We start from the raw sequence: 246505 nt of genomic DNA on the forward strand, positions 1-246505 counted from the left end.
GTCCGCTATACTGCCTGTACTATAAGGGTGAAAGCCTCTTGTGGGCAGACTTTTTTTTTTGGTCTTTTCATCTGTGAAGGGTAAAACTAAATGTGTGTGGTCACTCTACCTGTTCCCTGTGTGGGGAAAGCTAACTAGGACAACAGTTTAACAGTTTAGGTATTAAACATTTATTAAAATATATTAGAGGTTAACAAAGAGAAAACAAGTGTCTCTGAAAGAATAGGAAAAACCTAAACCCTCTAGGAGAAATAAGAGCTGCCAACCCCCACAAGGTTCCAACCACCAACTGCCTGCAACACTGCATCAAGCTGATTGGTTGAGGGTGGTCTCATACTCACTCAGCAGGGAACCCCTGATAATAATAGTATCACACTCCCCCCTGTGCTTCATTAAGAAACAGTAGTTTCCTTACATGAAGCAATCACTTTACAGATACTTATAACTAACAATGTAAAGGGAATAAAAAGAGTAAAAAAATTGAGTGATATATTGACAAAAACTAAAGGGGGGCACTCCCCTTTAGTAGGTGGACATTACAGATAGTGTACACAATAGGAAAATGTCCATTCAGGTCTTTAGAAGTCTTTCTCAGATGATTCCTGGGATGTCCTCTGGGTATAGTTCTGGATTCTGGCTCTGGATCCTGGGCATGGTCTCAGGTATGGTTGTTAAAAAAAAAAAAAAAAGTCTCAGGTGTTTCAGATACTGATGATCAGCTAGAAAGTCTCCTCAGCTGAAAAATTTCCTACAAAATTGATCTTAACACAACTTTAAATAACTTTGCCAATAACCAAATCAAACAATGAGAGTTCTCAAAAATATGCCTAAGGAAATTCAGAATCTTTTAGAGATATAATAAAACCAAAAATGGAATTTTCCTTTTTTTTAAACTTAATGTTACTATAAACTGTGGGGAATAAATTGAGAAGACAATTGTGATATTAAAAAAAGAATTTTTTATCTTTGTTTCATCACTTTGCATCAGTTGCCTAATTATCCTCATGCCATTATGAGAAATTAAAGAATCTATATTAAGGCCAAGTCCAACATTGTATCCATAATGACATCTGAGATAATTATGGGTTTACCATAAAAGGATAGAGAAAGAAGAGAAATGAGCATTGCCAGACTTCATATGTTGAGGGGAAACTGAGTCAGGTTTAATCAGATGCATAGGATTGAAATGTCCATGGCATGAGGCATATAGGAGGGGGAATTGAAGTCAGGCCTAGAATGAGATAGTATAGCCCAGCTGTCTGGTGCTATGTAGGGGGAAATTAAACCAAGAGAATCCAACCTCAACTCTTGCCAATAGCCATTCTCTCAGTCTTTTCCAAGGCAGTGTAGTACCTGTACTTCGTGCATGTTTCCCCTTCTGTGACAGTTCAGTGCCTGCTCTTGTAGTATTCCTCTCCTGGATGGCTGGCATCTTGGCTGCTCTGATCTGATAACTCAGAATAAAGGCAATTAATGTCTCAAATGATAAATTCCCATAATCCAAATCTCATGTGGATTTAACAACTGAGGATAACGATGACAGCAAAAAATATGAATTTGCTTTGACGCAAAATATATAATATTCAGTAATTCCAAATAATTTTTTTAAGCTTAGCAAAAATAATATATCTAGAATTAATTTACACTTGCCATGGCAACCAATTTACTAAGGAAATACTTTATAGAATTTGATCAAATAATCAGTTGGAAAAACAATTTAGAATATGGGAGAACAATACTTCCAGAATTAATATTATATTATAAAATCAAGACCGTGCATTAGTTCAGAAATAGATTGATGAGGGGCAGCTAGGTGGCACAGTGGGTAAAGCACTGGCCTTGGATTCAGGAGGACCTGAGTTCAAATCCAGATTCAGACACTTGACACTTACTAGCTGTGTGACCCTGAGCAAGTCACTTAACCCTCATTGCCCCACAAAAAAAAAATTAAAACAAAAAAAAATAAATTGATGAATAGAACAAAATACACATGGAAGAATAAGAGACAATGAAATTCAATATTCTACATGTGCTGGTACCAGTTTTAGGTGGGAGCAATGGATCCAAGAATCCTCTCTGATTTTGTTAGCAATACCTGGAAAGGATGTTCCCAAGATGGCTGAGTCCCACTAGTCTGCTGAAAATTTTTTAATATAGACACTGTCTCCTGGTCTCAAATCATGTAAGGAGAAGTCCACAGGGCCAGCCTGTACTGTTGTCCCTGCCTTGTAGAGTTCACATAGCCTGGCTTATAATTCCCATATATAGGAAGCAACAGAGGTATCTCCTTCCACCAATTTTATATATATGTGTGTGTGTGTGTGTGTGTGTGTGTGTGTGTGTTGGGGGGAAAAGGTTTTGCTTGGATAGGAGGATGGCCAAAAATCATCTCAAAAGGTGATATATGTAGTTCTCTTGGCCTACTGTGCAGATGGAATAGTTCCAAGGGTAGAACATCAGGCCACTTCAAATGAGTTTCAGTGTACAATTTGCCAATCATGCTCTTAAGCTCTTTATTCATAAGTTCCACCTGGCTTGAGCTTTGTGAAAGGGTATATGGAACTTTGGAGTTACTCCCAGGAAAGAGTAAATTTGGGATAGAACAGAATCAGTAAAATGTGTGCCTTTGTTAGCATCCATGGGGGCTGGTAGACCAAAGGGAGGAATAATCTCTTTAAGAAGAATTTTCACAACAATGGCTCAGGGGCTGGGAAACGCCTCCACCCAACAAATGAGTTGATCAACTATAACAAGACAAAACTTATAATGTCCTGCCTTAGGCATTGTGATATAATCAGTTTGTAGATGCTCAAAAAGTGTATATGCTCAGAAAGAGATCCCAAAGAAAAACTCCTAGGAATATTATAGCCAAATTCCAGAGCTCTCAGGTCAAGGAGAAAATATTGCAAGCTGCCAAAAAGAAAGAATTCAAGTACTGTGGAGCCCCAGTCAGGATAGCACAAGATCTAGCAGCTTCTACATTAAAGGACCAGAGGGCATGCAATATGATATTCCAAAGGGCAAAGGAAATGGGATTACAACCAAGAATCACTTACCCAGCAAAACTCAGCATTATCTTTCAGCGGAAAAAATGGAGCTTTAATGAAAAAGAAGACTTTCAGATATTTGTGATGAAAAGACCTGAACTGAATGACAAATTTGACTTTCAAATACAAGACCCTACAGAACCATAAAAAATTGGAGCTGGAGGACATACCTGGGGTCGTACAGTGGGTGACTGTCTTGTGTCTGAGACCAGGTTTTGGCTGGGATCCCCCTGGGTCCAGGGGTGATGCTTTGTCCACTGTGTCACTTAGCTAGGTGATAACATCTTTAGGGTTAAATTGAGGGGTGAAGGGAATTCACTGGGGGAGGGGGAAGGGCAGAAGTGAAATCCTACATGAAAGAAACAGGAAAAGGCTTATGGAGTGGGGGAAGAGATGGGAGAAGAGCAGGGCAGTAAATGAATTTTTATACTCATCAGAAAAGGCTCAAAGACCTTAAACTCATCAGAGCTGCCTCAAGGAGGGACTAACAGACACATCCAACTGGATGGAGTAATCTATTTAATCTGGGCAGTAAATGAGCCTAACACTCATCAGAATTGGCTCAAAGACCTCAATCTCATTAGAATTGGCTCAAGGAAGGAATAACATACACACTCAATTGGGTGGAGTAATCTCTCTAACCCTGCAGGAAAACAGGAGGGGAAGGGGATAAAGAGAGAGAGGCAAAAGAAGGAAAGGCAGAGTGGGGGAGGGGACAGACAGAAGCAAATCCCTTTTGAAGAGTGATAGGATAAAAGAAATGGATAATAGAATAAATATCATGGGGAAGGCAATAGGATGGAAGGGAAACAGTTTACAATATTAATCATGAAAAAGAGAAAAGGGGGAAATTGTATAAGAAGTATTTATAGCAACTCTTGGTGGAGGCTAAGAATTGAGAATCAAGGGAATGTCCATCAATTGAGGAATGATGGAAAAAGCTGTGTTATATGATTGTAGTGGAATGGTCTTGTGCTACAGGAAATGACAAACAGGATGATCCCTGAAAAACCTGGAAAGACTAATGAACATTGATGTATAGTGAAGTGAGCAGAGCTGGGAGGACATTGTGCGTAGTGACAGCAGTATTGTTCAATGAGCAATTGTGAATGACTTAACTACTCTCAGCAGTGCAACGATCCAAGACAATCCCAAGGAACTAATGAGGAAGCTTACTATGCACCCCTATAGAAAGAACTGATAAAAAGAACACTTTTGGTTTGTACATATATAACCTGATTGCCATCTTGTGGAGGGGGGAGGAAAGGGAGGGAGGGAGAAAAATTTGGAACTCTAAATCTTATGAAAAAGTGTATATGCTAAAGGATGTCCTCCATAAGCTTTAGCCTGGAAGGCATGTTGATTATAAGTATGACAGACAGAACAAGAGGCACAAACCCTAGAGGCTACATCAGTAACTCTAGGGTCAATCCCAGGTCTTTTTACTAAGTCCATAATTCCTTGTGTGCCAAAATAGCCTTTTCTGTGAATAGATAGGCATACATGGTTGTAGAAACTCCAGGGGAGAAGCGGCTTTCCCTCTGAAGTCATCCAAACCCCATTGACCTCTTTAGCCTTGAATTTCTTTTTCCACTTCTCTCCTTCAGACTTATCATAAGTTAGAGGAATAGAAACATTGTCAGAAGATGAGAGGTTAAATACATGTTCAGGGGCTTCTAAAGCAGCAAACTTAGAAATAGCATCAGCTCATACATTCCCTTTTGAGACAGGGTCACTTTTTCCTGTATGAGCAGGACAATGAACAATAACTAGAGTAGATGGAAGCTTCAAGGCAGATAGAAGATCTTTAATAAATTCTCCATTAACAATGACTTTGCCAGCAGAGGTTAAAAATCCTCTCTGCAGCCATAACATTCCTACAGCATGGCAGATACCAATTACATATCTGTAATCAGTGTAAACAGTAGCATTTTTTCCTCTGGCTAGGTGACAGGCTTGTGTGAGGGCTACAAGTTCAGCAGCCTGTGTGCTAAAATGGGAGGGCAGAGAAGCTGCCCAGATAGTATCATAATTAGAAACTACAGCAGCACCTTTCTAGTGGATTCCCTCACGTATAAAAGAGGATCCGTCAGTAGAGAAAATAAAATCAGGGTTCTCCAAGGGTGTGTCCAAAAGATCATCACGAGGTTTCTCAGCCATGTCAACTAGGGAAGTGCAGTCATGCAAAGGCTTTCCTGAGAATGGCAGGTCAGGAAGCAGTGTTGCTGGGTTAAGGACCATACAACGCTTTAAGTGATTCTCTCATTTCCTATCAGGGTTACTTCATACCTAGTGAGCCTTTGATCTGAAAAGGCCTGTGTCCTATGACACAGTAAGAGGGCCTCAACTTCATGAGGGCACTGTATGATTAGAGGGTTACCTAAGATGAGATCAGAGTATAAGAATTGATTTGGGCTAAAATTAGAAAGCCTCGGGCATGCCCTGCAAGCCTCAGGCGCACCATGGGGATATGCACAGAAAACCTGGGCACACCCCAGGTCCCTCTGCCTAGCAGAGGGGTATGCACAGAAACCTCGGAGCTCCAAGTGCACCCTGCGCAGGGCTCCATGCCCCAGCCAGCCTTGGGTGAGGCCAATTAATTAATTCACTTGGGGTGTGTGGGCGGTCAGCCTGAGAGAGAATGGTTTTTTAAGAGCAAGAAGGGAGTAGTAAAGGGGGCTGGTAGAAAGAGGAAACGAGAGGTAGAGGGGAGTGAGTTATGGAGCAACCGAGAAAGGAGATGAGTGAAAGAGAGGAGACAAGAGAAAGCACAGACAGCAGCTACAGGGGAGCGAACGACCAGGGGGAGGGAGGGACTGAGGGGACGAGGAGATGAGACGGAGGGAGAAAGAGTGAGTCCAGTGTTATCAAGTTCACAGGTCATATATTTTGCTTTTCTTTATCCTTATTTCTAAGTTTATTCTTTTTTTTTTTCTTTTTTCTTTTTTTGGTAAGACAATTAGGGTTGTGACTTGCCCAGGGTCACACAGCCAGTAAGTGTTAAGTATCTGAGGCTGGATTTGAACTCAGGTCCTCCTGACTCCAGGCTCAGTGCTCTATCTACTGTACCATCTAGCTGCCCCTCTAAGTTTATTCTTATCAATAAACCCTCTTTTTTTTGGTTTTAATTGAAAGGAGGCTTTTTAACCTCGTTTCTTATTAGTCTGGAAGAAGCAGTTGGGGAGGGGGCAGGCTCTTACAGATTGGCCCACACACGGCTTAACAAACCTCGGGGATCTTTTAAAAAAAACCTTACAGATTGGAAGCTCCAGCCAGCCATGAGTTTACAGACTGGCGAGGCAGATAGAAAATTACAAAAGGCTTTTTTTTACCAAAAGTGCAGTAGCAGCCACGGCCCGAAGGCAGGATGGCGCTCCAGCAGCTACAGAGTCAAGTTGAGTAGAATAATAAGCTTCTGGGCACTGGACAGGCCCTTATTTTTGAGTCAGGACCCCAGAAGCTACCCCTCTCTGTTCACGTACAAAAAGAGTAAAAGACTTACTGTAATCTGGGAGTCCTAGTGCAGGTGCTGATAACAAGGCCTGTTTTAGTTCTGATATAGCTGAAAGATGCTGGAAATCCAGCTGTAAAGGTTCTGGGACAGAATTTGTTGTTAGAGATACAAGAGCCTTAGTAATTTCACCAAAAGAGGGTATCCATTTTCTGCGGTACCCAGCTGTTCCCAGAATAGCCCTTAGCTGCTTCTTAGTAGAGGGAGCAGAAAGTTGTTGAATAGTCTGAACACGCTTAGGGGAGATGGATTGCGTGCCAGTGGCCAAAACAAAACCCAAATATTCCACCTGAGGTAAGCACCATTGTACCTTTGACTTAGAGACCTTGTGGCCTCTTCTGTGCAGCTCTAGTAACAAGTGGCGGCTGTCTTCCTTGCAAATCTCAGCATTAGGTGCTGTCAAGAGTAAGTCATCTACATACTGAACTAGGGTGGAACCTTTAAAGGTAATGAAGGCTAAATCTTGTTGCAAAATTTGAGAGAATAGTGTAGGACTGTCAACAGACCCCTGTGGGAATCTGATCCAAGTCCGTTGTGTATTTTTCCAGGTGAAGGCAAATATGTATTGATAATCTTGATGTACTGGTATCAAAAAGAAAGCAGAACAGAGATCTATCACTGTGAAGTGTGTTGTCTCACACTGGATTGAGGAAATAGCAGGGTTGGGTACTATTGGATATCTCATTTTCTTGCTCCCTAAACCTCTAGACTTTGTATTTCTGAAGAGGGCATTTTTTTTCTAGGCACCTGGATCATCACTCCCTGCTTCCTCTATATCTAATCAGTTGCCAAGTTTTGTACTTTCCATGTCAGTCTTAACTCTTACAGCTATTCCCTTCTCTCTGCTGCATCATCATTTAGGCTGATTGCCTCTCTCCTGAACTACTGCAAAACCTTCCTAACTGGTCCTTGGCCCTCTTCTGTTCTTTTTCTGTATTCTCCCCTCAGGAACCTCATTCACTCCTATGGTTTCAAACATTACCCTTGTGTACATAATATATATCTTTCCATATTTCCAACAGCCTGCTAGGTATCTCCACCTGTACACCTTACTGTTACTTCAAACATGCTTCAACTTTTCTAGGTCATGTGTAATTTAAGATTCTAAATGTGGATTCTAATCTGTTCCCCCAGTTTTGGGGGAAACTGACTAAAAATCACTGATAAAACGAGTTTAGGTTTTTAAGGGTTTATTGGAAAATAGAAAGAAAAAGATTGAGAACAGAATTCTAACAGCCTGGCATTCCTATCTTTCCTCAAATTTCCTGTGAAGTCCTCTGCCGCCACCACCATCAAGTCAGGAAGCCAAAAGGCCCAGCGCTCTCCGCGCAGGCTCCCTTTCCTCCTTCCTGTCTCCTCCCAGACCATAGGAGGCTCCTCAAGTTGATTGGCTGGTAGCCTTGATAGACAGCACCCATGAGCAAACGTCATTTCCTGATGCCAAGGAAAAGCCACAATGCCTCTGAGGCATTTTCCTCATGGTGGAGCTTTCCCACAGCAAGTCTCCAGTAGGTGGCGTCATTCCAATCATTACAGTCACCATCATTTTAGTAATTACTGATGCTTTTCTATTTGCCTATAATGGCTTATCCTTGTTCATATTCAAGTGGGTTAAATAGAGTTATTTCCTACCAGAATGTGAGCACCTTGAGAACAGGAATTGTCTTTTGCTTTTATCACCAACATGACACAGTATATGGAGCATAGTAGGATCTTCATAAATGTTTACCAACTTGACTTCAGCTGTTTGGGTTTTTTTTGATATATTGTAAAAGGCTGAGGATGTATGTCCTAATTTTGAGCTTCATTGGCCTAAGGGAACCCATATCAAGGAGATCATTGATTCCCATCCCCTCTACCTCCTTAGAAAAAGTTGATTATTCCAAGGTTCATTTCTCTTTCTGCAAAATAGAGTAGGTACATACATGGTTAATGGGGTCAAGAGGAAGCTTTCTGTGCAAGAAAATGAAACAAATAGGAAGTTAGGTGCTACAGAGGCAGGAAGACCTGAGTTCAAATGTAGCCTCAGATATTTCCTAGCTATGTGACCTTGGGCTAGTCACTTTACCAATTTGCCTTAGTTGCCTCAACTGTAAAATGGGGATAATAATAGCACTTATCTCTATGGAGATTAAAAATGAGACATAATTTCTAGGTAATTTAATATCTTTTATTAATAGGCCAGCAGATTTTTTTTTTTTTTTTGCGGGGCAATGGGGGTTAAGTGACTTGCCCAGGGTCACACAGCCAGTAAGTATCAAGTGTCTGAGGCCGGACCCAAACTCAGGTACTCCTGAATCCAGGGCCGGTGCTCTATCCACTGCGCCACCCAGCCACCCCCAAGGCCAGCAGATTATTAATAAAAGTATGGTCAATAGATACCTCTCTCAGACCAAACTCTACCCCACCCCGCAATGGCAGTTGACTCACAGTTTATATAGCCCTCTAACTGTAGGAGGTCCATCACATTGTAATGAAATCTATTTTGAAATCTAGAGTTGGTTAACAGCCATCAAATCTGATTGATTAACATGACTGGAGGTGTATTAAATTAGGTCACTCAAATCTTGGTTAAAAAAAAAAGACATCAGGGGGCAGCTAGGTGGTACAGTAGATAAAGAACAGGCCCTGGATTCAGGAGGACCTGAGTTAAAATCTGGCTTCAGATGTTTGACACTTACTAGCTGTGTGACCCTGGGCAAGTCATTTAACCATTGCCCCATCTGGGGGGGAAAAAAACAAAGACATTAGAGAAAGAATGCAGACCTCATTCAAGCCTATGGGAGAAGAATAGTTTCTACCTAGGTATGGTTTGGTTCAGGTTAAATCTTATCAGTAAATTCCTTATCTAGATAAAAGGATCTGTCTCCACCCAAGATTCTTTGACCCAGATGAATCTTACTTTCAAGGAGAACTGGACCTTGTGGGGGGCGGGGGTGGGGGGTGGGTTGAGGGTGGGCACAGGGAAGAAAGGGGAAAGGGGAGAACATTGGGTCCACCCAAGATATGGGTTATAATTACTTCTCACATAGGGTTGTTGTGAGGATCAAATATAATAATTTATTATTATTGTTATTATTATTTTCTGTTTAGAATTTTATTTTCCAAATTACATGTAAAAAACAAATTTTGACATCAATTTTTAAAAACTATGTGTTCCAACTTCTCTTCCTCCTTCCCTTCCCACCCCCAAGAACTCAAGCAGTTCAAATATGATAATAATAAGCTTGGCTTGTAGAAGGCATAAATGGTATTTTCCCCAAAGCATACCACTTCTCATAACTAATCAAATTCTGTTAATAGCCTCATTATCCTACCAGTCTCTCCCCTCTCCAGTATACTATACATACAGTTGCCCATATGGCATAACTCATAGGAACACCTGAGTTTGAATTTTACCTCAGGCTTTACTTAGCTTCTCTGAGGTTATATTTCAGCTTAGGTGGAAACAGTGATAGAACATAAGTCCTAGAGTCAGGAAGACTTAGATTCAGATGCCACCTCAGTCACCACCTCTGTGACCCTGGGCAAGTCACTTAATCCTGTTTGCCTCAGTTTCCTCATCTGTAAAATGAGCTAGACAAGGAAATGGCCAACCTTTCCTGTATCTTTGCCAAGAAAACCCCAAATGGTGCCATGAAGAGTCGTACACAACTGAACAACAACCAAAAAATAAGGATAATAGCATGTGCCTCACAGTGTTGTTGGGAGGATCAAATGAGAATGTATATAAAGCATTGGCAAAATATAAATGTCAGCTATTATTATCCTGCGCTTTAAGAATCTTCCAGCTCCTGGTTGCCTCTGGGATTAAAATATAAACTTCTCAGTTTAGCATTTAAAGCCTTTCAGTGTAGTTCCAGGCTATATCTCCTGGCTTAGATGACATTAATCCCCAAATTAAATTAACATGTGCAAACATGTTAAACATTTTTTTAGTACAGTTGAACATGCTAAGAAATATCCAGTCCAAAGTCCTTTCCAGACTTACCTGAAGACTGTCGGTACTTCATCAAACTTCTCAGTAATGAATATCCTCCCAAAAAATCCTTTCCCCATTTCTTTTTTAGACTTAACCCCATTCTCTTAGGAAGGTGTGTAAAAGGGCAAGAACTAAAACTACATATAAATTTTATTCCATAATGTCTTGTGTTAGAGATGTCCAAGGGCTTGAGGAGACATTGTCAGGGCAATCATTTCTCCAAGTAGAACAATCCTTGGATTAGAATGAGAAATTATAAAACTTGTTTCTAGAAGACCTGTGCTTAAAACCTAAAGATTATACTGTTGGGTTTGGGGTTTTTGTTGTTTGGTTTTTTTGCCACATATCCCCTGAGTTCAGCATAACTCCTCTGCTTTAAGCCCAGGCTGTTCTTTATGATTGAAATATACTCCTTCAAGGATGAACTCAAGTAGCCCTTCCTCAAATTGTCTTTTACTAACTGTGGATAAATATCCTATTGTAAGTGTTGTATCTCCTCTAGAATAAGCTCCTTGACATCAGGGCCTTGGTGATTTGGGTTCTGTATTTCCATAATGCCTTGCACTTACTAAGCCCTTAGGAATATCTGTTAAATTGGAGGTACTGCGGGAAGAAATACAGCTTGTAAATAGACAAATCACTTCAAAGTAATTTGTGGAGATAGAGCACACTAACATCTAGGAAAATCAGGAAAGTGAGAAGGGAGTTCATTCCATGGAGATGTTGGGCAAAGGTTCTGGAAGAGAAAACTCATTGGGAAGAAAAAGTAAGGCAAATTGGCAGGCATGGTATGTAAAGGGAAAATGTGAAGTAAGGCCAAAAAGGCAGGCTGGAATCAGAATGTAAAAGGCTTTCAATGGCTCTGTGGAAAATGTGTATGTTCTCCAGGACTCTTGGGAGCCACTGGCCATTTTTAAGCAGGGAAGGGATATAGTGGGAATAGTAATTTAGCAGATTGGAGAGTATTGGTTGGAGAGGGAGAGTCTGGAAACAGGCAGACCAGTGAGGAGCCATTGCAATAGTGAAGGGGAGAGAGCAGTAGTGGGGCCCTGAACTAGGGCCATGTGAGAAAGGACAGGAGTAACTGCTGTCGAGGGAGGAGGGTGGTATGTGGAGAGAGAAGAGTTAGTTGTGTGTGACAGAAGAGCCAGACCTGAGCTCCTGAAAAGATGGTGGGACTTTCAACAGAGAAAGGGACGTTTGGAGCAGGTGAAGGTTTGAAGGGAGGGAAGTTCAGTGTCGCTGAGTTTGAGAACATGTCGGAGGACATCCAGGTGGAGGCAGTCAATATAGAACCCATTAGGAGATGATAGCTGGAAACAGTGACTTAGGAGGCATCTGCAGAGAGATGACAACCGAATTCATGGGAGCTTGGTCACCAGAGAGGAGGTGTAGAGAGAAAAGAGGAGAGCCCATGACAGAGGTGGGGGGTAGGTGGAGTCCACAGAACACATCCTGGAGCAAAGCCCCACACTACCTGCCCTTCTCTATCTTTCCACTCCACACACTGATGTTGACCTATTTACTGTTTGCTGGACATGATTCGGTCTTCAGACTCCATGCCTTTGCACTGGCTGTCACAGCCTATACCCTGTGTGACAAATAAAACTAAATGACTTTACCTGCCCCCCAGTGTGGGGGGGAAACAAGCTAGGATTTACTTATAATTAGAAGCTTCAGCAACAGTTTAGGCATTAAGCATTTATTAAAGTATATTAGAGGGGCAGCTAGATGGCGCAGTAGATAGAGCATCGGCCCTGGAGTTAGGAGTACCTGAGTTCAAATCCGGCCTCGGACACTTAACACTTAACTAGCTGTGTGACCCTGGGCAAGTCACTTAACCCCAATTGCCTCACTTAAAAAAAAAAAGTATATTAGAAGTTAGGGGGGCAGCTAGGTGGCGCAATGGATAGAGCACTGGCCCTGGATTCAGAAGGACCTGAGTTCAAATCTGGCCTCAGACACTTAACACTTACTAGCTGTGTGACCCTGGGCAAGTCACTTAACCCCAACTGCCTCACTAAAAAAAAAGGCACTAGCCCTGGATTCAGGAGGACCTGAGTTCAAATTCGGCCTCAGACACTTGACACTTACTAGTTGTGTGACCTTGGGCAAGTCACTTAACCCTCATTGGCCCACCAAAAAAATAATAATAAAGTATATTAGAAGTTAGTAAAGAGAAAACACATGTCTCTGAAAGAATAGAAAAACCTAGCTCAGATCTACACTCAAGAGAGAGAAAGCTACCTTCACCTAGCAGATCACACACACTTCCAAAGAGAAAGTCCTCCAGTCAGTTTGAGGGGAAGCTCCCGGTGGGACCAGAAGAGGGGCAGTCCCCATACACAGCTCCAAGCTAATTGGCTGGTAGCATTCAAGTCCATTAATTGACATGACTTGAAGGTGGTCCATGAATTGAAAGGCAACTTCTGTTCCTTGGGACCCATGCTCTCTCAGCATGGAATGCTCTCACACCTCACCTCTGCCTCCTGACTTCCTTCAAGACCCAGCTCCAGTTTCCCCTTCTGTAGGAGATTGTTAAGGTCCCCAGGACCTTTCCTTTGAGACTCCCTGCAATTTACTATCTATATCTATCTTATGAGGACATAGTTCTCTTCATGTTGTCTCCATCAGACTGCAAGCTCCTTGAGGGTAAGGATCCAGGCCTTCACTTTGTACCCCCAGCACCTATCCAGTACAATGCCAGATACACAGCAAAGACTGTATAAATTCTTGTCTCACTGTGACTGGATGATGATGCAGCAAATCAAACTGAGGAAGCAGGTCAGGAGGAATGGAGATTTAAAGTTGGAAAGGACTTGGCAGATCCTTTAGTATAAGCTCTCATTTTACACAGGAGCAGCTGAGTCCCAGAGAAGTTAGATGCAGTCTTTGCCCCAGGCAGTGTCTAGAACCTAGAGACTTCTGACTCCAAAACCAGCGCTTTCTCCAGTGGATGGTGCTGGGAGGAGAGAATAATATTCAGGAAAGAGCAGTGGTTGAAAGGTTAAAAAATAAAAGCTGCAAAGAGGACAGGAAGGAAGGAGCTTGGGAAGATGCCATAGAATTTTTTTTTTTGTGGGGCAGTTGGGGTTAAGTGACTTGCCCAGGGTCACACAGCCACTAAGTGTCAAGTGTCTGAGGCCAGATTTGAACTCAGGTCCTCCTGAATCCAGGGCCAGTGCTCTATCCACTGAGCCACCTAGCTGCCCCAATGCCATAGAATTTTGCAGTGAGGAAATCACTGGAACCTCAGAGAACTGTTCAGCTGAGTAGTGGTTTGGGGAGTCAGACTGAAGGGGATCAAGAAGCCACTGGAAGGGGCGGCTAGGTGGCTCAGTGGATAAAGCACCGGCCCTGGATTCAGGAGTACCTGAGTTCAAATCCGGCCTCAGACACTTGACACTTAGTAGCTGTGTGACCCTGGGCAAGTCACTTAACCCCCATTGCCCCACAAAAAAAAAAGAAGCCACTGGAGTTCTCATGACGCAATCGCTCCAAAAAACATCTACATAAGGTCATAGGAAAATGCCCGGAGCAGCAAAACTCACAGAAGAATGTGCTGAAATCATCTTCTAACCAAGAACAGCTTGGAAGGTCAGAAGGAGGGAGCTGCTGTGCTGATATAGGAGTCGGGCCCAACCCCACAGTCACCCTGACACAGATCCAGTCTCAGGAAGTCCTCATCAGAGAAGGAGGCCCACCAGAGCCTCTGAATCAGCTGAAGCACCAGTGTCATCTGGAACTAAGCTCACAGTCTGGTGAGTGGACTGAGCCCTGGGCAGGGGAGAGACTACAGGGGTCTATGCTGGTGCTAAGGCAGAACTTGGATTCTACACCCCTATTGAGAACCAGGTGGTAGGCTCGAGTAGAAGTGGCCCAGGTGGGGGAGGGGCACAGGCTCATGGGAGCTAACAACCATAAAACACAAAGCTGGTTGTTTGGCAAGTTGGTCTGGGGTCATCTAGGACCAGGAAACAGGCCGGACGAGGGAAGAACCTGATTCTCCTTAAATCATACCACCTGGGACTTCTTAAGCTTGGGATACTGCAGCCTGGAAACAGTGCCCTACTTTAAGGAGCTAAAAGTCTAGTAAAAGAAAGGCAAGATGAGCCGACAGAGAAAACTCCTAGGAATATTATAGCCAAATTCCAAGCTGCCAAAAAGAAAGAATTCAAGTACTGTGGAGCCCCAGTCAGGATGGCACAAGATCTAGCAGCTTCTACATTAAAGGACCAGAGGGCATGCAATATGATATTCCAAAGGGCAAAGGAAATGGGATTACAAGCAAGAATCACCTACCCAGCAAAACTCAGCATTATCTTTCAGCAGAAAAGATGGGACTTTAATGAAAAAGACTTTCAGATATTTGTGATGAAAAGACCTGAACTGAATGACAAATTTGACTTTCAAATACAAGACCCTAGAGAACCATAAAAAAAAAAAATTGGAGCTGGGGGACATACCTGGGGTCGTACAGTAGGCGACTGTCTTGTGTCTGAGGCTGAGTTTTGGCTGGGATCCCCCTGGGTCCAGGGGTGATGCCTTGTCCACTGTGTCACTCAGCTAGATGATAACATCTTTAGGGTTAAATTGAGGGGTGAAAGGAATTCACTGGGGGAGGGGGAAGGGCAGAAGTGAAATCTTAAATGAAAGTAACAGGAAAAGGCTTATGGAGTGGGGGAAGAGATGGGAGAGGAGCAGGGCAGTAAATGAATTTTACACTCATCAGAAAAAGCTCAAAGATCTTAAATTCATCAAAGCTGCCTCAAGGAGGGACTAACAGACACATCCAACTGGATGGAGTAATCTATTTAATCTGGGCAGTAAATGAGTCTAACACTCATCAGAATTGGCTCAAAGACCTCAATCTCATTAGAATTGGCTCAAGGAGGGAATAATGTGCACACTCAATTGGGTGGAGTAATCTCTATAATCCTGCAAGAAAATAGGAGGGGAAAGGGATAAAGAGAGAGGGGCAAAAGAAGGAAGGGCAGAGTGGGGGAGGGGACAGACAGAGGCAAATCCCTTTTGAAGAGTGATAGGATGAAAGAAGATGGATAATAGAATAAATATCATGGGGAAGGCAATAGGATGGAAGGGAAACAGTTTACAATAGTAATCATGAAAAAGAGAAAAGGGGGAAAAATTTTACAAAAAAAGTATTTATAGCAACTCTTAGTGGAAGCTAAGAATTGAGAATCAAGGGAATGTCCATCAATTGAAGAATGATGGAAAAAGCTGTGTTATATGATTGTAGTGGAATGGTCTTGTGCTACAGGAAATGACAAACAGGATGATCCCAGAAAAACCTGGAAAGACTAATGAACATCAATGTATAGTGAAGTGAGCAGAGCTGAGAGGACATTGTGCATAGTGACAGCAGTATTGTTCAATGAGTAATTGTGAATGATTTAACTACTCTCAGCAGTGCAATGATTCAAGACAATCCCAAGGAATTAATGAGGAAGCTTACTATGCACCCCTATAGAAAGAACAGATAAAAAGAACACTTGTGGATTGTACATACATAACCTGGTTGTGATCTTGTGGAGGGGGGAGGAGAGGGAGGGAGGGAGAAAAGTTTCGAACTATAAATCTTATGAAAATGAATGTTGAAAACTACCCTTACATATAAATGGAAAACAAAATAAATACAAAAAAAAAAAAAAAAGAAGCCACTGGAAGATGAAGTGGACATAAAGAGTGTAGGCAGCTTTTCTGGGAGTTTGAATGAAGGGTATGAAGAGATGCTGGATATTAACTTGAGGTAATAACCAAGTGAAGCCTTTTTGATGATGGAGGAAGCAGGTATATATACAGAGGGTGGGCCAAAAATCACATGAAGGGATTTTAATATTTAATAACTCCTTTATTTTTGTTTTTAATTTACAATACCATAGCATTATATACAGTATATATAGGAAATGACTTTACATTATGTGTGAAAAATCAAGTCTCCTAAATGGTGAAAAATAAAGAAAAAACAATTTTCAAAAAGTTGCTAGAACATCATGACTTTTGGCCCACCCTGTACTTAAATACAATATGGTACAAAACTGACAGGGAAGAAAAGATTAAGGAAGAGAAAGAGGATAATCAAAGTGTTATGGGGGAAAATGGGGTAAGGGTTTGGGGTAGGGGTTGGGGTTCTTAGGAATTCCTCTTGCACACAAAAGCAGTTAGAATAAGATGGTAGTTTATTTAGGGGCAAGGGAAGGGAAGGGGAGGGGAAGGGAAACCATGAAAGAAATCCTTGGACTTCTCATGAGGAGATAGGTATGGAACAAAGCACATGGCTCTGAGGTACCAATCTCCTGGAGCAGGAGGCTGGCAAGTACTTTTATAGGGGACTGATGGGAGTAACCATCTGCCTGTGGAAAGTTCCTTTAGTGAGGGAGGACCATCCCCCACTGGTGGTAGCTAGAGGAATTGGGTGAGGGGTGGCTACAGATCTCTCAAGCCATCTCTCTCTTTGTGACATAAAGGCCCCGCAGCCACACCGAAAGTTATCTCCCCAGGGGTAAGGGAGATCAGAATGAAGGGTGGAGGTCCTGAAGCTAGCTCAGTCAGATCTGGAGCTACTTATCTCTTTTGGGTGTGTATGTCCTTGATTGAGTTCAAGGAGAGGCCTACTTGATTTCAAGGAAAACCCCTGAGGTTTCAAGGAAAAAGTTCCTTGAACTCCCCAGAGAACTGTTGGGGTAACCGGGGCCCATAATCCTCCCATGACAAAAGGGACAAGTTCCCAAGAAGTTAGGATGGGATGAAGTTGGATGGAATCAAGCATGCATGTTTGCCCCCTTGACAAAGAGAAGGATGACCTTCTCTGAGATTAGAACAAAGGATTTGGGAATGGGAAGGGATTTTGAGGTGCGGACTAGGGGTGAAGCATAAAGTAGGAGGCAGGGTCTTGAGAAGATCTGAAACAATCCCTGAGTGAGTATAAAGGAGTCAGAGTGAAATAAAATGATTGCTGCATAAGAGTAAGGGCTCACTGGAAATTAGGTAACAAGTTTGTAGAAAACTCAACCAACCCGATTGTGTGACATCTCTCATTGGCATTCAGCTGCATGTGAGTTGTTGGCAAGGTGTAAGCCATGTTAGGACAGGTAAGCAAGGGATTCCAGGATAGAGGGTGGTATATAATTTGAAACTAAATAGTTAAATATAGTCTGTGAAGAGAGAACAATATGGCCAGGCGCCAGATGATGGGCTGGCTTAACAGAGAAGAATTGAGTGACCATAGGGAGGGAGGGAAGAATAGCAAATCATCAGAAATAGCAATCTCAGAGTTTAAAATGATGGCGGTAGAAGAGTCATGGGTGATGCATGATCAGAAGTGTGCAGGTACGGGGCGGCTAGGTGGCGCAGTGGATAAAGCACCAGCCCTGGATTCAGGAGTACCTGAGTTCAAATCCGGCCTCAGACATTTGAAACTTACTAGCTGTGTGACCCTGGGCAAGTCACTTAATCCCCATTGCCCTGCAAAAAAAAAAAAAACACACAACAACAAAAAAAACCAACAGAAGTGTGCAGGTATGTGAGAGTGCAGGTCTTGGAAGTTTAGGAGGTTAATAAAGTATGAGACCAATAGAATATTAGGGTAAAGGAAAGGGTTTTTTGTTTGTTTTAGGAGAGGAAATCTGAGTGTAGGCTTAGGATAAAAAATCAGCAGAGCAGGAAATAATAAAGGTGCATGAAAGAAAGGGAATGATTAATGGAGTAAAGTCAGTATGCTCACCTGCCTTGAGAGGTATTGGGTTCCCCTTAAACTTGAGGGAAAGACTCAATGAGCTGCTGATTGGGTATTAGAAGTTTCAGGATGAATTAAATGGCCTTTGAAAATCTAGGATTCTATGACCTTGTGGAAAGATTTAAATGGTTTTTAGGGTCTCTTCTAGCTCCAATATTCTACGTACAACTCAGATCTTGGCTTCCTGTTTTAATAGTGAGCTAAAAATTCATAATTACCACCAAGGAAAAGCATTCATTGAACTCACTTATTTATGCACAGTCGTAGAGATAGGATCTTGTGAGGACTTTAGCATAAGATGATGCCCTCGATGACCTAAGTTGTGGGAAGGCACCTGAGAAATATAGTTGCTTCTATCACAGCATTTAGAGCTGGAAAAGACCTTACGGTTCATCTAAACCAACTCTCATTTTATAGACAGGAAACAAGCCCAGAGAGCTGGAGCAACTTGCTCAGTGTCACACAGTAATCTGTTTCATAGGAGTATTCTTTCCACTAGACTGTCCAAGCAGATAGCCTATGATACCAATAGTAAGTGCTTTGCATTCTTTTTCGTACTTTTTTTTTTGGTGAGGCAATTGGGGTTAAGTGACTTGCCCAGGGTCACACAGCTAGTAAGTATTAAGTGTCTGAGGCTGGATTTGAACTCAGGTCCTCCTGAATCCAGGGCCGGTGCTCTATCCACTGTACCACCTAGCTGCCCCGAGTTCTTTGCATTCTATAGAATTACAGAGACTCCTTAGAGGTCATCTCAGCCAACATGTTTATTTTAAAGACAAGGAATCTGAGGCCTACAGAGGTAAGTAAGGTCTCCAGGGTCATATTTTAAGTTAGTAGATAGGCTAAAACTAGAGTCAGGTCTCTTAACCCCCATTTGAGGACTTTTCAAACTGAGTTACCAGGTTCTGAATAAAAAAATCAGGATTTGTGATCTGCCAAAGGATATTCCTATTATGAAACTTATACTTTTCTTAAAATTGGAATTGCCCCAGGGAAATCCGAGTTGCCATTCTTGAACTGGGCATCAGTCAAAAGAACATGCAAGGGGACAGCTAGGTGGCGCAGTGGATAAAGCACCGGCCCTGGATTCAGGAGGACCTGAGTTCAAATCTGGCCTCAGAAACTTGACACTTACTAGCTATGTGACCCTGGGCAAGTCACTTAACCCTCATTGTCTCATCCCCCTCCCCTGTACGGGCACTGTGCTAAGCACAGAAGGTACAACAGTCTAATGGGGAATGTCAGTGCCAAAAGAAGTCTGGCTGGTCCTGACTGGTCACTGGCAAAGCTGATTTTGGGAGGCTGGCTGGCATTTCTCAACAAGTAGCACTCTTCTCCAGAGTGGAAACTGACTGGGTCTTACTTCAGCACTTGGTGTGCTCCCTTACCATGGCCTCTCATATGCAGAAAAAGCAAGGGGACCTTCCTAGAATATCTTTGGAGAGAATTACCTAGAAGATATGGAAGGAGGCCATGCTACACAGTGGCCACTGGAGGACAGCAGATCATCAGGATACAAAATGTCTGGACCTGGAATTCTAAAGCTTGAAGAGCCACTATTACATCATCATTCAGTCCAGCATCTCCATTTTACAGATGGAGAAATCAAAGCTGAATGAGAAACCACTTGGCCAACGTGGCAAAGTAACAGAGTAGCAGGGTGAGACTTTTGGCACAGGACCAAAGCAGAAACTTGGAGGGCTTGGAAAGCAGGCTGTCCCTGTCTTCTTTTGGGGAGCTGGATTAGGGGCCAAATATTTTGTGTTTCTGTCACGTTTCCATAATTCTGCGTGAAGCTTTCCATTGCTTTGTGCTGATAGTCAGTCACACAGGCAGAGCCAGTTAACCCAGTCATTGACAAGCAAAGTGCCTACTATACACAAAGCACAGCATTAGGCACAGTAGGGAGAGATGAAAAGAAAAGCATTCATCTTAGAGGTACTTACAATCTGGAAGGGGGAAGCAAAACAACATGAGGACAACTTCAAAGTAAAATAAACCATCCCTTGGGTGAAGCAGCAGAATGAAAACAGGAGTGATCTGGGAAATATTTCTGTAGATTAATTTTGACTAGTTTGGAGAATTATCAAGGGATGGGACAAGCTTTCCTCTCTCTGCTTCCCTGGTAGAGGACCTGCAAATATATACAAAGCAAGATATACCCAGGATAAATAGGGAATTATTATTAAGAGAGGATGGGGAAGGCATCCAGTAAAAGAAGGGATTTTATTGGGGACTTAAGAAGCCAGAAAACTCCTGAGGGGGCACAGAAGAGGGAGAGCATTCCAGGCATCGGAAACAGCCAGAGAAAATTCCTGGACCCAAGAGATGAAATGTTTTGTCCCTGGAATAGCCAGGATCCCAGTGTCATTGACTTAAAGAGTATGTGAGGTGTCGGACTGGAAAGGTCAAAGGGGCTAGGTAATGTAGGGCTTTCAATGCCAATTGGAGCATCTTGTATTTGATTCTGGAGCTAACAGGGAGCCAGTGGAGTTTGGGGGTGGGGGTGGGGATTAACATGGTCAGATCTACACTCAAAGAAAGTCACTTTGGTGGCTGAATAGAGGATAGATTGGAGTGGGAAGAGACTTGAAGCCAGCAGCAGCTATTACAATAATCCAGGTATGAGGTGATGAGGGTCTGCCCCAGAGTGGTGATAATGTCAGAGGAGAGAAGAGGACATATTCAGATCTTGCAAAGGTGAAAAGAGCCTAGAATTCAACACTCTTCTACATTTTATCTTCCACAGTGTCCAACATAAACTTAAGGCTTAGAGGCCTTAAACTCAAAGGGCCAAATGCAATAACTGATAATTCAATTATACAGGCTTAGAATTTTACAGCTAGAAGAACATTCATTATCCAGTTGCAGATGAGGGAACTAAGACCAGAAAATCTAAGCTCAATTTCTTGGGCAAGAAACTGAATACCTTTGGAGCACAGGTTCTGTTTCCACCATGACAGGTCATAGAAGGTGAGAAGTTAACAGCCGGGTAGGAATATAGTATCTGAAAACAAGATTGGTATTTCTGGACCATGGTTTAAAATATGAGTCTGGCTCCTGACCAGACTTGTAACAAAGCTAATAAAAATGTATTGCTTGGAGTTGTGCAAATGTAATAAAAAAGGTCTTTAAACTGAAAAAGAATTGGGGGGGAGGGATCTGCAACTAACCACCAAATTAAATATCTTACAGAGTAGCTACAACATAAGAAGAATAGCAGTAGGAACACACATTCACAGGAGATAAAAATGTAAGGAGCCAGCTATAAAATCCATGGCCTCAGATGTCTATACACAAAGTATGTGTGAGCTGACTCTTCGGGAGTAGAGAAAGTGGTAGCTATGCTGTACTGTATGCCCTGGTCAGACCACTTCTGGAGCCCTGGGTTTAGTTATTAGGCCACATATCAGGAAAGACATTGATGAACTGGCATGTGTCCCCAGGAGAGCTAACTGACTGGTGAAAGGAGTGAGTTGTTATAGGAAACTGGATGAAAGAACTTGGGCTGTCACTTAGAAAAGACTTAAGAGCATCACGTTAGCTTTTTCACTTCCAAGTATTTGAAGAGCTGTCACATGGAAGAGGGTTTTAGATTTGTTCTACTTGACCCCTCAAAAGGCCAGAACTGGAAAGGTAGTGGTCTCTCCCTTACTATGGAAGTTCAAGCAAAGCCTGGATAATCTACTGTAGAGGGGATTCTTGACTGAGGGGGATGGGTCAGACTAAATGGCCTCTGAGTTCTCTTCTCACGGAGGATCTGGGAAGAGATTCATCTAAGTTCACACTTAGAATTAATGCTTTCTAATATTCTTTTCTCACAGGATTGTGAGGAAAGTGTTTTGTAAACCTTAAAGCACTATGTGTGAGTGTTTCTGTGTTCTCAGAGGTGAGGATGATACATAACTCCAAACATGTCTTAAATGGTGATCTGTGGTCTATACATACTGAATTTATGTCCTGTTATTTCTGCTTTTGTAACATCTCTCCTACATACTCCCTTCGAACCCTGCCACACTTTGGTAGAGGCCCTCATCACCTCATACCTGGGTTATTTAAATAGCCTGCTAATTGGTTTTCCTGCCTTAAGAAGCTCTGGATATCAGATTGATCTTCCTAAAGCACAGGTCTGACCATGTCACCCACTCCCTATTCAGTGAACTCCAGTTTCTCTCTATTACCTCCTGAATCAAATGCAAAATCCTCTTGTTTGGCTTTGAGGCTGAAGGCTATGTAGGTCTGGCAATCTTTCTGCAACATTGAATCAACTCTAAAATTCACTTCTCAGTTCTCCAGGTCCTGGGACCCCTCAGTCTCTCTGATTGGAAAGGGCAGAGGGTCAGTATCGGAGAACTCCTCCCAAATTCTTCATTTAAGGAGGGAGTCCAGCGCTGACAGCTCCTCATTTCCCGTTAGGCTTCAGATCATCAGAGCCTGCCTCCCCAGTCCTCCCATCCCTCCCCCTGTGAGGGCAAAGACTGGCTTTTGCCTTTTTTTTTTTTTAAATTCCCAGCACTTAGCACGGTGCCTGGCAAGTAATAGGTTCTTTTTTTTTTTTTTTTAAACGGGGCAATGGGGATTAAATGACTTGCCCAGGGTCACACAGCTAGCAAGTGTCAAGTGTCTGAGGCCGGATTTGAACTCAGGTACTCCTGAAACCAAGGCCAGTGCTTTATCCACTGCGCCACCTAGCTGCCCCCATAATAGACTTTTTTTTTTTTTTTTAGTGAGGCAGTTGGGGTTAAGTGACTTGCCCAGGGTCAGACAGCTAGTAAGTGTCAAGTGTCTGAGGCTGGATTTGAACTCAGGTACTCCTGACTCCAGGGCCAGTGCTCTATCCACTGCGCCACCTAGCTGCCCCGCCATAATAGACTTTTAATCCAGTTTCTGAGCTGAGGGGAATTCTTTTGACTAGGTGGGTAGTTTTAGCACTAGTATCCCAGAAGCAACTTCTCACAATCGTCTCTTATATAAAATGATGCTACTAGATCTGGTGAACATTTCCGTGCACTAGAAATCCTGGTTTCCAGTTCATTGAAGTACTGAACCTCTAAATTTCCTCAGCTTGTCAAATGAAATATAATAAATACAGCAGGACCAGCCTAAGCAGCCACAGCATGAACACAGGCCCCTGGGTCATCAAAACCACATGTTGGCAGTCAAGAAGCCCGGGTCAAAATTCTAATTCTGTGAGATGCTGAGCACATCACAATCTCTATGGACCTCAGTTTTCTTGTAATAAGGGAATGTTAATACAATCTCACAGGGTTGTTGTACAGACAAGTGCTTTGTAAACCTTAAAGTGCTACAGAAACAGCAGTCGTTTCTGCTCTTTTTTACTCTTTCTGAATTGCTTTCACATTGAACATTTTTTTCTTGAGACAGTCCTTTTATGGCTCCTCTTGGGTCCAACATCTCAGAGGCCAGTTTCTAGAACCACATTTGAGTACTTCTCAAAAGTGCACTCCTCAAAAAACAGGAAATAGTTCTAGATGAGTGCGATGTGTGTGAAGATTGGTGTAGAATGATTAATTTTCACAGTAGGTAGATCTGGTCAGAGATGGTAAGGAGCAAGAGTAAAGGTTGGATGTTTGAAATGAACAAAAGTTCTTTTGCTACATCAGGAGAGCCAAGGACAGAAGTGCAGGAGGCTGTGCCTCCACCAAGGCATTCTGTACTCTGGTACCACAAGGACAGCAGACTGGCTACAACCAACCCCACCTCCCAGCAGTGCTGCACTTTCCATGCACCTTGTACTTCAACTGTAATCCCACTTTGGCTTTATCATGAAAACCAGTAGGTGTGAGAGGTCTGTCCACAGGCACTAGGGGTCTGAGAGCAAAAAGATAATGAAAGAAAAAGCCAAAGTCCAAAGCATGGAAGGTTATTTCCAAGATGGGCACATTCAATATGTTTATTGCTATTAAAAATGAAAGTGTCGAGGAGATTTTTGTGCACATCAGTTTTGGCATTTATCAAAAGAGCTAATCAAATAAATGTCACTGCGGTATACACCTTCCCTTGACTCTTAATCTTTGCTTGTTGGAATTCTCGCAAAGGAACAGATGTATCATGAGGCAGAAGTTCATTTTTGTTGCATTACCACACGTGTAAGAAAAACAAATTCATCACATTCCATAAAAATTAGCATAAATTTCTTCTAGGAAAGGGATAGATTTCTAAAAAAAAAATTCTTTTGGCCTTGCTTCATTATAGATTTTGAAGCATCCAACCAGACAAACCCTGTAACTATTACAGATTTTCTGAAATAAAAATGTGTTTTCTTTACCCCCTACTCTTCCTTTACAAGCCCACATAGACTTAGGAATGCAAAGAGCCCTGTCAACATACACATCTTCCACTTCTCATGAAGTCATTTTAAAAAGGCCATCTGAGTTTCATTAGTACCTTCTGCATTAATAGGAGAATATTTCAGACAGAATATACTCAAATATACACATTTATAAGAAAATCCTGAAAATCATCAGAGCATAAAACTATCAGTATAAACATATTTCCAGAAAAAAACCAAAACCTATTACCTTTCATAATGTAATGCTAAACCAGGTTTGCCCTTTTTTTTCCTCTTTTCTTTTTTTGTTTGCAATTTGGTTTTTGGCACAGAATTGTTACCATGGAACTAACCAGTAATGCAAATGTTAATGTTTTACAAAAATTTGAAGTTCAAGACCACAAAGGCATTTGTGTCTTCTTCCACAAAGGAGAACATTTATGTACTGAGACAATACAAGGATAGTTGTTCCCCCACATCAGTGTCATTAGCTCAAAGCAGTCCTTGGCAATTAATGAGGGGGGAAGGAGAGATTCCGATTTTCTATTATGAGTAACAGGCACATCAGTTTAAATATCAACTAGAAACGGAAAATAAAGCAGGCTAGTTGGGCCTCACTAAGGCACTGCCCTATAACACTGATAATCCCCCCACCCCCACCCACTACCCTTTCAGCTCAGATTTGGTAAAAATCTCATTGCAAACACTCAGCAATTTGGCATGATGGTAAATATGACCTTTAACATTTTTTAAAAATCATTCTTCTTCCCAATAAAATAAAACCAACAATTGAAGCCTAGGGGCTGTCCTTTTTCTCTATACAAGAAAAATCCATGTGCTCTAATTCTTTCATTTCCTTTTTGTGCCACCTGGCTTGAGCGTTGCTGAAGCTGAAGTACAGGGTCTTGGTGGTTAGCTGCTACTTCTAGAAGATCCTTTGGTATCTAAAGTCAAACAGAAACCCCTTTGTACATATGTTGAGGCTATCTGAATTCTAGAACGTTTGCCTGCCTTTCCTACAGCAAAACAAACTGCTCAGTTAAAAAAAAAAAAGGCAGCCGGATGGGCAGATTAATTCTCATAAAACACCACTCAACAAGGGAGCAGAGAGGCCAGGCCCCCCCTTTAGCCCACGTAAGTACAATATAATGCATGCTTCTGCTTCCTAAATGTGGCCAGAGAATTTCTCCTTATAGGCCCTGTAGGGAAACCAGAAAATCTGTTCTCACACTTTGCCTGAGCTGCTTCTACCACAGTGAAAACTAGTCAAGGCTGCAGCAGAAATGTGTGCACAGAGGAATAAAAAACGCTAGAGGGCGCTGACCAACTCACCATGCCCCAGGCTCCAAAACAGTCATTCTAAAGCAACTGTCACTGGCTGGGACTGGGCACTGACATTTCAGAATGCCAACAGAGGAAGCAGTTTATTCACAGTGATGGAAACATTACCTGAAGTAACAGAAGTACGGACTACCCAACTCGGAATCCATTCTCTCTCTCTCTGATGTACTACATGTCCATTTTTACCCAGTGGGAAGGAAGCGCCTTCCCAGTCTGAATTTCTATAATATTTTAAAACTGCTTTCCCTCTTAAAAATACTGCATCCTTTATACACATACAGACCCCTTTTCAGAAGCCCTTCCTTGAGTAGAAGTAAACATTTACATAATCTAAGAGGCACTAATAGAGTGGAGTCCTAGAAAATCCAGGTTTCGGGAATTCCAAACCCAGATCCTTTGAAATCCTGTGAAATTTCTTCTGCTCAGAAACGAGTCGGAGGGCTAGATGTCCTGTAGGGAGTGATTGGGGTCACCACGCTCCCGCTTCACCAGAGGTTCACCCAGACCACGGGCATCTGTGTCTGTTTCACTGCTGAGATCACTGATGTCATCTGCAGACGACAATTGATAGAGTAGATTGTCATCGAGGGAACAACAAAGAGAAAAGAATACTTTGTACTTAATAAATCTGCTAAAACAAAAATACTTGAGTATCCCAGAAGCTCAAAGTTGGAAGGCACCTTAGAGGCTATCCAGTCTGATCCATAAGGGAATGCTTGTTTCCTTGACTAGCCATTGTTTGAAGAACTCCAGAGGAACTCACTACCTTCCAAGTCAACCATAATATTTGGGGGGGTAACTCTAATTATTAGAAATGTTTCTCTTATATTAAGCCTCAATCTGTCTCTTGGCAACTTCTACCCACTCTTCTGAAGGCAAAGCAGAACAAGTCTAGTGCCTCTTCCACAATTTCAGATACTTGAAAAAAACTATCATGCCCCCAATCCTCAAACCCCCAAAGCCTTCTCTCCAGGCTTAAGTCTCCTAAGGTATAGTCTTAAGGCCTTTCACCATCCTGGTCACCCTTCTCTGGGCACTCCACCAAGCATTTTTGTTTGTTTGTTTTTTAGTGAGGCAATTGGGGTTAAGTGACTTGCCCAGGGTCACACAGCTAGTAAGTGTTTAAGTGTCTGAGGCCGGATTTGAACTCAGGTACTCCTGACTCCAGGGCCGGTGCTCTATCCACTGCGCCACCTAGCTGCCCCCACCATGCATTTTTGTTCTTTTTGTTTTTGTTTTGTTTGGGCAATGAGGGTTAAGTGACTTGCCCAAGGTCACACAGCTAGTAAGTGTCAAGTGTCTGAGGCCGGATTTGAACTCAGGTCCTCCTGACTCCAGGGCCGGTGCTCTATCCACTGCGCCACCTAGTTGCCTCCTCAGCATGCATTTTTGTGATTACCACTGGTAATTTTGTGATTACCACTGGATGTTCACTGGTGAATTCTTTAATAATATGGCCTGGAATTTTGTCAGGAATTGAAGTCAACCTTACTGGACTATAGTTTACAGACTACTCATTTGAAAACTGGGGTGTTGCCATTCTTCAATCCTGTGAAACGTTTCCAATTTTCTACAATCTTTCCAGGATTACTGACTATGGCTCAGCCCTCAAATCTACCAGTTCTCTATGAGATTTCTGAAGTATGTGACCCATTGAGAAGAGTTTGATTCTGAGAACCTCATGAATAGCTAATTGGCTAGGACTCATTTCTGTCTCTGTATTCTGTACCACCTTCATAAATGGGCTTCTTTTTTTCCTCCTTCCCTCCCTAGAATAGGAAGGGGAAGTGGCAAGTATATCCTACAAAGCTCTCTGGCCTTCCCTCTCAGTTTTCCTTTGCCCAAAGGTGGGTCTTCAGCATGCCCACGCAAAATGATTGCATGAGGAGTCTTGGACTAGTGACCAGATCTGGTATGGGGAAGCCTGACTTTCTTCTGGCTCTAGGGATCAAATGAGCTGAAGGTTCAGCATCAAGATCTACATATTTGAACTATACAGTGGTATGAATGGAGTTTCTCTTTTCTGTGTCTCATTTGGGTCTGAACAGGTAGGGAGTATCTTTTTGGATGTAACCCCATTTCCCACCAGATTAGGTTCTTATTATCTGTTGGTCCTAAATCCCCGGAGCTCGGTAGGGGGGCATAGTTTATAGTGTTAGACTGTAAGATCTGTTCAAATTCTACCTCAATTTCTTACTAGCTGTGAGACCCTAGGCAAGTCACTCACCCTTGCTTAGCCTCTGTTTCCTTATTTATAAATGGGGATAAGTAATAGGACCTACCTCTCTGGGTTAGTATGAAAACCAAATGAAATTACATATGTAAAGCAAATATTACCATTTTATTCCTAAATCCAGTTCCTGTTTCTATTTATTGATTACAGGATAGAAAAAGCTAAGTTAACAATTTAAATATTAAACCCCACTCTAGAGCAGGATGGATCTGAGATCTCCCGGCCCCCCCCCCCAAAAAAAAGTGAATGATGCTAGAACATACCTTTATCTAGCAGTGTCAGTGACAGGGAGGCAAGGTCATTGAACTGAAAGAAAAATAAACATTTTTGATGAATAAAAGGATTCAAATTGATGTCAGTGAAATTTGCAACAGAATCCTATAAACGTTTCTCAAGCACTTGTTTCATATAAGATACTGTGTTATGCTTAAGGAATATAGAAAGCTCAAACAAAACACAGCCCCAGCTGTCAAGGAGCTTGTTGTCTTAAGTGACTTCAACATGAGCAAAACTTGGCTTTGTTTTTTCACATCCCACAAGTTGTGTTAAGGCCATTGTTATTACTTTGTAAACGTTGTGATACTTTCAGATCTTTGATTATGTCTGCCACTACTTTTATTTTGCAAAATCCACCAGGGTCTTTACTCCATTTGAAAGGAAGAGGGAATTCTAGACTGGAAAAACAAAGTGTATAAGTGTTTGTTAAAGCCAGGGACATTCCACCAGAAACTGATCCCTCTCCAGTGGGTAATTCTGATAATTCACATAATCTAACATGACATACATGGGACAAGTAGTAAACTAATACAACTAAATTTCATTAGGGTTCTGGTGTTGCTGTCATTGTTAAAGAAGTAGCACTTAGCCAAACAAAAGAATCTGTGTATTAATGTGAATTTCAATAGAAATACTTCAGGTATCTCCCCTGCTATATTTACACTGAAGGCCTGGGAGTGCCCAGGTCTCTAACCAGGTGAAATTATAAGCCATTTGCAGCCCTGTGGATCCTCTGAACCTTAACTTGCAGCTGACATAAACCATTTCTTTATCCAAGAGTGATTTGCTTAAAATGCATTTATTTATAGTTTCTACTCAACTATATTTCTTTTAGAAGTTAAAACGTTTTCATGACTTGTTCTTCAAATTGTCAATGAAACAAGTACTCCATCCAGCACTAATCACAGGAATAGCTGCAAGGACACACTGGTCCCTTCTATTTGTGTCCAAGGTTATTAGCACCTGGATGGAAAGAGTTCGCACCTCTCCCATTACAGCAATTGGCGTCTCTCCTGTTGCCTCAGCGACTCGATGCTCAACCAGATAAAACATGTATTCATCATACAGCAGGCGAATCAGGTGAAAGGAACCAAAACTGGCAGCACTGCGCAAGGTGAGATCACGAATCACCATGGAGCTAGAAAAGTTTTGAAAACAAAAAGCTATTTAAAATGTTCTGGGAAATGTTAAAACACATTTCTCTATAGCATTTGTAATTATTAGGATTTGCTATTAAATCTTCACATAGACCCTTTCCTACGATCCCAAAATGCTTTTGTAACCCTTAGGATCTGCCTAATTGGTTGGACCCTAAAATAGACATGACCCCTCCAGCCACACCCACCACACGAGTTATTTGGTGCTGGACATCCGGAGCACAGAGGTGATGGTGACATTCACATGGTAGGAACCATAAGTAGGACAGCAGGAGTTTCTTAAGGTCAGGCACTGACTGTCTCATTTTGGTGTCTGTATCAGCAGGCACTACTCAGTGCTCTGAATCCTTTTTATTCATTCCTTCACTATGAAATACTTTTCTTCTCTAGAGTGAGTGGGCAAAGCTCTTTTTAATGAAGAGATATTAACTCACACTGGTGCATTGATCAGAGTAAGACCAGATACCCAGTGCTAGTCTCCTATTCTTATTAAATCAAACACTTTTATTAAATCAAGGACTTTTGGGCAAATTAACAGTCCCACACCTACTCCACCAAAAACCCCCAGATCTCACCAGACTGAATGATTAATAAAAAAAAAAAAAACCCCAAACCTATAGTAAGTGACTTCTTCAACCCAAGAACTATACAAAAAGCCAGCCAGAAGCCGCACAGTTATGGGAAAGGGGAATTCTAGCATAGGCAGACAGGACCATACTCTCCCAAAAGAACCAGCCATATGTAGCATGTAGGACTCTGTCCTTAGGCACTCAGAGGAGAGCACTCCTTCTAGGAAGTCCTAGGGATTACAAACCCACAGTCCTACCATTGGAAGATCTCATATTCTGAACTTCAAAGATCCAGGGAAGCCTAATCCGAGGAGGAGGAGGAGGTCAACATAGGAACCCAGGTAACCAAAGGCTAGACCAAACAGAGCCAACTATCCCATCCAAAAATGCAGCAGAGGGTGAATCCTGGCCCTGACACAAAGCCCCAGTTCAGGGCTTAAAGCCAGAGAGATGAGTAAACCAAAGAAGACACTGAACAGTATCAAAAATTATTGCAAATCTAGAGATTTCCCCCAAATAAGGTAATAACTTCAAACAGGGACTCAAAGGAAGAAAGGGTTTCCTACAAGGACTACATGAATACCTAGAAGATATGAAACAAGAGATTTAAAAATGAAATAAAAGCTCTCAAAGAAAGAATTGATAAGCAGCTTAGAAGAAACAGAGGTAAAACTTACTCAAGAAACAGGCTCCCTGAAAACTACAACAGGACAAACAAATGAGTGACTCCATGGAACAGCAAGAAATATGAGAACAAAATGTAAAGTATCTGTTCTCAAAAACAACTGGCTTGGATAAAGGGTCAAGGAGAGGTAATTTAAGAATCTTTGGACTCCCTGAAACTATAATTTTAAAAAAAGCCTGGAGACTGTATTTCAAAAAATCATAACTGGAAACTGACCGGGTCTGTTATAGCCAGAGGGCTAAGTGAAAATAGGAAGAATCCACCAATCACCTCCTGAAAGAAACCCCAAAAGGAAAAGTCCCAGGAATGAATATCATAACCAAAATCCAGAACTCCCATGTCAAAGTTAAAAACAACACAAGCATCCAGAAAGAAGCATTCAAGTTCCAAGGGATGAACCAGAGTTAGAATCATAGAAGACCTGGCAGCTTCTACTCTGAATAAGAGGAGATTTTTAGAATGATATTCCAAAAGGGAAAAAGGCTTACAGCCAAAAATAGCTTACCCTGCAAAGCTGAGCATAATCCTACAGGGGGAAAAATGTATATTAATAGAATAAAAGACTCTCAAGCATTTCTGATGGAAGGGAAAAAAAAAAAGAGCTGAGTAGGAACTCTGAAATGTAATCATTAGTTATAAAAACTAGAAAGATAAACTTTTTTGAACAATGGGAAAGGGGTATATGGTGATGTACTGCTAATATTCTAAAATGGGGGAAACAAGTATTCCTTCAGAACTTTAATATTTTCAAAGGCTATTAAAAGACATGAATTACATAAACAGAGGATTGGGGGTAGATTAGTTCTCTTCTAAGGTTTTTGAGAAGGGAGAATTAAAGGAGGAATATATATATATTCGTGTAGAAATGAACCAGGGAGTGGGAACTTGCTATATCTCATTATTGAGCAGGGTGAAAAGAACAGTATAAAACCAGGAAGAAGGAGGGTGAGGAAGGGGCATCAGACTACTGTGTGAATACATTTTGTTCGACTGTTTGTTATGAAGTGGGTTTTTTAAAAATCCTCTCAGTTTTTCAGTTATGGGAAAGGTTTGGAGAGGGGATGTTGGCAATACTAATGGGGAAAAAAAGAGGTCCACTGAAACTTTTAAAAAAATATACAGAATAGAAAGAAGCACAGATAAGCAAGCAAGTTTTCAAAGTAATGTATCATTTCAGATATAAGTACATTTTACATAAAGATAATAGAGTATCTGTTGTATACACAATACATATGTGTGTATGCATGTATGTATTATATAATGTATGGTTACATATATACACCTATGCTCTAAGTAGTATGAACTGGAGATTTGAAGTTTCATATACAATCCTTTTGTTGTGTTTTGCCATGTATATGAAAATAGCCTCTTTTTTGGTGCTTAAGTTTTACTCATTCTTCTTCTTTTTTTTTTTTTTGGTAAGGCAGTTGGGGTTAAGTGACTTGCCCAGGGTCACACAGCTAGTAAGTGTCAAGTGTCTGAGGCCTAATTTGAACTCAGGTCCTCCTGACTCCGGGGCTGGTGCTCTATCCACTGCGCCACCTAGCCGCCCCTGGTGCTTAAGTTTTTAAAAATTTAATTCAATCAATATTTGTTGAACATGTACTCTGTGCAAAGACTACTGTGCCTTTAAATGTTGAGGAAACAAAGATAAATTCCCTGTCCTTGGAGCTTACAATGGAGTACTTCCTTTTCTAATTTCAATGTTTCAAGTTACTTAACCATACATCATGTAAACCTTTGACCTAATATTATTATTATTTTTTTCCCCAGGGCAATGGGGGTTAAGTGACTTGCCCAGGGTCACACAGCCAGTAAGTGTCAAGTGTCTGAGGCCAGATTTGAACTCAGGAACTCCTGAATCCAGGGCCAGTGCTTTATCCACTGCGCCACCTAGCCACCCCTAATATTATTATTAAGCACTATACAACTATACATTTTTTGTATGAGAATCTATTCTTCCCAACCTAAAGTGAGGAAAGTTTCCTAGTGATACATACTGGGCACGCTTACCAAAGAATTTCATCCTCAGACATAATATAACCAAACATAATATAAACAGTGCCATATTTGAACATTCAGTACCTCCACCCAAAAATCTAGTTAATAAATATTAAAATAAAAAGAACAAAAAGTAAAGAGACATAGACACATAATGCCATTTGTTTTGGGTGACTATTAATAAAATAAAGTTATGGAGAGCTATGTTATCCAGTAAGAAGAGGGGAGCTATATTTATTCATTTCAAACTTTTTTTTTCTGGGCAACATAGATGTTGCCAGAGGCAAGTGACTTTGTTCAGAAAAGGAAAAAAGATCTAAGGTTAATATAAGTGTGTATTTCAAATCTCCTAGGAGTCAAGAATTAAAAAATGTTCAACAACATAAAGGAAAAGGAAAAAGTATGGAGTAGCTTTGGATGTTTTCTATTTAGGAACTATTTTTAAAAATCTATACGCTGCTCTGCACTACCAACACCCCAAAGGGGTGATGCAGTTAATGTGGGAGGGAGCCGTGTAAATATGGATTCATAGCCCCCTCACAGCAGGGCAGCAGCATTTAATTTCTCCAACACTCTGCCAACTGTTTTCTCATCCATGTGTAAATTTAGCTACAAAAATGCGCAACTGTGGAGAAGAAGCCAAAGCCAGGACATCACTACTCTGAAATCATTAAACTGTGTGTGTGCTTACAGCAAAAACTGTTGGTTTTGTTTGCTTAAAAGCCCTGAAAATCTTTCATCATTCTTTTTATACATGTTCTACTTTCTGCCTTTTGGCTCTTCTTCATTGTACTAACAATACCATATAAAGCTGAGGACAAAGAAATACTGTTTCTACCAAGCCTGTCCCCAGCTCTGTCCTCAGCTTCTATTCACCAGTCCATGGCTCTTCCAATGCAGCTACAAACTCCCCTCCCACTGGCATACCAGGGGATATCAAGGTGAAAGAAACATGGTCCTTTGTCCTCAAGAAGTTCAGTATGGCTCCATCCCAGAAGAAGCCTTGTGGGCCTGCCCAGAATGGCTTGGGAAGCTCTTGAGCTGTGTCAGCAATTGGGAAGCACAGGCTGGAGGCAGCTCATGGCACACAAGGGACCTATGCCAGTTACTTAGCCAGCCCTCTAATCAGAGCTTCCTTTATCCCTGGTGCAGACCCAACAGTACAAACATCAGACTGTTCCAGAAACCAGAGGCTGAGGATCTGGAGAGGGGTTGCATAATGCTTGAGAATACTAGGTCTGGGACTTACCTATAAAAGGACCATTTAAGCAGGAACTGTCTTGCTGCCTTGGGGAAACTGGGGCTGCCAGCATGGTGCTTCAGAACCTGGGTGACAACATTGTCGAGCCATGTGGCCCACTGGTCCAGGGAACTCTGCTGTTGCAGAGTCAGCTTGAAATCCTGCTCCAGCTTCTGTACTACGCTCTCTTCACACTGGCACACCCATGAGGCTTGTTCCTGGGAGTGAGCAAGCACAAAGGGAAATCAGAGAAGAACTCGATGACAGATAGAAACAGGGAGTTCTAAAGTTCTTTTCAGCTCTGAGGAATATGAAAATATTTTTTTCACATCCATCTCTTGTAATACTTTACATAATAATGGTATAAAATTTTGGACACAGTATAGAGCTTTTTCATAAAAATCAGAATTCGACAAACACTTAAATGCTTATCATGTGCAAGCAGTAGTAATATAATTTTTAAATGACACAGTCCTTGCCCTCACAGAGTTTACATTCCACTTAGGAGAGAAGCAAGATGGGGATACAACGTGTTCAAGGAAAAGTTTAATAGAAAAGGAGTGATGGGGCAAGGGAAAAAGACAGATATTGTGCTCTAGGAAATTTTGAGGAAAGATATTCCTCAAGAGAGACTTATTTGAGAAATCAGAAAGGAATTAATATGTGGAAATATGTTTAACATGATTGTAAAAGTGTAACCTATATCAGATTGTTTGCTGTCTTGGAGAAGGGGTAGAGAAGGGAGAGAGGGGAAAAAATTTGGAACTCAAAATCTTATAAAAATGAATATTGAAAACTATCTTTAAATGTAATTGGGGGAAAATACTATTTTTAAAAAAAGAAAAGAAATGAATACCTGAGCTGAAGGAAGATGATTCTAAAAGGTAGAGATGAGGGAGGGATGATTGATTTCTGAATGGCAGATGGCCTATGTGAATTTGTAGAGGCAGAAAGATGAAATTCAAGATCAAGGAATAGCTATTAGGTCCATTTCACTGGAACATTGACAATATGAAGTGGAATAGAGTAAAATAACCTATAAAGGTAGTTTGGAATTAGATTTTGCAGGGTCTTAAGTGCCAGACTAGATAGATTATAGTTTGTCCTTGAGGCAATAAAGAAAAAAGAAGAGATTTTGAGGTCATTGCATTGTCAATTTTATAAAAGGGTAAACTAGAAGTTTAGAGAAAGCTGAACAATATGGAGAAAGGACCCCCAAACTGGAATAAGTGTATTCTGCAGACCTTACGATGGAGAAGCAACAAAGTTCAAATAAGACACAGAGACTCTCACTTATAGAAGTACAAACATATGTAATTATAATACAGGAAAATCTCATTGAGCTGAGGAGAACCCTGCAGGCCATTGAGTTTGATCCCCCTTTCTACCACACTGGTAGCACATCTTAGCCTTTCTTCTGAGAATATATTGTGAAATAGCATTCACTGCTCTCCAGAGGTAGTCCATTATCATTTCAGAAAAGCTCGAATTTTTATGTAATATTACATGAGATTCGAGGGGGAAAGTTCTTACAAACTGAGTGAAAGGAAGATAGGGAGGGCTTCTGGTACTTATGAGTTGGGCTCAAAGGGATGGATAGTAATCCAGTGAATATTAAAGAATGGACAATTTCACACATAAGTAACACGTGAACCTCAGCATGGTGTGGAGGAAGTGTTTTAGGGACAGAATAGTCCAGTTTAAACCAGAGTAAAGAATAGCATAGAGGAATATAATTAACATATACTTGGAAAGGTAGAGTAAAGCTATAGTGGAAAACTTTGAATGACAGTCAGAAGAGGATAAACTTTACTCAGTGAACAATAAGGAACCACTGAAGATTTTTGAGAGGTGTGACATGACCAAATTAATGCATTAAAAAAGACTATTCTGGGGCAGCTAGGTGCACAGTGGATAGAGCACCAGCCCTGGATTCAGGTGGGACCTGAGTTCAAATCCAGCCTCAGACACTTGACGCTTAAACTAACAGTGTTGACCCTGGGCAAGTCACCTTAACCCCCCCAATGCCCTGCCCCCCCCCAAAAAAAAAAACAAAGAAAAAAGACTATTCTTGGAGCAATATAAATGGGGGAAAGGGAAGGTCAAAGGGGGAAGAGGAGTAAAAGGATGGGTTGGGAAGTATTTTTTAGAAGGCATTTATATTTCTTCAGGTGAGTAGCACTGAGAGCTTATGCTACCCTTAGGGTGGTAACAATGAGAGAAGAGAACAAATGAAAAGTGTGGCAGCGGAGGAATTGAGAAGATTTGATGAATTAGTTTGTATTCACTTACTTTGTAGATGTCATATCCCTGGGTGGAATTCAGTCACTCATTTATTATGTTATTTATTAAAGAATGCAATTCCTTGGGGGCAGGGACTTTGTTTTTGTCATTATAGGTCAGATACCTAGCTCTGTGCCTTGAACATATTAAGTGCTTAATCGAATTTTGTTAAATTGAACTGACAATCGGTTGTTTATAAAAGGACTTCAGGTCATGTAACAAGACAGAGAACAAGACTTTTTCTCTGATCCCAATGACCTCACAAGCCTCTCCAAAACTGAAATTGTATGTCAAAGATAAAGCAATTCAGCTGTCTCCATGGTCTAGAACACCCAGAATCCTAAAAAAATAGGTTTAAAAAAACCCCAAACCCAGTAAATTATGCTTATTGGCCCTGAGCTCACTTAGCACTCCTCCCCTACCTCCCACACTAAGGGCCGTAAGTGCACTAGCAGATGCAAGGACATGACATGGGCTAACAACAAAACCAACCCTTATGCCCCACCCCCTTCAATGTTAATAGAAACCCTGTCCCCAAGCTGCAGAAGTTGTCTTAGGCCATGACAGCCAGGTTGGCCACAGCCCTTCAGGAAAAATCCTATGGGGACTGCAACCCATAGAACCAGCACTGCAAAGTTCTTAATTGCCAATGCCTGATTAGATCAGTCAGAGACTAGCTGGTGAGCCATGAAACTCTTCATGAGAAGAAACTAAGACAAATTGAGATCCAGCCCTAAAGAAACCACAATGAGAAGGAAGGGAGTTAGAAGGTGAATGATAAAGCAAAGGAGCTGGGAAGGTGTGGAGGGAGTATCAAAGGTAAAAGAAAACTCAAACACCTTGAACATAAACAGATAAATGAACAGGTAAAACTAACAAAATAAAGAAATATGGCCTCCACATCTAGTAAATGAGTTCAGACATATACTGTAAAATAAAGGAAAATGATCCAACACTTGAGACAGAACTCTATGGAATTTGAAAACATGGAATTGGGCAGCTAGGTGATATAGAGATAGAGTACCACCCTGGAGTCAAGGGGACCTGAGTTCAAATCCATCCAGACACTTAACACTTAACTAGTTGTGGTGCCTAGTCAAGTAACTTAACCCCCATTGCCTCACCAAAACAAAAAAAAACAAAACATGGAAAACACCCAAATATGCTGTTCCTGAGTAGATCAAAGAAAAATGAGAATTATGAGAGCAGAATTTCTGTCCTGCAAAGCAAAAATAATAGACATATTAAGAAAAACTAGAATTTGCAATGGCAAGTCTCACCAAAGAAACAAAAGAGAAAACACTAGATTGGTAATGCAAATACACAGAAATGAAGGACAACCTAGAACAGAAACAAAAAAATAACATTAAAAAATGTACTCACTAAGTAAAACATACTGGTCTTGAAGATAGGATGCATGGACAACCTAAGGATCACAGCTCTCCCAAAAGAACATAACAGACCAAAAACCCAACACGATAATGAAGGAAATTATAGAAGAGAACTATCTAGAATTTATGAACATGGAAAGTGAAATTTCAAATTGAAAGATTTAACAGATTGCCTCCAGCAAGAAACCCAGGATGCAAACTCCAATCAATACCCATAGTGGTTAAATTTAACAATTCAATTAAAAAACAAGTTATTTAAGTGATCAAGAGGAAAACTTTCAAATACAAAAGAAAGGACATTTGAATAAAGATCTCTAGAGTTTTGGATGCAACCCAGGATGAACCATCCAGCAAATCTGAGCTTAACCATATAGGATAAAAAATGTAAAATTCAATAATAAGAAGGGTTTGAAATATTTTAAGAAAGAAAACCAGAACTAAAGAGATTATTTGCTTCTTGAACACCCCAGGTAACAGGAACTGCAGGAAGTGAACAGGTTCAGAAGGCAAGGACAGCAACAGAGTGACAATGGAGAGACCTGTAAGAAATTTTTTTTCTAAATGTACACAAGGTAATGGTGAAGAGACAGAGAGGCATAATGGACAGACCTGGAGACTCCTTGCTTATAGGTAAATCAGTGCCTTTTTTTTTTCAGGACTACATCACAACATGGTAGGTGTAATGATTGGAATGACATCACCTGCTGGAGACTTGCTGTAGGAAAGCTCCACCAAGAGGAGAAGGTGCCTGAGGGCAAGACATGTGGCTCTTCTTTGGTGTCAGGAAGTGACTTTTGCTTGTGGAAGGAAGAGGGGGTGAGTCTGGCGCTGTCGCTCTCTTTCACCAGGACTCTCATGGAGAGCGGAGCAGAAATGTAGCTCCTCGAGATAGATAGAGGAATCAAGGGCCTCTTTCTCTTTCTCTTCACCAAATTCTTAGATATTTTAGAAGATAGCTAGAATTTTAGCCCCTTACATAGGTATATGAAAGGTAGGGAGGGGACCACGGGAACAGAGAGGAGTGTTTGATGTGCTGGGGTCAAATGAAGGGCTGACAATAAGAAAACAGTGACTTCTGTGGTCTCAGAAATAAAAAAGCCTACAGGGAAGTGGGTGAGGAGGAAGGGAGGAAGAATGGAGGGAGGGGAGGGGAAGGAAGGAGATCTTACTTTGGAGGTAGGAGGGGGTTTCACTGATGAATGCCCCTATGGGTAAAGAGAAATGATCTGTGAAGGGAGATGGCAATTTTACACTGGAAGAGACCTGGGGGGATTTGGTGCTTGAAAAGTCTACTTGTCCTATATTGGGTGCTGCTGGTGGTGGGGGTGGTGGGCTGAAACCTGGGGGCATCTGACACCTGGAGGAGTGGAAGAGCATGGACAAAAGGAGGACATTTCAAAACAAAGTAGGAAGAAAGGTAAAAGGGAAGGCATAAATCAGTGATGGGCTAAGGATGTGGTGGAACAGTGTCCTGACATGGACATGGAACAGTGTCCTGACACCTACAAAAATGAGCGTGATTCTAAGAGTGAGACACAAATGAAAAAGCGGAATTCACAGAGCAAGCCCTACAAGGCAATAGGAGAAAGTGCATAGAAGGGAGAGGCTAGGATGGACACCTTGGAAACTTTGATTGCTTGAAGAATACATACCTGTGAGGCAGCTCTCACGAGTATCTAGCTTTTCCTGGCTTCAAACCTAAATTTGCTTCTTTGCATTCCCCCCTCCCCGGCCCCCCCACCCCCACCCCCCACCCCGCCAGCCTTTCTGGGCCCAAACACAACAAAACCTTTAAGCACCTGAAAGCAGCTATCATGTAGAGTGCCTCTTGTTGAGTTGTTTCAGTAGTGCCCAACTCTTTGTGGGTTTTCTTGGCAGAGATACTGTAATGGTCTGCCATTTCTGAAGCAAACAGGGTTCAGTGATTGCTCAGAGTCACACAGTTGGTAAGTGTGGCCACATCTGAACTCAAGTCTTCCTGACTCCAGGGCCACTTCACCACCTATCTGTCCGCACCCCCTTCTTTTTTACCAGCTACTAACATGGCATGGGACAAGGTCCTTTTACCAATTCTCCAGTTTATCAATGTCTTCTTTAAAGTTTGATGCCCAGAATGGAGCATAGGATTCCAGATGAGGCCTTATGAGGGCATAGTACAGAAAAACAATCACCTAATTCTTCCTGGAATCTATTCTTTTCTTTCTTTTTTTTGTTGTTGTTGTTGTTGTTGTTGTTTTTTTTTTGCGGGGCAGTGAGGGTTAAGTGACTTGCCCAGGGTCACACATCTAGTAAGTGTCAAGTGTCTGAGGCCAGATTGGAACTCAGGTCCTCCTGACTCCAGGGCCGGTGCTCTATCTACTGTGCCACCTCGCTGACCCCTTTTCCTTTCTTAATGTAGACCAATATTACATTAGCTTTTTTGGCTTCGGTCAAATGGTTAACTCTTCTCAAACTTGTGGTCCACTTAAATCCCTAGATCTTTTTCAAACTCCCTCATATTATACTTATAAAATTGACTTTTTGAACCCAAGTGTAAGACTATGTTATCAGTCAACCCAATGCTCTAATCTACTAACACTTTTTTTTAACTGTACTGCCAGGTTGAAGTTATCCATTCAGGACCACAATTCTGAGGCAACATCCCCAGACTTTGGCATAGAATAGAGAATTTAGAAGTACTAATGAACATGACATGAAGTGGCCAATATCTGCCAAATGTTCCAAGTTACTTGTAACCTCTATTCTCCTTTCCTCATATTCCTCCATAGAATCCAGGAATCTAGATATTAAGCAATATATAGTAAAATATTAATTCATTACTACTCATTTTGGAAGGAAGAACATTAGGAAGTTACCTGCACATTGGCAAAGTCCACTCGATTTAGGTCACTGAGCATCTGGTTTATCTGGGAAGTGTTTTGGAGAACTGCCCGGGCCGCTTGAGCAAGGTGGTTTAAGGATGTGTATCTCCGCAGAGTCTGTGCAAAGGCACTCACTACTCCAACCTGTGACGCAGAGGACACTGCATGAATAATGCATAGGGACTCCTTATATAGTGCCTACTATGTGCCAGATACCATGCTAAGTGCTTTACAAATGCCTTTATCACAGTCTCTTATCATTTCACCTCTCCCTCTGCTTTGTAACCCCAAAACTAGTTCTTTGTCTGCAACAAAACCTCTAATCTTTCCACTCCTCCATTCCTACCCAGGCTATCACTGCTGCACTGGCTACACTCAGCCCCCTTCATAACCTGACCCCTTCCTACTTTTTCAGTCTTATACCTTACTCTGTCCCTCCTTCCCCAACATGAGCAGTGATGCAGTGACACTGGCCTCCTTGCTGTTCCTCACACAAGACACTACATTTCCTAACTCCAAGTATTCTTACTGGCTTCATGCCTAGAATTCTTTCCCTCCTCATCTCCATCTTCTGTCTTATCTGGTTTCCTTCAAGCCTAAATTAAAATTCCATCTTCTTCAGGAAGGCTTTCCTCCCTAATCCCCCTTAATGCTAGTGCCTCCAGTTTATCCTTAGCATATGGCCTGCAACATAGTAGGTGCTTGATAAATAATTGTTGACTTGATGACAAAATTTTAATCCATTTAAGGCAAATGTGAAGAATATTAATACATCTGGTAAGAATTTTACTGTATAACACAAGTAAAAACAGAACTAGAAGAGTGTACATTGTGACTATATGACTCTATTCTACCTCCGTACCAAGGATATTTCCTTACCCTGGCAATGCCTGTATGGACTTTCCTACCATCTCCCCTCTCCCTGACCTCTCTGCTTTCATCTTCCTTTTATGTGTTGTTTCCTTCTATTGAAATATAAGCTCCGGGGCAGCTAGGTGGCGCAGTGGATAGAGCACCGGCCCTGGAGTCAGGAGTACCTGAGTTCAAATCCGGCCTCAGACACCTAACACTTACTAGCTGTGTGACCCTGGGCAAGTCACTTAACCCCAATTGCCTCACTTAAAAAAAAAGAAAGAAAGAAATATAAGCTCCTTGAGGGTAGGGATTATCTTTTTTGTCTTACATTTGTATTCCCAAAATTTAGTAGAGTGCCTAGCACATAGTAAGCACTTAACAAATGTTTTACCTATCTATATGAGAAGAAAAGGGAATAAGGATAAATGAATGAAGAATCCAGATGAAGACCTAAGGAGTGACTAAAGTTATAATACTACACTAAAATAAACTTAAATGTAAATCATTAGTAAGCAAATTTAATTAATTGTGCTGATACCCAGTTTATATATATATACATAATGTATATGTGTGTATGTATACATGTATGTATGTATGTATATGCACAATATTTTTCCCCTTTGTTTTCTGTACTGCCATGGTTAAAAAATGCATCACCAACTGATTAGCCAGTACAAATTAGCCTTAATTACCAAAGATGGGAGGCCGTTTCTCTCTTAGCTGTGTTTCTGATGCTAAGAACTTTGCCCCTGTGACTCAGCTTCCCTTTCACCTTAGAACTTCTCTTAGTACCTACAGCCTTCTCACCTGCAATATCCCTGCCTCACCAGCCCTCTTCTCCCATTGGAGAATTCCACTCAGGGCTCCATTTTGGGAATGGACTCAGACCAAACTTGCTTCTTTCCTTTCCCAGCCATGCTTCTAACTCCAAAGTCTTGCCATCATGTCCCCATTATTTGCCATTGTTCCTCCAAACCCCATTAGTATATTTTGTCTTCCCTACTAGAATGTAAGCTCCCTGAGGGCAAGAACTATTTTTCTTTTTGCTGCTATTTGTGTGTCCAGTGCCTGAAACATATAAGTGTTTGTAACCTACCTACTCTACTGTTGGAGGGGATATGGGATGAGAGGCAGACTGATGCACCATTGGCAGAAATGCAAAGTGATTCAGCCATTTTGAATTTCAATTTGGAATGATGCCCCCCCCCCCAAAAAAAAGCACCTAGACTATCTACAACCATTACCCCAGTGATCCTACCACTGGGCATATATCCTGAGTAAGTCTGTGACGATAACAAAGGTTTTCTGTGTAACAAAATATTCTGGTGACATTTTTTGCGGTAGCAAAGAACTGGAAACAAAGTGGGTGTTGTTACTGATTGAATAATGGCTGAAAAAAACTCTGGTATATGGATATAATAGAAAATTATTGTGTAGTAAGAAATGACACATGTAGAATTTACAGCCTTTGACACTGCTGACCATCTTCTCTTCGATACCCTCTGCTCTCTGTTTTCATATTACTCTATCCTGGTTCTCCTCCTACATATCTGACCACATCTTCTGTCTCATTTCCTATCTCTTTGTCCAGGCTATATCCATGGACAGTGGGTATCTTCTAGGACTCTGTCCTGGGCCTCTTCTCATCTCTCTCTATTATTTTGCTTGATGATCTCATCTGTTCCTATGGATTCAATTATAATTTCTATGCTGATGATTCTCTTTTTCTTTTTTTCTTTTTTTCTTTTTTTTCAGGGCAATGAAGGTTAAGTGACTTGCCCTGGGTCACACAGCTAGTAAGTGTCAAGTGACTGAAGCTGGATTTGAACTTAGGTCCTCTTGAATCCAAGGCTGGTGCTTTATCCACTGTGCCACTTAGCTGTCCCAAGCAAATAAGCCCCATTTTTTCCCCACTTTTTTTGGGGGGGGGCAGGGCAATGAGGGTTAAATGACTTGCCCAGGGTCACACAGCTAGTAAGTGTCAAGTGTCTGAAGCTGGATTTGAACTCAGGTCCTCCTGAATCCAGGGCTGGTGTTTTATCCACTGTGCCACCTAGCTGCCCCTATGCTGATGATTCTCAAATCGATTTACCCAACCCAAACCTCTCCCCTAACTTCCAGTCTTAGATTTCTAGCTGCCTATTGGATAAATCAAACAAGATGTCCCATAGATACCTTACATTCAATGTGTTCAAATTTGAACACCTCTTCCCCCAGATATGCCCAGCTGATTACCCAGGCTTGTGACTTAGGTGTCATTCTAAACACCTTACTCCTCACATCCAATCTGTTGCCAATTTTTGTCAATTTTACTTTAATAACATCTCTCATATGTGCCCTTTTCCCTCCTCTGATACTATCACCACTCTGATATAGGCCTTCATGCCTGGACTATTGAAAAAGACTTCTGGTTGGTTTCCTTGCCTCAAGTTTCTCCTCATTCCAGTATATCTTCTGCTTGGCTATCAAACTAATCTTCCTCAAAGCACAGATCCAACCATGTTACCTCTTACCCCTCTCCCCCAACTCAGTAAATGCCAGTGACTTCTTAACACCTCCAGGATAAAATATAAAATCCTGTTTAACATTAAAAATCCTTCATTATTTGGCCCCCTCCTAACTTACCAATCTTCTTATACCTTACTCCGTATGCATATGGGCCTCTCTCCTCCCCCCAAACACATAAAAAATCTGAGATCCAGTGACTCTGGCCACCCTTCTTACTCTTTCTTCCATCTACCAACTTTCAGCATTTTCACTGGCCATCTCCCATGCTTGAAGTGCTTTCCTTCCTCATCTCTACCTCCTGTTTTCTCTAGCTTCCTTCAAGTCCCATCTAAAATTCCACTTTCTACAAGAAGCCTTTCCCTATCACACTTAATACTAGTCCCTTCTCTCTATTGATTATCTCCAATTTATCCTGTATTTATCTTTTATGTACATAGATATTTGTATATTGTCTCCTCCATTAGACTATAAACCCTTTGAAAACAGAGTCTGTTTTTGCCTTTCTTTGTATCAAGAGCACTTACCACAGTTCCTGACACATAGAAAGTATGTAACAAATACCAAGTGACCAACTGGAGAAACATGGGAAGATCTGCATGAACTGATGCAGAGCAAAATAAGCAGAACCAAGAGAACAATATATACAAGACTACAACAATGTAAATATAAAGTTCACTAAAAGGAAGTTGAATTCTGAGTAACTGAAAAACCAATGAAATTCTTAGAGAACAATGAAACATACCTCCTCCTTTATGGCCAAGAGGTGGGGGACTACACAGTACTTCAGATGTGTTCTATCCAAAGGTAGACCTCCCTCATTCTCAAATTATGCCTCTATCAATGAAGCCTGAGAATAATTATTCTAATTACATAAAAGAAGGAACCTGGCTATCTGATGCAGAAAACTATTCATGCTTTCCAAGAATAGAGGACAATAGATCCACCTTCTTCACATTATTCTCATGTTCTGATTTGATACAGCATATTAGGATAGTGTACATCCATGCTTGGTTTTGTAACTTAATTACCTCTTACTCAGCAGTCTATCCAGAGTAATTCATCCAGTCATTGTTTGCTGAGGAATTTACTCCCTGGAATACAGAATTTAACTACACTTGTTGCTCTAATCAAGATTGACTGACTGTAATTTAAGTACCAACAACTAGCTATTATTGGCTCTTTTTCTCAAACTAATTACCTTTGTTTGAATGATCTGCTGGGGAAAATCACTCATAGCATTTGTTAACCAGCCTTCTAAGCTCTTTGCAAAGTTTCTGATTGCTTGTGTCAAGGTACCTACAAAAGAAAAACCAGAATATTAACAGAAGATTTTCTTGTGCAGTACTTTGTTACAAATAAATCTTTTTCATGCCACTCTCTTACTTTTCATCTCTTTTGTGCCAGATCCCTACTTCCATCCCTCTTGATGACATCTCACTTTAACCTACTTAACCTACATGACTGAGTAATCAGCCTCCCCCCTCCCAGCATCTTCTCTCTCCAAATCATCCTGAACAATGCCACCAAATCATCCTTCCTAAAACACAATTTTATTTGTATCATTATTTGTTCAAAAACCATAACTCCCTATTTCCTACCAAATAAAATCCAGAATCCTGCATTGAGCATCCAAGGCCTTTACCATTTAGTACATCTTAATACATGTTTCATCTTTACACACAGTACACTATAGGCAAACTGGACAATTTGGCAATTCTTAAGCAGAGCTGGAGCTTCCCTACCTCCATACCCTTATTCAAGCTGTTCACTGAACCATCCACTATCACTACCTAATAAAATCTTACCAATGCTTTAAGACCTAGCTTAAATGTTGTCTCCTCCATGAAGTTTTCCCTGATTTATCCAGCCAGAAGTGATGTCCCCTTCCTCTGAACTCCCTTAATACTTTGTGTTCCTTTGGGTGGCACATCACATTTTACATTGTGCATTAGCTATTTGACAACCTTTTTAAAAAAATGATATGGTAAAACAACAAAATCCAGAAAGGAGCAGCATGAATGATGTAACAAAGGATGGTTAAGAAATACAGATAATGGGGGCAGCTAGGTGGCGCAGTGGATAGAGCACCGGCTCTGGAGTCATGAGTACCTGAGTTCAAATCTGGCCTCAGACACTTAACACTTACTAGCTGTGTGACCTTGGGCAAGTCACTTAACCCCAAATGCCTCACCAAAAAAAAACCAAAACAAACAAACAAAGAAATACAGATAATAATCTGGACTTTAGAAGTGAAGATTCAGGGAAGAACAATATATAAAATACAAGAAAGTTACTATTCTTTTTCTCTGAGAACAGAATTAGAGGAAAATATATTTCATTTGTGTCTAGAAAGATACAAATTAAAAGAATTTGTCAAAATTTCTGCTGCTTATTAGCATGTCATTTAGCACTTAACTATATCTGACATTATGTTTTATGTTGGCAAATCCTATGCCACTATCTAGCACGATGCCACAGTTAAAGCAGGTGTTTGTTGAATGATTCAATAAATGAATATCTACCCCCCAAAAGCCTTCTAATAATGTGTACAGCACACAGTAGGTACACAGTATGTGCCCGTGAACTATCCTTCAATACTCTAAGAATCTGTGGCATCATCACTATAGGTACTCCCTTCATGGATGCAGCCCCTCAATGTCTGGAAAAATTTCCAGATCAGTAGGAAATTTGACTCTCCTCATATAGCCTTATAAAACCCAAGATCACCTCCATTCCACCCAGAAGTTTTGGAGCCCAGGATGATTAGATATTAAAACAGGCTACCAGGGAAGGGTGCAGAATCTGCCATCAGATATTTTTAAGAAGAGGTTCCAGCAGCAGCTGGGAAAGATCAAGTGAAGGACAGAAGGGTCACCACTAAAAAAGTCCATTCTAGCTAGCTAGATTCCAGCCAGAGAAATAATGATCCTTCCCACGAGGTTTGACACAAACACATCCGTCTGGTATTTCATAATGGTCACAAAAACCAACGTGGTCACCAGCATGGCCAGTTTATAAATATGTCCCAACCAAGACATTCAGGAAGGATTAACTTTAGTTAAATGCCTTCTTAGTGCAGTCAACTGCTTTTTGCCAGCACAGAAATGACATTCTTTTTATCTTCTTGGTTTGGAAATAAGGAAAAACATCTAGACTACAGAGAAAATATCTTAGGCTCTCACTATATTAAGATGTTGTCATAAGTGATATTTTGTACTATGTAACATAGTACATGTGAGGACACAAAGACATGTTTCTATCATCAAAAGCCTGGAGCTGGGCTAGAATAAGAACTGGGAACAGAATTTGCTTACTGGGTACCGGTCTCAGCACGTCAGGGATGAGAATCTCCACCAGAGCCTGATACAGTATATGATCACAATTTCTCATCCACTTTAATATAGGGTCATATTTACACAGTGTGATAAGCTTGTCCTTTGGGATGACAGCAACTTCATGTTCTTCTTCACTGTATGGAAATGGCAAAATAACATCACTTGTAGACACTTGTGCAAATTAATGCAAGGGGAGGTTGCCTGATGAAAACCTATTAAAATCACTAGAAATAAGCAGAAAATATTAACAACATCCCTAGGAAATTTGAAAAACTGTATTTTTAAAGTTTATTTTTCTTTTGTATTACCAGGCCCCTTCCACTCCTATTTTCCTCCCTGTTTAGATGTTTTAGAGGAATTTATAAACAGCTGACTTCTCATCCTGCACTTTGCAAGAAGTTGCATACTTTTTAGAAAAGATTTTTGATCTAAACTTAGCAATTAGTAAATTGCATACATAAGTTATTTCTTATATTTTCTAATTTGGTTTAATGAAGATCTCTGTAATCTATTTTTTTTTAATTCAAGTTGAGAAGTTTGAGAGTCAACAACCTGAACCCCTCCTTATACATTATGATGCTTAAATAGAAAAATAATACTATTTATTCTTTCTAAGATCTAGGCAGCTAGGTGGTGGAGTGGATAGAACACTGGGCCTGGAGTCAGGAAGACCTGAGTTCAAGACCAGCCTTAGATATTTACTAGCTGGGCAAATCATTTCATCTCTGTTTGCCCCAGTGTACTCAACTGTAAAATGGGAATAAATAATAGCACCTGCCTATTATAAGATCAAATGAGATAATATTTGTAAAGGACATAACAGATGCTTCCTACAACTTCGTATCATTTGATTACTTAGAGTGGCTGGCAATGTTTGGCCTGCGGGTTGAATTTTAACTAAGAAGCATGGCACAGGTGGAGACTGAAAGACCAAGAATTCAGCCCTGGACTTGACTAGAACAGCTGTTTCTCAGAGGCTGTCCCTCGAGTCATTGAGGCAGAATCCAGCCTGAAGACAAAGCTTGCATAGGTTGCTATCTCCTGAGTTAAATGATCAAAGTTCAATCATTCACCTGGAAGGCAGAGCAGTGGAGCCATCACCCGAGGATGGTTTTGAACTCCAGAATGACAACCACAACTTCTCAATGTAGTGAAACTGAAGATTCATTACAACATCCAAAGTTGCCTAAAAATAAAGACGATTTTAAAAAATAGAGCTTATCACATTAAGTTGTGCTTCCTTACTGGCAAAGTATTTTATGAACTGGACTAACATCATGCCCTGCAGCAGCTAGGGAGAGTGCCATTTATCTTTTTCAGAAGGTTTCTGTAAGCAAAGTACTTAGCAAAACCTTAGATTGTTATAGAAATGTAAGCTATTATGTTATTAAAGAGAGCACATCATGTCTGGGACATACACAGTGCCACTCAGATGGGGAGTGAGATGATGAAAAGGCACAAGAGGTCTTGGTTTAGCTGCTTGCCCAGACAGGGAGAAATGGCCATATATGCCAGAATCAGGCCCTCTGGATCTTTTTTTTTTTTTTAATTATTATTTTCCAGTTACAGATTACATATAAGGATAGTTTTCAACATTTGTTTTCACTGGATTTTAGTTCCAATTTTTTTTTCTCCCCCTCTCTGTTCCCTCCCTCCTCCCCAAGACAGAAAGCAGTCTTGATACAGCTTGTATATGTACAATCACATTAAACATATTTCTGCATTAGTCATATTGTGAGAGAAGAATCAGAGCACAAAGGAAAAACCTCAAACAAGAAGGAAAAAAAAATCCAGCCCCAAAGTAGAAACAGTATGGTTCAATCTGCATTCATAATTCACAGTTCTTTTTTCTGGATGTTGAGAACATTTTCCATCATGAGTTTTTTGAAACTGTTTTGGATTGTTGCACTGCTGAGAAGAGCCAAGTCTGTCCCCATTGTTCATCACACAATGTTGCTGTTACTGTGTACGATGTTCTCCTGGTTCTTCTCCTCTCAGTCAGCATCAGTTCATATAAGTCCTTCCAGGTTTCTCTGAACTCCTCCTGCTCATCATTTCTTACAGCACAGTAGTATTCCATTACATTCATATATCACAACTTGTTTAGCCATTCCCCAATTGATGGGCATTCCCTCAATTTCCAATTCTTTGCCACCACAAAGAGAGCTGCTATCAATATTTTTGTACATGTGGGTCCTTTTCCCTTTTCTATGGTCTCTTTGGGATACAAACCTAGCAGTGGTACCACTGGGTCAAAGGGTATGCACAGCTTTATAGCCCTTTGGGCATAGTTCCAAATTGCTCTCCAGAATGGTTAGATCAGTTCACAGCTCCACCAACAATGCATGTGTTCCAATTTTTCCACAGCTTCTCCAACATTTATTATTTTCCTTTTTTGTCATATTAGCCAATCTGATAGGTGTCAGGTAGTACTTCAAAGTTGTTTTAATTTGTATTTCTCTGATCAATAGTGTTTTAGAGCATTTTTTATATGGCAATAGATAGCTTTGACTTCTTCATCAGAAAACTGCCTGTTCATATCCTTTGACCATTTCTCAATTGGGAAATGACTTGGATTCTTATAAATTTGATTTAGTTCCCGATATATTTTAGAAATGAGGCCTTTATCAGAAATGCTGGCTGTAAAAATTGTTTCCCAGTTTTCTGCCTCCCTTCTAATTTTGGCTGCATTGCTTCTGTTTGTACAAAAGCTTTTTAATTTAATGTAAAGTCTTCCATCTTGCATTTCATAATATTCTCTATTTCTTGTTTGGACATAAATTGTTTTCCTCTCTGATCTGAGAGGTAGACTATTCCTTCCTCTCCTAATTTATTTTTATCCTAATTTATCACCCTTTATGTCTAAATCTTGAACCCATTTTGACCGTATTTTTGTATAGATGCTGGTCTATTCCTAGTTTCTGCCATACTATCTTCCAGTTTTCCCAGCAGTTTTTGTGAAATACTGAGTTCCTATCCTAGAAGCTGGAGTCTTTAGGTTTATCAAACAGTACATTACTATAGTCATTTACAACTGTGTCTCCTGGGCCTAACCTATTCCATTGATCCACCACTCCATTTCTTAGCCAGTACCACATAGTTTTGATGACTGCTGCTTTATACTATAGCTTCAAATTTGGTATGGCTAGCCCACCTTCCTGTGCATTTTTTTCCATTAGTTCCCTTTATTTTCTTGACATTTTCTTTTTCCAGATGAATTTTGTTATTGTTTTTTCTAGCTCTATAAAATAATTTTTAGGTAGTCTGATTGGTATGGCACTGAATAGGTAAATTAATTTAGGTAGAATTGTCATTTTTATTATATTAGCTCAGCCTATCCATGAGCAATTAATATTTTTCTAATTACATAGATCTGATTTTATTTGTGTAAAAAGTGTTTTGTAATTGTGTTCATAGAGTTCCTGGGTTTGTCTTGGCAGGTAAATTCCCAAGTATTTTATATTGTGCACTATTACTTTAAAAGGAATTTCTCTATCTCTTGTTGCTGGACTTTGTTTGTCATGTATAGAAATGCTGATGATTTATGTGGGTTTATTTTATATCCTGCTACTTTGCTAAAGTTGTTAATTGTTTCAAGCAGTTTTTTAGTTGATTCTTTAGGATTCTCTAAGTATACCATCATATCATCTGCAAAGAGTGAAAGTTTTGTTTCCTCCTTGCCTATTCTAATTCCTTTAATTCCTTTTTCTTCTCTTATTGCTATAGCTAACATTTCTAGTACAATATTAAATAATAGAGGTGATGATGGACATCCCTGTTTCACCCCTGATCTTATTGGGAAGGCCTCTAATTTATTATCTCCAATACATATAATGTTTGCTGATGGTTTTAAGTAGATACTGCTTATTATTTTAAGGAAAGCTCCACCTATTCCTATGCTCTCTAGTGTTTTTAATAGGAATGAGTTTTGTATTTTGTCAAATGCTTTCTCTGCATCTATTGAGATAATTATATGATTTTGGTTAGTTTTGTTACTGCTGTGGTTGATTATATTAGTAGTTTTTCTAATGTTGAACCAGCCTTGCATTCCTGGTATAAATTCCACCTGGTCATAGTCTATTATCCTGGTGATCACTTGCTGCAGTCTTCTTGCTAATATTTTATTTAAGATTTTTGCATTAATATTCATTAGGGAAATTGGTCTGTAATTTTCTTTCTCTGTTTTGGCTCTGCCTGGTTTAAGTATCAACACCATATTTGTGTCATAAAAGGAGTTTGGTAGAACTCCTTCTTCACCTATTTTTCCAAATAGTTTGTATAGTATTGGAATTAATTGTTCTTTAAGTGTTTGGTAGAATTCACTTGTAGGGGGCAGCTAGGTGGCGCAGTGGATAAAGCACTGGCCTTGGATTCAGGAGGACCTAAGTTCAAATCCAGCCTCAGACACTTGACACTTAACTAGCTGTGTGACCTTGGGCAAGTCACTTAACCCTCATTGCCCTGCAAAAACAAAAACAAACAAAAACAAACAAACAAAAAGTTAAAAAAAAGAATTCACTTGTAAACCCATCTGGCCCTGGGGTTTTTTTCTTAGTGAGTTCCTTGATGACTTGTTCAATTTCTTTTTCTAAAATGGGCCTATTTAAGGATTTTATTTCCTCTTCAGTTAATTTGGGCAATTTGTATTTTTGTAAATATTCATCCATTTCATTTAGATTGTCAAATTTATTGGCATACAGTTGGGCAAAATAGCTCCTAATTATTGCTTTAATTTCCACTTCATTGGTGGTGAAATCACCCCCTTTCATTTTTGATACTGGTAATTTGGTTTTCTTCTTTCTTTTTTTAAATTAAATTAATTAAATAGCTTATCTATTTTATTGTTTTTTTTTTCATAAAACCAGCTCTTAGTTTTATTGATTAGTTTTATAGTTTTCTTGCTTTCAATTTTATTAATATCTCCTTTGATTTTCAGGATTTCTAATTTAGTATTTAGTTGGGGATTTTTAATTTGTTCTTTTTCTAGCTTTTTTAGTTGCATACCCAATTCATTGATTTCCTCTTTCTCTTTTTTATTCATGTAAGCATTTAGAGATATAAAATTTCCCCTATGCACTGCTTTGCTTGTATCCCATAGATTTTTGTATGTTGTCTCATTATTGTCATTCTCTTGGATTATTTCTATGATTTGTTGTTTGATCCACTCATTCTTTAGGATGAGATTGTTTAGTTTCCAATTAATTTTCAGTCTACCTTTCCATTACTCTTTATTACATGTCATTTTTATTGCATCATGATCTGAGAAGGATGCATTTACTATTTCTGCCTTTCTACATTTGAATATGAGGTTTTTGTGCCCTAATACATGGTCAGTTTTTGAGTATGTGCCATGTATTGCTGAGAAGAGGGTGTATTCCATTCTGTCCCCATTCAGTTTTTTCCAGATGTCTATCATATCTAACTTTTCTAATATTCTATTCACCTCTTTAACTTCTTTCTTATTTATTTTGCAGCTAGATTTATCTAATTCTGAGAGGGGAAGGTTCAGATCCCCCACTAGTATAGTTTTGCTGTCTATTTCCTCTCGTAACTCATTTAACTTATCCCCTAAGAATCTGGATGCTATACCACTTGGTGCATGCATGTTTAGTATTGATATTAGTTCATTATCTATCATACCTTTTAGCAAGATGTAGTTTCCTTCCTTATCTCTTTTAATTACATCTATTTTTGCTTTTGCTTTGTCTGAGATAAGAATTGCTACCCCTGCTTTTTTTGACATCAGCTGAAGCATAATATATTTTGCTCCAACCTTTTACCTTTATTCTGTGTGTATCTCTCTGCTTCAAATGTGTTTCTTGTAAACAACATATTGTAGGATCCTGATTTTTAATCCACTCTGCTATTTGCTTCCATTTTATGGGAGAGTTCATCCCATTCACATTCACAGTTAAAATTATTAACTGTTTATTTCCCTCCATCTTCTTTTCCCCTTTGTTTGTACTCTTTTTTCCCTTCTTTCACCCTATTCCTCTTGACCAGTGTTTTGCTTCTGACCACTGCCTCCCTCAATCTGCCCTCCCTTTTATCAGCTGCCCTTCTTTCTCTTGCCCCTTTTCACCCCTCTTCTGCCCTCCCTTCTATCAATACCACCCTTTTTCCCCCTCCCCTTTTGTTTCCTTAAAGAGTAAGCTAGGGGCAGCTAGGTGGTACAGTGGATAAAGCACCGGCCCTGGATTCAGAAGGACCTGAGTTCAAATCCAGCCTCAGACACTGGACATTTACTAGCTGTGTGACCCTGAGCAAGTCACTTAACCCTCATTGCCCCCTCCCAAAAAAAGAGTAAGCTAAGTTCCTTTATATAAATGGGAATGTATTTTATTCCCTCCCTGAACCAAATCTGATGAGAGTAAGGTTGCAACAAGGCTCACCCCTCCTTTCTTTCCCTCTATTGTAATGGGCTCTTTTTGTGCCATATCATATAATTAACCCCATTCCACCTCCCCCTTCCTCTCCTCCCCCTAGTCTTTTATTCTGCCCCTTAAGTTTCTTTATATCATCACATCAAAGTTGATTTAATAACAATACCTTAACAGAGATACAGATCCCAAGAGTTAAAAGTATTATCCTCCTTCAAGAGGATGCAAGCAGTTTAACATCATTGAACAACCTTCTCTGCGCCCCCCCCCCCCTTTACCTCTTTATATTTCTCTAGAGTCTTGTATTTGGAGATCAAATTTTCTGTTCAGTTCTCGTCTTTTTCTCAGGAAGCCTTGTAAGTCCCCTAATTCATTGAATGTCTATCTTTTCCTCTGAAAAAGAATGATCAGTTTTGCTGGGTAGTTGATCATGGGTTGTAATCCAAGCTCCCTTGCCTTCCCAAATATCATATTCCAAGCCCTGTGATCCTTTAATGTTAAAGGTACCAGGTCCTGTGCAATCCTGACTGTTGCTCCATGATATTTAAATGGTTTCTTTCTGGCTGCTTGGAGTATTTGCTCCTTCGCCTGATAATTCTGGAGTTTGGCTATGATATTCTTTGAAGTGTTCCTTTTGGGGTCTCTTTCTGGAGGTGATTGGTGGATTCTTTCAATGATGACATTATCCTCTGATTCTACAATTTTAGGGCAGTTCTCCTTGATAATTTCCTGGAATATGGTGTCTAAACTCTTTTCTTGATCATGGCTTTCAGGCAGTCCAATAATTCTCAGATTATCTCTCCTGGATCTATTTTCCAGGTCAGTTGTTTTTCCAATGAATTATTTCACATTTTCTTCTATTTTTTCAGTCTTTTGATTCTGCTCAACAGATTCTTGGTGTCTCATGGAGTTATCAGCTTCCATCTGCTCAATTTTAATTTTTAAGGCCTTATTTTCCTCAGTAAGCTTTTTGCATCTCTTTTTTCCATTTGGCCATTTTTTTCTCTCATTTGGCCAATTGTTTTTTGGGGTTTTTTGGGGGTGGGGCAATGGGGGTTAAGTGACTTGTCCAGGGTCACACAGCTAGTAAGTATCAAGTGTCTGAGGCCGGATTTGAACTCAGGTACTCCTGAATCCAGGGCCGGTACTTTATCCACTGTGCCACCTAGCTGCCTCCCAATTGTATTTTTTAAGGAATTGTTTTCCTCAGTCAATTTTTGTGCTTCTTTTTGCAGTGTAACTCATTTCTCTTTCCATTTTTTCTTCTACCTCCTTATTTAGTTTTTAAAAGCCTTTTTGAGCTCTTCAAAGATGGCTTTTTGGTCTTTAGACAAGATCATCTTCCCACTTGAGTCTTCACTTGTAGGTGTTTTGACAAACTCATCTGAGTTTGAGTTTTGGTCTTCCCTTTCACCACAGAAGCTGTCAATGGTAAGGGTCTTTTTTTGTTTCTTGCTCATGTTGCAGCCTATTTTTAAACTTATCAAGTTGAAGTCTGCTCCTGGGGCACAGGTTTCACTGTTGAAAGCTACTTATTGCTCTCAGCTGCCCCACTCTCAGCTGTGTCAAGTTGCAGAAGTGTCAAGCTGCCCACTGAGCCAGCCTATGCTGAGCTGAGCTGCCAGCTGAGACGAGTAGTGCTAAGCCACCTCCCCTTTCACCCAGGTGACACAGACCTTTCCTGAAGTCTTCTAAATTATCTCAAGTAGCAGGATTGTGTCTCTCTTTTTGTAGGTTCTGTAGTTCCAGAATCTGTTTAGAGGCTTGACTTAATATTGTTTTTGAGGGAAATACAGGAAAGCTCAGGCTACTTCCTAGCTTCTCTCCGCCATCTTGGCTCTGCCAGGCCCTCTGGATCTTAAGCATGGTAGCAGGCACAGATGAGGTTTTACTCCGTTATAGTACTTGTTTCCCCACCACACACTCAACACTCCTCACTGGGCTCTCTAGCCTCTATCCTGATGCTTGCAATGTTCATTGCTCTTTGTTCCTGAAGTGGTCCCCTTCCCCCTTTACCGCCTGAAGTCTTTCTAATCCTTAAAAGTTAGCCTCAGATGCTCAAGAAAGCCATCCCTGATCCTCTTTATTGCAAATGACATTTACTCTCAGACCTCACATAGAATTCTGTTTTGTACCATTCAAATCCACTAAACATTTACCATATTTGTCTGGATGGATGTTATACTTGCTGTCCCAACAGAGTATGAGCTCCTTGAAAGAGGGAACCACATTTCATCTAAACTCTGTATCCCCAAATTAGCATAACACTCTGCACACAGTTGTCATTTAATAAATATTTCTTTTCTTACTGATTACTATGACAAAATGTTTACAGGATAAACATCTTATGCTATTGAAAGCACACTAAATCTGTTCTATGCCACCACAAAGTAAATCACAAACTCCTTGAAGGCAGAAGCTTTCTTTTTAAAATTTTGTATTACCAGTATTTATATCACAGTACTTTGTACATATTAGGTACTCAATAAATGTTTGTTAAATTGCTGACTTAACCATTAATAATAATTACAAGAATAATTAGGTAATGAAATTCCCAAGCACAAACTTACTACTTTTTAGAACTGAGGCATAAATAACAAAACAAGACCACCCAAAGAGTAATGCAGTCACCTCGCAGTGTCTTCTGTAAAGAAGTTGTAGAGTCTTTATGTCATTCACAGTGATCCCCTCCTGTAAGAATACACTGCCTAGGTCAGGAGCTGGGAACTCTGGAAAGACATGGGAAACATCTAGAGAGTAAAAAAGACAAAAATAATAGCAAAGAGAAAATTAGGAAAATGACTGATAAACCAAAAGTTAGATCAGAATACATAAAGAAAGAAAATAATATAGGCCTAGTCAAAGCATAAGACCAGAAATAACACTTGGGAATCATAGTTGCTTAGTATTGCTGGCATATGGATATAGAAATTTGGCAGCTAGATCTAAGATCTAAACTAAGCTCGCTGTATCCAAAGGAATACAAAAAAGTTATAACCAGATCAAAAGGTGCCATGCAAATAGGAAGTCCTCACCATGCTGGCAGGAGAGTAGGTGGAGGGAGAAGGGGAGCCAGAGTCCTAAAGGCTAGTCTTTTTCATTTTCATCCCTAAAGGCTTAATGCTAGCACCTCTGGCTCCTCCTTGTAACCTGACAGAGAGAGTTAAGACTATAATATCTAGAAAATAATCATTAGGTAAGAATAGCTGGCTGACTTGTAGTCTGGCATCTCCTTTGGATGACAGTGAGAAAACTGTGTTCTATCAAGAAGACTAGATAAATTCCTAAGAATGAGTATCACAGGTTTCAGGAAGGTGGGTTATAGCCAACTTGCCTAGCAGATACCCACATTGCTTTCTGCCAGTGTTTATACACACACACACACACACACACACACACACACACACACACACACATATACATATATATGTGTATATATACATGTATATATGTATAGCCTGTATATGTATATAAAACAAACCCACACACATATACATATATGTATATATGTACATACATACATACAAACATACATACATATATATGTACATTAATTCAAGAACCTGGGATTTTGTGAATATGATTTTTTTTTACATTGGCACTGATTATGGCTCCTTTGTAACTCAATATATGGTCTTCACGAGTTGCTATAGCCGAAAAATTCATCATCCTCTGGTCAACCTGGTGACAAGCCGCTTTAAACTCAACTAGGCAGACCCTATACATAACATATGTCTTCCACCAAATCTATTCCTGAAGCCTTTCTAGCTTCAGCAGGGCCTTCCAGACTTTGTGATAAATTGGTACAGCATATGAAAATTCTGAATCATTTTTCACATCATGATGAATTATCAACAGAAGTCTTTGCTAGAAGAAAGACATATACACACATATGTCTATACACACATATAGACATATCTATGTATATTTGTCTATATACAAAACTTTTTAAAGTGTGAGTGTGTGTATATATGTATGTAAAACTTTAAAAAGTGGTAACACCATCTAGCTGACTAAACTAATTATTACTTATTTGTCAGTTATCAGTATAGGAGGGTCCCCTCCTCTTTACTGAGTCCTGAACAGAAATTTATGAAGCTGCTGCTAGATGTTACAATAATTTTAGGAATTTAGGTGCCTATATAATGGAAGAAAAATAGATTCCTATGAATGTTTAAATCAAAGCTTCTTAAAAACTATGGGTCGCAACCCAGTATAGGGTCATGTAACAATATGGGCTTCACAAATAATCTGGCAACAATAAAAGGATTCGTATACTTATTTTATATACATCGGGTCACATAAAAATTTCTTTGGCAACAAGGGGTTGCTAGTGGAAAAAGTTTAAGCCTTGGTCTAAATGTAATATTGAAATGTGTCAGGCATGTATGGGCTAAAATTCAAGAAATGACAAATCCAAGTGTCCACTATAGACATCTGTTGGTTTTAACATTTACTACAGAATTCTGGTAGTTTTCTTAAGGTCACTTTACATATTAATTATGTTGGTGTATACTTATACAAGCAGGGTAAACTTCTGATGAATCAAAGAGATACTTTGTCCATAACTACTTAAGAAACTGGATGAAATCCAAAAGGAGAGAATTTGTAATATCTGAAAAGGTACTGATCATAAGAAAGCTACCAACTGCTTATTTTTGATACAGTTAAGTAGTGAATCCCATGAGCATAAATCAAGTATAGCAACCCTGGACCCCCAGGAGACAAAGTGGAAGTCATTCAACTCAGAAATCAGTAACACATCATGAAACCAAGGGAAATAGAAACAGTCAAGATCACATGATTCTGCTTCATCACCTATGAACTGTTGATGGTGTTGGCTCTGAGCAGCTACTGATTGCTCGGGCGTGGTATGCAGATTGCTATTAGAACCACTTTCCCCAAGGCCATCCATCTTCTGAGCAGGCCTATATCTTAAAGGAGAAAAAAGAAAAACCATGGAAATTAAATGCTTCACCATATTAATTCCAGTCAAACAAATGTATCAAAATGTGCAAAGCACCGAGCTAGGCTGTGAAGGCCATTTGACAACAGGTATAAACTAAGACATAGTCCCTGCCCTGGTAAACTGTAATTCAGTCATGATGCAACACATAGACAAGTGATATAGTAGCATGTGGTCAGTGTGCTTCTCATCCAAAACAAGTTCTTTTTAAAAAATAATTTTTTTTTAACATGACACACCACACTACTATGAATATTGATGCACTAGTATCTGGGGAAACTGAGGAAAAGTTGTAGACCCATCAACCTTGATTTCTCATAAGATCACAAGAAGGAACTTGAGCTCTGAGAGGTAGAATCATGTGCTCAAGACCCCACAGATGGAAGGTTTCCTTATACCAGAATAAAATGAACAAATATGACGAAGACAACCAGGAAGAAAATCACATCAACAAAAGTCATGGTCTCAGTACTCAGACCAACAGACACTCAATTCCTTGAAAATAAGATTTGTTCAATTGCTGGGACTCTGGCCTTTGTGGAAATTTACTGGTAGAAAACTTATTACTTTTGACTTAATCTATAGGAGCTTGTCCCACAAAAAGAAGTCATGTGACAAAAAAAAAAAGAAGTCATATAGATTCTACTATGGGAGGGGGTGTTGGGGATGGGGGTTTACTTCTAGTTTATCTATTTCTCCTCTAATTTTTAATCTCTCTTCTATTTTGGGCTCTCTAGTTTTTTGAAATTTATATTCAGTGCATTAATTCTCTTTTTCTACTTTGTTAGTGTATGTTTGTAGATATATAATCTTTCCCCTGAGGAGTACTTTAGCTACATTCCAGAAATTGTGACTGTAAATAGACTAAAAATTCTTTGAGAACAAGGTAAGAATAAAATACAATGTATAATTACTTCTGTATCATCCACAAGGGCTGGCACAGGACCTTGAACTAAGCATGTGCTCAATATTTGTTGAATTGATTGATACCCTAACTTTTGATGTGTGTCAGTTTCCCAACTAGATTGTAAGCAATCATTTGTAATTATAAGCAATACCCTCAAAAAAAGGGTATTGCTGCTCTCTGATATGTTTGCTTTGAATGAATATGATTTTAGTAAAATTTAGTTAATCTTAAAAAAAAGTTTAGTTAATCTTGTCTTTGTAAAATGTGTTTTCTTTTTTTTTTCTTTTTTTTTTTTTTGCAGGCAATAGGGGGTTAAGTGACTTGCCCAGGGTCACACAGCTAGTAAGTGTCAAGTGTCTGAGGCAGGATTTGAACTCAGGTATTCCTGAATCCAGGGCCGGTGCTTTAACCACTGCGCCATCTAGCTGCCCCCCTAAAATGTGTTTTCTAAGAGCCTTATCTGTTAGAGATAAGAATGTTGAAGGGTATACTGGGACTTGTGTTTGTTTTGGAGGCTATAGCTTTATTTATGTGTAACCTGTCTTGTACTCTTCCTCTTTATTTCTAAGCCTGACAATCTTGATTCTTATTAACCTGGTAAAAACCCTATCTGACTCTAAACAAACAAACAAAGAGTATATCCTCCTTCCCTGTATTCCTATGGGGCCTGGCACAATACCTTGCACAAAAAAAGACCCTTAATAAATATTCAATTCCAAATATTTCTGTCTCCTGGACAATATTCCAAGGAAGCAACAAAATCTTTTGAGTTTACTTAAAAGACACATCAAGGTAAAGCCATTCTTGGAACTGTTTCAGGATCTTGGCAGGTAAAATAAAAAGGAGTAGCCACTTACCTTTGCTTCTGGTGTATTGGCTGCTGCCTCATTGCCATGTATTGTGTGTCTTCCTGTAATCGATTCAGTGGTGAGTCTGGCTTGAGACGAATCCCATAATAATGATATTTGGAATTCCCCCTAGGAAGAAAACATTTACTATCTAGATATCTTTGCTGTTTAAATGAATTTCTGTCTATTCAATAATAGATAATTGATAAATAATAATAATTATAACTTTTACACAGAGCTTTATAGTTTGCAAAGCACTTCACATATTAAAATCAGAAAAAATAGGAAGGGAGTGAAATCCAGAAGCCATTTCCACCCCACTTGTCTCCAGTCAGGCTTCAAACAAGCCATCCTGGATAGACTATGCCTGCTCTTTCTCCTATTCTTAAAATTATCTAAGGAATTCTAGAACCTTTCTCAGAAATCTATTGTTTATTTTATTCCCTAGTTAATTCTGGAAAAAGATAATGTCAAAGATACTTTAAACGGTTTAACAAGTCAATTAAGTCAAAATTATCAACACAAGAGCTAAGGTGTATAAGAAGTAAAAATTCAAAATAAAGAGTTAAATGTTTGAATATATCAGTGTCATAGGTGTTCTGTCCCCTAGTTCCCTTCCCAAGTGGGGCCCACTCTGAAAGCCAAGAGCAATGGAAAATAGGCCGAGCCTGTGGGGGTCTCCTTGCTGCCAAAGATCCCCTTTGTATCATGGTGAATCAAGTATGTGTCTGATAGAATATTGGGAAAAAAAGGGAACCAAAGCAAAACCCAAAAGTGTCACCTGGGAAGATGGAGGCAGGACGCCCTTGAAAGACCCTGTAGCACCACTACAGGAGAAAGTGGGAGGAGCTGAGAATGATGGAGAGGGGTAATATCGTAATGTGGACCTCAAGTCCAATGGTCAGGGTATCTTCTGGAGACTTCCATTTGATCACTTTTGTTATCACTTGATTTTTTCCCCCTTTTTATAATACTTTCCTTTTCTAGTTCCTTCTCTTCCTGTATCTTCCATGTTTTAGAGAAATTAACTGCTGCAAGTTTAAAAGGATAGCTATGCAAAGAAAGACTTGCCTTTCTTCTTAAAGGATCTGTGATATCATAAGTGTGGCCATTCTCTCTCCACTGATGCAGACAATAGTCCCATCACACCTCAAGAAGTCATTAAGAGTCACTGTGGCTGAAAAAATTCCTCCTGCAGGGATTAGCTGTTAAGATGATTCAGCCAGGATGGTCAATTGGACAACATAATGCCGAGGCTGCTGCTGGCCCTGTACCCGAAACCCCTGGGCTGTCTTCATGCCACTCTGAGGCATCAGAGGAGGACACCAATGGAGGGCCTTATGACTGTGACAAAATCATGCCCTGACCTCCTGTAACTACAATTCAAAAGAAAACCACAGATGTTTAAAATCTCATGCTTTGTGAATAAACACTGACCTCCACTTTGGTTGTAGTTCAGATAATAATAAGCAGATATATAGGATATACCAATGATGTTGGACCTGTCCTGCCCATGAGATCACAGGTAGGAGGGGAAAAACCAAACAAACACAAACAAAATACCACCATGGCAATTAGTCTTGGCAGCACTAATTATTTTATTTTCAAGAAATGCTTATCTTTTCCAGATAAAAAGAACCTGTGGATGGGATATAAATTTTTAATAGAAAGTTCCTGGTAGAACCAGGAACCAGCCTGTCCCAAGAAGAAGAATTCAAACCAAATGTAGTAAACTCCACAAAGCACAGGGTTTTAGGAGCTGGGCTTTAAACGCCCTTTTTGAAATCCGCTGATGCAGAGTATCCTACAGCTGGGATGACAAGCTTGGCTCTTGTGGCTAGCTCATGTGATCCCTAGTGTGCTAATAAGCTTGGATCCCGGAGGGGTTAGTAGCCCCACAGCTCCTAAGATACACATCTGGATAAGGGAAAGAAGGAGTTGAAATAAGTCATATATACACTCAATCAAACTCCTTTGTACTAACCTGGTTCCCAACCTTCGGGTTCTCAGCCCCACAAAAACAGACCGAATTAGTTTTCCAAAGGAAGCAGCATTCACAGGGTCTAGTTTGTGTTCCTGGCAGTGCCGAAGATAATGGTTGTAAAGAGAACTTCTTGGGAGGCTCACACCTTCAGCGGTTTCATAATTATCAAGGAGCCACTGGAGCTAAAGAAAAAATGTGTTGTGTATATATATATATGTATATATATTATAAAAAATACTCAAAACAACATTTAAGCATGCTTAATTTTAAAAATTGTTTTGTTTTTGCTTAATTGCTAATAAACTTAATCAGGAGATCCATCTGTGGTATGATCTGCATTTAAAACACTCTAACAAGATAACTGATAGTTTACCTGAATTTTTCTTCTCATTTAGTATATAAAATCTGAATTTGAATGAGGCTAACCATCAAACTATGTTTTCTATTCAGTTACAAGGAAATTAGAGGCAAATTTTTTGAAGACTCACACTTCTAATCTTACTGGAATGAAATATGTTCCAATGCTAAAAGAATATAAAATATAGATATATGGAAGCAAGAAAGATGAACAAGAAACCAATTATTTTGCTTCCTTTATTAAACTCGTCTTGCCTTTCCCAGGCTCCCTCAGTGCTAGTGCCTTCCCTCAGATTATCTCCAGTTTCTCCCGTACTTGACTTGCTCTTAGATAGTTGCTTTGCATCATCCACCTTATTAGATTAGAGCTCCTTGAAGGCAGGGACCCCTTTGCCTTTCTTTGTATCCCCAGGGCTTAGCACAGAACCTGGTACATAGCATGTGCTTAATAAGAATGTTTGTAACTGTGCCATGCCCAGACCTCTCCAAACTAGAAATGCCTTTGCTTGATCCTACCATCTCTCTCCTCCTTTTCAGAGCCAAACTCCTAAAAAAAGCTGTCTCCAATAGCCTCCACCTTCTTACCTCCCAGTCAGCTAGATGGCACAGTGGATAGAGTGCTGGGCCTAGAGTCAAAAAGATCTGAGTCCAAATCCAGCCCCAAACATTGACTAGCTGTGTGACCCTGGGCAAGTCACTTAATCTGTTTGCTCAGTTTCCTCAACTGTAAAATGGGGATCATAATAGCACCTATTTCCTAGGGTTACTGTTAAGATCAAAAGGCAAAATATTTGTAAAATGCTTAATACATTGCCTGGGACATAGTAGGAGCTCACTAAATGCTCATTCCCTCCCTCCCAACCACTAACAGTCTGCCTTCTGACACCACCACTTGACTCAAACTGCTCTCTCCAAGGTCACTAATGACCTCTTGATTGCTAAATCTAATGATCTCTTCTTGGTTCTCACTATTCTTGACCTCTACTGATCATCCCTTCCTTATAGATACTCTATGCTCACTTGGTTTTTATAACTTGACACCATCATGATTTTCTTCCTACCTGTGAGATTATTCTTTCTTGGTCTCTTTTGCAGGTTCATAACTTAAGTTCTACCCCTATGTGCACATATATTGTATGCCAGAGTCTCTGTCCTGGTCCCTCTCACCTTCTCTTTCTTGGTGGTCTTATCATCTCTTTTGGATTTATCTCTTACCTCTATGATGTCTAAATCTAGATACCTGGCCCTTATGTCTACTGAATTTCAGTCCCCTCTCTCCCTCTACTCCTAGAAATCACCATCTGGATGTCCCACACCCATCTCAAACTCAGCATACCCCAAGCATAATTCGTTATCTTCCCCTAAAGACAACCCTAACCCTAACTATCCTTCTCTGTTCAGGGTACCAGCATCCCTTCAGTCACTTCAGTTTGTAACCTAGGAGTCCCCTTTGACTCTTCACTCTCTCCCTTCACCCCCATCCAATCAGTTGCCAAGTTGTCTTAAGTCTATCTCCTTAATCTCTCTCACACTAACATCCTTTTGTCTATACCAAGACCACAACTCATTGCTTGTCACTTGGACTATTGCAGCTGCTTTCTAATAGGTCTCCTCTGCAATCCGTCTTCCATACAGATTTCTAAATCACAGGCCTGATATCGGGAACATGTTTTCTTCAAGCCTGCTCAGGAAGCTTCAGTGGCTCCCCTCTGCCCTTGGAATAAAATATAAGCTTCTTCAATTGGAATTGAAAGTCCTTCACAATCAGGTTTCAACTCATCTTTCTGGGCTGGTTTTGTTGCTTCCCCTTATGTCCTCTATGCTCCAGCCAAACTGGCCATTCCATCTCCAGCCTTTGCAGGAGCTAATCCCCAGACCTGGAATATCCTCCCTTCTTACCCTTCAAGGCCCAGTTCACATGGCTTTTCTGGATTCCCCACTACCCATCATCATGTGTTTATTTTGTATACATCCTAAATAGACTTCTCTGTCAACACTGACCACCTTGCTTTTGTCTTTGAATCCCCAGCACTGAAAACAAGACATGGCACACGGAGAGTGTTTCATAAATTCTTGTTGACTTTGCAGTTTCAAATCCCCTTCATATTTGTTATCTCGATGAGGCTTTCAACATTCCTAGTGAGGTAGAACGAGGAGGCGGACATTATGGTTTCTATTTTACAGGTAAGAAAACTGAGATTTAAAAGTTAAGTGATGGGCAGCTAGATGGCACAGTGGATAGAGCACCGGCCCTGGAGTCAGGAGTACCTGAGTTCAAATCCGGCCTCAGACACTTAACACTTACTAGCTGTGTGACCCTGGGCAAGTCACTTAACCCCAATTGCCTCACTTAAAAAAAAAAAAGTTAAGTGACTTGTCCAAGATCCCATGACTAATGAACAGTAGGTAGCCTTACCATTAGAGCCTGGGCCTTGTGACTCTCAGTCTTATGCTGCTTCCAAAACAATGGATATCTACTGCATAGTTGTTTTTAGCAATGGCATAACTAGATCAAAGAAATATTTTAGGCAGATTATTCTTTCTGGTGGTTGTGTAGAAGATGGACCAGAAGGAAAGAAGCCCTTAGAACATAAAGCTCAGGGCATTTTCATCCAAGTGTCTCTGAGCGGGGCTGGGCACAGAGTCCATCATAACACGGTGGGCCAAGCAGACAACTCTTAGCTCCTTTCCATAAGAGAACTCCTCAGAATTAATACTGTCCAGTCTTGCTACTCAGGCCTATCTTGACAAGTTTTTCAAAACCTGTACCTAAAATTTATGGAATGCCCACCAATGCAGGATCCTATTGATTTCAATCTTCTCCCTCATTTGTATCAGTAGTTGAACTCTATGTAACCTGAAAGGGAAGTGCATTTTAGGCACTGAGTCCTTTAGTTAAAATGAAGTTATTGATTAAATTTTCCATAAGAATAAGAGAATACCCACCACCACACCAGCTCCATTAACACAAAAATCATCATAGGGAGATTTAAAATTGAGTCCTACCTTTGTTAAATTTAATCATTCTAGTTATAATACATAATGCTTTAAGGTTTGCAAAGCATTGTACAGACTATTTCATTTTAGCTTCCCAAGGAAACTGAAGCTCAAAGGTTAAATGGCTTTTCCCAGGGTCACAGAGCTAGAAAATGTCAGAGACAACATTTGAATCTGGGTCTTCCAGATTCCAAGTCGAGCACTCCCTCAGAGTTAGATGGCCCCCACAAAGTAGGCTGGTCAGATTCCTTTGATGCTAGGCCTCTGAGCCATCTCCAAAGGGAGGAGAAGATAGGGAGGAGGATGTGAATTAGACCTGTGATTTCAATGACAGAGAGAACTCCCAGATGAGGAAACTCCTTCTACCACTGCAAGTTAGCAACTTCTCTCCAAGGTCAGATGTTTTGCTTCAGGCCACACAGCCAGCATGGGTCAGAGGCAGAACATGAACTGAGAATGTCTGGGTTTTGAGGCCAGATTTCCATCTACTATACCATGTCTCTTGAAGGTAAGAAAGAGTACAAAAGGTAATGTTCACCTAACAGGGTGAGTGTTCTGACAACTCTTTGAGGTTCCTACCATCACTGGGCACCTGGATGGTAGCTCCCATCACTATCTAGGCAAATGATCAGTCTTGTCAAAATGGAAACACAAAAAAGCCTTATGCATTCAAAAAGGGAGTAGAAATTTATTGTCTGTCTGTTTTTGTTCTGACCTCATCCTGTGCATCTTTACCTAGTACAAAGAAGACTAATAAGTCTAATTTTTAAACTTTAAAAAAATATCATTATTATTATTTTGCAGGGCAATGAGGGTTAAGTGACTAGTCCAGGGTCACACAGGTAGTATGTGTCAAGTGTCTGAAGCCAGATTTGAACTCAGGTCCTCCTGAATCCAGGGCTGGTGCTTTATCCACTGCGCCACCTAGCTGCCCCATCCCCACCCCCATTTTAAAACACATTTTAAGGTATTCTCTACTAAAATCATACTCCAAGGTCATTTCCTGTTATGGAGTGACCCTGGATTCTTAGTAGCTATTCCAGTGGAGCACAGACTCTGGCAGATCTGAACAAAGCTAGAAATGCCTGCAGTATGGGTCCAAGTCACAGATTCTGCCATCTAAAGACCAGATAACTTGTGTGTGGGGAAGCTCATTACCAACAAGTTGGCCACGAGGCAACACATTTTTCTGTCCACAGCAATTAGTGAAATTAGTGAAATCCCCTGTGATTTGAAGGGATTGTGATCTGGTGTATAAGTGGATATTGTGAAATCACAGATCTTTTAAAGTATTTTAATAAAGACCAGGCCCATTTATTTGTGTGTACATAAACTTTAAAATGATAACAGAATTCTGCTTTATTGATTAGTAAATATTTAAAAAGGTAATATATGACATTTTAGAAACCTGTATCTTCTATACATATTTGTCTCTGTTAAGTCTTATCTGTCCTTGACTTCAAGACCCTAGAAAGCAGGCACAAGATTGGTCTAAATCACTCTGAAGAGAGCCTTGAACAGCATACATGTATAAGTAGATGCTTGACCAGTTCTTTATAAGGATGGTAAAAACAGATGATAGAAATATAGGCTCGATTGTGAAGAATAGGAAGCACTAGATCACAGAAAGTCAAGAAAGGCTTGCAAACAAAAGAAAATGAAACAAACAGGGCCAGAGTATAAAAACCAAGTTGTGTCCTTTATCATTGAAGTGACTGATCCAGAAACAAGAATTCAGCATTTTTGAGGACAGGTGAAAAGAATTCGCATTGTTTGACCTGTAAAGGGGAAAGCTAAGGGAAAGTGTTCTTTAAACATGCATCTCATGAAAGTCCCTTGCCTATCAATAACTGGCTTATGGCGTAGGAGTTGATTTGCCCCATGACTCTAGAGTGAGAGAAGCAGCAGTTTAGCCAGAGAACTCCCTTTTCTAGCTGGCTTTATCAGAAGGGAGGAATTACTACTACTATTACAATTACTACCAGCACCACCACCGCTACTATTACCGGCTCAATTATGGCATGACTTTTGTGGACTAACTTGGGAAAACTGACCACAATTTGTAATCTTATTTGTAGGGGCAAAATATGTTATACATTCAAAACCACTATAGAATTAGAAGATCAAAATGAGCTTCTGAATACTTTCTAAAATTATAAATTAGAGCCTACCTACAGAAAAAAAACATCAAAGATCTGAATAATCATGACAAAAAGTGTCCCACATAAAGGAATTGTATTTATTCAGATAACTGAATATTATTACCTCATTAAGCAATGAAATTGTTTTTTAGCCATTTTTGATGAAAATCTTTCTAAAATGCACTATATACTTCTCAGACTTCTTAAATAGAATATATTGAACATAATTTAATCCTGTCTTGATGATTCATGATCATTATGAGAAATATTATTGCACTGGCCTATAATACAAATTATAATATAATAATGTTTAAGCCTATACTAAATGACCACAGACTAGAGTGCTTTTTGAGTTCTTGGGTTTATTATTTTTTTCATAGTTTTTCTGTCTCAGGCTTTGCCCTTGCAGGGATGGCTAAGGTATAAATAATAGTATGATGGTGTTTTTGCTGTCCTTCCCAGTCTTAGAAATTCAGGCTATAATTCTCAGGTAAGAAGTGAGCTACTGACATTAGAAACAGTATTCATCCTGCAAGCCTTCCTGCTAAGCCACTAGATGTCCTGATTTTTACTAGTTGTAAAGCCATTTAACATCTCCGTGCTCCTGGCTTCCTTCTCTTTAAAATAGGGATAATAGTCTTTGTTTCTGAACCTCACATGGGATGTTGTGAGGAAAGCACTTTGCAAACAATTAAAAAAGCAAGGATGCCATAAATGAGTTACTCTTATTAGTGCCCCTCACCCTTTGATCCACTTCAACATCTTGATAAGAGACTTTATAGTTGTCTAATAGGCAGAGTGCTGGACTTGGCAGCAGGCAGACTAGGTTCTAGTTTTCTTCTTATTTTCTCCTTACTCTATTACTATAATTTTAGGTAAGGTCCTTCTCTCTGAGTCTCACTGTTCTCTGCTGAAAATGAGAAGACGACTCAGTGGATTTATGAGTACCTCCCAGCTCTAAATTCTACTATCCCTGCAATGATTCTTTTGTGTGTGTGTGTGGGGGGGGGGTTGGCATGAGGGTTAAGTGACTTGCCCAGGGTCACACAGCTAGTAAATGTCACGTGTGAGGCCAAATTTGAACTCAGGTCCTCCTGAATCCAGGGCTGGTGCTCTATCCACTGTGCCACCTAGCTTCCCCCATGTCTTCATATTTTTCATATTAGTCCTATCTTCCCCATTAAGTTGGCCCTATAAAAAAGTGGCATATACTTCCTGGTTGTCTTCCTACATACAAACACATATGCATGTATACATAGTATAAATGTATGTGGTACATACATTTAGTTCCTGATTCTATTAATGTTGCTGACTGACAGAATATATATAATCAGCAAACATTTATTAAGTGATTCCTCCACGCCGGGCACCAGGCATGGTGCTAAATGCTGGGAAGGTAAATACAAAGATGAAAGAAACCCCACCCTTAAGGAGCTAATATTCTAATGGAGAATATAACAGATACACGTCTAAGTGGATACAGATATCTACCAAATGAGTACCAGGTAATTTGGAGATGGAGGGCACTGGCAGGTGAGAAAAGGTTGGAGATCAGGAAAGGCTTCATGGACAATGTGGGACCTTCACTAAGTTTTGAAGAGAATCTATAGACCTGTCACCTTTTATGATTATATTACTCTGAATAGAAACTTTTGAGAGTTTGTGTATGTCTATCTGTCTTTCACCAACCCATCATAGTGGCTAGCTCTTCCTGCTACCTCTGCTTTTGAAGGTTCCTTCTTAACCAGTGACTTGCACAGAATAGACACTTAAGAAATGTTTGTTGTGGGGCAGCTAGGTGGTACAGTGGATAGAGCACCGTCCCTGGAGTCAGGAGGACCTGAGTTCAAATCTGGCCTCAGACACTTAACACTTACTAGCTGTGTGACCTTGGGCAAGTCACTTAACCCCAATTGCCTCACTTTAAAAAAAAAAAAAAAGAAATGTTTGTTGAACTGGAATGAATTGTGGGGTGAGGACAAGGAGACAGACAGACAGACTGCCATAAGCCCAAACCACTTCACCTGCTCTGGCTGCATTCTCTGTGCCTGAAGAAATCTGTAGTGTTCAGGAGCTGGGGGCCTGGCTATGGCATTTAATTTCCCATATTTACAAAAGATCTTTGTTCACAACACTAAGCCTCGTCAGCAATAGTGGCTAAAGAACTGTGGGCTCTGGAAATCCAGTCTAAGTGGTCAAGCAACTAAAAAACATGGGTGTCAAGTAGTAGACTCAGCAGTCATAACTATATTGAATTTCACAATATACTCCTCCCCGCATACATTTTTTCACTTTGAAAACAAAATGTCCTTATTAGTGGTATTTTTAGCCCCCTCTACTTCTGTTATTTCTTTTTACTTCTCAGTCTTGAAAATAAGCACACACCAAACTCCCAAGCCCTATTCAATATACTTCACGGGGGAAGAAAAACTGACAACAGAATATTAGCAAGAAGAGAGACACAGCAAGTTTCTCCAGGGAAAGGCTAAACACAAGGAGATAAACTTGTGGTGAAACAATCAAAGAAAGCTTTGCTTGAAAAGAAAAACATCAGACAATCATAAGCATCATTTGTATTCACAGAGACAAGAGAATGACGTATTTTGTCATAGACACTTTAGAGCTGTCTATGCTTTTAGGATGCTACTACATAACTCCCCTAGGTCTTCCCAAAGCACTCATGTTATGCAAGCACCATACTTGGAAAATTACCAAAATGATAGAATACGGTGCTACTGGAAGTATTTTAGGAACAGCCAGCCATAGCACATCTGTTCCTTGTTTCACAATATAATTTGATCTTTCTATTTGTATTTTTGGATTAGGGCTTCAAGAATAACCCTGGAATAGAAGATATTTTTTCCTCTAAGGGTGATTTATAATGACTGTACATAGCTACAGTTATGGCATAACTGAGGTGATAGGGCCAGACCAAGAACAACTTGGAAGGTCGGGAATGAGTCAGGGCCAGGAGCTTTCTGACCCAGAGCTACCTTTGATCTACAATAGCACAGCTTGACTTGGGGCTGGAACAAGAAGGCAATGACATAATTTGGGGCTCCCAACTCTCAGAGGTCCAGCACTTCCATGAATGATCAATGCAGAGGCATATAAACACCCTCCTGAATACAGTTATGTTCTAGGACCTTGTATGCAAAATACAAATTTACATTCAACAGACTTCCTGATTGGTCAGGTATCACTTAATTTCAAATCTAATAGGATCCTTTCTTATTCAAGATGAATACTGGATCCAAATGAACAATGCAGATTGAGGGTGATTATTTTTGTTGTAAAGGACAGAAAAATGATCGATTTATTCCTAAGTAGTCATTTTCTCACAATGGCAACAAATCAGAGTCCATTCTAATCTCAACAGCCTGTCACTTTGCTAAAATGAATTCTCCAACAATATATACATGGTCTAGTTCAGAAAACTAGACCCAGATGCAAATGTAATGGGTAATGAAGTCTTCCCCAATTTACCCTTAAAGAGGAAGTCTACTAGTAAGTTACCTATTCCAGCAATATGTAGTCCAAATGTTCTTGTTAAACTAGAGACAATTAAAATTCACTTGGCAGTGTTTTCTGATAGCACTTCTGAAAACAATACAAGAATGATAAAAATGAACTTTTCAACAGTCTTATCAAGGTTTGAAAAATAATAGTAGAGTGAAAAATATTCTCATAGTTTTAATAAAAACTAGTTAGGATAAAATTTTGCCAAATAAATTTCTTTTAAAAAGTCATCTCAGAAAAATGGGCCTACAGCAGCTAAGGTTGCTGCTAGTTCAGTGTCATTCACTGGTTTTTTAAGTGTCTATGAATGTTACTTGCAAAGTAGGGACAGATTGTAAAGTTAGACATTAACTTACATGGCTGTTGAGTAAACTGCTTTTGTGTGATGTAATCCCTTCATTTTTTTGTAGGTTTTCAATCGCCATTTCAAGCTAAAGAAAATGTGTGCAGGAAAACAAAATAAAATGGAAAAAAAAAAAGGAAATCAGAGAGTTAGCATCAGCCAAGATTTGTTTTTATTAATATCCAAATTATGATTAATTCTTCCTATCAAAAAAGACTTGTGACATAAGGCAGATAAATGAGGCACAGTATTTATGAAATGAAGCTGTAGCCAAGAAATGTTATTTCAGTACATGCAAAGGAACCAAAGAGCCTTTCAAACACAAAGCAGCCCAGTGAGGTCTAGTGCTTCAGCGTGAGTCATGCATTGTGCACAAGCACTCACTCCCTTCAGTACAACTTCCCTCCATAGCAGAGAAAGCCTGATTGTGATCTATTCCCAAGATCTTGGCTCTCTGTCCAAAAGCACTGTCCACCCACAACATTCAAGCATCATTCTAGGGACCATGATGAGATACACAGGAAATCAGATTGTCTCCCAACCTTCCAGAATTCAGTGAGCTCACAGGGGGTTCTACACCAAATCAATGTAAGGACGCCTATAACACAACACCAACTGGATGCAAACATTATTGAACAAAGAACAGAAATGTGGGAGGTTACAGGGTAAAGGAAACACCCTGATGGCGTTAGTATAGCTTTAAGCCAGGTCCTAGTGAAGGTAACATACCCAGACTGAGGGATGAAAAGAGTGATATGACAAGCCAGTAGGCCAGGAACAGTTAAGGGAAAGGCAGCATTGTAGACAGCATTGGAGCATTTTCTTTTCCCTAGCTGAAGGGTTAGTATTAAAGAGGAAATCCCAAAAATCCATCTCCAACTGTATTCACAGTCTGCAGAATAATTTGGGGGTACAAAGTCTAATAGTGCAGAATACTCTACTAGATATTAAAGGAAATACAAAGTTTTGATAAAATATTGTCGGGGCAGCTAGGTGGCGCAGTGGATAGAGCACTGGCCCTGGAGTCAGGAGTACCTGAGTTCAAATCCGGCCTCAGACACTTAACACTTACTAGCTGTGTGACCCTGGGCAAGTCACTTAACCCTAATTGCCTCACTAAAAAAAAAAAAAAAGATAAAATATTGTCCCTTAACTTCAGATAGTTTATAGCAAGGGAAACATAAGGCAGATAGGTAGTATTATGGAGTCAGGAAGACTTGAGTTCAAATCCTGTGTCAGACATGTGTGACATCGGACAAAATCACTTTGGCCTCAGTTTGCCTCATTTTCTTCACCTGTAAAATGGGTAGAATAATAGCACTTCCTCCCAGGGTTGTTGTGAGGATCAAATCAGATAATTTTCACAAAGTCCTTTGCAAATCTTAAAGTACCAACTCAATATAAGCTGTCATCACTCTTATATGATGAAAAGTACAAAAGGAGGTGTTGCCAGCTCAGGGATGGGTAAAGAGGGTAGGATTTCAGTGGACCAAGTGGGGAGCAAGAACATTCCAGGCCTCTGAAGTGAGCTTCCCTCTACTCCATACATAGCTTAAATACACAGCATTACTGGTGGTGGTCTTCCCCATCAGGATGCGACTTAATGTTTAAATTGTCTTTGTATCCCCAGTATTCAGTACAGTGCCTGACACACAATAAGCAGGTAGCGTATGCTTTCTGACTCATGAGCTGAGAAGCTCTGACAGAATGTGAGCGCTCTGAGGACAAAGGCTGCTTCACTTTTGCCTTTGAATTCCCAATTCCTTTAAGGATGCCCTTGGAACATACTATGTACTCCGTAAAAATGTACAGTGCAGTGGATAGAGTGCAGAGTCTGGAGTCAAGAGGACCTGAGTTCAAATCCAGCCTCAGCCACTAACTACCGAGATGACCCTGCTACAAGTCATTTAACCTGTTTGCCTGAGTTTTCTCAACTGGAAAATGGGGATCATAATAGTGCCTACTTCCCAGGGGTTGTTGTGAGGATCAGATGACATCATTTTTGTGAAGTACTTAGCACATAGTAGGAGCTTAACCAATGCCACCTTGATGCTTTCTTTGGTGGGCAATGAGGAACTTCCTTCAGGTGAGAGGAGGCCCAACTGGGCAGCATATCCCCAAATTCAGAGGTGCATGTCCAGGAGAAAGATGAGGTGGTAATGGCCTTCTCTCACCAGTCTGTCACTAGGATTCCAGCAAATTAGAAATGGAGACTGACTCCATACTCTAAATTTAGGCAGAGGGAGGGTAGGGGGGAAATGTGGCTAAAGGAGGCCCCTAAAGATAAATAAAAATAAACAAAAAGTCCAACAGACTTGGGTAGTTCTGATCTGTAAACGCTAGTTAATGAAATAGCTGCGGATTTTGTTCCTACAACCCTGTGTTATACATCAGTAAGCCCAAACTCCTCTCAAGCATCACTATCCCCAAATCGGCCAGAATGTGCCCTGTAGCTTTGGATAGCCCAGTGTAAGACTCAGGGAGTGAGCTTCCTTAGTTTAGAGAACCTAAACTTGGCTCAACTGAATGCTGCACTGACCTTTGAAAAGGGCATATTCTGAATGGGCACTTCCTCTGGTGTATATTACATAGACACCCTGCACAGAGTGCTGTGGAGCAATTTCAGGAGAGCGTTCCATATAAAGCAGAAAGCCAAGAGAATTCAGGAAATGGTTAAGAACAAGGATTTAAATACTGTGCAACCCTAGAACTTAGTCAATTTGATTAAATAATATCCGACATGTATATAATGTTTTAAGGTTTATAAGGTATGTGTGTATATATATATGTGTGTGTATGTATGTATGTATATACACACATATATATGGTATATATAATATGTATGTTATATGTCTCACTTGACCCTCAAAACAAACCACCGGGGTATGTACTAAAGTTATTACAGCCAAGGTATTTAGTGTCTACTACTGTATGCAGAACACCATACTTAGATACATCAGAAGATACAAAGGTTTTGTTCCCACCAAATTTAGACAAATTTAAACAAATACAAGTAAAATACTGTAATGGTTCATAAATACATTTTACCAATATTAGGTGGTAAAATAAAGTGAAAGGTCTAAACAGGAAGGATATTACCAGTGAGCCAGGAACATCTAATCAAATAAGGTTTTGTGAAGGAGGCAGAATTTGGATTGGGTTTACAATTTAATATGGGGATATGATTTTTTCTTTTTCTTTTTTTTTTTTTTGCAGGGCAATGAGGGTTAAGTGACTTGCTCAGGGTCACACAGCTAGTAAGTTTCAAGTGTCTGCGGCCAGATTTGAACTCAGGTCCTCCTGAATCCAGGACTGATACTTTATCCACTATACCACTTAGCTTCCCCCAGGATATGATCTTAAAGTGAGTGGGACATGAAGGGGGGTGGGTGGGAATTTAATGATTTCCTGCAGAGTCCTAGCTTTATGACTTTAATGGCCTTAGGTTAGAAAGTGATCAGATATTGGATTTACCCAAATACATAGGAAGGGAAGAAAATAACCTCTTTCTAGAATATCTCAGGCTGTCTGTAAGACTCTGTGAGGCTAAGAAGTTTATGGACAAAAAGCTGAGGCCCCCACTTCCCCTGACTCTTGCTCAAGAATCTCAGTAAACAGGTAAACTGGCAACATTGAGACCAAATTAAGCATAAACTTTTATTGCAGTCAATAGAATTTCAAAGTTCCCATAAAGAAATTAAATATTGTTCAAGGCACAGGACCACAAAGAACAGTTGCTCCAGCAGACTAAATGGTAGTAGTGTACTATTAGGACATATCCAGTCTCCTATTTAAGAAGTGAGCCTACCATTCCAGAGTCCAGTAGAGGGAGCAAAAGCCCCACTATACACCATTCATTGCCCAAGTGTCTCAGACCTTAATAACAGTTTTTATTAGGATTAATTAGGGGGCCTTGAGGTTCCATCTTTGATTCCTGGATAGGACTCTGACCATTCTCACTTCACAATAGCTACTATTCATATAAAGCAACTTGTATCAAGATTATAAAGAAGAACAATTAAAAGCTCTTCGGAAGAACTAACTAGTTTGTTTATGATCTTAAATGATACTTATAATGAATTGTAATGTAAAATAATGTATGAAACACTTGGAAATAAACAGACTATTTCTGCATTTTATGCCACTTTTGACACTGGCCTACTGGTTCTTGCCAGTAGACACATGGCAAAGGTCTTACACTAACCAATTTGGGAAAAGAGACAATTTTCTTATCACTGGCTATGAATCTGGCCACTTGACCTATATAGACTCATTTAGTTCTAATGGGAGAAAGGATTTCTGTTGTGGATGTACACAGTTCTTGGTAAAATCTTTTGATATGCAATTACCAAAATTAAAATATAATATTTCTTTTTGGCTTAATAAAACTATTCATATTTTCTGTTAATAATTTTTGATATTTTTCACACACAATAATGTAATGAATTATCAAGAAATTTTAAATGTTAAGAATAGTGCACATAAGTCACATAACCATGTGAACCTGGGCAGATCTCTTCACATTTCAGAGCCTCAATTTCCTTATCTGCAAAATGAGGGTGGGGGAAAGTTCTATGATATGTTGTAGGGGGCTGAAAGCTTGGTTAGAAGAAGAAATGGAAAATTAAGGTTGGGGGGGAGAAGGGTATTCTAAAAGATAGAATAATAATTTGGATAAAAGAACCTGGATATTAGTACCAGCAAATGGCAATATTACAAAAAAGGAACCTTTAAATAAAACTATTGTAAGCAGAAAACATATGGGGAATATATAGGATTCACCTACATTTAATATGCTATTAACTTAGCAAAACTTTTATAAAATGCTTGTCTAGACTCTAAAGGCAGTGTATCCAGAATTGCTGAATTTGGCAAGGAGAAATTTTAGAAGATACAAAAGCAGGGGGCAGCTAGGTGGCACAGTAGATAAAGCACCACCCTTGGATTCAGGAGGACCTGAGTTCAAATTCAGCCTCAGGCACTTGACACTAGCTGTGTGACCCTGGGCAAGTCACTTAACCCTCATTGCCGCCCCCCCCCCAAGATACAAAAACAGAGAATTCCATTAAATGAAGCTTTATGAACTATATGAGAATCAATTAAAACAAAAGCTCATTTGAGAAGGCAGAACAGCAGAAGCAGTATAGCCAAGCTCCCTTCCACAAAACTCCTCTAAACAGATTTAGAAAATGCACCAGACCAAATCTTGATGTAGTAGTTCAGAAAAATGTCACAGCGAGTCACTTATCCAGTCCAGGTTTAGGGAGATAGATGGAGCAGTCTGCTGTCACTGAATGGATTTAGCCAGGAGCAAACTCCAGGAGCACTCCATCACCCAGGGAGTAGCTGTGCACTAAGGCAAGGGGAGATCCCAGACCTATAGAGGACTCTGTGAAGGAGACAGGTGCAAAGTGGCAGCTTTGTTGATTACCACCCAGTTCTGGATCACAGATGCAGGGTGGGCTAAGCAGGAGACCTGCACAGGGAGTGATGTTCTCAGGCATGGACTCGTTGGACAATGTACTGATAAAGGAAAAAAGTTCAGAAGCAAGCAGCAACAGTGTGGCTCAGACCTCAGGAATAGAGCAGGATCTTAGTTCCAACATCTATCCCAGCTTGCAGAATCAGGGTAGGAATCCCAGACCAAAATTGTGCTTACCCTTCCATCACTCTGAACCAGCAGAACTTTAAAGCTCCCTAACAATAGGGGCTCAGACCTAAACCCAGGTGAGAAACTTGCAAAGCTCAAACTAGGGGGCAGCAATCAAACTTTGCCCTGGATCAGATGACTTTGGAAATAATGAAAGCTAGATGGTCCCCATTCTGAGCTGTCTCTGCAATCCTGGAATAACATAAACATTCAATGATCCAAGAAAACAGCAATAGGACCAGCGTAGACTTTCTCTCCAGAAATGTGGAAAAGCTCGGTCCTAATTTCAAGTCCAAAATCAGGAAGTAGAGTAGAAGAGTGGTTAAAAAAAAAAAAAAGATGCCTGATTTAATGAATTATTATGGTGGTAGTGAAGCTCAAAACATAAACCCAGAAGAGAATGACACCAGATTATCTCCAAGCAAAGAGAAAAACGTAACTTGGGGAAAAACTCAGCTAGAATTCCTGGAAGAAATGAATCAAGAGTTAAAAAAAACAAGTTTTAAAATGTTTTTATAAATTAGGGTGTTTGAGGAAAAAACTGGAAAAGAAATGAGTCCTGGAAATTGAACCAACAGCTTGGCAGAGGAGGTACAAAAAATTGCCCAAGCAACAAGCTCCCTGAAAACTCCATGAGGCAACAAGAAATGTTAAAACTAAGTCAAAAGGGCAGCTAGATGGCGCAGTGGATAAACACTGGCCCTGGATTCAGGAGGACCTGAGTTCAAATCCAGCCACTTGACACTTACTAGCTGTGTGACCCTGGGCAAGTCAATTAACCCCCAATGCCCCACAAAAAAATAAATAAATAAAAAGTAAAACAAAGTCAAAAGACTGGATAAAAATAGAAGAAAATGTAAGGTATCACATAGCAAAAACAACTGACTTGGAAAAAAGATTGAGGAGAAAAAAAAAAAAAGAATCACTGCATTATCTGAACCCCCATGGCCAACAAAAAAAGAGCCTAAACATCCTATTTCAAGAATTGGGGGCAGGGGGGACAACAATGAGGGTTGACTTGCCCAGGGTCACACAGCTAGTAAGTGTCAAGTATCTGAAGCTGGATTTGAACTCAGGTCCTCCTGAATCCAGGGCTGGTGCTCTATCTACTGTGCCACCTAGCTGCTCTCAAGAAATCTTAAGAGAAAACCGATCAAATCTCTTTAGAACTAGAGGGCAAAGTGAAAATAGAAGAAATACATTGGTCATTTCCTAAAAGAAACCTTAAAATGAACAGTCTCAGGAAAATCATAGCCAAAAGGACAAAGAAAAATACTGCAAACAGCCAAAAAGAAAGAATTCAAGTACCAAGGAACTAGTCAGGCTCATGCCCAACTTAGCAGCCACCACTACAAAATGGAGAACTTGGTTCACAATATTCCAGTGAAGAATAAGATGAGGTTGCAGACAAGAATAACTTCTTACCCAGCATAATCTTACAGGGAGAAAAAAAAATCAACCTTTAATGAAATAGAGCACTTCCAAACATTTCTAGAGAAAAGATCAAAACTGCATAAAAATTTTGAAATTCAAACACAGGAGTTAAAAGAAACATAAAAGGATAAAAATGAATGAATAATAAGGAACTAAACAAGGATAAACTGCTTACATTTAAATACAGGGAGAAGATATATAGGTCCCCTCTGAATCCTATCATCATCAGGAGCCTAATTATATAAGGCCTGAAGGTGATTCTCTTATGTCTTGATGATTTTAAGAGAAGAATGGAAAGAGATGGGAAAAGGAAAACATAGGGGGTGGGGCATGGAGAGGTAAAAGGAAGGTTAGAGAAAACCATCTCACATAATCAAGGTATGCAAGTAGACATCTATTCCAGCAAGGAGGAGGCAATGGTGGGGGGTAAACAGCCGACATTTCAACCTCTCATCTGTACTGGTCAAAGAAGAAGAATACATGCAAACACATGCATGTGCATATTTTGTAGTATTTTCCTCCAAGGATTTATAAAAATATTTATAGTTCTTTTTGAGGTGGCAAAGAATAGAAATATGAGGGGATACCCATAAATTGGGGAATGAATGAACAAGTTATGGTATATGAATGTGCTGGAATACTATTGTCTCTAAGAAATCAGTTCAGAAAAACCTAGGAACAGATGCAGAAGTAAACAGAATAGGTGCAGCTAAGTGGTACAGTGGATAGAGCACTGGCCCTGGAGTCAGGAGGACCTGAGTTCAAATCTGACCTCAGACACTTAATACTAGCTGTGTGACCCTGCGCAAGTCACTTAACCCCAATTGCCTCACTTAAAAAAAAAAAAGTGAACAGAATGGAAAGAAAAATTTTTACAATGACAACAGTATTGTAAAGGCAAACAAAAGGTTTGTAAGCACTTTATATGTTATCTCATTTTATCCTCACCCATAGATTCTATGAGTGTTATCTCCATTTTGAAAATGAGGAATCTGAGGCTCAGAGAAATTATATAGCCAGTGTTGCCCATAGTCATACAGCTATTAAGTGTCAGAGGCAGGATCCTGACTTTAGCTCCAAGCATTCTCCCCCTATACCCTGTTGCTTCTTTATCAAAATATCAGTTTGGAATAACTCTGAGGTACCACCTCACTCCTATCAGATTGGCTAACATGACAGAAAAGGAAAATGACAAATGCTGGAAGGGATGTGGGAAAGCAGGGACACTAATAATGCACTGTTGGTGGAGTTGTGAACTGGTCCAAATATTCTTGAGAACAACTGGAACTATGACCAAAGAGCTAAAAAACTGAGCATACCTTTTTGACCTAGCAGTACCACCACTACATCTATACCCTAAAGAGACTAAAGAAAAAGGACTTCTATGTACAAGGGGTATCATTTTGCTTTCTTTCTTAGTGGGTGAGGAAGGCATGGGAGAAAGGGAGAGAATTTGGAACTCAAAAAAAATTTTAATGTTTAAAAAAATAGCAAAGTGGCAAAGTAGATTAAGTGCTGGGTCTGAAGTCACTAAGACCTGGCTTCCAATTCTACCTCTGACACTTCTTAAGCTGTCTGATCATGGTCCAGTTACTTAACCTCTGACCCTTAGGCTTCTGATCTATAAAATAGGGGTTATCATAATGTTTGTGGTACCTATATCTGAAAGGGCTATATGAAATCATTCATGAAGAGCCCTTAAACTAAGTACTTTCTTATTTGTTAGCTAACTGGGCCAGAAACTAGCTTTCAAAGTTTGGGATTTTAGGGGGACAGTGGGGGAGTGACCTTTGACATTAGTATACTAACACCCTCCTGACCCTTCACCAAACTATCCTCTACTAGGCCCTACCAACACCACATAAAGCAGAAGGTTCACTGACTTTTGTATCCTGCATATCTCATGCATCCTAGGATGGTGTTCATTGTATGTTAGGTTTTTTGTTTTTGTTTTTTTTGCGGGGCAATGGGGGTTAAGTGACTTGCCCAGGGTCACACAGCTAGTAAGTGTTAAGTGTCTGAGGCCAGATTTGAACTCAGGTACTCCTGAATCCAGGGCCGGTGCTTTAACCACTGTGCCATCTAGCTGCCCCAGTTTTTTTTTTTTTTAATTGTAGTACTACACTGATCAATCATGTTCAGTTGTTGGCTCCCTGTGATCTTTGGGTCCTTTGGTCATCTGACCCCAGAGCCTACCAAGCTATTCCACATTACTGGGCTGGCTACTAATTGGAACTACATTGCCTTTGGAATTTATCTATTTCTGCTTCCTCTGCACTGATTAAGTCCAATTTCTAGTCTCTTATGTTGCCACAAAACAGAAGAGGATGGGAGAGGCCACCAAACTAAACTTATTACATTTCATAAAATCTTATATAATAATTGGCTAGTAAAAAATTGTACTAGAAATTAGCCTTTCAGTTTTTAAATTAAGTCAAATTACAAGCTGAATATCCTACCTCTAACACATATTGGCTAGTGACTCTGTCACTTAACTCTAAGCAACCTGAAGACTATAAATTGCAGAGAAGATACCTTCTTACATTGGTAGAGGAAGTTTCCTCACCCAGGAGTTCTTTAAGCCAATGAAATCACAAGCTATTCCCTATCATTTTGACTCAAACAAACTGGGACATTTTAGCAGCTATGAGGGCACATGTAATTAATTTTCTCTAAGATTTTTATTTCATTGTGAGGGATACACACTAATATAGGAGTCAGATAAACTTCTTTTTTTGTTGTTGTTATTGAGGCAGTTGGGGTTAAGTGACTTGCCCAGGGTCACACAGCTAGAACGTGTCAAGTGTCTGAGGCTGGATTTGAATTCAGGTCCTCCTGAATCCAGGGCTGGTGCTCTCTATCCACTGCAGATAAACATCATTTTTAATTTTCAACATTTGTTTTTATTAGATTTCTTGTTTCAAATTTTTTCCCTCCTTCTCCCCGCCCCTGTCGTAAGACAGCAAGTAATCTGATATAGGTTATATATGTACAATCACATTAAACCAGATAAACTTCTAAGAAATAGTTCCGTCCACTTTAAACTATATCATTGAGAACTAAGTGCTCTATCAATTTCCTTTAAATGGACACTAGGGAAAAAAAATAATGCAAATCTTATAAAAGTGTGTAACAATTGGAGTGACGCCACCTACTGGAGAGTTACTGTAGGGAAGCTCGACCATGAGGAGAAGGCATCTGAGGGCAAGCCAGGTGGCTTTTCTTTGGCATCAGGAAGTGATGTTTGCTCGTGGGTACTGTCTATCAAAGCTACCAGCCAATTAGCTTGGAGCTATGTGTTCATGTGGACAGGATGTTCCCAGTTTCACAGGAGGCTTGTGGGAGGAAGAAGGGTCAAGGCTCTCTTTTTTTTCAGGATTCTCGTGGAGAGTGGAGCAGAAATGTGGGCTTCCTGAGATAGCTGAATCTAGGCCCCTTTCTCTCTCTCTTCACCAAATTCTTATTCCCCTTAATAAATGCTTAAAAGTCTAACTCTTGCTAAAGCTTATAATTTATTGGCGACCACTCATTAGATATTTTAGACAGACTAGCTAGAATTTTAGCCCCTTACAACTATCAAGAAAGAAAGCTATTTACCAAAAACAATTTTTTTAAATAGCATTCAGAATTTCATCCTTAAAAATGTCGTTAGTCTTAGTATACAAAAGGTTCCATGACCTCCTAAACTATGGGATTTCGCAAGTAATCATTTATGTTCTATCACTAAGACTATCTTATATACCATGCAGAATGTGTAGGTTTTTTTTCCTTAAGGCAAAGGAGTATATTTCCTGATGTCTCTTAGAAGTGAAGGGCTTTATAACTCTAAGGTAAAATCTCACACCTATCTGAAATGATGAATGCTGGAAGGGAAGAGGGGAAAATAGGTACACTAATGAACTGTTATGGGAGTAAGTGAACTCATTCAACCATCCTGGAAAACAGTTTGGAACTGTGCATACCCATTGACCCAACAATAACACTACTAGGTCTATGTCCCAAAAAGATAAAAGAAAAAGGACCTATATATAAAAAATATTTAAAGCCATTCTTTTTTTGGTAGGGAAATCAAGGGGATGATCATCAATTGGGGAATGGCTGAACAAGTTGTGGCATGATTATGATGAAATACAATTGTGCTATAAGAAATGATGGGGGGGTGGTCTCAGAAAAAAACATTACAAGACCTATATGAACTCATATAAAGTGAAGTGAAAAGAACCAGGAAATCATTGTAAATAGTAAAAGCAATGGTGTAATGATGACCAATACAGTAATGTGAAAAACTTGGCTTTCTCTGATCAATACAATGACCCAAACAATTCCAAAAGACTCATGATGGAAAAAAGTTATCTCCCTCCAGAGAAATAACTGATGAACTCTGAGTGCAAATTGAAGTATAGTTTTCTCGCTTTTAAAATTTTTATGGCTTTTTAAAAATATATGGCTAATATGGAAATATATTTTGCATGATTTCACATGTATAATTGGTATTGAATAGCACCAAAAAATTGGGTTCTATTTTCTGTTTGTATCTGAGTTTCATATGTAACAATTGGATAACCTAAAATTGCAAATGTCTCTAGAATAAAAGGTTCCAAATTTATTTTTCTAATAGTAGACATAAAGCTTGATTTGACTTTCATTATCTTACCTGGTTATTGGCAAAGTAATTTAAAGTTGTGTTAAGATCAATTTTTTAGGAGATTTTTAACTAAGGAAGAGGATCTATAAAGTGACCTGAGTCTAATAAGATAGTCAGCTGGGAAGAACTGCTCTGAGACCACCCCGGGATGGAGAGCTACATCAGATGGTGTCTGGAGAATCAGACAGCTGTATGAGATGGGACTTCTGAGACTTCGATGGACATTTTTTTCATTGCTTACTTTTTCCCTTTGTGTATATTATCTGTCAGGTCTACTTACTAAAGGGGACTGCCCCCTTTGGTTTTGTCAATGTGTTGCTCAATTTCTCCCCTTTCCCCTTCACATCATAAGCCCCATAGTTAAGAACCCTTGGTAAAGTACTTGTAATATCAGTTGGTGATTATTGAGGAAACTTTGTTTCTCAATTAGAATCAAATGGGGAATAAAATACTATTGAGCTTTTAAAAAAAGAATAAAATGGGAGATTGTGAGAAATAATTATTAATAATCAATATCTTGGGGGACCCAGTGATCTCCCCTTCTTTCTTAGTCCTTATTTCATTCCACCCCACCCCACTCCAAAGGCAAGTTCTCCTGGAAAGTAAGATTCATCTCTTCAAACCTCACCCAAGTTTACAAAGGAATCTTGGGTGGAGACAGATCCTTTTGTCTAGATAGCTAAAGGACTTTACTGATGAGATTAAACCACACCTAGGTGGAAACTATTTTGGGTTAGGGTCCGTATTCCTTCTTTAAGACACATATCCCTGGACTTCATTTTCATATAACCCACCTCTAATCATGTCAACCAATTAGATTTGATTGCTATGTGATGGACCTCCTACAGTTGGAAAGGTATATAATTGTGACCCCGCCACTGCCATTAGGGGTCTTTGGTCTGAAAGAGACTGCCAAATGACCATCCTTTCATTAATAATCTGTCAGCCTATTAATAAAATGGTTAAATTACCCAGAAACTACATCTCTCATATTTTTAATCATCACAGTGTCATATTGTTTGCTTTCTCAGTGGGTGGGGAAGGAGAGCATTTGGAACACAAAATTTAAAAATAAAAGAACAATAAAATAAAGAATAAATTGGAAGTACAAAAAAAGCAGCGAAGGACTTTAAAACACATACACACACAAACATATATGCACACATATACAAACTTTTTTTCAAGAATCTAATTTAGTATAACATGGTCAACTTGTTGCCTGATGCACAGATTTTTCAAGATTTTTTAGTATAAATAGCACAGAGCATACTATTATAATAAGAATATTCAAATAAAGACAAATATTCAAAATTCATTTCTTTTCCATTTCTTAGCCCTGGAGTTGAGATCACACCTACACTAATGAGTAGTTATGACTTGAGGAGGACTTCACACATGCCTTAAAAACTTTAGCTTACATAGTATATGAATAACCAGAAATGTGGAGCTCAGCTTTTAGCAAAACTTTCATCACACACACAAATTATACTAACCTCATTTAAAAAAAAACTCCAAAACTTCACATCATAAACAAGTGAAAAGACATGCAAATCTCCTACCTGTGATCCATCCTACATAATCCCCACTACTAGTATTTTACTTTGCAACATATATCAAGTTTTGAGATCATAGACTTTTAAATATGAAAGCGATTTTACAGCTATTTTATCATTGCATGATAAGAGTAGAAGCAGATTCCACTGGAAGTTAGAGAAGAGCTGGGGTCACATTAAGAGTCCAATGGATCTAGGCCTGGGATCCCAGGTAAGCTATCTCATCCCTCAGGATCTTCATCTCCTGATCAGGGAGAATGTGACAAACAACTGGGTTTTAAGCCCAGGCCCTGTGATCCCTAAGCCATGGATCTTTTCCCTGTACCTACTATGCTGCCTTTCTCCATAAACTCCTGCTGAAGTTGAAGCTCACTCATCTTAATATTAGCCAAAAGCCTGGCAAACATGAAGCTTTGAAAGAATCAGAGGGATTCTCCATGATTTGAGCTAAGAGAGGCAACCCTTATGCACTCAAATAACTAACAATTCCTTTATGGTACAACTTAAATAAGAAAAATACTTAAAATTTATGTTTAAAGTCAGATTGGAATCCCTTAGAAGTAGAATCGGAATAGGTACATGTGAAGGCAGGAGGGGAAGAGTGTAGGAAGACGGGATGTGGAAGATAAACAGGAAAGGGACTCCCACTCCTAAAGTCACCTGCACCTCTGGCTTAATCTCCTCTACTGTGGGAGGGCACTTAGCTCCTCTCTAAGGTTTGGGATCTTGCTTGTATAATAAAAGTATGAGACCTAAAATGTTCAAGCAACCATTTTTTAGGTCTCTAAAAATTCATCCTAATACAAAAGGCTGATGATGCAATGTAGGAAACCAGAATGACATTTACAAACCCTACACTAGATTTGAAAAGAAAGGACTCAGTCCTTATAGAAAGGACACAAGTTAGATAAGCCTGGGAAATACAGCTTTATTGGGAAATGCCTCAACATGCCTTTCATAAATCTGTCTGCTGCTTCTTTCATTTCAAAGTTGGAAGGAACCTTAGGAGTCATCTGCAGACCAATCTACCTCAATATGAGAATTTGTTATTCAGATGCGTCTGATTCCTCTTAACTCTATTTAAGGTTTCCTTGGCAGATATCCTGCAGTGATTGGCCATTTCCTACTCTGGCTCATTTTACAGATGAGGAACTGAGGCAAACGGTGAAGTGACCTGCCCAGGGTCACACAGCTAGGAAGATTCTGAAGCTGGATTTGAACTCAGGAAGAGGAGTCTTCCTGACTCCAGATCCAGCAGTCAAATCCACTGAGCTACCTAGCTGCCCCTATAATATGTGAATACCTTCTGTAATATTCCTGACAGGTGATCATCCAGTTGAATACTCCCATTGATTGAATACTTTCTACAGATAACGATTTGAAAATTATCTTCTCTTAAAAAAAAAAAAGGCAGTTAGCACTTGGACAAGTGATGGAAGAGTATCAGCCTGGGACAGTACATAGACAATCATCACAGTAGCATGCTATCACTCCATGCACTTTTTTAAAAAACAAAACTATTCAGAAATCTAATAGATTCCTCTTTTAGTTGTAAATTTCACCAGGATACTTTTAAAATTTATTCAGTTATAAGAAGAAATTGGGGATTGGAGGACAGAGGCTAGAAGCTAGCTAGACCTGTGATTTCACTCTAGCTCCCAGGGCATCATTTTCTCTGCAATTCAGAGTCCTAGAGAGCTGTCTAGAACAGGAGTGTCAAACTCAGATAGAAATGATGGTCACTAACCCATACACAAGGATCCTTGTGGGCCACATACTGACTTAGAAAACCACTTGTTAATATTATGTTTTATTTTATTTGTATTTATTTCATTAAATATTTCCCAATGATGTTTTAACCTGGTGTAGACTGCACTCAGGAGTTTTAGGGGCTACATGCCACATGTCTGATACCTCTAGCAACCTAGAGTCCTTAAAAGTTAAGTGATTTGTCCATGGCCAACACAAGCAGTATGTGTAGAGACACGGCCTAAAACCCAAGTCTTCCTGCCATAGGGACCTGTCTCTTTCCACCATGCTCTGCCACCTCTCGAAAAGTAATAGCTAGTGTGAATTTGAAAGGACAATTAAATGATTTTATGATATACAGTAGGTAAAACATTTTAAAAAGTATCTAAATATACAAAACAGAAAAATGTATGTAAAACTTTTAAAAAAGATGCTCCTCTAATGCTTCACTGTGAAGTAGAGGTGACCCTTGTCTTCTCAAAGTCTAGGCCACCCCCATGTCAAGCTCTAGCAGGAACTGCCAAAATGGGATGGACCTTCAAGTATGGTTCCAGGAATGCATCTAGGTCTGTGTCTATACCTAGGGTCCACCGACCAGCCTAAGTTCAGGGAAGTTCCTTTACCAGACTGGCCTTGGAGTATAACATTTTTTCAGCCATAACCTCAAACGCCTTCCCCTAAGTCATAGAAGATTTGTGCTCTGCATCGGTGGGCCTGTACCAATGAAATCATAAGTTGTTGGCATATCTTAAATATTGTTTAAAATAAAACAGTCTCTACTTAGTCACCATAAAGGCATTTTGTAGAATTACCACTTTGAAAGTACCCTGAAATATCATTTTTCTATTGTTCAGTTTTTAGTGTTAATATAAAAGTCACACAAAAACCATCTGGGAGGAGACAAGGTGTAAATGGTATTTGTCAGATGCAGGCATCCCATTCTTCTTAAAAATACAGGGTAGGGGCAGCTAGGTGGAGCAGTGGATAGAGCACCGGTCCTGGATTCAGGAGGACCTCAGTTCAAATCCGGCCTCAGACATTTGACATTTACTAGCTGTGTGAACCCTAGCAAGTCACTTAACCCCAACTGCCTCACCAAAAAAACAAAAACAAAACAAACAAACAAAAAACAGGGTAACTCTCCATCATTTATTCCTCTGATGGTGCCAACCCTAGTAAACGGTATCATGACTAAGCACAGACCAGACAGAGTCCTGTCTAAAGGTTAGAACTTCAAGCCACATCAGAAATAACCCTTTTTTAATGATTTCAGAAACTTTGATCAGTTAAAATCTTATGAAAGAAATTCAGAAATATTACATATAGATAGCATACCTATTCCACAAGTTTATGAACACAGCTGTCAAAGCTCATAGGTACACCAAAAAGATCCATCGATTATTGCTATTTTAAGGTTTTCACTGTAACTTTATTTACATAAAGTTAGTGGCGTTTTGTGGATGTGGCTATTCATTCTCATGGGTGCCAGACTGTATTCTAATTCCAATGAATACTGCAAATTAAAATTAAGGTACTGTGCTAAAAATACGTGCCTAGAAGACTCAGAGAGGTTTAATTTAGACTGTAGGAAGCTTCCTAGTAATTAGCCATTAATTATTTTCCAAAGAAAATCAAAGGAGGTGGAGATAGATATGCTTTAGGATAGAGGCCAATAATCTTGATGATGGAGGACCTCTTATGTTAGTAGGAGCCAACAAGGAAAGGAACCAACTTCTGATTAACCAATAGTTCTAAAGTTGGGCCCAGAACATGGATAAGCACAGCTGTGATTATACCAGCAAATGCTGCCCTCCAGAGGCTCAGAAAATTCCCTTAAGGCAAGAAATAAAGGAAAAGAGAGGGTGTGTAGATTTCTTTTCCTGTACCCCTGGCCCTGGAATTATACTCTAGACTCAGCAGAGGTGAAGAGACTATGCTAGAGGACAGTCCTTGATGTACATGACACCCAATTATGACCTTTTGGTTACAAGGAATGAAAAGGAAATAGGATGGGGTCTGCTAAGGGGAATAAGGTGTTAATCTCTGTTTTGAGAGAATAGTTTCAGTCCATGCTGAAAAGCGAGCAATTAATTTACAAAGGATAGCACTTGCTTTCAGAAAAAGTGTGCACAGATGAAGAATATACTTTCTAACCTATAATTACGTTAAAATATTCCAGCTCTGGGGGCAGCTAGGTGGCGCAGTGGATAGAGCACCAGCTCTGGAGTCAGGAATACCTGAGTTCAAATCCAGCCTCAGACACTTAACACTTACTAGCTGTGTGACCCTGGGCAAGTCACTTAACCCCAATTGCCTCACTTTAAAAAAAAAAAAATCCCAGCTCTAATATCCATAGGATAAAATCTTTTTACTAGCAAAAGCTAGAAATGCCAACATGCCTACTTAACTAAATAGTTTGCTCCATGACTATTTTTTCACTAATGGAGCCTTTAGAGAATGACATTTTCCAAGTGACTTTCAACAAAAATCTTGCACATTTTGGAACTGGGCCCATTAGAGTTTTCAAAGAGTTGTTTTACCTTTACTAAGGTGACCTCAAGATATGCTTTACAACTATCCTTATACAGACAAGGCAAATATTAAATTCTCTTATATGACTGTACTATAGCCAACAGACATCAGTGTTATCCAAAGCCAACTTTTTAAAAAAACTGAAAGGTAACTGTATATGAATTACCAACTGTATCATTTTATATCAGGCTGAGATCACAAGCCGTCTGTACCCTTAACATTATAATATTTTAAAGGCTTGCTAAAAGACTATTTGATCTGCCAACTTCAAGGTGTCAGATTTGTTTGTAATGGCTAACAGAGGAGCTCATAAAAGTGTGTTGGCCACATCCTTGAAATAGGCCCTGTTAATTACTCTTCAGGAAATATCAATGGTAAGAAGCTCATGTTTTTAAAAGGAGAAAACTATGGGGGAAAATTCATTTCCCCCCTAGTGGTCAGTTTATTAGGGAGATTTTCAGATCTTTCTATGGGAGAAAAATCTACACCAGTTTGTGTTACTACTATCATAACTTTTTAGAATTATGATTAACATGAGCAAATAAGGAAACTTTGTTTTGAATGGGACTTAATAAGAATACACAATAGAGAAAAAGGGGAAATAAAATCAGGAACTTAAAAACATTCAGGAAGTTAGAGCTTTAAAGCAAGTAATAACTTTCTTTATAAAGAAGTAGGCTTATTTCTTAAGGGAATAAAGTCTGCCTGTAGCAACATAATTCCTAATTTTGCCCAGCTTTAAACTCAAAACACTATCGCCTCCATTGAGCAGTCTAGTATAGGATCTAACTATTTCTAGTGACTTAGCAGGAATACCTGGTCCCACCAAACTATAGTACATACCGTTGCTGGAGATGAACGTGAAGTATGGGACAGAGAATGTCTAGTGTTATCCATCCCCCCATGAATGAGATAGGCTCCTGAGCTGGAGATGATCTGACTCCCCCCAACGTCCATGGTGATGCCCACCATACTGTGAGAAGGAATGGCTGATGGAGAAGATGCCACAGTAGTCACCTGAGCTCCACCTCCTGGTGACTCGAAGTAGGAAGCAGCACTGCTAGGGGCATAAATCTGAGCTTCAGTGTTGTAGGAATAGGCAGTTCGTCTGTTAATGGAATTGCAATGTATTAATCAATTAAAGGAATTATAATTAATATATCAAATGATTATCTAATCTCAGCTGCCAAAGAAGTTCAGTAAGATTTCATTAATGCCTATCTACTGAGACATGCTTAAACACACTCTGATACATGAATGTAAAAAATAATTTATAAGAAGAAATCTAAGGAGTACAGGAAGGCTTATAGGATACAAAACATAGTAGATAAAACCAGGAAAATAATATACACATCAACTACAACAATGTGAATGGAAAGAACAACAATCAGAACTGAACACTGTGTAATTATGATGACCAAGATGGGCCCCAAAGAAGAGATACTGAAAAGCAACTCCCTCACTCTTTACAGTGGTGGTGGACAATAAGTGTGAACTACTGCACATACTGTCACACTTGGTTGATACATTGGTGAGTTTTGCAATACCATTTTTTACTCTTTCCTTTAAATTCTCTGATAGAAAGAATGTCTTGTCTGGGGAGAGGTGGGAAGGAATACATTGAGAAAGACAAAAGCTCTCAATTTTTTTTTTTTAAACAAGTTTGGTAGCGATGCAGCTAAGATGGATTGGGAGTTATTCTCAGTTTTCAGGTATAGATCTTTACTATAATCTGATTAAATAATACTTTTTGAGATGCCACTACACTACCGTGCACTCTCAGACACATGTGCCATAAGGGATGATGGTCTGTCTTGGCAATTGCCGCCAAAGCCTCACTGTGCTTACATGAAAGCTACAAGAGGCATCTTCTCCAAGCTATGGCTTTAGTTTTGTTGCTCCATCCCTCTCATGTTAGTCAACATCACTATGATTATAAATACTAAGAATTCTCATGCAAAAGCATGAACAACATGTGTTTTTGGAAAGAAAACATGCACATACATGGCTCCATTAGTGTAGACAGTATCTCCTCCTTCCACATACTGGACCTGGGCTGGATAGACATGCTGAACAGGTTGTACCTGGAATGAATATGAAATACTTGTATTACGGACAACATAATTTTCTTTATGACAATTTCTGATGTTTTAAGCTAAAACCATCCGATCTGATGTTACTAATAGTAAAGAGGACAACACTATGCTAGACCTATTTTCTTCAAACAACAAATAGCTTAATGATCCTGCCATGTGCAGGGAAAACAAGTTGTCACAGGCTTTTCAGATGTTTGTAGAAGATGAAAAACATGCTCCCTGTATATTCACTGGGTCTAGACATACATAAAACTCAATAGAAAATAAGGTTAAAAAGAGAACTTGTACGTTCAGAAAAGGAACAGTTAGCCTGGCCTAAAATTAGTGGAAGAACTATTTTCAACAAAGCTCCGATGAAACCTTTGATTATCCTACTGCTATCTCCTCTGAAGGGACAACGTTACAACCATTTCAAAGTAACTATCTTTTCCCTGCTGCAATGATGTGAGCGAAGCACTCACAGGATGTGCTACCAGAATCCAACATTCTCTTCTCTATCCATACATGAGTCTGGGCTTCTTGGATTGTTACTAAGTAAGTGTAGGACTATGAAAAGAATGAGAGCCAAGGTAGGAGGGGAAAAGAGAAAGAGAGTGGAAAAGTACAGATCCATTCTATCCCAGACACTTATCCTGTGATGTTGATGTGCTTACTTCTGGCTAGGGTTTTAGTCAAAGTCTTTGTACATGCTGTTCAGGGCAACTAGGTGGCGCAGTTGATAGAGCACTAGCCCTGAATTTGGGAGGAGCTGACTTCAAATCTGACCTCACACATGTACTAGCTGTGTGACCTTGGGCAAGTCACTTAACCTCAATTGCCTTAAACATCCGGGATCATCTCCAGTTGTCCTGATGTATATGTTGCCACTGGACCCAGATGGCTCTGGAGGAGAGTGTGAGGTTGGTGACTTTTTCAGAGCCCCCCCTCACTTAGGTCCAATTCACTGCAAGTTCTGACATCACCCTCTAGAACAAAGGACAAACAACAACAATGTGCATGCCTTACCAGGTGAGCTGGAGAAGCCCAGCCCACTGCATCACGGAAAGGGAGAGTTCAAAGGGGCCTTAGACAACAGGCTCTTCATTTTACAGATAAACAAACTGAGTCACAGAGAGGAGAGATGACTTGCCCCAGTGAGGGACCCAGGGTAGGTCTCTCTCTTCAAGATACACCATTGTACAGGTAAATCTCAAAGCTCTTTCCAAGGACAGAACAAGTCCTTTAAAGCTGCTCTTAAGGCAGGAGAATGGTAATACTGTCCAGTGGAATAGTGTTCTAACAAGCTTTTAGAGGATTCCAACTTGCTAATTTCCATATACTTCAACCAGACCCATTACCCAGTGTCCCAAGGATCTGCCACCCTTCCCAATATACCCTCTGGGGCTGCTGATGTCTAATTAACAAACTTCTTTCCAGGAAGTTACTATGCAAGACAGAAATGATTCATGTGATATGGGTCTGGTGACAGGCTGTCATCCAATGACCAGTTCAGCTAAGTGGCTGCCAGATGCTGAAGCATTACACTTTCTACTAATGGGCTGCCAACTGTATCCAAGGAGAAAGTATCCCGATAAAGGAAATCAAGGCTCTTTTCAGGTATATCCGTGGTCTAATTATAAAGTATATCAGATTAACAGCAATGCATATCAAGCTATCTTCCCTTCCCTTGGTTCTTCTCTAAGCCTCTCTGAGAAATGGAATGGAATTTTTTTTTTAAAATGTATCTGTAGTTCTCGGAACAACTTAAAAATGGGTTTTAAAAAATGGGTAAAAAAAATGAGAAGGTGCCATAAAGGGGAAAAATGATGTTTTGATAATGTCAGTTCAGTCCTGAGGTCCAGATCTAAGCTACAGGAAAGATGCCAGTGTGCTGGATTTTGAGCCAGGAAGACCTGGGTTCGAATCTCACCCTGGGCACTTCATCTAATCCTGGGAAAGTCCCTTAACCGCTAGGAGTCTCTGCTTTCTGATCTGTAAAATGAGATTGGACACAATAACCAACCTCTGAGGGCTCCCCCTTCCAGCTCCAAATCTCTGCTCCTATTACTCCACTGCCATATGTACCAGGAAAATATGACTGTCTGCCAAACACTGCTTTACATTCAATTCCTTCACCAAGTCGTGTGTGCGTGAAATGCGACTTGCAAACCACAAGAGAGGAGGAATGCGTTTTCCTGCCTTAAACCCGGACTAATCAAGGAGAGAGAGTGAGTGCTTACACATTCAGGAAGGCAGGGAAATGCCCCAAGTGATACACCAGTGCTAGAATGAGAGTGCTGTCTGCTTTGATCTCTGAGAGGTGAGCTGAATAAGGAGAGAACACTCGCCTGCAGGTGAAGTACTCAGTGTGGCTTCAGCATTTTGTGCTGAGCACTGTGAATTCCATATCAGCCAAACCCACACTCTAAATCCCAAAGCCAAGTACAAGTGACTTTTGGACTCTCTTATTCTTTTGGACTAACCCACCCCAACCCACTAATTCAAATAGCTGGAAGATGATTTCTTTATTTTAGAGTAATGAACCCACCTGCAAATACTAAAGGCTACCCATTATAATCATCTTTAAACATATGAACAGAGCAGGCAACATCTCAAACTCAACACCTTCGAATCCGAATTTTATCATCTTCCCCTAAGAATCAATTGTTTCTGACTTCTGTTTCTGTCAAGGACACCATCACCTTGTCCCCAGTACTCAAAACTTTAGTGGATTTTTTTTTTAACTTCTCCCTCCCTTTTCCTCCTCCCATATCCAAATCAATGAACAAGTCCTGCTGTACTTCAACAGACCTCCTAAAAGGAATGTTCCAGCTGCCAATGACCTCTGAAATTAGGACTAAAGCAAAAGCTTCCTAATGAATCTCCTTACCACCACTTTCTCCCCACTCCAACCCACTGCTGTCAAACAGATTTTCTTCATAGTTGTCCTATGGTCTAGAGCTGCTTTGGCCATCTTTTCAGTTATCCCTTGCTGTACAGAGTTCAAACTCTTTACTCTGACTTCAAAGCCCTTTATATCTTTCTGGCATTATTTCCTACTACTCCCTTCCAAATAAACAGCCCAAATGGATGGTTTTCCTGTTCCATGTCTTTGTTAATGCTATTCCCTAAGCCTGGAATCAACAAGCATTTATAAAACACTAACTACATGATAGGGACTGTGCTAGATACTGGGGCTTTTGGGGTTACAAAGACAAAAGTGAAATGGTTTCTGCCCTCAGGAAGCTTATATTCTTGCTTTTTTTTTTTTTTTTTTTTTTTTTGCTGGGCAATGAGGGTTAAATGACTTGCTCAGGGTCACAGAGCTAGTAAGTGTTTGAGGCCAGATTTGAACTCAGGTCCTCCTGAATCCAGGGCCAGTGCTTTATTCACTTCATGACCTAGCTGCCCCATGGAAGCTTATATTCTTTTCAAGGAGATAGCACACACAAATAAATAAAGGTAATCTGCAGAAAAGAAAGGCCCGAGCAGCTGTAGGGATCAGGAATAACTTCGCACTGAAGGGACCACTTGAGCTGAGCCTAGAAAAGAGCCCATTTCAGGTATTCAGGACAGATGGTGAAAAGTCAGAGACTGGAGAGGTAGTGGCATCTGTGAGGAACAGGAAGAAGGGCAATTTAGCTGGACCCTATATCAAGTACAAGAAGGATTATGATTTGTAGTTGGAAAGGTAGATTGGGGTAAGCTTAGTCCTTCTGAAAGTCTTCAAGCTGAGACTGAACTTTTTGGATATGGAATAATGGAGATTCTTTTCTGTGCATGGGTTGGACTAAATGGCTGCTGATGTCCCTCCCATCTCTCAAATTCTGTCACTTTATGAAGTTGTGAAAGACTTAAAATGCAGGAAGAGTTTACATGGGATCCTAGAAGGTAAGAGGGAGTCACTGAAGTTTACTAAGAAGGTGAGTGACATGGTTATACTTACACTTTAAGAAAGTTACAGGGCAGCTAGGTGGTCAGTGAATAAAGTACCGGCCTTGGATTCAGGAGGACCTGAGTTTAAATCCGGCCTCAGATACTTGACACTTATTAGCTGTGTGACCCTGGGCAAGTCACTTAACCCTCATTGCCCTGCCCCCCCCACCAAAAAAAATTACTTTGGCAGCTCTATGGAAGATGGGGGAAGTAGGTAGAGAAGTGGATAGAGTACCAGGTCTGGAGTCAGGAAGACTCATTTTCATGAGTTCAAATTCTACCTCAGATACTCATTAGCTGTGTGACCTTGCTTCGGTTCCTCATCTATAAAATGAGCTGGAGAAGGAAATAGCAAACCACTCCATTATCTTTGCCAAGAAAACCCCAAATGGAGTTATAAAGAGTCAGTCATAACTGAAATGACTGAACAGAAACAAAAATGTGGAAGATGGATTGAAGTGGAGAGAGCTTGAGGAAAGGACCTCTCCTCTCCCTAATCTCTGGCTTTTGAAATACTATTTCTGTTCTTCAAGAACAACTAAATACCATCTCCTCCATAAAGTATTCTTTTATCATTCCAATAAGAAATGATCTTTGGGCAGCTAGGTGGCGCAGTGGATAGAGCACCAGCCCTGGAGTCAGGAGGACCTGAGTTCAAATTTGTCCTCAGACATTTGACACTTACTAGCTGTGTGACCCTGGGCAAGTCACTTAACCCCAATTGCCTCAATAAAAAAAAAAGAAAGAAAGAAAGGAAGGAAGGAAGAAAGAAAATGATCTTTCCTTCTTCTAACCTTTCATAATCTTTCTAACATTTCTCATAAATGTCCCCTTCTTTCCTCTGAGACACCACCCTGGTGTAGGCCCTCATTCCCTCACATATGGACTACATTACAATAGCTTTCTGGTTGGGGTCTCCCTACCTCCAGAGTCTCCCCATTGCAATCTATCTTCTACTCGACTGACAGTAGGTCTAAATATGTCACTCCCCTACTCAATAAACTCCAGTGGTTCCTTGTTACTTCTAAGATCAAATACAAAATCCTCTGGATTTCAAAGTCCTTAGAACGTGGTCCCCTCACATATATGTGCATAAGCATACATACACATGTATATATACACACACATGTATGTATGTGAATGTATACATACATATTACATAGTCTATGATTATTTTTCATTCACTATACTATATGGCATTTTTGTATATGTACTCTCTCATGTTAGATTGTAAACTCCAAAAAGGAATCAAATATGTCTTAACATCTAGCACATACAGTGCTCTTTACATATTAATAAGTAATTGTTGAACGAATTAAAGGAAGGAAGAATCCATGGACAAGTAAAAAAAAAGATAAATGCCACCTGAAAATTGTACCACAAAAGACAGATTAAATTGACATAGTACATGCCCTATAAGATTTTGGAGTCTGAGATTAAATAATATTGATGTGGAGAAATCTAAATTCCTTTTTCAACTGTACCAACTGTACAAGTGTGAAACATTTAATGCAGTAATATTTACATAGTATACAAACAATCAGACAAATGAATAATGAATCATGGTAATTGCCCAAGCAGATAGGAATTTCCCCTACAGAAAAATTAGTCAATAATTTTAATTGAGTTATTAACTGTATTCACTGTGTACAGAGCCTACACAAAGCCTAGAGCAGTGGCAGTGTCAAATTCAAATGGAAACCTCCTGCAGGCTGCATACTGACTTAGAAAACCACAAACTAACACTACCTGTGTTTTACTGTATTTTTGTTTGTTTTGCTAAACATTTCCCAATTACATTTTAATCTGGTTCAGACCCCACTTGGGAGTTCTGCAGTTGAGTCTGGACGCCTCTGATTTATAAGTGTCAAAGACTTATTACCTAGATCTAGGTGCAAGATAAAACAAAAAATAAATAGAATATAATGCACCTCACTTCTAATTAATTGGAAAAATAAGATTTTAGGAATCGTCTTAAATGATGGAAGGAAGAGACTATGAAAAAGATTCAGCTATGGAAAAAGGATAACATAATGTATACTTAAGGAGTGAACAGTGGGAGGAGGCATTAGGGTGTAAGAGAGAAGATGTGAGAAGTAACGTAGTTTTGGCATCCTGATAAATGGCAATAAAAGAGAAAAGAAGAATATTGGTCATGCTCTTCAGTGAAGATAAGAAGGAATTTTTCAGGGTCTTTAAAAAGACTACTTAAGAGTGTAAAGGGCTGCCTTGGGAAGGAACATGACCTGTGATCAAAGCCATGAGTAAAATAGATGACCTTGGCAACAGAGTACAAGATCAGCCAAAAGGCAGTTGGGTTATAGAGTAAATGAAAGGAGATTATGCAACAGGAAAATGTAGTGAAGGACTAGGCAAGCCAACATCCCACAGAAATGGAGAGACTTAGAACTATAGGGACCTACAGAAATCACTCAGTCCCACTTTCATTTTATGGATGAGGAAACAGAAGCTGAGAGGTGAATTTTCTTGTGTGGGGAAGAGAAAGGAGGCCAGTGTTACCAGATTGTAGAGTATGTGGAGGGGAGTAAGGTATAAGAAGATTAGAAAGATAAGAGAGGGCCAGGTTGTGAAAGGCTTTGAAAGCCAAACAGAGAATTTTATATTTGATTCTAGAGTTAATAAGGAGGCAATGTTGTTTATTGAAAAGAGGAATGAGGTGGGGCAGCTTGGTGGCATAGTGAATAAAGCACCGGCCCTGCATTCAGGAGAACTTGAGTTCAAATCTGGCTTCAGACATTTGACACTTACTAGCTGTATGAGCTGCCCCCCCCCCAAAAAAAAAAAAAAAGAAAAAGAAGAGGAATGAGGGGCAGCTAGGTGGAGCAATGGATAGAGCACTGGCCCTGGAGTCAGGGGGACCTGATTTTACTCGCAGCATCAGACACTTACTGGCTGTATGACACCCCTCCACACACTCCAGGGGAGGGAGGGGGGGAGACATTCAGACCTGAGATTTGGAAAGAACAATTTGACAGCTGAGTGGAGGATAAACTGGAATGAGGAGACTCTTGAGTCAGGGAGACCAACCAGAAGGCTATTGTAATGGTCCATGCATGGGAGCATGAGGGTCTGCATCAGTGTGCCTGCACTTTTGATAAGTCTTAGTTCACATGCTACTGAAGCCTAGTTTGCAGAATCTTAAGCATAACCTTGCTGGCATGTGAAATGAGCCCAATTGTTTGGTAATTTGAACATTCCTTGGCATTACCTTTCTCTAGGACTGAGATGTAAATTTATCTTTTCCAATCCAGTGGCCATTGTTGCTTTTTCCAAATTTGCTGACGTACTGAGTGCAGCACTTTAACAACATCATCTTTTAGGATTTTAAATAGCCTAGCTGGAAAGGCTGACTGGACAGGACCTTAGAGATCAATTTATCTAATCCTCTCAGTTTGAGGAAGGTGCAAAAGGCTGAAACAACTTGCACACAATCCCGAAGCTTGCATAGTGACAGAACTCACACTAGGAGGGAAGGGAAGAGAATAGGCATCTATATTGAACCTACTGTGTGCCAGGTACTAGTCTCACTTGATCCTCACACAAACAACACTGTAAGCAAAGTGCTACTATTTATCCCTATCTTACAGTTGAGGTGAGGTGAGCACAGACTTGAGGCCTGTCCAAGATCATATAGGGATCATCTAAGCATCTGAGAGATCAGATCTTCAGATCTTAAGTTCCTTTAAGTTTTCCTGATTCCAGGCCTAGGACTGCATCCACTGTGCCACCAGCCATCCCAGGTCTAGAACCTACATCTCCTGAAAATATAGCAGTCTTTTTACTAAATCACAGAATCTCAGAGTTGAAGAAACCCCTCTACAAGACACTCTAGTGACCTTTCAGATGAGAAGACCTCCAGGGAAAGGGGATGCTACTATACACTACTATGGAGGAAGCTACTAGACAGCTCATTCACTAGGAAATTTATCCTTATGTTAAACCTAAATTTGTCTCTTTGCTTTCATTTCTTTTATTTTTTTCCTAGTTCTACACAAGGAGAAAAAAAAAATCAAATCTATCTTCCACATGAGAGCTCCTCAAATATATGGCTGCCCATAGGGAAAGGGAAAGTGGCTAGACTTATGAATTCACTGACATAGAGAACTTTGGGGTAAAATTGCTCCCTTTACCAATGCAGATCTGTATCTTTTCTGCAAATTATAGTTGCAGAGAAATGCCTTCTCATACTTAAAATAAGTTAATGCCTCTTATACTTAAATTAAATTAAAAGCAGAAATGCATGAACATATTTTAAATTTGACATGTCCCTTGAGATATCTGAAATATCTCTTCAGATCAAGGGATATTTTTAATTGTATTTATTTTTGCAGGGCGATAAGGGTTAAGTGACTTGCCCAGGGTCACACAGCTAGTAAGTGTCAAGTGTCTGAGGTCAGATTTGAACTCAGGTCCTCCTGAATTCAGGGTCAATGCTTTATCCACTGTGCCACCTAGCTGCCCCCAAGGGATATTTTTAAGGTCTTGTCTCCTTTTTTTTTTTTAATTTAATTTTTTTGTGTGTGTATAATTCTATTTTTTCCCAAATTACATGTAAATACAAATTTTGACATCAATTTTTAAAAAACTTTGTGTTCCAAATTCTCTTCCTCCCTCTCCCTCCCACCCCCCCAAGAACTCAAGCAATTCAATATACACTATACATGAGCAGTCATGTAAAACATTTCCACATTAGCCAGGTTGTAAAAGAAAATAGACAAAAACAAAACTTCAGATAAAGGAACTAAAAAAAAATTATGCTTCAATCTATATTCAGACACTATCAGTTCTGTCTCTGTAGATGGACTGCATTTTTCATAAGACCTTCAGAGTTATCTTAGATCATTGCATTGATGAAAATAACCAAGTAATTCACAGCAGATCATCTTGCAGTATTGCTGTTATTTTGTATACAGTACATTTCATGTTGTATCAGCTCATGTAAGTCTTTCTGGGTTTTTTTGATAGCATCCTGCTCATCATTTTTTAAAATTTATATTCATATAGTACATTTATATAGTACTTTAAAGAGAGATTTCCTTACAATAAACCCATGACGTTGATTCTTGCAACAACAGTAATAGATAACATTTGTATAGTACCTTATACCTGACAAAGAATTTTCTTCACAGTAGCCCAGCAAAGTACTATACATTTTAGCATCATTATCAACCATCATCAATCAATCTTCATCATCAATCAAACCTCATCTTCATCAATTAATCCTCCTCCTCAATCAATTCTCATCTTCATCCATCGTCTCCTTTTTTCAAAACAACAAGTAATTGACCCTGCTATGTTATCAAAAGAATATACCTGATCCTTCCCTGTTGCTGTTGGGTGGGTAGGTAGCACAGTGGGTAGAGTACCAGGCCCTAAGTCAGGAAGACCTGAATTCAAATCTGACCTCAGACATTTACTAGCTGTGTGACCCTGAGCAAGTCATTTAAACCTGCCACGGTTTCCTCATCTGCAAAGTAAGTCAGAGATGGAAATCAGAAATTACTCCAGTTTATTTGCCAAGAAAACCCCAAAAAGGGATCATGAAGACTCAGACTCAACTAAAAACAACAATTCCCTTTTCCAGGTACAACGCAGCAAATTTAGGTAATTGACCCTGCTACATCACCAGAAGAAGATACCTCATGCCTTCTCCTTACAGAAAAAAAGAACTGTGGCATCTAGATACAGATTGCGCCATACTATTTCTACTTTTTTTGTTTTCCTTCTTTGAGGTTTTTCCCTTTTGCTCTGATTCTTCTTTCACAGCATGACTGATGCAGAAATATGTTTAATGTGACTATGCACGTATAACTTATATTGGATTGCTTGCTGTCTTGGGGAAGGGGAGGGAGGGAGAAAGATTTGAAACCAGAAATCTTATGAAAACAAATGTTGCAAACTATCTCTACATGTAACTAGAAAATAATTTAAAAAAAAAAAAGAATTACAGAGTAAGATAATGTAGTATAACAAAAAATTAGAGTTATTTCAATAATTTAAACCAATGCATTGTCCTAAATATTATAAGTTAACTCCTTAAATCATATCTCTTTGGAAGGCAAAATGTATGTTTATAGTGAGACATAATTATATAAAAATTTCACTGGCCGTCCCCCCTGCCTGGAATGTTCTCTCTCCTCATCTCTGCTTCTTGATTTCCTTTAAATCCTTGCTGATATCTCACCTTGTACAGGAAGTCTTTCTCTATTTTGATTAATACTAGTGCCTTCCTTCTGTTGCTTATTTCCTATTGTTTTCTGTATAGAGCTTGTTTGTCTGCAGCTATTTGCATGTTATCTTTCCAATAGATTACGAAACCCTAGAGGGATGAGACTGGCCTATCGATATACCCCTAGGTTTAGCACATCACCTAGGTTCTTAATAAATGTTTACTGACTAACTGATAAAAATAGATTTCCTCTGACACCAAGCATAAGTCAATTTAGAAAAATTTATACGCTTTGTCTGTTGTTCAAAAACTTTAAATACTTAAAGAATAAAAACAAATGAGCCCAAATCAACTGTGGTTTCACTTTTGAAGTCAAACATAGAAGTGGTTATGTTACCTGCTGGGAGGCTGCCACAGGTTGAACAACTGGGGCCTGAGCAGACGCTGATGTACGGAGTGCCACAGAGGTCGCTGAATCTGATCCGCCCTCTGGATTCTGCATGCTCAGTTCTAAAGAAAGGAAAGATCAGAGTTGAGTGGGAAAGTATCCTAAAGAAGAAAGCTATTAGAAGCCCAAAGTTAGGAGGGTACTGACCACATAGAGGAGTTATTCTTCCAAAGATTAAATACAGAGATCCTGCTCTTACTGTGCCAACAATAAAAAAAGGTCGCACAATTGTTCCATAGAAAGAAAAAGGGGAGGAGAGAAGAGAGAATGTGTTTCTAAATATAAGTATTTTAAAAAGCACTGGGAAATTACTGTGTCACAGCACAACTGCAGATATTCCTCAATAGGAAGGCAATTACACTTGAGGGCCAAGAATAACTGTCTCCCTCTTTTTCAGACTGATTGAGTTCAATTACTTTCAAAGCCATAATGTTAATAATAATAATAAATAGCAATTATATAGTGCCTCTAGGTTTGCAAAGAATGTAACCAATATCATCCTATTTGATCCTCACAACAACCCTTGAGGTAAGTGCTATCATCAGCCTCAATTTACAGATGAGGAAACTGAAACTGACAGAAATTAAGGGACTTGGATCCCACTTTTCGTACATATTTGAACTCAGGTTGTCCTGACTCCAAGTCCAATGCTTTATCCACTATGTCACAGGGCTGCCTACTGACTAGCTAGTTATTTATACAAGAAAAAAGCATTTTGGATTGTTCTCCACTGAGAAAAGGGGATGAACCTGTGACTTGGGATGCCTATGAAATAGAACCATGTCACAGAGTAAGAAGGAATCTTCCTAGGTTGCCCAGACAATTCTAAGCAAAATCAGAAGACATCTTACTAGCAGTACTGAGAATATAAACATACCCAAATAAAAGCATTAGCCACTCTCAAAAGAGAAAAAAAAAAAAGATTGATATGATCATAGATTTAGAACCTGAAGAGAAATCAGAGGTCATATCTAGTCTAACTCCTTTTAAAATGTACTTTATTTTATTTTTTGCAGGGCAATGAGGGTTAAGTGACCTGCCCAGGGTCACACAGCTAATGTCAAGTGTCTGAAGCCAAATTTGAACTCAGGTACTCCTGAATCCAGTGCTGGTGCTTTATCCACTGTGCCACCTAGCTGCCCCTAGTCTAATTCCTTTATGTCACAGATAAAGAAACTGAAGCCCAGGGAGATGAAGCAATTTGCCCAGTGTCCCAGCAGTATGTAGTGGAGTTGGGAATCAGACCAAGGTCCCTTTGACTCTGAGCCCAGGAGTCTTTCCACCAAACCAAGCTTCCTCAATAACAGGGGATCAAACACAAGAGGATTACACTACTCCAGTGAAACATTACCTTTATAGATTTATTTCACATTACTTCCTGTATCTTCGAGCCAAATTAAGTGATTAATTATTTCTGATCTCATCCTACTATCTCTGTTCATTGGTGTAAACCATCTCCCAAGACTGGAATGCATACCCTCCCCATCATTCTCTATTGAAATCCTTCTTCAAGGCCAAGAAGATGTATGGTCTTCCTCCACAAAGATTTGCTCGATCTCCATCGTCTACCCTAAAGCTGAATGATCTCTCACTTTAAATTTTCCAAGAGCACATCTCTTTCTTTTGTCTCTACAACATTCTACCTGGCATCAGGATTATTTATGACATGTTGTATCTACTTTCCACAACCTGCCCCTGGAAGACTTACTAACAGAGACTGTCCTTTTCATCCTTTGTCCCCCAAGGCCTCAAATATGTGCAGTTGATTATAAAGGGAGTAGTAATGCCTACCTCTGTTCATATAGTAGTCTCTCTTCAAAAGAATGCCAAAGTATTACATCTTTTATGTTTGACATATTGAACTTTCTAATATATATTTCAAAAAATTCTACTTTATAAGTCAACGCAATAACATTAGCACAAAATAGAAGAGACAGGATTTCGTCAATCCAAATACTATTGAATTGGGGCAGCTAGGTGATACGGTAGATAAAGCACCAGCCCTGGATTCAGGAGGACCTGAGTTTATATATGGCCTCAGACACTTGACATTAGCTGTGTGACCCTGACTGGGCAAGTCACTTAACCCTCATTGCCCAACCAAAACAAACAAAAAAACCACCAAAAAAAACCCCCCAAAACCTCAAATACTACTGAATCTTTAAGCTGTCTTTATTTGCAAATAAGCAGCTCATCTGCTTAAGCATTCTGAAGAATATTCTGTCCCCTACAATCTTTCCTAAAAGCCAAGAAAGAATTGCAGTTGCCTAAAGAAGTCATTAGTTCACTTCATACATATAAATTGGCCAAAAATTACCCCACCCCCACCCCGAATGGCAACAGTCAATGCTGGAGGAGTTGTGGAATGACAGACACACTGGTATTTTTGAAGGAGCTATGAAATGGTATGACTACTTTGGAAAGCAAATACAGTGACTAAAATGTCTATACCCTGAGAACCAGAGACTCCAATATAGGGCTTGTACCACAAGGGAGCCATTGATAATAATAAGAAAAGTCCCCATATATGCCAAAATATTTATAGCTGCACATTATATCACAGCTAAGAAGCAGAAACAAAGTAGAAGTTCACTGACTGGGGAATGGCTAAATAAATTGTGGCACATGAATGTAATAGACCATTCTGAGCTGTAAGAATTTATTTAAGATACAAAAAAAAAAAAAAAAGGCCACCTCTGCCTTCAAGCCCTTTAGTAGCTATTTTACTATTTAACAATCTTAACCTAGAAGTTTTACAATCTTATTTAAAAACTGTTGACTTTACTAGTGGACAGAAATGGGAATTTGCTTACTGTTTCTATATGTACCAGTAAAACACTGCCCCTTTAAGAAGAAGGGGGATAAGGGGAGGGAACATTTCTGATAACAATAGTGACAAAGTTTTTAAATATGTATATATGTATTGGGCATGGTTAGTGGAGAAGGGGGGTAAATCTCAATATTTATTGATGTTAAAAGCTATACACACTTCTTAGTGTCACTGTCAGTGACTTGGAATACGCAGCTGGATGGACTGCTTCTACCCATAACTAAGGCAGGGGCCCCTGAAAACCAGAGGTGCTCAGAGCCTCTGGGGGGCAGTGTTGTATAGTAGGTAGGACACAAGTATGCGTCCTGGCTCTACTGCAGAAGACTGGTTCTAGTGTGGCCTTGAGTAAGTTGATTAGATTTCTTTCTGTAAGTCCCATGTTTCTCAACTGTGAGATGAGAATAACACTACTTACATTCCCTGCTTCACAGGGCTGTTGAGAGGAAAGCACTGGGTAGAAGGGATGATAAATATGAGCTATTGTTAGGCATTAATGACATCTCCCAAACACTTTTCTACTTAACCACAGATTTTCTACCTGTTGGACTTGATACCTGCTGAATTTTCTGAAACTCAGTGTATTGTCCTCTGGATGTTTTTCTTTTCTTTCATCTCCCTTCTTCACAAAACTGTTCCTCGCAATTGGCCTGTTAGAAGGTGGTCATCATGTGGCTTCTTGCTTACAGTCTTTTGCACTCACTGTCTATCAGCTAGTCACATTTGAGGATTTGGTCACAGTGCTACAGCAGGAAACAATGAGGCCATAGGAAGAGAAAGGAAGACAGACTGAAGTGATGATCACGATATGCTAATGATAGAAGCAGAGAGCTAACATCAGTTCTACCCACAAGGAATAATTTGCTTTGGAGTGTGAACCTTATTTTCCACAGTTTGCCTGGTCAAAGTGCTGGAGATAAACCTTAGGACTATGTTGCCATCACTTTCTTCAGGATCTGTCGTGTGCAAAAAGTAGGGCCAAGAGCTTTCAAGTGAGATTTAAAATGGGGTACGGGTTGCGGTTGGGGTAGGAGTTGGGGTTCTTGGGAATTCCTCTTTAAAGAATTACACCCTCTTGCACACAAAACTTAGTTAGAACAAGGTGATAGTTTATTTAGGAGCAAGGGAAGGGAAGGGTGGGGGGAGGGAAACCATGAAAGAAATCCTTAGACTTTTCATGGGGAGATTTGGCATAAAGCACATGGCTCAGAGGTACCAAATCTCCTCGAACAGGAGACTGGAAGGTACTTTTATAGAGGACTGATGGGGGTGGACCATCTGCCCGTGAAAAGTTCCTTTAGTGAGAGAGGACCATCTCCCACTGGTGGTAGCTGGGGGAATTGGGTGAGCAGTGGAGGACCATCCCCCACTGGTAGTGACTAAAGGAATTGGGTGAGGGGTGGCTATGGATCCCTCTTCAGGACACAAAGGCCGAAGCCACACCCAAACTTATCTCCCCAGGATAAGGGAGACCGGAATGAAGGGTAGGAATCCCAAGCAAGCTCAGTCCGATTTGGTTCCTCTAGGCGTTATCTGTCCTCTGGTTTAGTTTCTCAAGGAGAAGATTCCTCGGTGTGCCCCAGAGAAATTCTGGGGTGCTCTGCGCCCCATGACACCATCATGTGACACATTGTTCATTGTGTGTTCCCTGCTTGTCTATCCCTTAATTCCAACTCAAACAGTATCCCTTCCATGAAGTCTTCCATGTAAGAACAAAACTCGCATTTAGTAGGATTTTATGGTTGACAAATATTTCACTCACAACAGTCCTGTGAGGTAGGTAGAATAATTATTATTATTATCCCATTTTACAGATGAGTAAACTGAGGCTCAGAGAAGTTAAATGACTTGGCCACATTCACATAGGGAAATATAAATGAATTCCTGTTACCAGGACACCCCATAAACCCTTTTTTATTTAACCGTGAACTTTCTACCTGTTAGATTCAAACTTTCTGTTTTTGTTGTTTTTATTTGTTTGTTTTTTTGGTGGGGCAATGAGGGTTAAGTGACTTGCCCAGGGTCACACAGCTAGTAAGAGTCAAGTGTCTGAGACTGGATTTGAACTCAGGTCCTCCTGAATCCAGGGCTGGTGCTTTATCTACTGTGCCACCTAGCTGCTCCCTAGATTCAAACTTTCTAAGAAAGTCTTGAATCCACTTTCTGATCCACTGTTATATCAAAGCAAGCCCCTCCTCCCCTCTCTTTTATACTTCTCTGATGTTCTATATTGTGCATAGTAGTATATTAAGTTATCTTCCCCTTGTGTCCTAGCCTCCCACTAGACCATGACCTTCAAATGGGTAAATTTTGCATTGCCCACAGCACCTGGCACAACTTAATTGGCATCTGGTGAATGAACTAAATAAATAAATGAAAGCTCAGTCTGAGACAGAGGAATAGTTACTCCTTCCCACAGCTTTAAGCAGGATTCAGGAACTGAGAAGCCAAGGAGAGCCCAGAATTGAATCCTCCCAGACTATAAAGGACCCAAAAGGCTTTGGCTCTTATCACTAAGTAGCCCAGCACGTAGCTTCATAAGAGCTATAAGGGAGCCAAGAAGAAATAAGATCAACATTTTGGAAGCTTGAAAGTTTCAAATGCTACCTTATCCAGAAAGCTTTTCTTGATAGCCTCTTCCCCAAAATGGTAACAACCTCCCCCCTCCAAACTTGTAAAGCATCAACTTCTGCACTTTCTAGTGCATTTATTATGCCTTATTGCATATTATAATTAAGTACTGAATGAATTGAAAACACACTTTTTAAGCATGTACTGTGTGCAAGCACTGTGCTAAATGATATTTCTTAATTGAATAAATATCCCTAATATAATTTGTTTTCTTCTAAAGCACCTATGTGATAAACACTGGAAGTTTGAATGAAGCCTATGAACTTCTCAGAATGGTGTTTTTAAATGTATTAACTACATAGGAATACAGAAATACAATCACCAATTCAAAAAAATAAAAAAAAAGAACAAGTTCACAGACCCCTGATTAAGAATTCCTGCTTTCTACAGCCTAACTCCAGATCACCCCCAGAAAGCCTACCCATAGCTGTTTGAGAAGCACGTGTGCAGTGCCAAGGTTCAGGGGCTAGTGCTAAGGTCCAGAGCAGGCTCTTCATTTTGCATCAGCAGAGGGCAGTGAAACAGAATACAGAGAAAAAGAAAGAGAAACAAGAAATCGGTTTCCATGGGAAAATGGGTAATTGAGTTTATAGGCAACCCTCAAATTCCATATATTCAAGGGGATGCCTGGTACCTGGGGGAGTAGGCGGACATGGACCCGGGGAGATTTTGAGGCAAATGTGGGGAAGGGAGGTGACCATTAGGCAGTGTCTTCTCTGACACCTGCAATAACTGGCATTGTTCTAGGAGTGAGGAACAATGGAAAAGGGAAAGTCCTCAGACAGTCTATAAGACAGTCTCTAGAAGAAAGTGGCAGAAACCCCTTGGAGGAGAAAGCTTGGAATGGATACCTTGGAAATTTTAATTACATGAGGATTACAAAGAAAAAGAGACCAGATAATTAGAGGGAACATGAATCAGAGAATGAGGATCAAGATGAGACAAAGAAGGTAGATAAGAGAGCAAAAGAAATTATTTTTGGAAAGAGGTGCAAAAAAGAAATTTTAAAAACTAATGAAAAAAATAAAATACTATTAAGATTGGGGAAAAAACTAATGAACAAGATCAGTTGAAGGGAAGGAGAAGAGAGGAAGAAGGAAACTAGTTGACTGAAAGGAAAAAGGGAGGGAAGAATTATATAACCATATGAAAGTAGGAGAGAAAAAGGAACTAATAGCAAAACCAAAAACTAATAAGCAAAAAAATTTAAGGAAGGGACCAAGGGTTCAGGGAAGAGATCCAGTGAGGACAGGGACACCTTAAAAAGATTAAGGTAAAGTAACTGAAGGAACCTAGTACTGCATTTACAGCAAAAGAAGGGGGAAAATCATAACCTGAAAAAAATTATTAGAGGCTGATAGTGGAAAATATAAACCTAACTCTCAATACTTTAAATGTGAATGGATTAAACAATCCAATAAAGCAAAAAAAGAGTGACAGAATAGATAAGAAAACAAAACAAAATGAAACCCTACAATTTGTGGCATACAAAAACCACATTTTTTTAAAAAGACATATACAAAATAAAACTGAGGGAATGGAATAAAATTTACTATGCATCAAGTGAATCAAAAAAAGGAGGTGTAATTATGCTATGTGACAAAGCAAAAACATTCAAAAAATAGAAAGTGATAAACAAGGAAACTATATTATGCTAAAAGGATAAAACAAAACAGAAAATGTGAAACTGAACAAATTCCCAGAGAAACTAGAATGAAGAATTATGGCATCTTCTAAAGAGGATAGCAAAAGAATATAAATATTTCTAAGCATCACATGGAACTTTTATAAACATGATCGTATACTAAGGTGAAGAGGTACTGAAAAGAAATGTAAATAGGAAAAAATAGTTAGTACATCCTTTATAGACCTTAAAGATCAGGGACTGCCAATAAAAAATACAGGCCCAGGGGCAGCTAGGTGGCACAGTGGATAAAGCACTGGCCCTGGATTCAGGAGGACCTGAGTTCAAATACAGCCTCAGACACTTGACACTTAACTAACAGTGTGACCCTGGGCAAGTCACTTAACCCTCATTGTCTCCCCCCCAACCCCCAAGAAAAGATAACACTATAAAAAATCATAAGAGAATCAGATCTCATTCCCCTCACAGTCGTGGCTAAGAGATATATTCTTGGGGCAGCTAGATGGCTCAATGGATAGAGCACCGGCCCTGGAGTCAGGAGTACCTGAGTTCACATCAGACACTTAACACTTACTAGCTGTGTGAACCTGGGCAAGTCACTTAACCCCAATTGTCTCACTTTAAAAAAAAAAAAAAGATATATTCTTAACCAAAAAAGAGATAGAGGCAATTACAAAAGATAACATTGAGAAATATGATTACTCAAAACTGAAAAGCTTCTGGACAGATAAAATTAATGTACCTAAGATAAGAAGGGAAGTGGTAGAATAAAGAAAAAAAATTATCCTATTTCTCTAATAAGATTTTGGTTTCCAAGATATAGAAACAATACATACATACATACGTATATGTGGGTATATATGTGGATATATATATATATATCTACATATATGACTAAGGCTCATTACCCAATAGATAAATGGTCAAAGGATATGAGCAAACAATTCTTGAAAGAAGAATTGCAAAGTATTCACAAGGTAAAATATGAAAGAATATTCCAAATCACTAATAATGAGAAGTGCAAATCAATATAACCCTGAGGTTTTACATCATACCCTACAAGTTGGCAAAAATGACCAAAAAATGGCAGTAGTCAATGTTGGAGGGGTTAGGCACATTAATACATTCTTGGTGAAGCTGGGAAATGATACAACCATTGGGAAAGCAATTTGGAATTATGCAAATAAAGTGACTAAAATGTCTATAACCTTTAAACCAGAGACTCCAATATTGGGCTTATACAACAAGAAAGCCACTGAAGAAAAGTCCCTAATATTGATAGCTACACTTTATGTAATAGCTAAAAATAAGAAAGAAAATAGACACACCCACTCAATAAAGAATGACTAAACAAATTGTGGTACATGAATGTAATGGAACATCACTGTGCTGTAAGAAATTATGTGTGACATACATAGACATACATGGAAAAATCTATATGAAATGATGTAGAGTGAAACAAGCAGAGCCAAGAAAACAATATACACAACAACTACAACAACATAAATGGAAAGACCAACTACACACCAAAAAATCAAAAACAAATTAACGAATTTATAAAAATCAAGTAGAACTCGTTTGAAAAGATAGGTGTTATATGTTGCGTATTTTTGGATTTTTTTCTACATATTGATCAGTTGTGCTGATTTCTTTTTCCCTCTCTAAAAAATATAATTTGTTATATCGGGTGGGTCTCTGAAAGGAGGAGGGGGAAAACACTTGGGACAACTGATGATGTAAGAAACAAAAGGTATCAATAAAAACTCATTTTTACTAAAGAATGTAAGCACCTTGAGAACAGAGATCAACTTTGCTTTAGCTCATATCTGTATTCCCAGTATCTCTGGCACAGAGTAAGTGCTTAATAAATGCTTGGTGCTTGTCTACCTGCCTCTCCCTTCTCATCCCTCCCCCTCAAAACAGATGTCATGGAGAGATGTCATCACAGTCATGATCAACTAACTTGCTGATTTGAGACTGATAGGAATGGGTTCCTTGCTAGAGTTTCCTTTCTCAATTGTTTTATCCCCTGCCCCCTACACAAAAGGAAAATATTCAGGTGCGACCGTCAATTCATTTGCAGGTGACAAATAAAGAGGATATGACTAGCATCAGAAGTCTGAATATTTAAGGAGGAAGTGTGGGGTCCAACAGAACAGCAAAAACCAGAGCCTCCTCTGGCCCCCTCCCACACACACCCCCCCCCAGCTTTTGCCCAATGAACTTATCAGAATTAGTCTCATACCTTTTTGGTTTTGCTTGTTTTTCGGGGTTTTTTTGGTGGGGCAATGAGGGTTAAGTAACTTGCCCAGGGTCACACAGCTAGTAAGTGTCAAGTGTCTGAGGCCAGATTTGAACTCAGGTCCTCCTGAATCCAGGGCTGGTGCTTTATCCACTGTGCTACCTAGCTGCCCCCTGCCTCCTACCTTTTAGGTAAAAAAAAAAAATGTCATTTCTAAATCAAGCAGATTTTATTTGCCTAATAAAGGTTCCACCATCAAAATTATCAAGGGAAATGTATAAATGTGAAACAGGAGTTGTGGAACTGTTTCAATCAGCTCAGGTCTATACTCAGGTGTGTTCTGGCTCTACCTAAGAAAACAAGCATAAAACCCAAATGTCCTTTTGGAAGGGCTTCAGAGGAAACTAAAACATAGTGAGACCTCTGCTCTGGTGTTTAAGAGAATATTTAGCAAATAAAAAGGAAATGTAGCCAAGTCTGGATTAAGGCATCAATGAATGAATCTGCCTGGATATAAAGGGAAGAAGCTTCTGTTTACATGCAAATATTCTGGTAACCAAGTAACTAGTAATGACAGGAAAGGAAATGCAGAAAAAGATGAGGATAATTTCTGGACTCCATTCTTCACTCAGTCACTAACTCACTTTGACCTTAAGCAATCTTTTTCTTTTTCCCCTTTTTGCCTGTTTCCCTATATGTTAAGTATTGATGATATCACTTACCTTATGCAGTAAAAATTAATATTTACAAACTGTTTGAACATCTTGGATATTAGTTTTATTAAGAGCTGGAAAAACGTTAAATCACTTTAGTTATTGATGGATAAATAGAATAAATGAACTCTTTTGGCCACCAGAATAACATTTAAATTCTATTTCCCAGGTATTCAGTGGTATCTTAATGGCACAAAAAGCTCACATCCCCAGAGTAATTTCTCCCTATTAGTCTATAGGACTAAAATTTGAAAAAAAATAACTACTAGGAACTAAACTAGAGTGACAGTTATGAACACTAGTTTCATTTTTAAACTAGTTGTTTATAGTAATTTTCTACTTAAGTCCCATTGTTGTATGGAAGTCACCCTGGGGGTCTGAAGATTATACCACTGATGCACAAGCTCTGGTAGGTCCCTCTAATCCCAAAGGGCTTCAAACAGAGGTTTGTGGGTAGATTGTGTCTGTTGCCTTGGAACTAAAGGAGAGGGAGGCTCCACCACAAGACTGAAAAAGAGATTGATCATGTTTTTTGGCCATGGCAATTCAATCTGTGTCACGGTAGTAGTATCCTCACCAATGAAAATGTTATCCTATCATCAATCACACCTTGCCAAACCCCAACCTTGGATTACTTCCACCATCTGCCTCCTTTGATCCAATTTAAGTACTGCTAAACAAAGAGGAGGAAATCAGAAAACCATGCTGACTGGGTCCACTACTAAACTGTGATACATAATCTCAAGTGGACCCTTACTACAGCAAGGAAAACCTTTACACCTCCCTAATCAATTCACTATCCCGCATTCTATAGCAGCTGTTCTAAACATTCTTCTCTCTCCTCAAACTTCCCACAGGACACCTCTCCTCCATACAATTTCAGTTGGAGAACTCACTTCATACATAATTCAATGAAAAAAATCAAGGCCATTCACCAAGGATTTCTTCTTCTCCCTTCCTCCTCATCTCATAATACTCAGATGTTTTCTTCCTTCATCTTCTCTTTCACCCCATTCCACATGAAAAGATAGTCCCTTTCTTCAATAAGACAAACCCCTCTGCATCCCCCTAATCTCATCTCATTCTGTTGGTTTGTGATTGTTTTTAAACAAATTGCCACTTCTACCATCCCCAGTCTTTCTAATCTTCAATCACTCCCTATCCACTGACTCTCCCTCTTGTCCACAAACATGTCTCCTCCAACCTTTAAAAACCCTCGCTTTATCTGACCAATCCTGATAGCTATTGTCATATGACTTCCTCCCCTTTTCAGGTAAAATCCTTAAGAAAGCTATAAAAGTAGGAGTAGATACCTCTACTTCCTCTCCTCTCATTTGCTTTTAAACCCTCTGCAATCTCACTTCCAAACCCATCATTCAACTGAAACCACCCCCTCCAAAGTGACTGATGATTTCTTGTTTTGTTTTGTTTTGTTTTGTTTTGGTGAGGCAATTGGGGTTAAGTGACTTGCCCAGGGTCACACAGCTAGTAAGTGTTAAGTGTCTGAGGCCGGATTTGAATTCAGGTTCTCCTGAATCCAGGGCCAGTGCTTTATCCACTGCGCCACCTAGCTGCCCCTTGATTTCTTAATTACCCAAACTAATGCTCTTTTCTCAATCTCCATTCTTCTTGGCCTGTCTACACAGCCTTTACTACTACTATTTATCACCCAATCCTTCTGGATACTCTCTCTCCAAGTTTTCAGGACATTGCATTCTACTGGTTCTTTTCCTACCTACCAGACCATTCTTTATCTCTTTTGCTGGGTCTTCATCCAGGACATGCCTAGTAACTGAAGGTCTCCCCCAACGGTCTGTCCTGGGCCTTCTTCTCTTGTCTATCCCAGGGATTCTTGACTTTCTTTTGTGTCATGGACCCATTTGAGAATCTTTTAAAGACTGTGAACCCCCTTTTCAGAATGTCTTCAAATATATAAATATATGTACATACATATATATATATATGATGACAACAGAAATCAATTATATTGACAAAGTTATCACATTTAAAAAAAATTTTCCGAGACCCCAAGTTAAGAAACTCAGCTCTATACTATCTCACTTGGTGATTCCATCACCGCCCATGGATTCCACTGTTGTCTCTATGCAGATCTATTTATCTAATCCTGGTCTCACTCCTAAACTCTAGTCACACACATATCACCTCTTGGCACATATGCCTCTTGGATATCTCAAACTGGATGTTGGTATCTCCAGTTCAACATGTCCAAAACACAATTCATCACCTTCCCCCCAACCCTGCCCTCTTCCAAACTTCCCTATGCTTTTGAGGGCACAACCATCTTATCTTCCCAGTCATCCAGGCTCACATTCTCAGTGTCATCTTCAATTCCCCAATAAATTTATCTCACTCATCTAATCTGTTGTCAAGTCTTGTCATATCTACCTACACAGCATCTCCTGGATATGTCTGTCCCCTTCTCTTTAATTACACAGCCACTACTCTGCTGCATGGTGCAAGCCCTCATCACTTCATACCTGGCCTTTTGCAATAGACTTCTGGTTGGTCTCCCTACCTCAGGTCTTTCTCCATTCTAGTGCCTTCTCCACTCAGGTACCAAAGTGATTTTCCTAAAGGAGAGGGTTTGACTTTGCCATGCTTCCCCTTTACTCGGTAAACACCAATGGCTCTGTATTATTTCCAAAATCAAATATAACATTTAGAGGCCTGTAAAACCTGACCTCTTCCTACCTTTCTTCTTTTTCTTTTTCTTTTTTGGTAAGGCAATTGGGGTTAAGTGACTTGCCCAGGGTCACACAGCTAGTAAGCTGTCACATGTCTGAGGCCGGATTTGAACTCAGGCATTCCTGACTCCAGGGCCGGTGCTCTATCCACTGCGCCACCTAGCTGCCCCTTACATTATTCTTGTGATCCACTGATGATGTATTTCTTTATGGTTTCTTAAAAATGAAACTTCATTTCTCAACTCTGACTTTTCACTAGCTGTCTCTGATGCTTGGAATGTTCTCCTTCCTCACTTATGCCTTGTGACTTCCCTGGCTTGCTTTAAGACTCATCTCATACCACCTCAAACCTAACAGATTGCCTAATATGACAGAAAAGATGTGGGGATATGAGACAATGGTGGAGTTGTGGACTGATCCAACCACTTGTAAAACAATTTGAAACTATGCCCAAAAGGCTATAAAACTGTACACCCTTTGACCCAGCAATACCACTACCAGATCTATAATCCCAAAGAAATTCTTTTTAAAAAGGGAAAAAGGACCTATATGTATAAAAATATTTATAGCAGCATTTGCAGAAACTTTCAAGGACAATCTACAAAATTATAAAAGGGTTGAAAGTTGTGTCTGTGGAAAGAGTGCCCACACCAACAACATTTCAGATCCTTGAGACTCTAAAATATGGTTATTCTTTATAATGATTTCAAAGCTACTCCAAATAATTGTTTTCTACTTTTGGATCCTTCCTAAAATTGGAGAAAGATTGGAAGAGCATTTAAGAACATTTTCCCCTATCACCTTCCAAGAGTTAACATTTATCTAGTACTTTAAAGTCTGCAAAGCACTTTTTATATATGGGCCAGGGAAGGGAAGGAGTTCTATTATTAGCAGTCAAAAAGGTACTGGCTTTTAGAAAGATTAATAACATGATAAACACAACAGCTGATGGTAACTCAGTTAAACATTCATAATGCACCTGACATCTGAAGAACTCTGGGCTCTAGAATTATTAACACTTTGTCTAAGCCCTGGAGAAAAGGCAGAGACTGCAGCAAACTAAGCACATGGTTATGAAGACCTGGACTATATGTCTGTGGGATTGGAGAAGGGTGAGAGTGTGCATAAGAACTCACCTGATCCCAGCAGTCCTGAATTTCAAATTACATTAAGTGCAACAAGTAATTCCTACCTCCCTTGACCATCTTGGTACCAATAACTATTTCTTTACCCTTAAGTTTCCTTTTTGGCAACAGAAAAACTCTTAAGGAACACTGCTGGTCCAAAGATCCACTCTAAAATAAACTTTACCTTCAGAATCATAATTCTTTTTGGCTCCTATGGAAGCATACAACCCTGACACCTAAGCTGTGTTTTCAAAAATTAATAACTCATATCACAAATGTCCTGGTCTGAAGTCCCTGATTTCCCTTGAATATTAAGTCTTTCTTGAAGAACACAATCCAGAGAGTTATTAAGTCCCCAAAGAAGGCAGAACTTATAGCTTGATCACTAAAGGGAGTTTATGATGGTCAAACTAAGAGTGAAAAAGTTAACCAAATGAAAAGAGGTGCTCCTTTGGTTTACCATTGACCAGATTGTAAGAGGAAGTACAGTTAAAGAACATAGTTTCAAGGCAGCTAGGTGGCACAGTGGATAGAGCACTGGCCCTGGAGTCAGGAGTACCTGAGTTCAAATCAGACACTTAACACTTACTAGCTGTGTGACCCTGGGCAAGTCACTTAACCCCAATTGCCTCACCAAAAAAAAAAAAAAAAAAAAAGAACATAGTTTCACAGTGACATCTTCTCCAAGGGAATTTCCCTACATTAATACTGATCCCTTTATTTAGTAATTCTAAAAACTTTACCTGATGTCCCCAAAGCTATTAAATTGTGTATATTCCTTGATACAATACTACTACTAGGTCTATACCTTGAAAGAAATTTTTAAAAAAAGGAAAAATGTGTATGTATAAAAATATGTACAAAAATAATTATAGTAGCTTTTTTGTGGTAGCAAAGAAATAGAAACTGAAGGTATGCCCATCAACAGAATAATTACTGAATATACTGTAGTGCATGAACTGTGATGGAGCACTATTATGCTGTAAGAAATGATGAATGAGATGGTTTCAGAAAATCTTGGGAAGACTGATACACTGATGAACTGATGCAAAGTGAAGTAAGCAGAACCAGAAGAATAATCTACACAGCAACAATTTTGAAAAGATAATCAACCATGAAAAATTTACTAACTGATCAACATAATTACTTAGCACAATTCCAAAGGACTCATGATAATATTATCCACTGCCAAATCAAGAACTAATGGACTCAGAGTACAAATTGAAGCATATTTTTTCCTCTTTAAAGAAACCTGGCTAATGCAGAAATTTGTTTTGCATGACTTCATATTTGTGACGGGTTTTGTATTTTGTGCCTTCTCAGTATGTAGAGGAATAGTGAAGGAAGGGAGAGAATTTAGAATTGAAAAGAAAATTGAATTAAAAAAAATTTTTTTAAAGCTTAATTGAAACTACTTTTTTGTTGTTGTTTTAACATTACTGTGGAATTTTACCTTTTCTTTTACAATTATTACAAAATATAAGTAGTAATGCTTTAGACAACATAATGAAGCATCATATAGCTTGATCTTTCCTGATTTTGAAAGGAAAGGAATTTTGCTGTTCAGAATCTTTTCCCAAGCAGATGCTTTTACATTTAGTGATATCATTGAAAAATTTGGCTAAAATCTTTCAGGGCAAGATAGAATTGATTTTTTTTTCCTTATGTATACTTATGACATGCTTTTTTGGGGGCGGGGCTGGGCAATGAGAGTTAAGTGACTTGCCCAGGGTCACACAGCTAGTAAGTGTCATGTGTCTGAGGCTGGATTTGAACTCAGGTCCTCCTGAATCCAGGGCCAGTGCTTTATCCACTGCGTCACCTAGCTGCTCCTCTTAGGTATACTTATGGAAAATTTCCTCAGTGGAAAACATCCCAGTATCCTCTACTTTTTCATCTTATCCTCTGCAGGTGAATTTTATTCCTTATACAATGTCTTATACATAGTAGGTGCTTAACATATGTCAAATTGAATTAGTCTTCCTTCTCCAAAAAGGAACATGGTAGCAACTAAAAACCTTAATGAAACAAGACTAACAGCTGGAAGTCTACTCTAAACACTTAGAGTAAGCTTTCAGAAAGGGCAGTATCTCTAACATATCCCCAAGGGAAAAAAAAATTAACAAACCCAACTCTTTAACTCTTTCTCTCTCTCTCTCTCTCTCTCTCTCTCTCTCTCTCTCTCTCTCTCCAGCAGTCTTCAAAGAATTGCATACATAAAAGAAGTAAGCTGGCACTGTACACAGAGAGCAACAGCCTCCTCGAGGATCTCCCTTGTCAATGGTCTTGTCCATCTCTAGTCCATCTTCCACACAGCTGCCACATGACCACTTCCCTGCTCAAGAGGCTCCAGGAGCTCCCTGTTGCTTATTGGACAAAATATCAATTCCCCTCTAGAACAGTCTGCTACATTACTCCCCTTCATACAATCCTGTGTTCTAGTTAAACTGTGCCACTTGCCATTACTGTTCACCATCCATGACTTTCTACCTCTTGTCTCTGTGCCCTTGGCTTACTTAGGGCTCTCCCACATGCCTCCAATATATTATTCCCTTCTTATCTCTGTAGAATTTCTACAAGGCTCATGTCAAGTGCCACCTCCTACAAAGGGCTTTTCCTGATCCCCACCTTTCCACTGTGGCACACACCTCTCCCCAGAAAATTCCTTCGTATTTTTTAATATAGTTTGTATTTGAGAGACAGTATTGCATAGTGGATAAAAAGTAGATCTCAATAGTAAGAAAAACTTGGCTTTAATTCCTGTCTCTAAAAGGTACTGTCTTTATAACCCTTGTCACATAACCTCTCACTACTTTCAGACAACTCTAAAACCCAAATGCTTATCTATTAATAAAAATTTCAAAAATAAAGTAAAACTTCTATTTCCATAACATAGTATGAGTTTAATTGAATATAGCATGGTTTAATTGATTTAATAAATTCAAAGCAAGTCTTTTAAAATATTTTTACAAACACTATTTTCTGTTGACCCAAAGTTTTTACCTGGCAAATGTTATTTTGTCCAGTAATTAAATGTCATTAACTAATTATTTGTGAGAACTTAAAAAGACAAATATTTGGTTTCCTGTAAACTAAGATTCTACTTAGCTTCAGAATGGGAACAAATACATTGAAGCATTCTGGGAAGACACTGATAGGAGCTAGTCACCACAAACAAACCCCTTGTATCCTATATGTGGCAGAAACTTGAATATAATGAAGGCAAAAGATCAGCTCATCCATCCATAATGTACAGATCAAAGCAAGAAAAATGATTGAGGTTACTTTAGACAGTAGATTAATTTTATACTAGATGTTTTTCCATTAAATTAAAATTGTATTGTTAAAAAGAGGAAAGCAAGTTTTTTTTCCCTCTCATAATACAAAAGAAAAAAATTGGAAAAGAAAACCATGCCAAATCATTTTCTATCTAAAGGTATTAGCTGGAGAGTGACAGTAATAACTGCGATGGTTAGCTTCAGGGATCTTTAATTTCCTTAGTGTAGGTAACTACCTCCATCAATGTACATTGTTATCTCTCCATAAATTAGCAGACAGTCTACTCTACAAGAATTGCTGCAACTGAAAAATGCCTCACCCTAAGGCCAACCTGTTGCTGAACCTCTCCGAAGAGTTAAACTTATCCTTGGCCAGCAGTCTGTCCCTGGGCCTATACCCAAAGCCTCTCCAGTTTGGGAGGGCCTGCCAGCACTAGTGTTCTGCTGGCAGAGAAAACAAAGAGAAAACCATAATGAGACACCATTAATTACCCTGGAGAAGATAATTCATAAATGGAAGTTACTGTTAAGTTTTTTGAAGAAAATAGCTGATCTTTTAGATGATGGCATTCAATTATATTACTTTACTAGGTCCCTTTTTCACCTGAAGTTTAATAAGAATGACTTGGATGACTTTCTCCACTTACAGGCAGCCTGTGCAAAACAGAGACAAAAGAGAATATTATATATGAGGAAGAATAAGATCAATTTGATCAACTGTGGAATACATGAAGGGAGTGACCCACAGGAAAGATTGGCTAGATCCTGGTTGTGAAGGGCATACTACTATAAGTTTTAGAATCGAATGATTCTAAACCCTTTTGTCATTTTGGTTTCACTATAAGACTCACTTTACATTACCTGTTTTCTTTTCTTTTCTTTTTAAATTTTTTACTATTTTATTTTTTGGCATAAAATCAGCAGTTCATCTCCTAAGTAAATTAATTCCATATTCTGACACTGCCATTCAACATTTTACCCATTCTTATCCTGAACTTTGCTTTAGGTTTTAAAGCTCACTATACTTTGCATTACCTGTTTTCTTAAATATGTATATTCTTGAAATCTATAAGTGCACCAATCACCTCCAGAAAGAGATCCCAAAAGGAAAACTCCTAGAAATATTATAGCCAAATTCCAGAGCTCTCAGGTCAAGGAGAAAATATTGCAAGCTGCCAAAAAGAAAGAATTCAAGTACTGTGGAGCCCCAGTCAGGATAGCACAAGATCTAGCAGCTTCTACATTAAAGGACCAGAGGGCATGGAATATGATATTCCAGAGGGCAAAGGAAATGGGATTAAAACCAAGAATCACCTACCCAGAAAAACTCAGCATAATCTTTCAGTGGAAAAAATGGGACTTTAATAAAAAAGAAGACTTTCAGATATTTGTGATGAAAAGACCTGAACTGAATGGCAAATTTGACTTTCAAATACAAGACCCTAGAGAACCATAAAAAATTGGAGCTGGGAGACATACCTGGGGTCATGCAGTGGGTGACTGTCTTGTGTCTGAGGCTGGGTTTTGCTTGGATCCCCCTGGGTCCAGGGGTTATGCTTTGTCCACTGTGTCACCTAGCTAGGTGATGACATCTTTAGGGTTAAATTGAGGGGTGAAGGGAATTCACTGGGGGAGGGGGAAGGGCAGAAGTGAAATCCTACATGAAAGAAACAGGAAAAGGCTTCTGGAGTGGGGGAAGAGATGGGAGAGGAGCAGGGCAGTAAATGAATTTTACACTCATCAGAAAAGGCTCAAAGACCTTAAACTCATCAGAGCTGCCTCAAGGAGGGACTAACACACAGACCCAACTGGGAGGAGTAATCTATTTAATCTGGGCAGTAAATGAGCCTAACACTCATCAGAACTGGCTCAAAGACCTCAATCTCATTAGAATTGGCTCAAGGAGGGAATAATGTACACATTCAATTGGGTGGAGTAATCTCTCTAACCCTGCAGGAAAATAGGAGGGGAAGGGGATAAAGAGAGAGGGACAAAAGAAGGAAGGGCAGAGTGGGGGAGGGGACAGACAGAAGCAAATCCCTTTTGAAGAGTGATAGGATGAAAGAAGATGGATAATAGAATAAATATCATGGGGAAGGCAATAGGATGGAAGGGAAACAGTTAACAATAGTAATCATGAAAAAGAGAAAAGGGGGGAAAATTGTACAAAAAATATTTATAGCAACTCTTGGTGGAGGCTAAGAATTGAGAATCAAGGGAATGTCCATCAATTGAGGAATGATGGGAAAAGCTGTGCTATATGATTGTAGTGGAATGGTCTTGTGCTACAGGAAATGACAAACAGGATGATCCCAGAAAAACCTGGAAAGACTAATGAACATCAATGTATAGTGAAGTGAGCAGAGCTGGGAGGACATTGTGCATAGTGACAACAGTATTGTTCAATGAACAACTGTGAATGACTTAACTACTCTCAGCAATGCAATGATCCAAGACAATCCCAAGGAACTAATGAGGAAACTTACTATGCACCCCCATAGAAAGAACTGATCAAAAGAACACTTGTGGATTGTACATATATAACCTGGTTGTGATCTTGTGGAGGGGGGAGGAAAGGGAGGGAGAAAATTTTAGAACTCTAAATCTTATGAAAATGAATGTTGAAAACTACCCTTACATGTAACTGGAAAAAATAAAATAAATGTTTGTTGCTAAAAAAAAAAAAAGACTTATAGGGAGGTAGAACCCATAACCTCCCAGAGTTACCTGATCCTAATTAGAATGGTAGACTGCCAGGTAAAATAGTGACATGAAAATTACTAAAGAAGTCTTGCCCTGTCATAAAACACCCCCCAACATAGAATTTAAAGATCACCAGAGGGATGTATACCATTATAAGCTCTTCTGAGCAGTCCATGACTACTGAAGGTGGAAGAACCTTTAGGATGCTTCAGGAGAAGCAGAAGCCAACATAAGCCCATAAATGAGACCTGAAGCTATTGGGATCTCAGTCCTAGGGGACAGAGCCAGGCTCCAATTGATGGCAAGGAGAAAATGCCAGGCACTGCATGAATTCCTCAGGGTCCTTCAAAAAGACTAAAGCCTATATCCTGAAGAGGGAAGGGGCCCTCAGGAAGGGCCACTACCACAATCTCAGACATCTAATTAGGGTCACATGAGTTAGGCCACTCAGAGACGGAGGCAGAAGTTAGAGATTGTTAGGGATTGGTCCAGGAACCCCATTCAGTAATGCAGTGACAGTGGCATCCAGACTACAGAAGGGATAAGACTAAATAAGAACAGCTCACTTAATCCAAGAGTGTGGGAAGGGGCAGAGCTTGGCCCTAGCACAAATTACCAATCTGGTAACTGAGACTGAAGATATGAATCAACAGAAGAAAACTGTGACTACCAAAGAGATACTATGGGGAAAGAAAAGCCCAAGAAGTAAACTCAGAAGAAAAAGAGAACTTTTAACCTGTTGAAAAGATCAGGGCAAGGCAGAATTTTTGAAATGCAAATGCAGGAGACAAAAGAAAACAAAAAAAGTAAATGTATTTGAACAACTGAAAGGAATGAAATAATGATGGAATAGTGGGCACAAGAAATCTTCTGGTCCATTAAGGATGAGGGTAGGAAACAAGGCTCTAGAGAACAGTTCCTCAGTTTCACTCTGTAGTATAATAACCATACAAGGATAATAACTGTCCATGTTTATATAATACTTTATAGTTTACAAAGTACTTTCTGTACATTATCTCATTTGACTCTAGAAGGCAAAAGATGAAGAGGAAAAAAGAAGAAGTAGAAATGAACATGTAACTAAGAAGATGTTGTCTGAAGATAAAATTGTCATTTCTAGATCCCACAGATCAAAAATTAAGAATGAGTTACTTCGGGGGTGGCTAGGTGGCACAGTGGATAAAGCACCAGCCCTGGATTCAGGAGTACCTGAGTTCAAATGCAGCCTCAGACACTTGACACTTACTAGCTGTGCAACCCTGGGCAAGTCACTTAACCCGCATTGCCCTGCAAAAAAAAAAAAAAAAAAATCTGTCAGGGGCAGCTAGGTGGCACAGTGGTTAGAGCACCAGCCCTGGAGTCAGGAGTACCTGAGTTCAAATCAGACACTTAACACTTACTAGCTGTGTGACCCTGGGCAAGTCACTTAACCCCGATTGCCTCACCAAAAAAAAAAAAGAAAAGAAAAGAAAAGATGTGTTACTTCTAGCCAGTGATGAATTATACCTAGAAAGGGCTAGTAATTCTTGTATTTGCCTAGTGTGCTGAAAATATAATCAAAATGGCTTAAAAATGAAAAGAGGGGGTGGGAAACCTGACTTTTATTTCCAAAGCTAGGTATTATAAAGAGTAGATTTAGTCCAAAAGAATAATACAGAAGAATAGCAACAGCAATGGAGATAGCCAGAAATTTGAAAGAGACAAAATCTGTGAGAGGAACTAGCTTTAAAATTATGCCCTTTGGTGCAGAATATATGCCCAATGAGGACAAGGATTGAGTCACATTTATTTTTGTATCCAGAGAGCTTAGCATAACTGGCACTTAATAAATGTTTGACTGATTTACACAAAATACATCAAGTATAGACAATAAGCAAGATGAACCAGAAGTCCTAATGCCAGAAGGGAGAACTGACCTCACAGGTATCATCACTAGGTTGGAATAGGCCTCCGGAAGGGTATATTCCATTCAGAAGAAACTGAAGAGGTAAAGGAGAGGTCATGTACTATGCATATTAAGAAGATATACTGGAAGCTGTTGCTGTTGTTGTTGGAGATGGAAGCACAGTAGTACAGTGAGCTTCACCTTCCCCCACAACTCCTCCAAACAAATGTAAAAAATGCACCAGACTGAATCCTGATTGAGAAATCCAAGAAAAGATTACAAGTCATTTTTCCAACACAGGCTGGCAGACAGAAACAGAGAGGTCTGTGGACACTGGGGACAGGGTCTGGCCAGGAATGGGCCACAGGGAACATTTTGGCACAGGGTGAGGCTATGCACCAGGCTAAAAAGAGGTCTCAGATATAGACAAGAGCAGCCTAAACTTGTACAGGCTGAAATAACAGGTGCCAACCAGCAGCTCTGTTGTTCACGACCCACTTTTGGGTCATAGATACAGGGCAGACTGAGGAAGGGACCTGCCCCTTGGGGTAGTGGCATTCCAGGCTGAGGAGTGGTTGTAGGCCCTATCCTGGGTTCCTAGTAAGAACCAAGTTCAGAAGCAAGTAGCTGTGTGGCTCCACCTCCCAGAGTAGAGCAGGGTCTAAATTCTATACTGCGGAGGAATAACCAAGACAGGAATCCCAGAATAAAGGCAGAACTACAATTCTGTTAGTCTGACCAGATAGTTGCTGATCCCAGAAGCAGTCTACTGAAACTTCAAATGTGGCAAACCCACAGGCCCAATGTTCACACCAAAACCTAGGTCAGAAACTTGCAGAGCTCAGATCAAGGGGGCAGCAATCAGACTTTGCCCTGGATCAGATCACTTGTGAAGCACTGAATGCTTGCAGGTCCCAAACCTGAACTGTCTCTGATTACTAAAATATTTGCTAAAAAAACCTCAACACTCAATAGCTTAAGAAAGTACCAGCAGGATCAGCCCTGATACTCCCACCAGAGGGGCACAGAGCCTGTCCTTAATATAAAATCTGAAGACTAGAAGTAGACTGGAAGAATGGGCAAACAAAAAAAAATAACTCAATCATAAAAAGTGAGGTACCATAGTAGACAGATTAAGTAAGACCTGAATTTGTATCCAGCCTCAGACACTTACTAGTTGTGTGACCCTGGGCAAGTCATTTAACCTATCTTCCTCAGTTTTCTCATCTAGAAAACAAGAATAATAGTAGCATCTACACCCCTCCTCACCAATTGTTGTAAAGATAAAATGAAAGAAGATTTGTAAAGGGCTTTGTAAATTTTAAGGAACTATATAAATGTTAGCTATTGGGGTTTTTAAATATTAAAAATATTTTATTATTTTCCAGTTACATGTAGAGTTAGTTTTCAACGTTTATAAGATTTCTAGTTCCAAATTTTTCTCCCTTCCTCCCTTTCCTTCCCCCTCCCCAAGACAGTAAGCAATCAGATATAGGTTATATATGTACAATCACATTAAACAGATTTCTGTATTAGTCATGTTGTGAAAGAAGAATCAGAACAAAAGGGAAAAGCCTCAAAAAAAGAAAGAAAGAAAAGTAGAAACAGTATGGTTCAGTCTGCATCAGATGTGGAGAGTATTTTCCATTATGAATCCTTTGGAATTATCTTGGATCATTGTATTAAGTCTATCACAGTAGATCATCACACAATGTATTCAGTCTATCACAGTTGATCATCACACAATGTTGTTGATACTGTGTACAATGTTCTCCTGGTTCTGCTCATTTCACTCAGCATCAGTTCAGGTAAGCCCAGGTTCTTCTGAAATCTGCTTGCTTATTGTTTCTTTTTGGGGGGGGGCAGGGCAATGAGGGTTAAGTGACTTGCCCAGGGTCACACAGTTAGTCAGTGTCAAGTGTCTGAGGCCAGATTTGAACTCAGGGCCTCCTGACTCCAGGGCTGGTGCTTTATCCACTACGCCACCTAGCTACCCCTTGCTTATCATTTCTTATAGCACGATAGTATTCCATTACATTCATATACTGCAACTTGTTTAGCCATTACCCAATTGATGGGCATCCCTTCAATTTCCAATTCTTTGCCACCACAAAAAGAGCAGTTATAAATATTTCTGTACATGTGGGTCCTTTCCCCTTTTTTATGATCCCTTTGGGACATAGACCTAATAGTGGTATTGCTAAGTCAAGGGGTATGTACAGTTTTATAGACCTTTGGGCATAGTTCCAAACTGTTCTGCAAAATGGCTGAATCAGTTCACAACTCCATCAACAATGTAGAGGAAGGTGGGCTAGCTCCACCAAATCTGAAGCTATATTATAAAGTGGCAGTCATGAAAATTATTTGGTATTGGCCAAAAAATAGAGTGGTGGATCAGTGGAATAGGTTAGGCACAGGAGACACAGTAGTAAATGACTATGGTGATCTACAGTTTGATAAACCCTAAGACTCCAGCTTCTGGGATAGGAACTCAATATTTGACAAACCTAGAGGAAGGGCATTATTTTTAAATACCCAGAAGTAAAGCATCAAAGAAAAACAAAGAAAATGTTTTGACACAAATGAAAAAGATTTTTTTTAAGGTTTACAATGTTTTTTATAAATTAAATGATAGTGCTAGAGGAAAAAAAACTAGAAAAGAAATAAGAGTATTAAAGAAAAAAAATCAGAAAGGGAATTAATAGCTTGGCACAAGAGGTACAAAACTTTGCCTAAGCAACAAACTCTCTGAGAATTGGAATGGACCAAATAGAAGTCAATCACTTGACTCCACAAGACAAGAAATAGTAAAACAAAGTCAAAAGACTGAAAAAAAAAATCAAAGACAGTGTCAGGTATATTTTGGTGAAAACAACTGACCTAGAATATAGATTGAAAAGAGATCATTTCAGTATCATTGAACTATTTAAAAACCATGACCAAAAAAAATCTACTTCAAGAAATTATAAAATAACCCTAACATCATCAAGGGTCATAGAGGGAATCTAATTAGAAGGCCTGGGAATGCTTGCATTAGGCCTTGATGATCTTAAAAAAAAAAAAAAGAATAGAAAAAGGAAGAGAAATGTAGTTGGGGGATTGAAGAGAAAGCAGAGTTAAGGAAAATTATATCACATACAAGCCATTAATGAACTCCCTAAGAAAAAATCTCCAGGGCCAGATAGGTTTACAAGTGAATTCTACCAAATAGTTAAAGAACAATTAATTCCAATACTATACAAACTATTTGGGAAAATAGGTGAAGAAGTTCTACCAAATTCCTTTCATGATACAAATATGGTATTGATACCAAAACTAAGCATAGTCAAAGCAGAGAAAGAAAATTATAGATCAATTTCCCTAATGAATATTGATGCAAAAATCTTAAATAAGATATTAGCAAGGAGATTGCAGCAAGTGATCACCAGAATAATACACTATGACCAGGTGGGATTTATACCAGGAATGCAGGGCTGGTTCAACATTAGGAAAACTATTAACATAATCAACCACATCAATAAGAAAACTAACCAAAATCATATGATTATCTCAATAGATGCAGAGAAAGCTTTGGACAAAATATAGCCCCCATTCCTAATAAAAACAGTAGAGAGCATAAGAATAGGTGGAGCTTTCTTAAAATAATAAGCAGTATCTACCTAAAACCATCAGCAAACATATGTAATGGAGATAAGTTAGAGGCATTCCCAATAAGATCAGGGGTGAAACAGGGATGTCCATTATCACCCCTACTATTTAATATTGTACTAGAAATGTTAGCTTTAGCCATCAGAGAAGAAAAAGGAATTAAAGGAATTAGAATAGGCAAGGAGGAAACAAAACTATCACTCTTTGCAGATGATATGATGGTATACTTAGAGAATCCTAAAGAATCAACGAAAAAATTACTTGAAACAATTAACAACTCTAGCAAAGTTGCAGGATATAAAATAAATCCACATAAATCATCAGCATTTCTATACATGACAAACAAAGTCCAGCAGCAAGAGATAGAAAGAGAAATTCCATTTAAAGTAACGGTAGACAATATAAAATACTTGGGAGTCTACTTGCCAAGACAAACCCAGGAACTCTATGAACACAATTACAAAACACTTTACACACAAACCAAATCAGATATAAATAATTGGAAGAATATCAATTACCCATGGACAGGCCAAGCTAATATAATAAAAATGACAATTCTACCTAAATTAATTCAGTGCCATACCAATCAGAGTACCTAAAAATTATTTTGTAGAGTTAGAAAAAATAATAACAAAATTCATCCGGAAAAACAAAAGGTCAAGAATATATATCATGGGATCTAATGAAAAAAAATGCACAGGAAGGTGGGCTAGCTGTACCAAATCTGAAGCTTTGGTAAAGCAGCAGTCATCAAACTATTTGGTACTGGCTAAGAAATAGAGTGGTGGATCAATGGAATAGGTCAGGCACAGGAGACACAGTAGTAAATGACTTTAGTAATGTACTGTTTGATAAACCCAAAGACTCCAGCTTCTGGGATAGGAACTCAATATTTGACAAAAACTGCTGGAAAAACTGGAGGATAGTATGGCAGAAACTAGGCATAGACCAACCTTATACTAAAATAAGATCAAAATGGGTACATGATTTAGACATAAAAGGTGATACCATAGGTAAATTAGGAGAGGAAGGAATGGTTTACCTCTCAGCTTTATGGAAAGGAGAACAGTTTATGACCAAACAAGAGACAGAGAATATTATGAAATACAAAATGGATGACTTTGATCACATTAAATTAAAAAGGTTTTGTACAAACAGAACCAATGCATCCAAAATTAGAAGGGAGGCAGAAAGCTGGGAAACAATTTTTATAGTCAGTTTCTGACAAAAGCCTCATTTCTAAAATATATCAGGAACTAAATCAAATTTATAAGAATCCAAGTCATTCCCCAATTGAGAAATGGTCAAAGAATATGAACAGGCAGTTTTCTGATGAAGAAATCAAAGCTATCTATTGTCATGTGAAAAAATGCTCTAGGGGCAGCTAGGTGGTGCAGTGGATAGAGCACCAGCCCTGGATTCAGGAAGACCTGAGTTCAAATCCGACCTCAGACACTTGACACTTACTAGCTCTGTGACCCTGGGCAGCTCCTGAGTGACTTATAACTGGTAACTGCCGCATCCTGTGTTGTATCGACCCCATGAGGAGTAGCTGGAGTGTCCTCTCCAGGGTGCTGGCCTGGGCAGATCAATTGGAAAACAAGCTGTTGCCCATGCAGCAGGTTTTCCCTCTCCACGACATTGGTGGATCTGAAGGAAAGGCAGTGCCAATATAGTTTGGCACCAGTGCCACCGCAGGAGTTGCCAGAGGGATGTGATGTCCAATATCCAACTGCCTAAGGGACTCTGACTCCTGATTTTTCTTTGAGGTTAACTCCCGAAGCCTTTCCCATATATGGGTACAGCCACAAGGCAGCAGAGCTTTAAAATCAGGGTTTCCTTCCCCTAGGTGGGTTGCCTGCCAAGGCTAATGAGCCCCACCTGCCTGAAGCGACTGGTTTTTAAGGCGCCAGTGACTTGCCTTCGCCCCTTCTCCTGTTAGTGGAAACAGTTCTGCCACGAGAAGGCTAGGAGTTGGGCTTCAGTTGTCAGAGGCTATTTGAGACAAACGCTATTGGAGCATTTTATAGAGAGGTAAATCCAGTAAGAAAGAGAAAAGAGAGTAGTCTGAAGAGATTGCTAAGGATGCAACTCACTAGGCAATTTAGATTTTAAAAAGATGGCAGATAGATGACAACATGAATGAGGCATGATATTATAAGAATAGTGTCAAGGGTCTTAAAGCTCAGAATGAGCTGAGACTGGCAAGCAAAGCTAAGAACAACGGAATTTTATTGAGTTGTTTTTTGTTTTGTTTTAAAAGCTATATTGGGGAAAAGAGGAAGAACAAGAAGGAAGAGGACTATTGCTTAGGTTGGATAGGATTATGATAATTGGCAAAAGAGAGAGAAGATAGAGCTACTCAGATTTTTTGTATTTTGCTTCTATTTTATTTATTAAGGAGAATGATCTTTGGAGTAGAAAGGGCAGAAAAATTGCTAATAGTGAGTTGATACCTAAGAGAAGGAAGGTGAGAGCAAGAGAGCACTTAATTATTCTTGGAAAACTCATCATAGTGCAATGGAAAGAATGCTGAGTTTTCCTGATCTTCTTGGAGTTGGGGGACTTAAGCTTTAATTCTAGCTCTGCTACTTACCACCCATGTGCTCTTTGGGCCTGAATTTCCTCATTTGTAAAATGAAAGAGTTTGACCAGATGACCTCAGAGGGCTACATCCATGATCTATTATCCTATATCTAGGGCCCTATGATCCTAAAAATTCAAGTCAACTTAGCCTAGATGGCTACCTACTCAGGTTCTGAAAGCTCTAACTGGCAGGTATGATTGCAGAACCAATCAAGGATGTCATGGAAGTCACTGTCAAGGATATCTGAACGATCAGGAAGGTTGGGAGAGGTATTGAAGCACCACAGAAGGGAAAATAATCTGGTTTTCAACAAAGGGAAGAAAATAGAATCTACAAACTATGGGCCAGTGAGCTTGTTTCAATCCCTGGAAAAATTCCGGAGTTTGTTATTAAAGTGATTCTCCTCTCACTCAGCCACCACCCTGGTTCAGGCCCTCATCACCTCTCACTTAGATTACCACAATAACCTCCTACTGATCTTCTTGCAACAGACCTCTCCCCATTCCAATCCATCCAAAGTGATTTTTCCTAAAGCTCAGGTCTGACCTTGTCATGTTCATGCTGATTAACCTCCAGCAACTCTCTATTACTTCTAGGAACAACTGCAAATTCCTCTATCTGGCATTTAAAATGTTTTCTAGCCTAGCCCTTTCCTACCTTCCAGTCCACTTACACATTAGTTCCTTCATGCTTCTTCGGTGAAACCATACTGGACTACTTCTAGTTCTCCACACAGGATAACCCATTTCCCCTCTCTGGGCCTTTTCATTGGATATTGTCTGAAATGCTCTCCCCACCATACCTCCACCTCTGCAAATACCTGGTTTCCTTCTAGACTTAATTCAAGTAGAATGCCTTTCCTAGTCCTCCCCTACCTCCCCTTCCCAGCTTCCTGGGGGCTTCTCCTCCAAGGTTACCTTGTATTTGATTTATATACAACTTCTTTCAACCAATCAATCAATCAACATTAATTAAATGCCTACTGTGTGCCAGGGCACTGTGCTATGCACTAGGGAAACAAAAGGAAGCAAGACAGTACCTTTTCTCAAGGAGATTATAATCTGATGGGGGAAACAACATGCAAACAAATATATACAAAGTAAGCTATATACAGGATAAATAGAAAATAATTAGCAGAGAGAAGGCACTGTGATTACGAGGGGTTGGGGAAGGCTTTCTGGAAAAGGTGGGATATTAGTTGGGACTTAAAAGAAGCCAGGATGGTCAGCAGTTGAAGCTGTACATACCAACATTCTTCCCAAAAATTCTATTTTGATGCTTCCTTGTGGTGTGGAGTTGACCCTAGGTATGTGAAGGCTACTTCAGCATAGCACAAACCATGATAGAAAGGTTTTGAGTTATGACCCTGTTAACAAAGGAACTCTAAAACAAAGGAAAACAAAAAATGGGCCTCAGTCCTATGAGATTCTCCCTCTTCATCTACAGTGAAGACAGAATAGAGAAAAATGGGACAGAATGAGCTAAGAATCACATAGTTTATAAACCATTCACAAATGTGAATTTGACTGTTGGAACCCTAAATGTGGGATCTGGTAGAAGAGGGGTGGTTAGGCTTGGCCTGTTTGGTGTGAGACAGTAGAACCAGGACCAATGGGAAGAAGCTACCAAAAGGCAGTTAGGCTTGCTATAAGGAATAAGCTACCTAACAACTAAGGCTAGCCCAAACTGGAATAGGCTGCCTTGGAAAAGAGTCCATTTCCCTTCATTACATGTCTCTGAACTATAGGTAAGATTAAAAGACCTCAGGGTTTTCAAGAGACCAATCTGCCAGAGATGCCAAGAAATAAACAGTTCTGGTGAAGAACAAGTACTAAGAAGTTATTTACAGTCATGGACAGAACTAGGCACATGACAAGTTAGTAAAAATATGAATGGATAGTGATAGGATAAGTGACTTAGAGGACAAGGCTTATTTGGACTTGTTCTTTTCCTTCACCACCCTTTCCTTCCTCCTTCAAGTTCACAAAAGTACATGTAACAGAACAGTGGAAAGAGTAAGATATAAATAATATCTTTTCCCCTAAACTCTTTCCTCTCCCTAAATTCACTATTACCATCAAGAGCGCCACCATCCTCCCGTCCCCCAAGCTGGCAACCTGTGCCACCTTTGATTCCTCTCTCTTACCTCCTAAATCTAATCAGTTGTCAAGTCCTGTTGATTCAAATTTTAGAACATCTCTGAAATGTTCCCCCTTTTCTCCACTGCCACTGCCACAATCCTGGTAGAAGTCCTGATCACCTCACACCTTGTTGCAGTAACAATTTGGTGGGTTTCCCTTCCTCAAGTCTCTTCCCACTTTAGTCCACCCTCCACTTAGCTGTCAAATTGATCTTTCTAAAGCTCAGGTCTGATCTCACACTCGCCCTATTTAATAAACTCCAGTGGCTCCCTATTACTTCCAGGATCAAATAGAAAATACTGTATTTGCATTTTAAAGCCTTTCATCATAAATATTTGTTGACTATGTTATACATACTAGACCCTTTAAAAATTCTGAATTTAGTTCAGACCCCTCACTTTGAAAATGAGAAAAACTAGGGGTAGCTAGGTGGCATAGTAGATAAAGCACTGGCCCTGGATTCAGGAGGACCTGAGTTCAAATCTGGCCTCAGACACTTGAACCTTACTAGCTGTGTGACCCTGGGCAAGTCACTTAACCCTCATTGCCTTGCAAAAAAAAGAAAAAATATATATAATTGGGAAACATTTAAAGGCAGCTAGGTGACACAGTGGATAAAGCACTGGCCCTGGATTCAGGAGGACCTGAATTAAAATCTGGCCTCAGACACTTAACACTAGCTGTGTGACCCTGGGCAAGTCACTTAACCCCCATTGCCCTGCGCCCCCCCCCCCAAATTAGAAAAACTAAAGCCCAAAGAATTGAAATGACCTGTTCCAAATCACAGAGTTTGATACATGACAAATATATTTCCATGGTAAATAAAAGAGGTAAAAGGTCCACAAAGAAATCCCCTTCTGTTAACCTGGCCCCTTCCAACCTTTTAAAGTCTTCTTACACCATAGTCACTAAGGTATACTCTGAGATCCAGTGACACTGGCCTCCTGGAGGTTCAACATTATGAATTTTCACTGGCTATCTCCTTTTCCTAGAATTTTCTTCCTAATGTCCTGGCTTCCTTGGCCTACTTCAGGCCCCAGCTAAAATCCTACCTTTCTCAATGCCATTTAATGCTGGTTTCAAATGAAAATACTCTCTCCAAAGTTATTCTCTCTTAATAGCCATATTTAATGACCTCTCAATTTTCATCCTTTTCAGCCTCTCCTGACATCACCCTCTTCTCCTGAATACTCAATGCTCTCTTTTGTCTAAGTTTTCAACATACTATTCTCTTCCTGGTTCTCCTACTACTTACTTGACCTTACCCTTACTTGACCACTCCTTCTCAGTTTCCTTTGCTGGATCTTCATCCAGATCAGGTCTCCTAACTTTATGGGTGTCCCACAGGGTTTTGTCTTGGACTTTCTACTCTTGTTCCTCTAAACCATTTCACCGGGTGATCTCAAAAGTTCCCATGATATTTTCAGAAAGGTCTGGAAAGATTTGTATGAACTGATGTATAGTGAAGTAAGCAGAACCAAGAAAACATTGTGCACAGAGACAGCAATATTGCTTGATGAAGAACTGTGAATGACTTAACTATTCTCAACAATACAATGATCCAAGACAATGACCCAAAGGACTATTGATGAAACATACTATCCAACACCAAAGAAAGAACTGATATTGATTGAACACAGACTGAAGCATGCTATTTTTCACTTTCATTTTTTTCTTTTATTCAAGTTTTCTTATACATGTAATGATTGGAATGATGCCACCTGCTGGAGACTTACTGTAGAAAAGCTGCGCCATGAAGTGAAGGTCTTTGAGGGCAAGATCAGTAGTCTTTTCTTTGGCGTCAGGAAGTGACGTTTGCTGGTGGGGGGAAGAAGGAAGAGCCTGGCGCTCTGACTAGAGCTTTTTCCTTTGGACTCGGGTGGAGAGCAGAGCTAGAAATGTACTCTCCCTTTAATAGATAGATGAATATAGGCCTCTCTCTCTCTTCACCAAATCCTTATTCTCCTTAATAAATGCTTAAAAGCCTAACTCTTGCTAAAGCTTATAATTTATTGGCGACCACTCATTAGATATTTTAGACAGACTAGCTAGAATTTTAGCCTTAACATACAAAATGTCTAATATGGTAATGTTTTACATAATTGCACATGTATAACCTATGTCTGATTGATTGCTGCCTCAGGGAGGGGAGGGAGGGAATGAGGAATAAAAATTGGAACTCAAAACTATAAATGAAAATGTTTATTTTTTTTAAAGTTACCATGAATTCAATTATCATCTTCATGCTAAGATTCTCAGATCTACTCATCCAGCCCTAACCTCTCTGCTGACATACAATCTTGCATCTCTGGATGACTTTCAGACATCTCCAGTTGAATGTCCAGTAGACATTTCAAACTCAACATATTCCAAACTGAACTTCATTATGGTTTTCCCCAAAAACCCTCCTCTCTTCTGAATGCCCCTATCACTGTTAGAGGAGCCCGTCCTCCCAGACCTAAGATTGCAACCAAGGTGTCATCTTCAACGCCTAACTCTCTCTCAAGCCCCGTATCTAATCTATCGCCAAGGCTTGCTGCTTTTACCTTCTCTGACGCTGCGACCAACCTCACACAACCTCATACAACCTCATCAACATCATGCCTGGACTTGCAATAGCCTGCTAGTTGGCTTGCCCGTCACAATTCTCTCCCCACTCCAGTTCATCCTCTACTCAGCTACCAAAGTGATTTTCCAAAAGCACAGGTCTGACCATGTTGCCCCTCTACTCAGTAAACTTCAGTAGCTCACTATCACCTCCAGGAACGAATAGAAAGTCCTCTATTTGGTGTTTAAAGACAGGGCAGCTAGGTGGCGCAGTGGCTAAAACACCAGGCCTGGATTCAGGAGAACCTGAGTTCAAATCTGACCATAGACACTTGACACTAGCTGTGTGACCCTAAGCAAGTCACTTAACTCTTATTGCCCCGCAAAAAAACAAACAAAAAATGAATGTTAATCAATCAACCAACCAACCAATCAATCAATATTTGGTGCTTAAAGACATTCATAACCTGCCACTTTTCCAGGCTTCTTATACCTCAAACTCCACCAAGTACTCTGTAATTCAGTGACACTGGCCTCCTTGTTGTTCCCTGAAAAAGACTCCATCTCCCAATCTTGTACATTTTTGCTTGCTGTTTCCCATGCCTGGAACTCTCTTCCTCCATGCTTTCCCTGGATTTCTTCAAGTCTCAGTGAAAATTCTAAAAGAATCCTTTTATGATCATCTGTTGACTATCTCCATTCTCTCATATATATTCATATGTATTCTCTTACATATACTGCAGCTAGGTGGCATAGTGGATAGAGTACTAACCCTGAAGCTGGGAGAACCTGAGTTCAAATCTCACCTCAGACACATACTAGCTGTGTGACCCTGGGCAAGTCACTTAACCCCAATTGCCTTAAAACATCTGGGGCCATCTCCAGTCATCCTGATTTATATCTTGCTACTGGACCCAGATGGCTCTGGAGGAGAGAGCCAGGTTGGTGACTTTGCACAGCCCTCCCTCACTTAAATCCAATTCAGTGCAAGTCCTGACATCCACAGTCCTCTTCAAGAACAAAAGACAAACAACAACATAGTTATTTGCATGTCTTCTCCTCCATCAGACTGTGAGCTTGGCAGTAGTCACTGTCTTTTAACTTTCATTGTATCAAGGCATAAAGTAAGTACTTGACTGACCACTGGCTAGTACATTCCCTCTCTTGATTATCTCCAATTTATTTGGTCTACATCCTGCTCATGTGTAGTTGTTTGCATGTTTCCTCCCCCATTAGACTGTGAGGTCCTTAAGAGCAGAAACTTTTTTGCTTACTTACTGTTTTGCCTTTCTATATATCCCCAGTGCTTAGGACACAGTAGGTTTTTTTGTTTTGTTTTGTTTTGTTTTGGGTTTTTTTGGTGAGGCAATTGGAGTTAAGTGACTTGCCCAGGGTCACACAGCTAGTGTTAAGTGTCTGAGTCCAGATTTGAACTCAGGTCCTCCTGAATTCAGGGCCGGTGTTCTATCCACTGCGCCACCTAGCTGCACCCCCCCCCACACACACACAGTAGGTTTTTAATAAATGCTTGTTGACTTGACTTGATAACCAGTAGGCCAGAAACTCTCCTTAATACTTTTTCTTCTGAACCCTAAATTTCATAGCCCCTGCAGACTGAAAGCTAAGGGCTGGCCTGATGAGGAGTGACCCTGAGCAGAGGAGGCCTTGTCCCTGTGGATGCCTTCTACTCCAGGCAGCCATTTTTTTTTTTAAAGTGAGGCAATTGGGGTTAAGTGACTTGCCCAGGGTCACACAGCTAGTAAGTGTTAAGTGTCTGAGTCCGGATTTGAACTCAGGTCCTCCTGAATCCAGGGCCGGTGCTTTACCACTGCGCCATCTAGCTGCCCCACAGGCAGCCATTTTCAAAGGAGGAAGATGACTGCAGGATGTTCTGTAAGATGCTCCCTACTGTCTACATGACAGATCTGAACATGAAGAAAACCACTTTTCTTCTTCCTGTTATCGGTAGTGCTGGCAATCTCCTCCCAACTCCCAGCTCTTTAGCATGACATGAAAAATGAGAAACTTCCAAAATGATTCTAGCCCAAATCTGAGAATTTCAGTACCACTCAGAATCGATCTTGGGAATTATGCACACTAGGTACTTTTTAAAAGGCTGTTCATGCCCCTCGCTCTGAAAATGAGAAAACGAAGTTCAAAGAATTAAAGCGACTTTCCTCAAGTCACACAATTTGATATAAGAAAAAAAATATTTCCATGTTAAATAAAAAGAGGTACAAGGTTCACACTAAAAAAAATTTTTTTTTTTAATTTAAAGAACTAAAGTGAACCAGTAAGGCCTAAAAAAATACCCACCCAAATATAGCCCCAAGCTGAAAATGGACTCAAAATATCTTTTTGGGAGAATAGCTGCTCTTATAAGAAAAATGTATTTTTAAAGTATAGAATGATCTTTCAGTAACAAAGTGATGCATTTTATTAATCTTATGTGAAAGTGTCATTTAAGTCAAAGGATGATCAATTGATTCTAGCAGACCTGTTGCAGAAGTCCCAAGATTGAAAACTTTAACTCAATTAACTCAGCACAGATCTAGTTCCAGGATATGATTCTACTACAAAAGAGAACTGGGACATCTTTTCAGCTGCCTGTAGCTTAAATATTTTCACAACACTGTTTGCAATTCTGGTACAGAGTGAAATGACAGAAATTTCTTCTGACATTCAACTATAAAGACATGACTCCAGAAAAGAAAATGAAAAAACCCTGCCAAGTTCAAGGACTCTTTTACTATAAACACTAGTGGGTTATTATAATATAGAAGTTAGGGGGGTTTTTTTGGTGGTTGTCAGATAAGAAGGCAAACTGCATTCTAGTTGAATAAGAAAGATTCCACCAAAAACCTGGACTCATACTTCTTAATTTACAGCTCTGATGTCCACCCAGAGAATGAAATGTGTCACTGCCTTTGAATGAAATATTGTTGTAATGTTTACCGGGCAACAAACCCTTGTAAACAATCAGTATTTTTGGCTCCCTAACAAGGTGGAGGAGTGGGGGAGGGGAATGAGAGTATTTTGATCTCAGGCCACCCTGTGGCTGCAAACTGTCTGTCTACATAGTGATAATAGTTTCTACTGCCCCCTCAGAAGCAATAGGCACTTTCTCTAATACACTAATAGCAAAATGCAGATTATGCTAACAAACATATCGGTATCACCTTATTCAGCAGAAAAGAATATATAATGATTGTAAATTGAGCATCAGGTTTAAAAGGTTTATGAGTTTAATGCCTAGTTTTTGCCAGCTGCAAATGTAAATCGCTGTAAAACATGTCACTGAAAGCTCACACCCCCCCAGCTCTGTTTTCCTCTAGCAACAGTAATAACATTACTCTGAAAAATGTTGGGGGATTTTGCAATGTATATAATTATGTGTGCTGTAAAAGGTCAGTTAAGTAAGGATAATATACACATAAGTCCCGATGTGGAATTAGATTGAGAAAAAAAATTCTACTTAAAACACCAAGACTAAAATAAGTCTTCTCTCTCTTGAGAATAGTTTCAAATCAATAAAACTTAAGGGAAAACGAACACTGACTTTTTGCCTAACTGAAATATAGTCATATACCTCCTGGTAAATAATTCCCTCAATAAATCCATGTATATCTATTTTGGCAAATCAAACTCAAACACTATTTAATCAGAGGAAAACACATGCAGATGTTCAATTAAAAACCGGGAGTCCACAGTCTTGGCTCTGTTTGCCCAGGCCCTCATTGTTTGCTAAGTAACAACGGTTGCTAAGGGTAACTCAGTCCACTCCCGTTTCCAAGAGCTAGTTGCTCAGCGACCAACTGAATACTTCCCAAACCAAACAATGTCATCTCCTAAGCAATCCTTCCTCCCCCCCATTAACCAGATCTAAAAAACACAAAATATGTAATCTATTCTTTTCAGAAGCTGTAAGAGAACCCACGAATAATTTCTTCTCTATAGTTACTGAGGAGAAAAAAGGGTTTTACTCTATTTGTCCTGAAATAATATAAGCAAAAGACCAACTATCTTCATTATAAGCTTTGGGTATTAAAATAGATTTTTTCTAAATCCCTCTCATTTAAAAACAAAACAAATTGCCCTTTCCTCTGAGGATAATAAATATGAAGCATGTTTTCCTGAAAGCAATGCAAACAATAGAGTATGGCCTAAAACCTCACAAGAGCTGCCTAGCAAACTATTTTGCAAAATAAAACTATATTATTAAGGATTAAGCTTTTCAAAGAGTATGTAAAATGAGAGGCTATCACAATTTAAGACTTTGTTAGATCCCATGTGTATATGAACCAATCCTAAAAGGAACCTATAACATTTGAGCTACCTTGAGTCTGATCCTCTCTCACCTACACTGATGTAATGGGACTCTTACGAGTGGTAAAAAGCTACATTATTTGGCCTCATAAAAGAATGATCAATGCCTTCTTCGTGCATAGCCCAGAAAGAGGAAAAGTCATCCACAGTTTAGGCCAAGCTGTGCCATTGGATGCTTCGTGGAGAAGAAAGTTATGCTAACCCTCAAGTGAACAGTTTTTCACCATCTCAGGGGTAAAGCACAGACTGTATACAATATGTGGCTATTGGGAGAGATCCAAGCTGGAAGGGAGAATACTTCTGGCAATACATCATGATGGAAGTAGGGTGAGAGGGAGTAGTAAATTCCTAGTAGGAAACAATGTGGTCCTATAGAGATAGTTCATATTTTGGAAGTCAATAAAATAAAAATGTTTCCTGGCATGATGGAATAGTTATCATGCAGACACTATAGAAATGGTTAATTACTTCAGGTCATAAATATACACAATAGCACTCATAACCATAATAACTCATTTTGGTAGAATTTTTCACTTCACAAAATATTTTCCTCAGCACAACTGTAGGATAGTGCAAATACTATTAATCTTATTTTACAAATGAAAAAAATGAAGGCATAAAGATGGTTAAGTGACTTGCCCATGTTCACATATCACTAGTATGTGCCCACTTCTGAATTCAAACTCAGGACTTCTGACTCCAAATACAGGATTTCTCCCCACTACAAACACATGCTACTATTGAACATGCACACTAATACATAGTATCCTTTAAGTGTAATCAGAGCTCTCAACTTCCTTAAGTTTTACCCCATATGAAATACAGCCTTTTTTTTTCCCCCCTAACAGAGCAGAAACCCTGTTTTTCTTAAAATCTAATTCTCAAGATGTTCCTAGAATAAACAGGAGAGAATGTCATTTATCTATCTCCAAATAATGAAAGACTAAATCCATACTTCTAGAACTCACACTTGTGGTTCCACAGAGTCTAAGAATTTGAAACCAGAGACTAGGGCCTCTCTCTAATCCATTGCTGAGTGGTAATGTTGATTAGTTAGTTATTTATCTCTGTGGCTGGATGCAAACTAGCACCTACTGAAAAGGCCAATTGCCTGAACAACCAAAAACTGTAATTAGATAATCATATAAGGATCATCACATGCCAAATGGGGGCTTTGCAAGGAGCCTCGTTCTGAATGTTGCAAACCTGCACCTCCCCTTATTGTTAACTATTGAAGAGGCTTAAACCTACATGGAAACTGAATCATTATAGCTAACCCCCAAAAAACTCATTAAGAAATTACAGGATTCGGGGCGGCTAGGTGGCGCAGTAGATAAAGCACCGGCTCTGGATTCAGGAGGACCTGAGTTCAAATTCGGCCTCAGACACTTGACACTTACTATCTGTGTGACCCTGGGCAAGTCACTTAACCCCCAATGCCCAGAAAAAAAAAAAAGAAATTACAGGATTCTAAGTGTGCTCCTGAAGATTCATGGGTGAAATAAGAAGTTCAGAATCTTCCCAAGGTTCCAAGTGGGAGACAGTGAGGTCAAGTCGGAAAAGCACTGGAATTAAAGTAGAGATTCTTAACCTTTCTTGCATCATGGATCCTTTTGGCAATCTAATAAAACCTATGAACCCCTTTGAGAATAATGTTTTAAAATGCATGAAATACACAGGATTGCAAAGGTGACCAATTATATTGAAATACAGCTATCTGAATATTTTTCAAACAAGTTCACAGATCCCGGGTTAAGAAGTCCTGATTGAGAGTGAGAGGACCTGGATGCAAATCATAACCCTACAGATACTCTGTATGACCTGAGAAGTTCCTGCATTTCTCTAGGATTTACTTTCCTCACCTATAAACAAGACGTTTAGATTAAGTGGTCTCTAAGGTCCTTTTCTTTGACTTTTTAAAAATTAATTTTTGCAATCTGCCCTATTACATAAAACCTTATATACTCCAGAGTGAGATGATGTGGTAGAGAGTTGCACTTCACAAGGGAGGAGAGACTGATGACAGCTGCTGTTGAGGACAGCTTTATGGAGGCAATGTTACCCTAACTTGCTATTTCCACCAAAGTTCTCCATGCAGTACAGTATCACACAGAGAGTGAATCATCCCCATCTTATAGATGAGGAGGCTGAGTGATCTGCTCACATGGAAAAAGAACGGTAAAGTAGCGACTGAAACTTAGATGTTGCAAGGAAACTTCTAGCTGTAATCCAACATCCTTTGATATAATGGGATTAAAGATATAACAAAGCCATATTCCCTAATTCTGACAATCCACATACCCACTTTCACCTTTTTACTTTATTCTTCACCGTCTTTATTCCTTATTTGGAAAGCCACAGAGCTCTGCTGATCTTTAAAACATTAAAATATTATTAAAATAAAATTTAATAAGCCTAGCTATTTTTCTTTCTACATAAATATTCAATTTTCCACAAAGCAGGATAATAACTTTTCAGATTCACAGAGGAGTTACAATTAAACAGAATATTATAGTAAGTTAGGTCATAGAATAAAGCAAGCACTTGCCAATTCAATGACTTAGTTTTCTAGAAAAAAAAATTCAGAAACTATTTCTGTTTTGCAGATATTTCATGCTGTAACTATGCAAGATTACCAAGAAACTAAACGCAACACAAATGAGCAAAGCCAAGAATTTGACTGTGATGAAGCATAAGACAGGATTCTCAGAGTCTTGGAATAGCAAATTCAGGTGGCACTAACAGAGTCTCTTCTTTGAAACTCTAAAGAAGAGAATCCTCCAGTGCCCTCAAGTGACTTTCACTAGCTAGTGTTTAGATTGGCCTCAACAGACCTGGGAGCAAGAGAACTGAAAGTCTGATCATCAACCCCTCAGGGGTCTCTGAAGAACTAAAAGAAACAAGAAGCAAAACATAGAAATATTTCTTCCAACCACCCGACAACTAACTCATCATCTCCATCTTCAGCATGTATTCCAACTGGAACAACAAAAAACATATTCTATTTCTGTTTCCATATAAGCATCTGTCCAAAAACAAAGCTTCCAAGTAGTCTGCCAAAGGACAGAGTACAGATGTTCGGAGTTTCCCATTATAATTTAGAGAAGCTCATCACTAAATTGGCCACCGAGGGAGGCGTTCTTCAGCCATAACAACTTTCAAAGAACATCTACCAAGTCGTAAGAGTTGTGACCTGCCTCATAGGAGTGCCAACATTTAGGAAGTCATTGGTACAGATCCGGCATAGTTAAACCTAAGAGAGAAGCCCCAAGGGGTCCTTTCAGTTTTTTGCATAATTGGCCCTGATTGATTCTAAAAAAAAGCTCTGTTTGTTCTCTTTCAGAAAGGTATTCTAAACAAAAGTTCTTGGGATAAGTATATTATTACTAAATAGAAGAAAAGCAATAACAAACTTTGAAATAATTGTTTTATTCAATATTAATAAAATATGACACTTCTATCTTAGAATTACAGAATATCAGAATTGAAAGTGTAGCCCATAAAAATCATACAGTCGGGGCAGCTAGGTGGCACAGTGGATAGAGCACCAGCCCTGGATTCAGGAGGACCTGAGTTCAAATCTGACCTCAGACACTTGACACTTACTAGCTGTGTGACCCTGGGCAAGTCACTTTTAACCCCAACTGCCTCACACACACACACACACACAAAAAAAAAAGTCATGCAGTCCAAATTCTTAACCAATATTTACATTCCCTATACAACATACCCACCAAATCTAGACTGCTAGCAGCTCACTACAGTTTTAGACAGCTACAACTGTTGGGGGGGGGGGGACAACGACAGTGGATAGAGTGCTAGGCCTGGAGTCAGGAAGCCCTGAGTTCAAATTTGACCTCAGTCACTTACTAGCTGTGTGACCCTAGTCAAGTCACTTAACCCAGTTTCCCTCAGTTTCCTCATCTGAGAAGGAAATGCCAAACCACTCCAGTATCTTTGCTAAGAAAATCCCAGGGGGCAGCTAGATGGCGCAGTGGACAAAGCACCAGTCCTGGATTCAGGAGAACCTGAGTTCAAATCCAGCCTGGTACACTTGACACTTACTAGCTGTGTGACCCTGGGCAAGTCACTTAACCCTCATTGCCCCACCAAAAAAAAAAAAATCCCAAATGGGGACACAAAGAGTCAGACATGACTGAAATGACTGAAAAACAACAAAAATTGTTAGGAAATTTTTCTTATTACTGTAGCAAAATCAGAATTGGAAAAGGGCAAATGTTCCTGTTGTGGGGGGTGGGGGGAGTGTGGGGGAGCGGGGAGAGAAAAGGACTGGAGGGTAGCACAAAATGGAGGGTCACAGGCTCTGGAGTTAGAGAACCTGTGTTCAAATCCCAGCTGTGAGGTTTCTTAATTGTACTACCTTAAGTAAATCATTAAACCAGCATGGCTTCATCAAAAACAGGGTGACAGAAGAGAAGCTAGCTAGACGAAAAAAAAAAAGAGCCATTGCCCTTTAAATTGCCCAAAAAAGAAGGATGTTCAAAAGGAAGTACAGACAAAGACAGTTTTGAAAAATTACATGTGAAAGAGAATTTTTTAAAGAACTAAAAATTATCTGTTAAGAATTGACATAATCATTGCTGTTTTGTTTTGTTTTGCTTTGTGATGTCTCAGCAAACTGTCTCTAGCTTTCCATACTTCCCTTCTCCCTAACTGCTTAATCCACCAAAAAAAAGAAAATTCAGAATATCAAAGAAGTTGTCCAGTCCTCTTTATCTTCTCAAAGAATGCACTCAGTAGGCCCTAAACAAATGCTGACTGACTCTCTCACTACTCAGGTTTCCTAGGTCTAGTGCCAATGGCTATGCTAACAAGAGCATATTCTTTCCTTTGTCACAACGGAAGCCTCTACTCTTTGGGGTAATAAGTGCCTTTTCCTGTCTAAGTAAGTGAGGCCCTGCTCTACCTAAAACAGCTAGGTAAGAAGCATATTTTCCTCTTTGGTCACTCACTCCTTGCACAATATCTTGGAGGGGTGAACGAGTGTGAATACATGTATATGTGTGTGTATGATATGCACACATGCCTATTACCTACTGATGGGGTGTGTTACATTCTTGAGTGAATAAACAAACTGTGGTTTCCCTGTCTATCTGTATCTGTGCTGGCTTATTTAAACCTAAAAAATGATGCTGTTAAAGTGCTACACTAAATCTGCCAGCAAATGTGGAAAACTCAACAGTGGCCACTGGATTGGAAAAGATCAGCTTAAGTCTCACAATGCCAACGAATATTCAAATTACCAAACAATTGCCCTCATTTCACACACCACTAAAGTTATGTTTAAGATTCTTCAAGCTAGGCTTCAGCAACATGTGAACCTTCAAGAATTACCAGAAGAGTTGGCTGGTCTTTGAAGAGGCTAAAGGAACTAGAGACCAAATTGTCAACATTTGCTGGATTATGCAGAAAGCAAGAGAGTTCCAGAAAAACATCCACTTCTGCTACATTAACTAAACTAAAGCCTTTGATCGTGTGGATCACAACAAAATGTAGCAAGTCCTCAAAGAGATGGGAGTACCAGATCATCTTATTTATCTCCTTATTTATCTACATTCGAGTCAAGAAGCAACAGTTAGAACTGAACATGTAACATCTTATTGGTTTAAGATTGACAAAGGAGTACAAGAATGCTGTACACTGTCATCTTATTTATTTAACTATATATCTGCAGAGTACATCATGCAAAATGTCAGGCTAGACAAATCAAAAGCCAGAATTAAGGTTGCCAGGAGAAAGATCAACAACCTCAGATATGCTGATTATACCACTCTGATGGCAGAAAGTAGAGAATTTTAAGAAGGGTGAAAGAGGAGAGTGGACAGCAATATTATTTGATGAAGAACTGTGAATGACTTGACTACTCTCAACAATACAATGATCCAAGACAATCCCAAAGGATTAATGATAAAGCATATTATCCACCTCCAAAGAGCTGATATTGATGGAACAGACTGAAGCATGCTATTTTTCACTTTCTTTCATTTTTTTTCTTTCTTTTAATCAAGTTTGCTCGTATAAAATGACAAATATGGTAATGTTTTACATAATCGTATATGTATAACTCAGATATGATTGTTTGCCACCTCAAGGAGAGGGAGAGATAATGTTCACCATCACCATCATCAAAAATAAATAAATAAATAAATTTACCCCCCCCAAAAAAAGCATTTCAAGGACTGTGCAAGAATATTTTTGTATCACTGGTCTAAATAGCCACAATCTAAGATTTTTGGTCCTCTATGTAAAGCTTAAATATACCATAGAAGTCCACATTTTCTAGAGAAATAAAAAATATTTCAATGTGAAAAAAAAAGAAAGAGGGGAGTGTAAAAGCTAGCCTGAAACTTAACATTAAAAAAAAAAAACAAACAAAAATCCTAAGATCCTGGCAACTGGTCCCATCACTTCCTGGTGAATAGAGGAAAAAGAAATGGAAGCAGTGTCAGATTTTATATTCTTGGGCTCAAAGATCAATGCAGATGGTGATTGCAGCCATCAAATTAAAAGACCCTTCACCCACAACCCCTCCAAATAGCTCCAAAGACCCTTTTGCCCCTTTAAAGGAGAACTATGGCGAGTCTGGCCCGCATGCTAAAAAGCAGAGGCGTCACTTTGCCAACAAAGGTCTATGCCAATGTTTTTTCCTGTAGCAATGTATGGGGGTAGCTGGGTTGAGCAGTAGATAGAGCACTGGCCCTGAAGCTGGGAGGACCTGAATTCAAATCTCACCTTAGAAACCAGCTGTGTCAACATGGGCAAGTCACTTAACCCCAATTGCCCTAAACATCTGGGGCCATATCCAGTCATCCTGTTGTATATCTTGCCACTGGACCTGGATGGTTCTGAGGAAGGAGTGAGGTTGGTGACCTTGCACAGACCTCCCCCACTTAAATCCAATTCAGTACAAGTCATGACATCACCCTGATGTCATGATCCTCTTTGAGAACAAAGAACAAACAATAACAATGGCTGTATGAGTTGGATTGTAAGGAAAGCTTGAGTGCCACAGAATCAAAACTTTCAAACTGTGGTGCTTGAGAAGACTTTCGAGAGTCCCTTGGACAGCAAGGAGATCAAATAGGTCAATACTTAAAGAAATTAATTCAGACTATTCAATGGAAGGTCAAATAGTAAAGCTGAAGCTTAAATACTTGGACCACATGAGAAGACAAAACTCACTAGAAAAGACCTTTACATTGGGAAAAATTGAAAGCAAAAGGAAAAGGGGACAGCAGAGGATAAGATGGATAGATAGGGTCAAGGAAACAAAAAACATGAACTAGCACAAACTTCAAGAGACAGTGGAGAATAGAAGGGCCTGGCCAATCTACAGGGTCACAATGAGTCAGACATGACTAAATGACTGAACAACAAGAAAACAACTAGTAAGAACCCTAAAAATTCTTACAATCATTATATGTTGTTGTTTTTAAGCAAGCAGGATGAAATCAAGGTTAACAGTTTTACGTACAATCCTTTTTGAATTCTGCTACATATATGGAAATGTTCATTTTATTTATTCATTCATTCATTCATTTGTTTGTTTTAATGTTTAGGTTCAGAATGAAAATATTTAATAAAAAAAGACATATCAATGGAATAGTCAGGGGGCCTATCCTATGCACCATGCAGGAATCAAGTTCTGAAGCAGCAGCTGCAGTGCATCTCAGAGACCAGGAGCAGCACAGGGTCTCAGTTACAGCTTCTGGCCCTGTCTGAAGCTTGCAGAGAAATAACCAAGGCAGAAATCCCAGACCAAAGTGAAGCCTGAAGTCCTGTCACTTTGAACCAGCAGAGCTTCCCAGCTGGCTGAAAGGAACTGATTCCAGTAGCAGACAACTGTTGCTCAGACTCAAACCCAGGTAATGAATTTGCAGAGCTCAGAAAAACAAAACAAACAAACAAAAAAAAAAACGGAGCAATGAGCAAACTTTGCCCTGGATCAGGCCACTTGGGAATTACTGGAAGCCTGTAGGTGACAAGTCTGAACTATCCCATTAAACCAGAAAAAACACAACACTCAGTACCCTAAGAAAGCAGTCAAAGGACCAGCCCAGACCTTCCCTCCAGAAGTGCACAGAGTCTGGGTCTAACATCAAGCCCAAAGTCAGAAAATAAACTGGAAGAAGGAGCAGATAAAAATAATTCCACCATAGAAAGCTATTATGGTGAAAGAGATCTTCAATACATAAAACTATAAGAAGATGATGACTCCAAAACATCTACAAGCAAATAGCCTCAAAGAAAAATATAGCTTGGGCACAAATTCAAAAGGAATTTCTAAAAGAGATAAAGCAAGAATCATTTTTTAAAAGTTTAAAATGTAGGGCAGCTAGGTGGCGCAGAGGATAGAGCACCGGCCCTGGATTCAGGAGTACCTGAGTTCAAATCCGGCCTCAGACACTTAACACTTACTAGCTGTGTGACCCTGGGCAAGTCACTTAACCCCAATTGCCTCACTAAAAAAAAAAAAAATTAAAAAAAAGTTTAAAATGTTTTTATAAGTTAAATGAGAGACCTAGAGGGAAAAATGTGAAAACTATGGAAGAAGGAATTCAAAAGGGAATTAACAGCTTGACACAAGAGGTATATATAAAACCTTGCCCAGGAGAAAACTCCTTGGAGACAAGAATGGATCAAATAGAAGTCAATGATTTCTGGGTAACAAGAAATAGTAAAAACAAAGTCAAAAGACTGAGAAAAAAATAGAACATACAAGATATCTCATGGCAAAAACAAATGACCTGGAAAACAGATCAAGGAAAGATAAGTGAAGAATCATTGGAATACCTGAAAACCATGTCCAAAAAAGCCCCAATATATCATATCTCAAGGAATAATAAAAAGAAAACTGACTAGATCTCTTAAAACCGGAGGTCAAAATAGAAATATAAAAGAATCTACTGGTTGCCTCCTAAAAGAAACCTCCAAAGTTAATAATCTCAGGAATATTATAGCCAAAATCCAGAGCTTCCAGGTTAAATAAAAAAATATTACAAGCATCCAGAAAGAATTAAAGTATCTCTTGTACAAAATGACTAACATGGAAATGTTTTACATAATTGCACATGTATAACCTATATCTAGTGACTTACCATTTATGGGAAGGGCAGAGGAAAGTATAGAATTTGGAACTCAAGACTTTAAAAATATTAGATTTTTTTAAAAAAAGAATTGAAGTAACAAGGAGTACTTCAGTATCACACATGATTTAGCAGCCACCATAGCAAAAGAGTAGAGAGCTTGGAATAGAATATTCCAAAAGGCAAAAGACAAAGGTTTACAGCAAAAAATACAGAAAAACAAAGTATAATCCTAAGGCAGGGGGCGGTGTAGCTTTAATGGAATAGAAGACTTCCAAGCATTCCTGATGAAAAGACCAGAGCTACATAGAAACTTTCAAACATGGGAGTTAAGAGAAAGATACAAAGGTAAAGATTAAGGAACAATCATACCGAACTAAACAAGGATAAGCTACTTACATTCAAATATGGGGATGGGAAACGTGTCTCCTCTAAATCTTATCATCATCAGGGGTCATGGAGGGAGCCTAATTAGAGAAAAGACCTATAAATTGTTCTGTTATGTCTTGATCATCTAAAAGATTGGAAAGAGAGAATGAAGAATACACTGGGAGAGGAAAGGAAAGGAAAAGGAAGACCAAGAAAAATTAACACAGATACTTGGGATGTGCAAATAAAAATCCATACAAGGAAGAACAAGTGAGGGAGACAGATGACACTTAAACCTCACTCTCATATGAACTGGTCAAACATACACATACACATGGCTGAGTACAGAAACACAAGGAAATAGGAGGGAAAGGGTAGAAGGAGGAAACAGGGAGGACAGATTGAGGAAGGGATTGGTTATAAGCAAAAAAACTCTTTTTGAGGTGGCAAAGAAGGAATTGAAGATAATGTCCCTCAAATAGTGAATGGCTAAATAGGTAGTAGTATATAAATGTGATAGAATACTTTTGTGCTATAAGAAATAAGGAGAGGGATGTTTTCAGAGAAAGCTAGGAAGACCTGTGTCTTCCCAGCAAAGTACAGTGAACAGTATCAGAACAATTTATACAATGCAAAAAATATTGTAAAGACTAACAGATTTGAAAGACTTGGGAACTCTGACCAACCACAGTTCCAGGGGACTCTTCATACTATAAATATACTATCCATTTCCCAATAGAGAGGTGAATGATGTAGACTGTAGAATGGGATATATGTATGTATGAGGCTAACATTGCTCAGAAAGTGTTTGGAACTCTTCTTTTGAAAACATCTTCAGAACCTGTTCATGGGAGGACAATGAAATACTAAATTGATTAGTACTTACTATAAATGCAGAGTAAGAAAAAAAATCAATGTGAGACTGATTTTTCAGTGCTTATGGGAAGTTAACCCTTGAAGGATAGATAAGATGTGAATGGCAGAAAAGAGTATTCCAGTGTCTATTGGAGGTGGAGAGACAGTTTGGAAGAGAGAGGGACAAGAGCACAAAGACTAGAATGAGCATGGTTGGGGGACACTTTATTTTATGCCAGAACTAAAAGGCTGGCTTTTCTTGTGCATTTGAGAGAGGGGTGGAGGGAGGACGGCTCATTACAACATTAGCTTCTATTTACTGTTTTCATGAAATATAATATATAATTAAGCATGTGTAGCTATAGTACAGACTTTGAGGTAAGCATGTTTAAATGTAAGTAAAATGAAAATATTTAAGGCAAATTAAAGAATATATTCTGGGAATGTTAGTGATATACAGAAAGGCAAAACACTAATATCAGAAGCTTTAATAAATTTGGGGGAATCATCTGTAACTACTCAGTGTCTATGAACAAACATTTAAAATGTATTTTCAGGGGGCAGCTAGGTGGTGCAGTGGATAAAGCACCGGCCCTGGATTCAGGAGGACCTGAGTTCAAATCAGGCCTCAGACATTTGACACTTACTAGCTGTGTGACCCTGGGCAAATCACTTAACCCTCATTGCCTTACAAAAAAAATATTTTCATGCTTTGCATAATTGTATATGTATAACCTAAATCTGCTTAGGGTCTCAGAGTGGGGGGAGGGGAGGGATAGAATTTGGAACTCAAAACTTTAAAAAACTGGGGGAAATAGTGAGCAAAAAATGTATTTTCAGAATGTACACATAGTAAAAATGATTCTGTTACTATATATAAAGAAAAATTCTATAAGATTATATAATGAGAAATGGAAAAAGAAGAAAATTTAAAATCTCAATAGGTATTTTAGCCTGGTGTTCACTGCCCTTGCCAGAGACTATACATGGCTACAGTATCCCCAGCTTCCTCTCTAGGCAAACCCAGGAGATAGCATGTAGAGTGGCATTGCTACTTCTGCTACTGCCCTTCCTTTCTACTGTGGGCTTGGCCTATGGAGAGCAGCATAAAGCCTGGCACAGGGAAAGGAGCCATGGCAGGAGGAGCAGAATGTTCTGAGCGCCTTCCCCCACACACCCTGTGCCTCCTACAAACATGATCATACCCCCAAGGAGAAGAGTTTCTGACAGCTTTTTTGCCTCCCCCAACAGAGAGAGCTCTACTATGGGAGGAATCAGTGAAGCACTGTTATTATGGAGACAAGAAGGAAGAGTCCTAGCCTGCCTCTTAACATTAGTGTCACTCTCTCCTCTAGCCTCTTGTTAGGTAGGTGAACTTTCATGCTTCAAAAAAAAAGGAAGTCCCAAATGTGATCTGGCATATATCATGGTGCTTCTGTACTATAACTATATAGCCCACATCAATAAGAAAATTCTAAATTGGAAGGGCATAGCCCATTATGTGCCCTGCATTCTAGAGGAGAGAAGAATAAAGCAAGAGGTTGGTTTTGGTTTTATTTCTGTAACCTTGATAAAAAAAACAAAACAAAACAAGAAGATTATATTCCTTATATTCCTAAAATAGTTCCTTCAAAATGAACTAAACTTACAGAACTCTGTGAAAAGTTCACAAAATATTTTACAAACACTAACACTAACCCAAATTGTGCTTATGGCACTCATACAATTAAACGCTTCAGCACTTCCTCACCAAATAAAGGGAAGTAAAAGAATAATAGTGATCCCTCATAATGGCCATGTAATAGAGGTGGGCTACAACTGTAATATAAAAAAGAGAAGTCAAGTTAATTTCACTAACTCAAATTGTAATATGAAAGTAAAAAATGGCTCCTGATTTATTCGTTATCTTTTACTACGCTGTAAGTTCAAATCACCACACGAAGTCCTATATATGTTCACTAATTCATTGCAGTTATAATCAATTATTCCCAAATTCCATTACTAAAAAAAAGAGAACCTGCAATCATTCTATTTTTCGAAATATAAATATAAACATACAGAGATGAAGTGGACAAGAGTTTAATACTGTCATGGTATAGGGCTATTTCGATGGGTTTTTTGTGGTCACTATGGGAAGTGTTTTTGATAAAGAGAGAAAGAGAACTTTATTTTCTCATTACTCCTCTATAAGGGGTAAATTGGAAAATAGAAGAGATGTAAAAACAAGACAGAGAGAAAAATTTATTTTAAAAATTTAAATATACAACATTTTAAGTCCTTAAAATATGAAAGATAGCTCCAAATCACTAAAAGGAGAACTGCAAATCAAAATAACTCTGAGGTTTTACCTCCCACCCAGCAAACTGACATAGATGACAAAATATGTGAATAATCAATGTTGGAGTCAGGACTGAGGTCTATTATATACACCATTAAGGGAGCTATGAATTGGTGCCATCATTCTAGAAAGCAATTTGGAATTATTCTGAGAAAGTAACTAAAATATTCATACTTCTTTGACCTCCCCACTGGATATGCTTTAACCCCAAGAGGTTAAAGACAGAAATGTAACATGCAGACCAAAATAGTAATAGCAGCTCTTTTTGTAGAAGCAAAGAACTGGAAACAAAGTGGATGTCCATTGACTGGGGAATGACTAAATAAACTGTCTTACAGGAATGTAATGTAATACTGCTGTATCATAAGAAGCAATAGATATGAAGACTTCATAGAAGAATAAAATGAATTACATGAACTGATACAGAGTGAAGGAAGCAGAACCAAGAAAACAATATATGCAATGACAATAATATAAGTGGGGGGGGGGGAAACCTGAACAGTGCATAAATAGAATGAACAAGCTTGTCCCTGAAAAGATTTTAAAATGTACCTCCCTCTCTTCCTTGCAGGAGTGGGAGAAAATGGGTATGAAACACAAGCAGGCTATCCATCCTTCCATCCAAGTCCCTGATTTAAAATGTTTTAACAGAACAGAACTGAAGAGAGACCTGTGCAATTCCACTAGAATGCTAGCTCTCCAGACAGGCAGAGACCATCATCACAACTCCACCTAAAGGTGCTATCATCTCATATGTATCTACCTTGTCTACAATCACTGTTGCAGTCAAACTAGAATACTAAATGGCACCTGATCCTGATAGTGCTATCTCCTGCCTCCATACATTCATGCTGTACTTTTCCCTGTACCTGGAATACATTCCCTCCTCAACTCCCCCTTTCAGCTTTCTTCTTTTCCTATGAAGCTTTCCCTTATCTTCCCAGCTGAAAATATTTCCTCCTTACTCAAATTTTCCTAGGTCACTTTTGCCTAAATCTCTCCTTTGCTCCCATTACAGCCTTCCTTAAATTGTACTTGTCTGGATAAGTTTGGCATTATTCTCCCTAGAAAAATGTAAGTTCCTTGAGAACGGGAAGTATCTCTTAAAATCATCTCCCTGCTGCCAGCCTAGCACAGGGCACAACCTAGTAATGTTTGCTGAACTGAATTGTCAGATACCTTGCTTAAACTGATATACATACATGCATGCACAGTATGTATGTATGTTTATGGAATTTCCCTGATCTATAGGGTGAGCCAAAAGTCACAAAGCAGTCTAGAAAATTATTTTTATTTCATAGCTACATATATATGTATACACGCATACATATTTATTTCCTATATATACTATATATGATGCTATAGCATTGTAAATTAAAAACAAAAAACAAAGGAGTTATTAAATATTAAAAATTTTCATAAATATTGACATCCTTTCATGACTTTGTGAATTTCGTTACCTTGTCTGCCATTTTTCAAATTTGTGCTGACCTGTTTCTCACTGCTCCCTTTCCCTCCCACATTCTATCCTATACTTTCCAACAAATAGAGGTCTTTCTGAGAAGGCAGGAAATGCTGCATACAAAATTCTATGACTGCAATGAATATTTAAGGCAGCTAGGTGGCACAGTAGATAGAGAGAGTGCCAGGGCTGGAGTCAAGAAGACCTGAATTCAAATTTGACCTCATGCACTCAGTAGTTGTGTGACCCTGGGGAAGTCACTTATCCCTGTTTCCTCACTTGTAAAATGAGCTGGAGAAAGAAATACAAAACACTCCAGTATCGGCCAAGAAAACCCTAAATGGGGTCACGGAGAGTCAGACAACACTAAAAACAACTGAATGACAACAACAACAAAAGAATATTTAAATGCCCTGAAAATATGCAGTATATTTCATGACCATGTTGTAGATCCCAAATAGTAGAGTAAGTAATACCAAAGGAGGACTTACTGGCTTTGGAAATCAGAAGAGCTCAGTTCAAATTCTGCCTCCACTGTAGGCACTTCATGTCTCTGGGCCTAGATCTCATCATTTGTAAATTGAGATGTTTGGCCTAGATGATCTGCAAAGTCCCTTCCCACTCTAAAGCTATGATCCTTTGACCAATTTAACTTAAAAGTACAGTTTCCTTAAAGTTGTGCGAAGGGGTAAATTTGAGATTAAAAATAAATTGCGTAGGGGCAGCTAGGTGGTGCAATGGATAGAGTATCAGCCCTGGATTCAGAAGGACCTGAGTTCAAATCCAGCCTCAGACACTTGACACTTGCTAGCTGTGTGACTCTGGGCAAGTCACTTAACCCTAACTGCCTCACCCCAAAAAAAAAAATTGCGTAGTCAATCAGTGACTACTATTCACCCAACTTCCATGTTAAAAGAAACAGAAAATATTTTCTCTACTTTACTAAAGCCAATTATGATTCCGTGACTCAGTCGGAGACAAATTATGGCAGAATATGCTTCCTATTAACATAATACCAGGAAATACAACTGGATTAAAATACTATAAACAATAATTAAGGTTAAGAAATAACAGATGAAAGGTTATTCTTGTTAGTGATTAAATTTTAAAAGATAATTCACTACAGCAGGCATAAATTATTTGAATGACACATCCCATTTAATGGTCATGAGGCTTTCCTTTGTATATTTTTTGTTTCTTTTAAAAACTGTACTTTCAGATTCCTTTTTTGTTTTTTTAACTTTTTTTCCTCTTTGAAAAGGGAATGTGTAGTTCATTGGTTGCTGGCCAATTTGACAATAATGACACTTTTTTTTCCTGCTTCCAGAAAAACTTCAGTATATTTCATTTCCACCTCAGTTTGTCTTTTATTTATGATTTTGACAAATCTGAAAAACCTCCAAATCTTTCATCGTCACAAACACAGAAAGTCATAGATTAGATCAGTGTCAAACATATTGCCTGCTGGCAACACCCCAGAGTGCAGCCTTTTAAACCTTATTAAAATATAACTGGGAGACATGTAACAAAATAAATATAAACACAGTAGAACATAGATAATGTCAATATGTGGTTGTCTAAGTCAATACACGGCCAACAGGGATCCTTATATGCAGTTTAGAGGTCCTTGTTTCTATCTGAGTTTGACACCCCTGGATTAGATTACCCTCATGGTGTGGCATGGACTGAGCAGACAAGAGGTGGTAAACTGTAATCCAAATTGCAAATCATCCAAAGGGAAATGGTGAGTATAAATAGGATACAGCCTATTACCTATGATTATTTGTACCTGAGAAGGTTGTGTGTGATGAGAAAAGATAAAAGATTAGTCATGCAGTAAGAAGCAAAGGGTAATAATGGATGGACAGCCTAATTGTTATACTAGCATCAACAACATATTAAAAGACCTGGAGGGAAGTCCTCCATTGAATTCTTCTATGAAGAATGGAAAGACGAGAATTGCACAGAATGAGAAGGCACGGACAAGTTATAAAGAACTTGCCTAGGTGGGGGAGAAAGTTAATGAGACCATAAGTACATTTAAGTATCTAAGAGAATGACTGACAAGTCTTCAATTTGTGAAGGGGGTGAGGGGTGGGGTGGCTTGTTGGTCAGGAATAGAGAGGCTGAGAAAAGGGGATGGACACTTACCAGTCAGTTACCCCATTCATTACTCTGGTGTGTGACAAATCAACCACACACTTTGGCAGAGGCCATCAGGACCACCCCTTCAAGCCCAAGGCTGCCAGGTGGAAAGTATGCCTGATAGTCAAGAAGAGGTCAGGAGGGACAGCCTCCTGGTACTCAAGTGCAAACCCTCCTGGGAAGGGCCTTACTGAGTTACCGAGTTCTGAGTAGGGTCACCTCTTTCTTATTCCAAGGCTTCCAAACACCTTTGGTTTTACCAGTGTAGGTGCATTATGAGACTGGGAAGAACAAGACGTTTGCCCTTAGTTCTGACTGTCACTCACTAGCCACATGGCTTTGGGCAAGTCATATAACATATCAAAGTCTCAAATTTGTCCTCTATAAAAGGAAGAAGCTGAATTATTACTGTTAAGGACAACATCATCCTCCCAGTCCCTCAGACTCACAACCAAGGAGTCATCCTAGGGAACTCTCTTAATTATTTCCTACTTAGCCTGTAAGTAGTTTGCTTACATATACTTGTTTGTATGTGACCTCTCCCCTTCCCCATTAAATTGTGAGCTGCTTGAAGGAAGTTGTCTTTTTTTGTATCCCCAGTGCATAACACAGTACCTGGTACATAGTGGGGGCTTAATAAATGTTTGTTGATTGACTGACTGAACTAGATAATATCTAAGGATCTTTCCAATTCTAAAAATAGGATCCAAGGATTTATGAAATTAAGATGAATGAATGCATGAATGAGAAATAATTTATCAAGCATTTACCATATGCCAGACACTGTGTGAAGTGCTAAGGATACAAATATAAGCAGGCAAGACAGCTCCAGCCCTCAAGTAGCTTACAGTCTAATAGGGGAATATTGACCAGGAAGGATTGTTTTGGAAAGGAAGGTCACAGAGATGGATGGTGATTAGACATGGCGTCTCCTTTCCAGAAATGGTCACATTGATTGGATTGCCATGCTCAGAGCTCATATTGGGAAGTTTAGAGAGGAGAAAGGGAGAAGAGAGAAGAACATATGCATGGAAGCATGGCACAGAGAAGGGAAAGGGCAAGTCTAAGTACAAATAAGGCAAGTTAAATGTTCCCCAACCAGAAAGGCAGAAGCCCAGGAGTAGGAGATAACAATACCTCTACTACCTCAACTCACGGGGTTCTTGTGAGGATCAAATGAGCTAAGAGATGTACTGAATTCTGATAGGTGTCAGCTGCTAGGCTAGCTCGGCAGGGCAAAAGCTTCCCTAACATCTTGCCCTCCATGCCTCTGTACTCTTAGTGGCATACCCACTATGGAGCTTTCCAAATTAAGTCACAAGCCTTAAGTTGAAATGTACCAAATAAAGGGCTATTTTTCAGCTCTGAATAACTGTTCTCATTTTTCTGTGAAGCCCTCATTAAGTCTCAGAAACACTGCACTGGATAGAAACATTCACTTTGCAAATTTGAAAGTGCTACATAAGTATCACTGATTACTACTATTACAAATCACAGTGCTTCCATGTCTTATTAGGTGAGAGGCTATGGCCAAAACAAAAAAAGACTTACCTGGTAAGTCATTCTTCTGGTGTCCTCTCTCTTTTGGTTAGGCTAACTTGGACAACCAAGAAATTGCCACTGTGCCATATACCTAAATCCTTCCCAGTTTGGTAATAAAGTAATAATTGACATTGATGCAGGTTTGCAAAATACTTTATCTACATTATCTCATTTGATCATCACAACAATCCAGTACACTAGATAATCTTTTTCTCCCATTTTACAAATAAAAAAAATGGGGCTTGGAGAAGTTTAAATGACTTGCCCATGGTTACACAGCTAGTTAGTGTCAGACACAGGATTCAAATCAAAGTTTCCTCATTTTCTGGGGCAGCTAGGTGGCGCAGTGGATAGAGCACCGGCCCTGGAGTCAAGAGGACCTGAGTTCAAATCCGGCCTTAGACAACACTTACTAGCTGTGTGATCCTGGGCAAGTCACTTAATACCAACTGCCTCACTTTATAAAAAAAAAAAAAGTTTCCCCATTTTCATGTTGAGAACTTCACGTACACAATTCCTTGAGATGTTTGTGTTTCACTGACAGTTTTTGCGGATTCAAGGTTACTTCCACATCACCACAAGGCAATAGAGCTAACACCTTACTTATCAGAAATAATCTTGGCAGGCACTGATAGTCAGGTGAAGGAAGAATGGGGCCTAGGCTGAGTACCTGAGTAGTAGAGGGTACTTGAAAAATGGTGCAAAAATTCTTTCCCGCTTTTAAGCTTTCCTTATAATTTTGGTTACATTGTTTTTGTTTGTGTAAAAAGCTGTTTTATATAACCAAAGTTATCTATTTTATATTTTGTAATTCTCTTTATATCTTCTTTAGTCCTAAATTCTTCTGTCCATAAACTGGCAGATAAAACCATTCCATTCTATTTTAATTTGCTTAGGGTATCACCCTTAATTTGCTTAGGGTGTCATGTATCTATTTTGACTTTATTTTAGTATATAGTATGAGATGTGGGTCTGTACCTAGTTTCTGGCCATACTGTTTTCCAGTTTTCCCAGTAGTTTTTGTCAAATAATGAGTTTTTGTTCCAAAAGCTTAGTTCTTTGGGTTTATGATATAATAGATTACTATAGTATAATTCATACCTATTCTATTCCACTGATCTACCACTCTATTTCCTAGCCAGCATTAGATTGTTTTGATAATTACTGGGTTTTTTTGTTTGTTTGTTTTTGGTTTTTTTTTATTTTGGCGGGGCAATGGGGGTTAAGTGACTTGCCCAGGGTCACACAGCTAGTAAGTGTCAAGTGTCTGAGGCCGGATTTGAACTCAGGTACTCCTGAATCCAGGGCCAGCGCTTTAACCACTGCGCCATCTAGCTGCCCCGATAATTACTGTTTTATAATACAGTTTAAGATGTGGTATGGCTAGACCACCTTCTTTCATTTTTTTCCATTGATTCCCTTGATATCCTTGAACTTTTGTTTTTCCAGATGAATTTTGTTATTATTTTTCTAGATCTATAAAATAATTTTGATAGTTTTATTGGTATGGCACTAAATAAATAGATTAATTTAGGTAGGACTGTCATTTTTATTACATTGGCTCAGCCTACCCATGAGTAATGTTTTTCCAGATGTTTAGATCTGACTTTGTTTGTGTGAAGTGTTGTATAGTTGTGTTCAAATAGTTCCTGGGTTTGCCTTGACACATAGACCCCCTCCAAGTAATTTTATATTGTCTACAGTTATTTTAAATGGAATTTCTCTATCTGTTGCTGCTGGACTTTGTTAGTCATATATAGAAATGCTGATGATTTGTGTGGGTTTATTTTGTATCCTGCAGCTTTGTTAAAGTTGTTAACAATTTCAAGAAGTTTTTTAGTTGATTCTCTAGAATTTTCTAAATATAACATCATATCTTCTGCAAAGAGTGATAGTTTTGTTTCCTCATTGCCTATTCTAATTCTTTTATTTTTTTTCTTCTCTTATTGGTATGGCTAACATTTCTAGTACAATATTAACTAACAGAGGTGATAAGGACATCCTTGTTTCACCCAATTATATTGGGAAGGCTTCTAGATTATGCCCATTACAGATAATGCTCCCTAATGGTTTTATATAAATATTACTTATCATTTAAAGGTAAGCTCCATTTACTCCTATGCTCTCTAGTGTTGGGTTTTTTTTGGGGGGGGGGGGGGCAATGAGGGTTAAGTGACTTGCCTAGAGTCACACAGCTAATAAGTATCAAGTATCTGAGGCCACATTTGAACTCAGGTCCTCCTGATTCCAGGGCTGGTACTTAATCTACTAGGCCACCCAGCTGCCCCTTCTCTAGTATTTTTAGTAGGATTGGGTGCTGTATTTTGTCAAAGGCTTTTTCTGCATCTATTGATGCAGATTTCTGTTGGTTTTGTTATTGATATGGTCAATTATGCTGATAGTTTTTCTAAAATTGAATGATCCTTGTGATATATTGCTATAATCTCTTTGCTAGTATTTTATTTAAAATTCTTGCATCAATATTCATTAGGGAAATTGGTATATAGTTTTCTTTCTCTGTTTTGGATCTTACTGTTTTGGGTATCGGCACCATATTTGTCTAAACAATGGAATTTGGTAGGACTCCTTCTTTACCTATTTTCCCAAATAGCTTATATAGTATTGGGATTAATTGTTCATTAAATGTTTGATACAGTTCACTTGTGAATCCATCTAGTATTGGGGATTTTTTCTTAGGAAGTTCTCTGATACTTTTAACATTTTAAGGGTACCAATCTAGTTCACAGGTTGCCCATCTATCATCTCTTATTCACAACACATAACCAACCTAGCTTCTTTTATAATAATAGCTAGCTTTTATATAGCACTTTAAGGCTTGTGAGGCATTTAACATGCTAGCTCATTTGATATAATAATGCATTCTCAGTGATAATAGTTCAGATTTATGTAGAACTTTAAAGTTTTCAAAATGCTTTACTTATATTATCTCATTTGATTTTCAGAACAATTCTGTGAGGTAGATGTTATTATTCGTCCTACTTTATAAGTGAAGAAACAAGGTCAAGTGACTTGCTTGGGGCCATATAGCATTTTCTTTTTTTTTTTTTTCAGGGAAATGTGGGTTAAGTGACTTGCCCAGGGTCACACAGCTAGTTAAGTGTCAAGTGGCTGAGGCAGGATTTGAACTCAGGTTCTCCTGAATCCAGGGCCAGTGCTTTATCCACTGTACCACCTAGCTGCCTCAACATTTTCTTTTTTTTCTTTTTATTGTTTTTTGTTTTTGTTTTTGTGAGGCAATTGGGGTTAAGTGACTTGCCCAGAGTCACACAGCTAGTATTAAGTGTCTGAGGTCAGATTCGAATTCAGGTCCTCCTGACTCCAGAGCCCATGCTCTATCTACTGCACCACATAGCTGCCCCAGCCCCAACATTTTCAATGAGTATGTACAGTGGAATGTGAATCCAGTTCTTCCTGACTCCAAGGCCAGCACTCTACCCATAAGATCACAGTGCCTTCATTTACCCCATTTTTCATGTGCAGTGACTCATTGGTGACTTTTTTGGGGATAAACCATAAGTTAAGCATTACTGTGTGATACATATATACAAATATATTACACATGGTTAGTAAGTATAATTTTATATAAGTCATTACAATTGTAGCTAATAGGAAGCAGATACCCAAGATAATTACGGAGACAGTAAGCGCTAGCTAGCTATCTTTAGTGAATTCACTAAAAGAACTGGCAGAAGTGATTGCTGAGTCAGTCAGTTATATGTGAAAAGACTATTCAGGATAAGATAAGGATACTGCAAGGATTAAAGAAGAGGCAAATGTCCCAATTTTCAAAAGAGGGAAGAGAATGGAGTCTACAAAAAACACATATAGGCCCATGAACTTAAGCTTGATTCCTGGAAAAATTCTGAATGTATTATTAAAGGGGTGGTGAGTAAACAGTTAGAAAAGTAATCAGTGATGAAAAAAAAAATAACTCATGGTTCATCAAGAACAGGTTCATCAAGAAACTAAACTCAATTGCATTTTTGTCAGGGTTGTTACATCATGAGAATGTTAAAGCAAAGTATTTATGAAATGTTATGATATTTCTCATGTTTCCTTGTCCAAAAGAGGCAAAGATGTGGGGTAGAGGATAGTATAAGTAGATTAAATTTGGAATTAACTCATGCCTAACTTGGAAAGTCTCCAGAGATCTATGCTTAGCCCTGGGCTATTCAACATTTTATTGATTTTGATAAAGGCATACATAGCAGACTTATCAGATTGGAGATGGCATAAAAGCCAAAAGAGAAAACAATATACAGATAATAGATTCAGAGGATCTAAAAAGATCCTAGTAGCCTAGAACATCAGCAGAAAAGAATCAAATAAAATTTAGTGGGGATAATACATAGGGAGTATAAAAAAAATCCAGTCTACAAGATTAAGATAGGAGAAACATGGTAGAGAGAAGTTCAGCTTGACAGCTGAAAATGAGAATGTACTGGTGTGGAAAAGAGAGGCATGAAGGGAAACCAACCATTAGACTAGTCCTCAGTGAAGTATAAAAAAGGCCTGCACCAATGTGGTGTCTGGAGGGGAGGGTGTGTGTGTGTGTGTGTGTGTACACACACACACACACACACACATATATGTATACATACACACACGAGATGTTATAAAGATAGAAACAACAAGTTTTTGCAAGAGATTGGATATATGATATGAGTTCAGGTGAAGAGTTGGGAATGACATGGAGGTTGTGAGTCTGAAGAATAGTGCCCTCATTAATAATAGAGAGGTTTTTGGGAATAGCATAATGAGTTCAATTTTGGACATATTGAGTTTAAGATTTTTACAGATGATGAGACTGGAAATCAGGAGAGAGGTTGAGGTTGGATTAAAAGATGTAAGAATAACATGCATATTGATGATAACTGAATCCAGTAGGAGCTGATGGGATCCCTAAGTGAGACAGTAGAGAAGAAAAGAAGGTACAGGAACAGACAGAGCAGAACAAAAAAGGAGACTGAGAAGGAGCTGCCACACACGTAGGTCAGAGGACAACCAGAGAGGAAAGAGTCATGAAAGACTTGAGAAAAGAGTACCCAGGAGAAGAGGGTGATCAGCACTGTCAAAGAGGTTAGGAATAAAGATTGAGAAAAACCTATTTGGTTCAGCAGTTGAGAGATCACTAGTAACTTTGGAAAGAATAGTTTCAGTTGAATGATGAAATTGGAAACCTGACTGCAGAGAGTCAGACTCTAGGAGAGTAAAGGAATGCAAGCACCTAGTGCACATCTCAACAGGAAAGAGAACTATTGAATGTCAGCTAATAAGGATGGTCAGATCAAGTGAGGGCTTTTAAGGATGGGGAGACATTTTCTAGCTGTGTGATATTACTTTGCCTACTAGGCCATAGATCATTCTTCTCTAATATGAGGGGCAGTGAACTAGAAGATCTCTAATAATACTTCCAGGTGATATTCTAATATTCTCTCTCAGCACTGGACTTACTCATCTTATAAAATGGGGATATACTTGCACTCAGATTAGATGATCGGTGAATGGAGACTGGTAATTAGGGGAAGGGGGGAACAGAGGGAAGCAAGCATTTATTAAGCTCCTACTATATATAAGCACTGTGGTGTTTAAAATCTAAATGTGTGGTCGCCTTCCATTAGAAGCTTTAGCACCAACCAGTCTTTGGGCATTAAGCATTTACTAAAGCATACTAGGTATTAGTAAAAAGAGAACATGTGGAGTTCAGAAAGTTAAGAAAAGACCTATCTAACCTAGAGTTCCAGCCTGGTCTGGTTCTTCCTCAAGTCTTCCACCACGAGCCTGCTTTAACCACAAACTCTCTCAAACTGCGTGTGGAAGCTTTTTAAAGGTCTGGAGCAGAGGCAGTCCTTACATACTGCTTCAAGCTGATTGGTAGGTGTCATCCAAATCTATTGGTTCACTGGACTTGAAGGTGGTCTTGAGTTGAGTTCAAAGTCCTTAGCTTCTGAGAACAATACCTTTTTTTTTTTTTTTTTGCTGGGCAATGAGAGTTAAGTGACTTGCCCAGGGTCACACAGCTAGTAAGTGTCAAGTGTCTGAGGCCAGATTTGAACTCAGGTACTCCTTAATCCAGGGCTGGTGCTTTTTCCACCGTGCCACCTAGCTACCCCCGAACAATACCTTCTTAAGGGCCAGCCAGGTGTGGTTACAATCTAATTAACTTGAAGTAGGCTAATCAGCAAAGTTAATCACTCTCACTTAATTCAATCAGTTTAGATTAATCTCCTTTGAGTATCTGCCAAATCCCATTATTTGTTATTACATAACAAATATTATATCATTTGATCCTCACAACAACTTTGTAATGGCAGATTATGATCCACATTTTACACTGGAGGAAACTGAGGCAGAAAAATTTAAGTGACTTAGCCAAGAGTTATATTACTAGTAAATGTCTGAGGCTCAATTTGAACTCAAGTCTTCTTGGCCTACCATTCTATCCACACTATTCTGGGCTCTATGGAAGACAAAGTATTATTTCCCTATACATACTACCCAACTAGCATGAACCTAAACCAAGTACTGCCCAGAACTACATCAAAACCTAAAGATTTAAAAAAAAAAAAAGGAACAGCACGAAAGACAAGTAAGGCTAGGTCACTATAGAACACAAAGAAAAAAAAATAAAATCTCATAAGAACAAAAAGTTTAAAAAAAGGCTGTAGATTGCAATACAGAGGGCAAAAGACACCAAAGTAAAATTTATCACCCTTCCCCTTTAAAAAATTAATATTAAATAACACTGAAAAGCTGCCTATAGTTTTTGAATATCCATGTTTTATAGACTTGAATAAATGAATATATGAAAAAGTATTTATTAACACAAATACAAAAGCTAAGACCATTTCAGTCCTTGTAGAGGAAAACAACACATATAGAACAGAGTAGTGGTCGGGGAATCTATTTGTGGTGGGACGCAGACCCCAAGAAACTTAGACCTTAAACTTTAGACAGAAGTGAAAAACAAATCCTTAAACTTTAGACACTGAAACCAAAGATTTTAGAAACATAAAACAACACTTGTTCCCTTCACCACCTTAGGAATGTGATGTTGCCAGGACACATGGACCAGGGGTCATGTAGACCCTGGATATTTAGACACATTTCTAGTCTATTTTTGTAAACACCGATAAGCATATCAAGGTTTGCAAGGACAATATGCAAGTTCCATATGTTCAAGATATGGATTTTTTTGTACATCAACAAGATATGTGACTGATAGCTCATCACTCAACCCCCAAAGCATGCCTTCCCTAGTTATTCTGCAATCTCCTTACTTGGCACAGAGCCTTCTTTGTCTGAAATGTATAAAAGGGTTAATTCTTCCTTCCATTCAGAGAGATAGTCTCCATCATGACTCTCTCCCAGCCATGTATTTCTCTCTCCTAATAAATCTCTCCATTTTATAAGATTTACTGTGAGCCTGCCAATTCTTTGAGTTAGTTCCCTCCACTCCCCTACCCCCACCCAAATCAAGGTCTCAAGCTCCACTCACAACATGGAGCTCTGCCCACAACATATTTTGGTTTGGAAAGTTACAGGGATGGTGAGTAGTGCTACAGAAGAGTAGATTGACAGGTCTTTTCCAAGAGTAATAACAGAATTTATTAATTACTGTTCAGGGAACTGGAAAGGGAAGGGGGAACAACAGGAAGCATAGTCACAAGGGCATGGCTGCTGTTGAGAATTTTAGCCAAGGAAATATGGCTGGAACCTGGGACCTAGATGCAATTAGTAAGTGAGGGAACCACTTAATCAAGACAGCAGGACCTTCAAGCCAGAAAACTGAGCATGAGATGGCTAAATCCTCTAGGGCCCAGATTCTTAAACCGTGGATCTTATGGAGTCATATAACTGAACATGGGGGGTCATGAAAAATTTGGTGACAGTAAAAGGCTATGAAGGGGCAGCTAGGTGGCACAGTAGATAGAACACTGACCCTGGTTCAGGAGGACCTGAGTCAAATCCAGCCTCAGACCCTTAACATTTACTAGCTGTGTGACCCTGGGCAAGTCACTTAACCCCGACTGCCTCGCCCCCCCCCCCAAAAAAAGGGGTGGGGGTGGGGGTCAACAGTAGAAAAAGTTTAAGAAGGCCTGCTCTAGGGCCTGGTTTCTGAGCTAGGCAGTGAAATTCAACTCATTATCATCAATGTTATTAAGCATTCCTCCCAATATGATGTTGTGATAGATTCTATACAAAGTTATTCATCTGCAGCTCTGCTTCAGTTCAACTCCCAGGATAAACTGATCATTTCTAATCTCATCACCATCTAGTATCCATCTAGGATACTCAATACCTTCTCACCTTCCGCAGCCTCCTCTCCCCTCTGACTAGAGAGCTGGAGAGCAGAGGACTGAACTCCTCTGAAAGCTTTCCTTGCTTTCAACTCCAAGGAACAAGATGTCCCTGTACCCAGTACCCCTTGACATCCCATTGGTCCCCCCGACCTTTCCAGCTTCCTTCTGTGTTTTCTTTCCCTGTTAGACTGTAAATTCTTTGGGGCCAGGGACTGTCTTTCTTTTTCTTATTTGTATCCCCAATACTTAGAGCAGTACCTGGAACATAGCAGATGGCCTAACAAATGTTTACTGAGTCGAATCAATATTTCCTATGTGTTGACAATACGTAGCTATTTCATTGGGCAGTTAGAAGAGATATGGTCTGCCTCATTTGGGGTTTTCTCAGCAAAGATACTGGAGTATTTTGCCATTTTCTTCTCCCACCCATCTTAGAGTTGAAGAACTCAAGGAAACAGGATTAAGTGACTTGCACAGGGTTTCACAGCTAGTAAGTGTCAGAGGCCAGATTTGAACTCAGAAAGATGAGTCTTCTTGACAGAAGGCCCAGCACTCCATCCCATCTAGCTGCTCTCAATTATACTAAACAATTACAATAACAAATTAAAAAATGTAAATCTAAATAAATAATTAATAAATGTTCACTGGGAATCACTAGGTTACAGTCTAAGAGTACAAAAGTAGGAGGGAAACCAATACCTTGCACTTACTGTGTAAGGAAAGAGGATGTTAGATTTCCATCTGTCTTTGAAAGGGGGGAATGATTATAAAGAGACAAAGGAATTAGGAGAGCCAATGGAATGAATCCATGAATTGAGATCTCATATAAAGGGAATAGCTTTGAGCACATTATGAGAGGGAGTAGGTTAGAGTGACAGAAAAGGGAAGTTAAAGAACTAGACTTTCTACAGGGAAATTGATCTTTATTGATCTCATTGGTAAACCCTTCCATTGATCCTGATCATAACTTTTTTACATTTTCTTATCCTGGGGTCTATTTGCTATGCTTTTCTATAAATCTTCCAAAAATACTTTACTCAACATGCCAAGTTCTCATTGGTTCTTTTTTTTTTTTAAGTGAGGCAGTTGGGGTTAAGTGACTTGCCCAGGGTCACACAGCTAGTTAAGAATTAAGTGTCTGAGGCCAGATTTGAACTCAGGTACTCCTGACTCCAGGGCCGGTGTTCTATCCACTGCGCCATCTAGCTGCCCCCTCATTGGTTTTTTAACTACCACATGAATACCACTATATTACTTGTGCCATGTGTCACTTCAAATTTTCTAGATATGAATGGCTAACCTCTTTTTCATGCATGTCTTTAATGATGTCCTTTATGCCACTTCTTTTTTTTTTTTTAGTGACGCAATTGGGGTTAAGTGACTTGCCCAGGGTCACACAGCTAGTAAGTGTTAAGTGTCTGAGGTCAGATTTGAACTCAGGTACTCCTGACTCCAGGGCCGGTGCTCTATCCACTGCACCATCTAGCTGACCCTTTATGCCACTTCTTAAACATCATCACTGTAATACGCTGCAGTCTCCTTAAACAAGGTGGCCTTCTATTGCCTATGGACATGCTCATGTCTCTCCCATCCTGAAAAACTCACTTGAATCTTCCAACCTCAAGAATATTGTCCTGTATCTCTTCCACTCTTTGTGGCTTAACACCTCTAAAAGACATCTACAGTAAGTGTCTCTATTTTCTCTCCTCTCGCTGTCTTCTTAATCCTTTCCAGTCTCCTCATTCCACTGAAATTTCTCTCTCCAAAGTTACCACTGATCTCTTAGTTGCCATATCCAATATCCTTTTTTCAATCCTCATTCTCCTTGACCTCTCTGCAGCCTTGACACTGCTGATCACTCTCTCTTCTCCTTCTCTTCTCATCTTCATTTTGGGGACAATGATCTCTCCTAGTTTTCCTCCTACCTATATGACTGTCTCTTCTCCTGGATCCTCTTCTATATTATGCCATCTATATTGTTAAGGGCTAAAATTCTAGCTAAACTGTCTAAAATATCTAATGAGTGGTCGCCAATAAATTATAAGCTTTAGCAAGAGTTAGACTTTTAAGCATTTATTAAGGAGAATAAGAATTTGGTAAAGAGAGAGAAAAAGGCCTAGATTCCTATCTATTAAAGGGAGAGCACATTTCTAGCTCCCTTCTCCGCCAGAGTCCAGAGGAAAGAGCGCGAGACTGAGCGCCAGTCTCTTCCTTCCTCCTCCCACTAGCCCACGTCACTTCCTGACTCCTGGTCTTGCCCTCAAAGACCTTCCCTTCATGGGCAGAACTCTTCTACAGTAAGTATCCAGCAGGTGGCGTTATTCCAATCGTTACAATATCATGCCCTGTGTTCCGCAGGGTTCTATCTTGGGCCTCTTCTCTTCTCCCTGTGTACTATTTGACTGGTGATCTCACCAGCTGCCATGGATTTAATTATTATCTCTATGCTGATGCCTCTCTAATCTACCCAATCCTGTCCCAACCTCCTTGCTAACCTCAATTTCTTATCTCCAACTGCCTTTAGACATCTTGAACTGGATGTCCAGTAGGCATCTTAAGCTCATCTTAAGCTTCATCTTAAGCCTTATCTTCCTCTCTAACCAGCCACCCCACCGCTCTTTACCTTCCCTATAACTCTAATGGGTAAACACCATCCTCCCAGTGCTTCCGGCTTGCCACCTAGGAGTCATCCTCAACTCCTCACTCTCTAACTTCCCATTTCCAATCTGTGGCCTAGGCGTATAGATTTTGCCTCTGCAACATCTCTCATTTACCTCCTCTCCTCTGACACTGTCACCACTCTTAATTCTAGTGCTTTCCTACTCTTATTTCCTAGATATCATGACTATAGCTTGCTGTGACATACTTGTTTACATATTGTCTCCCCAGTTAGATTTTAAATTCCTTGAGAGCAGGGACTGTCTTTTGCCTTTTTTTGTATCCCCAAAACTTAGCACAGTGCCTAGAATGTAGTAGACAATTAATAAATGTATGGTTATTGATTAATTGGAGTGATATATTATCACCAAGAGGTTGTTAGTGTTAAGAAGATGTGCTTTTATGGCACCAAGCAGTTTGAATCCTAGAAAGCACTGTACAACTTTCCAAATGCAATCTGATCCAAACACTTCCTACTATATAACACACCCAGGCTCTATGCTTGACCAAGATAAATATAATAATAGACCAAACTCAATGTGCTCCTGATCCAGCTACATGCTTACCTTTTACCCTCCATGTTTTCCTAATGTAGTTAGCTAGCCTAGTTGATTTCAAGTTACAGTGTATTTCACTGAAAAGGCTTTATAATGTGCCATAGCTTCATACAATTAGTGTACTGTTACTTGCGAAACAGGAACGATTAGCAAAATTCACTATGGATAAGAAATCTTTTTGTATAAACTGTACAGAGCTCATCTTCCACGATACAGGTAAACATCTTAAATAGACATTTGTTCTTGGCTAATCACTGAACAGATTCCATGATCACGACTGTAGAATAATAATATACAATTATAACATTACTCAGATATATGCTTGAGAAGTCTTCAAAGATGCATTTTTTTTTGTTCTGTCTTGTCAGTTTTTTAAAAACAGGTTTAGGTATATCTTAGGTTTCTCTATATCTCTCAGATAGCTGTGATAGCTGTGTAACCAACCATAAAGCTTTACTGAAAATAGTTGGTAAAAGCCTGCCTACCAGACCTCTTTTCATATTTTCAAAAGTGATACTCAAAGCATGGACAGACCGTTATCATGTTTTATAGAGATAACAAAGGGGGCATGTGGTCTGGTTGTCTTAATTGCTGGGGTTGAGTCCTGCCTCTTCTCCTTTGGTTAAAAAACAATACTATCTGATCTTTTCCATTCCTTTGGAAATCTTCCACTTTGAGAAAAACTGAAAACTGATCCCTTAGTGCCTTCCTACGTCACCACCAGCATGAATTTATTCTAGTCAAACCCAGAAGCTTTTCTTGATAGTTTTCTGTAGTGCCATTGTTAGTTCCTTTTATATTATTTATATTAATAACGTGGTCCTCAAACTCTTTCACAGTAGTAGAACACTTCAGCTTAAAAAAAATTTTCGCAGAATTCTTATAGTAAAATATCTCAAGTTATTATTTTTAACATCTATTAACTTGGGGCAGCTAGGTGGTGCAGTGGATAGAGCACCAGCCCTGGATTCAGCAGGACCTAAGTTCAAATCCGACCTTAGACACTTAACACTTACTAGCTGTGTGACCCTGGGCAAGTCACTTAACCCCAATTGCCTCACTAAAAAACAAAAACAAAAAAACCATCTATTAACCAACAACATAAGGTTCATTTTTTTTTTTTTGCGGGGCAATGGGGGTTAAGTGACTTGCCCAAGGTCACACAGCTAGTAAGTGTCTGAGGCCGGATTTGAACTCAGGTACTCCTGAATCCAGGGCCGGTGCTTTATCCACTGTGCTACCTAGCTGCCCCTCAGGTTCATTTTTAAAAAGCAAATTTGGGGGTATTTGAGAGTTCCTTACAGCACAGTTTGAGAAATACTACATTAACATACACACTGGGGATGAAGGAAGTGAAATCCAAATATTGTAGCTCTACAATTAGAGCTAATAAGGAGAAATCACTATAAAAACACTGGCAGACTTTTTACATTTTGTATTTGCTACACCAGCTCTCAGGATCAATATGGCTTTGCTAAATGTCCAGCCAAATTCTCTACAGACTTGATTTAAAAACCAAACCAAACCAAAAACTTCTTTCCTCTGTTTTTGAGGTGACACTGATCTTAGATTTTTGTTGTTCTCCATAATGTTTACAAATGATCTTGTACTCTAAACTGATCTTGTCTTTGGCTGCTATTTCTCTGATCTATTCATAATTATTCATTTTTCATTCCTGTCTTCCTCTATTCTGATCTACTTCATTCTATCAGAAAAAAAAAACCCCACCACATTTAGCCTAGGAGAAAAATAGTAAGAATTCATTTATTCAACAAACACTTTTCTATATCGATTGTATGTCCAGTCTGTAGTAAGCAGATATTGGGCTTTTACAGCCAGAGAGTAAAAGACCCTTGAGGATCTTATAATAGAAGAAGGCTATTTCCTTCCATTTCAATTCTTGACTCATGAATTACAAATTATATTTATATTTAATCTCATTAAAATCTATATAAATTCTGTGGTCAGGAAATGGGAATGATCCTAAAGGAAAATAATATATCATTGACCTAGACAGTATTACTATATCACTACCCTATAGCATATCACTATCTAAACAGGAACTGTATGAACACAATTACAAAACATTTTTCACACAAAGATCTAAACAGAAACATTAATTGCTCATGGCAACATTGTGCAATGATCAACTATGACTGACTTAGCTCTTCTCAGCAATACAATGATCTAAGACAATTCCAAAAGATTCATGATGGAAAACACTCTCCACATCCAGAGAAAGAACTGATGGAGTCTGAATGCATATTAAAGCATACTATTGTTCACTTTATTTGTTCTTCCCTCCTTTTCTTTTTCTTTTTTTTTTTTCCCCTGGGGCAATGAGGTTTAAGTGACTTGCCCGGGATCACATAGCTAGTAAGCATTAAGTGTCTGAGGCTGGATTTGAACTCAGGTCCTCCTGAATCCAGAGCCAGTACTTTATCCACTGCTCCACCTAGCTGTCCACTACTTTATTTTTTCATAATTTTTTCTTTTGTTCTGTCTCTTCTTTTATCACATGACATATAGAAATATGTTTTATATGATTGCACCTATATAACCTATAGCAAATTGTTTACCATCTTAGGGAGGAGGATACACACACAGCAAGAAAAATTTGGAACTCAAATTCTTATTAAAAAATGAATGTTAAAATTGTCTTTACACATAATTGGGAAAAAAAATAAGTGCTCATGGGTAGTCCAAGCCAATATATTTATAAAAAAAAACTGATATTATACCTATAGTAATTTACTTATTCCATGCCATACCAAACTACAAAAGAATTATAGAGTTAGAAAAAAATAATAACAAAATTCAGTGGAATAGATTCAGTAAACAACATACAGAAGTAAATAACCACAGTAATCTAGTATTTGATAAACCCAAAGATCAAAGCTTTTTGGGCAAGAACTCACTATTTAAAAACTGCTAGGAAAACTGGAAAACAGTCTGGCAGAAATTAGGCATAGACCAACATCTCACATTGTATTCCAATATAAGGTCAAAATGGGCACCTGGTTTAGACATAAAGAGTGATATCATATGCAAATTAGGGGAGCATGGAACAAATTACCTATGAGATCAGTGGGTAAAGGACGATTTTATAACCAGACAAGTGATTGAAAGGACATGGGAGGTAAAATGGATAATTCTGATTACATGAAATTTAAAAGTTTTTGCACAAACAAAACCAATGCAGCCAAAAATTAGGAGGAAAACAGGAAACCAGGGGGGAAATTTTACAGCAAATTTCTCTGATAAAGGCCTCATTTCTCAAACATATAGGAAAATGAGCCAAATTTATAAAAATAAGAGCCATTACCCAATTGATAAATGATCAAAGGACACGAACAAGTAGTTTTCAGAAGAGAAAAAGCAAAGCTATCTATAGTCATATGAAAAAATGCTCTCAATCACTATCACAATCACTGCTCACAATCACACCTATCAGACTGGCTAATGTGACAGAAAAGAAAAATGACAAATGTTGGAGGGGATGTGGGAAAATTGGTAGAGTTGTGAACTGATCCAACCATTCTGGAGAGCAATTTGGAATTATGCCCAAAGAGCTATAAAACTGTGTATACCCTTTGAAATGAGTAGGTCTGTAGCCCAGAAGATATTTTAAAAGGGGGGAGGAGGACCTATTTATAAAAAAATATAGCAGTTCTTTTTGTGGTAGCAAAGAATTAGATATTGAGGGGATGCCCATCAATTGGGGAATGGCTGAACAAGTTGTGTTATATGATTGTGACAGAATATTATTTTGCTCTAAGAAATGATGAGCAAAAAGATTTCAGAAAAACCTGGGAAGACTCACATGAACTGAAGCTAAGTGAAGTGAGCAGAACCAGGAAAATAATGTACACATTAATAGAATATCGTAATGATAATAAATTATGGAAAAATAGCTGTTCTGGTCAATACAATGATCTAAGACAATTCCAAAAGGACTCATGCAAATGGTATCTACCTCCAGAAAATTTTTAAACTCTGAGTGTAGAAGCATATTTTTTTCACTTTGTTTTTCTTGTTTTGAGGTTTGTTTTACAACATAGCTAATATGGAAATATGTTTTATATGACTTCACATGTATAACAGGTATCATATTGTTTACCTTCTCAGAGGGTGAGGGAGAGGCTGGAGAGGAGAGAATTTGGAACTCAACATTTTTTTAAAAAAGAAAAAAAATTGCCTATGTCTGTCCTAGATAGTACCCAACAAAAAATGATTTAATGAATGGACTTGTTGGGAGATATGGGTTCAAATTTATCTTTGATCCTTAGTAGCTATGTGATCACAGGCAAATCACAACCTCTAAGAGTCTCAGTTTTATCACTTGTAAAATGGGGATAATAATATTTATACTTTCTACATCAGGCAACTGTTGTAAGGAAAAGTGTTTTCCAAGTCCTTTACATGCAAGGGCCTATGTAAATATGAGTTTTTTCTTGACTTACCTACCTTTTCACGCTATTATATGATATCTTCCAAAGATGAATTGACATTCAAAGTGAGCACTCTATAATTCTACAAATTGATAGCTCTTTGGGTATTAAGTAGCATAAGAAAGCAGTATGGTAAATTAGAATATCAGAGAAACAGTTTAACCCTTTATTTTAAAAAAATGATATTACGACACTGAAATTGTGGAGGAATCAAGTACCTTTGTTTTAGCAGCATCTAAGCAGCATAGTGAATGGAGCACTGAGCTGGGGACCTAGCTCAGACACCAATTTGTCCTATGATCCTGGGCATGTCTCATCACTTCTGTTAGCCTCAATCTTTTTATCTGTACAATGAGGATGATAATGGCACCTACATCATATGGTTGTTGTGAGTATAAAATGAGATAATATACTTAAATTCCTTTGCAAATGATATTATATGTAAGGGGCTAACATTCTAGCTATGATGTCTAAAATCTAATGAGTGGTCACTTTAAATTAGAAGCTTTAGCAAGGGTTTAGACTTTTAAATATTTATTAAAAGTACATCAGGGGCAGCTAGGTGGCACAGTGAGGCAGCTAGGTGACGCAGTGGATAGAGCACCGGCCCTGGATTCAGGAGGACCTGAGTTCAAATTCGACCTCAGACACTTAACTACTAGCTGTGTGACCCTGGGCAAATCACTTAAACCCAATTGCCTCACAAAAATAAATAAATAAATAAAGATAAAAGTACATCAGAAGGAGCAGCTAGGTGGTGCAGTGGATAGAACACCAGCCCTGGAGTCAGGAGGACATGAGTTCAAATCTGTTCTCAGACACTTAACACTTACTAGCTCTGTGACCCTGGGCAAGTCACTTAACCCCAATTGCCTCACAAAAAAACAAACAAAAAATAAATAAATAAAAATTAAAGTGCATCAGAAGTTGGTGAGGAAAAGACAGAGAGGTAGAAATCTAACTATTTCTCTCTCTCTCTTTTTTTTTTTTTGGGTGAGGCAATTGGGGTTAAGTGACTTGCCCAGGGTCACACAGCTAGTAAGTGTTAAGTGTCTGAGGCCAGATTTGAACTCAGGTCCTCCTGACTCCAGGGCCAGTGCTCTATCCACTGTGCCACCTAGCTGCCCCCAAAATCTAACTATTTCTAACTATCTAATAGACCCAGCATCCGACCCCCTAAGCCGGGGTCAGGAGCCCAAAAGCGGCTACTCCCAGAACCTCCTGTGAAATAGGAAAAAGGGCCGTCCACACACACACACACAGCTCCAAGCTAATTGGCTGGTAATTTTGACTGACAGGACCCCCTTGCAAACATTATTTCCTGATGCCGAACTGACCTTCGAAACCCCAGAAAAGGTCACTTCCGGATGCTAAAGTCACATGGTTTCTAAATTACATGTTTTCTCCTCATGGCGGAGCTTCCCTACAATATCTCTCCAGCAGGGGGTGTCATTCCAGTTCTCACAGATATATGCATAAGGTGCTTTATAAAGTATTATATAAGTACTACCATTATTAATGAAAATTATAGTTTAAAGTAATTATTATCAGTGAAATTTTTCTTGATATCTCACCACACCTGGTTTACATTTTAACTAACACTAAAAATAGCTTTTTTTCTAGATAAAATCCAAGGCTAACCTTCTATATGCCCATAAACTTCAGTGTCTTTAAGTATTTCATGGCCCACTTGGGCCACAATAAACATCTATGACCTAAAATGTTAATATTTTTCCTAGAAATTTGAAAGTTGTTTTCTCTAACAAGAAAGACAATTACCAAGTACTTGAATAGATGATACTGGAATGTTCCAAAGTAGGAACTTGTGAATCAAGCATGCTTGAACTGTCAAAGTGCCATTGCTACTGTTATAAGACAAAATCAAGTGGAAGCAATGGAAAATGAAAAGTACTTAGAAATGATCAATTCAAGCATATAAAAATGTAATACAATAAGTATTTATTAAGCACTTATGTGCCAGATGCTAGGACTTTGAAAATTCCTAGAGATATAGATATAAAGACAAAAATGAATCCACACCTGTGGTTTTGTCTTTATCATTAGAGAAAACGAGAAGATTATATTACTTTGGGGGTAAACAACACGTATACAGATAAGTAAATGCAAAAAATATACAAAGTAACTTCTGGGTAGAAGCAGAGTTAGGAATTCCAATACGCTTCCTGTGAGAGGTGACACTTCGATGGAATCTCAGGACCTAGGGATTCAAGGAGGTGGAGGTGAAAAGGAAGTGCATTCCAAGCAGAGGGGAAATCCTGGGCTAAGGCAGGCTCAGAGCCTGGAGAAAGTATGTCATGGATAGGAAACAAGTAAGCCAGTCAACCAAAAATAATACGTAGTAATACCAGAAAAGTAGGGTAGCACCAAATTGTTAAGAGCTTTAAATACCAAAAAGGGGTAGCTGTATTTTACATTAGAGGTATGATGGAACCACTGTAATTTGAGGAGTAACATGATCTGACCAGTATTTTACAAATATCAAATTTGGCAGCTGTGTGGAAGATGGATTGAGAGGGGAAAGACAGGAGACAAAATCCAGGGAGGAGACCTAGAGGCTGTCCATTCAGCTGTCCTACATCTCCAACAAAACCCTAAAGTTTGCACCAGTATGAATAATGACCAAGAAATTCAATAAGAAACTAGAGTAAGTGACTTCTATCCCAAAATTACACCAAAAGTCAGCCAGAAGACAAAGAAAGGGCAATAAAAAAGAGGGCCTTTGAAGCAAACCCTGAACCAGCAAGAGAGAAAAATCACATTTAGCTTTGATGGCTCTGTAAAGCTTGCAAGATTCTGTGTTAAAGAGTAAAGGATCCGGGCAGCTAGGTGGCACAGTGGATAGAGCACCGGCCCTGGAGTCAGGAGGACCTGAGTTCAAATCCAGCCTCAGACACTTAACACTTACTAGCTGTGTGACCCTGGGCAAGTCACTTAACCCCAATTGCCACACTAAAAAAAAAAAAAGAGTAAAGGATCCCCTGAGGAAGCTTCAGGGTAGTCAGAAAGCCCTGGGGTAGACCTTGGAAACCCAAGGAATGCCATCAGGTACCAGGATGACTAACGCACTGCTACAGCATTTAAGCACAGTCCAAACCCAGGGGTCTCTAAAACCCTGATGTGGAAGTCAGAGGGCCATGAAGGCACAGCACTGAGTCTCAAAGATCCAAAGGGGCCAAACCCAAGAAGTGGAAGTCAGGACAAGAATTCAGGAGCCCCAGTCCACAAGGACTTCTTATCCTTGAATACTTACAAGAAATGAAACATGAGATAAAAATGAAATAAAAACTCTGCAGGAAAGAATCGGAAGGAGAATAAGTAAACAGTTTAAAGGAGAAAGTGATCAACTTTACCCAAGAAATGGAATCCCTGAACAGTAGATGAAATGGAAATCAACAACTCCATGAAACAGCAAGAAATATTGGAACAAAATCAAGAGATTGAAAAAATATAAGAAAATATGTCTTATACCAAGAACAACTAATAAGGAAAACAAGTCAAGGAGAGGTCATTTAAGAATCTTTGGACTCTGAAAACCATGATTAAAGAAAAAAAAGCCTACACATTATATTTCAAGAAATAATTAATGCAAATTGACTAGATTTATTAGAACCAGATGGCAAAGTGAAGATAGGATCTACTAATCACCTCTTGAAAACTCCCCAAAAGGAAAAATTCTAGGAATTAATATCCTACCAAAAATACAGAGTTCTCACATCAAAGAAAAAACAATAGAAGTATCCCTCCAAAAGTAGTTCAAATACCAAGGAACTATAGTTAAGATGATAGAAGACTTGGCAACTGCTACTATAAACAAGAAGATCTCCTGGAATATTGAAATACCTCAAAAGGCAAAAGATATATGCTTGCAATAAAAAATAACATACCATGGGTATGATTCTCCATGGGGGTGGAGGTGGGGAGTGTGGAATGTACCATTTATGGGAAAAGTCTTCAAACACTTCTGATGAGAAGACCAGAGCTGAGTAGGAATTTTGAAATACAAATACAAGATTATAGAGAAATCTAGAAAGGTAAATCTATTTGAGTAAGTGGAAGGAACTATATGATGATGTCGTGCTAACCATTTAATAGAGAAGAAAAAAAGTGAACTTTCAGAATCTTATTATATTCAAAGCTATTGAGGGGATTAAATAAGAAAAACAGAGAACCCAGGAGTAGATTTGTTCTTTTCTGAAAGTTTTAAAAAGAAGAAAAAGAAAGTATAGGAAGAAAGAAGAAAGGGATTGAACTTTCTATTTCTTATAATTGGGGTACATGAGAAGTGTAGGGTTGATCTGAAATGATCAAAGATGGGGGCAGCTAGGTGGCGCAGTGGATAAAGCACCAGCCCTGGATTCAGGAGGACCTTTGGGCAAGTCACTTAACCCTCATTGCTCTGCACCCCACCCCCCAAAAAGTAAAAATTCAATAAAAGAAAGATGACATTAGTATGTAGTTTTCTAAGTCAATATGTGGCCTACAGAGACCCTTATGTATCTATTAGTGGCCTCTGTTTCTTTAGTTGTTTGACACCACTGCTCTAGAAGACCTTGATGAAGCTTGATAGGGAAACCCAAAATGCAGAAAGACATATTTGGGTATGGCCACTATTCTACATATTCTACGTTCTCATTTTGCTTTATGTTTATTTGTTACAGGGTTGGTTTTTTCCTCCCTTTCTCTCAGTTAATGGAGGAGAAAGGAAGAGATCGAGGACCAGGGAAGGTTAGCAAGAGTTAACAAATATAATATAACAAATATAATAAATAAAAAATAGTTAACAAAAAGACATCCAGGGGCTCATTTTTTTTCCCTAATGAAATACAAATATAGTGAAACTCAGTGGGGAAAATGGTATTCAACTTGACAGAAATTAGCTGAAAGCAAACTTTGCTGTAACACAATTACTCCTCTAAAGGAGTTGTATATATATATAAAAAAAGGAGGAAAATAAAGAAATGGGAAAATTGTAAATACAGGTGAGCCAAAAATCATGAAGGGGTCTGTCTGATGTTTTTAAAAAACTTTTAAAAAATTATCTTCAAATAATTTACACCATTTATGAGATTTTACCCTTTTGGGACTTTTGGCCCACCCTGAAGTTTCTTTTTGCTATCCATTCATCCATATTTTCTCTCTTGTCTTTTCCTAGAGTTCATTTTCTTTTTCCTTTTCAGAATTCACTGATATAAGAGGGATTCCCAAGAAAAGATATGCTTGGGGATAATGGGTGGGAAGTATAGTGGCAAAAATCAATCAGTCAACAAGCATTTATTAAATACTATGTGTCAGTGAGAGTCCCTGTCTTCAAGCAGCAATGTGTACATGCAGTGTATGAATTTATTTTCCTCATGAAAAACTGATACAGTGTGGAAATTAGTTTCTAAAAAACGAAGTTTATAAAAACAAAACCAATCATTAAATACCATTGTTACTGACCAATATTTCCCCAGCAATATTTCCTTAGCAATGGACTAATAGTAGATAGCCCATAGAGCCCTAACTGAGAATCAAGAGACCAAAGTTCCAAAAAGGGGTGTGACTAATGGTAGGCAGCCTATCTTTTAATCTTACTTTTTACAAATATAAATGTTTAATGCCACAAAATCCCACTTTCTATAAGTAGGCAAAGGTATTTTATTCTGAGATCCTTCAAGTCCACATGTATTACACTAAAGGTTCAAAGGCTCCAAGGGGACAATAACACATAGGCCATACAAGTTTTATACTCAAGAAGTTAAAAAATCTTGTCTTCCTTATGACAAGGACTTGTCTCAGTTCTGCCATAATTTCTCTGTCAAATTCTCAGGAGACTGAAGGGGAACTATATGATTATAATTGTCTTCTTCCTGCTCTAAAATTATTATTCTAGGTTCATAGGATAAGAAAGGATTTAAAAACAGAAGGGGCCTTATAATGAATCTATTGTAGCCCTCTTTTGGAACTTAATTACTTAACTTGTACTTGCCCTTGTGGATTAGGATCAACTTCTCAGCTTACAAATGAGTAAACTGAGGCCCATGGAGATTTATTAAGTACCTTGTCCAAGGCCACAAAGACGGTAAGTCATGTGCTGAAATTTGAACTTACGTACTTTGCCTCCAGATTCAGTGCTTTTTCCATTTAATAGCAAAATTGCCTCACTTTCTTAAGAATCCTAGAAAAAATATAGTCTGAAGAAAATTGAATGGTATTTATCTCTTGTTCTCATCAGAAACTTGTAAAAATGAAGGAAGCTGGATTTTAAGGGAGCCTATGAATAGAGTTAAATTAGTGTACCTCTGAATTTGATTTGGTTTTTCTTCCTTTAGGAAAAATAAAACATATGAAGAATGCATATTGCCTTGATAATGACAAGCAGTTGAAAAGCTAACCCACTGAGCTGGTCTACCTTGGAAAGGTTCTACAAATGAACACCTAGAAATGAATACAAAAAGATCCTGGTGGTTTACATTTAGGTAATTAAAATCTCTATAATGTCATAAAACTTCATCTTTTTGGTATCAATATTCTCCTAGTAATGCTAAGTAGCTACAAAATAAGAGACATGATGATTAGGTCTCAAAGGCAGGAGATGTGGCAGCCAAAGAAAATAGATTGTATTAGGACACATTAAAAGAGTCACAGGATACAGACCTGAAAAAGATTTTATGCTGTCCTCTGCCCTGGTTAGACCATATCTGGAGTCTTAGTTTCTGTCCTAGACATAATATTTCAGGAAGAACAATGATAAGCTCAATGGCTTCTACTGGGGTTGACCACGAGAATGAAAGGCCCTGAGATCATGCCACATGAGGATTGGTTAAAGGAATGTTTAGCCTGATGATAAGATGACTTAAAAGAGACATAATAGCTTTCTTCAGATTTCTGAAGAGCTAACATTTAGAAAAGAGATGAATTTTGTTCTGCCTAGCCCCAGAACACTAAAGTTCCTTCTAATTCTGAAATTCTATGAATCTCAATGAAGGTCACCCAAAAGGCAATAGGAAGATGTATGGCATGTCCAAGCAGGCTGTAACATATTACCGATAAAGATTTGTGCAAGATGTGATATAAAATCCATCAAAGATACATATGACTAGAAAAAAATGGGGCAGATATTTATTGCAGCTCTTTTTGTGGTAGGCAAAGAATTGGAAATATCCCCATCTATTGGGAAATGGCTGAAAAGTTAAAGTATAATGTGATGGAATACTATTGTGCTGTAAGAAATGAAGAAGGGGAGAGTTCCAACCTGGGAAGACTTTATGAACTGATGCCAAGTAAAATGACCAAAACCAGAAAAATGACATACATAATATTAGCAATATCGTAAAGATAATAAATTGTGAAGGCCTTAGTAACTCTGTTCAACACAATTATCCCATACAATTCCAAAGCACTCAGGCTTAAATTTGCTATACATCTCCAGAAGACAGCTAGGTGGCACAATGGATAGAGCACCAGGTATAGAGTCAGAAAGATCTTCCTGAGTTCAAATTTAGTTTCAGACACTAGCTGGGTGACATTGGTCAAGTCACTTAACCCTGCTTGGCTCAGTTTCCTCTGTAAAATGAGCAGAAGTAAATGGCAAACCACACCAATATCTCTGCCAACAAAACCCCAAAATGGGGTCACAAAGAGTTGAACACAAATGAACAACAACAAAAATCTATCTCTAGATAGATAAAGGACTTGGAATGCACATCAAAACATTTTTTCTTGCTTTTTCTTTTCTTCCCTTCTTTCCTTCCTTCTTTCTTTCATGAAACATAGCTAATGCAGGAATTTGTTTTTATATGACTATATATTTTTGTTTTTCTTGCCTTTTCATTGGGTAGGGAAGGGTAATGATAATTATTATTGTTGCTGTTTTTGTTTTTCAGTTGTGTCCAGCTCTTTATGACCCCATAGACCGTACTGTCTCTGGGGTTTTCTTGGCAAAGATACTGTAGTGGTTTGCCATTTCCTTCTCCAGTGCATTAAGGCAAAAAGAGGTTAAGTGACTTGCCCAGGGTCACATAGCTAGTAAATGTTAGAGGCTAGATTTGAACTCAGGTCTTCCTGACTCTAGGCCCAGCACAGTGCTCTATATACTGAGCCACCTAGCTACCTCCTATTAGTAATAATAGCTAACACTTATATAGAATCTAATATATGCTAGGCACTGTGCTAAGTGCTTTATAATTATTATCTCATTTGATCCTCACAACAAACCTGAGGGGTAGGTGCTATTATTATCCCCATTTTACAGTTGAGGAAACTGAGACAAACAGAGGTTAAGTAACTTGTTGAAAGGGCACAGCTAGTAAAATATCTGAGACTGGATATGAACTCAGGTCTTCTTGACACCAAGTACAACACTCTATCTACTGTACCACCTCATTGCCTCTAGGAAATGGGGGAAGGAATTTAGAACTAAAAAAAAAAAAAGATTTTAAAAGTTTCTGTGCTAAGAAGGAAGGAAGAGGGAAAGAAAGAAGGAAGGAAGGATGTATAAGTAGGGCAGCATAGTGTAGTGTAGCATGCTGACTTCATCAGAAGATAGAGATTTGAATCCTGGCTTTGACACTAAGCTAAGTGACCACAGGCAATTTATAAACTCATATAATCGTTTCCTCATTAACAAAATGAGAATATTTGGAGTATCTTCTTTACATGATTATTGGGAAGAAAGCACTTTGCAAATTTTAGAAACTTCAACGAATCTATGATTACAGAAGTGTGAGGATTCTATTGGTATAGATCATAATTAATCTGTACTGTATCATCTTGTGCAATTTCCCATAGTTTCTCTACACAGCAAGCACCCAATGTAGTGGAATTCTACCTGTAGGTCTTTTTACTTTGTGGGCACCAAGAGAGCATTCAGCCTATCTACCATCAACTTTAATTCTTGTCACATGATGGCCCATATCTCTTTCTAATTATATGACATTCCTCATGCCACTTCCTCCACATAGGTCATCATGGGAAGATGATTGCAGCCTACTTGCTCCCACCAAGTATGACTAGCTCTAGGCATGACATATTAGAAATGACATTTGGCCTCTCTCTGTTGCCCTTCTGGTTACTTGTGATTTGGTTTCTTCAGAGCTTATGATGTGCCAAGATTTGTCATTGAGAAAACATCTGTATTAAAAAAAGATAACTGTCCAACTTTTTGATAGTGATTCAGCCCCCTTTAAGTTGGCAACCAAGCATGATCAGTAAACTTTAAAGCAGTCTTATGAGTGAATTTATATAAGCATTTATTATATTATTATATTATATTACTATATTATATAAGCATTTATTAAGTGCTTATTATGTGCCAGGCATGCTAAACACCCATATAAATATATGCTATTCTTATAATCTTTCCTTATCCTCCACATGACTCCCAAATTGATCTTTCTAAAGTACAACTCTGAACTTCTGGGTCACATGACCAACAAGACAGAGGACTAGCCATTTTCTCCAATCCTCAGGGCCTGTCAAACCTTTCCAAAACAAGAATTATGAACAAGAAGTAAAGCAATTACAGCTGTCTCCATGTGTACCAAGAACCCTCAGGAATGAACAGCACAGAAGGCTAATCCCTAACACACTTTCTCAGCACCCTCTTCCACATCAGGTTCCACATTCTGGTAGGGCCATATGACCAGACCTGGCACAGGTTGGTGGTTTGGGTTCCATCAGCAAGTCCCTTACTGCTGCTGCTGCAATAACTACCAGCTAACTATACCCTTCCCCCACCCTTATTCCATTCTGAGGCAGCCAACAACAGAACTCAACTCTGCCTTCCTTCACTTCCTCTATGTGACAGAGGTGGAGGTATAGGAAAGCAAGGTGCTTGCTGTACCTGAGGTAGCAGTTCAGCCAGAGAACTAAGAAACCTAGGCAACTGGGGCAAGGTCCCAGCAGGAGTTGGAGGTGGGTAGCATTCTATCAGGCCTGAAGGAAAGGGGACTGGTCTCTAGCTGAGGCTAGTTCCAGCCTCACAAAAGTCACTTGGGGCAGAGAATGAAGCCAATGAAATAGAAAATGAGATAGCTTTGAGGTCCATTCTTGAGGAGAACTGCTTTCAAGGGAAGGCAATTGGATCAAGCAATAGAGGAATATGAAAACAAAAGAATGAAATTACCAAAGATCTCAGAGGGAAGAAAACTCAGTTAAAAATCTAAAGCACAAGTTTAACCATCACTCCTTTGCTCAAAAAGTTTCAGTGGTTCTTTATTGCCTCTAAGATAAAATATAAGAGCCTCTGGCATTTAATTGGTTTGTTGTTGTTTTTACAATTTGGCTCCAGACTAGCTTTTCAGGCTTATTTGCACATAACCTCTCTATAATTCTAGCCAAAATGTTGTTCCTTGGACACAATATTCCATTTCTCATGGCCATGCCTGTCTCCTATGTCTGAGATAAACTCTCTTCTTATTGTCACCTCACAGAATCCCTAGCTTCCTTCAAAGTGTATCTTAACTGCTTCCTACTATGTGAAGCCTTTTCTGATTCCCCCAACTCTTAGTGCCTCCTCCCTTCTCCATTACTTTGTGTTAACTTTGTACTTATTTATATGCATACATTCTTTGAATGTAACCTTTGAGAGCAGGAACTGTTTTGTCCTTGTATCCCCAGGGTCTAGCACGGTGCCTAACACTGTGCCTAATAAATGCTTGTTGACTATTATATAGGAATAATAATAATAGCTAGAATTTATACAGCACATTTTATAAATATTATTTTATTTGTTCTTTATAAAAACCCTGGGAGGTAGGTGCTATTATGATTTTCATTTTACAGATGAGGAAACTGAGGCACACAGAGATTAAGTAATTTGTCCAGAATCACAGACCTAATAAGTCAGAGGCAGGATTTGAATTCAGGTCTTCTTGACTCCAGATCTAACACTCTTATCCAGAAGAATATCCAGAAGAAGGGGCAGCTAGGTGGCGCAGTGGATAAAGCACTGGCTCTGGAGTCAGGAGTACCTGAGTTCAAATCCAGCCTCAGACACTTGACACTTACTAGTTGTGTGACCCTGGGCAAGTCACTTAACCCCCATTGCCCCACAAAAAACAAAATCTAGAAGAAGGCCTCTAGGGTTTAGGCATATACTCTATAGAGGATTTACAGAAAAAAATGGGCAAAACCCACATAGAATAATGTGCAAAACTGAATTGTGATCTGTGCCAGGTAAAGGGAGCACCTATGTTGTGAAATTATAGCTCAATCTAATTACTGAAGCCCTATTACTTTATAAACCTGCTTCATTAACTTGCCCTGCATCTCATAAATCATTTTCATGTACTGGTAAGATCCCATAGAGATAAAATAAACACAAAAGAAGCTTCCCCTCTTTCCATCCCTATATATTAATGGGGATTAATATATATGTGGATCATCACTATAGATTACCTCTGAAACTGTTCCCTTCAGCAAATATGATTAAATCAAATATATAGCATATCATATTACAAAAGAGAAAGTTAACAATAACTCTTATTCCACTGTAATAACTTAGTCTCCTAATACATTTGAATAAAAATGGCTTTCAAACATATCTCTTATATGCCATATAAGATAAATATTTACATTAATATATGGTTTGCATGTCAAAGTTAACAAAAAAGGTTGTAAAATGTTTTAACTAACAGCCTTCATATTTAAACACTGAATAAAGTTGCCAACTTAATAGTCTGTTGGTAGGATGCAATTTTCCCGTATTAATTCTCCAGTTTTTGGCTAAAATGTCCACTGGAAATCTCTTATTATGAAATCAAATTTCCTCTTCATGGAACAGTGTCACCTAAGCAAAGATTTCACTAGACGTGGAATAATAGTTTTGCACAATAATGTTCAAATTTAAAATACAAGGAGAAAGTCACTATAACCACAGTCACTATGGAGCAGGTGCTAAATATTATGCATATGTGTTCATGATTGCAAAAGGCAAAATGTTCTGAATTTCATAACCATTTTTTATTTTAAAGACAAATTATATATTATCTGATTCACAAAATGCCAGGCTCATTTGCTTTATATGTGTATATTCTAGATGTATATCAACTGATAATCTAGTGGAAAGTCAGATTCATTTTTACAAAATTCACTAATTCACAAGTAACAAAAACAAGAATAAAGCAGTGGCAGGGCCAGCAACAAGGATTCAAAGCATAAAAGCCAAATTCGTGTTCCAGGCATCAGAAATATAATTCCAGGACAAAGAGTTGAGATGAACTAAAGCTGCTTCTGAGGACTGACTTCAAGTTGTGGCGTGTACCTCAGGACAGTCCTATGCTCCAAATGGCCTATTTCCAAACTCCAACTGAGCTGGCATTCAAAAGAGAGATAAAAGAGAAGGGAAACTGGTTTCAAAATGTTTGTAGAAAATAACTTTTGCCCGAAATTTGGCCATTCAATAGAATTTAGTAAAAAAACATGATGCTCTAGAACTGTTAGAGAGATCTACATTTGTGACACAGATTGTGGTACAGAATTTGGTTCAAAATTACTTTTTTTTTTTTACTCATTCCATACCTAACCTAGCCATTTGACCTAAATTGGAAGTCTCTACCCTAAACCAACTTTTAGAAACTGAATTCAACAGGGGAGGCAGTATATGGCACAATTTAAGGAATCAAGATTTGAAAACAGAAGACATATAGCTAAAAAGCCTATTCTACAATTGGCTGTGTTACCCTAGACTGATCACTTCACCTCTAGACCAGATGAGGAGTTTAGGTTAGTGCAATGTTATGGTCCCTTTCAGCTTTGACATTCTATTATATTTATGGGTTTGTTTGTTTTTTCATAAATCAAATGATTTCAAGTTCATCAATTCAATCGATCAAAAAAGTATAAGGCTGCTTCCTAAGTTTTGAATGCTATTTTTTTTTTTTGCTGGCGAACACAGAATGTCATTTTTTGTGGATAAATCACCAGCCCTGGATTCAGAAGGACCTCAGTTCAAATCCAGCCTCAGACACTTGACACTTACTAGCTGTGTGACTCTGGGCAAGTCACTTAACCCTCATTGCCCCGCCAAAACAAAACAAAACAAAACAAAACAAAACAAAAAAGATCATTTTTTGAGTTGGTTTCTATCTAGCTATTTACAAACAATTATTTTTCTAAGGTTCAATTGGTTCTCCTTTCAACTTTTAACCACCTAGTCTACCAAATTAGCATTTTGTCAAGTCTCCTACATAGCAAAACATGGCACGACACACAAGAAATCCTCTCAACAACTTCCCTTCATAAAGTTTTTCTACATAGTAAGTTCAAATTTTTTGGTGCCATCCAAATCCATGTTTGTCTTTTGCTATGAAGCTTTCTGAACAATAATAACTTACATCTTTGTAGAACTTAACAGGGTTTCGTTTGATTTGCCACAAAGCAGTGAGGTAAGTTGTTGCAAGAGTTATTATTCCCACTTTACGATAGAGGAAATTAGGCTCAGAAGTATCATACAGGGTAAGAAAGCTAGTAAGTGGCAAAGATGAACCACATCATCAATTCCCTCTTTGTCCCGCACTTTCAAAGGATTATTCTGTCATGTTTTTCCTCTCTATTTGACACTTGTCTCTCCTACACTCTCTACTCCAGCCTCTATACCAATCTGGCTGATGTCCATATATCAACAATAATGTTCCCCTTTTTTTCTATGCCCAATTCTCCCAGTGATCTTATGTCTCCTAATACATTTGAATAAAAATGGCTTTCAAATATGTCTCAAGCTCCAAAGCACCTATCTTATCTAGGAACTGTATCCTGAAAGGAAGCATCTCCCTGGGAGAATTGGGCATAGAAAATAAGGGGAACATTATATATATATATAACTGCTGAAATTATCCTTGATTATTAAAGTTAATTGTTTTAATTTGAAAATTAAAAGCACAGGGAGGGGCGGCTAGGTGGCGCAGTGGATAAAGCACTAGCCCTGGATTCAGGAGGACCTGAGTTCAAATCTGGCCTCAGACACTTGACACTTACTAGCTGTGTGACCCTGGGCAAGTCACTTAACCCCCATTGCCCCGCCAAAAAAAAATTTTAAAGCACAGGGGCAGCTAGGTGACGCAGTGGATAAAGCACTGGCCCTGGATTCGGGAGGACCTGAGTTCGAATCCAGCCTCAAACATTTGACACTTACTAGCTGTGTGACCCTGGACAAGTCACTTAACCCTCATTGCCCCACAAAACAAAACAAAAAATTTAACCAAAAAAAAAAAAAGAAAATTAAAAGCATAAAATAAAATTTATATATTGTTGTTAAGAACCCGTAGTTAGGAAACCTTTGGGATATTAAAAATAAATGTTTAAAATAATAAATATTAAGGTATTAGGATATCTGACTATATTTTGAAAATAATCATCCATATTCTCATATTTTGAAATTCCTTAAGGTGCTTCACAATGTTGATATCCAAATGCATTAGAAACCTTCACTCTAAAGCTAAATTTTAAGGAAAATGGTAAAATATATTGGGGTGAACAAGTAGATAGAAAGCCCTAAGGCACAAAAATAAGCTCCAGAAAAAGTGTCACAGTTTAAACCAAACTGATCTGTATTTACATAAGTAGTGTTTTAGTAGCAAACACTGGTAAACCATAAATAATGTGGTCATCTTAAATTAATGGTAAGCAAGGTCATGATTGGAAGTCAGCATCTATGAACTTTCCATAACTTGCTCCTTTACTTTGGTTAAATTACTCATTAATTTCTCCTCTTGAAAAGTAAAAAGCAAATCTCACTAGTTCATTTGGGATGATTTCATATAAAGTGTTCAATAACTGACTACTTTTTATGGAAAAATGTTAAAGTGTAATTTTTACTATAGGATCAGTTATTTTAAGTAATCATTCAACTATTATTCAGGTTCCAATCAGCTAAAATACAATATACCCTAAAAGTCTTAGGGTAGTTTTAAGCTGTTAAAGCTTAAAAATGCTCAGAATATTAAAAACACCCAGAAAGCTATTGGGTCTAAGGCCCTGGGATACAAGCTAGACCAAAAGTCTCAGAGCTATTTTAAGTTTTTGTTCTGTTGTTCAGTCAAGACCAACTCTTTGTGACCCTGTTTGGAGTTTTTTTGGCAAAAGTACTAGAGTGGATTGCCATATGCCATTTCCTTCTCCAGTTCATTTTACAGATTAGGGAAACTGAGGCAAACAGGGTTAAGTGACTTGCACAAGGTCACTTGGCTAGTTCACTCTCTGGGGCCACTTTTTAACTCATCTTCCTGACTCCAGGCCCAGCACTCTAACCACTGCACCACCTAGCTGCCCCCATTGTTTGACGCTACTTGAGGTTTCCTGGCTATGAGATATAGTCTGTCCCAAAAGTCTAGTAACAGATTACTAAAATGGCACCAAGATTTTTGAGACAACCTGTTATCTCAGAGCCTCATGCCTGGGCTTTAGAGTAGCTTTTTTACAATCCAATAAAGGTACAAAAAAATAACTGGCCAAGTATATAAAGTCATTTGACCCATCTATCTTCTCCCATTAAGGTACATGCTAACAATAAAATATCCAATCAGCTCCCCTTTCTGCAGGTTTGAGTGAGAAGGCGACTACCTATTTCCAAAGGTAGTTCATATCTTTTAAGGCTCAGTGTTAAAAGAAAGGAATGGAAATAGCCAGGGAGGAAACTTCTTCCCTCTTAAACTATGATACCTTTTTGCTACAAGCTTAAAAAAAACCACCACTACAAAACAATGTTTCAATACTAGAGTTAAAGGATGGAAACTTTAAAAAAACCAAAACATATAGGGAGTTGGAGCAAAAGGGAGTGAGAAAAAAAAAGTTGGAACTGAGAAATTTCACTAGATCATACATTGAGAGAGAAAAAGCACTTCTGAAGCTACTATTGAGTTCAACCATCTCCTTTTAGAGCTGCAGAAACTGAAACCCAGCAACGTTCAGTGATTTGCCCACACAGTTAGTATCAGAGGTGTGGTTCAAACCTGGATCCGCTCAATCCATACATTTTGCCCAGAAGGTTTTTTTCAAAACAAAAGAGGCAAGAATTAGAACTTCAGTAGTCACACTGAAAGAGATCTGACAAAAATGGAAGAACAATGTGAGCGGCAGTCATTTCACAAAGGATAAAAATGGCTAGAAAACAAAAGAGGTGGGGGGAAAGTGAAAAAAATTGAAAAATCAATTTAAAGAAGCATTGAAGTGATCCATTGTCTCCGGTAGTCCCCTACCCTTTAATTTATATTTCTGCCATACCCCACCACGAGTTTAAAACTGGAAAGCGACACTTGTTCAGTCATAGGAATGGCAGGAATAATTTGAGATAGGAAGCTGAGTTTAAATATCTAGTTCAAAAGTGTCATTTAGCCAACGCCCACTCAACTTTAAGACTGTAAGGTTAAGGATCGAGATTCCCTTTTGGCGTCCTGGAATCTTTTAAAAGAAACTGCAAGGAAGAAACACACTAGAAACCATACAGATGGACAGGAGTTTGATGTCGGTAATCGCTGTGTGAAAATCGGGGAAAAAGAAAAAGAAACGCAGGGAACTTGGATGGGATCGCTTTTTCTAAGATGAATGGGGGGGTGGGGATGAAAGGCACTTATTAGCATGGGGGGGTGCCTGGTTTTAGGTCTAAATAATAGGGAGGGGACGATGCCAAGGAGGTTCCGGGTCTAGGTCTGGAGAGACTGTTTGCTTGTCTGTTTAAAAGCGGGCTACAGAGGAGAAACTTTGTCAAGTCCCCGATCCGTCCAAATACGGAGGCAGCTGGAGAAAAGGAAGGCTCCTTTACTTTTCTTTTCCTCGGGGCGGGGGCCCGGCCGGACCGCACTGGGGGGGGACCTCAGGCTGGACTAGGAGGGGAAGGTGAGGAGGCAGGGACTCCCCAAAGAGGGAGGAAGTTGTGGCAGCGCCTGGGCGGCGACCGGGAGGGAGGAGGGTAAGGGGGAGAGAGGACAGCAGGGGGAGGAGCCGGCAAGTGGAGTGGGGGGTGGGGGGGTTCCGGAGACTCAATCCCAGGGGGAGGGAGGGGAGAAGGAAGGAATGGGGGAAGAGTCCCAAAGTCAATGTCAACTCTGCCGAACTCTGCCAAGTCTTTAAAGAAAGTGAGCTGGGTCCTAAAGTAGAGGGGAAGGGAAAGAAAGGGAGGAGGATGGTGGAGGGATTAGTTCTCCCCCCACCCCCCACCCCCCACCCCCAAGCCGGCGCCGGCTGGGGTTCCGAAGCCTGGGGAGAGGAAGAGGGGAGCATGGAGTGGAGTGGGGTGGGGGTCCCCCTCTTCTCCTCAGCGCCTTCCCCCCGCCCGGCCCGGACGCGGACACTAGTGCGAATGAGGGTGTCGGGCAGGGCGAGAGTGACAGCGAGTGCGGCGTGCGGAGGGAGAGTGTGCTCGGGGCCCGGCCCGGCCCGGCCCGGAGCGAGGGAGGAGGCCGGACAAACTTTCCCTCTCCGGGCCGGGCCGGCCGGGTCTGGGCTCGCTCGCTTGCATCGGTCACCTGCAGCTGCGGCTGGGGCCGCGGCGGCGCTGCCTCTCGCGGGCTCGGCCTGGAGTTCGGGCTGTGGCTCCGGCGGCGGCGGCGGCGGCTCCGGCTGCGTGTTGCTCCCCGTTGGTAAGTAACAGTCTCCACGGCTACTGTCTCTATGGCGGCAGCAGCGGCGGCGGCGCGGCCGCTCCCGCTCCTCCTCCTCCTCCCTCCTCTAGGCTCCTCCTCCTCCTCCTCCTCCTCCCTCTTCGGCCCTCGCGCCCCGAGCCTGAGCCGGAGGGAGCGCGCGTGCGCGCACCCCGACCCAGCCGGAGCCTGACCAGGCTCTTCCTGCCCTCGGGGAGGGGGAGGAGCGGAGAAGAGGGAGGGAGGAGGGAAGGGTTGTTAGCGGCAACACGTTCTACTCAACCGTCACCCTCCCTACTCTGTGCATAACGGGCGGGGGGCCGGTCTCGCCGTCTCATTGGCTACGCTGCGTGTCCATCAAAGCTTGAGTTCGAGCCCGTAGACTGGCCAACTGAGGAGAAGGGAGGGGGCGGGCCTTGAGAGTTGGCGCTCGACTTGGAGCTTCCTGGAAAGGGGGTGGGGAGAAGGGAAGAGAAAAGGGGGAGGGCTGAGATGGGAAAGGGCGGGGAAGGAAGGGAATGGAAAGGAAAAGTGAAGGGTGGAAGGGAAGAGGGGAGAAGAAATTTGTAAGCGGAGGAGCAGAGTTAGAGTTGAAGGAACCAGAGGTGTGAAACTGACGTCCTGGGCCAGAAGAAGACTATTGAAGATCTTTTAAAATGGGGAGAGAGGGAGGGGGAGCGGGAGAGGGAAGGGAGGGGGAGGGGTTCTTACAGTGAAGCAACGTAAGGGAAAGTTTCCTCATTTTCCCACATGCTGATGCCCTCCTCCCAAATGGCCTTGTAATTTAAGTACCTTGTAGATATTTATATTTCTTCACTTTATATTTGTCCTATATTATATAATTATGTTGTATACAAGACGTTCCAAAAGTTAAAGCTATTAAAGCTGTTAATCACCAAAACTTTTGGATCATTCTCTGTGTGTGTACTTATGTCAACTCTTAACAGATCACTTTTAAGTCTTAAAAATCCTCTTTCAACTATATATATATACATATATATATATATATATACACACACATACATCTAGACACAAATATATATGTATATATGTGTATATATATATTTGTATCTAGATGTATTTTTGTGTGTGGAGTTACATCAAGTTTTAGATCACTTAATGATTAAAAATCTTTCAATTATATGTGGGTATGCATATTTATACACACATGTCATCTGTGGAATTGAGACAGGCATGTTTATCACCCACAGGTGCTAGATGTCACACTCTTAAATGAATATGTAAACTGGTTTGCATGTCTGTATCCTGTGCTGGCTTATTTGAGCAGTAGGTAATAAGGACCATGAAAAATCAATCTCTCTCTCTCTCTCCCCCCCCTTCCTCCCTCTCCTACATATATACATGTATATGTGTATGTATCTCTATATGTACATGTGTATAATTATGCACATGCTATATATATGTTTGTGTACACATGGAATGTATTCAATGTGAATAAAGAATGAATATATTCTACATATATAATGAAGATATAGGCATCGTGTGTATAATGTTAGGAATACAAACAAAAACAAAACTGGCACTGCTTTCTAGGAATTTCTTCTCTTATGAGGCAGACATGCGCATGTTACATTTAAGCATATACAAAACTAAGGCACCAGCAGCAGAGGCTAATCGACAAGCATTTAGAAGACTGCTATGTGCTAGGCACTATACAAAAAGTACAGTGAAACAGTCCCTGCTCTTAAGAAGGGGGTGAGGAGAACGTCTATAGGATTATGATGTGTAGAAGACACATAAAATAAATTGAAGGTAATTTTGAGAGGGAAGACTAGCAACTGAAGGGATCACGAGAGGCTTCATATAGATGGTCAATGAGCTTTGAAGAAAACCAGAGAACTCTATGACAAAAGGTGAGTAAAATAGTACATTTCAAGTATGTGGATCATCCTGTGCAAAGACACGAAGATCAGATGTCGTGTGTGTGTCAGGAACAGCAAGAAGGGCAGTTTGGCTGGTCTTTGAAGTACATGAAGGAAACATATCATCTTAAAAGGTCATTTGGAGTAAAGGAGATACTATAGTATCCCTTTTACAGAAGGGGAAACACTCAAGAGAGGTGACACAACTTGCCTCGAATAAAAGACAATAATAAATGTAAGAGCCATAATTCAAACCTAGGACTCCTTCACTAATTTGATCAAGGTTATGCAATGAGTTAGTAGAACTTGAACCCAGGTCTTCTCATTCAAAGTACCATACATTTTCTAATACAACAAACTGCCTACAATGGGAACTTTCATTCTTGGAACTGAAATGCCCAAAGGAATTTATTGCATAGCATAACTCACTTAATGCATAAACAAAAGTACTTCACAGTTGGCTACAAAGTGAATTTCTATTAATTGAATCATCTCTATAAAATGGGCTCAACCCAGGATCTGTGAGCTTGTTGGATTTTTTAAACATTTTGAAAAATGTTTTTTAATATAATTGGTTTCCCTTGCAAGCCTATATATTTTATTTTATGCATTTAAAAACATTCTCCTGAGAAGGGTTCCTTAGGCTTCCCCAGGCTGCCAATGAGGCCCACAACAACAACAACAACAACCACAACAAAGGATAAGGATCTCTGCTATAAAATTAGAATTGTATTCCTATGAGGGCGATAGGCATCCTTCATCCACTTGTTTTGTCCTATATGGATAGTTAGATCAAACTCTTTTGAGTGATTATGATTATGATTATGATTCATTTAGAAGTTTTTGCTCTGGAAGTTGATGAGATCTACACAATGTCACCCACAAACAGGAACATGTGGAAAACTAACAAAAGTCTTCTTTCAGTAGGGGTCTGCACCAGACATAATGCTGGCTGCAAACACCTCTGGCCATCACATCTCTCTTTGTTTTGTGTCTCCGTTAATGATACTAAGCAAAAGTCACTAAACAAAGTTACCTCTGTTGTTATATCATTTAAGGACTCTTACATGATTTTAAATACACACACACACACACATATATGGGAGACTTCCTTTTGGAGGAGAGGCTTTGAGGTAGCATTTCTCTACTGAATCAGATGGGCTGTGTAGCCTATAACCTGGGCAGCTGGGTGGCACAGTGGATGGAGTGCTGGGCCTAAAATCAGAAAGACTCATCTTTCTGAGTTCAAATCTGACCTCTGGACACTTAGTAGCTGTATGACCCTGGGCAAGTCGCTTAACCCTGTATTCCTTGTTTTCCTCATCTGTAGAATGAGCTAGAGAAAGAAATGGCAAACTACTCTAGTAACTATGCCAAGAAAACCCCAAATGGGGTCACAGAGAGTCAGATACAACTGAACCACTAAACAACAAAAGTCTATAACTTTCAGGAAATTGCAGGACTTATAGAGATGTGGCCTGCTTTACATTATCATTTATGGAAGGCTTGCCTTCCCTCTTCCTCACCTTCATCAATGTTGATATACATGGAAGTATATAGGTCATTTTCTTAAATATTTTGTAGAATTAGAAAAATAGGCATATGAGTCAAATAAGAAGAATGTCTTTTGTCCAGACTCTGATGTGTTAATTAGATGAACAGACCATGAAGCTGGTCCATTGATACATATACCTTGGATAGACATTACAGATGGACAGATGGGGCCCAGAAATTAGCTGGAGGAAAAGAGCCAATTGAATTGTTTTTAGGAAATTGTGCAGTGATTTTAATGACCCCACAATTCTCAAAACAAAGGATCATTTTTTAAAAATCAGTATTCTTCCAACATTTCTATATAGCTGCAAGTCATGGAATGCCACAGCATCTAAAGCATTAAAGTAACATGTCATCCAAAGTGCACTGGAGAGGCCCACGTGGGTATGAGAGGGCTGCCAAGTGTCACAAAAAATCATTCATAAATTGTATGAAGCAGAGGAGTAAGACTGGAGGCTCACAAAACCTAAACCACATTAAAATGTAATTAGGAAATTTTTAACAAAATTAATTAAAACTCAATACAACATAAAGGATGTCAATTTGTAGTTTTCTAAGCTAATGTGCAACCTGCAAGAATCTCTTTCTATTTGAATTTGACACCACTGGTATAAAGGACACCATCAGATGACCAGAAAAGGAAGCAGGCTGGTCATGTAGGGAAAAGAGAGATAAGCAATGGACAGCCACTTCTACCTCTCACCTCCCCTTGGCACCTCTGAAATATCAGAAGATTTCGAAGCAGTTGGGTTGATACCTGGGGGAGAATTTATGAGAATATATGGACAGGAAAAGCAAATGAGAAAGGCTAATATTCGTGGGAGAGGGGTTGGGGGAAGGGGGAATAGATCCAATGAATAAAAATCCAAATGAAAAATATGGTAAATCTTTAAAATCCCACACTTTGAGGAGAATTATATTTGCCTGCAAAATGAGTTCCTAGTAGCTCCATGCTGAAAGTGGTGGGAAGGGAAGGGTCCATTGCTTTTCCTATTAAATTTTTATATCTCAGCAAAGTTCTCTATAATGTCATAAGATATTAATAATTGTTGAATGAATCAATAACAAAAGTAATACTACTCAGGGCAGCTAGGTGGTACAGTGGATAAAGCACTGGCCCTGGATTCAGGAGGACCTGAGTTCAAATGCGACCTCAGCCACTTGACACTTACTAGCTGTGTGACCCTGGGCAAGTCACTTAACCCTCATTGCCCCACCCCACTCCCCCAAAAAGAAAAAGAAAAGTATTACTACTCAAAGCAAGTCAGAGAATATATTGAAACAGAACTACTGCAGTTTTCCTTCTCAGCTTCTTGATTGGTCATTGGCAATGCCTGGTCAACAAATTCCAGGACAGTTTGATCACCCACCTTTGGAAATAACCAGTATTCATTCTCTGTTTGTTTAAGAGGGAGTTTTCAATATAATTTGTTCAATAGCCTAACACTGCCTCCAGACAGGGGAAATTAGTCTCTTTTACAAGTATTTCCATTTAGGGGGCACTGACCCTGGATTCAGGAGGACCTGAGTTCAAATCCGACCTCAGACACTTGATACTTATTAGCTGTGTGACTCTGGGCAAGTCACTTAACCCTCATTCCTCTGCCAAAAAAACAAACAAACAAAAACAAGTATTTCCATTTAGCTTCAAACCCTGTGTATGTTTGTCAATTGTCTCTATTTGACCATAGGCCCATTGGTTAATGATATTTGGCACTGTAGTATAGGTTAATAAATGCTTTTTGATTGAATTAATGATTAAAACTTTACTTCAAGGATCTATGACCCCCACCTATCACACCCACTGTTGCGAAAATTTCTAAGTCACAGGGTTAGATGAAGAAAAACCAGTCTCCGAACCAAAGAAAATCCGTTTATTGAGAGAAGGATCCTGTTTCACAATAAAGTCGGTCTCAGGTCTAGGACCCAAAGATCCCAAGTCTCAGGATTCACAGATATTTATACACAATGACTCCTCCCACAATTTAAACACACCCTGAGTGGTACATGTACAATAAGTCTTGAAGCAGAGAGAATGAAATCATCAGTCTTTCGTTATCCAAGTGGCTAACCCATTAGATTTCATTTTTCTGCCTAAGACAAGGTCTCCTTGGTTTCTGGCCACTAAGGTGGAAACCACTAGATTGGAAGCAGGTGATTGCAAGCCAAATAAATGAATATCAGTCACATGGTTTCTAGACCTGATGGCCATATAGCATTTGAGTTTGCTCTACTAGTATGTGTCTTCCTTCCTTCATTATTATTTGCTTAAGCTACTAAATACCTAAACATGTTAAATCACAGTTTGTAGTCTATAAACTGATGATTACCATAGTTAAATCACTTGTATCTAAGGAATAAGGAAAATTCCACTCACATCACTATAACTTAGTAGATGGTCTGCTAGAAATGTTGCATCCAGAAGAGTCATCTTGTGATTAACCTAGTGAAAGGAGTTCATTGAATTTAGAGCTGGAGGGGACATCACCTAATAGAACCACTTAATTTTACAGATGAGAAAGTAGGCCAGACAGATTAATTAACTTGTCCTGGGTCACACTGGTAGTAAAGAGCAAAGCTTACAGGGCTCTAAATTCAATGTTCCTTTCCCTTCCTTTCCCTACCTGAAATCACCTCATAGTGAGTCTCTGAATTTATCTAAGTTTGTTCGCAGAACACAAACATATGTCTGTCACCAGGCTCACACATCAAGAGGTCTTTCAGTTTAGATAAGACCTGATGGAATCCGTCCTCCACTGTCTATAGCCTTTGAAAGTTTAGGAAAGTTAGGGTTTTATCCTCTTTCATAGAGGTGGGTCATTCTACGTTGATCAAAGCTAAATGGGTTGGCATTATTCAATTCCATTGGTTTGACATACTTGAGGGTAGTCCAAATTAAAAACGAACTCTAGTGATGACGTAAGGGAAGAGACCCTCGCTGAAAGGCAAGGCGAAGTTCAATATCCCATCAATTCACTGAGCTAAACAAAAGAATCCATCTCTATTTCTTTCGTTCCCTCAGATTTATTCCCAGACAAGAGCTGAACTTTTTGGAGTCGGGGTGAGACAGGACAAACTGATCTCTGGGTCCCCCCAAGAAATTCATTATTAATAATTCATTTTCTCACACCATGAATTGCCCACATGAATGATGGCTAAGATGCTTTGACATTCAGGACCCCCAAGAAAAATCACCATGATAGGGTATGGAGCCGGAGAGTCAAAAAGTGAACAAATCGGAGGGAAATAATGGGGGTGGGGAGAGAGAAATAGTCAAAGAATGTCAGGAAGAAAGGAAATGACCTTGGTTCTTGAAGGCTAGGAGAGTGAAAACACAAGCTCTGACAGGTTCTACCATGCTGTAAAGGCTCTGAGAACAGTCCTAGCAACAGGCTGTTTGTTTTCCCCAGAACCAGCCCAGCTAAATATGGAAATGCTCATCGGTGATAAAGTCTTTGACTGTAGCAATTCATGAAACAAGAAGAATACAAAAGTTGCTTTCCATTCAGGGAAGTGGAGGCCTTTTGCAGAGCCCGTGTTAGAGTGGTGAGAATGGCAGGAGAGGCTACAAAGAATTACACAGGTTTAGATGATATATACATTTAACTTAGTTGTTAGTACTCTAAATGTAACATCTTTGTAGTAACCAACTGAAGGGATGTCCTGCTGAAAGAAATGAATCATATTCATCTGACATTCTGACTCTAAATGAGCTAGGTGACAAAAGGACATTTTAGCTAAATGGAAGGTTGGATTACAGATTCTCCTTGGAGCAAGGCAAATAAAGGGATTTTAGCTGAGTTTGTTTTATCATACCTACCGAGGCAACAAGAATATCATTTCACAGTTTATTTGGTCAAGAACAAAAGCTGCATGTCACCCAAAGGGCAATAGGAGATAAATGGTTGTCATAGAATAGGCTGCAACATAATACTCCAAAAATAATTTGAGCAGGGGGAAGCAGTATAAAAACTATCAGAGAGATTTTTGACCAGAAAAGGAGGGGGCTTGCTCATACAGTGAAGTGAGAGAGAAATCAATGGATTCCATTGGTATATATGCAACATCATGATATTTGAAATAAGGTCCCAGAACTTGGGTAGACTCTTCTATAGAGAATTTGTAAGAGGACTAGTTACAATAGACATAACTCCATTATTAGTATGCCTTTTAAAAAGTAATGTCTAGGGGGGCAGCTAGGTGGCGCCAGTGGATAGAGCACTGGCCCTGGAGTCAGGAGTACCTGAGTTCAAATGCGGCCTCAGACACTTAACACTTACTAGCTGTGTGACCCTGGGCAAGTCACTTAACCCCAATTGCCTCACAAAAAAAGTAATGTGCTATAAATGAGTTTTCTTAGTAATCAATAAACTTCTAAGCAACTTAAGCTCAAGAAATAAATTTCTTAAGCACCTAGTATGTGCCAGGCACTATGCTAAATTCTGGATTACAAAAAAGAAGCAAAAGTCAGTCCCTGCCTGCAAGGAGTTTACAATTTAATAGAGGAAACAACAAGCAAAATAAGTACAAACAAGCGATACACCAGATAAATAGGAAAATAATTAAGAAAGAGAAGGAACTGAAATTAAGAGGGTTTGGGATGGCTTCCTTTAGAAGATGAGATTTTAGCTGGGACTTAAAGGAAGCCAGGGAAGTCAGTATTGGGAGATGAAGGAGGGAGAGTATTCCAGGCATGGGAGATAGAGAAAATGTCCAAGCCAAGAGATGGAGTGTCTTCTTTGTTGGACAGTAAAGAAATCAGTGTCACTGAATCAAAGAGTACCTGGTGGGAGTAGAGTATAAGAAGACTGGAAAGATAGGAGGGGCTAAGTTATGAAAGGACTTTGAATGACAGAGGATTTTGCAGTTGATCCTTGAGGTGATAGGGAATTACTGAAGTTATTGAGTAGGGAGATGAAATGATCTGTGCTTTAGGAAAAGTCACGTTAGTGGCTGAATGAAGGACAGATTAGAGTAGGGAGAGACTTGAGGTAGGTAGACTCACCAGCAGGTTATTGCATAGTCCAGGCATGAAGTGATGAGGGGGCCTGGGATCAGAATGGTGGCAGTGTCAGAGGAGAGAATGAGGTGTATAGAAGATGCAGAGTAAAATAGGCCATGGCAATAGATTGGATATGGAGGGATATGGGGTCAAGGATTACAACTTGGTTTCCTTTGTGTGAAGAATAGCCCATATAATTACTTTATCTGTCAGATTTATGGAAGGGGAAGAGATTAGAACCAAAGAAAATACAAGAGACATTACAAAATGAAAAATAATTATTCTGATTATATAAAATTAAAAAGCTTTTGTACAAAACAAAACCAATGCAACCAAAATTATAAGGAAAGCAGAAAACTGGGAGGAAATTTCTGCAACAAGTATCTGTGATAAAGGTCTTATTTCGAGGGGCAGCTAGGTGGCACAGTGGATAAAGCACTGGCCCTGGATTCAGGAGGACCTGAGTTCAAATCCAGCCTCAGACACTTGACACTTACTAGCTGTGTGACCCTGGGCAAGTCACTTAACCTCATTGCCCCATAGACAAAACAAACAAACAAACAAAAAAGGTCTTATTTCTCAAATATATAGAGGAAATTGAGTCAAATTATAAAATATAAGGCAAAAAATCTGTCATTCCCCAATTGATAAATGGTCAAAGATATGACAGGGCATTTTTCAGTAATAGAAATCAATGCTATCTATAGTCATATGAAAAATGCTCAAATCACTATTGATTAGAGAAATGCAAATTAAAATAACTCTGGTATCATCACCACATACCTATTGGAGTGGCAAATATAACAAAAAAGGAAAATGTTGGGTGCTGGAGGGAATGTGGGAAAACTGGGACATTAATCCACTGCTGCTAGAGGTCTGAACTGATCCAACCATTCTGGAGAGTAATTTGGAACTATGCCCAAAGGGCTATAAAACTATGCATACCCTTTGATCCAGCAATACTATTGCTAGGTTTGCATCACAAAGACATCCCAAAAGAGAGAAAAAGGTCTATTTGTACAAAAATGTTTATAGCAGCTGTTTTTGTGGTGACTAAGAACTGGAAATCAAAAGAATGCCCATCAATTAGGGAATGGGTGAACAAGCTGTGGTATATGGTTGTGATGGAATATTATTGTGCTGTAAGAAACAATAAGCTGGATGATTTCAGAAAGCTTTCGAAAGACTTATATGAACTGATGTATAGTGAAGTGAGCAGAAGCAGGAGAACGTTGTGAACAGTGACAGCAATATTGTTTGATAAAGAACTGTGAATGACTTTACTCTCAGCAATACAAGGATCCAAGACAATCCCAAAGGACTAATCATACTATCCACCTCCAAAGAAAGAACTGATATTCATTGAACACAGACTGAAGCATGTTATTTTTCACTTTATTTCTTTCATTTTTTCCTTTTATTGGAGTTTCCTTATACAAAATGACTAATAATGTTTTACACATGCATATATGTTTTACACAAGCATATATGTATATACATAATGTTTTACACATGTATATATGATTACTTATTGCCTCAGGGAGGGAGGAGGAAGGGAGGGTAGGAGGGATAGAATTTGGGACTCAAAAATTTAAATTGTTTATTAAAATGTTTATAGCAGTTCTTATTGTGGTAGCAAAGAATTAGAAATTGAGGAGATGTCTATCAACTGGGGAATGGCTGAACAAGTTATGATATATGTTTGTAATGGAATACTATTGTGCTAATAAGAAATGACAAGCAGAATGCTTTCAGAAAAACCTGGAAAGGTTTGCATGAGCTGATGCAAAGTGAAGTGAGCAAAACCAGAACATTGTACATAGTAACAGCAATATTGTACAAGGATCAACTGTGAATGACTTAGCTAGTCTCAGAAATACAAACATCCAAGATAATTCTGAAGTACTTATGATGAAAAATACTACCCACCTCCAGAGAAAGAACTGATGGAGTCTGAATGCAGATTGATGCATACTATTTTTTGTTTTATTTTGTGCGTCTGTGTTTTTTTCTTGGTCTTTGTTTTCTTTCACAATATGACTAATATGGAAATATATTTTGCATGATTGCACATGTATAATCTATATCAAATTGCTTGCTTTCTCAATGAGGCAGGATGGGAGGGAGGGAGAGATTTGGTACTCAATTAAAATTTTTTTTAAATTGTTTTTAATGTAATTTGAAAAAAATAAAATTTAGTCAAAATTATCTGATTATTCTTTCTTTTATTGATGAAAGCTCCATCAAGATGCCCAGAAGATGAAAATTACTCCAAAACATCTACAAGCAAGGAGAAAGACATATCTTTGGCACAAACAACTAGAACTGGAAAAAATGAAGCAAAAGCTTGTTTGTTTTTAGTTTTTAAATTTTTTTTATTAATTAAATGAAAGATGATAAACAGGCAAACAGGGTGAATTGACCTGCCCAGGGTCACACAGCTTGTAAGTGTCTGAGGCCAGATTTGAACTCAGGAAGATGAAAAATTTGAGGAAAAATTGCTAGCAATAGTAATAAAGAAAAAAATTAAAGGCATACATATTGGTAAAGAAAAAATAAAATGTCCCTATTTGCTGATGATATAATGGTACTTAGTGGGTAGCTAGGTGGTGCAGTGGATAAAGCACTGGCCCTAGAGTCAGGAGGACCTGAGTTCAAATCTCACCTCCTACACTTACTAGCTGTGTGATCATGGGCAAATCACTTAACCCCAATTGCCCGAAACATCAAGTGCCGTCTCCAGTCGTCCTGATGTATAGCTTGCCACTGGACCCATATGGCTCTGGAAGAGAGAGTGAGATTGGTGACCTTGCACAACCCTCCCTCACTCAAATCCAATTCAGTGCAAGTTGTGACATTACCCTGATGTCATGGTCCTCTTCGGGAATGAAGGACAAACAACAACAACGACGATAGTACTTAGAAAATCCTAGGGAATCAGTTAAAATGTCTATTGAGGCAATAGCTTCATCAAAATTTCAGTCTACAAAATAAGCCTTCAGTGGTCAACTACATTTCTATATATTAATAATAACAAAATTCAAAAAGAGAAATTCCATTCCAAATAATTATAAAAGATACAAATTATCTGGGAATCAAGCTACCAGAGCACACAAAATGTGTGTGTATATTAAATTACAAAATACTCCTTTAAAAAACTTAAAGAGATGGAGGAATATTCAGTGCTCATACCTGGGTTCTACCAATGTTATAAAAATGAAAATAGTACCAAAGTTTTTTATAGTTTTAATTCTATGCCAAGTCAAAACATCAAAGGCATACTTTGCATAACTTGATAAAATTATAAAATTCATTTGGAAAAATAAAAAGATCTAACACTTCAAGGGGAATAGTGAACAGCAGTAGAGAGGAAGTGGGGCTAGCACTTCCAAACCTCCAACTATATTATAAATAAGCAGTCACCAAAACCATCTGGTATTGGTTTAAAAATAGAACAGTAAATCAAGGAAAGAGACAAGAGATAAGAGAGAATCAGAAACAATGGAACTCAGTAACCCAGTGTTAAATCAACCAGAAAACATAAATTACTTGAGAAAGAACTCTCCTATTTGATGTTTTAATCTGTGAAACATGGAAAAGAATCTGATAGAAATTAGGCTTAGATCAAAACCTCCCATTCTAAATATATACCACAATACATTCTAAATGGATATATGACCTAAATATTAAAGAACACACTATTAAAAAATTAGCAGAGTAGATAACACATCTCTCACAACTATGGATGAGATGTATTCATAACCAAACAGGGCATAGAAGCAATTAGAGGAAACTAGGTAACTTTGATTACACACAAGTGCAATAGGTAACCAGTAACTTTGATTACATGAAAACAGGCAGATTTGATTACTTGAAAGTACAAATCTTCTACATGACATATATAACAAACAAGATATATAAACACAGATATTTTTAGGTGGGTCATTTTTCAGTTGTGTCGGACTTTTTGTGACCCCATTTGGGGCTCTCTTAGCAAAGATACTTGAGTAGTTTGCCATTTCCTTCTCTCATTTTACAGATGAGGAACAGGAAAACAGGATGAAGTGACTTGCCCAGGGTTCCCCAGCTTGTAAGTGTTTGAGGCCACATTTGAACTCAGGAAGATGAGTCTTCCTAACTCCAGGCCCAACACTCTATCCATTATTGTACCACCTAGCTGCTCTTAACAGTTTACACGTATATTTGACCAAAAACCATTCCCCAATAGATAAGTGGTCAAAGGATATGAATTAATGGATCTCAAAAGAACTGTAAATGATTAACAATAGTTCATCTCATTAACAATGATATGAAAGAATGCTCCAAATCACTTATAATAAGATAAATGCAAATAAAAACCACCATGAGGTTTTACCTCATACCCTGCAAATTGGAAAAAATGACAACATATCAGAATAATCAATATTAGAGGAGTTATGGGAAGGCAGGCAAACTAGTGTGTTGTTGATGGAGGTTTGAATCAGTACAATCATTTTGTAAAGCAATTTGAAATCATGCAAATAAAGTGACTAAAATGTCCATACCCTGTTACCCAGAGATTCCCCAAGAGGCCTTTGATGATAAAAAGAAAGTCCCCATATATAGCAAAGTATTTATAGCAGCATTTTTTGTGATAGCAAAGAATCCAAAATAAAGTAGATCGCCATGGCTAAACAAATTTTATTATATAAATGTAGTGGAATATTACTGTGCTCTAGGAAATGATGAAGGTGATGAATACAGAGAAGCATGGAAGAACCTTATGTGAACTGATAAAGTCAGCAGAACAAAGTAAACAATCTATACAATAACTTCAACAATGTAAATGGAAAGAACAACCACAAAAAATTAGAAGTGAATATTGCAAAATTATAAAGAACAAATATGTTTTGAAAGAAGACATATGAGAAAACTCTTCTCACCCCCAACAAGTATACATTGCACATATTTTTAGACTTTTTCAAAGTATTGCTCAGTTATGTTGATTATTATCCTCTCTTTTCTTTTTCTTTTTACTTCAGAAAATACTATTTGTTATATGGGATGACTCTTGGGTAAAGGAAGGAGGAGTACTAAGGGCAATTATGATGGTGTTTAAAAACAAAATATATAAACAAAACCTTTTTTTTAAAGAAAGAAATCATTGATAACTTTCAAGAAAAGTTTTAGTTTAATGGTGACACCAGAACCCAGGAGTTAGGAAATATGCTTCATCATTAGTCCTCTGGAATCATGATTGGTCATTACATTGATAAGATTTTTTAAATCTTTCAAAGTTATTTTTATTTCTGGTCTGTTCTAATTACTCATCATAAATTAGAGGAGCAAGAAAGAAATTACTTGTTAGGTATATGGATAGGGAAAGAGATCATAACCAAATAAGGAATAAAGAAGATCATAGAAGGTAAAATGGACAATTTTGTTCATATAAAATTACATAAAAGTTTTTTCGTAAGACCAATGCAACTAAAATTAGAAGATAAGTAGGTAAATGGGAAAAAAATTTTGCAGCAAGTTTCTTTGATAAATGTCTCATTTCTAAGATATAAAGGGAATGGATTCAAATTTGTAAGAAAAAGAACTACTCCCCAATTGATAGTCACAGGATACAAGCGGTCTGTTTTCAGAAGAAGAAATCCAAAGTTATCAATTATTTTGTTATTCAGTCATTTTTAGTCGTGCCCAATTCTTTGTGACTCCTTTTGGGGTTTTCTTGGCAAAGATACTGGAGTAGGGGCAGCTAGGTGGCACAGTGGATAGAGCACTGGCCCTGTATTCAGGAAGACCTGAGTTCAAATCCGGCCTCAGACACTTAACACTTACTAGCTGTGTGACCCTGGGCAAGTCACTTAACCCCAATTGCCTCAATTAAAAAAAAAAGTAGATGGGATAAATTTGAGATAATCAACAGAGGAAAGGCACTAGCTTGAGGGGGACTGGGAAAGGCTGCCTTACAAAAGGCAGACTTGAAGAAAGCCATGGAAGTCAGGAGGTACTAGATGACCTCTAAGTCCCATCCAGTTCTAAATCTATGATTTTATGACTTTTTTGATATGTTAGCTTTACTTTGTTCTTGGTGGTGGTAGTGGTGCTCCTTTGTCTTTGAAGCAGTCTCTTTAGGAACACTGTCTTTTGCTACTCTCTTGACTTTTTCTTTTTCTTTTTTTTTTCTTTTTTCTTTTTGTTTTGGTATTTTGGGGATAGGACAATGGAGGTTAAGTGACTTGCCCAGGGTCACACAGCTAGTAAGTGTCTGAGGCTGGATTTGAACTCAAGTTCTCCTGAATCCAAGGCCAGTGCTCTAAACACTGCACCACCTAACTGCCCCTGTTTTTATTTTTTTCTTTTCCATTGGGGTTGGAGGAAGGTGGGAAGAAAAAGAGATGAATTTTTATTAATTAAAAATAAATTTTAATTTAAAAAATTAAATGCTGTGATAAAAAAGCCTTGTTCTCCTAGTTCTGCTCATTTCTGTGTCAATTCACACCCATCTTTCCAGGTTTCTCTGAATCGACTTCTTTCATAATCTCTTATAGCACGATAGTATTCCATTACATTACAACTTGTCCATCCATTTCCCATTTTATGGAAACCCTTTTATTTTCTAGGTCTTGATTACAGCATAAAATGATGCCATAAATATTTTCTTTATCTTTGGTCTTTTTGGGGTATAGGTCTAGTAGTAGTATTGCTAGGTCAAAGAGTAGGTATGATTTGGATATAGAGCCCAATGGTTTTCCAGAATGGCTAGACTAATTCACAACTCCACCAATAGTGCACTACTTTGCCTGTCTTTCCACATTTCCTCAAGGCATTTTCCTTTTTCTTTTTTTGTTCCACATGCCCCCATGAACCTCACTGTGAGGAACCTCGTTATCCTGCAAGAATCAGCTTTGGCAATCATGCCTCATCAGTATTTTCTTACCCTATGATTGGAGGGTGGAAGGAAGAGCTACTCCCAGAATGTCCACTAAGGAAGTTGCCCAGTCCAGCCATCTCTTCCTTTCCTAGCCAACTGCATGATTTGGGACTTTTCCATCATGACCCTAGTCAGATACTTTCTTCTCCCTCTTCCTTTTGTGTATTGTCTTTTCCCATTATATTGTAAGCTCCTTTAGGGCAAAGCTTCTTAAACTGGGTCTCAACCCCATATGGAGTCAGGTAACTGAAAGTATGGATCATGAAAAATTTGGCACTAAATGTTTGAGTTGTATACCTATTTTATATACCTATATATTTGGGGTCATGTAAAAATTTCTCAAGCAAAAAGGGGCCATGAGTGGAAAAAGTTTAAGAAGCTCTGCTTTATAATCCACTATTGGTAGAGTTGTGAACTGATCCAACCATTCTGGAGAGAAATTTGTACTATGCTCAAAGGGCTATAAAACTGGCCATACCCTTTGATCCAGCAATACCACTGTTAGGTTTATATCCCAAAGACATCCCCAAAGAGAGAAAAAGACATTTGTACAAACATATTTATAGCAGCTCTTTTTGAAGTGGCTAAAAATTGGAAGTCAAAGGAATGCCCATCAATTGGAGGATGGCTAAACAAGCTGTAGTATATTAGTATACTATAAGAAATGACAAACAGGATGATTTCAGAAAGGACTGGAAAGACTTGTATGAACTGATATATAGTGAAGTGAGCAGAACCAGGAGAACATTGTGAACAGAGACAGCAATATTGTTTGATGAAGAACTGTGAATGATTTAACTATTCCCAACAATACAATAGGGGGTCAGCTAGGTGGCTCAGTGGATAAAGCACTGGGCCTTGGATTCAGGAGTACCTGAGTTCAAATCCGACCTCAGACACTTGACATTTACTAGCTGTGTGACCCTGGGCTAGTCATTTAACCCCCATTGCCCCACAAAATACCAAACAAACAATACAATGATCCAAGACCATCCCAAAGGACTAATGATGAAGCATACAATCCACTTCCAAAGAAAGAACTGATATTGATGGAACACAGACTGAAGCATGGTATTTTTCACTTTCTTTCATTTTCTTTTATTCAAGTTTTATTATACAAAATGACTAATATGGTAATATTTTACATAATTGCACATGTATAACCTATATCTGCTTACTGCCTCAGGGAGGTGGGAAGGGAGGGAGAGATAGAATTTGGAACTCAAAACTTTAAATAAAAATGTTTATTATTATTTTTTAAAAGGAGAAGTAGCAGCTCTGCTTTAGGGTAGGGCCCATTTTTTATTTGTGTCACCAGGGTCTTACACATAGCAGGCATTTCATAAAAATTTATTGACTGGCTGACTGACCTTTTTTGTTATCTTTCTCATGTTGTGAGGTAGAACCTACGTTAAAACTAGCAAATCCTGAGATAAGAATTTCTTTGCATGTGTTCAATAGTATGTAACTTTCTCCATCTGGGTGTTCTTTCAACCTATACATCTTGTATTCCTTTCTTGCCTTAGACAAGTTTGGAGTTTTGTGGTCCATTTTCTATCACAGAGCCTCAGTCCCTGTCCTCAGGAGCATAGCCGATGTTTCTCTCCAGGTTTGTATTATATCCAGGCTTTACTAGCCTGGTCATGTTCCTTGTGCTTCCCAAAAGCTATTGCAACCGTGAGAGGCCATCTAGTGGGCATCTGTAATAGCAAGATCATCTCATTACCCCAATTCAATTGCACTTTACTTTTTGTGACAAAGTAGCAAAAAGAAAGGGAAGACAGAGGTGAGAGAAAAAAGAAGGGAGATTGGAAAGCATGCCTTGAACTATCTACATGTTTTCCTCTAATAAATATATCAGGGCTTAGCACCTTCACTTACTTTAAGTGGAGTGGGAGTAATTGATCAACTCTCTCTCCCTCTTTCTCTCTCTCTCTCTCTCTCTCTCTCTCTCTCTCTCTCTCTCTCTCTCTCTCTCTCACACACACACACACACACACACACACACACCTTTATACTAACATTGGCAGTTGCATTTTATCTGAATCGTGTCATCTTTTATTGTGGTCTTGGTTTGGCTTAATTCCCTCTATCAATTATTCAAGTCTTCTGGCTTTCCTTGAATTTGTCATATTCATTATTTCTTAGTACATGACAATATTCTATGATGTCCAAGTACCACAGTTTGAATAGCCATTTCCTGGTTGATGAGAATACATTTTATTTTCAGGTTTTTGCCTCCCCAAAATGCTGCTATTAATATTTTGGCCTTTTTTCCCCCGCAGGGCAATGAGGGTTGAGTGACTTGCCCAGGATCACACAGCTAGTAAGTGTCAAGTGTCTGAGGTCGGATTTGAACTCAGGTCCTCCTGACTCCAGGGCCGGTGCTTTATCCACTGCGCCACCAAACTGTCCCCTATTTTGGCATTTTTTGAACCTTTTTTTTCTGTCCTTGACTCCCTGGGGTATATGACTTGATCATGGGATTGCTGCGCCATAGTGTTTGGACAATTTAGTCATTTTTCTTACAAAATTCCAAATTGTTTTCCAGAACTGTTAGGTGAATCCCAGGACCTATAACATGAAATATTTCTGTCTTTTATAATCATTTAAGATTTAATTGCTATAAGGTTGTACCTCAGAATATTTCAATTTGTAATTCTCTTATTATTAGTTATTTATAGCCCTTTCCCCAGATAGTTATTGATAATTTGCAAGCTGATAATTTTTTTTTTTTTTTTAGTGAGGCAATTGGGGTTAAGTGACTTGCCCAGGGTCACACAGCTAGTAAGTGTTAAGTGTCTGAGGCCAGATTTGAACTCAGGTACTCCTGACTCCAGGGCCGGTGCTCTATCCACTGCGCCACCTAGCTGCCCCTGCAAGCTGATAATTAATAGTTTTTAGAAACTGTTCATACCCTTGGACCACTTATCTAATGAAGCAGTGGCTTTTAGGCTTATGGATTTGTGTCAATTCTCTATATATTTTGTATGGAAGAGTTTTCTCAGCAATGCTTGTTGCAATTTTTCCCTCAGTCTCTTAGAATTATCAAACATTTATTAAGCACTTGTTCTGTACCAGGAAAGCTCTTTCTATTCTAACTGCCTTATGTTCCTACAAAAACCTTTCAGATTTCCTGATCAAATTTGTCTGTTTTGCCTCTTGTAATTGATCTTTTGTTTGCCTAGATTTTAGCAAAGCATTTTATAAACTCAGTCTCCAGTGGAGTGCCACAGATTCTATTGAACACTTGTAACACCCTGTTGTTCAGTCATTCTCAGTCATGTCTGACTCTTTGTGACCCCATTTGGAGTTTTTTTTTTTTTTGGCAAAAATACTGGAGTGGTTTGCCATTTCCTTCTCCAGCTCAATTTACAGATGAGGAAACTGAGGCAAACAGGGTGAAGTGATTTGCCCAGGGTCACACAGCTATTAAGTGTCTGAGGCCATATTTGAATCCATGAATATAAGCCTTCCTAACTCCATCCAGACTTGGCACTCTATCCACTACACCACCTAGTTGACCTAGGACCTGAAGTCAGGAAAACATCAGTTCAAATCCACCCTCCACTTCAAGAGGATTTCAACTCTTCTTTAACACCGATTACATTTAATACATTTACTAAATGTCTGTTGTGTCATGGAGAGAAACCTACACTTGCAGTCAAAGAACCTAGATTACACTACTTACTTGCTGTGCAACAATTTGCGAATGACCAAGCTCTCTACGCCTCAGTTTCCCCCTCTGTAGAATAAATGAGGGAGCCGTATTAGATAATATCCTATGTCTCTCTGCCAGTTCTAATCCTATGATTTACTGTAGTCTCCTGTCTCGATGGTGCGGTAAAAGGAGTTTGGCACTGCAATCCTCGGTCCTGTTGTGTATGGGGGAACGTGAGACCCCCCCCAAACCGCCGCGAGGAGGCGCTGTGGGACAGCAGCTGACCTGCACGGCCACACCACAGGCACGGTGCTTCTGTTTCCAGCCCAGGCCCTAGTGATATCTCTCCCTTGTGCAGGTGAGGACAAGCAAACTCGCTCCAGGAGAGGAGCCGTAGCTGGTGGAGAGGTTGAGTCTGGAGTGTAGGGAAGGTCCTAGTCTCGGGGCCTGAACTTTGGTGGGAGAAGGATGGAGGACAGATGATGTCTATGGGGCTAAGAGTGCATCCTCTTCCATTTTACAGAGAAGGAAACTGAGGCCCAAGGGGAGGGTCATAAGAACTTAGGGTCTAGAGGAAGAGGGGTGCCTGAAAAGCCCCTTCCTTTTGCAGATGAGGGAACTGAGTCTCAGAGAGGTTAAGTAGATGTATGATCCCACTACTCTAAGGTTACAGGCTGCCCTTTTATTGCCTCCAATATAGCCCATTTTCATTGCTCCTTATTCCTAAGAATTTTTTTTTAGTGAAGGCTTATGCAACACATATACCTAAGTAGGGAAGGGTCTGGGAGATGAGGGAGGAATGAGGGGGAGAGAGAGAGAGAGAGAGAGAGTCTTTTCCTCATTATTTTTCCAGAGCATCCAATCACTGGCTTCTGGGAGAGCCTGAATTGAGAGGAAGAGCTTAGGAGGGCTCTCAACCACATGATGTCCCAGATAGCCATGCAGCAAACATTAGAATGGGTGATAAAAACATACTATTAAATTATTTTCTCTTTTAAAAATTATTTTTGTTTCAAGTAACACTTTAAAAATTAATCTTCCGGGGCGGCTAGGTGGCACAGTGGATGAAGTATCGGCCCTGGATTCAGGAGTACCTGAGTTCAAATCTGGCCTCAGACACTTGACACTTGCTAGCTGTGTGACCCTGGGCAAGTCACTTAACCCCCTTGCCCTGCAAAAAACAAAAAAACAAAACCCCCCCAAAATTAATATTCCCTTTCCACTCCCTTCCTCACTGAACAAATTGGGGTGAGGGGAGAACCTGAAAAACGAATCCCTTGATACATATCTACATTGTCCAGCAAAAAAAATCCTACATTAGCCATATTCAAGAATATGTTGTTTTCCGAATTTTAAGTTCACCCCTCTCTTAGTTCCCATGCTTTCAACTATCATCTCTATGTTGATGATTCTCAGATTTATTTGTCCAACCCTAACCTTTTTCCTAACCTCCAGTCTTGCCCCTCCAAATGCTTGACATTTCAAAACAAATGTCCCATAGAGTCCTTAAGCTCAGGATATGCATTATCTTTTTCCTCAAACCCTCCCCCTTCCAAACTTCTCCCATTATTGTTGAGGGTACCATCAACCTCTCAGTCACCTGGGCTGGAAAACTAAATGTCTTCCTTTACTCCTTACTCTCCAATCAGTTGCCAAACCCGTTGATTTTACTTTCTGAACATCTCTTCATACACCTCCTCCTCAATTCTGACACTGCCAGCACCCTGGTACAGGCCCTCGTTATCTCATACCTGGATAATTGCAAGAGTTTGCTGGTTGGTCTCCCAGGCTTAAATCTCTTCCTGCTCCAGTCCCTTCTCTACTCAGCTGTCAAACTGATCTTTCTTTCTTTCTTTTTCTTTTTTTTTTAGTGAGGCAATTGGGGTTAAGTGACTTGCCCAGGGTCACACAGCTAGTAAGTGTTAAGTGTCTGACGCCAGATTTGAACTCAGGTACTCCTGACTCCAGGGCTGGTGCTCTATCACTGTGCCACCTAGCAGCCCGTTTTTTTTTTTTGGCAGGGCAATGAAGGTTAAGTGACTTGCCCATGGTCACACAGCTAGTGTCTGAGGTCTATTTTGAACTCAGATCCTCCTGAACCCAGGGCCAGTGTTTTATCCACTTCGCCAACTAGCTGCCACCTAGATGCCCCTCCCCAAACTGATCTTTCTAAATTGTAGATCTGACTATGTCAGCTCCACTTCTCTTTCTGTTTCTGTCTCTGTATCTCTTTCTTTCAACTACAATGCTGCCTGCAGGATCAAATATAAAATTCTTTGGAGTTTAAAGCTCTGGCCCCTTCCTACCTTTGTAGTCTTCTTACATCCACACGGAAACATATTCTGTGATCCAGTGCCAATCACCTCCTTGCTGTTCCTCTCACAAGACACTCCATCTCTCAGTTTTGTGTGTTTTACTTGCTATCCCTCACATCTAAATCTCCAATTTATTTTATTTATCTCCTCTCCAATTTATTTTTTTTAAAAGTCAAGAGAGGAGGGCCGCTAGGTGGCGCAGTGGATAAAGCACTGGCCTTGGATTCAGGAGAACTTGAGTTCAAATCCAGCCTCAGACACTTACTAACTGTGTGACCCTGGGCAAGTCACTTAACCTCCATTGCCCTATCCAAAAAATACCGAAAAAGAAAAAGAAAAAGAAAAAGTCAAGAGAGTCGCAAAAGACAGTGTCCCTAAAGAGACTGCTTCAAAGACAAAGGAGCACCCCTACTACCACCAAGAACAAAGTAAAGCTGGCATATCAAAAAAGTCATAAAATCATAGAATTAGGGGGCAGCTAGGTGGCGCAGTGGATTAAGCACTGGCCCTGGATTCAGGAGGACCTGAGTTCAAATCTGGCCTCAGACACTTGACACTAGCTGTGTGACCCTGGGCAAGTCACTTAACCCCCATTGCCCTGCCAAAAAAAAAAAAATCATAGATTTAGAACTGGATGGGACTTAGAGGTCATCTAGTACAAACTCCTCAATTCACAGATGAGGAAGCACATCCAGAGAGGTTAGTTAAGTGACTTGCCAAAGGTGACATAGGTGGAAATGGAAGAGAGGGCATTTTAACTTACGGGTCTGATTTCAAATCCAACACCACTGCACTGTGCTGTCACAAGCCTAGGAAAGGCATGTGTGTGTGAATGGATTAACCATGTAGGTTATGTGTGTCCACTTGGATCTGTCTAGATATGGCTCTAAGAGAGGCATGAATAGATATCTCTAGAGTCTCCTCTAGAAAACACCCACTGTTCTCCAACAGAGAACCCTACCAGGAGGAGAGCAGGTGGTTGGGGCTAGAAGCCTCCCTCAGAGCAAGGATGCCAAGCTAGAATTCTAACTGTCCACTTCCTTAAATATTGTTAGTCTAAGGGAAATTATTTTTAGAGTCAAGCTGAACTAATTCCTAGCCTCTTAGTACAGGAGTACCCTAAGCGAAATGCCCAAGGCTTGATTCCATTCCCACCAAATAGTAGTTCCAGAATGATCACATGCAATGAATGTCAAATAAGCCCATTTATTCGAGTCAATAGGAAACAGAAATCAGAGATGGTATACAGATGAGAATATACCAGAAAACACGGAGTGAATGAGCTCTCACATAGAGATAGCTCAGCTCAACTGACAGAGACAGAGGTGGGGGGGAAGGGAGAAAGAGAGAGAAGAGGGAGAGGGAGAAGGGAGAAAGGGAAAGAAAGAGAGAAAGAAGGGAGAGAAAGAGAGGGAGGAGGGAGGGAGAAAGAGAGGAGGAAGAGAGGAGAGAGAGAGAGAGAGAGTCAGTTTCAGTTCTCACCCAAGGGGAAATTCCACCAGTGCAGGGAAAGTCATACAAAGGGTTGTGAATCATGGGTTACTCACTGTTGGGTGGCGGCAGAGAGAGTAGACTGCCTCTTTTCCCCTCTAGGGTTTGGTTAAAAAGTAGGTTACCTCTTCAACCCTGGTTGCCTTTGGAACTCCCAACAGAGGAATTTTGTACATTACATTACATTCTATTACATTGGCATATTACAATTCCATTTTACAAACCAATCATTTCCCACTAAGTGTACATGTAAACATTTCTTCTTTCTTTTTTCTTCCTACCTGTAGATTAGGTCTTTGGTTTCCAACTGGATTTTCCCCTAAAAAAGCCAGTTTAATTCTCATCTATCTCAACAAGGTGTCAGTCAGGGCTTCAGGTTTCTTGAGAAGAAGATGAAAGTCTGAGGAACAACATGGGGTGGAGTGGGGGAACACCCAGATCATACAGAAGAAACCTGCCCCAGGTGAAGACAAAGATGAAGATGAGAAGGAATGGAAGGTAGCAGGGAAGCCTTCAGGAGGAGAATCCAGGGAGAGGTAGCTCCTGGAGACGATGGAGAACCAAAGGCAGCAGGGAAGCCTCAAGGGGAATGACTTGTGTCAGCCTTGTTTCTCCATCTCTTAAAGACCATGTCATGGGACATATTAACACCCAGGTGTCATCTTCCTAATTACATCTAATGTTGAATAATTATCTGAAAAACATCTAGGGAGCAACACCTCTGGCTTCCCAATTATTGTTCCCCTAGGTTTGGAGCAGGTAAACAAAATGTTAGAGCCATCCAAGGGTGGACGCCAGGAAGTATCTTTGCTTATGGATTCACATTATAAGGGCCAGGGGGAGAAGGGGTTAGAGCTACTGGATTAAGAGTCTAGGAATTAGTTGATCTAGAAATATTCTGGATATGGCAGTGGGTGGGGGGCAAGGGCAGGGTATGTGTGTGTGTGTGTGTATGTGAGAGAGAGGAGGGGCACAGTCATGTTATCTTTTTTTTTTTTTTTTTGCAGGCAATGGGGGTTAAGTGACTTGCCCAGGGTCACACAGCTAGTAAGTGTCAAGTGTCTGAGGTCAGATCCGAACCCAGGTACTCCTGAATCCAGGGCCGGTGCTTTAACCACTGCGCCATCTAGCTGCCCCATATTATCTTAATTAAGAGAAATTGTTGCACTCCTTAGTTGAAAAGTTGTTGACCTCTGAAATTGTCCTAGACTCCTTTTTATGGGCACTCAAGGTACATTTGGGAGTTTGAAAGTTATTCTATTTTTCATTCATTTGTTTCCTTTACCATCTGGGAACTAGGGGGCACAGTGGATATAACATTGAGCCTGGAGTTGAGAATACCCAAGTTCAAATCTGGCCTCAGACACTTATAAGCTGTATGACCCTGAGCAAGTAATTTAAACCTCTGTTTGCCTCAGTTTCCTCAACTGTAAAATGGGGATAATTAACAGTACCTTCTTCTCAGGGTTGTCATGAGGAGCAAATGAGATGATAATAATAAAGTGCTTAGCACAGTGCCTGGCATTTAGTAGGTATTTAATAATGCTTGTTTCATTCCCTCCTTCCTTCCCACTCAATGCTTCATTAGTATTAACCAATAGCATAATCTAGTTCTGTTCTATTATGGTCCAATAGGCCATTTGGAAACATTAAAGGGGCAGCTAGGTGGCACAGTGGATAAAGCACCAGTCTCGGATTCAGGAGGACCTGAGTTCAAATTCGACTTCAGATACTTGACACTTACTAGCTGTGTGACCCTGGGCAAGTCACTTAACCCCCACTGCCCCGCAAAACAAAACAAAACAAAAAACCATTACAGATATCACAGCAGTGTGGATGGCAAAATTAGCCTCAAGTCCAAATAAATTCTAATGGCTATGGGATTTTAGAACTAGAAGAGGCTATTTCAGAGTAAAGTCTAAGCTTTCATTTTACAGATGGGGAAATTAGGGCTCAGAGAGCACAAGTGATTTGACTCCAAGTGAGGCAGCTAGAAAGAGAACTCAGATATCCAATATGGCCAGTCACATCCTGGGTTTGATACCTTGGACACAGGTCTGTTTTCCAACTATAAAAAAAAGATTTGGACACTTCAAACCAGAACCTAAGAAGTGACATGAATTTATATTCTGGATTCCCATATATATGTTGAAGAATGGGCCTTTTTGTGTTTTGTTACTTTGAGAGAGAGAGAGAGAGAGAGAGAGAGAGAGAGAGAGAGCGGGAGGGAGGGAGGGAGAGAGAGGAGTGAAAGAATGAATGAAAAAGCATTTATTAAGCACTTACTGTGTGCTGAGAGTTGGAGATACAAAGTTTTAAAAAGCACAACAGCCCCTGCCCTCAAGAAGCTTACATTCTAATAGAGGAAGTTAGCACACAGAGAGGGTGGCAGCCATGGAAGTTGGATCAAAAGAGCATAGGAGGGGCAGCTAGGTGGCACAGTGGATAGAGCACCAGCCCTGGATTCAGGAAGACCTGAGTTCAAATCCAGCCTCAGACACTTAACAATTACTAGCTGTGTGACCCTGGGCAAGTCACTTAACCCCAATTGCCTCACCAAAAAAAAAAAAGAGCACGGGAGAACTGTGGTCAAGAGGAATTCAGTGGCCTTTAGAGGTCATCACACTTTGTGGGTTTCTAGGGCAGTATTGATGCTTCCAGGGAGAGGCAAAAGGAGGCTGCCAACAGGTGTGTTCTCCATGCATTCTTTGCCTATCCCTGTTTTCTTTCACAATGCCAGCCATTCATTGAAAGCATTGCCAGTCCTCTGGGGGTACTTCAGACTGGAATCCAGAAACCTAGAACAGATGGACTAGAACGAATAGCTCTTGTCCTGGGGACTACCACAAAACACAGATTATGTGCAAACCACTTTGTTATTGTTTAGTTGCCTTCTAGTCTTTGTGAACCTATTTGGAGTTTTCTTGGCAGAGATACTGGAGTGGTTTGCCATTTCCTTCTCCAGCTCATTTTACAGATGAGGAAGGGGCAGCTAGGTGGCGCAGTGGATAAAGCACCGGCCCTGGATTCAGGAGTACCTGAGTTCAAATCCGGCCTCAGACACTTGACACTAGCTGTGTGACCCTGGGCAAGTCACTTAACCCCAATTGCCCTGAAAAAAAAAAAAAAACAACAAAAAAACCAAAACAAAACAAACAAACAAACAAACAAACAAAAAACAGATGAGGGAATGGAGGGAAACAGGGCAAAGTGACTTGTCCAGGGTCTCACAGCTAGTAAGTATCTGTGGTTTGAATGCAGGTCTTCCTGACTCCAGGCCCAGCACTCTATCTGCTGTACCACCTTGCTAGCTGCCTCTGTAAAGCACTTCTGTACAATTAAAATCCTAATGGACCAGTGCAAATTTAAATGAATGTTTTCCATCTCTTGATCAGCTGGTTATTTGTCCAGGCAGTCCCTGGAATGGGCACGATCAAGATGTCAAGTTGACAAAACTGCTGGTTCCTATCGTTATTTCCAAGAAGCAAGTATCTTGGAGGACGTCCATCTTGTCCTCTTTTCTCTACTTCCCATAGGCCTAGATGGCTAGGACTCTCAGCAAAATTGATTCATTGTTCCCTTTATTTCCCAACATGAAGAATTCATTTGCTTAGTCCCTAGGTAATCAGCAGTAACACTAAATACCACCCACAGCATCATGAAGGACACTTCCTACCTGGGTAACCAGGGACAAGTCACTTTACCTCTCTGTTTACCTTCTATAGAAAGAAGAGAATGGTACCTGCCTCCCAGGGTTGTTGAGAAGTTTAGATGAGATCATGTATATGAACCACTTAGGAACCCTAAAAGTACCATGGATATATCAATATTTATTATGAAACAGTGACAGATGTGTGACTGTTTAGTGAGTTTAATAAATCTTACTTCAGCAATAGAGCCCGGGTAGAGATTCTGTTTCCTGGGATCAGGGCTCTTTTAGCAAACGGGATGTTTGTTGTTCTATTTTTAAGCATTCATTTAAAAATACTGAGTTCCAAATCCTCTCCTTTTTCAGCCTCTCCCCTACCATTAAGAAGGCCAGCAATATGATACCTATTATACATGTGAAGTCATGCAAAATATATTTCCATATTAGCTATTTCCAAAAAAGCAAGAAAAATAAAGTGAAAAAAAAAGTTTCAATCAGCACTCAAAGTTCATCAGTTATCTCTGGGTTTTTTTAAAATTGTTGTTGATTATCTAGGGTTGTCTAAGTATGGCATCATATCATTGGCAGAATGAAAATTTTCCTGCCTATTCTTATTCCTTTAATTTCTTTTTCTTGTCTTATTGCTATAACTAGCATTTCTAGTATAGCATTGAATAATAATGGTAATAATGGGCATCCTTAAATGATAAATGTTGGAGAATATGTGGGAAAATTGGAACGCTACTATATTGTTGGAGTTGTGAACTGATCCAACCATTCTGGAGAGCAATTTGGAACTATGCCCAAAGGGCTATAAAACTGTGCATACCCTTTGATCCAGCAATACTAGACGTAGGTCTGTATCCCAAAGAGATCATAAAAAAGGGAAAAGGATCCATATGTACAAAAATATTTATAACAGCTCTCTTTGCAGTGACACAGAATTGGAAATTGAGAGGATGTCCATTAATTGGGGAATAGCTGAACAAATTGTGGTTTATGAATGTGATGGAATACTATTATGCTATAAGAAATGATGAGCAAGAGGGTTTCAGAAAAACCTGGGAAGAGTTACGTGATACTGAGTGAAGTGAGCAGAACCAGGAGAACATTGTACACAGTAACAGAAGTATTGTAATGATAATCAACTGTGAAAGACTCAGCTCTTCTCAGTGATACAATGATTCAAGGCAATTCCAAAAGACCTATGATGGAGAATGCTCTTCATGTCCAGAAAAAGAACTATGGAGTATTAATGCAGAAAACAAAATAAAAAGCTACAAAAAAGAAAAATGGGTATCCTTGCTTCACCCCTGAACTTACTGGGAAGGCTACTAGTTTATCCTGATTACAGGTAATACTTGCTTTTGCTTTTAGATAGATACTACTTATCATTTTAAGAAAAGCTCCATTTATTCCTCTGCTTTCTGGTATTTTTTGTTTGTTCGTTTGTTTGTTTGCAGGGCAATGAGGGTTAAGTGATTTGTCCAAGGTCATACAGCTAGTAAGTGTCAAGTGTCTGAGGCCAGATTTGAACTCAGGTCCTCCTGAATCCAGAGCTAGTGCTTTATCCACTGCCCCACCTAGCTGCCCCTGCTTTCTGGTATTTTTAATAGGAATGAGCATTGTATTTTGTCAAAAGTTTTTTTCAGAGCTATTGATTAATGTTATTTTTGTTATTGATTGGTCAATAATGTCTATAGTTTTGTTAATATTGATTATCTCTATCAATGGTTTGAAAAAGCTTTTATTAAGTACTTATTATGCACAAAGTAGAGAAGATAGGTGGCGTAGTAAACTACTGGGCCTGGAGTCAGAAAGACTCATCTTCCTGAGTTCAAATCTGACCTCAGACACTTACAAGCTGTGTGACCCTGGTCAAGTCACTTAACTCTGTTTGCCTCAGTTTCCTCATCTGTAAAATGGACTGAAGAAGGAAATGGCAAATAAATCCAGTATTTTTGTTAAGCTTTTTTTGGCAGGGCAATGAGGGTTAAGTGACTTGCCCAGGGTCACACAGCTAGTAAGTGTCAAGTGTCTGAGGCTGGATTTGAACTCAGGTCCTCCTGAATCCAGAGCCAGTGCTTTATCCACTGTGCCAACTAGCTGCCCCTAAAATCTTCTGTTAAGCTTTTTTTTTTTTAAATCCAGTATCTTTGCCAAGAAAACCCCAAATGGGGTCACAAAAAGTCAGATATGACTGAATCAACTGAACAACAATGCACAAAGTAGAGAGGCAGTACAGTATAGTGAATAGATAATTTTTCTCAGAGACACGAAGACATGAATTCAAGTCTCATCTCTATTATCGACTGGCTGTGTGACCCTAGTCAGGTCTCTCAATTTCTCAGTGTTCTAGATGGCTCTCTAAGACTATAAATTACACTGACTGTGATGTTCTGCACCAGTAGGGGGAGTTTCCTCACCTGGAAGCTCCTGAAACCAATGAAATCATAGGCTCAGTCCCTATTCCTATTAAAAGACCATGGGCAAGGTCTGGTATATGAAGGGTTTATGGAATTACATGGAGAAAAAGCACACAGAATGAGGAGAGATAGGTGAAGAGCTGTCCTGGGGAGGTAGTGCACACATCAAGATCCATTATTTTTTTAAAAGCATTTATTGAGAGGATTCCGTGAAGATGGTGAAATAGGACAGGAAATATCCAGCTCTCTAAATTTCTCCATAAACAAGATGAAATATTGCCTAAAAGTGAATTTCAAGCGGCAGAATAATTAAAAGTTGAGATAAAGCAGTTGTCCTCTCAAGACAATTTGGGAGGACCTTAGTATAAACCTGGACCTCCAGAAGTGGAGGTCTGGCCCAACTGAAGTGCAGACACATCTAGGCAACTCCAGTGAATCAACAAGCAACAAGACCTGGGGGCAGCTGAGTGCACCTTACAGATAATGTAAGAGTCAGATGGCTGAGCAGTGGAAGACTGAAGGACCCTCCATTGTCACAGGACTCTAGGCCCAATTGTGCCGGCCAGATGTGGTCCTAGGCCGTGGCTGTGGGCAAGGAGGAATGAGCACACACTCGGTGAGTATGGTAAGCAGAGGAGTGGGGACCCTGATGACTGTGGGCACTTGCAGGAGATCAGAGTCCCTGGTTTCAGTTCCAGGGTAGAGGGATGGGCTGATGTTTGCAGCTGCAGGAGGGACCACAGGGAGCAAGAGAATTTGGGTGACAGTGTGGTTGGAGGCCCTAGCCATGGCTGGGGAGCAGAGAGAACCCCCAGACAGAACTCAGAAAATAATAGTACAGCAGCTAGGTGGCTCAGTGAATAAAGCACCAGCTCTGGATTCAGGAGGACCTGAGTTCAAATGTGGCCTCAGGCACTTGACACTTACTAGCTGTGTGACCCTAGGCAAGTCACTTAATCCTTGTTGCCCCACAAAAAGAAAGAAAGGAAGGAAGGAAAGAAGGAAGGAAGGAAGGAAGGAAGGAAGGAAGGAAGGAAGGAAGGAAGGAAGGAAGGAAGGAAGGAAGGAAGGAAGGAAGGAAGGAAGGATGAAAAAGAAAATAATAGTAAGAAAAACCTGAAACTTGAGCCAACATCCCCCACACCTCAGAACTAGAACCTGCCTATAATAATAAGCTGCTAAAATAACTAATAATAATGGAGAATAATAAACAAAGGAGAAAGAATCTAACTATAGATAGTTACTATGGGGATAGAGAAGATCTGGGTTCATACTCACAAGAATATAATAAAGTTAAAAACACCATTCCTACTTCAAAGAAAAATGTCAAATGGTCACAAGCCCAAAGAGTTCTTAAAAGAGCTTAAAAATTTAAAAATCAAATAAGAGATGCTGAGGAAAAATTAGGAGGAAAAATAAGAACAATCTGAGAAAATTAAGAAAACTATGAAAAGAAAGTCAATCAACTGGAAAAAGAAATCCAAAATCTTAAGGAAGAAAATAACTCCTTAAAAACTAGAATTGGGCAAGGGGAAGCTAATGATGTTATAAGATACCAAGAAATAATAAAAACAAAATCAAAAGAACGAAAAAATAGAAGAGAATGTGGAACATCTTATTAGAAAACCAACTGATCTAGAGAACAGATCAAAGAAAGACAATATATAAGAATGGTTGGATTACCTGAAAATTATGATTTTAAAAGAGTCTAGATATAATATTACAAGGAATTATTATTATTTTAAAATAATAAACATTTTTATTTATAGTTTTGAGCTCCAAATTCTATCCCTCCCTTGCCTCCCACATCCCTGAGGCAGTAAGGAATCAGATATAGGTTATACATGTGCAATTATATAAAGCATTACCATATTAGTTATTTTGTACAAGAAAACCTGAATAAAAGAAAAAATGAAAGAAGTGAAAAATAGCATGCTTCAGTCTGTGCTCAATCAACACCAGATCTTTCTCTGGAGGTGGATAGTACCCTTCAGCATTAATCCTTTAGGATTGTCTTGAATCATTGTATTGCTGAGAATAGCTAAGTCATTCACAATTCTTCATCGAACAATATTGTTGTTACTGTGCACAGTGTTCTCTTTGTTATGCTCACTTCACTGTACATCAGTTCATATAAGTCTTTCCAGGCCTTTCTAAAATCATCCTGCTTGTCAATTTCTTATATCATAATAATATTCCATCACTATCCTACACCACAGCTTGTTCAGTCATTCCCCAAGTGATGAACATTCCTTTGATTTCCATTTCTTAGCCACCACAAAAAGAGCTACTATAAATATTTTTGTATAAATATGTCTTTTTCTCTTTAGGGGGATGTCTTTGGGATATAAACCTAGCAGTGATATTACTGGATTAAAGGGTATGTACAATTCTATAGCCCTTTGGGAGTAGTTCCAAACTGCTCTCCAAATGGTACTAGGAATTATTAAAGAAAATTTCCCTGAAGTTGTAGAATGAGAAGGTAGAACAGAAATAATAAAAAAAAAAAAATCCACTGATCACTACCTGAAAGAGATCCCAAGATGAAAACTTACAGGAACATCATAGCCAAGTTTCAAAGCTCCCAGGTTAAGGAGAAAACACTACAAGCAACAAGAAAAAAACAAAAATTTAAATATTGTGGAGCTACAATCAGGACTACACAAGATCTAGCAATTTCTACATTAAAGGAGTGAAGGACTTGGAACATCATATTTCAAAGAGCAAAGGAGCTGTTTGCAATCAAGGTAAAAAAGGACATTTAACAAATTGAAAGACTTCCAGGCATTTGTGACAAAAAGACCAGAACTCAATGGAAAATTTGACATGTAAGATCCAGTAGAAACATTAAAGACTAATTATAATGGACTCACTATGGTCAAACTGTTTACTTCCTATATGGGAAAATATTATCTGTACTCTTAAGAAAGTTATCATTACTTAGGTAGTTTGAAAGAGTATATATATACACACACACACACACACACACACACACACACACACACACACGCTTTTTTTGTCATGCTGGGGTGGGAGTGGGGATAATCTCCCACTCTCTATAAAATGCTCCAATAGCGTGCATCTCAAATAGCCTCTGACAACTGAAGCCCAACTCCTGGCCTTCTCGTGGCGGAACTGTTTCCACTAACAGGAGAAGGGGCAAAGGCGCCTTAAAACCAGTCTCTTCAGGCAGGTGGGGCTTGTTAGCCTTGGCAGGCAACCCACCTAGGGGAAGGAAACCCTGATTTTAAACCTCCGCTGCCTTGTGGCTATACCCATATATGGGAAAGGCTTTGGGAGTTAACCCCAAGGAAAAATCAGGAGTCGGAGTCCCTTAGGCAGTTGGATGTTGGATATCACATCCCTCTGGCAACTCCTTCGGAGGCACTGGTGCCAAACTGTATTGGCTCTGCCTCTCCTTTGTATCCACCAATGTCGCTGAGAGGGAAAACCTGCTGCATGGGCAACAGTTTGTTTTCCATATTGATCAGCCTAGGCCAGCGTCCTAGAGAGGACACTCCAGCTACTCCTCATGGGGTAGATACAACATGGGATGTGGCAGTTACCAGTTATAAGTCACTCAGGAGCCGCAGCTCCCGTATCGGACTGCATGGCCACACTGTGGCCTGTGGCTCTTCAAGGTGCTGATCCATGGTTGTCCACAACTGGTGGAAGCCTACTACTACTATATACATATATATACATACATATATATACATATATACACATATATACTGTAATGATTGGAATGACGCCACCTACTGGAGACTTGCTGTGGAGAGCTCCACCATGAGGAAAATGCCTCAGAGGCATTGTGGCTTTTCCTTGGCGTCAGGAAATGACGCTTGCTCATGGGTGCTGTCTATCAAGTCTACCAGCCAATCAACTGGAGGAGCCTCCTATGGTCTGGGAGGAGACAGGAAGGAGGAAAGGGAGCCTGCGCAGAGAGCGCGGGCCCTTTTGGCTTCCGGACTTGATGGTGGTGGCGGCAGAGGACTTCACAGGAGATTTGAGGAAAGATAGGAATGCCAGACTGTTAGAATTCTGTTCTCAATCTTTTTCTTTCTATTTTCCAATAAACCCTTAAAAACCTAAACTCGTTTTATCAGTGATTTTTAGTCAGTTTCCCCCAAACTGGGGGAACACATTAGAATCCACATTTAGAATCTTAAATTACACAATACATATACACATATACATATATACATACACACACACACACACATATATATATATATATGGTCTGGGGTTAAGTCGAATACAATGGGATGAGTCTAAAAAATAAAATTAGGTAGGGATAGGTAAAATGGAGCAATTATACAAACAAGGTATGAAGGGCAAAACTGTTAAAGTGGAAGCAGATGGGGGTGGAGAGATGGGAGTGCTGGAACCTTATTCCCATCAGAGATGGATTAAAGAGGGAATAACATATACATCTAGAAGAGCACAAACGTTTTCTAAATTTATAAAGAAATAGGAAAGTGAGGCAACAGGATAAGGGAGGGACTTTTAGGAGGGAATATAGATTAAGAAGTAGGAGGATGAAGAGAGGATAGGGGATAGATTCCTTTTGTGTGTGTGTTTTGTTTTTTAAAATAGTATTTTATTTTTCCCAATTACATGTAGAGAGCTTTCAACATTCATTTTTGTAAGATTTTGAGTTCCAAATTATTTTCCCTCCTTCTCTTCCCCCTCCCCCCCCCGCCCCAGAAGCCAGCAAGCAATCTGATATAGGTTGTACATTATAATCATGTTAGACATACGTCCACATTATTCATGTTGTGAGAAAAGAATCAGAACAAAAGGGAAAAACCTCAAGAAAAAAGAAAGAACCAAAAAAAACCCCAAACTCCAACAATAAAAAAGTAAAAATAATATGCTTTGATCTGCATTCAAACTCCATAATTCTTTTTCTGAATATGGAAAGCATTTTCCATCATGAGTCTTTTGGCATTGTCTTGGAACATTGTACTGGTGAGAGGAGCTAAGTCTATCATAGCTGATCATAACACAATGTTACTGTTACTATGTACAATATTCTCTTGGTTCTGCTCAGGATAGATTCTTTAAAAGGGTGCTTATTAGGGAAGTAGTAGTTAGAAGTGAATCATACTGTGAGGAGAGATCAGGTTAAAAAAAAGGAGGGTGGGAAGAATAATAATGAGGAAAAGTAGGATAGAGAGAAATACACAACTAGTAATTATAACTTTGAATGTGAATAGAATGAACTCACCTATAAAATAGAAACATCAAGAATGGATTAAAATAAGAATCAACAATATGGTTTTTTTGTTTGTTTTTTGGTGAGGCAATTGGGGTTAAGTGACCTTGCCCAGGGTCACACAGCTAGTAAGTGTCAAGCGTTTGAAGCCAGATTTGAACTCAAGTACTCCTGACTCGAGGGCCGGTGCTCTATCCACTGCACCACCTAGCTGCCCCTAGCTGGCCTTCTCGTGGCGGAACTGTTTCCACTAACAGGAGAAGGGGCAAAGGCGAGTAACTGGCGCCTTAAAACCAGTCTCTTCAGGCAGGTGGGGCTTGTTAGCCTTGGCAGGCAACCTGCCTAGGGGAAGGAAACAATATGTTGTTTATAAGGAACATAATGAGATAAAGACAGAATTAAAAATAAAGGACTGGAGTAGACTTTATTATGCTTCAGCTGAGGTAAAAATAAAAGCAGGAGTAACAGTAGTCATTTCGGACAAAGTTAAAGCCAAAATAGATTTAATTAAAAGAGATAAAGAGGGGAACCACATTATGATAAAAGGTACCATAGAAAATGAAGTAATATCAATATTAAACCTATATATACAAAATGCTATAACATCTAAATTTTAAAGGGAACAATTCAATGAATTATAGGTGGAAATAGAGATTGATACTATAATAATGGGAAACTTGAAACTTCCCTTCTCAGAATTAGGTAAATCTGATGAAAATAAATAAATAAGAAGTGTTAAGGAGGTGAATCGAATTTTAGGTAAGCTAGATATGATAGATATCTAGAGAGAATTGAATGATAATAGAAAGGAGTACACTTTTTTTCTCAGCAGTACATGCTACCTTAACAAAAACTGACCTCATATTAAGGCATACAAACTTTATAGCTAAATGCAGAAAAGCAGAAATATTAAATGTACCTTTTTCATATAACAGGGCAATAAAATTATATTAAATAAATTATATTCAATATTTAATCTGTGGAAACACAAATTAAAAATTAATTGGAGACTAAACAACCTAATCTTAAAGAATGAGTAGCTTAAAGAACAAATCATAGAAATAATAATTTCATTAAAGAGAATGACAATAATAATAATCTACATAATTTAAACCCCTAGGATGTCACAAAAACAGTAGTAATATCTCTAAATGCTTATATTAATAAAATATAAAAAGAGTAGAATAATAAATTGAGTATACAATTTAAAAAACTAGAAAAAGAACCAATAAAAAATCCCCAATTAAATACCAAATTGGAAATCTTAAATTTAAAGGTGAGACTAATAAAATTTAGTATTAGAATAATTATCAAGGGGCAGCTAGGTGGGGCAATGGATAAAACACTGGTCCTGGATTCAGGAGGACCTGAGTTCAAATCTGAACTGAGACACTTGACACTTACTAGCTGTATGATCCTAGGCAAGTCACTTAACCCTCATTGCCCCGCCCCCCCCCAAAGAAAAGAATAATTATCAAAACTCTCTGGCCTGGAAAGACTTACACAAACCGATGTATAGTGAAGTGAACAGAACCAGGAGAACATTGTCCACAGTAACAACAATATTGTTTGATGAAGAACTGTGAATGACTTAGCCATTCTCAGCAATATAATGATCCAAGATAATCCTAAAGGACTAATGCTGAAGTATACTATCTACCTCCAGAGAAAAGAACTGATATTGATTGAATACAGCCTGAAGCATGCTATTTTTAATTTTCTTCTTTTACAAAATTATTGATATGCAAATGTTTTACATAATTGCACATGTATAATTTATATCTGATTACTTACCATCTCACATAGAGAGGAGGGCTGGGAGGGGGATAGGATAAAATTTGGAATTCAAAACTTTGAATAAATTTTTTAAAAAACTATTACTGCCAAAAAGTAGAAAGGTATATGACTAATGCAGAATATGTTTAATGTGATTGTACATATATAACCTATATCAGATTGCTTTCTGTCTTGGGAGGGGGGGAGAAGAAAGGGAAGGAGAAAATTTTGGAACTAAAAATCTTATGAAAACAAATATTGAAAACTATCTTTACATGTAACTGGAAAATAATAAAATACTTTTATGACTAAAAAAGAAGTAGAAAAGTAGATCAGTAGAACAGAGAAGATGATTTTAGTAACCTTGTGTTTGATAAATGTGAAGATCTAAAATTTAAGAATAAGAATGCATTATTTTGTAAAAGTAATCTAGAAGGGGGCAGCTAGATGGCGCAGTGGTTAAAGCACCGGCCCTGAATTCAGGAGTTACCTGAGTTCAAATCCGGCCTCAGACACTTGACACTTACTAGCTGTGTGACCCTGGGCAAGTCACTTAACCCCCATTGCCTGCAAAAAAAAAAAAAAAAGTAATCTAGAAGAAATTGGCATAGACCAATATCTTACACCATTTACCAAGATAAGGTCAAAATAGGTACATGACCTAGATATAAAGGGTGATATCATCATACTTATGGATAGGAGAACAATTTATGACCAAACAAGAAATAAAAAGCATTGTGAGGTGTAATTACTTATATGAATCAAATTAAATTAATTACATTAAAGAGTTTTTGTACAAACAAACCAAAGGTAGCCAAAATTAGAATTTTTTTATAGATAAAACTTTTTCTTTTTGGTGGGGAAATAGGGGTTAAGTGACTTGCCCAGGGTCACACAGCTAGTAAGTGCCAAGTGTCTGAGGCTGGATTTGAACTCAGGTACTTCTGAATCCAGGGCTGGTGCTTTATCTACTGTGCCATCTAGCTGCCCCCGATAAACTTTTTTATAGAAAATTTTATAGACAGTTTCTCAGATAAAGGTCTTATATCTCAAATATATAAAGAACTTTGTCAAAATTTATATGGATATAAGTCATTCCCTAATTGATAAATGGTCAAAGAATAGGAACAGGCAGTTTTTCAATGAAAAAATGAAAACTTTATATAGTCATATAAAAATGTTCTAAATCACTTTGAGATATCATCTTATACCTATCAGATTGGCTAAAATAAAGAAGGTGAAAGCAACAAATATTAGAGAGGATATGGGAAAATTGAGACACTAATTCACTGTTGGTGGAACCGTGGACTGATCCAATCATTTTGGAGAACAATCTGGAATTAAGTCCAAAGAGTCGAAAAACTGTGTATACCCTTTGACCCAGCAATGCCACTATTAGGTCTGTTTCCCAAGGTGATTAGGGGGAAAAAAAAGAACTTATATATTCTAAAATATTTATAGCAGCTCTTTTTGTGGTGTCAGAGAACTGGAAACTGAGGGGATGCCCATCGATTAAGTAATGGCTGAACAAGTTGTGGTATATGATTGTGATGGAATACCACTATGTTATAAGAAATTATGAGTTGGCTGATTTCAGAAAAACATGGAAAGACTCGCATGAAATTGTTGTTGGTCCTTTGTTCTCAAAGAGGACCATGACATCAGGGTGATGTCATAACTTGCGGTGAATTGAATTTAAGTGAAGGAGGGTTGTGCAAGGTCACCAACCTCACTCTCTCCTCCATGGCCATCTGGGTCCAGTGGTAAGATATACATCGGGATGACTGAGGAGATGGCCCTGGATGTTTGAGGCAATTGGGGCTAAGTGACTAACCCAGGTTCACACAGCTAGTAATTGTCTGAGATGAGATTTGAACTCAGGTCCTCCCAACTTTGGGGCCAGGGCTCAGTGCCACCTAAGATATCCCAATAAACCTTGTAATCTCAACCTGGGCAGCTAGGTAGTATACTGGATAGAGTACCAAAGGCTGGAATCTAGAAGAGACTCTTCCTTATGAGTTCAAATCTAGCCTCAGACATTTACTATCTAGGTGACCCTGGGCAAGTCACTTAACCCTGTTTGCCTTAGTTTCTTCATCTGTAAAATGGTGATTAATGATAACACCTGCCTCTCAGGGTTGTTGTGAGGATGAAATGAGATAATATTTGAAAGGCACTTAGCATAGTCATAGTATGTGACACAGAGTAGGTGCAACATAAATGTCAGTTATTATTGCTCTACAAATGATCTGACCAGGACAGAGTACCATATAGCCGTCATTGCCCTAGGCTATACACTGTGCCTTTTTGAGTTGCTTTGATTCCCAAGATTGCATTTGCTTTGTTGGCTGCCTTAATCACATTGTTTAGTCCTACTCAACTTGCATCCTGTGAAAATTCTGATCTTCAGTCAGAGTCTGAGCTTCATTCCTGGCTCTGACACAGCTGTGTGAGCTTGGCAAAAGAGGTGGCCTCTCTGGCTTTTGGTCATAAGTTACCTTGCATAGACCTCAAAGCATAAGATAGCTTGACATTTGAATGACAGAACAAAAGTCCATAATTCTTCTGCTTGGCTGAACTTGTCCTTCCTGAAGGAGCCAAAAAACAAACAAAAAGTTTTCTCTCAATTACTTAAAACTGGCTGGTTCAGGGGCAGCTAGGTGGCGCAGTGGATAGAGCACCGGCCCTGGAGTCAGAAGTACCTGAGTTCAAATCCGACCTCAGACACTTAATACTTACTAGCTGTGTGACCTTGGGCAAGTCACTTAACCCCAATTGCCTCACTAAAACAAAACAAAACAAAAAAACTGGCTGGTTCAGAATCACAGGGCTTTGGAGCTCATCTCATCTGACTCTCTCATTTTATAGATGAGGAAACTGAGTCCAGTGTGATAGAACAGTAATACCAAGATTTAAACCTATGTCTTCTCCATGTTCCCTGGCTTGCTACTAAGTATGTGAGGGAGTGGAGGGGAGGGGAAGGAAGGATGAATGATCAACTGAAATCCAGACTTGGCTTTGTTCGTTGTCACCTAAAAGCAACTTCAGCAGGCCAATTAATGAATAACTGCCTCCCTGTAGTCCCCGAGACTGTAACCCAGAGAGTTATTCAGAAGCCAAATTCTCAGCCACTGCACTTCTTGGATGATAACCCTAGGGCAAACTCCTATCAGAGTATGTAAATTCTAAGTTAGAATGCTGCAGTTTATTTGTTTGTTTTATTTTTTACAAAATAAAAGTAGTTTTTTATTTTCCAGTTACATATAAGGATAGTTTTCGACATTTGTCTTCATAGGATTTTTAGTTTATTTATTTCTTTTTATGAACCTGGTTATTGTTCAGTGGTATCAGTCATATCAGATTCTTTGTGACTCCATTTGGGGCTTTTTCAGCAAAGATACTAGAGTAGATTGCCATTTCCTCCTCCAGCTTATTTTACAGATGAGGAAATCAAGTCAAGTGGGGTTAAATGACTTGCCCAGGGTCATACAGCTAAGTGTATTAGCTTAGATTTGAACTCAGGAGAGGAGGCTCCCCAACTCCAGACACAGCACTCTATCTACTGAGCTACCTTACTGACCCCATGAACCTGGTACAGAATTTTGAAAAAATATGATTTTTATTTTAATATCATAATCCTTCTTGAATATATATTTTCTCCTTTCTTCTACCAGAGAGTTTCTTTAAAAAACAAACACCTTTTTTATTATTAATTGCTTCATTTAAAAAAAATGTCAACATTCATTTTTATAAGATTTTGAGTTCCAAGTTTTTCTCCTTCCCTTCCTTCCCCCCTCCTTAGGACAGCAACCAATCTGATACAGGTTATATATGTACAATCATGTTAAACATATATTAGTCATATTGTGAAAGAAGAATCAGAACAAAAGGGGAAAACCTCCAAAAAGAAAAAAAAAACAAGCAAAAAGTGAAAATAGTATGCTTCAATCTGCATTTAGATTCCATAATTCCTTTTCGGGATGTGTATAGCATTTTCCATTGTGTTTTATGTTAAAATTTTTTTTTTTGCTGGGGCATTGAGGGTTAAGTGACTTGCTCAGGGTCACACAGCTAGTAAGTGTCAAGTGTCTGAGGCTGGATTTGAACTCCGGTCCTCCTGAATCCAGGGCTGGTGCTTTATCCACTGTGCCACTAAACTGTCCCTCCATTGTGTTTTTAAAAACTTTATAAAAATCATTAAGCATTTCTTTTTTTTTCTCCCTTCCACTACTCATTGTAAGGAAGGAAGGAAAGAAGGGAGGGAAGAAAAGAAAGGAGGGGGAGGGAATGAGAGAGAGAAGCAAGCAGTCAAGCAAAAGAAATTCCCACATTGGCCACATCAAAAAATCTGTTTCCCTTTCTATTCCCTTTCCATTATCTGTATCATGAGGTAGGCAGAATTCTTCATCATGATTGATCATTTTGTTGATCAGAGTTCTAGAGTCTTTCAGAATTGTTTTTACATTATTCGTTTTTTTTGTTTATTTGTTTGGTTTCTGGGGGGGGTTATTGCGGGGCAGTGGGGGTTAAGTGACTTGCCCAGGGTCACACAGCTAGGAAGTGTCAAGTGTCTGAGGCCAGATTTGAACTCAGGTCCTCCTGAATCCAGGGCTGGTACTTTATCCACTGCCCCACCTACCTGCACCCCCTTTTTGTTTTTACATTATTGATATTATAGTATAAATTAATCTATTTGTTCTGCTCATTTCACTCTGTATCCTTTCATAAAAGTCTTCTGAGATCTCTCTGAAACTATTTCTTACAGCACAATAGTATTGCATTATATTCTTTTCAGCCATTCCCCAACTGATTGGCATTCCTTTAGTTTTTGTCATTACAAGAACAGCTGCTATTAATATCCTTTGGATATATTTTGTTATTTTTTCTAGCTCTATAAAGAAGTCCATTGGTAATTTGATTAGTATGACCCTGAAAAAAGAAATTTAGATAGTATTGTAATTTTTATTTTATTGCCTTAGTCCACCCATGAGCAATTAATATTTTTCCAATTATCTATCTTTATTTCTGTAAATAGTGTTTTAGTTGTGATCATGTTCTTTATGTATATCTTGGTAGGTAGATTGACAAATATTTTATACATACCACAGTTTCTATCTCTCATTTAATAACCTCAGGCCTTAATTTCTTTGTCTGTAAAACGAAGAGGTTGGATTAGATGACCTCTGGAGTCCTGCCCAGCCAGCTCTGAAGTGATGATATTGTGACTACTCTGGACTTCAACTTTTTCACCTGTCAGATAAGAATAGAAACATAGAATGTGAGCCCTACTCGGGGCGTGAGATATCATTTCAACCCTTATTTTACAGATGAAGAAGTAGGTTCAGAGAAGGAGAGGGGCTTACCTAAAGACACACAGCCTAGTAAGAGACAGAGCCAAGACTCAAACCCGGGTCATCTGAATCCCAAGGTCCAAAACTCATTCTTCTTCACCTAGAGGTAAGGTGAAGAAAATACCTTGAAAATGTTAAATTTGAGACAGAAGTAGGAGCTGTGATTTATTTTTTCCAGCATGAACAACAGCTGTGGGAGGAATTCCTTTTTGTCAGGCAGGGATTCCACCAGGCACAAGCTAAGCCAGTGTTTTCTAGGATGGTCACCAGCTTTCTGTTATCTACTAACCCCATTGTCGTGATCTGGTGGATGCCACTTCCCATCTGGACAGCGAACATTCTGATGCAATTTTCGGATAAACCTGGAGTCGTTTCAGATGCCCATCAAAGCATAAGGCCGTGGGCTTGTGCAGTGCTACCCAATCAATCTTTGATCTTTGATCAAGTGCCAAGAAGGCCAAAGGATTCAAGCCCAGAGACCCTGGTCAGGAGATTATCCACATTACCCTGATTTGTGGTCCTCAATCAGGCAACAGAAACACCTCGTGTGGCCTGTAGCCATTGTGGGAATCAGAATTTGGTGCCAATCTTCAATTTCATCATCTCTATCAATGGAGACTGGTGCATCATTGTCTTAGGCAGTTGCCTGGAGCAACCAAGAGCTTCAGGGACTTGCCCAGGGCGTGCCACAGCTACTACTTGGACCCTGGCCTTCCTGGCTTTGAGGCCAGCTCTTTATTCACTCCACCATGCTGCCTCTCTGGTAAGAATAGCCAGAGATGGAAGATTTTAGGTACAGAAGGGAACTCAGCCAACCCACAGCTGACTCAGAATCCTATACCCAATAGAGCTGAGAAGCGGTGACTTGGGTTCTCTTTGAAGACCCTCAGCGAGGGAGCCCATTTCCCTAATGGATAGATAGCTCTAACTGATAGGAAGTTTTTCCTTGCACCTAAACCAAATCTGGCTCTCTGCTTCTAGTCTTTGCTCCGATCCTGTGTGACCTTGGCTAAATTACAAAGTCTCCCTGGAGCGTCAGTTTCCGCATCTGCGAAATAGGGACAAAAACATTTGCGCTTAACTACTTCACAGGATTTTGTTGTAAATCCTAAAAAAAAAAAGGAAAAAAATTGATGTGCAGTTGAGCTGTTCTTATCAAGTTCTTATTATGAGCTATTATTATTCATGTCTCCCTGGCCATATGATTCCACTCTGACAGCTGCTCTGAAGGGACTAGTGTTGCTTAATTGGCCTAGCCCCCTAACAGATGTTAGATTTAATTACCAGAGAACCGTAACTGATAGGACTAGCCCATTCAACACACATACACCTCTTGTATGTAAAAAGGTTTTACTAAAACATTAAACAAATCAATCAACTTTTCTTTTTATCTGTGAACCATAAAAGACTCCAGTGAGAGCCCTTCAAAACAAAGCAAAACAAAAACCACTTAGTATATATTGGAGCTTTCTCTATCTTAACTGTGATCTGCTCTTGTTTTTCTACCTAATGGTTTTTTTTATCTCTTTCTCACAGGCGATAATCACCATTTATAGCCTAGTTCGTTTCAGTTCGTAACTTGTCCTTAGGGAGATCGTCAGAAATAATCATTTCCTTATCATCTTTTTGTCCCTTTTACTTAGCCCAGTAAATGTTGGCTCTCTCAGAGAAAAGTAAACTCCTTGAGGTCAAGAATTATCTAGGGGTTTTTTGTGGTTTTTTTTTTTTTAATCCTTAGCTCTTGGTGCAGTGACTGGCCCATAATGGGTCCTTTATAAGTGTTTGTTAAATGAGTGGCGTGATGTGATGCACAAGAACTTTCTGTACAAGTATAGGTTTCCTTAGGTCAGTGATTTCCAGAGTGGGATATAAGCACCATTGTGAGTGCATAAGACATGAAGTATGGAAAGAAAAATACTAGAACTTGTATTTCTATTATGTTTATTTGGGGGGGGGTTTTGGTGGGGCAATGAGGGTTAAGTGACTTGCCCAGGGTCACACAGCTAGTAAGTGTCAGGTGTCTGAGGTCGGATTTGAACTCAGGTCCTAGGTTCTCCTGAATCCAGGGCTGGTGCTCTATCCACTGTGCCACCTAGCTGTCCCTATGGCCTGGTAGAAACCATAAAAGGAATAAGCACACTCTGAGTATGTTGGACCTTCCTTACACAAATGAAAATACAAATGGGTTTTGTCACAGGGCAAGTTGCTCATCTCCCAAATGGGCTTCATCTTCTGGGGTTCCAACAGATCCCCATCCAGAGTCCATCTGGCCTACTATTTTTGCAGCCCAGTGCCAATGAGGCCAAGGCCAGTCGGTGCAATGCTTGCATACTGTTTAACTTGATATCTGCTTTAGCCAGTGACTGACCTCTGAACCCTTCCCTGCGGCCCCCCTCACCGACGTCTGCCCAGAATCATACAGGGGAGGCCGTTAGGGAGCCGGGATGGCTCAGCCCAACCCTATCCTCCCTGGGAGCTGGAAAGCAGAGCCAAGGACATCTACCTAATCACACTGCTTCTGGAGAGCACCATGTTTCAGAAGTATATAGACAACCTGGAGTGTATGAAAGGAGGGAACACCTGGGAAAGCTTACCCTCTCTGAAAGCCTACCCGGGGGAAGGTTGTCATTGGTCACCTCCAGTCCCAGTGGCAGAATTAAGAGTAGTGGAAAAGAGATGCAGAGGACAGGCTTTGATTTAATGAAAAGAAAACCTTCTAAACAGTTAGAGCCGACCCCCAAATGGAACAGACTAAAGGGAGGAAATCTTTGGGGGTCTTCTGGAACAGGCTGCTTGGTGATTTTTGCAGCAGGACTCTCATAGAGGAATGGGTTGGAAACAAAAGATGATCTCAGAGGGACTTTCAAACTCTAAAATGATGTGATCCTGTAAACTCGAGATTCTATTTCCTGCTGATGGCAAGTCAGTATAGGCAGTGAGGCATATGGTGGCAAGAATAGGTTCGGCCACTCAGAATAACAGTAACACATTTACACAGCTCTTACTCATTAGGCACAGCCTTTCTAGCAGTGTTCATGCTTTGCTCCAAACACCCAGAGTCAGCCCCACACCACAATGACCCATCAGAGTAGGGTTGTGCAGAAAATGTACATGTGTACAGCTACAATTACTGACCATCCTGGCTTCCTTGGAGCCCCAACTAAAATCCCACCTTCTTCAGGAAGCCTTCCCCAACCCCACTTAATTCCAGTGCCTTACCTCCCTTAATGATTTATTATTCATCCTGTGGCTCCAAGAAACTGTAGCATGTATAGCTACCATTCCATTAAAACTGTATTGGCAGGGGGAGCTAGGTGGCTCAGTGGATAAAGCACCGGCCCTGGATTCAGGAGTGCCTGAGTTCAAATTTGGCCTCAGATACTTGACACTTACTAGCTGTGTGACCCTGGGCAAGTCACTTAACCCCAATTGCCTCAGCAAAAAAAACCCAAAACCCAAACCTGTATTGGGGGCAGCTAGGTGGCACAGTGGATAAAGCACTGGCCCTGGATTCAGGAGGACCTGAGTTCAAATCCGGACTTAGACACTTGACACTTACTAGCTGTGTGACCCTGGGCAAGTCACTTAACCCCCACTGCCCCGAAAAACAACAACAACAACAACAACCACCAACTGTATTGGCAGATGGGCTAAACCAGATTGAGGGTAACCTCTAGGCCTCAGACCCATTCAGTGAGTTAGGGGGATGCCTGCTCCAAGCATGTGAGGACTTCCCCTTGGTGGGATGGACAGACCAGAATGATTAATAAATTATTAAAGAATGAATGCCATGATTGCAGCCAAAGCAGGCGCTTGGTCAGACAACGAAGACAGCAAGGTCATCCATCCCAGGTCATCCCCAGTTATCTTGATTTTTGTCTTGCCACTAGACTTGGATGACTCTGGAAGAGAGAGTGAGGCTGATGATTTTGTGTAACTCTGCCTCGCTTTTTTTTTTTTTTTTGAGGGGCAATAAGGGTTAAGTGACTTGCCCAGGGTCCCACAGCTAGTAAGTGTCAAGTGTCTGAGGTCTGATTTGAACTCAGGTCCTCCTGAATCCAGGGCTGGTGCTCTATCCATTGCGCCACCTAGCTGTCCCCTTAAAGATTCTATTTTTTTTAAAACTCTGCTTCACTTCAGTCGGGTTCACTCTCCAGTCAAGACATCACCCCATGATGTCACTGGTCCTCTTCAGAAACGAAGGACAAACAACAACAGCAACAATAAAGTTTCCAAAACATTCAACGTATGATATGCAAGGTAGGTACAGCAGATTCACATTTTACAGGTGGAGGAACTGAGGCTCAAAGAAGTTATGACCACACCGCTGCTAAGTGTCAGAGGTGGGGTCTGAACCCAGCTCTAGGTCCAGTACTGTAATCTCTGGGTATCGCCTACCCCCACGTTCTGCACTTCTTGGGGCTGAGGTATGACTGAGGGTAATCAATGACACTTTGCTTCTGCCTGTATTTGCTCACAACCATGCAGTTTTATACTATCTTGAAGGACCGGTTGAAAATAGGTCCCAGGGAAGAGGGAAACCTTGGGGTTCAACTTTTTTTTTTTTTTTTGTGCAGGGCAATGGGGGTTAAGTGACTTGCCCAGGGTCACACAGCTAGTAAGTGTCAAGTGTCTGAGGCTGGATTTGAACTCGGGTACTCCTGAATCCAGGGCCAGTGATTTATCCACTGAACCACCTAGCCACCCCCAGGGGTTCAACTTTTAAAAAGCAGAAATGATGCTGGGAGTCAATTCGTTTTCAGGGCGTTCTCAATGGGGCCGCGGGATGGAATTAGGGAAGAACCATATACCTGCAGTCAGAAGACCCCGGCTGGGAGCGCCTGATAGCACAGCATAGCAACATTCCATCTCGTTCTACTGCTCCCCCAGTGTCAGTCGGGTACTCGTCTTCCCCTCTGAATCCATTTGTAACTCGCTGGACCTGCCTCTTTGCCCCAGCAGCTTGGTCACGCAGGAAATCAAATTCCTAGTCTGGAATCGGGAAGACCTTGGTTCAAATCCAGTCACAGATATTGTTTTTTAGCTGTGTGAGCCTAGGCAAGTCATTTAACCTTGATTTCCACAGCTGTGTAATGGGGATAATAATAGCACCTACTTCCGAGGGGTTTTGTGAGGATCAAATGGGAGAATTTTTGTAAAGTGTACAGAACGTAGTAGGTGCTTAATAAATGTTTGTTGTCTTTCTTCTCACCCTGGAACTTCCTCAGCACCTGCGGCCTTCTCATCAAGGAACCTTCTGCCCCGACCTGTAGTTCCGTTCTTCCATTGGTCAGTTCCTCCTGGAGCCTACATTGTGGGGAGGCATCCAGATGGGCCATCCTATATTCCCTTGCTGGCTCTGCTTGTGACTCTCCTCGCTTTCTCTCCATGTCCCCAAGTAGCACCCCCTCCCCTTGCTTTTCCGTTTCCTTCCTCCATTAAAATGTAAGCTCCCTGGGGCAGCTAGGTGGTGCAGTGGATAGAGCACTGGCCCTGGATTCAGGAGGACCTGAGTTCAAATCCAACATCAGACACTTAACACTTACTAGCTGTATGACCCTGGGCAAGTCACTTAATCCCAATTGCCTCACCAAAAAAAAAAAAAAAAAAAAAAGAATGCAAGCTCCCTGAGGGCTAGAACTAGCTTTCTGCTTGTTAACACTTCTATAGGACCTACTATGTGCTGGGCACTGTGCTACAGACTTTACAATCCTCATCTCATTTGGACCTCGAAACAACCCTGGGAGATAGAAACTATTATTATCAACAAATTGGAAAACCGAGGCAAATGGGGGTTAAGTGACTTGCCCAGGGCCACTCGACTAGTGAATATCTGAGGCTGGATTTGAAATCAGATCTTTCTGACTCCAGCCCCAGTGCTCCTGTCAATTCTGAAAACAAATGACCAGAAAGTCACAGAGGTTATACAATCGGTGTTGACTCTAAAGATACCAAAGTACTGGTGCAGCTCTTTACGACCATACTTATAAGAAATAAAAGAAAAACAAAATAAAAGCAAAGAGCTAATAGCCATATTGAATAAAAAGCTTTCTCTATTCCATTGGAGGAGGGAAACTGGACACATGAGGCAGGGCATTCTCTAGGAGACCTGCTTTAGTGTGGCCACATCTCAATACACCTAGCAGTAGTTGTGGAGTGAGCTGTAGCCCTGACAATGAGGGACAACAGCAACAATGAGACAAGTTTGATTCATAGCAGGGCTTCGTGACTGGAACATGGGTCCTGCAGCAGGGGCTTGTCCGAGCTCAGGGACCACTTGGCCCTGGTGTGAAACAATTCTGGGATTTTACTGCGGTGGCGGAGTTCATCCAGAGGGTAAGCGCAAAGGATTGTTGTTATGCCAAATGCAGGACACAGCTTGCTTGCTGGGCCTTAGCTCTGGGAAACAGTGTCCCCTAATAGTAAAAAGTGAACAGAGAAGGGGAATCTTGGCTTGGGGATCCTGACATTCCCTACACTGCACCACCTTGTATCTGCATCCCCTGCACTTGGCACAGTGCCTGGCCCTTAATAAACGCTTCTCATCTTGCCTTGCCTGGTTTCCTTTATTACACAACTAAGGTGTCACACAAGGTCAATGTCATCCCCCAGAAGTTGTCAGTGCTGTCGTCCTCCTGAAATTCCTTTGTCTTGCTTTTATGTACTTGGCATGTACTTATCCATGGGCCTGTCATAGCCACCTAGAAGAATGGACTCCCCTAGACAGTAGGTGCTATTTCAGGTTGGCCTTGGTGTCCCCAAGCCTAGCCCTAGATCCTCGATAAATGTTTGTTGACCTGAAAGAGAGCTGGGAAAGTGAAGAAAGCAGAGTTCAAAGAACAAAGGGATGAAAATTAAATCAACAGGTGAGGCAACAAACCTCTGTGCAAATACCAGGAAGAGTTGGTGTGGGCACATCCTTCCTTTGTGCTAACAATTGATAAACTCACCTTCCTTCCTCCCCCCCACCCCCAAATGCTTTTCAAGGGGGCTTGTTTGTGTATTTACTCGGACGTGTCTTTTGTGTCCAAATAAAACAAAACAATATGGGGGTGGGGGCGGCTAGATAGCACAGTGGATAAAGCACTGGCCCTGGATTCAGGAGTACCTGAGTTAAAATCCGGCCTCGGACACTTGACACTTACTAGCTGTGTGACCCGGGGCAAGTCACTTAACCCCCATTGCCCCACCAAAAACAAACAAGCAAACAAAAAAACCAACATGGGGGTGGTGGCACATGGTTGGAATCTTAGGTAAATGGGTGATCTCTTGAGACTGGGAGTTCTGGAGCTAAGTCCTTCCACACTAAGTTTGTCATTAAAGTGTTTTTGGGTATGGGGTTAAGCACATTAATTTGCTCAAGGGGTCGGGGCAAGACTGACCCAAGTCAGGGAGGGAGGGAGGGAGGAAGGAAGGAAGGGATAAGGGAAGGCAGGAAGAGAGAGAGGCAGGAGAAGAGAGAAAGAGGGAAGAACGATAGAAAGGAAGAAGAAGGGAAAAACAAAGGAAGGAAGAAGGGAGAAGGAAGAAAGAAGAAATGAAAGGCAGGAAAGGATAGAAGGAGGGAAGAAAGATGAAAGGGAGGGAGGAGGGGCAGCTAGGTGGTGCAGTGGATAGAGCACTGGCCCTGGAGTCAGGAGGACCTGAGTTCAAATCAGACCTCAGACACTTGACACTTGCTAGCTGTGTGACCCTGGGCAAGTCACTTAATCCTCATTGCCCCACTCAAAAAAAAAAAAAAAAAAAGAAAAGAAAAGGAGGGAGGGAGGGAGGAAGGAGGGAAGGAGAATGAAGGGAAAGAAGGAGGAAGACAGGCAGGGAGGGATCAATGAGCAACAGATTTAGAATCAAAGGACTTGGGTTTAAATCTGGCTCTGTTAATTAATGCCTGCATGCGAAGGTCACATCACCTGTCTTGCATATTACTGTATGTTGCCATTTACCTGGGTCATTATAAAAAGGATTCTCATTCAAGTATGGGTTGGACAACTGGGTGGTGCAGTGGACAGAGTGTTGGACTTTGAGTCAGGAAGCTTCCTTTTCCTGAGTTCCAATCTGGCCTCAGACACTTCCTAGCTGTGTGAAACTGGGTGAGTCACTTAATCCTGTTTGCCTCAATTTCCCTAATCTTTAAAATGATCTGAAAAAGGAATTGGCAAACCACTTCAGTATCTTTGCCAAGAAAATCCCAAATGGGGTCATGGAGAGTTGGACATGACTGAGCAATCCCAATGGGTTAGACAAGATGTTCTTTGATGCCTATTCTAGATCTAAATCTATGATTCTAGGCCAAGCCAGCTATGGGTCTATGGGCAAGGAACCTCAGAGGGCAGCTGGTCCAACTCTGACTTGAAATGGTTATGCTGCCTTTTTGTTTGAAGATTTCAAGGGAGGGAACTTCTTGCCTCTGGAGAAGACCCATGTTCAAATCTCACCTTTGACAATCCTTGTGTGACTTTGGGCAGGTCAGAAGCATGGTGCCTGGCACATAGTGGGTGCTTAATAAATGTTTATTGATTAATTGGTTTGAAAAATGGGAGGATTTGGGGGGCTAGGTGACCACTGAGATCCATTGTTATTCTATGTCCATGATCCCCATGATCCTGCGATGTTCTGGATAGCTCTAATTGCTAAGGGGAAAACTTGCTCTTCTGCAGCTTTTACCCACTGCTCCTAGTTCTATTCTTCAGGCCTGAGAAAAATGGATGAATGGAAAAAAGTATTAACTAAATTGTGTGCCATGTCTAATCCCTCTTCCATATCACAAGCTTCAAATACTTGAAGATGGTTATCCTAGTTGGGTTATCATAGTCTTTGAGATGGAAGAGGTCTTAAGAGGTCATTCAGTCCTATCCCTTCCTTTTACAGATGAGGACTTTGAGGCCATGAGATGTTAAGTAACTTGCCCAAGGTCACACAGCTGGGACCTGAACCCAGGTCTCTTGACTCTTATGCCCAAGCCTTTCCAGTAGAGGTATCTTTAGGGAATCATTGCCCTTTGTTCATTCATTCCCAGTGGTGTTTCTTACTCTCTGGACTTTGCCACCATCACTCAGTCGCTGTTGCACCTCTGCCATACCAGTCCTCTTCTCCCATGAGCGAGTTCCATTTGGTTGCTTGCATTTGAGGGAGGGGCTATGGTCAGTCATGCTTTATTCCTCTCCTGGCCATTCTTTATACTCTTCAGACTTCCCCACCATACCCCCATGAGTACCTTCTCTTCCCTCCCTATTCCTGTCCCTCTTTTCAGTTCTCTTTTATGGGTTGTGTTTCCCCATTAGAATGGAAACTTCTTGAGGGCAGGAACTCTCTTTTTGTTTTTATTTATATCCTCAGCCAACAGCTCCTGGCACATACCAAAAGCCTAATGAATTCTTGCCATCTTGAAACAAGAGGCAACAGCTTAGACGACTGGGCTGTAATAATGTAATGTAATAATACAAAGTGTAATTGAGATAAAAGACTTTTTGTACACTGATGTTTTAAAAAAAAAATTAGCTTGGCAAGTTCTAGATGGCCATGGCATGGCTAGATAACAATTCGGCTGAAAAAAAAAAAAGACCTGGGGGGATTTTAGTGCCTTTAATGATTCCTCCTCACAAAAAAGCTTCTCCCAGAAACAAAGACCCACTTTTTATTTTTTAAGCAACATCATTCTTCAAGAGTGTTGAAGTTAGGGCTTCAAGGAAGGATTGTGTAACAGAAATGGCACGTGGCCACCAGAGAAATAAATCTGTGACCGGAAAAGAGGGTGAGCTAGCCATGTGGTAAGACCAGAGGATAACTGAGGGGAGCACGTGCTGGTCATATAAGGCTGAAGAAGCAAGATGAAGGCCCTCAGCATGCTGTGGAGGATTTATGGGGCGATTTAAGGCTTTCCCTTGTAGAGGACTTATGGGTGAGAGGGTGGGGATGGGTTTGCAATATACATGGTGATGAGTTCTGTGAAAGTATCAAAGCAAATATAAGTCTTACACTTGAGTTAAAAAATCAACTTCACAAGTACAAAGGAGGGGAAGGGCATATGGCTAAAGAAATCATCTGAAAAAGATCTGTGGATGTTTCTATGAATCAGCAGCATGATTTTGTTGTTCGGTTGTTTTAGTTGTGGATGACTCTTCATGATCCCATTCAGGTTTTTCTTGGCAGAGATACTGGAGTGATTTGCCATTTCCTCCTCTAGGTCATTTGACAGATGAAGAAACTGAGGCAAACAGGGTGAAGTGACTTGAACTCAGGTCCTCCTAACTCCAGGTGTGGCACTCTATCCACTGTGCCACCTAGCTGCCCACCAGCAGTGTGGTATGATAGACACCCCTTCCCCAAATGCTCTGACCAAAGAACTCCTCACTAGAGGCATTAACATTAATATTCAGAAGCAGGGAGTTGAGGGGTCCCACTGTACCGTGTTATGGTCAGATCACTTCTAGAGGATTGTGAAAACAGTGGCCATCTCTTGGGACTTCTTTCTCTCCCTCTTATTCTACACCTCACATTAAACAACAGGAAAAATTCCTTTGCCATTCCCCATTCTCTCCCCACTTTGCCACATTCTTTGAAGGAGTGGCCTTTCTCCTAGGCAAAGCCAACCTCATTTATTTCTTTCATGGCTATTTCCTTCTGATATTTCCACCTGGAAATCAATCTTTTTCTCTCTCTGTCTCTGTCTGTGTCTCTCTCATCTTCAATTCCTCCTTATTTCTTGGTTCCTTCCCTGATGTCTACAAAACATATCTAAGTCTCTCTATTCCTAAAAACAAACAACCCTCCCCAAACCTTTCGGTTTAAGAGATCTGATCAATCCAATGAAAAACCAGAGAGTCCAGAAGACTGGAGGTGAGGTATGCTTCTCTCCTCCCGACAGGGTAAGTGCACTCAAGGTGCAGAAGGAAACAGACATCTTTGGACATGGCCAATGTGTGGATTTATTATGATTTTTTGTTGTAAGAATCGTGTTTTTCTTTCTTTTTTTAATTGAAAGAGTAGGGGACCCATCTATAGTGTTGAAACAGAAGCAGCAGCAGGAGAAGGAGGAGAAGAAGGAGGAGGAGAAGAAGGAGAAGAAGATAAAGAAGGAGGAGGAGGAAGAGGAGGAAGAGTAGGAGGAGGAGGGAGAGGAGGAGGAGAAGAAGAGGAAGAAAAAGAAGAAGGAGAAGGAGGAGGAGGAGGGGGAGAAGAAGAAGAAAAGATGGTGATTGAAACATTTTTTTTTAATGTCCAGAAGAACAGAAGGAAATATGTAAAGAAACACAGACAAACAGGGCATCTTTGGAAGTAACATGTTGAATTTATTATCTACTATAAAAAAGCAAGCCATATATATTGGAGCTTCATCATTTTGCACGTAATTCTCCTTTTCTGTTCAACTTTATACATGGAAATGTGTGTGTGTGGGGGGGTTTTGGTGCTAGTTATATCCAGAATTAAAAAAAAAATAATAAGGAAAAACTCTCTTCAAATGACTGTCACCCCATCAAGAGATTATCCTACCATCCTCTTCCCATTCAAAGCTAAACTCTTGCCTTCACATCCTCACTGCCCACAAACTTAGCCTCCAGCCATCTGGTCTCTGCTGCCACTGCTAAACTGTAACTTTTCTCTCTTAAAGGCTAGCAACATCCCAAAAGCCAGGCCCAGTGCTTGGCCTATATTTGTTGTTCAATCATTTGAATCATGTCTGACTCTTCTTAACCCCATCTGGGGTTTTCTTGGCAAAGAGACTTGAGTGGTTTGCCATTTCCTTCTCCAGCTCATTTGACATACGAAGAAACTAAGGCAAACAGGGTTAAGTGACTTGCTCAGGGTCACACAGCTAGTGTCTGAGGCATGATTTGAACTCAGGAAGACTCGTGTTCCAGATTCCGGGTGGGCACTTTATCCACTTCATCACCGTCATTGCTGCCCTATATAAATGTACATATACATATATGTATATGTCATATATATATAGTATTTAGTTGAGACGGAGGGTGGGGCTCAGGTTCTCCATTTAAATTCACTTATTAAACTGAAGTTCGCTTTTGAAAAATTCTCTAGTGTATTAAACATTTTGCCCCTTGTCTTCCATATCAACAGGGCAAAGACAAAATTATCCTCTCCCACCCCAGTGGAAGTTAAAAGTTTAAGGCTCCAAAGCCATACATACCAATTAGAGCTTTGCTAGCTGGAGCTTGGCTACCTGGGGAGCCTTAGGGATATTTAAATACAATGGTAGTTAGCTAGTGCCCGGTGACCTTGGCTTTGTCATTAAGTGCCAAGTGCCATTGGTAGAATGCTTCTAAGTGCAATTAGGGCGTAGCCTCCTAAGAACCCTGAGTACCTGGGGCCTCGGTTACCATAGAGACCCGAGTCTCTCCCCAGGTCCTTCCGAGCAGCCAGAATGTCTAGCAAACAGCTCCCAAGTCGACTTGTGGAGGGAGTTGTTTTTCAGGGGAAGACTCTTCTTGCCATTCAAACTTCCTCCTGCCTTGGCCGTGGCGGGGGTGGGTTTGGTGAGGGGGATGTCCCCTTTGTGGGGAATGGAAGGGACTGGGGAAGAGCACAGGAAATGATGCAATGTCCTGCCTTTTCAAATTCAGTTTCCCCTCTTGTCTGGAAGCTTTTGCTGGTGCTGCTGGGAAGTGCCCCTAATTTTAATTATGAAGCCTTTAATGCAGCAGCCGTCCTCCCCATCCCCTCCCCCCCCTCGCCCTGCCCCCAGTGACAGCTTCTAGCCTTTTATAGAAGGTCTCTTAAGAGTTTTGGGACAGCTTCCTGGGTGTTGGGAGGTCAAAGATGGGTAACTTGGCCTAAGGTAAGAGTCCTGGGTTTTGGAGTCTCATTGATTCCTTTTCTGACACCGGCTATGTGACCCAAGCCCCCTTCCTTTTTTTCAGTCTTATTTACATTATCTGCAAAATGGGGACGATAATACTTGGGGAATCTGGTGAGGAGAGTAAACCCTTAACAGTCAATTAATAAACATTTATTACATGCCTACTGTGTGCCAGGTGCTGTGCTAAATGCTGTAGATTTTTTAAAAAGGCAAAAGAAGAACCCTGCCCTCAGAGAGTTTACAATCTAATGGGGGAGACAACATGAAAATGACTGTACAAAGAAGATATAGCCAGGATAAACTGGAGATAAGTGGTTGTCCAGTGGTTAGAACATCAGACTTGGAGTCAGGAAGTCTCATCTTCCTGATTTCAAATCTAGCCTCAGACACTTCCTAGCTATGTGACCCTGGGCAAGTCACTACTTTACCCTGCTTGCCTTAGTTTCCTCATCTGTCAGATAAATGAACTGGAGAAGGAAATGACAAACCACCCCAGTATCTCTGCCAAGAAAACCCCAAATGGGGACTCGATTGAACAACAGAAAGAAGGCATTAGCATTAAAGGGCTTCTTGGAGAAGAGAAGATTTTAGCTAAGACATGAAGGAAGCTAGGAGGCAGAGTCATTCATTCATTCATTCATTCATTCATTCATTCATTCAGAAGGTATGAGGAACAGCCAGTCAAACAGCTAGGCCTTGGGAGACAGCAGATCTAATTCAGTGAACAGCCTGGAGGCCAGGGTCACTGGATACAGGAGTAGGTGGTCGGAGATTAAAAGGTGAGAAGACCCGGAAGACAAGAACAGGCCCTGTTAATGAAAGGCTTCTGCTGCCAAAGAGATTTTATATTTGCTTGATATAAACATGATGTATTTTTCATAGAGGCCTAGTGCATGGAGCATCACCGAAAGCAAGCCCCACAAATTCTCTGAGCCTAAGCCTGTGTACTCCAGTGCCTCTGGGGTATTGACCAGTCTTTTTCATTAGGTTCTAAAGGAAATACCTGATTTAAAGCTGACCTATAATCTTTCTGGGGGGGACTGGATTTGTGGTTTCACCGGCTACTGGGGAAATACTTTTTACTGATGAAGATAACAACCCTTTGGCAATTTACAGTTGCCTACTAGGTCATCCAGAAGTTAAATGACTTGCCCAAGGTCACACCAGGTCTCTTTCATCCCCTGACCTCTGTGTAGCCTAGGGGGAAACTTCTTCAATACTCCTTTGATTCTAGCCCACATATGACCAATCTTTTCCTTTAGGCTGTAGATTCCTTAAATGCTGAAACTGATTTTTGTCAGGAAAAACCTTTGTAAACCTCTGTAAACTAGGCCTTATACAATAGGCACTAAATAAAGATGTGTTGAATTTAATGGTAATCCTAAACTCCAATGCTGTGGGTTCTTAACCTGGGACCTGCAGACTGAGAAAGGGATTGATGGTGGGGGAAGGGTCTGTGAACCTAGATTAGGAAAAAAAAACACCCATGGGGCAGCTAGATGGCGTGGTGGATAGAGCACCGGCCCTGGAGTCGGGAAGACCTGAGTTCAAATCCAGCCTCAGACACTTAACACTTACTGGCTGTGTGACCCTGGGCAAGTCACTTAACCCCAATTGCCTCACAAGAAAAAGAAAAAAAACCCCTAACCCCCAACACCTTTTTATCTTTATTCTCAGTATCCCCTGATTGAAAGTTAGCATTTCCTTCAGTTATTTAAAGGCATTATTCTGAGGAGGCGATATCCTCCACCAGACTGGACACCAAAGGGGTTCAGGGTTGAGCTGTCCTTAGTCACTACGGTTTCTGTGACCCCATTTGGGGTTTTCTCGGCTAAGACACTGGAGTGCTTTGCCATTTCCTTCTCCAGTGCCTTAAGGAAAACAGGTTAAGTGACTTGCCCAGGGTCACACAGCTAGTTAGTGTCCGAGGTCGCATTTGAACTCAGGTCTTCTCGACGCCGGCGCTCTGCCCACTGAACCACCTAGCGGCCTAAAGTAGTCCTAGCTGAGCTCCAGGGGTCTTTCTAGGTCTGAGCACTATGCCGACAGCCCTCTCCCACTCTGCTTCCCTCGGTCC

The 246505-nt window shown here is 39.6% G+C and overlaps 1 protein-coding gene across 2 annotated transcripts; it reads right to left on the reverse strand.

Moving 5' to 3' along the window:
- Positions 1–23703: 23703 nt before the first annotated feature.
- RFX2 (regulatory factor X2) lies at positions 23704–190389 on the reverse strand. Of its 2 annotated transcripts, XM_043979801.1 has the most exons (17): positions 190253–190389; positions 101927–102039; positions 91333–91412; positions 90172–90436; positions 71779–71853; positions 62409–62590; positions 60434–60553; positions 58522–58637; positions 56335–56453; positions 48397–48509; positions 47303–47457; positions 45187–45284; positions 40620–40769; positions 34100–34308; positions 29423–29576; positions 28426–28468; positions 23704–26480 (listed from the first exon to the last, which is right to left on the reverse strand). In XM_043979801.1, exons 2-17 carry the CDS (start codon positions 102029–102031, stop codon positions 26371–26373), a joined length of 2094 nt encoding a protein of 697 aa, XP_043835736.1. In that variant the 5' UTR covers positions 102032–102039; positions 190253–190389; the 3' UTR covers positions 23704–26370. The 2 variants fall into 2 exon arrangements, with proteins under 2 accessions (XP_043835736.1, XP_043835737.1); XM_043979802.1 differs by lacking the exon at positions 71779–71853.
- Positions 190390–246505: the final 56116 nt, after the last annotated feature.

Source organism: Dromiciops gliroides, chromosome 1 (assembly GCF_019393635.1).
Source record: "Dromiciops gliroides isolate mDroGli1 chromosome 1, mDroGli1.pri, whole genome shotgun sequence".
In the NCBI taxonomy this organism is placed as follows: domain Eukaryota; kingdom Metazoa; phylum Chordata; class Mammalia; order Microbiotheria; family Microbiotheriidae; genus Dromiciops; species Dromiciops gliroides.

Bases quoted from the DNA above. Each gene is read 5' to 3' on its own strand.
- RFX2 (XM_043979801.1), bottom strand. From the start codon at position 102,031: ATGCAGAATCCAGAGGGCGGATCAGATTCAGCGACCTCTGTGGCACTC. The intron at 62,591-71,778 runs GTAAGTTAATGT...TTTTTTCTTTAG, and splicing joins GCAGTTTACTCAACAGCCAT to CTCCAGTGGCTCCTTGATAA. The intron at 40,770-45,186 runs GTAATTAGTTTG...TCTGCGTCACAG, and splicing joins AGCAGATCATTCAAACAAAG to GTTGGAGTAGTGAGTGCCTT.